The sequence below is a fragment of the Falco cherrug genome, chromosome Z (genome assembly GCF_023634085.1).
Source record: "Falco cherrug isolate bFalChe1 chromosome Z, bFalChe1.pri, whole genome shotgun sequence".
Lineage (NCBI taxonomy): Eukaryota > Metazoa > Chordata > Aves > Falconiformes > Falconidae > Falco > Falco cherrug.
The window spans coordinates 28,237,171-28,525,528 of NC_073720.1; the positions used below are offsets into that span (position 1 = coordinate 28,237,171).

The window sequence follows — 288,358 nt, forward strand, 5'->3', positions numbered from 1 at the left end:
CCAAGTCTTTTATTAGGTTGCCGTAATTGCGGTGTTCTCCGCTGCTGGACCGATATATTTTATTGGTCGTCGTCGCAATATTCCTAGTTGTGTTATAATGGTAATAATCGCCAGTCACTTGCTAAACGCCGTAGCTCGTTCTGAAAGCCTGCTAGAAACGATAAGTGCAGTTATGAAAAAAAATAAGAGCAAATTACTGGGCTAAACTACTTTCCCCCACAAACTCCTGGAGAACCTTCGTACCTAGTGCAGGATCAGACCTCAAACAAGAAACGCTGAAGTTCGGTGTAGATGGTAACCTGAAGTAATTTATACGAGAGGCGCAAGAGTCATCTCAGTCTACTGCAAAGCAGCCTCCGAGCACGAACGAGAGGACACCACCGGTTTGTTCCTTCAGCTCCCCTTTTCCTAAAAAGCTCCTGAATAAACCAGTAAGAAATTTAAGGCCAGGAGGAAATATCACGTACGCTGGGACGCTAGGATGGGCGATTTTTCTTGTGCGGGCATAATTCTCTTCCGATCTTGTACACATTGCAAGTGTAGAGAGGGGGGAAGGTGCCATTTAAAACGAAATTTGAACGGGTTCTTTTATATTTCCTTTTAAAATGAGGTCACTTATTCTTCGACTACAACTGCGTGACAGCCTGCCGCGGCCAAGCGCCTGCACGCATCTGATTACAAATATACGGATCAGAACCGCAGGCTGAATGCTTCATCAGCGCCTGGGGGTTTTATTCTAAATGTTACGCTCCGAGGTTTACGTTTCTGTTTGTCTAATACAATTTATGCCAGGTGGTCTGCGTCCAAATTAAGCAAGAGATGCCGATCACTGTAAGAATTACCTTGTGTCAAGTTTTAGCTGGAAAAGGGAATTTGGCAATGCCGCAGTTGAACGTTTCAACAGCCATTTACCACTAAAGAGCGCAGCTTCCAGAGTTATGTACCTCGTACTACAGTTCATAAACTTGATTTATGATGAAACGGAATTGCTGGGTTTTACTGCTCTGGCCCTCCCAGCTGGTAAGAATTTGACTGCAACATGTGGGATTTACAGTGAGCGAAAACAGCATTATATCGAAAGCTTCCCCTGTATACGTGATTCCAGTCAACAGGTAGTGGAAAACTCCGTCTGGAAAAAACGCACACGTATTCAAAACCAGATTTTCGCGGTCAGGAGACGAGAGGAGGTCTGCCTTCATCTCGTCTCCCAGATCCGCCCGGTGCCGCACGTACAGCAAACGCACCCCGGCGCTGCCTTTCCAGGAGCAGAGGGAGCCCGCACCGAGGACCCGGTTCCCCGGCCCCGGGGCTGCGGCCGGTGGCGCGGAGGGGAGCAGCGTCGGTGCGGGGGGCGGCGGGGAGCCCACACGTCGGTGCTGGGCTCCCCGCTCCCAGCTGCGCACACGCGGCCGCCGGCGGCCGAAGGGAACGCGCGGGAGCTGAATTTTTGGGAATAAATCTTTCCCCGAGCATCTGTGGTTGTCCCGATGCAATTGCGCGGATGCAAGTCGGGGAACTGGGTGCTGTTTGCGGCCACCTGGCACGCTAATATTTGTGCCTGAAATAAGCTGTCGATGTAGCCACGTAGCCTGTTGTGTTTCAGTAAGACGGGGTGGGCAGTATGCGTGATGTGGTGCGAGTCCCTATCTCCTGGCTCGGTCCCCTCATAAAATCGTAGCCCGGCGCCACGACACCGGGAAGCACGAGCGTGCTGTGACCAACGCGTTAGTAACAGAACGTCTCAGAAATCAAAACGCCGCCCCACAGGGTTACCTCCGCAGCCCCCCACCCTCCCGAGGGGCGCACGGGCTCTCGTTGCAGTCGGGTCCCCCCACACCGCGGAGCCGCTCGCACCCTTAACGCGCCGTGGCCGGTGGCTCCGCCAGCCCCTGCGGGGGCACCGGTGCCAGTCGCTGCCCTGCCGGGGGAGGAGACCCCCAGCTCGGCGCTACCTCCTCGTCCCCCAGCAAGGAGCCCGGCTTTCCTCCAGCTTCACGCCGGGCTGTGGGGCGGCGGGTGGGTGCTTCAGGGAACGTCGCCGCTGCGGGGCTTCGGCTGCCCCCGCTCCGGGGGCTGCGGGCTTGCGAGCGGACCCGCAGGGCTCCCCATGGGCACAACCCTGCTCTTTGCCTTCCGTCGACCCTCTCGTTTCTCCCCACGGACCACTCTGCAGCCATGTCCTAAAATGTGCGGCGTCTTACCGAGGCGCTTTACAGAGAGGTACCTCTCACCAGCAAGAAAAAAAAATAATGAAAGGTTTTCGAGCCTATGTGAGGGACATGGGGTGGCCCAGGAGAGCGGCTTTCGCTGCCTGTACCCCGGCGGGGCTGCTGACGTCCGGTGGGCGCGGGAGCCTCTGGCACAGCCCAGCTCGCCCGCCGCCTCCGAGCACCGCGAAGCGACGACACCCAGGGGCATTTTTGTGAGTGATTTGTACAAACCCGTGGGAGGCTCGGGAGACGGAGGAAGGGAGGGAAGTGGAGGACATTTGGGAGAGTGCAAAACCCGTGCTGGAGAGGGAGAGCTTGGCTTTGGAAGTACGAACTGTATCTTGCCAAGGTGATAATTGGAAAAATATTCCTGCAAGCCAGCGTTTCTATAGGTTTGGTTTTATCACCACCCCACCACCCCCACCCCACCCCCTTCCCGGGTACAACACAAGTTCATGTAAGCAAGCTTTCGAGAGCTAAAGTCGTCAGAATTTCCATCCCTCATTCTGAAAACCACTAATCTGAACTGCTTTTGCAGTGGCTATTTACAGGCAATTACAGGATAAGCATACGTTACCCGACAGCAAGAACGAATGTGGTCTTTCGTCCTCTTTCATGCTTTTAATTAAACGATTCTTTCTCTTCGTGCACTTAAACACTTTTCTACTTGCCGTCGAAGCCCCTTGCTTAAAAAATACTACCAAACGATAGATTTTAAAGGGTTAGGGTTTTTTTACTGCGGTCTTCTCTGGACTAAATGAAAGGTGATGGTTTCACTTCAGACCGTTCATACACTGGCAGGAAGAGTCAAATAATGATTAACGAGCATATTTCAGTGGCGTCCCAGAGAAGGGGAGGTTTTGCTGTGTGACCGGCCGCAGGCTGGGCTCCCCCCCGTGCCCCCGGCCCGCTGGGTGGGTGCTCGCGGGCTGTGGGAATGTCGCAGGGACAGAAGGTGCTGTGGAAATAAAAGGTTGCATTGTAATAATAATGATAATAACAATAACAATAACAAAACCAACAATAACTCTGTTACTAATATTATTATTATTATTATTACTGAAAAGCAATAATGTAAACAGGCACTCTGAGATGGAAGTGCACAACTCCTAGTTCCAGTGGTTTTGCGGGATATATGGCTTCTCATATGGTCTTGGCATTTTAATTGTTGCTGCTCTTGCTGTAGAGATGTAGTCTTGACACAGCTGAGCTGTGAAGTCAAGAAGCCAGCAAGAGACAGTCACAGGCAAGACTGTGTCCTTCCCTGAGAAATAATAACTGAACACATTGCAAACCCAATGTTATAATCTCAGCAGTAGTTTAACTCATGCTCATCAGTGCTCTTAGCACAGAGACACTATTTGTAAAAAATTCTCCGTAGTAAAATGGTTCATTTTTGCTTGAGGTCTCTATGCACGCCTTTTCCTGATCTTCTGTGGTGTACATTGTTTGGAGTTCATAAAATTAACAGAACTGAATTTAAAAACTCCAGAGCTGTCCCTTGCTGAGACTAAGTGTTGTGTTCTCAGGCTAATATATGCTATTAAAAAAATAGTTCTTTCCCTGAGATGAACTGTCTGGGGAACAGGGTATCAGGCAACCGTTCTTTGTTTGCAGCGATGTGGAGGAGAGGAGGATCCCCCTCTGTAACACCACCGTGATAGATCAGGACATTAAGAAACCTTGATGCTGCAATTGTGTTTTGTTGGGGTTTTTTTGTTTTTGTTTTGTTTTAAACTGAAACTCAGTGACTATCCCCTTCCCATTCTTCCACACTTCATTTTTGGCTCTTTTTCTCAGCCTAGCCTAACCTTCCCTCCTCTAGACCCAAAAGCTCCTTCTCCCTTAAGGTCTTCAAACCACCCCCCTCTTTCCCCTACACACCTTTAGGGCCTTCTCCATCATTCCTGAAAGACATTCGTTATTAGGAGACATCCCCCCGGGCAGTGCATTCAGCCTTGACCGCAGCCTGTGTGTCTCCAGTCTGACATACTGGGAATTCAAGAGGCACACTGGATGAAGGTCCAGATCAAAAGGAGACAACTCAAATGACGCTGAAGCTTGAGCTGTATTGTTTTTCCCTTCTTTCTAAAATATTTATTGAAGGCAACAGTTCATTAATTGGAGTAAGATATGATAGCTCTATTGATGCCAGCGGTATGCCACAATTTATGCCAATTGCAGATCTGTATCACAGTCAAATGTCAACCTAACAGAGGCAGACACTTCAGCAAAGAAGAAAGCCTGTTATGGGGTTGGAGAAGAAGGGACAAGAACTAGAACTGGGACTTTTTCTGAAGTCTAAAAAAGGAGGCAGATCTGATTCCACTTGAGGTTTTTGCCGTTTCTTATTTCGTCTTTGTGGTTCACCAATTTCTTGCTAAACAATAATAGACATTCCTACATAATTTGATATTTAGCTATTAAAACGATTCAACATGTTCTATACATAATTTAATTAAGATCCCACCTTAAATCAAACACTCCTGTATAGCAATCCCAGTCCAACATGGGACAATTGCCGTGCTGCTTTGAAACCCCCGTGCGGTGTGTGCCCACGAAATGCAGGGCAATTCCCGGCCCTTCGCAGCCAGTCCTTGCGGATCTGGGCCTTTCCCTTTGTTAGACATCTGCCATGTGATCCGGGTGGAGGACTGGAAAGGGCAGCCTTGTAACAACATTATTTCAGGAGGATAATAAGTAGCCATCATAAATTCCTTTTTTAATAGTTTATTGCCGGTTGTAGTCTATTGACAGTGCCTGCTTTATGGCATAGGGGAAAACAGTTCCTTGTTGGCAGTAGTCACTAAAACTGTTTGATAGCTCTGGCTCTTTTTAGTGCCTTCAGAGAAAACCTAGTGTCTCATGAAATGAATCATAAATAGCTGAGTTGAAGTTGAACAAAAGACGGAAAGAGGGAGGAAAAAAACAGCCTTGCACTTACTGAAATATGTTTACTTTGGACAATAATCTATTAACCAGTTTAACAAAGAATCTTTAAGGCTCAATCCTGCTGTCTTAGCTGGAAGAAAAAATAAATTCCATGCGGATTGTGTCTTGGGCCTTTATAAGGAGACTGTTCAGCTAAGATTGTCTTTTTTCTAGCTCACTGAGTAGTACATACAAAATTGTTATTTACTAGACTTCACCTTTTTGAAAGCAGAAGCAATGTGTTCTAAGGCTTAGAGCTGTCTTGTCACCACTATACTATTGTGCAACATTGGACAATTTATGCGATCTTTTGGGGTAGGCTACAATGAAATACATAGGTATTTAGAAAGGGCTCAGGAAGGGCTGGATAGCCACTGGGTCCCACAAAATCCCAGCTAGGCAGCTGTATAACTCTCCAGATATTCACATTTACAGTCCCCCTACCTTGAATCATTTTACTCTGAACCCTGAGACCATCACTCCTATTTAGGTCTGTTCCAAATCTGGAAACCTGGGTGTCCCAGTTAATACTGGGCTTCACTGGCTGTGTAGGAGAACTTGCATTTTATATGGGCACCATCATACAATTTTGCTGAAGGTTACTAAACAGTCTTTCTCTTTCCCCCTTCCCTTCCCAGGGGTTGATGAGTGCAATGTGGATCCCAAGAGTCCAATTTCAGCCTGAAATTTTTGCTGGTTTTCTTCCTAACCTTCCCTATGTGACCTGTCTGAGCAGGTGACTTTTAAGCTCATCTAGGAGACACTGGAAAGATCTGACTTTGGATCTAATTTATTTTGGATTAAATGTGCTTCCAGATGCCAGCTTGAAAGACAGACTAAATGGATGGAGCTCATTGTATATATAACACTGAAACAGAAGTGAGACACCTGGGTTCAACGTCCCCCTCAGCCTCAGAGGCTGAAAAGTCTTAGATGAAATCTGTGTCCCATTTGTCATGAGAGTATCTAAGCCACTTCCCTTCTTAAGCTGAGCTGCACTGCAGAAGTTAATCCAAAACTCGGTGTGATAGAGCACAGCTCTGGATCCTTGGTTTCCAGGCATTCTAGCACCTGCTTCCTGGTCTGCTAATATTTTTAATATAATGCTTTTATTTTTAATTCCTCAGAAGAGGACTCAAAGTGCCAAAACTCCCATGCCTTCCAGGTGATGCTGGTTATGAGGCCAGAGCCATGTTCCTTCACTAAATTCTTCAGTCCATACAGCTACGAGAGGAATGAGAAATGTCTATGCTTCTATGGGTTGGTCAGAAGCAAGTGTGAGTCACCAGCAAGTGGGCTAAGACAGGAAATGAAGCCATCCTTCCCACTTGCAGACAAAATGCTGTAATCCACTTCTTTTTTCTTTTTCTTTTTTTAAACTGTATATCCAATGTTAACATTTCCTTCACTTGAGATAAACCCCATGCTCTGTGTGGATCCAAAGAGGGTACTGGGCTGTATTACTTATGTAGGTGAAGACAGCTTCCTACAGAGATACCCATCAGGTGCTTAAACTGCACAAGGTCAGATGCAATTTCACAGGCTCCCCTTTTCCTAGCATTCTTCATTAGCCCATTCTGTACAGCTCTGTGCTCTGACTCATAACTGCTTGGGCCCTCTTCTTAGGTGTATATGCACTGTAGAGGAAACCTGAGCACTTTAGACTGAATTCTGGGTTTCAGTCCGGAATGACTGGTATCACCCCTAGTTTAATTCCTTATTGTATTGCAGTCTCATGATTTGATGGGGTGAGAATCTGTAGGGTTTTTTTTCCAGGTAGGCTCACATTGCTATAGTTACCTGTGCCTTGTTCACTTCAAGATCAGATTTCTCTTGAACCCTTTTTTTTTGGACACTCCTTCTGAACATCATCCATTTCAACCTACTTCTTCATCAGACAACACTATGCCTATGATTAATAATTGGCAATGATTTTCAATTTTGTCCTAGGGCGAACATAAAACATCGGCTTTGTCTGATAATCTGAAATCTTGTCCCAGTAAATGCCTCTGTCCTCATCTCATGTCTGGAGTGTTGGCACTGGCTGAGGAAAAAGACCTAACATCTCTGGTTTTGGTGCAGGGAGAGGGAGGTGCCTTTCTTTGAAAGCTTCCAGTGAAGAGTCATGATGGTGGGAACCGCATACCTCCTCTGGTATCATCTGGGGTAGACTTCTCTGAGGAGTGTACAGAGTCTGATCTCTTACAGAATGTGCTGGAAACCTGAGGAGGGGATAGGGAAGTTCAAGCAGCAGTTAATAATGGATATTAGATCACTCCTTTGTTTTGGGCACTTACTTTTTTTATTTGCTATATGCTTTGAGTAAGACCTTACAACATTAATAAATGAAATAAATGTTGTAGTAATCCCATGGGTTATTTGTCAACCATCTGAAACTGCAGATAAAGACTTGATTGGTGCCAAAATGAGCATGCAGTGCAGATCTTGTCTATTTTGGCTGTGCCAGGCACAAAGCTCACATGAATGGATCCTTGCAGCCACACACAGACCTGGTGAAACCAACTGTGCCAGTGTTTGCATGCAGCAGGCTACAGAGTTAGGGCCATAGGTCCTGATTTACACAGTTACACACAGGTAACTTTGCTCTGATGAACAGCTTCCTTTATTTTTATTGCCTCTGAAGCAGAGATAATAGTACACCTTATTTCATTTATGTTGTAAATGCAAAGTTGCTTGCTGTCTTTTAGTGCTTGCAGGACCCTGGGCCACAGCAAAAAAACCCCAACCACATAATTTATTTTATGTCAGTGTTTCTTTTTAAGGATTCCAGTTACCTGTGAGCATCTGGTGCAACAGCCCATGCTTTATTAGTGTGCTCTACCTTTCTTTCATTTGGGTTTCAAAGTCCACTTGCTAGACAAAGTCAGCAAATCCTTCTTTTTACACTGTCATACAGCACCTACAATTTTCAGAAGTCTGCAGAGATGTCTGTGCATAGAGAATGAGTACAGTTGTTTCTTTTTTCCTGTGAGATACTCCACTTTATATATTCTGCCACAACAGTTTGCCTTTCCAGTTTGATATAAAGTCTTAACCCTTTTCCTCCAAGCTTTTCCTCCTGTTGTTGGGACACAGTAAGGTATGGAAATGCTGTGCAATACTGACACCTGCTAATATCTATCTGGAGAGCACTAACCAACTTAACAGTATCTCCTCATGACCTGACTTTCCCACAGGCAGAAAAATCCTCTTGACAAGCAATAGTTGGAGAAGACAGGCAGAAACGTTGGGGTCTTCTACCCTTTTTTCTTAAAAACATTTTTTTTTTCTTCAACTAGGGAAAATAGGAGTAGGGAGGTCTTCCAAACCAAAGAGAAATTTAGAAATGTTGAAGGAAAATACATATGCACCCCATCATTTTGGTGATATATTACTTTGCCTAATAACTAACTTAAAATGCCATATAAGAATTTGTAATCTACAGTAAATCATTTGGTAAGAATGATTTAAATGTACTGCTGACTAATGTAAAACAGTCTAGTTTCCACACTCAGTTGTCTGCCAAACATTGTTTAAGAAAAAGGGGGATGCATGATCCAAGCTGACATAAGTTATAGCAGATATAATGCTCCAATATAGTGGTGGTTTGCAGATTATTTGGTTTAAGAGATAGGAAGAAGATGACATATTAATTACCATGAGGATTGCCAGGCCTATTTTGTGCCTTAATTACAATGCTTTGCAACTCTATGTTTAATTTTTCTTAAAGCTTGCTTGGCAATGCCTTTATGACCATCTTATCTGCAATGACACTGGGGAAACAAAAGGCTAACTAATTTACTAATACAACAGCAAAACAAAGAGGCTACTTCTATGGTAGAGGAACAAGGTTGCTTTTCTTCGGGTGGTGATGGAGGAGTTAATGTTTAAAAACTAATTAAATCAAGCATACTCTGTCCTCAGTGCAGAAGGAAACAAGGAGCAGTGATAGGAGACACGTGAAGTGGGTGTGTTGTTGAGGAGGGAGACTGGGAACGGCCTTGGGCTTAAAGAAAAACTATGAAGTGAAATGAATCAAGCAGTAGTAAATAGTAGTGTGAGTGAGACATCTTCTCTATTGCTCAGTCTTTTAATTTAGATTTTTCTTTGAGAGATGGGGAGACAGGAGAAACCAGGGATATATAAGTATCAATTTCCACACAGACAACAGTAATTTCAGTGAAGTCCTTTCTATTTGCTATCTTGTAACAGATACATTATTTCTGCTGTCACAATTAAAGTCTTGTAGAAAATGAGCCACTTCTGGACTGGCTGGCATGTTGTATCTTTTATCTTTTCCTTAGACTAACATTATATCAGCACCATAGTGGTGCAAGGAGTTGGGGAGGAGGTCTGCTCTACAGCCACTGCAACACGATGTAGCGCAGCTGAAAAACAACTTTGACACTCTTAGTCCAGCTGTAGCATCATGGGTGAACTGTTTGAATATTTACTCAGCTTTTCAAACAGCTTGTTCATCCTTCCATGCTGCCTCTGCTCCATGATTGCCAGTACCCAAGGTGACAAGCTCTAGCCTCGCTGGGACTTCTGCCTCTTGTATTGCAGGCACAGCAGCGCAGTAGATCCCAGCAATCTGGGCAGGGTGTTTATGATCTCAGATCCCTTTGGTGCACTGGGAAACATCTACCTCATACTGCCTGTCTGCAAATAATGCTGTCACAACTTTACTCTTGTGTGAGGTATGAGAGCATGTTCCCAGCAGAGGAGTGATAGGGAAATTAGCTCATTCTGCACAGTCACTATACAGTTCCTGCAGACCTTTCCCCCCTTCCATACCACCCCCTCCAATGGTCCTTTTATGAACACATCACGAGCAAATGGGTGTAACTCTTCTAGACACTGTGCAGAGAACAGCCTTTAAAAACTCAAGTGTTAATACACCAGACAGAATCAATGGTTTACAGGAATGCAGAGATTAACAGCACTGGGAACACTGCATACTGGAGTACGGAAAGCAAGGCTGTTCCCTAGGAAGTTAAAAAATCCATTTCATTCATATATTTTACAGCCTAAATGGTCACAGGTGACTAATGACTTCTGAATTAATCATTTTTTGAGTACCCAGCTGTAACAGCTTAAAGCTATTGTGTTTTTCAGAGTGTTATTAGGCATTTTCTGACAATTGGGTTGCTTTTAGGCAAAGGTACTCAAAAAGCAGATGCATCTAAAATTAGTGTTAGAAGACAGACAGCAAAAAGGGGGCGAGGCTTGTTAGAATTTGCTCGAGAGTAGGTGATGTTGAAGGGGGAGGGAAGGTTTTGTGCAGCAGGAAACAAGCCAGCCAGGCAATTACAAAGAAACTAAAATAAACAGTTTCAAGAGAACTTTTTAGCCTGTTTGGACCTATTTTCTCCTGCCGTTGTCGCCAGCCAGCATCTGTACACCCAGGGGTAACTTACTTCCCATACGGTGCAGCATCTAGTGCAGTGGAGCTTTAGTCCCTGTGCTTCCAAGTCAGAAGCCCACAGCAAGACGTGCTTAACCTAAGGCTGGTTGTGGCTGGAGTAGCAGAGTAGATCCCTGGCGAAGCAGAAGCAAACATGACTCCACCTGCAGTATCAAGAGCTGTTCTCGGACACAGCAATGAAGTCTTAGAGCAGATCCAAAGGACAAGACAGCAGAGGATGGCCATCCTTGCCTTTGTGGCATTTATGTGTCAGGTCGGACCCACTGGTGGGTGTCAGCACCCGTCTCACTGTGTGTGGGAGCCAGTCACATTTTCTTCTGCTTTGGACACCACACAGATGCCTGATCAGGAGCTGGAGGGTAATTATTCCCTAAAAAGCTCTCGACTCACATACATGTTAAAGCGTGAAGTTTTTGGCAGAGTTTTGGTGCCACTGCCTCTCCTCTCTCTCTTCTACCCTCCACAAGTGATAATGCAGCAGAGGTCTGATATTGGCTAGGCTAAAACCAACCAATAACACCTGATAGGACCTTGGAGGTTGGAAATTTGGCATCATCCCTGCAGGTTACCTGTGACTGTTGACAGATGGTGTCCAGTGGGCCTGCCAGCCTTCCCTGCAGCAGAGGAGCAGACACCCTGTCTTCCAATCTGGAGCACCAGCCTGGCTCCCTCCAGGTGTCTTGGGTTCAAGGTTTGCAGCTGCCTCCTACACTACCAACTCAGTCCCTTTAAATCCTTTTTCCAACGCTTCCATAGCTCCTGGTTCTAAAGGACACCATCCACATAAGACAGCTTCAAGGCTCTTCTGCTTGAAATTCTTGCCTGTCCTTTTCTGCCATTTCCTTTAATCCAGTGGCTGCACCTTCCATAACCCCTAGCAGCAGACGTTTGCCCTTTGAGACCCTCCTTCCACCCCAGTGCATCCAGCACCTGTGATGCTCCTAAGCTCTTAGTGTGTTCCAGCGGTCTGTACTCCCACTGCTGAGGGAGAAACTCCTGCATAAATGGCACTCTGGGCCAAAGGCTACCTCAGAAAGTCTTGGCTACTCAGCTGGTAGCCTTGTTAGCTGTGGCAAAATTCTGCATATTCATATCTGCATACATCAAATGTGCACATCACTATTTTGTCTAAACAGCGACACCTCCTGATACACGAGCTGCAGCTGTGTCAGTGGGTTACTGCTCCAATAAAGTTGTTGTTGTTGTTACACACAGTAAATGGCCTCCCGAGAGCCACCCTTAACAAGAACCATGTCTGCTCCTGCGTTTCATTCAGTGCCAAGCATGCTGTCAGCACTTAACAGCTATTAATAATAACAGAAGGAATTACAAAGCTTCATGGGATAGAATAAAGCCTGCTTAAAGGCAGCTCTTTGAGGGCTGTTCTACTTCGCTTGTGTTCATACATCCAAACTAGATCAATTTAAGATGATAAAGTTAAAATTACCAACATAATGTAATTCCGAGTTTGAAGCTTTGCCAGACATTAACTGCTAAGATTATTTCTATATAACAAAGTGCACTTTCTAAAGGAACATGTACTTCAGCTATTAACTTTTTGCTGGGGGAAACAGTTGTGCTGGTGAAAATTCAAATACACTGTTTATTCATGCATTAATTATGAATTGTTTATAAAAGCAGCAAAGTTTTCTGTTTTGGCCATTTTCTGGCAGCTATTTGATTAAAACTGGTTTGAAGAGTTCATCATATTCTTCAGCTCCTATAGCTCGTTGGTAAATGGTAACAAGTACCCGATATGAAGATAATTATTTTTCAGATCTATTGGGCCAATCTGGCATAACTGGGGACAAGGGACTTTATTTTAAATGGTTGCACCTAGGGAAGCACAGCTGAATTTATTCCACTATTGCAGGTAATGTACATCTTAGAAGCTTTCACAGAGGACTGAAAAACATATTCATGTATGAAACATGAAAGGCAGTGTGTAATGTTCCACTTTTGAAATGGACAGATTTCCTTCAGTCCTCTGTGGCAGGTCAGGCAAAGTTAGTCAAACTGGTGAGAGGCAAGAGAGATCAGTAACTTAAAATTCTGCTGTTGAGGGGCATCAAATCAGGATTAGATGACTCTGTAGTAAATGGAGGATGGAAAATATACCTGCAAGATACAAATTCTGAAATATTTTTATTATACAATGTATCACAGTTCCTATTGAAATGTATGAAAATGATTTATGCACTCATAAACAATGAACAATAACATCAACTTCTGAAAAATACCAGTGGATGCTTTTTCCTTAGTATTTCCATTCTTGTTTTTCACCCTTCAGTGACTTAATACAGCTATGTGTTAACAGGTTAAATCAAGGTATATGTATTTTAGTCATGCCCGCATGTGCAAATCAAAACAAAGTACATACACTCATGCACCCCAAGATGCTCTAAATGGGTACGTGACTCGACTCTGCAATCACACAGTTTTCTGTCCTCATTACTTGTACCGTGCATGTAGCTTGACTAAAATATGTGTCCCAGTGCAGCAGAGAAGCATACAAGCAGGGATCTTGTTCTGTGTTTGGGATCCTGTTATCTCTACGCCTTTGACAGCAAGTTGTTCAGACTATACTCTTTCTTTTGTATTTCCATATACTGTTGAAATAATAGCAAAAAATAATAGCCAAATGAAAATAGTTATAGTCAGTTCTGTTTGCTGGATATATAAAAGCACATGATTAATCTGGCAATAACATTTTTGTAGGTTGTTTTATGGGGTCTAAGAAAAATCTCTGATTTACATTGCTCTGTGGCAGTTTAATGGTGTTGCTTGTTACAAAAAATTGAAGGACTAACTGTTCCCAACACCAATATAAGCAACTAAATGCCAGACAAAATGAGCCTGAATTCATTAAGTTACACCTGCACCAACAATACTTAGGCTGATACTCATTCTGTGCTGATGATATTACAAGTGAATTATTATCCAGTTAGATCACAAGCCCAGCTTTGATTAGGCAGGCATGTTTATTCACATTAAGGTTTCATTATTTGTTTGGAAGTAGGGTCATAGTTTTGCAGCTCATTTGGATTTTTTAATTTTTTTTTTTTACTAAACAGATGGAGGAAAGCTTGCTTTTTATGAAAATAACAGGAAGGTAACATAAAATACTTGAACATGTAACGTAAAACTGAAATAGCTTAGTAATGCTACCCTATGGGTCACCACCTCCTGGTCTGTACGGCTAAGAAAACATTAAAGATTAACACATTTGTTGCTTGATTTTGATGAACCATCAATGTTAAGTGCAACATACAGAGCATGGGCTAAGAAAGTAGAAGCATTTAAAACAGGTAGCATAATGTGTAAAAGGAGTTGATTTTTCCCCCTTAGCTATTACCTGGTTTTTATTTTTCTACCATGTTGGATCTTATTCTTTCTTCTTGACTTTTTCCTACCTTCCATTAAAAGCTAGGAAAAATCCAAATCCTAATTTTAACATGGAGCTTAAACAATTTATGAAGGGGCTTGTGCAGTTGCCTACCACAGCAGGAGCTGTGCAAATCTTTTCCACTTTGATGCTCCCAGTGATGCAGTCTCTCATCAATTGCTGCATTAGTCCTGCTCCCACTGACACATCCCTACAGTCAGTGATTTTAAGCAAGTTATTCTGCTCTTTGAGTGTGGGTACTGGCATTCATGTGTATCTTTCTTTGCATATTTTTGTGCTTTGCACATCTATCTTGCAGCTTTTTCGAATATAATGGAATTTATTCAGAAATGCAGCTCTAGGAGAGAAACTCAAATGTTTTTTGTTGGAAGAGTTAAGAAATTATTTTTAACTGAAACATTGCTTAGGAAAGTGTTCACTTGCGTGATTTGGTGGGGTGAAGAGCTCCCTATATTTTTCTCTCTCTATTACTGATTTGTTATGCTTGCTCTATTTTTCTTGCCTTTCCTTTTCATTATAGAAGTATAAGAATAGAAGCCATCCTCCACAGGCATTCCTGCAATTCTCCATCTTTCTATCTTTCCACTTTTCTGGGCATTTATGCCTTTGCCCTGTGGCTTTCTTGAAGCTGGGTAGAATTTTGTGTCACTACAGTTAAGGGAAGGATTTGCAGATGTGATTCGTACCACAGCTTCTTCTCTATGTTCTTTCCTGTTCTTTCCAAGCCTATCCAGGTTTTAACAGGCTGAAAAAAACCATAAACACACAAGAAGCATTAGACTTTTCATACTACTGTCTTTACTCACTCTATCAAGAATTCTGTCCTCACAAGATTTGATAGATACAAATAAAGGCCACATTCAAGGATCTTAAAACACAAGAATAAAGTCCATATATGATGTGATCAATTCGTAAAGACGAAGCATGTGTGTATCTGCACAGCTTTTGCAGGCACAACTGTGCTTATTCTGTGAAAAAAGGCATCTGGTCAAAACCCAATCCTGATGCAAAGGGAGCTCTGTGCCCCTGTGGCAGCACAGTGCTGCCTATGGGTGTCCTGATCGGTTCCTGTCCAGCCAGCTTGGAAGGCAGGAGGAGAAAGCACATATGTGTCTGCAAAGGACCAAAAAGACATAGAAGGCTATAATAATGCAGAGCATTGGCACATCATGAAACACTCAGGTACCTCTGATTTTAAGGACAAAATCAGGGGAAGTGGAATATATAAGCCTTATTTGGGCAAATATGGTTAAAATAATATTTATTTTCCCTTACTATTTTATCAGGATTTAGTAAAACCACAGTCCCAATGAATTATGTATGTACCAATTTGACTTCACTGTTTACAATAATCCATCTTTTTCTGTCCCTTTCCACAGAAGATTTTCCAGGGAACTGTTGCTTTTTGGCAAAAATCCTGTTGCACATCTACAGTTCTGAAGAGATTAATTTCTGCTGAAGTCTTATTAGTTAGTTTTCCTCCCTCTCTTAAGATGGCATAAGCTGTGTGAAGCCAACTGATTATCTAAATAATGTGGCTTTGGAAAAAGATAATGAAACAATTATCATAATGCATGCACTATGGTATCTGCTCTCCTGCTCTACATAAATGACAAAGGTGGCATGCTAAATGGCAAAAAAGAAGTGACCACAGGTGACAAAAGCAGCAAAGAGGTGCAAACTGCAGCTTTCTCAAGCTGCCAGCTTTTGCCAGGCCTCCCTGTGAGGCAGCACTGTCTGAGCCGACCAGAGTCATGTGTGGCAGGAGCCTGGGAACACAAGGCTGTGACAAGCCAATGATGCCTTGAATGCTGGCGTGGCCTGTTGCTGGCTGGGTCTGGGCTGCAAAGCAGCAGAAAAACAATAAAGGTACCTCAAGCATGGAAACTACCACCAGTTTCATGGTTACAAGTTTAAAATGCGTGACTATTTCTTTTTTGGCAGTCACCTACTCAGACTGCATAATGTTCAGTATTTTCTTAAGTATGTCTTCAGGCTGACAAAGCCTGAACCTTTACCTTAAAGCTAAGCTCTTGACAGTACTCACTGAACCATAAGTAAAGAGGAAGCTGCAGCTACACAAAACATGAAAATACCAGGCCATATACCCAGGGCTGTTAAATAGCATGCCCTGTTCACTAAGTAGCAAGCACAGCATCTTACATATAGTGTGATGATTCACCCTCAGAAATAAACAAAAACCATCCACTATCTTTTTAAAAAATCTGACACAATATAACCCAAGCAGGAGAGCAATAATGCCATCCCAGGATTTTATAGAAGATGTACAGCAGCTCCCCTGCTACAGCATGTCCCATCGTGTTTGCTAAATAGCGTGTGTAGCTGCAATCAATTGTTCATTAGAGTTGCCACACATGGCACAGATACAAGCAAACATGGCATTACTGATTTCTCCTTGACCCTGTGCTGTTATGACATACGGGGTGAAGTTCAGGAGGGCATTTTCTGACCGATCACATGAACTAGAAAGCCATTTTTGGCTGTTCCCTATGGAAAAACGCCATCGCTTTGCAAATGTTATTCAGGAAGACATAGGCCTGCTATGTCTCTAAATTAGACACAATGTAACTTTGGAGGTGTCGACACCGCCCTGACACCTCTCAAAGTCCCCTCCATCAGTACTGGGAGAGGCTCTGCCATGGGCTCGCTGGTGTCAGGATGCAGAGGCAAGCCTCTCACGTAGGTCCACAAGGGTATGCTTCCACACATGGAACTCTGGCAGCTGCTGCAAGTCACCCTACGCCTGCAGGGCAACGAGTGTTTCTGGATCAGGCACCTTGGAAGAGGCTCTCCCCACAGTCCTCACTTGCCCTGTGAGGCTTCGCATCGCATCACAAGCATGAGCCGAGCAACAGAAAATACAGCCTAGGAGAGCAACTTGTGTATGCCAAGTGTTAATTGGCGTTCAGTCCACAGTCGGACACACAGCCTTGCACCTGCACCACCCCCCCACCCCCCCCAGCACGGGCGCTGGGCTCCCCGCACCTGCTGTTTCACTTTGCAGACCCGCTCCCGCTGAGCAGTGCTGCTCAGCTGATGCAGACACCGCCCGCGAGAACCCCACCTGTCCGTGCTGTGCGCGTCTCTGCCAGACACGCTGGTGCACACTGGGGAATGGGGCAGCAACAGCAATGTTCGGCACGTCCTGCTGACGTCTATTCGCTCTGACAGCTAAAGTGGAGCCAATAATGATACTTGCAGCAGGCACAGATTATTCTCCGCGCTGTATACAAACAGCATGCCCTAGTTCTTCTCAGATGACCCCTGGACCTCCCCCTGCTCCTTCAGGCAGAGAGAAGCCTGTCCCATTAGGTCACAGGGACGATGAGGAGGAGGGGGAGGAAGGTGCATGTGAGTGCACTGTGCAGCAGCTCTCCCCAAGCTGAAGTCCCTCCAGATGTCCGTCTCTCCTGTGAGGGTGGGGATACTCGGTTCTTCAGTGGTTTCGCTGGATCTTTCACCACAGCTTTTTTTCCCCTTAAGGCAGCTCCCAGCGGTGCGGGAGCTCAGCCTACTTTTTAATGGCATCTTTACTATCCGTCGTAAGGGAGAAAAGCCTCAGCGCTCCCAGCTCAAAACCAGGTGGCACACAACGAGGCAGCACGTTACCGCGTACCGGCTCCGCAGCCTTGCCACCTGCCGGGTCAGCGGGGACACGCCACCGCCACACGGCCGAGCGGACGGGGGCCCAGCGGCGCCTGCGGGATGCCGCGCCGCGCTGCGGCTGCCGCCGGCGGCACAGCAGCTCCGCGGGACGGGGCGCGCCCGGAGCGGCTCCGCCCCGCCCCCGGCCCGGCCCGGCCCCACCGGGTGGCTCCGGGCCACCGCGGCGCCCCCTGGCGGCGGCGGGCGGCAGGACGTGGGGGGCCGGGCCGGGGCCGGGCGAGCGCTGCGGGCGCTGGCGGGGTGAGCCCGCGGGCCGGGGGCGGCCGGCCCCGGGGGGATTCAGGGCGCGGCGCAGAGCCCCCGAGCATCCTGCGGGGCCCCGCGCCGAAGGCTGCCCTGTGTGCAAACAGGGCTCTCTGGAAAGGAACAAGCCCTACTTACGGGTTTATTTTTTCCCCGAGACCTCAATTTTCTAAATCCCGGTTCAGTTTAAAAATAACGCTTTGAAGAGTTTCACCACTACTGCTTTTGAACACCCACTCGTACAGGCGTTCCGCTCGAGTATGTGTGCAGGACCTGGCACAGGAGCACCAGTGGCAGAAACTGGTACCTCTGGTGGAATCGGGCTTTCGTGAGAAGATGCTGCACACCAGAGCACTGGCTCATACGGTCCTGTACTTCCTCACAGATTTGGCAGCACCGAGGTTAAAAAACAGACTTCAGATTTAGATTTTATCTGAGAAGCAATTCGCATCCTGCAGCTGCATTTGGCATGTGGCATTTAGTGTTTCTAAATAGCTCCTCAATCTTAGAGCACCTCTGTGCAGAATTTTTACTGCTACGAACAGGTTGTGCTCAGCTTCGTATTAATAGACACATCTCCACCAACTTCATATGTTAACCATCTTATGGTCAAAATCTTACCAATGGAATCATATTAGAAAAAATCCCAGTAACTCATTCAGTGTTACATAGTTGAATACTTGCACACAACAGCCTGCCACCAAGGCTAGAAGTCCAGATGCATCTAACTATAATAAAGCATCATTCTGCGGGTCTGCAGTAGCATTGCAGGCAATGTGGGAGAAGGTAATTTTGTTTAAAGAGCATTAGTTTAAACGAAAAGTGGATTGAGCAAAATCTCAAATAAATCTTCCAGGTGCTCTAAGGTGCTAAATCAGTATAATCTAGCAGAGCTCTGTCAGTTCACCTTGGTTGAAGGTCTGGCCAAATAGGTTTGTTCTTTCACTCATCATAGGGCAGAAAGAGGTCATAAAGCTGAGACGTGAATTAATGTGATGGTTAAATCACTAAGCATCCAGTAACAAAAGCAAAAAAAAAACCCTAATGATAAAAGATTTGTTAAAATAGAAAAAAGGATGGAAGAAGGTGGAAGGAAGAGGAGGAAGAAAAAACCTTCATAGCCTATTGCTGTACTCTTACAAACAATAATCAGCAATCAGTATATCAAGGAAATGTCATCAGACTGGAGCTTCTCAAGATACCTGTGCAGCATGAAAAAACTTCTATAGAATTCAGGCAGAATTCATCTGACAGGTCAAGATAATTTTAATACATAGTTATTTAACTTTATTTATACAGCCTTTTCTCTAAAAAGAAACCCAGGGCTCTTTCAACAAATTTAACGTCTACAGAAGTAAACTTTAAAACCAGTATGGAATTCACAGTGCAACTTTCTGGATTTCTCATATTTAGTCTGACAGTATGATTTGATGTCATAAAAATAAAGCTATTATTACCCCATAAAACATGCTTACGCCATGTATTGGGGGGGGGGGGGGGCGGAGGGAGGGGGGGCAGCAGTGGTGGGATGAGAAGCAGCAAAAGTCTGTGGTTTCTTGGTTTCTAACCAAAGGAATTTTCTTCTTGTGGGGGAGGGTGACTGGGTAGAAATTTTGACCCTGGTCCTGCAATTGGATCCATCAAGCCTGACCTCTGTCTTCCTGCAGTGCTTGCTGGTGTCAGCAGAACTATGTGCTAAGTGCAGGGATCTGTCCATGTGGAACTAACTGGGGATTTGGGACCTTCCAGTTTCCTGCTGTGAAGGGAGGATGAGTTCACCTCCGTTTAAATTCTGGAAGAGGAGCAAGAGATTTCCATAAGAGAAAGCTGCATTTATTTTTAGACCTTCTGTTCTCGCACTGAATCCCGTAGAGATCACGCTGAACAAAAAGTGCTTGCCTTTCTCCAGCTACACCTCTACCTGCTAACATCAGGCCATTCCTGCTGAAAATCAGCATGCCACATATTTCTTTAGTGAGAAGAACCTGGCACACAGCTTGTAGTCACTGACCAGTAGCTGCTGCTGCAGTTGCTAACCCACCTCTGAGTCTGTTTAAATGCTGTGTCCCAAATACAACCTCTGTCAGTGTCATGTCCATCACTGTGGAGCACCATGGTTGTCTTGTGTCCCTCTGCAAATGCTTTCTTTCTTGGTGCCCTCTAAGTATATAAGACAAGGAGGCTGGTGTGCATCTGCAGCTCTGTGCAACTGAACAATGTTCTGAATGCATGTCTGCATCCAGAGCTATGTGTCCTGATTGCTAGTGAGGCTGCATGGACACTTGGTGACTTCCAGCTGCCAGGTATATCCTGTACCACCTGCCTGTGCTCGACACCAGGCTTCTCCAGCCCTCGGGAATGAGATCAATGAGATTGATGACAACTGGCAGGAGCTGAGACAGCTGTGTTGGCAAGTAAGAGAAAGTTCATGCATTCCGTAATGGACACCAGCTTTTAGCTCTGCTATTCCAGACCAGGACACTGACCCACAGGCACACCATCAGCACACTGCTTGGTTACTTTGGACAGTGACCATGGCCCTCTAGATCATTTTGCATGGTGCCTGCTCCAGCAGGTGTGGGCTGAGAACAGCTTCTACTTTGAGCCCTTCGAGGGAGATGATAGGCAAAACTGATGGGATCTTGCATGGGGAGGTATTGACTTCTTCAGCTGTGTCAGGGCATCAGGGTGTTTCTGGGCACACTCAAAAGCAGAACTTGAAGCATAGGTGCAAATACAAAACAAAAATGAAAAGATTCATGGCATTCTCATTGCTCTGGGGTTTATGCAGTACCTGAGTAAAGGTTTCTGGGACCTCCATCCTGGATTGCCAGATTTTGGAGCTTATGCACCTCATCCTTTGTTAGATATGGCTGTAAATACAGTTGTGGATACATCTGGAATCATGCTGATCTTGAAAGTTGAAACTGAACAAGAAAGTTCACTGCAACCCATAGTTGTCTGGATACTCTGGAGGAACCTAATGCCCAAGTTGTGTGCCTAGAACCCACATTCAACCAAGAAAGGGACCTCAGGAGGGGTTCCACCACAGGTCTCCCATAGAGTGAGGGTGCAGCAGGGAAAAGCTGTGATTTTCGAAGCCTTTAAAACTGGTAGGACCACATGCCTCTGTCGACATTCCAGAAAGGTTCCATTTTCTTCAGGGACATTAACCTAGTAGTTGTTAGGACTCCTGGTGGAAGACGGTGTTTTACATCCCATCAGGGGGGGAAGGGAACTGAATTTGATGCAAACAGGATCTCTCAGAGGTCTCCGTAAAACTGGGCAGTGGTCACTATTTGTATTTTCTCTGCTTTGGGATGCTCTGGTTCAAGCAGGGCACTCCAAAAATGCCCACAGGACCATGTGGTACAGGTGAACAAAGCAGAAGAAGTCTGATCTGTTGACTGGAGTTGCTAATAAATGTGCTAGTCTAAGGAATCAGAAAGAATTAAAATATCACAGGCATTTTCATGGATCAGACACTTGAGCACTTCTGAAGTTTTCCAAGCAATCAAGAGGGAAAATACATCAAGAATACATCAAGTGCTTTCTAATAATGCTGAATGTCCAGCAGCAATCACGACCTTCCACAAGCATCTTGTGCATTCACAGTTCACACTGGTTTCAGCAAGTCTGAAAATCGGGCTTCTTTTTTGGCAACTCTAATATGGGTTTAGAACCTTGAGTTTATAGCTTTGGTATTAATAGTTTTGGCATCAAATAATTAATAGCTCTGCTATTAAACTGCATAGCAAAAGGCTAATGAATTTTGAGGCAAAAAAATAAGGGATTGGTTAAATATCTTCAGTGATACTAAACTGTGTATCAGTAACAAGACCTTGCTCACATTCACTTATCACGCAAGTGTTTAAAGAAAAAGATTCTTGGGATTAAAAAGCTGGTGTCTCTTAAAATTGTCATCTGTTGTCTGTGGTTATTTTATGAAGACAGTGGGTATAGTTCCTCATAACGTGGAGGTGACAAGTCATCACAGGCATAGACTTCCAGCGGTTCTGGTTCATCAGAACTGTCATCTGACCTGAAAATAGGAAGGTGAGTGGGCACAAGAAGAATTTAGCAAACACAAAACATGCAAGTAACCTCAGTGCTGCATTCTGTCAGCCTTATCTGAGCAAAGCACTTCCCAACTTCTTCAGAAATGCTACAAGATGAAGTTTTACTGTGATTCAACCATTTGCTGTGTTCTTTTCATGAGGTATAAAAGTGTCAGGAGGTGACCTTTGTTTTCGTGCTGCCTATGCCTGTCACACATCTTGCTGAAGACAATGGGTCAGTCAGCAGTTTTTCAAACAGACTTTCATAAATGAACTAAAAGTGACATGTTCTAAGAAGGATATAACGCTAATTTCTATAATTAGAATATTTTTCCTTAGGGGAAAGAACTATAGAAAATTATTTTGATTAAAGCAGTTTCGTACTGCTCTGTAATAGCAGTGATCTTACTTATGCCCCAAAACCAGGAAAAGATTAAGGGCTGGAAGGTTGCTACAGTGCAAAAGCAGTGTGTTGTGACCAGGCATAATCAGGAGGTAAAGCATCTGGTACCAAACTGATTCTTGCATTGTTGTAAAAATGCTGTTTGTGCGCTGACTCGTGTGTTGTGATTGTGTTTGAGTGGAAGCCTGTGGCTGTACATATGATAACCTTCTGGTCAACAGCCTAAAGGTAGTAATATAAGCATACACCACCACCCCTCACCCCACCCAGGCAGGAGCATATATGCTAATATCTTAAAAAATAACATGAGATTTAGTAGATTGAATATTGAAAGGGATTCGTAAATTAATTTAATTTGGATAAAAATGCTTTCCAGAAAAATTATGACTCCATAGCCTTCACTCAAGAAATACTCCTAACAAAGACAAAAAATATGTCTGAAGAAGGGTAACACCCTGGACTAGCTTTTGTTTCCTTTGAAACCATACAAAGCACTTAAAATACTCAGAAGCCTCTGTCCAAACACACTAAGGCATTTCAGAAGATGTACCTCTGATACCTGGTATTCTCTGCAGGATAAGTAGTGTAGTTCTCATCTCCAGTAAAAGCTGGATTATCCAGGGGGTAGGCAGGGCAGAAGTGAGAGGAGCCCGGAGTGGGAATCGGTGAGGTGCTGGAGGAAGCAGCACCGCAGCAGCTGAGTACCGGGTGAAGGTAGCCAGGACTCACAGCAATGCCTTCCTGGGGTGGGTATGGCGGAGGGATGTACTGTACCACCGTGGCACCGTGAAAAGTTATAGGCTGGTTAATGCCGGTGAAGACAAAGGACTGTCCGCTGGTGGTCTGGTCAAGGTCTGATGTATTTTCCTCTCTTTCTTTACAGGGCTTGCATGTAAGCATGTTAAATTTACAAACAGCAATCAGAATAAAAGTTACTCCAACAGACAGCAGAATAGGCCCTAGTAACTGAGTCCACTCCAGGTGAGTAATGCCGTCGTATTTTATCCATCCCATCACAGTGAAAGTGATCCCCACCAGTCCCAAAAACACACCTGAAAAGAGCAAAGTGGCACCAGCTTTATCCCCATCTGACACCAGGGCATCGGATCTGTTTGGCTGATAAGGAGTGACAGAAAAGACATTCAAGGAGAAATCTTCTACATTGTTGTTGTTCTGCTCCATTACTGAGTGTAATGTATCTTCTGCCTCAAGAGAAAGGGAGCTTGTAAGGGACTTGGCAGAGCTTTGAAAGTCAAAGGTTCAAGTTAGTTATACAAGAACTGTGTGTGTGTATGGTTAACAGAGTCCATCATGTGAAAGAATAAACTTTGCTTAGAAGAATAAAGGTCTGAGAAGTGAAGCCTGAAGTGATCACTAAAGACTCCTTGAATTACCACCGTTGCTTCCAAAATGGCTTCATCCTTGCCTGGCTGCTTATCTCTTTGTTTGTCCTCTTCTTTAATTTGGCACCCACAGATACTTCCTCGCTGTGCCCATGCCAGATGGGAGAGAAAGGAAGCTGCAGCCACCGCAGCTTTTCCTAGGCCCCCTGCCAGCTGACGCATCCAACATATGGACAGCATACGTTTAGTCAACAGCAGTGTGGTGACTCTCGCTGTCCTTTGGCCACCACATCCAGCTCCATTTTCTGCAGGAAAATGTGTGGCCATTGCTGGGGGTGCTTTGCAGTGCTCTGAAGTGTGACATTTATAGCCATGCCTGGACCCCTGTTGCAGCTTGTTCTGCAGCCCAGAGCTTCCGTGGTTTAAAAAATATCAAAGTAGGTTTTCTGATACTTTGCCAAGGGGGAGCAGTAGGTGGGTGGGAGGGTAAGCGGCAACAGGGTGGTGAGTGCTGAACAGCTTGGGAGAGCTGCTGGTTGTGGGAGAAGTTATTTCAAGCCAGCCAAAGCTTTCCAGCTGTTTGAAGGTAGCGTAACTGCTCTGTAATTTCCCCTTAATTATGGACATTTTTTGTTGTGGGGTCTCCACCCCTTCCTTAAAGTTTACACTGAATGAAGCCCACATACACTGAATAGCACACTATTGCAGACATGAGAAAGCATCTTCCGTAATCTTAAACCTGGTGAAGTGAGGGACCTTACACTGTACTCAGAAGTACCTAGAATGTTTTTTTACATCACAATGAATCGGTCTGTTGAACATATGTCCCATATATTAAACAGACAGATTAATTGAATGTTGAGATCTTCTCTCTCCTAACAGTTTCAGACTAAAGTAACTGCTGCCAGAGGGTTCTGGTAGAATGCCTGTATAATTCCTTAAGGAGGAAAAATCTCCCAACTACTCGATCTGTTTTGACTAGCATAGCAGGGGAGTACACGCAGGACAGAGATTACTACTCGGGTGGTAGAACATATAGTGCTATTTCCTGCTACCAGCGGCTCTGGGGAAGCAAGCTTATCCTCAGATTTGTAAGATAAAAATAGCTCTAGAACTAGAAAATCCACCTTTCAGACTGCTTCTTCAAAATCAGTAAAGGTGCCTTTTTAGTCTACTGTGCGTTCGTTCATAGCACAATGTGTGACAACAGCTCACTTCTGAAAGGGGCTGCTCACCAAATTTGGCACCTTTAGCTGAAGCATCAACTGCTGCTGAATGCAATTGCAGATGTGTTTTTCTCATTTGTTAGCAGATAGACCTTGAGGGATTATTAGTGGTGGACTCCTTCAAAAAACATCTGGGAAGTTTCCGAAGTCAGTATTACGTGTTTTCTATCACCAAGGGTGCCAACAAATTCTCTAACCAGCCTTTCCCAGAGCACCAAGTCTAGTCAGGACAGTCCGCACCACTTGAGCAAAGTGTTAGGGCTTGCAATGCAGTGGGTTCCTATGATGACAACTACATCAGAAAGTGCTGAAATACTAGATAAGCTGTCCTTATATTAGTAATTATAGCTAAAATCTAAGTCACCTTTAGCCTTGCATTTGGTAAACTGAATGGAATGACTTGTGTTAACTGCTCCCCACAAGTCAGGTTTTTCCATACCATGAATCACTCTTGTCACTGAATGCTGAATCTTCCAGGCTTTCCAACATCCTTTTGAAAGCAGCACTGTATCACAATAGCTGGGTAACTAATGGTATGTACAGATGTAGTATCACCTTCCTCCCCTCATTCATTCAAGAACTCTGCAACTGCTATTTGCAACAAGCTTGTGCTGGAGTGCTTCCTTGGTCCTACACAATGGTCCTTAGATGCTGGCTGGAGTCAGAGTTTTCCAAATTGGGTGTTGCATCATCCCATGGCTGATGCTCTTTGCCTCTGGCCTAGGACATGACTTCATGGCTGTTAAGCAAGCCCGCAGCACAGCTGGAGAATACAGGTGGTTTCTTCCAAGGCTACTTGTCTCTTGAACTTTGAAAATGGGATGGAAAACACCTTCTGTTTGGTGCAGCAGGATCTAAATTGAAATTACACCTTTCCCTGTAAACTGCCCCTCTTTGTAAGATACAATTTATTCTAAGCCTCCCAAGATTTCTCCCATTATTTCCAGACACGGTGGCAATGCTGCATTCAGGCAATCTTAAGAGATCACTGGATCACATTGAGTTTTTAAGGCCAGTACTTTTCTTTGCCAAGTAAGCGTACGCTCTGGGAATTCACTTAAACATGCTGATTTACTAAATGCATCCCCTTTTACCTGAAATAACTCTTAAACAAAGGAAAATACATTTGTGAAACCTTAAGGAATTGGTCAGAGCAAGGTTTTCAGAATGGGTGCCATTTTGAGATCTCACTACAGTTTTGCTCCCATCTGTTTCAGTGACCTTACCCCTGAACACAAGTGCTTCTTTGCTTTCTGTTCCTCTACACAATTTTCTGTCACCAATGCAGTCTTCCCCTGCAGTACTTGCTGTCAGAAGCAGGTTTCCTGCAAGGCTCTGCACCTCCTCAGTTCTCTAACCTGTTTCAAGAGTCATCCTAGTAAACACTGACAGGCCTACACTTAATCCTTTTCTCCTGTCCTTCTGCTATTTATTTTTACATAGTTGTTCACATTATCAGCCTGTTGTAGTGAAGTTTTATTTTCTTACATGCCTATAATATAGTCAGGGACTCAGTCACAGAACATGCAAAAGATGTTGTATAAAAGAAAATTATACCATGCTATCACATACTGATTGGCTTTAAAAAGAGTAGGTACAAGGTATACTCCATATTGAAACATTCAGTTGAAGGAAGATTAAGGAGTCAATGATTTGACTAAGAGAGACTTTTTCCTAGAGAAAGGCAACTGTACATGGCAACTCCAGTGGAAAACATGCATTACGTGTGTAAGAGCAGAACCTAAATAACCATCACAAGTGGGCCTTGCACTCCTGCCCTGTACCAGCACAGTGCCAGCCTCAAAGCATAAATAAGCTGTGAGGAGCAGGTTCAGCCAGCTGCCCGCAACTGCATCTGCCTGCAAGGTAGTTTTGTATGCTCCCAGGAAATGTTGTCTTGTGAGCAGGCACACCAAATTGAAGGTATTCCCATACCTAATGATCCACATACACACGTGTGATAGAGGGAGGAGCACCATGCTAGATGAAGGTTGACATGTTCGCTGCAGAAATGTGGAGATATTGACAAAAATGTCTGCCTGGACACAGAAGTGCTCCACGAACCATGACTCTGAAGAGGCAGGATAGAAAAGGGATAGATGGATACAGCGCTACTAACCACAAGGGCCAAGGATGGGGTGGGTGCAATCCAGCAAGTGCTGCTGTCCTAAAACCAGCATCATTGCAGAGATCTGTGCAATCTCAAGTTTTTCAGATGAGTTAGCTTTCTATTTATTTTTAGCTGCTGGTGATGCAAGAAGAAAGACTTCTGCCAGAGAAGAGGTATCCATTTATATTTTAGTAAATCCTTCTCATATCCAAAGGATTGCAGTGTTGCAGTTAGAAGCAGAGCAATGTCAGTGCAGGCAGCAAGGAAGAGAGACTTTAACTTCACTTACAAATGCTAAGCAATCCTTACCTCCCACTTTGCCTGTTTAAGTAAGTGTGAATCAGTAACCAACTTGATTTGCACCCTAGCATTTGTATGTCAAGCACTTAAGCTAACCTTAGGGCAGAAAGGGGGTTATAGCACCATTAGTGTGACAGTAAAGTATCTCACTTCCTCAATAAAAATGCTATTCTGTATTATTTTAAGCTACTTTTATAGTTTTACAAGGTGTTGCTTCCTTTCTAATACAGACATTTCACCCCTACTCCCCACATCAAAAATTCCTCCCACTAATGCTGTTCGACCAGTGGTAGCCTTCAGTGGTGGAGGCAGATCTGCTAGCCTCTTATATTTTCTGACCTTGCTGAAACAGATTTTGACAGCACAGTAAGCAAATACTGTTGCCCTGGCTATGTTAGCTCTCTCTGTGCTGAGCAGGTTATGGAAATGCAACCAGCTCACCCACCAAGTTTTCAAGGAAAGATTCTCCAAGTCAGAAATGGGAGATACTAATACAGCCATAACTTGAACTATTTCTTAAGCATCTTATCAAGATGACACAGAGAGAACCAGTTTTCAATCCTCTTTTTCAGAGGTAAGTTAGCACCTACCCTTCCCAGGAAATTCAGGTACTGACTCCAAAGAGTCAGGTCAGCAGCTCTCTAGAGCATGCTTTCCATGAAGACTGCTTTTTCAGAAATAAGGTGATCTGCACTGGAGACTCTGCAGTAGAAGATCAAAACACAATAACCCTGAAGAAAAACAAGATCATGTTTCAGTTCCAGAGGACTCAGCTTAGAGTCAACATACTTGATTTGTCTGGTCTCCTGGGTACATCTTGGGAACAACTGATTGAGCAAAGTGCAGGCAGCACAAAAGGTTAATACCTTTACAGTTAGCAATCAGACATGACTGTAGGTTTTTTTTTGAAGACGGTACCATATTTCAAGATTTATTTGTTTAGAGTAAATGCTTTTTGATGTTTAACCTTTTCAGCAAATGAGTGTTCACTTGTAATTCAAATAACAGAACAAACCCAACATTGATCTTTGCACAGGTAAAATACCCCAGCTTCTGTACTTGCTATATAACAGCATGATAAATCCAGAGACAGAAAGAAGCTTCTTTGACATGTGCAAGGCCTTGTAAGCATGAACCATGCAGGGCAGTGGGCACCACTGCTTCAGGTTACAAACAAAAGCTTAAAAAAAAATAATGAAAGAGATTGTACACCATAGCTTGGATTACAGAAGGCATTCAAGGAATAGCATCCTTGAAAAACTCACTAGGTAAAAAACACTTGAGAAAAGAGGACAAAATACCTGCTGGCTTTTGTGGATCCCCTTTCTTCATACAGACATTTCCCATGGCTAAGCCATGCCAGTTTAATCAGCTCCCACACACTAAATCCCTCTCTATGCTGTGTTTGCTTATTACTCTGCACGCTTAAACCCCTGAGCTCTGTTGATGGCTAAGTATACCTCCCTTGACTGGCTGGTTTGTTTTTGTGTGCCTGCACAAAGAGCTGCCCTAGCATGACTCAGGGAACAACACAGAGGTAGAATTAAATGGCCAAATGCAGGACCTGAACATCTCTCCGAAGAACTCTGCAGGTGAAAGGCATGGTCATAGAAAGATGACACAAGGCAATCACCTTTCCCCAGGCACAGGAAGGAACTTCAGTGCTTAATTCAAAGCTTGGCATTCTGCTGCAGCCAGGTTCCCTGAAATTCAGCATGGCAGAAGACTAAGTCAAGCTGTAGCTGAGGTCCCAGAGCACACAGGTGTTCAGAGACTCAGATGATTAAGACATAGATCGCTCTTGCAAGATGTTTTAACGCCAGTAAGTTCACCACGCTGAACCAAGCCCAAACGGTAGCTCTGCCACCTTCTGGTTTTGGACACAGCATCAGGTTCAGAGCAAGTTGTAAAGCATTAGACAGCAGCAACTCGGTTGCTGCTAATTGTCCTTACCTACTACAAGCAAATCGTTCAGTTTGGGAATGGGTGCAAACAATCACAAAGTCAAACTAAAGCCTGTTGTCACCCCATCGTGAAGGCAGGCAGCTACTGCTAACTTAGGGTTAGCATAGGGACAGAGGAGCTGAGAGGGCTGTATTTCTGAAGGGTCTGTCAAGTTCTGTGTCAGTTAAAAACGCCTGTTGCATGGATTTCCGTGAAACTGCATCTCTTGCATTTGCTGGTAATGTCTGCACCTGGAAGATAACATCGCTGAGTGGCACTCACTCTCACAAAACAAGCTCTCCTTGTATAAACCATGAATGATGATATATAACAGTAGCTTAATCCCCCTGAAACAGTCATTGCCACAGTTAAACTGTTAGCCTATTAACTATCCTCAGTGCTGCCTTAGGGCTCTTAACTGCTGGCTAAAACTGATTTTCATAGGGATTATACTTACATAACGACCAGAGAGGGTCTAAATTAAGCTATGGAGTGTTTGTTACTAGGCAGACCAAAAAGTAACCATTTAAGTTCTCCACAATATACTTGGTCCCAATATTCAACACCCTATTTGTAATGCTCTCAGAGCACATATAAAGTCAGTAACTTTGCAAACAAGTATTTTCCATAAAAGTCATACAGAAATAAAACCACTTCCTAATTATTTCTTTTTTGAAGCTCCAAATGGATTTAAATAAAACAAGCAAAAAAAGTTGGTCTCTACTTAGCACCTCCCATTATATAAAGCACAACTAAAAATAGAAACTGAAGCCGTAATAGAAGATGAGCATTTAATATTCTTGCAGGGAACTGAATCCCTTCAGACTGCTGGCTCAGGAGACCAACATTACCTAATACTTCTTGAAACCCAGATTCATCATTTATGCTTTTTAATGAAAAATGAGACACATCCAACATTATTGGTTTTATTACAAAATGTAAATAAATTCAAAAATTCTAAATCTGAGTGTACAATTTAATTTAAAATTAAATCTAACTGACAGTTCTCTATGAGCTGGTGTCAGTTGTGGCTAAGGAAATAGATGATGAAGATGAAGAAGAACATGGAGAATAGTCATTACTTGTTATTGATGCTTTTTCTTCATATTTTGGAGGTGATTCAGAGGAGAGGTAAAGCATCGGTAAAATGTCTGAAGGTGAGCTGCTTCCAGAAATTGTATATATGGTTTCATAGTCTCTAACAGCAACTGTTCTTTCATCATCTGCAAGCTGTGCTCTATAAAACACAAAACTGCATATTAGCATAATTCATTTCTCTACAGCGAGTGAAATGCTACTTGACTTATATAAACATGTATGTAGGCACACACTCTCTCTAAAAATCCCTGAAGCAAGGAACTTGCATAAGCATTAGGATTTCATTCTGTGGGCTACATTATGACTCATAGGACAACTCTTTCTTCAGAGGGGAAGGGCAAACATGCTCCCTTCTAACCTTTCACATCACTAGTCACAGCCTGGCTTATGGGTATCAGCTGCTTCTGGCAGGGCTGTCTCACAATCTTATTAAATCTCTTGATCCTCAGCTCCTAATGTATCTTTCCTTCTGTAGTCGTATCACAGACACAGTCCCCCTCCCTTATGAAAGACAGTTACCAGACTTAGAATTGTATCTCAAAAATCACAATCCTTGGCCATTTGAGATCTTCCAGGAAAGGCAACTTGAAACTTTTATTAGGCTTTCCAGCAACCCACGACAGACATAAGGAGTAGCAGTCCTGCTCAGAACTAGAGAAACAGAAGCAACTGGGCATGACCAGAATGCTAAGTTCCAAATGACAGTCAAGGAGGGCAGCAAAGTATTCACTGCTCTCCTCTGACCATCATAACTGGATCCCAATCGGTTGCACCCGCATGGTTCCGGTACCCTGCTCATCTCGCCCTGGAGTTAGCTCTCAGCATACCGCTTCAGCTGCTTCCTAAGGGAAGGGAAGACCTCCTCATTTCTCACGACTCACTCTGAGAGCTGACTCTTGCTTTTGTGCATACATCTGTAATCCCACTAACATTCTGTGAGGAGCAGGAATACAGAGCATAGTTAATTCATTTTCAGTGCTGTTACTGGTGTGTGAGTGTGTGTGTTTAAAGGAGAGAGAGAATATACAAGAAAAATGCTGAAACACTATATAATAGATTGCAGGAAAAAACCCAACCACTTCTGGGATCAGACCATGACTCAGCTTCCTACAAGCTCTCTCATGCAGCACTGCCTCCACCACAGCACTTGTTGACAGAACATGGAGCAATGCACTTAAGAGCAAATTATATTTGCCTGTAACCATCCACATATAAAATGGGTATTCCCTTCCACCTTTGGGATCTTCAAGCATGGCATTACATTATGAGGAATGAGGCAACTGCTTCTCAACGAAAGGTCTTGGGAACCAATCTGCACTAGTCAAGATGCTGTGGCTGCTACCAAGTGCTGAGCCATGGGAGAGTATGATTGATTGAAATAGCCAGAGGTGGTATCAACTCACAGGGTCTCTGTGAGGACCCTGGGGAGCATGGATGGGCACAAAGCATGCGCACCCCCAGCCACAGAACACCAAAGCAGGAGGTCAGGGTTTCTGCATCCAAGTTTGAGGTGTTTTGTCCACTCTACTAGAAACTGCCCCAACAAGCTGGGCTACAGCTGCCTCTTTGTGTACATATGCTCACAAGACGGAGAAGTCCAGACAGACAATCAACAATGATTGAGTTGATGGGATCACACACACAAGTTTGGCGCACCAGAACTGGACGTTTGTGGGTTGAGGCAGCTGATCCAGCTGCAGGGGATTTTGTAGCAGAATGGATGAGGGAAAGAGGGGTCCTCTGGTATGTGTGCCTGCAGGGAAAGCCCACAAGAAGTCTGATGAACTAGCTTTTGTGTCGTTTTCCCACTGCCCTTTATTTCTTCTTTTTCAGTGCAGGATGCACTCACTGTATTCTTTAACTCCATTTGATAATCCACACATTTTACCAAGCACATGGGCAGGCAGCCCACATCTGAACTCAGGGCCTGAAATACAGGGTAGAAAGGAGCTGTGGCCCTCAGTTTTTTGCATCGTACTTTTACAGAGTGGTGGTACATGAATCGCTGTCTTTCAGCTGCTTGCAAGGCTACAGGAGAACATGCATATTCCTGTATTTCTTCCAGTCATCCACTCCAGCCTGGTCTTCTAATTGTGTTCAAACTGAAATGGTTTTTGAGGGTGCTCATGGACTGTATTTGAATTGGCTGTTGCAGAGCTACCAGAGGTCCAGGTTCACAGTCAGGGCAAGTAATTTCTCCACACACATCCATTTGCTTTGTATGTACATCTGGGATGTACATGCCAGAAGGGAATACAGCACATGCTGGAGTTGTAGCACAGACAGGCTCAGTGTGGTGCCTAACTCCAGGACTAGCAGCAGCTGGTATGAAACACCTTCCAGCTGTGGACACCTTCACCCAGCCTAGTTAGAACACAGAGACCTCATGTAAATTCCTTCTTTCAGCAGCAGGAGTTTATTTTCTCTCCTGCTTGCTCTGTGTATAGCTCTGAGAGCTGGTAGATTTCACTTACAATTTGAGAACAGGCAAATGCATTTATACTTAAAATAAAATATTTCTTCACACAATGATTTGTGCCAGGTCATAAGAGCCACTGCTCTCTGGAAAGCACTTTTTCTTTATCAGTCCTGACATCTTCCCATCCCTGCATCTGCCCTTGTCATCCTGAATTGGCAGGTGTTTAGGGCAAGGAATAATCAACAGATTCTCACAAGCTTTGTAGAAAAAGTACTTGGTCTGAAAATTTAAGTGCAAAAACAGCAGACTGCATGAATTATGTGTGTAGCTCAGGTTTATTAGACATTGCATCCTTCAGCACAGGTCATCAACCTTAAGCTGAACCTCAGTCAGTGGGAAGCAAACACTGAGCGTCTCCCTTCCCTAGGTGGTATATACATGATCGGTTTTTCTGTTTGGGAGCCAGTTCCTCTGTGCACTAGAGAGTGTTGCACTAGTAGCAAGTAAGAGTGAGTAGGGTTTTTGATAGAGGTGTTTATTTTATGTTAAAAAATAAAGATATTTTGACAGGAGGCAGAAGGACATTCTGGCTTGTGATAAAAGCAACAAAAGGAGGCATCTGCTGTGTCCAACAAACACGGGGAGAAAATGTTTGAAGGAGGGCACTAGGAAATGGAAGACAACATGAGTAGTTGTTGATGGTGACTGCCTACAGAACAGAATGCTTTGCAAGCTGGGGCTAAGCCTCAAGAATCCACCAGGTATACTTCAAATTATGACTAAAAACCCACAGACATGGCTGCTCACAGCATAGTAATAAGTACCACTGCGAACACAAGTATCTTCCTCCTGTGTCATGTAGGTCTTCGAGCAGGAAGAGGGTTCGTGCTTGCTTGCTTGCTTCAAAAGGAAGATTAGTACTTGAATTTTGAAGAAGTACACAGCATCAGGCACACAGCTGGTACAGCTGGTCATGAAACACACTGCCTCAAGAGAGCAGAGAAGTCTGGAGTATAGCAGAAAGCTATTAAAGCAATGGCACAACAAGTACTACAATGGAATACAGCCAGGCAGGCTGGGGCTTTTGTTGCAGTGATGGTGCTTAGGATGCTGCAGGTACAGTCTTGTAAAATAAAGTCATCCAATGAAAAAAATACCACACCACCTACTGACTCACAGATCAAAAACAAGCTGACATAGGATCTACCAGAAGATAAACCCAAGTCAATTCTGAATCATTACGGGCCTGAAAAGCATTTGGGGGCTCTAGGCATGTGGCATCTAGCTCTCCTGGCCAGACCTACTCTCGGCTCCTAGTATGGCCCTTGCAGTGGCAAGTTAGCAGCCCACTGGTGGTAACCCACAGGGGCTAAATAACCCTGCAAGTTCTTGTGGTGCAGACAACTCTGTCAGTTGGCAGCTCTTCCTCCCTGAGCTTGGTGGTGGCGGCATCTAGCAAATCAGCTGTACTCGTGTATGGAAAAGTGGCTGCATGTGTCATGTACAACATCCTGAGATGAAGCTGGCATTGCAACCTTCCCTTCAAGCTCTCTGAAGACTCCTGCAGTATCAAGGTATCCTTTTATCTTGACACAGCAACAAGACAAACCAGCATGGCAGGTCTCATTTCCTCACGGTGGAGAGATAAGGGTCACAGGGAGCACAGAACACACTAAAGTGGCATTCCCAGGGTCACAGGGCCTGTAGATAGTATCATGTAGGGCTTGCTGCACTGGTTCTACAGAGGCTTCCTAAAATCTGGCAGTGTGAATATTATGCCACTGGAGCATTGCTGTCAGAGGCACCTTCTCTTGGACAATCTGCGTAAGTGTTTAAATAAGGCTTTGTTTTCACTTCAGAAGTTTTCAGTCATAAACTGGTAAGAATTTAACCTTCATAAAGGACACACAGTGGCTTGTGATTTCCCTTTTATACTAGAATATTTTAATGCCATTTCAAGTAAGGTATGTGAGGTAAGTTGAGTGATGCACTAGAAAACTTTGCAGCACCTAGTAAAGTTAATTCACAATGATTATTTAAGAACATTGTCTCTGATACCTTAAGAAATAGTTCAGATTTCCCAAGACAGAGAAGAAAAGTCTTACCCATTACTGAAGATAGAGTGGTATGGTGGAGGACTTTCACTTGTAGGCAAGCCGCTTGACATAAGACAATGTGTCACAGTTGGTGACACAGGGTCAGCAAAATAAGGAGGCGGTGGAGGTGGGAATACCATTACAGTATCACCTAGGGAAAAAAAACCCCAGCGATTACTACCTCTGAAACATTAGGCACCACTGTTTATTCTAACTGTATCCCAGAATATTTTCTGTCTTTGGAATGACAGTATTTGTACTTGTCTGCCATTTAGGATAAAGTGCAATGATCCCACATACAGAACTCTTATATTCTGCGCTGTTAAGAATACACGGAGGTATGTTCAAAACCAAAAAATAAAACATGCAGCATATTGATAAACGGAAGATTTCATTTAGGAAATACAGCTAGGGCAGGGGAGTGTTCCATCTAGGGAAGAGACATAAACCTCTCGTTGCTGGCTGTCTTCAGAAACTGAAAGTGCAAAGCATACAGTTATTGTTGGCTCATTTTAAGGGTAGCCAAGTATTTAATTTTCCTCACATAGCCAAAACAGGACAGTTTAAGTTTCTCCACATCTACTGCAGTGTTATAACAAAAGTCATTAATGGTTCTGATGACTGATTGTGTGCCTTGACAGTTTCCCTACTAAATTACTTGTAGCTGAAGGCACACTATTAACATTAGTACCACAACACTACTGATATATAACTCACTATCATACTGTGCAGCATATATCTGCCAATTTCAACTTCGTTATTGCGGAGTTTCACACTTATTTTTTCTTTAAGCAGAAAGTTCCTGTTGGCCACTGAGCTTGCATAATTTATATAAATATTCACAGCTGGTTGGCACTTTTTTTCCTTTGTAATTTGTGTGCAGGGACAGGTCAGGGAGCATCAAGAGTGCTGAGTGAGGAAGGGGTGTTTTCTAGCTGAGTCACCACTGTTCCAGAACGTCACTATGCCAACCAGACCTCAGCCTTTCAGTTTTACTTTTCCTGATGGAAGTATAAAAGGAATCCACTGATTTTGCTTTCTTGCCTTTAAAGACAATCCAAATTCCTTTCTCTGACCCTGTGATTTATCCTGGTGGCTGGAAAGCTGACTTTAAATCCTTGCATTTTCTAAGGATTACCAGGCTACAGGTCTGTACATTGGTTTGACAGGCAGAACAAAAAAAGCTTTGCATAATGTATTCCAAGTCCAGTTAGTCAGATGATAGTCAAGCAACACTATGATTGACTCAAACCTTTCTGAGAGCTAGAAAGTTATCAGAATAATCTATGCATAAAATGTATTCATGGGGTATTAAAAGTAGCACTATATGCAGGGGAGCATTCCCTGCTAACTTACATTTATTCAAATAACTGTGCAATTAACAGAAACATTTTGTAATTACACCTCTGAGTGATGGAAGATGTGGCCATGATTAAAAAGAAATACAATACAATGCTTATGAGTCAGATTCTTCTGTTTAAGGGGTCAGAGCTCAGGACTAAAATAAATCTTAAATATAGTCACAGAAGTCATTAGACCTGTGATTTGCAGTGTCAGCTATACCCTTTGGGAAAGGAAGTGGGATTGGACCCATTTGTGTCAGATTACATGGCTTCTTTTGCACAGACCATGAGACCTTTCCTTTTTATGCCAAAGGAGAGGTTCTGTCTTTAATAGAAAGGTAACCCAGCTGACCATACAGAAAACTTAAGTGACAAAGCAACATTTTTCAGTTTTGGATAGTCTGACATGCCAGAACGGACACATTTAGAGCTCAAACAAGTAATATTCAGAGGCAAATCATGAGTGGGAAAAAACCCCTACTAACTCTTAAATGTAAAGTTCACACATTTTTTACCCACCTACTGTAACCTGAAAAGATTCAGGGCTCTGAGGATGTTCTTCACTTTCGCAGGATTCTTGGTTGAGATTTAAGGTTTGTTTCTTTTTAACATGAGCTATCACGAAGAAACACAACCCAGTGAGCACAATCAAAGGTCCCATGATTTGAAGTGACAGGAATCCACAGCCCTGGAGGTCCACATCAGAACTGCCGGTGTGGTTGAGCTGTATGGTGTGCCAACCGGGGCTGCAGCCAGGAACCCAAATGCCCAGGATGCTAATTAGCATACCACTAGTTAAAAACAGGAATCCAAATATGAGAAACTGGGCAAACTGACAGCTCCCTTGACAAAAAACAAGGCTGTACACCTGCTCATTTTGCAATTGTCTTTGTCTTATATACAACCTGGCCCTTGATCGTGCCAGTAAAACACAAACCAGTCCAGTTACAGCCAGCACAGGCCCAGCAGCCTTAAGGACCTCATTACAGTCACTGAAGGTTCCAGATGGGCATGACTGGAGAATAAAGACTGAAAGCAGGAATCCAGCACAAAGCAACACAGCTCCAAAAACAAAAAGGAAAAAAATAAGTTTCCCATGTTGTCCATTATTTCCTTCACCTCCTGATGCAGGAACAGCCACTGGATACATTACAAGAGAATCTCCTCAAGCAGATGAGTTGGGTTTTTTTGGATTTTTTTCCCCCCGTTACCATTAAGTGGCAGAAAACTACAGTAGATCTGTGAACATGAAAATACACGAATCAAAAGAAGAAAAAACAATCAGTGGAATTAGCTACATTATAGTATTTACTTCTGCATTTGCTACTCTCCTTGTATTGTACACTCGTGGTGTATTTTCTGTTTTGTATTACCTCCATTATGGATTTAAGGGCCTAACCAATTTTGCTGCCATTGAATGCTGATGAAACGACAGAATTTGCTTTACAGTTAGACTGGAAACAACTGTAAATGCTGTTTCACACCTAAATGATTTGTTTCTTCAGATAACAGTCTTACGATTAAGGGTACGTAATTTTCAAAGTCTGAATTTTAGAAACAAGGACAGGGTAGCTTTCCCCTTGAAAACAGAAAGCTATGGAAAATTTCTGTAGTGAATGGCAGGAAGTGACAGCTCTTGAGAGAAAGAACCTTACTGCAAATGAGTACTGCTGACTATTGGACTTATAACCAAGTAAATCTTCTAATACATACCTTTTCAAAGCATATAAATCTTGCTTCTCCTTCCACCGGCTATGAAGACTTTTCTGTTTCTCTCCTTAAATCAGTTTCCTGTCCTATACAGCTGCAAGAGCTAGTACACAGAAGATTTTGGGCTTCTCTCTTGAAAAGACAGAAAAAAAAAAAGGAAAAAAGCATACTAAGGACCATATACTTTAAGTCTCACAGATTCCACAGTTAGACTTGGTAAGCATACTGCTCCCACACTTCCTTTCAACTTCTTCTAATTCTGAATCCTGTCTATGCTCCAAGAAAGCTTTAAAAAGAAATACCAAAGGTGGCTCCCAGAATGCCCATAGGAGTCTAGATTCAGAAGTAAAACAAAAGAAAATAGTGCTGAGGCAAATAACAGTCCATATGGTAGTATGGATGAGAAATGCACTGGATGTGGACAAACTGTGGCAGCGAAAGCCTGACTGAAAGTTAGGACAGAGTGCCATTCAGTGAGCTGTAGGGGAAAAAAAAGTAATAAATTCTGCCATTACCCACAAGGAAGTTTGTGGGATCCTGACCTAAAGGACTCAAGACAGCCACCTGTACTCCATACCACAGTGACTAGCAACTACAGACATCTCTGCCCCAGTGGCTACCATCCACCAAAAGCCAACCTGAAACCTGCGGAATTTCAGACTATGGAAAATAACAAGTCTGAAGAGACCATGAGAAAGCTGTTCCCTACCAAGTGTAAGAGGTACTTCAGTGTACTCATCTTGCAGCATTTTAGCATGACCTTCTTCCCCTCACTAGTCGCCTCCCATGACAGGCAACTTCTGTGATTTGGATATATCTGGAAGGATATATAGGGACTGCAGGAGTCTGTCACAGATGCAAGTAGAGAATTGGTTTGGTCGCTGCTGTTTGTTAGTTAACCTTCAGCCTTTCCTCTACCAGCTTTCACTGCCCTGCCACTAATTCAGATGACTGTAAGCTAAAAGTCAGGTTATACTGCTTCCTCCTTACGTACGCCCCAACAGTTAATCCACAAGAAATACAAAGTATTATGTAATTTCTGGAAACAAACTGTTGAACATGTGTCAGCCACAACAAGCTTTGCATGACTCCCCTGTAACTGCAGTGCCCCACTGAGATAAAAACAAAACACATCCATAAAACCCACTAGTCACTCAAATACATAATTATCTGTCTGCAACGCAAGGCAATCTATTGAGTCACTTTACTTAGCCACTTGTAAGAGTAGGACCCAATTAAAGAATTGGCTGAGCAGACACACGAATGATGAAGTTATTAGATGTTTTACTGCTGAACATCAAACCAGACCCCCAGCAACAAGGGAGAAGGCAGAGAGCTGCATGCTGGTAAAAGGCACAATAAGCATAAGACTTGACGGGCAAGAGCAGCACCACTCAAAAAGATGGCCACTGCAGGAAGCAACAAAATCTCCCAGCTAGCCATCTCAAATATCAAAACTGAGGGACCTCCCTTAACGCACTCCATTACTATGGTCAGTTAATTTGTAAACTATGTCTGCTAAGTGTTTCTTCCCTGTTCTGAATTCAGTCTACCCCTTTACTAACACTGGTTTGAAAAACTGCTAAGGCGCCCTTGGTAGAAGAGTCATAGTCTGGAAAAAAAAAAAAGGTTACGAACAGCACTAAAGATAGGACAGTATGTCACAAAACCCCCATATATTAGACATTCTGGTAGACTTCAAACTGAAGACCTTTAGCCAAGTACACTTTCAATATTGTGTGAGCTCGAGTCAGTCTGAAGGCACTACCAAGCACAGAAAGTGGGATTAGGCTGATTACTCCTCCTTCCTCAATTTTACTGGTCTTTCCTAAATTAATAACATAGTTTCTCATAACTGCATATGCTCCTTCATATTGAAAAATTTCTGTTTTCATAATTCATCTGAGGTGGCTCAGATTTTCTGACCTACCAACAAAGGCCCAAAACTGAGTAAGGGTCACCCGAAATACAAAAAACCCCCAACCCCAGCAAAGCCCAGTTTCAAACACAACTGTCTTGAGGTATTTTTCTGCTAAGGCACATTAACTGTTATAACAGCAATACACTATAATTAGAAAGAACTCTGAATCCTTTCTTTGCCGTTCCCTCTAGGGAAGAAAATATGGACATAAGTACAAGTAAATGAGGACAAAAGGAAATAATGTGAAGGAAAAAATTTTCAAACAATTAGCCCTTAAGAAGAAAAAAACTAGAGATCTGTTCTTATTACTCCAACAGTGCCCGCTTCTCTTCCACCAATCTTGTCATGAGATTAAATTAAAACACACATTAGAAATGAAGCATGTGCATTTTTTCTTAATTCTTTCAGGCCACAGAAGAAGGAACATTCAGAACAGTCTGTTGTGGCTTTGAAGATGAAAGCCACAGATTTTATGCTGCAAAGTCTAAGGGAGGACTACTTTTCATTTACACTACCACTAAATTTTAATGGAAAGCCCAATGCAAGATTAAGCTTTATTTCTTGTGTTTCAAGAAAAAATATTTTAAGAAAGCAGCCAGCCTTATATTGAGCATGTGCTTGAAACAATTCCATTAGATCTGGTATCTCCTCTGGAATATTGATATAAGAGAATTTGCCTTTCATATTGACCCCAAGTCTGAGACCAGACATGGAAATACCAGGTCAGAAACTGCTTAGAACAAAATCCAGTGGTGCAGAGGCAGCTAAGTATGAGAGAAGAGGGAATTGGAAACATAGCTTGTAAAGGAAGTCTGGTTATGAGCTTAACTTAGATGATATAGTGCTTTACCCTTTTGTAAGTTTGGCCCATGCCAGGTATATAAAACAGGAAATAACATCACAATTCCTTGTCATTTTTCTGTGTAACACTTGTATTACAACTTTCATATTATGAACAACTCCAAGGGTTTTAAAATAAAAGTTTTAATGATGAAACTGAGACTTCTTGCTTTCTGCTTGAACCTTCAGAGAGTTCATATTGTCCAGTATTTCCACTGCAAACTGCAGGGCTATAAATCTACTCCCCCCTACTCATATGAAATTTGATAGCCTCATGCAACCATATGAATTCCGGAACTGAGCATTAAAAGAAAAAAGCACTGGAAGAACGAAACCACTGCTGTCCCTCTGTTTTATGCTTCCCAGAGTAGGCCCCATTCCTGTTCTTTCACTTGCAAAAGGACCCAAATGATTTCATGTAGAAGGACCAGGTCTGGTCTGTGTTATTATTTCAAGAACTACAATACCTTGCCAGTTGTAGTCCACAATGGAAACCCCCTTAGAAGTTACAAGCCACCCTTGTCAAGAGTTTTCCTTTTAGGTGTTTTCACCCATACTTCCAAGTTTTGAGCTGCTACTGGGAACCACCACCACCACCATTGTGTGATTATTTTTTTATTAAATTTTTGATTCCCCAGCACTGCCCCCTGCCCCCCCCCCCCCCCCCCCCCCAGGTTCACTTTAAACCATGACTCTTGACAGGACAAGCTACCTGGAAGGAAAAAGTCCTCACAACTTCATTCACTTTAACTTCCATGTCAAAACATAATGGCTCTCCACTTCCCCTCACTCCTTATATCCCATTTTCTCCTCCATTCACATCTGCCTCTGTACCTGTGCCATTTTTCCGGTCTTTATCATATCACAATTCCCCCCTGGATTGCACTCTTCACTTGACATTCAGCAGAAGCACCCAGCCATGAGCATAGCTGGTTAAATTAAACTAAATTGGAGCTTGCCACCTTCATTCTCACACGCTGCCCTCCCCACAGTGTTTTTAATCACTTATGTGAAGAGCTAAGGCGAAATGCTCAACAGGATGTACTTCTAAGTTTTCTACTTTCAAGCAACGTTAAGTCTACAAGCACTAACAAGTTTTGAGATGCCAAATACCCAACCTGACCTCTTGTGTATGCAGCCTCTAATTAGTGCCTGACAGTGCTCTCATCTCACTGAGCATAAACTCTGATATCCCAGGGAGAAGGACTTCCAAGATTTGGATGCTGCTGTGCAAGAAGATTCCTATGCAGGGAGCAGATGCCACAGAGGGAAACTCTGCCCATATCGGTTGAGAAAATGATTATGTTAGCTCACAGTATAAGAAGGGTAATGTTATGCTGTTGTTTACAACCACTGCAGGTGGGGCAGGAATCAATGTCTGGAGAAGTGCTGGAAAGCAGCTAGGGTAGGAGTTTCCAGAAACTGGGATGAATCCTGCCAGTCTCCAGGCACATGTGCACCAGGGATCCTCCTTAACACAAACCAGCAGAGTCAGGGATTCTGACCTGTGCCAGACAGAACTGTGCTCTGAAGAAGCTGCCAACTACTATCCCTGTGGGCTACAAGAGAAAAACAGCTAGAGTAAAAAGCTGGTCCACAAATGTTTCCCACTCACTTTGGCAGGGGGAAGAGTCCTGATGCCACAGTTGGATGCGAGGACACCAAAAGCGTGTCTGGACACAAAGAAAAGCTTGCAAAGCAAAGTCTGGTAACTCATTGGTTGGATGCCATGCAGGCAACTAAGACAGCATGTAGCTTCAACAACAGGCTGTGAAGGGTCCCACACATGTGGGTGAGACGCTTTGTACACAACACACTGGTGGTATAGAAGAGCCAGGACAAAGCAGCTCCTATTTTCTGTAGTACCTGCAGGGAGACTGGGGAAAAGGTAAACAGACACAGTTAAAGCCAGAGTTGACTTTCTTCAAAAAGCTAAATCAGGACAGAGCAACTTGAAGCCTGTCCCATGGGGCTGATGCACGTCAAAGCAGCAAAAGGCAAGTGGCAGAGAGACTTACACAAGTCTTTGAGACAGATATGACTCAAGATGATGTAGGACCCCAAAAGCTACCCAAAGCCTTCCTGTCCCAGTTTCTTGGGGTTGGTCTGGGGCATTAAACCACTGCTAACTCATGAGCAAGCAACTAAGCTCTGCTCCATGTGGAAAATGCAGCATCCCATGTCACACCCCTCCTCATGCACCAGCCTGTCAGGCACGCTCTCTTCTAAGACACTAAGCCTTCCCAGTCACCCTATGATCTTCACAGGATGGACTATGCCCCAAGCGCACATGCTGCAGGGAGACAGGGCAGCCTGTCCACCGGCTCCCGTGGGGGAGAGGGGCCCGGCCCGTGCGGCGCCAGCCCACCGCCCCAGCGAGAGAGAGCCTGCCCACCAGCGCCTGCTCTGAGGCACGCCACCAGCAGCAACCGGGGCGTTACACAGCAACGGAATGGTCTGTAGAGGCCCCTTCAGCCACATCCCATCCTCCACAGGGATGGCATAAAGGTCACTGCGGGGACGCAGCGTGGGGAGCGGTGGACTCTCCAGGGAGGAGATAAACTGGCTTTTCTAACCCCACAGCATTCGTGCCTTAGGTCAGTGCCACGCAGGGGCGCAGCCCTAGCCTCCGCCCTTGCGGGCAGCGACAGGGGCTGAGCCGACGCCAGCCGCTGGGACACACGGCACAAGCCCACCCGCCCGCCGCGGCCCCGCCACGGGGCGGCCGGAGGACGAGCCGCCCCCCCGGCAGCAGGCCTGCCCGCCCTCCCACCGCGCTCTGCCTCCTCGCACCCGCGCTTCCCTCACCGACCCCCGGAGGAGCGGCCGGCGCCGCCCGCTACTGCTGCGCCCGCGCGGCGGCTTTCCTCAGCCCACGGCGGGCGCTGCGCCGGCCTCGGCGCCGAGGGGCGGCGTCCCGCCATGGCGGCGGGCAGCGGGGCGGCCACCCCGCAGTGCGGCGCGACACGGCCCGGCCTCGGGACCCGGGCTGGCCGGGGGCGGGCGGAGCGCAGCAGGTGCGGCAATCGGTCGCCGGCGAAGGGCGCCTAGCGCCCGCCCCTTACCTGGCTGCGGCGCGAAGGACTGTGGTGGCGCGGCCGGCGCCGCTATTTAAGCACCTGCGCCAGGCGGCGCGCACCTGGGCGGCGGCGGCGCGAGGCAGGACTGAGCCGCGCCCAGCCGAGCCGCCCCGCCCCGGGGGGTCATGGGCGCGGCGATGGCTGCTGCGGCGCCGCCTCCCCCGGTGCCCGGCGCCCTGCCCGGCGGTGCCTCGGCCGCCTGGCGGCGCCCCTCCGCCGCCCCGCCGCGCTGGAGCCGGGGCGCTTCTCGCCCTCCCGCGGCCTCCGGGGCGGGGCCGGCCGCGGCGGGGACGGCTACGTTGTCTCTCGCCCGCAGGCCCGACCGGCCTCGGGGGGCCGTGCTGGCGGCCGGCTCCGCGTTGGAGCCGTGCCCGCTGCCCTGGCGGGTGAGGCGGAGGAGGCGGTGGGGGGCGACGCCATATTTGTCACCCTCCTCGAGGCGCTGAGGCAACTGACCGCCCCTGGGCGCTGAAGGCCAGGAGAGGGCCAGCCGGCTCCGCGGCGGGGTGGGTTTGCCGCCCGGCTGGGAGGTTGTCAGGCCGATGGGCTGGACTGGCAGGAACAGCCGGGCCATTGTAGGCGTCTCTGGAGGTGTGTGTACGTGGCCGAGGTCTAGTGTGCCCCTGAAATACCGGTGACTTCGAGGTGATGGGGGTGAGCAGCCCGCTCAGGGAGGCTGTGCCACGTCTTCTTATAGTCACTTTGGGCTTACCAGCGTGAGACAATTCGGCACAATTGGGAATTAAAGACGGGCCAAGCCTAGATGTGAGTGATTTCCTTGAGTGGTGAGCCAGTTCAGTCACTGGAAATGGGAGAAGATGCTTTTTCTCTTGCTTGCTAGGTGCTGGCAGTGTGGAGGAAGAAGCTGGCTTTGGTGGTGGAGATGAGAGAGCTGCGAAGTGCAGGAAGCAGCTGATGAGGAGCCGGGAAGGAAGGTCTGGATGTGCCATTCGGATGTGTGTGCAGCAGCGGTAGGACCTGACTGACAGTGGGACTAAAGCTGCCCCACTGGTTAGGCACAAAGCCAGTGAGGTGTGAGGGAAACAAGTTTATGTGAGTTGAGAGGAGCGGTAACAGGGGTGAAAGGTGGTGTGGTGCACAGGAAATAGATGGCAGAAGGGAAAGGAGTGGGTTAAAGTGTGGTTTGGTAAGACAATGATATTGGGGGGGAAGTGGGATATGTAGGTTTTTTGGGGGGATCCGGGTTTGAGTAGAGAACTAGGGAAGACTTGGAATTCAATGAAGAAACAAAAAGTGTATGAAAATACATATGGGGTGTAGGAAGGAGCTTGTGATTGGGGTAGAAGGCTTCAGGCTTTCCAGAGTTGTGGATTCCTGGATGTTAGTGACCCTTTGCTGTCTTGATTGTTTTATATCGCAGCTCAGCTATCACTAACTGGAAGGTGGGCTTCAGTTGTGAAACACTTGGATACTGTTGTGAAGAGTCACATGGTAAGGAGAGACTGGGAAGTAATGATTCCTGTATTCTGTGAAGAGTGAGGTGTTTCAGCAAAGAAAAAAAGCAGAGAATTAGAAAAAAAGCCTGAAGAGAACAAAAGTTGAGCATCATTACAAACACAAGCTGAAGTCAAGCAAAAAGTGAAAGAGCATCAAAATGTATAACCACACTACTTTGTGGAGTGTGACAACAGTGACACAAGAAGATTTAATTTTGTTTATATACCAGGTTTCTATTATCTGATTCTGTTTCTGTTGTTCTTTCAACGTAGGTCGTTAAAAATAATAATAAAAAAACCCCAACCAAACAAAATCCCCATTTTCCTTGATGCTCCTTTCTGTACGAAGTATTTTGTCAGGCTAAACTTTCTCCAGTTGTCTGATACCATGAAATGATTGGACCATTGCTGTGATATACATTCTCTCTCTTTTCCAGTTACCTAAATACTTTGTTTCTTTTTGTGGAAGTACTTTTTTTAAACAAAAAGTCAGTCATGAAAAAAGTTAACAAGCTTGTTGACTTGCGTCTACATGCAAATGATGTCTCTCCCCAAAGCTTGCAATCAGTTTTTCCCCTCCATCTACTACTTGGTTTTCTTGTAGTGTTGGGCTTCAAGATTTGACACCAATGATGAAAGAAGGGGTTTCAGGAATGTCATTCTTCAGGTTGTGAGATTCTGACTCAGCCTGGTATGAGTTTTCAGTGGATTAAGTGGATAATGGTTCCTGTCATATGACTGTAGTCATAAAACTAATCTTGAGCCATATCTTGTGACTTAAGATAAGAAGTATTTTTTAACTTTTTTTTTTTTACTTTTAACATAGTAACTGTTTAACTGTGAGCAATGCATATTTTAATTCCAGACCCTAAGTGGTAATATTTGGCAAAAATGGAGCTAAAGTGGTTTTTGCCATACAGGAGAGTACTGAGAGGGTTGTTTGTGTTAAGTCTGGACATAGTTGTATGACACTGTTTTTTGGACGTTTATGCTAAGAAAGAAAACAGCGTATTTTGAACTGGCATGGAGAGCAATCCTAGAGCTATGGAAAACCACAGTGCTTTGCACCTGGAGTATGACGAGGGACCCAGACCTACCAGAAAGTCAATGCTTTTGAGATTATTTCTGGAGTCACAGTAATGCTTGTGAAGACACTGACAAGAAGAGTACCATTTGGGATGATGTGCAGAGAAATACGGTTGTTGATACTTTATTGGTTGGGTATTAGTTGAAGCTGTTTTGATGGAAACCACTAATTACAGCAGTAGTCTGATGAAATATAAATGAAGTTGATTAACTTTGCATTCCTCTTTTTCTTTAAATTGTCAAACATGCTTATAAACAGCAAAGCCAACTACGTGGTTTGGATTGTTTGCCTAACGATGATGGTGTCTAGAAATGAGGGCAAAAGTGCAGTAGGACTAAATGCTGGTCACTTCTGCAATAAAACTCCACTGTGTGGAAGAGGTGTTAATCTGTTATGGGCAATATGAAACTGGTCAATAGAATCACAGATGTTAGAGTAATATTTCTGTTTTGAGATTAGACATGCAAAATACTGGATGTCCCTGAGATTGTGCTTCAGTTCAAAACACTGAATATGATCTGCAGAACTTGTTCACATGTTTGAAAACACAGTGAGAGAATCCAGATGTGCTAAACTGTCCTGATGAGAGTGTAACCACTAGAGAAATAGCTAGTGTTTATAATTCACAGCACACTTGCAAGATTTTCCAGTCTATTTTTCTGAAATTGTACAAGATCCCTGAGTCAAGGCTGGTGCTACTTGTTTTGTTTCAGTGAGAGCTGACCTTTAGTTAGTATACTTTGAAGCAAGAGCTGCTGAAGAATGCATGGAGGTAACACATTGAAGATTTTACTTTATAAATTGCAACTTGCTTGCTGTGATGGTGTGGACAAAATGAGATGATGGTGCAGAAGTCAAGAGTGACCCAATTCTCCAACTTCCATTAAGTTATGTATGACCAGTTCACAGCAAGTGTGCATAGAAACTGCAAGGCTCAGTTGGGTAGCTAAGAACTGTGTGTTTTGGTTAATTTAAGTTCTGGTAGACTCAAAAGAGCTGTATTTAGAAATAAGAGGATATAAAAATGTTTGTTTTATTAGAATTGTCAATTCATAGGCCCAGAAATGACAAAAGCATTGCTGCCAACTTTCAGTAAGCTTTTGAACCAAATTTAATTAACCCTGAAATAGTTGTTCCTTGCAGTTTGGCAGATAGCTACAAAAGAACCACAGAAAAGAGTATCACGCTGGCTGTGCTGGAAGGGAGGGTGAACGTTGACAACCTCCCCGCCCCCAAACCAGTAGCCCCCTGGGTCTGTGGGGTGTACTCATGCAGTGTACCCTAGTGACCTGTGAAGGTCCCTCCTCTAGGAGGAACTGAGAAAACCCCAATAGCAAAACCAAGATCACTGCTCTCTTCAGGGCCTGGGCATGCCAGGAGTGTTCATGACTTGGCTGGCAGTGACTGCCTCCTCTTCATAAACCTTCTTCCCCACCTGCCCCACCTTCCTTCTAGAAACTGTGTGAATGCAACAGACTCCTTCAGTATTTCTGTTAGTAGATCATAGAATCACAGAATGTTTTGTGTTGAAATGGACCTTTAAAGCTCATCTAGTCCAACTGCCCTGCAATGAGCAGGAACATCTTCAGCTAGAGCAGGTCGCTTAGAGCCCTGTCCAGCCTGACCCTGAATGTTTCCAGGGATCGGGTGGGGCACCTACCACCTCTCTAGGCAACCTGTGCCAGTGTTTCAACACACTCATTGTAAAATATGTCTTTATTATACATATCCTGAATCTACCCTCTTTCTGGTTTAAAGTCATTACCCCTTGTCCTATCACTACAGGCCCTACTAAAAAGTCTGTCCCTATCTTTCTTATAAGCTCCCTCTAAGTACTGAGAGGAAACTGAGATGTTTAGAGAGAAGTGATTAATGATTCAATTTATGATTCATTATTAATGATTCAAAATTAACGATTCAAAGAGATCATGCATTAACCCTAATAAAAATCAAATAGCTTTGTTTTGGCCAGGAGAGTTAGAACCGTATCTCACATCTGTATCTTAATTTGTTGGGTTTGCTTATCGTGCGTGCATTTGATTTTTAAGAGGAAGGTGGGACAGATACCTCAGGTGGTGGCGCTGGTAACCCTTAACCTGTTGCACTGCACTGTGATGGCACCGGGATCAGGAAATGGAGGTGGGCCCTGTGAGTGCTCCTACATGCTGCACCCACCAGCGCAGGGGCTGGTGGCAGACACCCCTTCCATGGCTGAAAGCTGTGCTGCCTCTTGTGGTCAGGAGTTGAAGCCTGGAGAAGGGCAGCTTGAGTGTGCTGGGGAAGGAAGCAAAGAAGGATGCAAAGCAGGATGCAAAGCTCCTCCATTTCTTCTCATCCGGGCCACATGGAGACCCCATCTGGACTTGAGGAAATCTTTCCCTGTGTAAGCTGCAAGCTTCTAAAGCAGTCTGAAAAAAGCTGTGATTTTCTGTTTAGGCGTTTATCATCAGTGCCCTTATTTAAAAGGAACACATACACTTAACCAGGAGAAAATGCACATTGATGGTGTGTCATTGATTGAGTTCAATTAACTTTTAAATGTAGATGAGTAAGTGGCTCCTGGCCAGGAGAAAGGACATGCTACAGTGAGGCCTTTCCAGGAGAAACCCCTCACTACAAGGAAGACATTGAGGTGCTGCCCAGAGAAGGGCAATGGGGCTGGTGAAGGGTCTGGAGCACAAGGCTTGTGAGGAGCAGCTGAGGGAACTGGGGTTGTTTAGCCTGGAGAGGAGAAGGCTCAGGGGGGACCTTATTGCTCTCTACAGCTGCCTGAAAGGAGGTTATAGTGAGGTGTCAATCTCTTCTCCCAAGTGACAAGTGATAGGACACGAGAAAAACAGTCTTAAGTTGCTCCAGGGGAGGTTTAGATTGAATGTTAGGAAGACTTTCTTCACTGAAAGGGTGGTCAAGCATTGAAAGAGGCTGCCCGGGGTGGAATCACCATCCCTGGAGGTATTTAAAAAACTGATAGAAGTGACGCTTAGGGACATGGTTTAGTGGTGGACTTGGCAGTGCTAGGGTAGGGGTTGGACTTGATGATCTTAAAGGCCTTTTTTAACCTAAAGAGTTCTATGATTCTATGACTCGGAAGGCTGAGTGTTCATTTCTAGGCTACAAGGTCTGACTGCTTACTTTCTGTGACCTGGGAGTACTGTATTTCGATTTGCCAGAGGTCTGCATCCACGTGTTTTTGTCTCCCATCCTATTATATTTTCCAGAGTTGTAGGTGCTGGTTTTGCCCTTGCCCAAATTACAGCAGAGTTTGAGTAGAGGAGAAACCTTGAACTTCTCAAGACTGAGGGTAGGTCCCAGTTGTGAGATTATTTGCAGGAGAGGATCTGTTTGGAAGTATACAATGAGTTCTGCCATTTAGAGGTGTGCACTGTCCCAAGTGCTTGAGTTGAGTGGCCAAAATGTACTGGTTTACCTCTGTCTTAGTGAAAAGATGAATGTTTATATGAGAAAGATGGTAACCCTGTATCACCAGTGTGTGATACCAGAGCTAAGGATGCTATACTTAGCCCTTATGGATTGACACGTGTTGAATGGGAAATAAAATTTCTTAAGGTTATAGAGCAGAACCTTACCAGGTTGTGTGCCAAATGTTATTGGCTTGATAAATATTTTAAGCATTCCTTTAATTAATCTTCTGTGGTTAATATTAACCACAATTACCTCCTGAGTACAGTTTTGGAAAATACTTTTTAAATTCAGATGTGCAAGTGGTGGTGCATAGCTGCTCATTTTGTACTTTGTGTCTTCTCCTGTCAGTAAGAGCATTGAAATTATTATTAACCTTTTGACTAGATAAATTTATCTCTGTAACATATACCTGTAGAGCTTTTTGGCTGGAAAACCATTTGCAAAGGTAAAATTTTGTGTTGTAGTATGAACAGTACTGAACTTACTGTTTATAATGTATTGAAGGCTTTTCACGCATCTGACTCATTTCTTAGCTAAGACTAAATAATCGTCTGTCATCTGATACAAAAAATTAGAGCATTTAATTTGATGTTGTGACACTGCAACTTGAGGAAGGACAAACTTCCTGGAATATGAAAATTTTTTCCCGGGGGAGGGGAATAACAAGTCTTAATGAACTGTGATTATTTTAGCAGTCTTATTTGGATTTTTTCTTAATACTTCTAATGAAATCTAATTTATTTTAAGGCAGAAATTACTAGGCTATTAGATCATCAGCTTTAACTACTTTCACCATAGCAGCCTGTACATTTTCCATCTAGATTCTATTTCAGGGTCTAATCAGTTCTTACACTTTCTAAGTAACTTTTATGTTCTGAGCTTCCAAGGTGATATTTAGCTTTGTTTTGATAGTTTCACTCATATAGGGGAAAGTCCTCTTTGAATTTGGTTTCATTTCTCTCAAAGACTGGGGCTTGGATATATTTGAAAACATAAACGTGGCTAACCAGTGAACTGTGGCTGGGCAGGATAACCAGGTTGTTGTTGCTGTTGAAGCTGCATCTCCCTTCCCTCTCCCTGTGCTGAAGCAGGTGCCGTTTAGGTGCCTAGTGATTGTAACAGCCAGGTAATTCAAAGAAAGATTTAGGTCCTGCCAGACATACAGCATGCAAGTGGGACTTGAAGGAGATGCTTTTTGATTTATGAACATTTTTTTCTCTAGTTCTTTACTGGACTACTCCTTTTTTAAGCGAATCCTGAATATTCAGAGAGACACTTTTAAGTAGAACATACAGAATGTGTTAGAGGCATGCCAGTGCACGTTGTGATTGCAGAGGTCTTTTGCCTCCAGCTGTTTATATTTATGAAGTTCCTGAGATTACAGGCTTTTGCATGGGATTCACTGCTTCGTGAACTAACCAAACAGTTGCATGAGTGATGTGTGTAGGTGGATTGCTCTCAAACAACAGAAATTTCCTCTTAATAAGTCTACTTAGTATTTAGAGAGGAGGACTTCTGTAGTGAATTTCAGATTTCACTGTGTTTCATTGAGCAAGATTAACCGATCCTTGTGGGTAAATGAAACGAGCCATATAAAGTTCAGTTTGCCTGCTGATATCACCAGGCCACACAGTAAATGAAGGTGTCATCACACTGGGCATGCTTTCATGTAGAGCATATCCCTGAGAAGGTTTAATGATGCCTTTAATTAAATATATAGAGAGCTGAAGGAAAAGTAAGAATTCTGTAACTAAAGTACAGTTTACTGTCTGTTAGTAATGCTATTTTGACATGCTATGTCTTTCTCTTCAACATTTTTTTCTTGATTAATTTTATCTAAAGCAGACATGTGCATAGAGTGTAATGTGTTTTTGTTGTATAGGTGATCAGTCCAAACTTAGGATGATGCTTTCTAATACTGTTTGTCTCAGCTTGCAAGTTCTCGTTTTGGGGTAATATTTGAAGGATAGGCATCTTCAGTTTCAAAATAAGGATGGAACTCCATTCTGATGGATCCACAAGTTAAAAAATAAAGTAAAAAAAAAAAAAGGGAAAAAATCTACAAGCATTTGTTTTCTCATCCTTCAACACAGAGATTATAGACCTAGAAGACCTGTTTATTGGAATTGCATTTAAGGCAATTCCCAAGATTTGTTGTTCAAACTCACAACTTTCAAAGCACTGCAATTTTCTAGTACAGCCGGTAAAGTGCAGGCCATGGAATATTTCTATGTGATCTCCTTAAATTAGAGCAGATGTCTTAAAAAGTTACACAGTCTTTGTTTTAAAATTCAAACTAAAGGATCTAGCATAAGCCCTGTTAGTCATACCTAAGTTCAGTTCACCTTTCCTGTACAGTGCTGTTTTTCTACCTGTGTTCATATCATCTGTAATGAAGTCACTCCTTAGACTTTGACAGTATAAAATAGACTCAAATCATTGGTGTCCTGTTCCGCTGATTTTGCAAGTCCCATGGCTTTTTATTTTTATTTTAAGACTCTCAATATTGGCTTTAAAGTAAGTTAAATGGAATAATACTATTTTTAGTGTCTCTGCCTCTGGATTTTACACTTTAGTACATCTTGTTTAAAAATAAAAATTGAGAAGCAAGGAGTGGTAGCTTAATCACAGCCAGTACTTTCACATGTAATTATAAGGTTTTATCTATTACATTTTTTTGTTTTTTAGAGGGACCTTGCCTGAGCTGATTTTTTGGTGATGTTTTGCTTGCTTTATCTGATTATTTTGCCATTATAAATTATGAGAGTTAATTTCCATGCAATCTCAAAGTTTGTTCTCCTGTATTGAAATTAATCATCACAGAAGAAAGGCAGATTACAGGTTTTTCTGAGTGTTGTAAGTACATGCCTATGCGTGGATGCATCCAGGCACTGAAGCTGAAAGCCTTTTTCTAATTAATGGTATCTATGGGATACCACTGTCACACACCTAAGCTACTTGTCTCCCAATGCGGAAAGTGATTTAAATGGCTGTGCAGCACCACAGATAGTTGGATTCTCTGACAGTTGGATTCTCTCAAACTTGTATTTCTCTTACTTATTCAGGAAACTCAGAGCTAGAGGTAATTTTGAAAACCTTGAGATAGAGAGAAAGGGAAAGGGCTGGGTTATGTGCCGTGAAGAAGAATTTCTGAATACAGATCGTATCTTTTTTCTGACATGTGGTCTACAGGCCTTTTCATACCATGAGTGACTCCAAGCAGGTAGTCACTGATAAACCTTGAATTATCTGGATAAAGATTCCAGAAACCAGTGACTAGGAGAGTGCTCCCCCAAGCTTCGTGTCTTCTCTGCACGGTACCTGACTATCCTATAGTGCATAGAATTTAGATCAGCTTTGTGGGTACAGCTCTTATTTAAGGGATAAGAACATTTGACTTGGTCCCATAATATGTGCTTGAATCATATCAGACAGCTTAATTGCCTTTAAGGGCCTGGTAGGGTCTGACATGGACACTGGAAAAACATGGGTGGAGATTGCAGGAAGATCCTTGGAGAAAGCAACAACAGCAATGTATTCTGTCCAAATAAAGAAAATCTGAGCATGTAGTATGAGGGTAGAGAGTGTTGCTTTTGTCTTGGATCAACAAGACTTAGGACAGGATTCAGGGAGGGGTAGTTGCTCTAGGTGAGCTCAGAAATTATCCTCTGGTAGGAACTTTACATCAGTCTGAAGTGAACTTTGCCTCCAAAACTCCTTTGTATAGGCAGATCTGTCACACTGGCCTATGTCTTTTCCAGTCGCTAAAGTAGAAGATGCCAGGTATCAAGTTTTATTGAGGTGGAAAAGAATAAATAGAAACAAAGGCTTACCTCACTATTCCTTTGAGATCAAGAGAGTAAAATCGAGCTCTCTTCAGGGAACTTGTTTCTTTATTGAAAGAAAAACTCAAAGGAGGGTGTTGAGCATGGAGCTTCAGTCAAGTGGGGTAAAATGAGGAAAAGAGTAAGGCGAGAGTGATACTTAAATAGATGTTCACTGAACTAATGGAAGGTCCAGAAAGCCAGTATCACCTGGAGGAGGTTGTACTGGTAAATGAGGGAACAATTGGTTCCACAGTAATCACTCTTTTTTGGACCTTTTTGTTGTTAAAACCCACATTTTAATTTCAGAAGAGTTCATTAATTTTGTAAGACTCCAGGTCTTTGTCCTGCTTGGAGCAAGGGAAATGGCTAGATGATCTCCAGAGTTTCCTTCTAGCCTCAGCTTTTCTGTGATCCCATGAAGATCTGCAGATTTGTCAGCAGTTCTAGCCCTGGATGTCTTTTAAGAATAAGTTCAGAAAAGTCCTTAGTTATCCAAAAGTGCTATGTTATTTTGTCTTTATTTATTTGATCCTAAAGTCTCTTCCTACTATTTTGTGTGATGATTAAGTGGTAAAAATGGCTTATACATGAGTTGTAGCTTATTAGTTTTCTCCCCCAGTTTTTTGTCATCTGTAAAACTTCAGTATTTTCAACATCAGGTAACTGGAAAGATAGTAAATATTATGAAGTCTGCAGGAATCTACAAGAAAAGTGCTTAAAGTTGTTTTCCTGTTTAGATACATCTTAAGACTAATTTTTAAATGCATCATGTTCTTGCATTGCTCTAGTTACAGCCCAAAATGTCATGTACTGCTATATTGGGTATCTTACATAAATCTTGTTTTCTTTTTACCCTATTACTCTTATGATCCAGATTTTCAACCTAATCCCAAGTTAGTTTAAGACCTATATTCAGTACATCCATGACTGACACTAATTGTCTTAACTGTATTTTAGTTTTCTTACCAAGTTCTATATTACAGTTATTTGGATTGTTACCTTTTCTTCTCTTTGTGGTGGTACAGTGTTAGCTTTCTCCTAATCTTCTAATACTTTCCAGCATTTTAGGACTCACTGAAGTAAAAATTAATGGTCCATAGTATGGCTTATTCAGCTTCCTAAATTCTTGGATGTTGTTTATCTGATCTGGTGGTTTAAAAATATTTAGCTTTAGATGTGTTAACATCTCTGTTTACATACTGCTGGATTGCAAAGCATTTTCACCATGGGACTACATAAGCTAGGTATCCTTTAAGAAATGTGACAAAATATTAATTGAACATATTTCTTTCTTTCTGTTTTGTGTTCTTACTGATTCTGGCATTTTCAGCTAGTATGGGTCCAGTAACACAGTAGAAGTTAAGTATTTTTGTTGTTGTTTTTCAGAACAGACTCCTTTATATCACCCTCAGTTAAACTATCTAAATGAACTTTCCTACCTCCTGTGTTTATTTGCTTTTCTTATCAATCTCTCACAGTTTATGACTTCAGGGTTTATAGCCACTATTAAGAGAAGTCTTCCATTATGTCATTGGAGCCAGCTGCTTTCAGTTCCCCTCTCTGGCTGCAGTTTAGTGAACAGCTGAGCTGGGTTGATGGTGTGTTCCTGCCAAAATTCCCTACCCCTTCCTGCTCTTGAGTTGGGAATTCCTGTGCCTGATGTTTGCAGCTGCAAGCTGGTTCAGTTGGCTTAACTTAGCACAAATATTTTTTTTCCTCCCCACTGGGTTCGATGTGTGTCTGGTTGGTGAGCTGACTCATAAACAGACATGATGCATGGCCAGAACTGGTACAAGGTGTGGTGGGTGAAGATGGAGAGCGTGGCCCATGTCTTTTGGCAGTATTGGACTGTTCAGCTGGCTCATCATGAAGCTGCAGCCTAAGCCTGTTTGGCTGGTTTTAATTAGTGTAGGCAACACAGTCATTGATTATTGCTTTATGAGCATCTAGAAAATCTAAAAGCTGACCTTTTCAAGTACCACCTGCTCATACTTATTTGAACCTGATTATAAACAACAAATGCAATCAAGTTATGGTGACCTGGTTGTCACTAATACTTGGTTGTGCAGTCCAGCCAGGCAGCTTAAGATGAGGTATAATTTATGATTCTTTGTTTGGCAACTGCATCAGAGAGTGTTTAATTTATGTTCAATTCTTTTCACAACTTCTATTCTCCAACCTTCAGTTTTGAGCCCAGTTTGGAGCACTACAAATGAGTTGCTCATAATCTACTCACAGCCAGCAAGCATGCAAGTTTCTGCAGAGTTTAGGACACTCCTACAGGAAAGCAGTTGTGCAGCATTTCTTAACTCAGGAAGGTGACAAGCCGAAGGGGGTCTCCAAGATTAGATGTGGCTGACAGCAGATCACTTGAATCCTAACAGTATCTCTCAAAGTCAAAGTGTGATCAGGCTGTAAGTAGTTCTAATATGGTCCTTACCAGCAGCCCTGCACGTCCTGATTTGAAAGTACATCTTGACTACAGCAACGTTTCTCGAATCTTGGTGCAGTGTGCTTTATTCTGGAAGGATGGCATCAGTTTATTCCCTACAGAAATACTCCCACATTGTTTTTAACAAATTCCTTGTCTTGACCCAGTCGCTACAATTACCATAGTTGGGTTACAGAGATGACAGTGGAGTTCATGCAAGATGCTGAGAGTATTCTCTGTAGAGCCAGTAAAGTCTGGGGAGAACACTGAAAGACATACCTGATGTGACCTGACGTTCATTTGAATCATTATTTGCAAATGTCTGGTTAGATCTGGTTGTGTATCTACTGTGAACATGACAATTCATGTGTGTCTTTAAATATAGCTAATGGCAGCAGTAACAGTAAAAAACCCTGCCTTGCTGGGAGAGAGGTGAAGGCGGCTTTGCTAAACATTCATGGCAGAGATACAGAGGCAAGTACAAAATGCTCTACAAAGTCTAAGAGAATAGAAGATCCTTTAACTAAAGGGAAGTGTCCAGAAGAGACTTAACAAGAATTTTAATGCAGTTGGATAACCCATCTTTGGACTGGACAGATGGGTGATGGCAGATACTGATGTTCATTATGAATACTAATCAAGTTCTTAAAAATATTCTGTTTTCTTAATTCCAGAAAAAAACAATAGAAGAGATCACAGGGTTTCAAATATAGCAGCAGGAGATGCCCAGTGTTACCAGTTAACTTTTACAAGGTTGATGTAGTAATCTGTCTTGTGTTCAAAGTGTGTTGTATATGGCACAGTATGCTGTGAATACAGCTTCTACGAGGAGGATGTAGCAGGCTACTGGTGCTGCTGGACATTGGAGCAAGGTCTTAAGATTTGCTCCAGATGCTAAAATAATGGCTTGTAGATTGTTGTGAGTAGCTGAAATAGTGAACATGTCTTCTAGATACTACTGCACACTTACCTTTACTGATGACCTGAACAGGAGGTATAGCCGAGTCTATGCTCCCCTGGGCTGGGAATGGCTCTTCAAGGGTGAAACTTGGCACAATTTTTGCTTACACACTGGTGTTGAGGTAATACTCACCACTTTAAGAAAGATGCATCATTTTTTGAAAGTTTGTTTTCAACTTGTGACAACTGTAGTCTTTTCCTAACCATCAGCAGCATGAAAAGCAGGAGACTGCACTGTTGGTGCCTAAACAGGGGATGAACCACTTCCTGAAACACAAATTATGGTTTTACTCTTTGACCAAACCCAGGTTATTGTAGGACTGTTTTAAGATGGATGATCCCTTGGATGAAATGCTAGAAGATGCTATTTGCCAAAACCCTCTGAATTCTTAATGCCTGTTTTTGTGGCATCTCCTGGGGATCAGCTGGCAAAAGTGCTGCCACCTTGAGCAATCTGGAAAGGTCAGGGAAATGGGGGTACTTGTTCCCCACTTCTCCCTCTTGTTGCCTGGAAGCAAAGGCAGATGCTTAGATGAACTGTGCTCCCCATGTTCAGTCAGCGGAGTGCAGTAATGCCAAGTTTTAGCTCACAGCTCTGTGGACAGAACAGCACTTCTTGCAAGGGAAGACATCCTGCATGCTCTCCCACAGTATTAAAGGTACAACTTCAGTTTTGAGAAGGCTGAGGGCCACAAATAAATTGCAGAACACCAAAAGAATAGCTGTAATGGCCCATCACCCTGACTTTTTAAAAATTTTCAACTCCTTTATGGGGAAGTTATGTCAAATACCTCTTCTACCCCTTAATCTAAAGAGAACACTGGAGCCCACATTTGTTTTTCCATGTAATTTCCTTATTCTGTCTCCTGTGAGAGCAGTGTTTGCTCTGTATTAACTCGAGAAATTACAGCAAAGTAACAGTGTGTTTGCCTGAGGCTGTTTCTTGTCCTAGGTGTGCAAGATGCAGTTCTTAAATTGAGAAATCTTCTGCATTTTAGACCTTAAACAAAACTAAATTCAATCTATCTTCTCAGTAGAAGTGGACATCCAGCTTACTGTGTTATCAAGTGACTCAGAACATGGAAACGTGATTTGAGCAGGAGAAAAACTGCAGCAGCATTTGGTCTGTACATGGGAACAGGCTGGTGAGACTTTGGAGAGATGTCAGCTGCAGAGATGGCAGATCAGAGACTGTGACACTCCTGTGCTCACATACTCAAGTACTTGGTGTGTGATGTAATCTAGGAACTGCTCAGAAGCAAGAAGAGACTTATACACAGAGGCTGAGGGATACTGGCGTGTGGAGGACAAGCTTGTGTTCAGGAGCGAGGTGAGGTGCTTAGTCAGAGGCTGAAAGCTCTGTCTGTTTGGACTTTAGTTCTCTGTCAAAACCCACAGTCCTGTAAGGCTCCAGAGAAATTCGGTGCAACAGAAGTAGAAGGTAAGTAAGTAACAGTTTCTGAGCTCTGGTGGTTGTGTTTTGTTTTTTTGTGGGTTTTTTTCCTTCCCAAGTTGTATTGGTGCATCTTGCCTGGATGCAATGTCTTCTCAGTACTAACACTGGGGCAGCTTTAGTATTTCTGTATTAGTGATGACTATTCATATAACCTACTGATGACAGTAGTGTGAAGTGGAAAGGAAGGCTGTGGGGATTATATAAGGAGTTAATCTAATTACAAAGCATGGGGGGACATCTGGAGGGGACAATCAGCAATTGTTGTAAAAATGGGCTGCTTCATTTAGCCATGATGAAGAAAGAACTGAGTCATCACTGAACACATTACCACTGCTTTCTGGAGCAGAAAACATGACTTCGGAAACAAGAACCTCAAGAAGGCAGATGATGCTAAGGGTGATGCTAAGAGAAGAAGTTGAATTGTAATCAAAGTGGTGAAGTTAGCATGATTTATGGCTTGTAATTATTAAACCTATTTTTTAAAAAAACTATACCAGCTAGGTTTTAATAATGAAAAAATAAAAGCTAAGTTACAGAACAAGGCTTTTTGAAAGAAATACAGCTGGGACAATAGCAAAAAAAATCATACTTCAGTTATAATAATTAAAATAGCCATCCCAGATTTAAAAATGGAAAGAATGGATTCCAAAGGAAGTGCAAGCAACTACAGAAAATGCAGAATATGAGTATTAAATATTTAATAAGTAATCCAGAAAAGGCCTCTTGTGTTTTTAAGATTATTTTATTCTTTAAAGACTGTTTGCTTTCTGTTGGTTATTGAATGAGCTAAGGGAGAACTTAAAAATCAACATGTTGGTAAACATGGAGGTCAAACTGAGTTGAGAAGGAATACTCAGTAGCGTAATAATATGCAAACTGGAATATAAGCATTAAGTTTTAAATGAAGAGGCCTGGTTATCAGTCCCGTCAAGGGCACCACACAGTATGTTATTTGCTGCTTTAGTACCTTGAACTGTTTTTAGCTTACTCTATCCTTGGAGGAATTCCAGAGTTTTTACTTGCATGTTCTAAAGTAAAATTGCCCTTTCATGACAACTGAAATGGAAACTAATTATGTAGCAATTCCAAGAAAACAAAAGGTACACAGATATTAAGATGCCTATCTTAAGCTTCTCAAACACACAAGTTTTAAAATTTAATCCTTGTTGGCATGATGCAAGACCTTCCTTTCTAGATAGATAGCAAACCCCAACACAGCTGTAACTCCCATGCTGTTGCAGTTGATAATCAAATATCTTACCTCCTTCAAATACCCTACATAAATTTGGCAGTGGTAGAGGTAGTCAGTTACCCCTGAAAAACTACCTGATCACGTACTCAGATAATCACAAACCTGCCTGAGCAGTATAAATCCAGTTTACAGTAGTTGTGAGTAGTATGTGGGCACTGGCTTACAATAACAAAAGTCAAATGTTAACAGAAGTCCCAGAACAGAGCAATGATCTCTGACACTTTGAAGTTCAATGAATACTAGAAGAACTGAGCAGCTCTATACTTGTTTACATCCCTATCATCCAGTAACTGAGGATGCTGGAGGAGTAGAATGGAAATGGCTTGTGAGCTCTCCATGCCACAGTCTGTTCTTTGGCCATTGTTGGACAGGCTGCTGGGCTAGATGGACCATTTGGTCTGACTATCAGGCACTTACATTCTTCACTCCTGCCTTCTAGCAGAAGATAAGAATCAAGCTCTTGGACTATTGCCTTCCAGCATGACAAGAATGGTACTTTGTGCAATGATATCTAGCCAGCTGAGAAAATGAATCTAATGTCATGACTGACTAAACTTACATAGGCTGTGGGATTAGTAGGAAAGCGACAGATTCAAACACATTTATTCAGTTTCAACTTTTGTTTCTGTAGTTGCAGCTTAGAAGGACTACTCTCAGGCTGCTGTAGTAGTACTTAAATGGTCTACTTTTATAGACTGGTGGAACAGAAGAAATCAGAAAGAATTACTTTAATCTTGCTACTGATTTTTCCCCTGTGCACTCAACAAGATACAGGCTTAAGGAAGTTACGGAATGTACAGCATTTGATAGCACAATTTACAGAGCAGCTCATGCCTATCAAGTTGAGATTTTTCTAATAAATGTATCTACAGTTCTGCCTAATCTAAGTGGTTAGTTAATCATAAAGGCATAATCCATTTTTTGTAGACATCTCAGGCATTCCAGTTTAGTAAAGCTGCAACTCTTTGCAGAAGTCATCTTTCCACCCACATTCTGTGTGGTGTTTTTTGAATATGTAAAAGACTTTGTATATTATCTCTACCCCTTATCACTTAAAAAGAAATTAACATTTTTCAATACAGGTATAGTTTTGTTCTATTATCGCTTAGAAGCTCTGTGGGACTATGCAAAAGTACAGGCAATATAAATCAGTATGTAAATTATATATTACATGTTTATTATGGGTGCATATTTTTAAAAATTTACATTTTATGAAAAATCAGAAGTATTTACAATTTTTGTAAGATAAACTTGTATGCTCTAATTTACAGTCTGATGTAATAACAATTCATAAAATTTCAGATTCTTTAGAGTTGTGTTTACAAGTTAATTTTCTTAGGAGGCAGCTACAATGGATATTGTTGTACATACAAGCAAGAACCAGCTTGCTATGTATGTTTTGTTTTTGTTTTTATCAGATAGCTACATGTGCTTTTTACATTGTTTTTGAATTTCTTTACAAAAAGTCTATATAAACTTGTATGGCTTCAAAATTGTAACCTGCACCCAATGCAAAAGTATGTATAATTACCTGAATGAAGGCTAGTTTAAAAGTGCTGAAACATAACTACTTCATTTAACTTATAAAAGAAAGTAATACTTGATTAAAAATAGCAACGCAGTTTTGGGTTTTCATTAATAAAATATTGTCTTGTTAAACACAGTTTGATTGCAAAGCAGATTACAATTAAGATTCCAGTAAAAAGACTGTACCATTTTATGAGTTAGGAATTTACCATTCCATCAGATTAGCAAATTAAAAGCCAAATATACTCTTCCCATCAAATCTACAGTACAGTATGTGCTTAGTGCTAACAATAGAACTCTCATCTGCGAAAGTGTGTAGTATACATTAGTATTTACGCAGCTTCTACAAAGCTCAATTTCTTGTAAAGCTTCATCAGTCCATTCATTACTGGTTTTGCATTAATTAGTTCAAGCACGTTTCACTGAAAACATATATATAATACAGAACTTAAAATAGATACAGGTATTCAAAATAGTCATATATCCCCATGGGCAGGTTACTGTTTGCCCCAGTACTTTTGATTTCAGCACTGAAAAAACACTTGATAGAAATACGTAGAAGATTTTCTAAATTAGTGACTTGCTTTAAAAAATGTTACTTATGTGTCACTTCCCTGTGCTTAGGCTGTGGCAAGCAGATTAGGTGACAATACAAATATTAAAATTGGTGGTTACAGAAAAAAATTAAACTAATATAAATGGCAGTACTTGTCATCCTGCTGCCATAAAATATACTTCTAAAATGCTATTCCTGCCAAAGTATTAAGTTTACATTCACATCATATATCCCAAAACCACTCACAGTCTGAAGACCTGCAGTAAAAGTGAAGGGAAATGCTGTTTGCTTTTGAAAGTTTGCTTTTACCATCTTCGGAGATTTTTCAGGATTCTCATCTTTGGTGACATTAAAGTTACTATCTCAAAGTTTCGAAGTCCTGCATAATGCATCACCCTTTACTACAGCCACATTTATTGGAATTACTCCATGAGGAAGTAATCCAGTATTTTAAACTCCTTTTAAAACAATCTTAAGTCTTTGCAAATGTGCCTTCTAAATAAATCCCAGTCAAAGAAATTTTTATAAAGTTGTGTGTATTATACAAACACTGTGCTTTCTTGATGAAGAGCCAAACTTTGAAAAATGAAGTGAGGCACATGAATTACAAATTGGATAGGCACGGGCTTTTTTTAAAGGCACAAATGTTATGCAGTTCATATAAAAATAAATTAAATCTACACCATTAATTAAAACAATCACAATGCCCATAAAATTTACTAACTGCAGAAGTAAACCTCTGCTGTCTTTTGCAATTTTGTAACACATTGCACTTAGGAAAAAACCCTATATGAAACAACTTTTATGTTAATAATATATGATACATGGGCATCAAGGTACATTTCTTTTATACATCTCTAACTCAGCTGGTTTTGTGGCATGAGTGGATACAAGAATTACATGAGACTTTGCCTCTGCTTTCTTTAAAAACTGGCAGTTGAAGAATCTGAAAAATTAATATTACTTATGGAAACCTCAAATATTTCTTAATCTCCTACATTTTTAGGTTTACTGCTTACAGTATAACATACAATTTTATACTTCCATTACAACTATGGATTACTGTTTTGATTTCATCTATAGAAATTTACTAAAATTTCAGCAAATTTTCCCAAATATTGCAGTTGATCATTTACAGACAGTGTTGAAGTTAACTTCAGTGCTATTATAAAGTAATAAAAAGTTCGCAAAATGACTTTTAAAAGTGCATTTCCTGTTCCGTAGTTCAGCCTCAAAGTAGGTCAACATTTTAAAAAAATTAATGCATATTAAAATAGTGTTTGACAAGTAAAGAGGGGCAGAGTGAGCTTCTTGCACTCCTTTGATCCAATGACTTTCACAGGTACATCAGCAATCTGCCATATACCGTCCTGAAAAAAAAAAAAAAAAAGCAGTTTTTTTGTAGTCACTAGACAAAACAGATTTTATCAGTATTTTCCTGTGAGCAGTTTGAGTGACTATGGAGAATAAAAAAATCTGTGAAACAGTTTTCAGCCACATTTTAATAAAAAGCAACTATTTATGCATCACTTACTTAACAGTTTCATGTTTTATAATTCAGCACTATAGAATATGTAATATTAACTTGAATATATAAGCATGTCAGTGTCTTACCAGTGGCAAATCTCTTCTTAAGGAGGGAAAGCCGATAGCCAGTGCCTACAAGCTCTACATCTACTCCAGAAAGGGTGCTTCCTTCACTAATGAATTGCACTGCAAGTGTTGCTGGTTTACTGGGCCCTTCTGAAAGTTCAAATTTTGCCCTGAGGGATCCAGAACCTATAAAAATAACAAAACCGAAAAGCTGGTTGTTTTGCAAGAACAAGATGATGTCCCAAACTTTTTAGCAGTAAGAAGTGAAACTAACATGGTGACCTTTGAGATCTATTCTTAGCAGCAGTCCTACAAAATTTTCAAAAAAGATGACAGTGAAAGTCTGTTTTTTCCCCAATACTCTGTTTAAGACAATGACTAGCGAATAATTTAAAGAGAAATTATACACATTTCTGCAAGATTATAAAGAATGTGTGTATTAGACAGCCTGGTAATCACTTATCACTTGAAATATCTGATTGGTCCTTAAATAATCACTTAAGCTTTCTGGTCTGTAAGTACTTAATAACACCTGTCTCGTACTTTTCATCGGCAGATTTGAAAGTACATCAGAATATTTAAGTGTTGTCACAATCTGTCTGGATGAATGTACACAAACAAAACCACTGGAAGAAATGCAGCTATACAGCAATGTACCCAGATGAAAAATTCTTTTTTTTCTAATAAAGACAAGGTCTCATTAAATACTTTAACCCAGAAATTTCAGTTGATTTTTCAGAGACAGTGGTGAAGTGTCATCACTTTGATGCTGTTATAAAGCAGCAATATTTCAAAATAATTTTATGTACATTTCTGTAGTCAATACAAGGCACTTAAAAAGCCCTCAATGTTGTTACTAGATTCTTTTTTCTAGTTCTTAAACAAGACTTCTTGTTCTTGCGAAATATGCTGGGAAGAATGAATTTTAAATAATTAATAATGAAATAATGAAAGTCAAGTATTTTTTCTTTACAACAACTTGCTATTCCAATAGGAACTGCTAAATGATGAGAAAAGTTAGTAAGTGAAATGTTACTGGGGTAAAAGCCTGAATTAATGAATGAAACTCTTTTATGCAATGGCTTGCTCTTGATAAATTTGGCTTAAAGTCCATTTCATTTCCTCAGTAGGTCTGCCACGGTTAGGGTAAACTGGAACTTCTTTCCACTCTAAGTATAGAAACTCATATATTCAAGTGCTCTGAAAGTTTGTTCTGTTTTATCTGTCTGCAATTGACAATTTACATAAATGTGTTTGAGCATAAAAAAACCCCAAAACACTTTACCACCCTGTACACTAGAACAAAGAAGACTTCAACACATTTGACCTATTATTAACAGTGTTTGTGCAACTTCTCCCTTTGTTTCTGTAAGTGTAAAACCATCACAGTATTACTTCTTCTTAGACAGCGTATTTTGAGTACTACATGTTTATACTCAAAGAAAAGGGGAAGAAAGATGGTGGAAAGAGAAGGGAATATATCAGAAGCAGTGGGATATGTGCCAGTCTGTTGAACGCACACAAGATGCAATCTGCATCACTGGCAGTCCATTTTATGCTGCTCTGCAGGTATACAGTAGCTGTTCATCTGGCTGCATTTGTATTTTAGTGTAATTTTTCTTAAAAGAAGCTCACAGTTTGGAAAAGAAGACAGCTACCCCTACATAATCATAATGGAAGACAGATGGCAAAGAACTGTGAGGTCAGTGAAGGACAAAGTACACCAGAACACAGCAACAACTTCTGTCACATAAAATTCTCTCTGGTTTTGTTTGAATGATGACCACAACTCTGCAGCCTTTGCAGGCATACAAGAGGTCTTCCCTTCCCAGGATTGTGGTTTCCACATGAAACCAGCCACATTTATAAGCAAATCTGTGCTCTCATAATGCCCTACACTAAATTCTTAAACAGGGCTTAAGGACCGCCCTTTACACCATGAGTTCATTCTCTACAGAGGCTTTGAGGATAAGATGACTCCCTTTGCCATCTGTTTTCTGCTTCAGAAGAACATTGCACCTGCGTAGGCTGTAAGGGCTGCAACATCGACTAGACCTCAGGGAAAGGCAGGTGGGCAGAGGACAACTATTGATACCTTATAAAATGCTATATAAATTACCACTCTCAGCAGATGTGCATAGATTAATTTTTTTTCTGGAGTCGTACATATGACCATATACAACATGTGACCAAAACAAAGACCCTCAAAATGCTGGTCAAGAATCATCTATTGTTGAGCCTACCTCAGCACAGGACTTTTGGATCTTTTTTTTTTTCCCCTTCTCCACAGTCCCCTAGGTCTTCCCTGTACATCTTTCTACTTTATTGCTATTGTTAGTGTGTGGCAAGACACAGATATTGAACATATTTTCCTTTGAATAACTGCTCATTTCCAAATAGCATTAATGTAATAATTTCTCACTAAGTCTAAACTCTATTTTAGACCTACCAACTGCTTTCAGGGGGCTTCATTCATTTTTTTTCTTTTATAGCTAATTAATACATTTATATTTTGACATCTCACTGTTAATGGAAACTCTTCAGGAGGAAGTTAGTTGAGAACAAGGTAAACTGGTAAACAGGATACAGTGTGAGATGATGTGTAAACAAGCGTGAGAGTGTAGAGGCTATAATAATTACCTTTTTACTGTTACAATTTTTATGTACAAGGAAACATAATAAGAGTTCAACTTGCCTCCATTCTCAGACTTCTCTGAAATGCTAGATATTTTCCAATACGCTTTCATCTGGTCTGCATTCCTGTAAGAGAATGGCAGGTTAGTTATAAGCACCAGTTTTGGCATATTATACCCAGATTTACACTGGTTACAGACATCTCTAAATGGAGGTTTATAAAAATATTACACAAGGTATGTTTGTGGGAACTATACAAAGCAAACAGATGAAGAGAAGGGTGTGTCTGCATTGCCCCTGAGCAGCAGAGCTCTGGACCTTTTGATACAGTTCATGCTATCTTACGGCCCGGCTGTGTCTCCACAACTCAACCCCCTCCATAGTCTCAAAGGGTAAAGACAGGCCAAACACTCTGCAAGCAGTTTGAAAGCTATGTCTTTATGCCTCATGATGATGGGATGAGATACTCCTGGCAGCATGAATGTTAGTGTGCTTCCACTCTAGTAAAACGAATTGTTGTAAGTGATACAGGGTTTACGCTCACTTCTGAGCTGTAAAGGGGCAGAGGAGGGCACCAAGCACCAGAGTACCTAAGCTGGCAGGGCATTTTACCTCCTGGAGCACTTTGCAGCAGTTGCATTGAAGGAAAGTCAACAACTCAAAGCTGTGAGCAGCATGAAGCGCTGACAGGTTTGCAGTTGCCTTTGGCATTGGTGTAGCAGGAGTGAAATGCTCACACAAGTAGCACAGATGGTAGTGGTTAGCTGCAGGAGGTCAAGTCATAAACCATTTATTTTTAAAAAATCAAAACCCCACCACCCAATCCACTAGACCAAGCAGGTAGCACACCACAAATACTACAGCTGCCTGGAACATGACTGTATTTTGTTTTGTTTGGGGTTTTTTTTGGTTTTTTGTCAGTTTTCCAGGCTCAAAATTCTGGCCTTGGGTAGTTACCTAGGTGAAAGAATCTGGCTCAAATCCTTTAATCAGATGATCTGTAATGAAACTGTCACTCAGATTTGAGTCTTCCTAGCTAACACTAGGTGTGCTGGGTCCCGGGCATTCCTGCTCTCGCTCAGGCGTCATTACAGAAGGTTTTGTGCAAGGAGCCTGGGCAGGGAGACTGGCTTCACCAGTCATTCTAGTCACGTTGTTCAGGCAGGATACTGAACCTACCCTCGCTCAGAATAAACTTAAGGTGATTTTGTTAAAGGTATTGCTCTCTTGAAATACCAAGTCAAGAAAGATTCAGTCCTGCCAGGATTTTTTCCACTTAAAATGGTATTACCATTTTGTCCAATTAACACATTTGAATGTTTTCCCTCCATAAACACCAGAACCTCCCTGATAAATGCATGCAGTTTATTTTTCTTCTGAACCTTGCTTTATAAGGTAAACTGACCTGTAAATAACAAAGTTAAAAAAGCCTGGCTTCCTTGAACTTGGTATTCTTTGCCCTCTTCAAATTAAAAAGACTCTTCTGGGAATTAACAGTCCAGGAGTTACCTTACAGCTGGGAAGGTACCTATGTGCTACCAAACCACAGGTGCAGTGGTTGAAATCTGCTCACCTTCTGCTTTACCTATTCCCACTACCCTCTGCTTGTTTTCATTAACTTCCAGAAACATAATTACCCATGGTCTGTGTCTCACTTTCAAGTGCTGCTGTACATGTAGGCTTAGAAGGTGGTGGCTGGTAGCTGCTAGTCAGATAATACTCTGCATGATGCTTGAATTGAGTGACAGTGCTACTTGTCTTATGAAGAGTTCCTCAGTTACTCAGGTTTGGTTTAAACCCATTTCAATTAGAAGCTAATTTTTAAGCTAGAAAATCAAGAAATTCTTTCAAGAACTGCTTTTCTTCTACTCTCTCTCTCTAATCCATATACATAAATATATTTATATAAACACACAAAATGTGTTTTAACCATTAAGAGATTATGTTTTCAAGTTACTGTATTAAAAATGTCTATCCTGTCTATTGGCCAAAAGAAAGCAAACATTGGAAATTTCATAAAGGCCTGTTTATTACACAATTGGAATGGGTGTCTATTGTCTCATTTTAGTTTATTCAAATTGGCTGCACATGGTCTGTTGTGAACCAGAAAATGTCCTAAATATCTGATACTATGCATTTTATCACAACAAAACAAAAAAAAATCAGCTGTTTCTTCCAGTGAAAATTTTCAGGCTGTCTATGACACTAATGAATACCCTGAAATGAATCCAAAATAATAACCTCAAAAGTATTAATATTACCATTTTGCAGGTGGAAGTGATTGCATGTTTGTTACTCCTCCATCTACTGGTACCACAACCTGGACGTTAGAGAGCATACTAGGCACATTCATAGACTCTGGATTGTACTTATAATCCACTCTCACATCAGTAGTGCTAGCATTACATTTCCAGTAAGTTGCAAGATTTAAGGGAGTGGACTGGATGCCATTTGAGGATACCTGTAAAAGAATAAACCATTGAAAGTAGCTTAATTAAAATATTCCCCTTTTGGGCAGAATGAGGTAATGATACAAATACAACTAAATCCTGACAGAAGATCAAGACAACAATTGACCTCCGAGTCCTTAATTGCAGAATTCTGAAGACCGTCGCAGCCTAAAGTAATTCCTCTTCTTTTAATTTTAAATTAAAATAATTAAAGAAAAGGTTTAAACTGCCTTTGGCCCATGAAGCTCCTTCCTGTTCTGGCTTTTGTAAGTCAAAATAATTTTGTTTTAGTCTTGTGTTCTGCCCCACACAAGAAGCATACCTGCAGCAAAACGCCTTCATCTTTAGCAGTTGCGTGCCATACCAATTCAGTTGCCCAAGCAGCCAGCAGCAGAGGGCAATACCTGTCATTATGAGACAGGCAGCCAGCAAAACAGTTCTTACCTATTCAAAGCATTATCTCCCTGCTGCAGATAAGCTGGATGCTGCTTCTGTGGCTGAGCTTGTGCTACTGCCCTGCTGCATCTCTACCACCCTCCTAGTGTACCCGAGGATACTGCTATGTCCTAGTGTCCCTTCTCACCTTTCCTTGGCAGCCCAGAACCTTTTCTATTTGTCAGGGCTTCTGCGTGCCAATGCCTCATTTTTTCCCCAAGAGTAAAGATCATAAATAGATATCATTCTTCCACAGTACTCATTTCTCCAATCCAAAGAAATGTTTTGCTCCTTCCATCTTTCTCAGGAATTCTGTGTGCCTAACATGATTTTTATAGATTCAGTATGCCAAGATTTTAAACTATATTGGGAGGATGTGGAAACTACAATGGTATTAATAGCTGGACTAACAGGTTATTTTGTTCTCTGGTGTAGACAGTTGTCTCTGATGTTCAATGATTTCAACGGCGGCCTAGCGAATCCCTGTTCTCCCTTTGGAATGAGTCTGTCCGTCTTGAATTTTCAAGATTTTTTATTGACAGCCAGAACACCTTCTCACAGGTTCACCAAATAGTTGAGGTTGGAAGGGACTTCAGGAGGTCATCCTGTTCAACCCTGCTGTGCAAGCAGGGCCACCTTGAGCCAGCTGCCCAGGACCATGTCCAGGTGGCTTTTGCTTATCTCCAAGTATGGAGACTCCCACACTCCTAACACTCCTATGGGCAACCTGTTCCACTGCTCAGTCACCCTCACAGGAAAAAAAAGGTGTTTCCTGATGTTCAGAGGGAACCTCCTGTGTTTCTTTTTGTGCTCATTGCCTCTGGTTCTGTCACTGGGCACCACTGAAAAGAGCCTGGCTCTGTCATCTTTACAATCTCCCTTCAGGTATTTGTATACATTGGTAAGATCCCCCCTGAGCCTTCCCTTCTCCAGGCTGAACAGTCCTAGCTCTCTGAGCCTTTCTTTGCAGGACAGATACTTCATCACCTTTGTGGCCCTTTACTGGACTCTCTCCAGTATGTCCATGGCCCTCTTGCAATGGACCACCCAGGACTGGACACAGTACTCCAGGTGTGGCCTCATCAGTGCTGAGAAGTGAAGGATCATCTCCCTTGCCCTACTAGCAATACTTTGCCCAATGCTGTCCATGAGACCATTTGCTGCCTTTGCAGCAAGGGTACATGATTAGCTCCTGTTCATCATGGTGTCCCCCAGGACCCCCAGGTCCTTTTTTGCCAAGCTGATTTCCAGCTGGGCAGCCCCCAGCATATATTGGTGCATGGGGTTGTTCCTCCCCAGGTATGCTTCTCCTTGTTGAACTTTATGAGGTTCCTGTCAGCCCGTTTCTTCAGCTGGTTGAGGTCTCTCTGGAGGGCAGAATGACCCTCTGGTATATCCAAAAGGTCCTCCCAGTTCAGTGGCACTAGCAAACTTGCTGAGGGTACACTCTGCCCTACCAACCAGATCATTAATGAAGCTGTCAAACAGGACTGTAAACTCAGTATTGACCCCTGGGGTATGCTGCTAGTTACTAGCCTCCAACTAGATGTCATGCCACTGACCATCACCCTCCGGGCCTGGCTATTCAGCTAGTTTTCAGTCCACCTCAGTGTCTGCTCATTCAGCCTGTACTTCACCAGCTTCTCTGGGAGGATGCTATGGGAAACAACATCAAAAGCCTTCCTGAAGTCTAAGTAGACAATATCCACTGCTCTCCCCTCATCCACCAGGGCAGTCTCTTTATCACATAAGTTTATCAGGTTGGTCAAGCATGACTTTTCTTTGGTAAATCCATGCTGACTATTCCTGACGACCTTCTTGTCTTTTGTGTGCCTGTAAATGGTTTCCAGGATGAGATGTTCCATTACATTGTGAGAGGTCAGAATATCAGACGTTCTCATATATCAGAATTCATCAGCTACAGCATCCAAAACTTGGGCAACTATAATCTCAAAGACAGTACCACTACAAACTCAACCAACCTCCCACCAAAACTCCTAAATTCAAGGAAAATTAGGCTTTGCTAACAAATACCTAAAGAAGCAATGTCTGAAGCTTGCACTTGTGAACTAGAGTGATGTGTGAGCAAGCTGAAACAGGTCATGAATCCAAGGGAATGACATAAGTGTAGCAGGAAGGCACTAAGTCTAGGCAGAGCCTATGCATTGTAAACAGTGACATACCCAGGACTGGTCTAGATGACAGATGACAGTTCATCTGCATGCTAGCAGGCAAAGAACAATTCTTTTAATTTCTGTGTACATACCAAATATGCCTTAAAATTTCCAAAGGGAAAAAAAAGTGTTTACCTGATACTTTAAAACATCCACATTGTAATAGGATGCAGATGGATTCTGCTCTGATAATTTCTTGAGGTAGACGGTTATAGCTTGCATGTTCATCCAAAAATCCTTAGTACTGGAGTCACTTTGTGACTGATCACTACAAGGAAGAAAGGTAAGTCAAAAGGCAACAGTGAGTTATTATTTTGGATCTCTAAAAATTAAGATTAGATCTTTCCTCTTCCTCACTATTTCAAGCAAGAATTTGTTCTAACGCTTTATTACACATAATTGTACCTTCCTAAATATTAAGACAAATTAACTGTTTGTTTTATCTGGTAAAAGTTCTGCTTCCAGGTTGTGGAGCAGTGAGTTTCCTCCAATGATGATCTGTATCACAAAACGGAGTTAGTGCTGAATTGGGATTTTACACTTAATAAAACACAATTTTAATAAAATTAGGTGCCTTAAGGATGTGTGGGACATGGGGATGAAAGTGGGATTTGAAGAGGAACATTATCCAATTTGGAATAAATCCTAAAATCATAATTAGCTTGGGTTATAACATATGCACTGAATTAAGATGTGCTGTATGTGTAACCATACTGTCATATATTTGTACAGTGTGAGCTTTCAAAATCTGTTCAGTTAAAAGTGATTTTCAGAGTATTATAGACAATTGTTTCTCAGATACTTATAGTTGCATTCAATCTTAGTAACAATTTGTATATCACTTCTATATGTAGGAAAGAGTGTACATGACTGCAAAAGCAAAATCCTGTTTGGGAGGTACTGGAGCATGGTGTTCTGCAGATCGAGAATATTTTCAGCTCTGGTTGCATCAGCCTTATTTTGAATAAGGATGAAGCTTTTAAGAAAACTGATTCAAAACCAAAATTCACATCACTTAAGAATCAAAGACCTCATCTGAATGTCTACGGATACAGTAAGGAGCTACATTCATCCCTAAAGAGGAGTACAGAGTGTGTCTGCAGAGTAAAAGTAAATATGACTGCAATGTGTTCAATGTCCTAGAACAGTAACTTATGTACCAGTATTCTGTCCAATTTTCCTAGAATTTGGTTCTCAATACACTGTTGCAATTAATGAAATTTCCATTTTCAGTAAAATATAAACATGTATCACTACAGAGGCCTTCCACAACTTAAATAAATGAAGCCAGTAGTACAATCTTACTGCTGCTCTACAACCAAGTTAAATTCAAATCAGAAATTTGGACATCACCACAAATATCACTCTCATTAAAAACTTTACAAATACCAAGCAAATGATACCCTTTGCAATATATGATGAAAAGTCAAATTACTATTATTTGGGTTTAACTTTGTAAATATCATTACATGCATCCTCTCTAACTAATGAAGTGTTATTGCACTCACACAAGAATACCATTTTTATTTTTTTTTCAAAACGTACTTTTTCAGTATAATTCACCCTGTCATATACAGCTCTGCTAACATTTCAGTTATAAACTTTCATGTCAAAAAGCAATGAGGTTTAAATTTGTATGAATCATTCATTATATTATGATCAATGATCATTAAATTATGATCAAAATGAAATTAAATACAAAAGAATAGATGCATATGGTTTGAGTCTTTAATTCAGTAATTTATAAAATGTAGCATCTAAAAGTATTTGTTTTCAAATAATTTATCCCATAAATAAAATAGAAACTGCTCAGCTGAAACAGATGTCTGCTCAATAATTACAGCTTTTAAGATTTTTTTAAAAGATCTCCAAATGCTGTGATTTCAACACTTATTCTACTCAATTGGCAAACATTTTTCTTAAGACTTCTCCCAAACATGCTGCTATACACCTAGGAGATACAGTTATGTAGCTGATCTGATCTACTGTAGAAATGACACAGTTTAAAAATACACCAGTAACTGACAAATGAGATTAGGTGTAGCTCCTACTACTTGTTTTCCATTTAAATCTACTGTTTCATCATTTAATCTTACCAGTTACTACTGTAAAAAGAAATAATTCATAAAATGCATGTAAAAACACAGCTACATTTACAAACTAATTTTTATGGCTGTTAGCAGAATTTTCAAGTCCAGTAATCACTGAGATTTTAAATGGTGGCAGTGGAGAGAACTGAGCTGAGCAAGACTAATTCAGGAAATTAAATTATGTATTACCAAATCAACAAGACTGAAGAGAATTCAGATTTACATATATAACAATTCAAATTTTACAAATCACGTAGTTTGCTATTATATTAAAAAAATACAAAACCTGTATACAAGTTGTGCATTTGGAAGAATCTGCTCTAGTTTGCTTGTGTTTTTCACCCTGAAGCAGAGCACAGCTGGAGATGGGTTGCTGGTGAAGACTTTAATAATCCCACTTGGGAATGATACAGTCATATCACCAGTAATCTTCACAATGCATCTAGAAGAGAAAGAAAATATCAGTTTCATTGCAACTCATTAACTGTCTAATTTTAATACTAATTTTAAAGTAATCACTGTGCTTTCATAATCTGATGACTGAAATTTCAAATATGGGTAATGTGACAATGTACTGTCATTTTCATCTTGGAAGTCAGATGAAATAAGTAAAGAAAAAAGTTTAGCTGGTTAAGCATACAGTAGTCTTGGTGGATATTTTTCAGGCTTTGAAAACATGGCACAACTATGCTTAGGCGAGGTCTAAGTAGCATAGCAAGGGATGTGACAGAGGGAATGAAGTGCTTTTAGTTGCCCAAATATACACATAGCACCTACCTGACTATGATAAAAAACTTCTCAGTTTCAGTGTTCTCATTGAACACATTTTTGTAAAGCAGGGATATATGAATTCCCAGTGGGATGCCCGCCAATACAGAGCAACAAGCCACTGTTGTCATTTACACAGGGGACAAAAAGACCCCTTTGAATCCCCCTTCTAATATATATACATTTTCCCCCAAAAATATAAAAAATAAACCCGGTGTGTTTTTTTATTGTAATTTATTACATTCAAAACAATTCACTATTTAACTAACTTTGTGGGATCTGCTCCTTTAAAGTAGGCGTTAACAGATTCAGTAAGGGCTACTGCAACAGGCAAGGTGTCCTGGTTTCCAAGGCTGACAGGGCTGGGACCACGTGAAACACCTAGAATACATACATACAGTGTATAGGTTTAATTTTCAAAGAGCTTAGCAATAGATTTCAGAATGGTTTACTACATCTGTAATTTTCACAAGAGGTTACTACCATCAAGGTCACAGTAGCATCTGAAGTATTACTCGATATATAAGTAGAAAAATATAAACATAGTACAGTACAGTTGTACCATCAAAACACTGCTTAGCAGCCTAAGAAAACAGGACTATCAGTATGACATTATGTAAATGGACACAAGGAAATACATATGAGACAGAGCAACACTGCATTAAAATGGCTACAGAGGAGAGTGAAGTCAACAGATTCAAAGAAAATTAGACATTGACTAAGATACTTTAAAAAAACCCCTCTACTGTATGCTTATTGTACCGAAGAATGCATGATAACATGGCCAGAGAAATGCAAAGACTTCACTTAAAGTATGCATGAATTTAAATGCAAATGCATTAATATTACCCCACATAAACAAACTGTTGAATATTCTTTTGACTATTTCAGCCAACAAAGACTACAATTCCCCAGGAGAAATTGCTGGAGAAGCCTTCACAGAAGACTATGCCAAAACAACACAATTCCAACGCATGGCTATAAAAATCAACTCTGACCTCATGCTACAGCTTTTTGAAATATGTGCGTACAATTGATGAAACCAGTTGTCACGAGATTTTACTTTTTGCCAGTGTTTTATATCTGTACTGAATATAAAAGACAATACTGGAAGTTCCATCTTTTTATTAGTGCAGCAGCACAGTGGAGAGCATCTTACTAATTTTTTGTACCACTGCTGAAATGGCCTGTATCACATAATATTATCTATCAAAAAGGAGGCGCAATCATTCTCTTTTCATGAGCAAAATGAGAAATTTTTCTTTCATACTGTAGAATACTTTACAATACATATAATCCTGCTCATCCATATAATACTGCTCATGGCAAACTAATCCTAATTACTCTAAAACTGTGGCTGTGCCTCCTCAGCTCTTTCAGAAGCAAAAAGGAAGTCTGGACGTCCTTCACAGGTCTAGTATCTGAAAATCATGAAGAATAATGCAAATATATAAATTATATTCCTATCAGTGAAAGACAAAGACTGATTTCTTGAGTGGCGAGTGAAATTTATTGCAAATAACAACACTACTTACACTGTTTTTGGGGAACACCAAAGCAAATACACACACACACACACACACACTCTCTCTCTTTCACACACTTCTCCGAGATGTATTTGAGGGACTACAAATGAGATCACTTCTCTCTTATTTGCTTCTGCCCTCACTGTTCATCACTCTTTGATTCATCAAAGATCTAAGCATTCTCCTAAACAGCAATAAATTGAAGCAAGCATAATTGTTTAACCTAACTCTGGAAGTCATTGGTTTGTTATCTGGCTGCTGAAAACACCATGCGATGCAGTGATATCCAACTTCAGGGCCTTCCACGCCTGCTGCAAGCTCTCAGAGGGACGGGACGTCACAGAGCTGCACCAAGGTGGGCTTGCTGCATCTCAGGCTGTAGCCGAGCTTAAGGCTGCAGTTCTAGTACCCTCGGCAGTAACAGCAAAACTTGCTTTGATGCCCTGCTACCTGCCTCCGCCTCATTAACAGCCCCTGAGCTGAGCTGACACAACAGCCAGTGATACAACCATGCCAACAGTTGCATTGACACACTCAAGGAAGATGCCAAACTGCAGGACAAAAGACTTTATCATTGGTCATAAAATGGGCAAATAAATAAACCTGATCAAATGGTTTTACATCAGTTTAGGAACAGAGATTCAGGCAATTTTAATATTGGCTAAATCGCTGTCATGAAAACGAAATATTTTTTGAAAAAGACTATCTTTGTTATCAAATATTTGTATTACATGTAAATACAGAAATATTTTTACCTACTTGTCTTATGAGAATAAGGATTGTCAAAGTGAAAATGTATTCACTTTACTTGAAAGAAAGTAGTTAATGACAAACCAAAGAAGCGAGACGGAATTTCAGCTTGTTTTGGGGGGCTGAGGAGCCGGGGGATAGACAGAAATTACATAAAAGCAGTTATATCAAGTTTTGGTGATTTCAGCAAAATAAAACGTGTTAAGTAATTGAGAGTTCAAAATACTTGTATCTCCCAGGTACCAGGAATAGCTGGAGAAACTTATTTCAAAAGAAATACAATTTTATTAGATGTAGTGTATTAGGATGATTAGTTAACATGTAAATCTGCTTTGAGTACAATACCTGGTGGTGTCTCACAAAGCTTTTCAATTGTGGGAAGATTTCCAATCAAAAGATCATCCTCTATTACATTTAAATGAAACAGAACATTGCAAGAAAACAAAATATTTCAAGCAAAAATAGATGTTAAAAAAATCAATGTATATAAAAATACTTTGCAAATTAAAACAAGGCTAAAGCATAAAAGAAACATTCAATTATGCATGCCTTAAAGTTCGCTTGGAAAATTAGAGTCTCCATTAAACTTTCCATTATTCAGAACAAATGGGGTAAGGGGAACACTGGTTTGTGCAAAAGCCAAAAGAATAGAGAATGGAGTGCAGAGTATATCCTCATGTGCCAAAGTCTTTCAGCTGTTTGCACTGTCCTTCCCAGCCCTTCAGGACTATTTAATTCAAACAGTCAGTGCAGATGGAACTGGCTTTGTTTATTTTTGCTAGGCCAGGTTAATAACCATGTCAAACCTTGGTGTCAGCACATACCTCCTTATGTCCTCCCTCATCTCATGATTTCACTCTGTCACTGTCCCCAACAACACACACACTCAGAGCTGGTGTTATTGATGCTGCTGCCAACTGCTGGTTCCTTGCTACCAGTGCTGAGGCCTGAGGATGTGAGCCCAGATGGACTTTGGCAACCAAAATACCAGTTATCTTTCTGTGATGGTTCTTCTCAGCATTTGGAAAACTGGTGTACACTGAACTGTAGCACCTAAGGCTGGGCAGACCTTACTAGTTCTGGTCCTGCATAGGGTGGCAACTGCTGCACTGCTTTCACTGCAGAACTCCCACTAGAAGCTGTGCAGATGCTCTCCTGAGCTGCTGAGCCTGGGCAAGGAATCCTTCACATCAGTAACATTCACAGATAACCAACTGAGTGCTAACTCAAGAATCTGATTTAATTTGGGGTTTAAGTTGTAATAATGTCCAGGAACTAAATACTTTTCTGCTAAAGAAACAAGTTAAAACATCTTAAATAAACCCACAACAAACCAAAAGACCCTAATAACTCTCCTTTTGATTTGTTATAACCAAATACCAAAACTGAAGGACTTTCCTTTAAAAACATGAAATTAGTGGCAACACATTTGCTTTTCATCATCTTTTTTGGATGTTTGTTTTGCTTTTACTAAACACCTCTGTTTAGCCTATATACTTCACTAACTTGAAGAAAAAGATGCATTAGTTTAATTTTTTGGAAACTGCAATTACAGGATAACAAATAAAATAAAAAGAGCATAAAAGGACTCCATTTTAAGAACATTTGTATTCATTTAAATTTATCAGTATCCCAAAATATTTCTGCACCTATATAATAATATCTGAATAAATACATGTTAACATTTTGTGCTTGATGAATGGATATACAAGCATACCAAATAAGAATCCATGGAATACTAATTTTGAAAAATATTTCTCTAAAGAACATGCCATAATTTGATCTATGGTCTAATCTAATTAATCCACTCTCCTGTCTTTCTGTGTCATTTAGAAGCAGGTATTGCAAAGGATGCTTGAAGTACCTAGACTGGACTCACATATGGAACAACTAAGACCAATGGAACCTAGTGGCAGAATTATGCTATTTCTAAAATAAGTTAAAATGGTTACTTTAACTTACCAACTGTAGGTGTGTTTGCTGCACTGAGGGATGCAGAAGAGGATATTGAGGAAATGCTCTCTGCACGTGCCAAGGGAGCTGCAGGAGGTGGACTTGAGTTAGAAGTCAACGGAGGGCTGAATGGCCTAGGCTGAACAAAAGAGATTACAAAAGTATTACATAATGTGGTTTTAAAGAGATGAAAAAAAGACTGTAAAAAGAGTCTTAATTTCATGCCCCAGTCAATTTCACAGTGTTTCTTAACACAATTCCTTTATTGCTTTATCTACCCTGGGGTTTAGAGTAAAACAGAGAATCCACATTTTCCATTGGAATCAATTCCATTATTTCATAGATTACCATTATTAATTTTTTGCCTAGGTAGTTAAGTCTAATATATTTGATTATGTAGCAGCTGGTCAATAATTGTGCTGTAACACTGTAGCGGAACCTAAGCCTACAGCCCTGTGTATGTGTCAGCAAATGTGGATTTACAGAGCTAAAGGAGAGCTACTAACAAACTGGAACTGAGTCCAGCAGAGGGCAACTAAAATAGTTGAGACTGGAGTAAGTGAGAGAGAGGGACAACCTCAAGAACCTGGGTTTGTTCAGCCTGGAGAACAGAAGTCTAAGGAAGGATCTACTAGCAGTCCTTTACTAGCTAAAAGGGGGTACAAAGGAGGAGGAGACAGGCCCTTCTCAGAGATGCAAGAGCTACAGCAAAGGAACTCAGGGACAAAATTCCTTCTTGTAACCTCATGGTTAGACCCTGGGACTGGTTGCCTAAAGAGATATTAAGATTTCCCTCTCTGGATATTTTCACAACTCAGCATGTCCCTAAGCAACCTTCTTTGGACCTTCTTTGAGCAGGAGGTTGGCCTAGAGATCTTCAAAAGTCCCTTCCATCCTAAATCTCTGGGTGGTTTTATGATTCACTTAACTGTTTGGTTGTTTGGGGTTTTTCGTTTTTGGGGTTTTTTTGTTTGTTTTTTTTTTTTTTAAATTTTGGTTCTGTCAAGCTTGTTGCTGAGTATGTAGCTTTTTATACAGACTATGGAAATTGTAATAGGAGTGGAAGACGACTGACAAGCTTCAACTTGTATACAGGTAATAGCCAATTTCTAAAATAACAGTATAAAATGAATGCATCTTTGTGCAGAATCTTACTTTATAGCAGAACAGTACCAGCTAAATTTGTCTCTTTAATTATGATGACATGAAGAACAGATTCCTTGGTTTAAGACCAATTACTACAATTTTATATTGGAATGAGAAAAGAATGTCAAAATGAACCCTATTCTGAACTTACAAAAATACAGAACAGTTTAAAATGTTTCAGTTTTGTCAAAGCATAAGACCAGAATTTTGTCCCTAACAAGAACATGGTGAAAATACCTTGCTACTTTGAAAGAAAGTAAGAGGATCTTATCATGGTAAGATTTGTGCAAGTCAGTAAGTCAAATGAAACCCAAAGAACTCTAATACTAGCACAGCTTGGTCTGACATGCTGTCTGCGTATCTGCATTCTTTGCCACACTCCGTATCAGCAGGTGGACCTGCACTGCGGGCCGTAAGCAGAGATGCAGGCAAGTGTGTAGCCTCTCACTATCCCAACGGGCAGCTGCTGCAGCCTGCCACTTCCCTTCTCCACCAACCCGCACCAAGGGCAAGTGCAGGGAGAAGTCACAGCAGGGCTACTTGTGTCAACACACGACTGATAAAGATCTACTTAATGCCATGCATTCCACAAAGCTTTGGTGATATCCCTGAATCAATGGAGCTTTGTTAGTAACCTCTCTAGTATTTTACATTTTGAAAACTTCAAATTCATACACTTGCTATCCCTTCATTATCAAATTACTGATTCATTCAATTAAAAACATTCAGCTGATGCAAAAATTATGTTTTGGACCTTCATAGTTCTGTTAAGAATTACTTTGTTATAGTAATATAATTATCATGAACACCTTCCATGCCTGATTGCCAACGGTGAAAATCTGCTTATGTGATTCTTTGAACATTAGCTGGAAAATAACTCCACTGTAACAGTGTAAATGAAAGGTAAATCTAAAATCAAGTTACAATGGAAAATTAATAAACAATCAATACATACTATTTCATTAATCCCACTAAGTTTCCCAGTAGACAGCTTTGTTCTTGAAGCAGGCCTTGGAGGGGGTACAATGGTGCCTACAGAGAGAGGAGTTGTGGGTCTTGCTGGAAGAAAGCAAATTTAAGGAAACAAATATTAGAAAAGTCACACTGAACATAAATACATACTCACTTGAACAGAACAACTGGAAGTTAAGTTTTGGTTAGAAGTTCCTATCTTACAAGCTCCATTCTGTAAGATTTACTACAAATCACAAATGCTTTTAAAATGGGACCATGTGATACCCTGAAAAGTGACCCTAAAAATGGCATCATGGGCTTTCTCATTGCTCTCAAATGATTTTATACCAGCTTTTCTTGGAGGTTTGTATGCAAAAAGATGGTTTAACCGAGTTTCCTCTTATGTATAATTGATGTGGATTCAGAATATAGGATAGTACTTAATGTCTCACCACAAATGGAAAATTCAGTGGAAATTCATATTTCATCCTGGCTGACAATGGCATAACTGCTTATATAAAATTTTGCCCACTGAAATACCACTGACTTCAATAAGTATACACCAGTGTAAGAGTTAAATTACTCTGTTGATTGTAAGAACACACTAACTTCTACTTGTTTTTATTAATATATTAATAATTGTTTAGCTGAGCTATAAGATGTTTAAAAAACCACCTGCCCCCAAGTCCTTCTAAACCTAACAAACAACTAACAGATGGTGGCAGCAGTACAAAGATGCCACTTTTACAAAGTCACTTTTCTGAATTGAACGAATAGAACTGTATTTAAAAATAAATGTTAGATCCTATCCAATGAGTATGCCAGATATAAAATTAACTCCAAATCAAACTGAAATCCTAATATATGACTATGTTGTTGCAGCACATCCTGTTGTCTCCCTCAAATTATTCTGGATGGTTCTTTTTAAATTAAATTAGTTAATATTATTTAAAAGGCAACTTTTAAGTGGGGAGTGGTCTCAGCCATTCAGCACAACTCTGCTGTCATTTAAGTACAGGATTTTCATCACTGACTTGGGAAGAAGGAAATTAGGCTAATACTGACCACATCCACCTTATGAGCTGCAAACTCAAATGTCCCCAGATAAATTAACTTCTAAAATATCAGTCATTCCTGCAAAATTCTTATTATGCCCCAAGACAACAGTGCATACTAAACACTGAGTAGTCTGTGGCAGTACCAGAGGTATTCAATGAGTCATGGCATGCTTGCCCAAATGCACTTTCCTTTGCCCTCTTAGTATGTAGCATTACCATGATTCTGTGCTTCAAAATACTGGGTGTTAAAAAGGAACAGTTTTAAATCCAATTTATTTAACTTTATTTAATATGAAAATATTTATACAAAGCCATCTGGGAACGGAATTGTTTTTGCAAATTCAATCACTTAAATCTTTGACATCTCGCTGCTGTCCCACATCCCATAGACATTCCTATTTCTAGAAAAGTAAAGCTCTGCACAGTTAAGAGAAAGCAATGCTTTCAATTGAATAATTTGAATTTTTATTATTTCAAGCTGAATATTTACTACATTGTCCTAACTGTCAAGGAAGTTGGTGCTAACAAGCAGTTTAGTATATTCAAAGTAAGAAGATGAGTTAATTTTAACATCAGGTGAGCAATAATAACAAAAAGAAAAATAATTCCAAAGCTTTCTTTTTGGAATCAGCTATTAGCAAAAAGCAGTACACAATGCATGCTTGTCATACCCTTATTTGTATGAGCACAGGAAGACACTAAACTAAAGTCCAGTAGTGCTGAAGATGATGCAGAAGAAATTTCAGCAGTAGTGCCAGTTTCTTCAATGAGTAATTGTTCATGGCATATAGTATTATTGAAAAGGTCACTTTGATCCTCAGAAGCACAGCCGCTGGAATAATTCCCAAGCAAGGCAGAAGAGGCAAGGCAGGCATTTTCAGGTTTAAAATGCAATCTTTGGGGGTCCTTCTTGTCTGTGCTTGTGTGTCTAATTGTAAGAAGTTCATCAGCAAAGGAAATCCACTGACTCTGAGACCAGGACACAGAGGATAAAGTACTGGTACTCCCTGATGGCGCTCCTGTAACACCAGATTTGCACAAAGTGCTAATGGTAAAATCTGGTGAGGATGGGCTTGTAGACCCAGAATCTGTCTGGCGTCCAAGCAAAGACTGAGATATTCTACACCCAGGCAAATCAGTGGTAGATGAGGAGGAGTTCATATTGTGTTCTTTTAGTGTAGCTGAAGGAAAAGGATAGAATTGAAACTAGGACCAAAAGATAAAATTTTCAATATTCAAAAAAGTATTCAATATCCACTGCAAGAGGATTACTAGCCAGCATGAAAAATAACTGCTCTACTAGGCTAAAAATCCCATCACTTACAAATGAAAGAAAACATCACAGGTACTTCACGCATACTGCTAACCATGTCACTTCCCATTTTTCTAAGTAACCCAAAAAGTAATTTACTGTGTTTGTCTCCAGGTAAGGCCCTACATCTCATGACTTTCCTTATTCCTCCAACTTCCTCCCTGTCGTTTTCCTCTGATCTTTGTCTTCTTCTTGCACCCTACTCTATTTTTGTTTCCTGTACATAGCTTTCCGCTTTTAATTTCTTTCAAATTTATTTAATCAAACCTATCCTATTCCTGTTCCTTCCAAACTTTTTTACCCTTTTACCCTCAACATTTGTAATGGGAAGGTCCAACATAAACAGCGGTCCAGTGAATGAATGAAGGCAATGCAGTCATGAGACACTGTTTGAAATTCTTCTATCTGTATTAACCCATATCTAGTAAGTAACTTTAAGCCTGAGGCAGTTTATTTCCTCTCCTATCCTGCAGTCTTCAGGCTTCTGGAAAACAGGAGTTTCCCCAAATATCCCCTGCACTTGGCTGTGCCTGTTGCAGTAGGTGACAACAGAAGCAGGAAATACAAATTCTCAACTCAAAAAAAGTCAATTCTCAACATCTTGCAGATTGGCAAAGCTAGGAGCAACAGCAGAGTGACGTACAGAATCAAAAAAAGAGGGCAACACGTTTAGAAGTTCAGATCAGAAGTATAGCTACCCTCTTCACTGCAGTCCTTTTGCCACGAACAAGTACATTCTCTAAGCCTGATACAGATTTGTTAATAAGTTAAGATTGATTGACTTTATTTGATTTTATAAAATCATTTTTTGATATAGAGGGGTAAAAAAATGATTTTTGGTGAAACTTATACAGTAAAAGCTGTTATGAGATCCTCTGCATAGTCCCATACCAAGGCCAGAAGAATGGGCTAGAATCATTGTTAAAACTTAGGTAATAAATTTAGGGTTTGAAAGGTTTTTTTGTAGTTAACTAGTCTTCCGTATGTAGATAGTGTATTGAAATGTCTGAATATAGGATTAATGGGAACTGGGGAGAGTCGACTGGAACAGCTTGTAGTTGCCTGCCAAGGAACCGTGAACTTTAGTAAAAGGTAATTCCGGCAGGGGGAGACCGCAACCACCGACTCATATACCACCTACCCAAATCGTACCCCAGACCCATTTCTGGACCCTTCTAACCTTTACTGCGCAGAATCGGATATGGGAGGAGAGTATGTTAAAGATTTATGGGAAATGTTATGATTATGCATGAATACTTAATGAATATGCATGAATAAGTTCTATATATGGTGTCTGATTTTGAAACCTGGTGTGCGTCGATCGTGAGAGGACTCACTCACGCACCCGGCCATCAATAAAGAAGTGTCTGCTTATCTACATCACATTGGCGTCGATAAGTTCTTCATTCCGAGATTTCGGTAACAAGCCCACATAAACAGTTTTAATGCAGCCTTCCCTTTCTAACAGATATCTTAAATATAATTCAAAAGCTTTAAAATACTACTATAAATCCTATTCAAAACCCAATGTGGAAATGTCTGAAACTATTTAAAAAATACATATGGATGAAAATGAGGAAGATAAATAAAAAGAACCATTTTTACAATATCAATAGCTGGCTGTCCTGGTTTTGGCTGGGATGGAGTTAACCTTCTTAGTAGCTAGTACAGTGCTGTGTTTTGGCTCTGATGTGAGATAACACACTGATTTTTTTAGTTGTTGCTGGGTAATGTTTATGCTAAGTCAGGGATTTTTTGGTTTCTTGGGCCCTGCCAGCCAGAGGGCTGGAGGGGCACAAGAGACTGGGAAGGGACACAGCCAGGACAGCTGACCTGAACCAGCCAAAAAAGTATTCCATACCATGGGACATCATGCTTGGTATGTAAACTTGGTGGGTTAGCTGGGGGTGGGGATCATTGCTTGGGGACTGGCTCTGCATCTGTCAGCAGGTGGTGAGCAGCTGTGCTGTGCATCACTTGTTTTCTTTTCTCCCTTTTCCTTTGGATTTTATCCTTTTCCCCACCTTTTTGTTATAACTGTTGTTATTATTATTAGTGTTATTGTTTTGTTCTTACCTTTATTTTAAAATTCTGTTTAAATTATTAAATTTTTCTTATCTCAACCCTCGAGTTTTACACTCCTCTCCAATTCTTCTCCCCACGCCTCGAGGTGTAGGGGGGTAAGTGAGCAAGTGACTGTGTGGTGCTTGGTTAAACCACGACACTGGCTAAAAAAACTGTTGTGTTTGTTCAAGGTAACAAAGTTAGCTTAAACTTCTAATAAAGCAGAATTATTAATGGATGACCAAAGTTTACTTCTGTGATGCATAAATCACTGTCTGCTGGAATACCATGGTAGTGTAAGTGTTCAATCATTAATACAGAGTTAGAAAACAGTATCTAAAATGTTTTAACAGGAAAAAAACCCGTAATCTGTGGGACATGCTACACCATGATATGCAGATATGCTGTGTACAAAACAACTAATTTAAGTAAATTAAGTTTTAGATTGAGATTTTCAATAGCTTTAAGCATCAGCTTACCTACATTAACCTTCATGTTGAAGATAAAACACTGACTTCAAGGAAAATAAAATCAGATCACTTGTGTATTTTTTTAAGTCTTTAGAACAAAGCTGCAGGTTAGTGAGCATCAGAACTTGATTTAAACAAGAATATGACCTACATTGATCCAGTATTTTTCCCCCCAAAATACATGAATAATTAGTTATGCTTTTGAACACCCACTTTTTACTTAACTACATGGATCATTTCACAAGTCTAAGTATCTTATATAACTCCTGAACGAACAATCCTTTAAATAATTATGTAGCAGATAAAAGTTTGCCAAGGCACAGATGTCTTATATTTAAAATTGACTTATGCTCACAGCACACTATTTTCCTCCAGTTTCAGTGAAATGTAGGGCTCTGTGCATATGCTTCTTTTGGGTATGAAGGCTTGGCTAGATGACTCCCTCCCCTCGATATGGCTGCAGAGGATGTTATGAATACCAATTACCTGCCAGTATTCAACAGCCAGAGACTACTTTCTCCACACTTTGCTGCCAAAGGGACTGTATGAACATTTCCCACCCTGCTTTGACTTCCCATCCAGGAATAGCAATAAACAACTTGATACAATAACAACAACAGCACAACAAATAAAGTGTCCTCTGCCTTCCTCTACAGATTCCAACACCAGACAAAAGCTAGCAAAACATTATTTTGAGAAAGCAGCACTTCTTTTCAGCATATTACAGTAATATACATCTATATATAATTTATCCTTAAATATGTTACAAATTTGGATCCAATACTAACCAATAACTGGGTATCTAAGTGAGGAAGAGACAATGTAATGATTTCTGTAAGCCAGAAACATTACTGTTAAAACCCGTAACTGTTAAGGAATGTGAATTTGTAGCAAAAGAATAAGCTCTACTTAAAACCCGAAGGGTTACATAGCAATGCTGGTTGCCGCTAAAAGGACATTATGAAGGCCAAGAAGAATTAACACTAGCTGTGCAGAATTCCCCTATCAATACAAGTACTCTTCCTTATTATTCTTCAATCAAGTACAGAGAAAAAAAGCTAGAAAGCCATGATTGTGAACAAAGAAGTATAGTCTGTTACAATTTTTTGAACATGAATACCTAGCTAAAAGACATAGTAAACACTTCCTCAGGCATGTGGCATTCATTTCCGTGCAACAAGATAGCAGGGGTTTGAAAACAGATATGCAGTAGGTAGACTGAGAAAAGCTATGGAAACAGCATACCTGCTGTTAGTAAATAGTAGATTGTGCTTTAAATCTGAGAAAATTAACATAAATAATAAACAATTTAAGTAAGTACTTTTAGTAAGCAGGTTCTAACATTGCCATAATACCTGCTATTGTTTCAGTCTCTCATTCCTTTTTCTGAACTGGTTTCTCAACATCTCGTGCTCTCAGCATCTTTAACACATATACCCACTCATATGCTGTTCTGCCTCCCTCTCCTTCACTGCCTTTTGAATGTGACAATCAATATTGACTATTTGTGTGGAATTTTTTTTCTCCCCAAAAACAGGTTTCAGGAAAGCCTAACAGTGTCCTGCCCACACTAATATCTTCCAGAATCTTGCTCCTCAAAATTCCCACGCAACATCTGCCCTACCCCTCTCATACTCCTCAGTCCACCCTTTTCCTCCCAATGCCCCAGCTTCAGGGTCTCCCCTTAATTCTGTTCTCAGTCCTGCCATTTTCATTTGGCTCCCCTTGGATTATGTTCACACATCTGCTAACAGAATCATGGTTTCCTACAGGAAATGAGTTCCTCACAGCAAAGCTCCAAGGTGCCTTCAAACTGCAAAGCTCAATGGACTTTCCTGGAAAGAAGAAACCTGTCCCTATTCACAGTGCAAGCTCAGCTTGTCTCACAGTTGCTGCAACAACCTCCATTTAATCTCCCAGCCCTACCAGCTGAAAAAATAGGATTATTTTCTAGATGGTGATTTTTTTTGGAAAGTGAGAAAAGGTGATAAAAAATGGTAGAAGCAAGACAGAATTTTCCCAAGGCGTCTAGTGTCCCCTCTTCCCCATTGCTCCCTAGCTTGAAAGTCTGATAGACTGCACCTTCAGTTGTGTATTACTTATAAGATAGTACACTCTTTACAAAAGTCTTTAATTTCCATAGTCAAAGCATGTCCCCTTGGCAGTAATTAAAAAAACAACAACAGAACATTAAGAAGCATGTAGAGGAAACATTTTTCTACTATCAATATTCTACCTGAGGAGGATGAGGATGCCAAGGAAGCTGAAGAGGAAGACTCAAGAGAACTGCTGAAGAGCGGATCCCATGTCAGGAGGTCACTGTTCCCTTTTCTACATTAAAAGTTACAATTGGAATATAAATGAAAGATGCACATACTCATAAAAATCAAACTACAACTTCAGTAGTTTGATAATATAACAAAAACAATGATATGATAAATACATTTGACAGATCACCTTTATTAATCTCGCATCTAAAATGTACTTAGAAATTATAGATCAAGGAACTGATTTACATGTGAGGAGAATATCTGAACTGACACCATGGTACAAGTTTGTGTGTGGACAAATTCATAACATCAGTTAAATGATTGTCCTTTTCAAGGAGACATACATCTTCAAATCCATTTATTTCAGTATCTACATATATAAGCAACATATACAGAGCTGTCCAAATTTGGGGCTTGTAAACACTTAAACACTTTACCATGGAACACTATAGGATAGAAACTAAACCTGTTTTATTTAAAATCTGAGATTTTAATAAAAGCAGCATTTTGTAATCATGTAATTATAAACAGCAATTGAGACAGATCACAATGAAGCAAATGCATTAGAAGGGGAAAAATTAAATCACCACTATTACATAATTACTCCCTAGGTCTTATAATACAATAGACGCCCAACTTAAAATAGCAGTCAGCTGGTATTTCCATTGAGTTTCTGAGTATTAGATCAAAATAAGACCAAATTGTGGCAAACCTACATTTCATAGAATTTTAAATTTGAACTTACTCATTAGTTGGAGCAGAAAGCTTTGATTTTGTTAGCTCTTCACCTAAGGAAAAGACACAATATTATCACCAAAGCTGTGACACTCTAAAACAAAAAACTCATCTTCATTAAAAAAATACTAAAATAAATGTTTGCAGTTTGAAACTGATTATTAATTATTAAAATTGAAAAGCAAAAATGCATTTTTTCTGATAATATAAATTCAGACATTCCTGAAATACCTACTGACAGGAGAGGACTACATAGAGTAATGCATTTGGGGAGGAAGTGTTGGACATTTGAAACTTTTTCCTTGAATTATACTCTTTACAAAATACTACTCTTCAGCAAATCTGGCTTGGTTTCCCACTGAAAAAAACCCTACAGGATAGATACTAATGCTCTATCCTCTATCTCCATGGCCACATTTTATGTGTTTGACTATAAAACAGAGCCTGGTTTGTGGATCATACTAAACTTTAGTGGGTGGAAACATTTTAAGAACTTGTACAGGAGTCTTTTCCATGGGATCTCCCCTTTGGCTCTTGAGTATGTTCCTCATCACTGTCACAGACAGCCTCATCTGTTTCCCAGAGTAGGGAACAGCTAAATATATAGAAAAAGAAGAGGTATTTAGAACTGACAAGATAAGTATTTTTTTTCTATTTAAAATACAGATACTTAAGACATTTATTTCTTCAACAATTAAACACCATTTTCATGCTCTGTTAAAAAAACTGACATAAATAGACTAAAAGTTAAAGATTCACACTTACTGGATGAATTTTGGTTCATTTGTGCCTGAAAGAGGACAAAGTAAATTAGCAATATATTCTTTTACCAGCTGTCAAATAAACCACTTAATAGTCCCAGGGTTCTTATTTCCACTCAACTTTCTATGAGATACTCTGTTTCAATGCCTGGCAAAACATTCTGAGCTTGCAGAAGACCAGAACATCAGCCAGGACAGAGCAACCAGTGCACACCCAGCACACCAGTAAGAAAAGGCAGGAACAAACACTGTACAGCTGACAAAGGGAGCAGTATTACCAAATCCCTTTACAGGCTGGGGAAGTAAAATTGAATAGCTTATATATCACGTGGTATATAGACAATGAAACATTCCTAAGGTTTTCCCAAAAACTCCCCTCACATACTACACTTACTTGGTTTTAATCTAAAAATGTAAATATAAAGCCATTCTGTACTTACAGGACTGTGTCTCTGCTTTCAAAATGTGGGGGAAAAAAAGAAAAAAATCATTATTTTAATTTGTTATGCACAATATTTTCCTTATAATCAGAGTCATTCTTATTCTGATCTGAATATTGTATAAGCACACTTTACTACTATTTATTTGTAGTATTATCTCGGGGTATAAAGGATCACTCTGTGGATTGGCAAAATACATCAATAAAGTGGCACTGTAAATGTTACATGTGTCCACATGATATGATCTATTTTAAAGGTCTGTATATTACAGAATACTAATTAGTAAGCTATGTTGAAAGCCATGCTCAGCAAACTCTACGATGCATTCCAGTGTCTTGTGGTGGCAGCAGCAGAAAGACAAGGACTGAGCACTCCCAAGACTCAAAGGAAGGTTAGTTGGAGAAGGGAGAATTACTGCAATAACGGGTACCACAGATGACCTAGTGCACAAGAAAAAAATAATCATTGGAACTGAACCTAGAATAAATTCAGAACAGTAAAATACCTGTTTATACTAAAGATTCTTTGCCACTTTTCTATGCATTAAAAATACAAGAAGCAAAGGAACTTACAGATATTGCTGGAGAAAGGGTGATGTTCCCTATAGATACTTTTAATTCATCCAAGGAAGGCATGGTATATTGAGAGCTATTATTTGGCTGGACAGGTTTTATTTCTACATGGAACCTCCTGGGTTCATCATCGTCGGAGTCAGAATCACTGGATGAATAGAAATGGTTCTCTTTGGTATGTTTTTCTCAGTTAAGATGGAAATACTTCATCTGCTTAATCAATGTTGTAATTACACCCCACAAAATGCTTATATTAAGTGAACACCACAGATAAACAATGCTGCCTAACCTCTTTGTGTGCTTATACAGACACTTCAAATATATCCACTGTCCAAAATTCACAACTGAGAGTTAAAATTTAGTTTTTATATTCCAGTCATCTTCATAACAGCATTCTGTTCTGAAAGGCACTATGTCATCTAAATGAACAACTGCAGTGTCTGTCATATAACTGAACTGCAGTATCATGTAACAACTGCATATATGAAGGCATCAGGATAAATTAAAGATTCTACAGCAGCAACATTTCTGCATCTTAAATTTATGATTTGTAAGATTCAATCATGGATTCTAACACACATATGAAAAATGTGGAAATCCTTTTAAACCAAGTGAAGGAAAGCCCTAGGCTTTTTAATTGGAAATGAAATGCCCATGGTACCTGTAACAAGCATTAACAGTGGAGGAAGCAGCGGTGGCAGCCACCATTACTTGCCCCTTGTGCAGAGTGGCACTGAAAATTTTGCAAGAAAGGATGTCAGTTACATAGAAGGCTGCACAGTAAACTGAACAATGTCAGCTGCTTAAAGCACTGTCATCCTTGGCAAAAAAAGGAATCATAATGACAATTCAGCCCTCAAAATAAGCAAAATATACAGACAAATTTAGCCTTGGTTCTTTATATGAATGGAGCTGCACCAAACAAAAGCTCTGAAAATGGCTATGCTAAGTCTTAAAAGATGCATTTGTTTTGGTAAGAAAGAATTTGAAAATTTTCCTCTACTTCAAGTTTTGTACCACTTAGGGGAGCATATATACTCTATACCTTGCTTCCATTATTTTCACTTGGAAATATGCCAGCCATTTGAATGACATTTCTTCAAACTATTACCTGACAAAGATTAAAACCTGAACCCTAATGAGATTCCAAATCCTTTTCAACTGTAAGAATCCCTAAGTCATGGTGAGGAAAAAGTCAAGTGTTCATCTTACAGCCTACCTGTCCTCCCAAATGGATCATATCTAGAAGTGAAAGTTTCAAAGCAAGTCATTTTTCATTTCATCAAAAGTTCTCTTGTTATGAACATTATCACCAACTTTCAAGATTGATTTTCTCCAAATCAGGCAGCTCTTGTAAAGTGTTTTTCAAACACTTAATACTGGACTTATTAAGACTGACTGCCATTATGGTAAAATAATGTCCTCCAACAAATCATCTCAAGATTTTCCATCAACAGAATAAATATCCACTCCTGGAAGGTAAGGGAGGGGAACAGGAAGGGAACTGATGACTTCCTGAATCTGGTCCAGATTTTCAGAAGCTGAAGTACTACCTGGCTGACAGGGATTGCAAATCACTGAGCTATTTCACTGTATGTATGGCCTTTTCTATTGTTTCACAACAAACAGGATAATGCAGAAAAAGATGCTCAGATGAATCATTTACAAAGCATGAATGTTGTTCATGCCTCCTATAAATATATGCAAAGCACGAAACACTGTCCTTCTCAGAACTGGATAAAAGTGTTCCATTTTTATATCAATTTTGTAAATAGAAGATAACATGAAATGCTTTTATTGGCACAAGAATCTTCACCAGGGGTAATAGCGGCATATTCTGCGAAGCTGATGAAAACAGAGAAGCTATGATGATGGACTGGTCCACTTTTAAAGTGCTGTTAACTGCTTAAAAGTTTCACAATTTACATTAACTGTAAAGCATAAGTTTACTTTTTATCTGCAGTGCCTAAAGAATTCAGTGAATACATTTTAAAAAATGAGCTATCTTGCTAGCATATTAGACTTGCTTAGATATACATCAATTATTTCCAGCTCAAGTACAGCTTCCCTCTGTTTTTGATGGAAAAAAAGAGGACAAGAATTTTTTCCTTCAAAGGAAGAGCAAAGAAAAATCACAAGCATCCATAAAAAAAGACCCATAACAAAAATCTATTCTGCATATCATAGCTATTTTTAAAAAGACAATAGCATCTATGAGCATCAGTTAGAAACAGCATGTGGTGTAATGACTTCATTAAGTAACAGAAATTATATTTCTAGACTGCTGGAGCTCCCAGTCTTTTTAATGGTGTTACAAAAAAGTGGAAAGGTGCAGGTATAGAACAGATAACCACTCTGTATGCTTAAAAAAGTTTACAAACTTCACTTTAAAAACTCTCTAAGAGCTTTTCAAGGAGAAAGATCTGCATGGTCACCTTAGAGCTTTTGTTCAGACTTTTTTTGGTTTATTTTGTTCTTTTACTGTGAGACAACCCCCACCCTCTTAAAGGTCCCAATACACCTAGATCTACTTAAAGGTCCCAATACACAAGATCTAATCTTTTGACATTTGCACACACACAAAATCTAAGACAAAATATTGTATATTTTGTAAAAGCTATGAACATAAGAATACAAGGTTGCAACATAAGCATGAATGTAATTCATCTTCCTTTACATAGCATTTAATTAGTAATTCCTCTCTCCAAAGAATTGTAATAACATCAGATAACTTGGCACAATAACAGTGAAAAGGATATCCTGTGTTGTTTCCGGTTTAATGCTGTATCCTTCATCATCTACATCAGGAATGTTCTAAAACAACAACAAAAATTTTTATATTGACAAATGACTAAAAAAAAAGTGTTGTTCTTAAATCAGACCGAATTTTGTATCATTGACAAATTAAAACTTGATTATGAACACTCATGAAAGTCATTGTTCTTCACCATTAATTATTACAGTTACCTCAAGCTATGATCTGTAATTCAGAAATAGTGTGAACAGAATCATTCTGTCAGGAACAGAATACAACAAAACAACCTGAAAATTTGCTATGAAAACTGGCAAGTTTGAATGCATCTGCTTTTACTGGTGCTCTTACCAGAAAGGTCAGAAACCAACAGAAGCATTTCAGCTTTACTATTGAGTGTTAAATAAGCCTACAGTTCTCTCAGCCCCTATTTTCCCGATTTCTACATGTAACTCTTTTCAGTTAAGTTGCTGGAAGCACTGATGGTGCAGGAGCAAAATCCTTCCTAAGTACTAGTCAGTACTTTAATATGTGAATAAAAGCATTCCAGGTTGCACAAGTTGCAATTTCCTCTTCCCTCTTGAAAAGGCAGCAAGCCTGCACTTTTGCTTTAGCAAAGAATATCCACATTAATTTAAGGGTGTGGATGAAACTTAATAAAAGTGCTCAAAATTAGGTTCCAAAGTTTTCCTTTACACACCTCCAGCACCATCCTGGATTTTCAAAGCTAGTAAGTACCTGAGAACTTCAGACTAGTTCCGTTTTTTGGGTTTTTTTGCAGGCAATTAAATATAAATTGAAGAGAATTATGTTTAAATCATTCAGAATGCTTAGAAAAGAACTTAGTTTCATAAAATAGCTTTGGGGCAGAAAGGAACAAGTCTCTAATATAACAATATAAATTTAAAAAACATGCAAACCCCCACACTCATGTATATTATATATGAAGGGATAAACTTGGATGCACAGATACTCTCCCCATTCTGAACAGAAAAGCCCACTCATGACTTTGGAGGCATAGTTAATCTATGTGAGCAGCCGAGATGCCTCAGTAAGTTTATTATGAAAACCCCACAACTCAAATGCCTTCAAAATGCAGTGATTTCACCAGTTACAAATTCCTTATAAAAATTACAAGATTCATATAAAACAGTGATTTATTCTAGTGTACCAATCAGTTTATTTTACCAGAAAGTAGGTACTGGGAAGCAGTTTGATTAATAGAGGTATGTACAGTATGGCCAAAATATACCTTGTTGTTGTATGTCACGAGTGACTTACACTGGAGACTTCAAGTGGACTAGCAAGGAACCACTTGACTTCAGCTAAAATTTGAAGCCAATTTTAAAGAGATTAACTTTGAATAGCTTTTGAATTACAGAGGAAGATAAACAAAAACATAGTAGTCCCTCTATTCGTTTTACAGATACTACAAATGGGATGTCTGATATTTTACTAAGAAAGATTCTCCTCTATAAAGCTCTCTAAATCTAGCACTTCTGAATTAAATGGAATGAATTTAAACATAGATCAAATATTTCTGCTAAATACAGTAAGAAATACAATCCTGTATGTGGGATGTAATACCATACCCAATTAAGTAGCACATTAAACTAAGGCCAAAAAATAATCTTTAAGCTCAGATCTTAAAATATGGAACATACAGATGCAATTTCTTGAAATACTTGTAAGACCTGGACTTCACCACTATTTGATTAAAAAAAACCAAAAAAAACCAAAACAACAAACCACCAACAAAAATAACAAGAAGAAGAAGAAAAAGAACTGAACAAAAAAAAAAAAGTAATAAGAGAGGATCACACGGTCCAGTACCTTAGCTCTACTTGCTCAAATCAGGGTTCTTAGCTACGCTTGACCTCAGGTCGACCTTGTTTATATACCAAAATACACTAATGAAACTTGACATCAAAGTAAACAGAACAAAAACATATAGCTAGAGGGTAGGTACATTTTCCTACAATACTACAACTTCTGAATTCTAAGATTATTTTAGTTGTCATACTTGGCAATTTTCAATAGATCAGGATCATTCATGGTTAAGATGAACTGAAAACCAACAAAAATCTTTAAATATACAACATTTAGTTTTTCTTCCAGCTGGGCCATATATGTAAAGGATATTATTACAGGGCACACACAGCATGAACAAACTAGCTGGCAAATCTGACTTATTTTGATACAGAATTGTGAAAGAACCTAATTTGCAGAAGTTATTTTCACAAGTTATTTTCACTGTTATTTTAATTTACTGAATAATCCCTAGAATCAAGTAAATCCTTAGCAAGCACTAAAATCTTAAAAGTTCTTAAGTATTAAATTTCTTTCTTAATACTTTCATGTAAATTATTTCTGATCTTGAAGAGATATTTGAATGATCTATTCCTCAGGAATGGCACTTTACCATGTAGCTTATATTTATTACTTCAGACAAAAACTCAAATACATACATAACACAGATGGATGCTTTACAGCTTAAGTTCTGAACACAGCAACTGAAAAATCCCTTGCTTCTCTTCCAGCAGGGCTACCTTATCACTTCTTTCTAACACTGTGCAGAAAACTGAATTTGTAATTTCTTTTTCCCATTTTAAAAATTTAAATATACGTAACTTAAAACATCTGACTCTTCACAGTGTATACAGAGTCAGGAATCATCCTCTTTGTGTATCCAGCTTTGTCAGTGACTCAGATTGGTCTTGTACCAATTTATGATCATTCTTAAAACACCTGCTTTAATTAATGAGATTCTGAAGTAAACCAATTGTAGAAAAGGGTGGAAGAGGTATCTGGGATCATAGAATCATTTAGGTTGGAAAAGATCTTTAAGATCATCAAGTCCAACTGTTAACCCAGGACTGCCAAGTTCACCACTAAACCATGTCCCTATGCACCACATCCACATGTTTTTTAAAAACTTGCAGGGATGGCAATTCCACCACCTCCCTGGGCAGACTGTTCCAGTGCTTGACCACCCTGTCAGTGACAAAATTTGTCCTAATATCCAATCTAAACTTCGTGCAACTTGAGGCCTTTTCCTCTTGCTCTACTGCTTTGTATCTGGGAGAAGAGACTGACCCCCACCTGCCTACAGCCTCCTTTCAAGTAGTTGTAGAGAGCAATGAGGTCCCTGAGCTTTTGCACTTCAGTACAAAGTACTTAATCTACATTTGTACTGACAAATTGTGTCACATACGAGCAAGACGTTACCTCAAAATCTGACTTACAAGTTAAGCAGTAATTTCAAAATACTTTTTTCAATATTTTGAACTGGTAAACAGGTGAATGGTTCTGCTTTCTGAAACATCAGAATTTTATTTACTAATCTAAATTTTGTAACAGTGGTAGAGGACACAGAATTTTTACAGAGACACATTCACAAATTTGATGTTAATGAAGGCGTTTTCATTTACTTGACTAATTCTTACTCCCTTCTCCCCACTCCTACAGTTACAGAACTGTATGTTATGTCATGGCTAGTGTGTTTTTTAAGTATCAGCAGGCACAGCATGCAGAAGAGACCTGATTTGCCTACCATGCTGATCAGAGGAAAAAAACCCCAACCTTACCCCAGCCTTCACATATACCTGTGTAATTTTTGAACTTCAACACAGGAAATAAGATCTTTGCAAACTTAGGGTTTCTGTTGAAAGAAGTAGTTATTAATAGAACAGGGATGACGGTCTGGTCTAGTCCCCTACCCAAACATGTTACTTATACTCTTTGTAGAAGAAAAAAAAAAAAAGCAAGCTCAATATGGATGTGAATTGAACTCTGTGGAAGTAACTGGAAAGACAGACTTCTTTGGAAGAAAGTTTCACATTCTCAGAGGTTCTGTTAAGCAACTAAACATACAGCTATAAACCCCACAGGTTTCCCTGTGTTTGTAGATGTAATACAACACATTACAAACTAAGGTATTACATAGTTTTAAATATACATTAAAAATACAGGGTTCATAACTCTGTCTTTGCATTAGTATGTTCTATGAACTTTCTGGGGTGAATAATTTTTTAAAGAAATAAAACATAAGGACATAATAAATAGTGAAGTAGAAGTGGCTATACAAAAAGTGTGAGGACTAAGCATTCTGTTGCCAAAACTCAATTGAGTTTTGGAGAATGCTTTGTCTCAGTTTCCTTTTTTTGTCCCATCTGTCACCCAAAAGCAACAGAAAAAGTCACACCATTACCATGTCATTAGTTCCTCTGGGCTACATACGAGAGAGGAACATGTGGAGCATATTGCAGTCTAGCTACTTCATTTGGCCCTTCCTCAGCAATGTCAGCACTGCTTACAGGCTGGGCATCGGTCAAGAAGCAAAGCAGCTTCACTACACTTCAGCTTGATCTCTCTCCATTTTCGCTTCTCCTGGGATATCTACAGCGGTTATGAGAGCTCCTTATCAAGTTTTCCTCAGGCAGTGCTTCAAGATACAGCACAGCTGAACACCATTTCTTTTTCTGCCAGATGAACTTTCTGCTGTTTTACTGAACTGGACTGACTTCCTGTAACTCAGATGAGGACTGAAGTGAACGCAAAGTAAGCAGTTGAAGCTCATAGTCTGGAACAAGAGAAAAAAGCCTCTCTACTTTTAACATATTTGAGATGTAGATTTGACTGAGGTATATCCTTAGGTTAAGACAGAAGTATTACATATTATCAGTCTCCTCTGCTTAGGGTGCCTATTAACCCAAAAGACATGAAAGAAGAGAGTAGCCAGTCAGTTTCTTCCATTGCCAGAGATGCAGGAAGGAAGAAAGAAAACAGATATTCAAAGTTCCCCTGTCTTGTGCTGTAACTACAAAGCCTCATACCCTGTTATCAATGGCAGCTGTTCAAAATATGCCAGAACTAAACATTCAAAATGCAAATAAAGAAAACCATTTGAATTTCACTAAATATAAGGTTACTCTTGTCTTCCACTAATTAGAATTCGGTGGTTCCAAATTCAATCAGTCCCCAGCAATATATATTCTACACAACTGCAATTATGCTACACTGATATGTAAAGAGGTTAATGGCAAGTTTTGGATGCCTCAATACCTTTGTTTGCATTCTGGTTTCCAATGAAAAAAAAGTTTCAGCATTATGTTCCATGTATCTGTGGCTCAATTCTTAATTACTTTTGAACTTACTGGACAATTTCAAATGGATCTGACAGAAAGAACAGAGGACTCAAAGATAATTACATTACTACAGTCTTCATGAAAATAGGCAGTCAAGTAGAAGACCTGCAAGTATCCCAACCAGTGGAAGGGTTGCAATCCAGATTCAGATCTTGCTGGATGCAAGTGGAACCTTGTAAATGCCTCCCCAAAATAAAAGTTTTTACTACAGCTTTGATCTTCCTATAGACCAGCCCTAGAGACATGACAAACCCATGGGAAACAAGACAACTAGTTCTGCCTTTAGAAAAACTTTCTAGGTAATAAGCATATACAGAGCCAGGTTTTAGTTGCTATCTCTTTCTAGTGCACACACAGTTGCTTTCTACGTTTCTTAATTATCAAGGCTTTGCTTAATGAAAGTTACATGCATAGCTTGTCATATAGTAACACATACTGTCATCTATATTTAAACAGAGACTGCTTACTGAAGTGGCCAATCTTTTTAATAAATACCAGTTCTCAGTTCACAGCTGCCTTCCTACTCACGAGCACATAAAAACCTCTTTTAGCAGTTATAAAAAAATATTGATAGGAATTAACAATTTGTTCAACTGCATTACATTTTCCAATACGTACAATCTGGCAGTTAGGAAAAGAATGAGCAAAAGCAGATGGCTTCCCACAGATAAATTTGAGAACTTCCATTTTGGTACAAAAGACATTTTTTAGGACCATCTCACTGTTTTGTTTTCTGGAAACCCAGAGAACAAGTTTGAATACACTGCATTTTACATTTTGGACTAGTGAGAGCCTTAACGGTATTGGCTACACACCGTATGTCCAAAGATCCACAATACCATGTAGAACCAGTAAGTATTGAAGTCAATTCTTACTGGATCCTTAACTTCTAAAATTTCAATACAGTTACCTCAGTGTTTACAGTTATAAATAATTGCAAAATGGTTAACTCTTACATTCCTTTCACACAATTAAAATTATTGACAAACAAATAAAAACCATCTTTTAAAAAAAGATTATGTTAATAATATAAAAGCCAGACAAATTTTCTGTGAGTGACCAAAGCTGACCAAAATCATAATTGGAACACCTTAAATAAGTTGGATTTTCTGAGGGCTGGTCCTTAGTATTTTCTAGCAATCAAACACAAATGATAATTGCTTTCAAAAACACTTTTTTGACAACTATGATTTTCCAGGTTCAATTTCTTGAAATGTGTAATTTATTGCAAAAATCCATACAAATGAAATCCTCACAAAGATAACAGTACAGATAGCTCTAACTTTTTAGATCAAGTTTCAAAAATTAAACAGAAAGGAAATCGTAAAAGTAAATGACAAGAAAAATGAAAAACATTTGAAATGGGACCTTCCAGAAAAGGACATAAAAGCACTCTGGGGTGCTTGTTTGCAAGGGGTGAAATGAATCTCATCTATGCTATGCTGCATTATTTTTCATGAGAATGGTAGCTTCTGCTATTAAAGCATTCCACCATTCAGAATAATACTGTTGCTTGTAAAAGGCAAGAATAAATGGCAGACCAAGTTTTAAGTTCCAAATGCAGTCATAACATGTTGGCCATAAAAAACCCAAACCAGAATGCAACAAAAGTATCAGTTTTGTTGTTAGACACTATGAAAGTTAAGGGTTTTTTTAAACCAAATATATATTTCATATAGACAGAACAATTAACTTCAATGATCATATGGCATGCTTCATGCAGCCAGAAAGAATGTCAAACACATTTAGAGTTGATTTTTTGAACTAATTATTTCTTAAAAATGTAGAGACCAAAATAAACACAGAAGAAAATAAACATTGCAAGTCAAACCCAGTTGTGGTTCACTCCAGTGACTCAACCTGAACTGTCAAAAGATATTATTTCCATGAAAAGCCTGATAATCATGGGGATAATTCTAAAGTTACTTTACTTTAAATGTACCCTATAGAAGAAATTTCTCTAAATCAAGATGACTTTGCACAGGATATAATAACTGTCTTGATGTTCCATTATGTGGCAAAAGTTACTTTTCCTTATTCAGAAGAATGGTTCCGACAGATTTTTCAAACCAAGTTTCTCAAAAGAATTTTTAATATTAGGTACTAGAAATCCCAGATATTAAATGCAAAGAAGAAATTCCACAAAATAGGTGAATGTGGAAACTTACATTGTTTAATATAATTAGCTTATAAATAAATGAACTGAAAACCAAATCAGTCTACAGAAAATAATTTAAATTATTCTATAAATTATTCCCTACTATAGCTGTGGGGAGCTGCAATCTCTGTTACATATAATTCAAGACAACATACGTGTTTAAATAAAAAAGCTCAATTAAGGAAATAAAAAAGCATTAACATAGCAATTTAATTTGCAACTGTCACTTATTTGAATTTAATAAATAAAATTGTAGGACATATCACAGATCAAACTGATGAAAAACAGGCCATTAATAAAGTGCATCTAGAAAAACTGCATTTAAAGTTATATTTTAATAAGTATATTAGAATAATTTCTCAAAGGAAACAGTAGTAAGCAGAGGAATATAATGACACAAAGTTGGGTCTCTTCAATAAACTGAATGTTTTTCTTACTGAGAATCTATTAGGCAAGCAATTTAAACTATATAACTTGAAAAGTAAAGTAGCAAATACCCGCAGTAAAAACACCTTGTTTAGAACCTAAAAATATTAGGAAATATAAATGCAGTACTGACACATATTTGTATATACCGCTAAAGATTATGTACTGAGCAAAATTAATACTTCAAGTGTTATCAAAATATTAACTCCTCTATCAGATAAACAATCCATTGCAGGGACTGTATATGTTAAGTTTCATCAGACTGTAGCGCTTGACAATATCAGCATATGCATGTTTTGGAAATAAATCTACTTACAACTGAGTCTGCATCCGGACACTCCCTGTTAAAAAACCCAAAGAGAATATACAATTATAAAATGCACAAATTATTTTATTCATACAGTTCTGGTACTTCCTTAAATATTTTCAATTAATTTGAAACATTGCATTTGACCCTTTTGCTTCTCAGACTCTGTTAAAATTTTCACTGTAATCCACATTTAACTGAATGAGATTTAAATAAAAGCTGAAAGTTTATGCTCAAAACACCACAGAAGAAAACCTCAAAAGAAGCTCTGAAAAAGCAAACTCACATACAATGAAAAATTAATAATAAAAAAAATAATCAAGGGAAGCCAGGAGTACCATGCTGTATTCTGCATGAATATCCTTTAAGAGTCAGGTCTCTGTGGTTGATGCGCACAATAAGTAGAGGTCACCAAACCTAATGAAACAGTCCACATGCAATTGCAAAACATTTCGGACAATAACCAGCTCCCCAAGAAATTAAGACTATTCTTAGAGGTATTCAGAGCTTCCCTCTTTTGGAATTTCACTCTTAGTTTGTGTTTGTCAAGCACAGTTACAGTCAAACACTAGAAACTAGATGTCAGAAAAAATAATGGAGCACCCTCTTAATAAGCAGTTAAAAAAAAAAAAAAGGTGTCAGCAGAAGGGCAGTGATTGTAAGCACATTATTCACAAGTGTTATATTTTTCTGCTATAACCTCAATTGAAGCAGTAGTATTTTAAAAAATTAATGACACCAATTATTTTTGACGTCTGCAGAAGCAGAAGCAACCACATTTACAGACTGAGGGAATACTTGAGTAGCATACAAGTCCTCTCCAATTTTCACCCTGAGAAATAAAGCGGCAAGTGCCAGTGTAACTGAACAACAGTGTTTTTATATAATCAAATTGAACATCCTAAACATGCATTTACAGAAAAGAAGAGGAAAAACCGTCAAATTTATTGCAATCTAAATCATCTTCTCTGAAAGGCTAAACAGGTTAAAAGTAAAAACTACAACGTCTTTAAAAACAGATACAAAAACTTGCTAACATGAAAGCATTAATATGAAACACAGTACGCTCTTTTAAAGAATTGACAGTGAGATGAAGGATCCCACCTCCTCTTAAAGGCCTCAAACAAAAGAAAACGCATGTGACCTTCCTCATTGACTTAACGTCTTTACCTCCCTCTGCTGGCTAAGCTGAATTCATAGCAACAGAAACTGCTACTGTAACAGCTATTTTACAGCAAGACTTCTCTCAAAAGATATAACAAACAGATTTCCTGAGATGGTTTTAAAAAGTGTCTGTATGTGAACAGGACAGCTTGTTAAGAACTGTGAAAGATGTGAGGCAAACCACAGCGAAGTCAGCCTAAAATGAGGATTTTCAAAACTAGCGAGCCGATAGATCTTAAAAAGTAAGGGCAGATCTAGTATCATTCAGAGGAGCACCAACAGCACTTTCCAAGATCTGCTCACCAGACACAAAGGAAAACTCAATAGTTTGCAAATGCTGGTGAATTGGAAAATGAGGACATCAGGTTTTGGAAAGATGTGCTTTTACGTCACTAGATGCATGATCTTCTTTCAAGATTAAAGAACTAGGCCATACTTCTAGTATAAGGTAACATTTCAGCAAATGGGGATTCTATAAAGGAATTTAAAGACTGTAGATAGAAACCAGAGCAACCAAATCATGCAAAGCAGTGGTTAGGAAAAAGAAGGGAAATTCTTGACTAACTTGTATAGCAATATATAGTAGAACACACTGTGTATGGTATCTCACTGTGTAAAACCACTACTAGACACAACATCCAGCTTAGGTGTCAACACTTTAAAAACAGTACTGATGAAATGAAAAGCAAGCAAACCTTAGGAGTTTTTCTAGATGTGGAAAGCTTTTCCTACAAAAACTAAACAAAATTACAGCCTAATTTAACAAGAGATTAAGAAAGGACTTGACGTCTATGTGCAGCAACATTTCTGATGATACAGTTTTATCATTACAGCCTATAACAGGATCATCAGCTAAAGATTAAATCACACAAAATTTAACTAGTAATAATTTTTTTTAAAAGAAATCATAAATAACTGTTGGAGTATTTCACTTAAGCACATAATGAATTCTCTGGTTTTTTATGTGTGATGTTCTAGTTTATTTAGAAGTCATGGATTATTGCGAAAACCTCTGTAAAAGACTATGTCATGTGTTAGACAGGAAGTCAATATCATGCTGTCATACTGCTTTCTGACATCAGAATCTACGTATTTTTGTATTGTGTGTAAACATAATAACAAGTATAAAAAAAATAAACCAAATTTCAGTCCAGCTTGTTGAAAATAAGGCAAATCCTTTTCCCATTTCGGAGTAGCTGAGCTGATTTATATTTTCTGATGACATCATCGTGCTATGAAAAACAAAATTATTTCTAGACAGAGACACTGATATTACCTTTCATCATTAAATAAAATATCTTTGGGAAGAAGCACCTTTCAGGAAAGGTATTCAGATCTACAACAGGTAAACATTTCTACAAGGTAGAAAGTATTTCACATAGCATAGAAGCCAGTTTTCAGCCCTCAGTGCCAAAGGACATTTTCTTTCTCTTACACGTCAAAGAAAAAACATGATCTCTAAGCAAGGACACACTGAGTCATACACCTAGGAAGAGTTAATTTGGAGCTTCCAGGTCTTTACTGGCTCCAGAAAGCTACTATTAAGAGCCCTAAATCTTTGATGGGGCCAGATTATGTTTCATCATCTGTCAAAGAATGGATGGAAGGAGATGCCTGGTTTGCAAGGAGGCTTATAACACACATGACATGAGATTAGCTTGCATAATAACCCAAGTGATGGCAAAATAATTATCTTGTTGGACAAGAAAAGCTGACAGCTACAGAATTCAATCATACAACAGTACTCAATACTATCAAAATCACTACTTTGTAAGGCATAAAATGCAAATGATTGAACATATTTTTTGCTGCTATTTGATACTGCAACAGTTTTGCAATCACAAAAAATGTAGTAAACAAACTCCAGAGAGAATGGATTACTTTCAAAAAGGGCATTAAAGCTGTTTAAAACATAAGTATCATAAAATATTTTAAATATTTTAATTATTTTAAGCTAAACCTCATCAGAAAAAATAATTCTTTGTAAAAAAATAGTATTCTCTGATTATTACTGGCCAAAATCACATGATATACAACACTTCTGTCACCATTTACTCCAGCTTCATAAAGTACAGAAGAGAAGTTGGGGGAAAACTAAGTCACAGAAAGAACAGAAATATAGAGGAATGGATTAAAACCCCAACAGCTTCAAGCACTAAAGGCATCATGACAGATATGAAAAAGCATGGTTTAGGAGTATATCACTATTAAAGCTAAACACCAAAAGAAAAACACGTATAAGGCACTTTGTATAAGCAAATAATTAGCAACTGCAGTTCTTAGGCCATTAGTTTTTCAGAATTATATTAAAAGCTAAGGCTGCTAAAATATTTTTTAAAAGTAACTTTAAAAAGTATGTTTGCAGATGTTGCCTTTGAGAATATTTCTATATTGTTAAGTTTGTCAAATTGTAAGCTATTTTCTTCTAAAACAAATACTTCTACTGAGAAAACACATCTAGAAATTACAAAGAAAACATATTGTAATATAGTGACCATTAATAATATGCAGACTTTAACCTATCCATCTAAGAACTTTTATTCAAACTCACTTTCTGGAGAGTTTTAACTCTTGAGAGACAGAGCACAGGCAATCAGTATGGCAAAGGGCACAGCTGGGACATCAGAGTTAAAATGATGGTCTTTAAAATGAGTGTGCACATGATATAGTACTGAAAAAACACTAAAAGATTTTTTTGTCCTCAATACTGTACACAGAAGTTTTTCTAATAAAAGAATAACTGGAGCTTCAATTCTGCAAACACAGACATCCAGTACTTTTTCCATGTACAGAGGTCCTATTTCATTAGCAGCACACATGAGAATCACATTATCTACAATGTTCAAATGTAAAACAAGGGAGAACTATGCATCAATGCACAGGAAAGAATGAAACATGAGTAGACTACTATGTTACTTCCTTAAAATCCTTAAGTTATAAAAATGTTCAATAGCTGTGTTTTCATACTCATGCCTTTTGTTAAGCATCAGCTAATGTATATCCCCATACTTTCACTAGTTTTCATACAAGACAAGGCTTCAAGATGGAAAATATACTTACACAGATTCAGCATCTTTTTCCTTTTTCATGATTCCTGATAAACCAAAAGGCTTTCTTTTCCGTGGTTTTACTCCTATGGAATAAAAACTTTTCACTTAAAAATCAAGGAGATAAGTATGTATTGAGCCATGTCAAACTTAAGTGCATACCAATGCATACATTTTAAATGCTGCGGCAAGTGATACAAAAATCTAACAGTGGAGATAAGTATGGAGCCAAACTAGGGGAACATTATTCCAATTTGTTGTTAAGTAACAGGCAAATCAAAAAATTAAACTAAAATATGGTTCAACACATTAATAACATAAGTCCTTATAAAACTGACTTGCATTGTACTTCCAACTCTCCAAGCTGGGTATGCAGGCTATCACTTTTTAAAAAAAAAAAAAAATGGGTGTACTGCCAGTTTTCAGAAAAGGGACTCGGCTCACAGAAACTCAGTGGCAGCTATTGCTCCTGCCAGTTCTGAATAGCCAATGCGCTTGGATCAGAAACTGAACCCTGCCTCCCTCAGATACTGCAGTTCAACACCCTGTTGCTATTTCCCTGCATGTTCCCAGTAGCTGCAAGCCCCTGTCTTTCCTAAGAATTAGGATCTTGGTCCTGTAAAAAGCCAGAGAATCTGTTCTGGCTTCCCAGCTGATGCTGAGCTCATGATTTCCCAGTGCTGTAGCCAGCTCTAAGGCTGGCTCTCACTGAGTCTGGAGCCATGCCTCCCCTCTGTTGTTTCTTTCCTGTTTTTAGCACCAGATACACGTAGCTATAATACAGAAAAAAAGTTTGCTTGCTTTCATACCTGTTTAATGTACTAAAATTAAAGCACATTTAAATATTCTACCAGACTTGCTGCAATATTTGCTTTGCTCCCCAATTTTTGCTGAAGCAAAGTAGATTGCCAAACAAAATTACTAAGTGCAAACATCATGTCCAACTAGTCTACAATTTGTTTTGACACATGATACTACTGACAGCATGCTTTTGAGCAAAATGGTGGAAATAATTTGGTATCCAAAATGTAACAACTGACAATTCAAGAACATCATCAAAAAATCCCAAGTCATTATATTCCCCTTAAATACATTACACAGCACATAAAGAATCTCTCTACTCTTAGAAATTTTTAAGGCTAAATAACTCAAAACTTCTCAAATCAGGTAGCTGAAAACTCAGCCACATCTTATATTTAAATGGAGACAGAATTTGCTCCAAAATTATTTTTAAATGCTAGTCTGGGCTTTATTTACTTTGGTGCTTTATGCAGCCCAAAACAATGACAGATGGAGTATGAGAGTAGTTTCTGAATATGGATCGTCTCTGCTTCAGTCAAAAAAGATTTTAAGTCTCTGCTGCAATGTTGGCAACTTAAAAGTTGTCATCTGCTATAGTTATACTGTCAGCTCCTCTGTCCCAAAAGTAAATACATAGCTTATGCAAATAAAGCAGTTCTTAACTGCTTAAAACAATCCCCTAAGCAAAATAAGCTATGACAACAAAGAAAGGCTTTGCAACCATAACACTGCAATAAACTTGGTATAACTAACATGGTAACAATGGAAAGAGCCTGGGCCATGTTTTGACACTTGCAAATTGTTACAACACAGTCATAAATGAACCATATCCAAACCTCTGCAAAGGCAGGATCTTAGCCAAAGTGTATTTATAAGAAACATTAACATTCTCCAACCTTCGTGCATTAGGCTTATAAAGTATCATAGGTCTTATTGTTTCTTAAAGGAAAACTGCTTTTTACTCCATTGGAGTACTTTAAAGTATAACAGATTCACACAGTGACTATACCCCCCCTCCACAGTTTCAGGTCCTTATCTGCAGCATTCTTATGTAAATAACTATGCCACAACAACTCACCTTCAACTGCACTGGATGTGTTACATTCTTCAAATTCAATAGAGCCTTAAAAAAATTACAGTGAATATAAACATTAGGTCAAATTTAATCTGAGATACTTTAACAATTATTACTATTTCCTGAAAATACTAGATAATCTAATTATAAATTTAGGTGGAAACTGGAAAGCACAATTACCCTGACAACGGTCAAGCAGACTGCAAAATCATACGTATGCAGCAAACAATTAAAAATTTTCACTCTTTCACAGTGGAAAATTAAAATGCTAGTGCACACTATCCAAACAAAATTAAATTGCCTATGTTATTACAACCACATGAAGCATCTCTAATTGGTGTCCTCATTCAAAACTGCTTCTATGATATAGTATTAGTGTAAAATTTTCAATTTCTCTTTAATAACAAGAGTTATACATAGAAAAATTGAAAAGGAAAAAAGCACTGCTATAGGCCTAATTTTGAGGTTCACACTTCTGCTAACTTGTATCGTTAATTCTTCTGTTTCCTCTTCATAGCAAATTAAAAGTCAAAAGAGGCATGCAGCATCCTAAATATAGCAATAAAGATTAAATAAATTCATTATTATAGCTTTTGATTACAGCTGACAGGAAGTAACAGTAAATTGTCCTTGCAAAGTGAAGTCCTAACCCTCACTCCTTCAGCCTGGCCAGGTCTAGAATTTATTTAATCCCAATGTAAGCCATTTTACAGAGCAAATGCGCAGAAAAAAGTGATCTTCTTAGGACCCTGTTCAGGGAACGGCAGAATCACACCAGCACTTGTGCAAGTGCAAAGAAAACAGAGTAAATGCAGGCAGGTTTCATTACTTTCAACCCATACTAAGAATGAGCCCTTTGACTCGTTTGAAACAGTAGCTTGTAAGTGTATCCACAGAAGAAAACCCAAAATTTTAGCATACTAGCACTGTGACATAGGGGTTATTGCTTACCCTTCTGTAACTATTTTGAGGGCGTGCACACAAGTTTATATATAGGCACATTAGAGATAAAATGGAGGGGAAAAAATCCCATTCTCAATTCTTCACCCAAAGGCAGCCAACATTGTCCCCTGCCTCCACACTTGTGCAGCTACTTCAAGTGAAGAGTTTAAAATCTTGAAAATTTCAATTAAAACCAACTGGCAATTAAGTGATTGTGAAAACCTCAAACAGAAACTACTTTCATTGCTGCCCCAAAACACACTTGCTAGTAACTGCTCTGATTTATTTATCTTTAGTCATGATTATTCGTGAGTATCCACTATAAAATCAAGAGCTGTGCAATTTTCAGGGTGTTTTCACATAAAATAAAAGCTGTACTTGAAAATGTTTTCCAGGATTTTCATTTGCATTCTTCTCAAAATAAGCATGTGATACTCTTTGCTTAAAATAAACAGTTGATAAAAACAAATCTCAGATACAAAAAACTGTAAGACTACAAGCTTCAGTTTGACTTTAAATTGTACGCCATAGCAGTTCAATGTGATGCAATTGGAGATGCCACAATGAAAGTAAAAAAATAATGTTGCTGTAAACTAGCATTGTAAGTTATACAACTGGGATTAATTTGTATTTGATTCATGCAGTTAAGTACCTCAAACAGTTCTGTTTGTAATATAATCCCCAGTATATATATTTAACTCTTGCAGTGCAAAATTGTGTTCAGCTCTGTACAAAAGCTACATTTTGATAGCATTTCTCAAAACTGCAAATGAAAAAAATTATGCTTATGTCAAACAAATAGAAAGACAATTGAGAAACTGATGTTGTAACTCAATGCTCACCAATGTTAAGCAGCCTGAATTATTTTAAACGTATTAGATGAAATCTACCAGGTGTTTTCTTTGAAATTTTGCAGACTTCTAATGAATTAAAAAAAAAAAAAAAGGTATGCTCAAAGTAATGACTTTTATTTCATGTTATTAAGAATGAGTCTGCAAAATTTTCCCTGCCAGTCAAAAAAGATCTGTGTTGTAAAACTACCAGCAGGATGAGAATCTGGGACTAGAATCCATTACTGTCCCACTTACCATAATGTAATTGTTTGGCCTTCAGATGAAGCTCTTGAGAGCAGAATATCAAAAGACCAATCTCAAATGGCAGTCTTAGACTGCCCTTTAAATTTTTATTTTTAAATAATATCAGTTGCATGTCCAATTATTCAATATAGTAAGATGAAATATAAATTCCTAACAGCTCTATCTGTTGTAAATACTAAGTATCGTAAATACATGGGTATTTTAAGCTGGTGTCCCAATCCCTTCTCCTTTGCTCTCCATTAAACTCACAGTAAACCAAAGTCAGCGTGCTCCAAAAATCAGCAAATTTGGGTATCTCACAAAACAAAAAACAGCAAAAAAGTCCAGAAAAATTATTTAGACAACTGTAAATGCCTACATCCTTACAACGTTTTCATCGACATTTTACTTTAGGAATTTAACCTCTCCTGTAGAGAATATATTGAGCAGCAAATTCAGAAAAATGCCATAAAACATAGAAGCTGAAGAACAAAGACATTACTTCTTCAGAATTACACTTCAGACTATATATTTCTCATCACTTTGCTAAGGATCCAACTACTTCTGTTTCTTGCTTCTACACATATTCTCATTTGGTCAGGGAAAAAAAATCCCAAAGCCAAAGCAACCACAAACACATATCCCCAAAACAAAAACAGAAGGGAAAAAAATTGTAATCAACAGAGACTTAAACTTTTTTAGAGAAAAACAATACTTAAGCTTTTTCAGACTACCCTCTTTTTCTTTATCCTTTCCAGCTACTAAGACTGATCCCCAGACTTTCAAGACTTTTACACTAATGATTGAAATAAATATTCAAGGTTCATATAAAACTCATCCTTATTTCAGATCAGTATCTTTAATTTCACTTCTAACATCAACAGAAAGCAAAGATTTTCTTTAACAACATATCCAAGTTCCTGTATTTTATCCATTACACTTGCATAACAATAGTCTTTGAAGGTGGGTTTTTTTTACAGCTTGCTAACTTTTTATTTGAAGAGACAAACATTCATCCTTAGTACAGAAAGGCATAGATAGGAAGATCAGATTAGTATTTTTAATTAATTTAACTAAAGCTCATTTAATCTCCCAAAAATTCACTTCACTCTTGCAACATTCTTTTTTCATAGGGAAGAGTATAAAACAGGACCAGAAAAAAATCTCAGTTACTGAAGTATTGCCCAAGATAGTAATGAGATGGAAGCTGTGCAAAAAATTTCAGTAAGCAGGTCCCACCTTTCACTAAGGCCTGTGAAGTTAACTTGGAAATTTTAAATATTCTTAATGACACCTATCAGCTTATTTTATGCTTCACCAAAGTGGGCAGAGTTATCATAGGAGTCCCTTACTCCCACATGTGCCCTCTTTCCTTCCCCTGCATCTACCACCTGCTTTACCGCAGGAAAGATGAATAGCGATCATGAAACCAGCATTTTGTTACAACAAATTGTGTGCATCGGTTACAATTTGAAAGCATCTTTTGATCCTAACTTACTTCTCCCAGTTAACTCAAATTTCTATAGCGCCTTTCATCCTCTGGAATCTCAGAAGTTCATGTTGCCAGAGGCTGTCCCTAATGAATCTTCAAACATTAAAAAATTAAGTTCAGCATGTTCCTCCAATGCCCAAAGATGTTTGCTGGTTTTGTAAAACTTGTACTTAACTCACCCCCCACCAATATAAAACACGTTGCATTATTTGCTTGCAGCAAAGGCAAATTCATACATTTTGCCCTTTTGAGCAGAGAAGAGTGAAATTTGTAGCTGTTTTTTATTTTCCTAGAGTTTTGTTTTGTAACTTCAGATCTCCCAACAGATCTGCTTCCTATATGCCTGCTGTAAAGAGTACCATGTTTTGCCTGGGGAGTAGTATTTTTAAATCAAAGTAACATTACAGAAATAGACATTTTCTGTAGCACTCTATGGTGAACCAGTTTAGAAAATGGGATAGTTGTGATGAGCTTTTGGTAGCCCACATAACAGCTAGAGTCTTCTGTGGGCAGATGTCTTCGTGCCCAAAGAGGTAATAATACTATAGCCCAGCCAAAAGTGTGTACTGTGACCACATTGCCTCCTTCTAGAACCAGCTGCAGTCTCTGAGCCAGGCACAAGGCCTCAGGCGCACATATTGCTATGGGAGCACAGCATCAACAAGGAATTCTGATGCTTTCTGTAAGAAGTTCCCTTGCATTGTCCACTGTACTTATGCATATGAAAACAAAAGAATCTGCACTATCCCTGAAAAAAACACTCAAAAAGCATTCTTCTCTGAACCACTACAACATCTATCTTTCTGATTCCTGATTCTTTCATCATCCGATGGTATAGTCAAAAGCTCGCAGTGGGCTGGCATGAATGGAGAATGCCAGACAGGTAAAATCTACAGTTGCAAGTCAAAGCATGCAAACTCATGTGCTGATATCACAATAATTTTTGTAACAACTACACAAACATTTGAAGGTGAATGCCCTACCTCTTCTTTATGAGGCAGAAACGTTTTCTTGATGGACTTGTGCCCAGTGATTAAAGTATGGACAAAGCCTTAGCACCAACAAGGATTTCAGCTCAAAATCTGAGAGTTTATAATGGCCCAAATTTCTGAAGCAAGCACACAGATTCACCATCTGTTGCAATATGCCAAGAAAGAAGAGTGGTTGTTTCACATTTAGGAAGTATTGCTGATATTGGGGACTGAAGTAATTCCCCAAAGCAGGCTCTACAGTCCTGCCACATGATAGCCCAAAGCACCTAAGACCATCTACATGTTGCCATACTGCAATGAGGACAGTAACATTGATGATGATATTCTGTAGCACTACAGTCAGAGCACTGAAGTTTACTTTTTTCTTTTCTTCATGACAAGAAAACAATGTGAATTGAGGAGGAAGCCTATTCTCAAGCATTCATATGAACACAAAATTAAAGCAAATACTAGAACTAAAGCAGCACTGTAAAAATAAAAAATACATTTTAAGACATTTATCGATGTAAGTAAAAAGTTATAGCTGAGATCTAGTCCAGCCCTTGCAAAAGTCTCTGAATTACTGTTCTGTTGGGTTAAGGATGGATTGTTTCAGACTCAAGATAACTTTTTTACAGTCTGGTCAGCCTGTAGTTACATTGAACCATACAACGGTAACTGTGGTTTAAGCATTTCAAATGCCTGTACATAGACTTGAAAGTATCTGTTATTGTTCACACACGGAACGGAAAAAAAAATACAGTACGTAAATGAAGAGTAGCCTTTATAACAGGAAAAGATATGAGTATCTAGTGGGATTTCAGTCACTTAAGGATCCCTAGCTGTCAGGTTGCTAATGAGAATTTAGTATTCTACAAAGTGAGCAGGCGTCAAAAATCAGCAAGCTCCTTTACTTGTATGTAAACATTCCCACCAAGCGCCATCCTAAAGCATTTTCCAAGGCAAGCTGCTGCAGCTCACAGCATTCTACCAGCTGGGACAGATACAGACATGAAAAAAGGGCAATTGGATGAGGGTTTTACATGCACATGGAAACAGACAGCTGCTATTTGACAAGAGACTGAAGCAAATAAATCAGCGGTGGGTCAGTTCTCAGGCTCCTGAAAATGAGGAAGCTTTGGTTTGCTAGAACAGAAAAGGCAAAAGGCAATTTTCCAAATGAAATATTTTATTTCAATTAATTTAATAACTTAAAATAAGTAACACTGGCATAAATTAAGCACCAGTGAGTCTGCAGCTCAGGATGCATCTCCTAGACTGTTTGGAAAATACATGTACTGTTTTTCTTGTTACAAAAGGCATGTAAGTATGTGGGCTTTCATGACACTATGAGGCAAAGTGGATGGCTAGCAATAAGGAGATACTGATGTTATTCAAAGATGAAAGAAGATGTAATTACACTGTAAATTATATTACAGTATCTACTACATATTTAGCTCCCATCTATGGGAACAGTATTTTCAGAGTATACATGAGGCAACTACAGAAGAGAGTTTATAAATAACCTTACACCTGCTACTTGATCTATCTACAAGTGACACTAATTATCTTGAAGACAGCTAAATTTGTTGTCAACTGCCTTGAAAAGAGCTACAAAACGTATCGCTGCAAAACCCTACAGACGGGTTTTCTAACCTATCTGTATACTTATTACACAAAACCTCTGTGAGGCAGACACTCGGAGAATGTTTTGCTAAGGTCAAAACAATAACATAATTTGCACTTTCCTCAACAAAGTCATAAAAAAAGTTATACTGTTTGGATTCTTAAACAAACAAGGCAAATATAAAAGCCAACTACTATTACTAGGAAGGAAAACATAATATTATGTCATACCCTGAAAAAGAGCCCCCAGTAAGTATATCAATGAACTGGAAAATCCTGTGGAGCTAAAAAGGTAAACAAATCAAGAAGTCACAAATCAACTAAAAACTGCGTTACATTTGCATCTGCTTTTGGAAACTGTCTCCTTTCTAGTTTAAGGGCATATGCATGACTGAAAGAAACATCATCCCACCTAAGCATGTATTTTTACTCACGATGTTTAATTGTTAATAACCAGAAACCCTCACACTCAAAAAACCCCTATCTGCCCTTCCTCCCATCCTGAGGAATCAGTTCATGCATGCACACATATAAACATTAACATATCTGTTTCAAGCAAAAGCTTTTAAGAAAACTCTGTAAATCTGTACTTGTAGTTACAAATGTGATAACAAACCATATTCTTGTATTTGATAAAAACAGAACTTTGTCTCTAAGTGTAAATCATGCATGAAAGGAGGACAATTTTTTTTAAACTACATATGCTTCACATGCTGCTTCAAATGGCAAAGCTTTGCGTGCCTGGCTCAGTGCCAGTTGACAGCTCAGCTGGATATCAATGCACATTCTGCCCCCCCTTGCAGCGTGTCACTTCTGAATTGTTTCCGCAGTATAAAGTTTATTCAACCTCTCTCTCAAATTCAGTGGACCGACCATCATTCTGCTATTTAATCATAGCAGAACAGGTTATTTTTCTGACAGCACTAAAGCCAGACAGCAATTCCTAACGAACAGCTTGATACAAGTGGAATTTCGACTGTTTTAGCCTCAATTAATTCTGCTGTTAAAACAAATGACTGCTTTTAGTGTTTAGATGTCAAGCTGCATCACAAAGGTCAATTATGTATGTACACAAACACATAAGCAATCTTTTTCTTGCTATCATCTGATACTGTGACATGTTTATAAAAAAATTCAAGCTTTCAAATTTAGAAGCCAGGAAGCCAAAATGTATTTTCTCAACATTACTGTTTCTAACACTAACTTGTCATTTTTGTTGCCGGTCAAAAAAAAAAAAAAAAAAGAAAAGAAAAGAGTGATTTTTACAAAAGATAAAGATAATTTTATTTTTCCCCTGAAAAGGACTTATTCTAAATTTGAAAAAAGAAGAAACAGACCCAAATTCAAGCATAGCTTATTTGCAGGAATGCAGACTAAAGATGAATGGCTATTACTGTCTTTGAGGTAAAAATATATTTGTGATATATTTACCATGCTAGTACCAGACTACTGCAAGTAAACATTAGTTTGTGGATTTCAGTCAGCTCAACTTTGCCAAAAAGAGGTTAAGGGACAGAAAATACAACTGGCCTGTTAACTGGCCAGTCTAAGGGAAAATACTTCAATAAGACTGGTAAAATGGTATCCTTTACTCTGATTCTACAAATACACAGTTCCACCACAATAACCACTGAATTTCTGACTACTCTTGACCGCATCCTCAGGATCATATATCAGCATAGCTGATATATAGCCTCTAGAGATGCTTAAGACTTGACTGAATCCTCTTTTTAAAAACAAATTCATGTTGAATAAAGAAAACTATAGCATGGTGATAGTACTCCTTTCGAAAAAGAAAAGATAGGGGTGACAGTGGCAGCATAAATAACTACAATTATCAGTAGCAACATATGTAGCACTTCCAAAGCAAGTATTTTTTTAGATAAAAAAATTAACATACAAGGAGAGCATCTACTAAATAAGCAATCAGTTCTAACACTAATTCTGTTACTAGGCTTCTAGTTCTGCACTCAGTTCACTGGATCAAAGGAAACATTATTCATCTCATGCTCTTCTGACACAAGCTGTATGAATGCTTGCAAGCACACTGCTCTCAAGGAGAAGTATTTCCATGTGGCTTACAGAGCAAAAACAAAGCAGAAAAGGATCATAATCTGAGTAGCTTTAAAATAATTATTATCAATTAAGATGTTTATCAGCAGCAAGTAGAAATATTTTTTTTTCTCCTGTAAATGAAAAAAGTGCCAAACATCATCTGTTACAAATTAAGTATTTTTAGTGCTCAGGTAACACAAGGATTTTTAACAAGAGACATTATACACATACCCAAGACAACATTTCAAGTAGAGATCTAACTAGCCTGCAATACCTGAATATGACAACAGCACTGGAAATTTCAGCCACAGTTTATGAAAGCATGAGGTGTGTGAGCCGCAAAATTAAAGTCAGCTAAGAGACCAATCTGCAGAACGTTATGTTCCCTGTGTCCCATCCTCCACATCACTCCCAGTCCCTTTTCTCTTCCATTTCTATTCTTCTTCTGCTTTATATTTGGAACTAGATTATCTTTAAGGTCACTTAGAACTAAACCCATTCTATGATTCTATACTTAAGCTTCACTCCGTATTTCCTTTCTGGCTGCATAAACAACAGGGTGTGACATGTGGCTGGGTTTGAAGTATCCACAGTCTTAAGTCGGTGGCTAACACACACACATACACACACAAAACTGTCTGCCAACTCTCCAGGTGAGTAACTTACACCATTACAACTGCCCTTCCCTTACAGGGCATGACTAGTTTGGGTCCTTCTTCTCTCCTCAACTCATCACTTTTATAAAGTCTTTGAAACCTCTACTTTTCTGTCAGATTGGGTTGAAAGTAGTGAAGTCTTGCGACAGGGTGCCTGTGGGAAAATCCTGCAAAGCAGCAGAACTGCATAAGCCTAGTGTATAAATATAAGCATCTGCAAAAAATGCCTCTGCCTGACTGCATGCTGCGTGATTCACCTGCTGAAAACAGACCATGCAAGTACAGCGATGAAAGAAATTCAGAGAAATGTTCCAGTAGTTTTCTTCTTAAAGTCAGCTAAGATTTTGGAACACTAGACATTGTAAATATGTTAAATTATAGCCCTCATCTTTTAAAGACCACTTGAAAGAATCATGTCTTTGTAACAGTCATACATTGCCCCTGTAAATGAAGAGGGGAATGGTTTCTTACTGATGTTCTGAACTTAAACATATGAAGTCATCAGAAGTTAAGATGTTTAATGGGACCTGCTTCTTCAAAAGAAGAGGAAAATACATTTTATAATACCCAGAATTTTTCAGACAGAAAAAATCTTTTTTCAATTAAGGCAAAATCCTCTCCATGGCAGCATCTTCCTGCTTTGTAGTGCTTTGAAAGTGTTTACTTGTACAAAGATTAATTTTGTAGGGAAAGGAAGAAAAGTATACATGCTTAACCACCTCCACCCCAACTGTAAAATGGGAAGTATCAGTTTCCATACATGTGCCATCAATAAGCAAAGAGAGTGAGGGTGAAATTCTTCCTGGTTTGCTTTTTCTGCTTTGTGGGGGAAGAAAGTTGAAACTACGGGCACAACAAGACATGTTACTAAGGACTACCCTAAAATCTTTCCCCATGTTTATGCCCAAAGAGCTACTTGGAGCCCAAGACAGTATAGGTTTGACCTTGAAATGTACCTCAGCATTTAAAGACACAAAATACGCATACTATTATCCAATATTATCCATAGTAGTATCCAACTTGGTGGTTGCAAAGAGGACAAATCCATGTAACAAGACCCCAGTTTTCCACTCCTGTCCGTTCTTCCTGAACCGGGCTATCAAAAATGACACAGAATTACATAGCCTTTTAAAGCACTGTATCAGCTATGACAGTAAAACAGAGAGGGACTCTCTGAAACTCAATTTCCAAGGCTTAGGAAGAAGTTTAATGACAGTTACAGCATTTCTTATACTGTTTTTCTGGTATCGCTTTCCCCTGAAAAAAAGCAACCAACAGAGAAAATTCTTCAAAACAAATTAGTTACAAAATTATACAAAGAATTTAAATTACAGACACTATTAGTAAAAGATAGGAATTTGGAATTTTATTGCTGTGGTTAAAACTGGGCTTGGGTCTGTGCAGCTAGCTCAATTAGCTACTGCTTAGACATTTTCCTTTTTCCTACCCTCATACTATTCAGGCAACAGGTCAGGGGGTACCCTACTGTACCCTACATTACCAAAATGCAGACAAATCAATATACATCATTTAAAATGGAATTACTGACACTGAAGGTCACCCAGGTGATCTATAACAGTTAAGACCACAATAAAAAGATAATGAAGACAAAGCAGAAAAGATCCTGCACTTCCGGAGAACCACCATGGACACAAAAGGTCAAATACAAGTCAAGTGGGAATTCATTTTTAAACGCCTGAATAAATATTTGTGTTCAAGAAAGAGTATGACATACAAATGTAGTTGACCAGGCAGTCAATTCAATGCAGATGTTGTCCAATAGTAGTTTGTCCTGGTATAATGTACTATTATGCTGCAGTATTATCATCAATGAAATTCTGAGTTAATTAGAAGCAGAAACCTGTGCAACACAACTTAGTGACTACTAATACTAGATAGACTATTATATGCAAGGTTTTGGATTTATTTAAATTTTATTAGAAAGGTAGACTATTAGACAAGATAGATGGTTTTAAGTTTGTTTTTAAGTCCAACTTTACCCTCCTGTGTTTGCTTCCTTAGTTTAAAACCACATTTTTCCTCAAAAAGCTTGTGTTAAAAGTCAAGCCACTGTTCTTCTCTAACATTGCAGTCTACTATGAATGAACTACATGCATATATGTTTACAAACAGGTTTCCAAATCTTTCCAGATTTAAGGAAATATAATTTCTTGTAAGCTTTATCTTCTGATAGAAAAAAACCCAACCCCAAACCCAGAGAAAAGAATACAATTCTTCCTTCTGATTTTGATAAATATGCTTCATGTGAAAATCTTGTGTTTGAAAAGGCCATTTAGTTAACGGCCTAGTTAATCCTGTCCAAAGAACGTTTCCGATCTTAAAAAAAACCAAACAAAACCAGCCTCCAACAAACAAAGCAAAAACCCCAAACCTTTCCCTGAAAATTCATCCTATGTCAGGTTACGTTACTTTATGTAACTGAAGTAGAGGTCTTATTTTCTTTATTAGCATAAAACACATCTCAGGATGTTATTTCTATTTTCAGGTGCATAAAAGCTCATAGCACCTATCCTGCATGCTACTGCATCTTCTGACAACTATCACCTAATAATATCTTCTTCCTACTTAAGTTACTGAAATGGACATTGCTTTACTCCCACAGCCCTGAGAAATTATTTGCCTCAGGCTGCAACTGTTTTTGTTTGTAGCAAGAAAATTCAAGAGGACCCAACAGTACTTCATCTTACTGTGTGTCCAAGATCATTCAAAACGCAGCTTTTGCCCTGTTGTATCTACACACATTGTCCAAGGTATTTTCATCAATGCTACTAGTCTTCCACTTGCATTAAGAGACTTTCTGAAGAAAACTTGTACATTTATAACTCTCCAGACCATTAAAAATAAATACATCACAATCTAAAACAGGTTTGCAACGTAGGTATATATGATTATTAAAAATCTATGCTGGCAGATGAGACTTCCTTAAGTCCACATCAGTTTTGGGACATTTGTTGGTTATGAAGGGATGCAATTTTTGCAGGTAAAATAAAATAGATATCTAGGACAGGAATTAAGACACATTTGATGGTCCAGCTCTTGAGCTTGCAGCTCCTTATCAAAACCAGATCTCTACAGCACAGAACCCTTAAATACTTTTTTACCTGCCTCAAGCCCAGCTTCTCATAAAAATCCTTGAAGATATCCACACTTAATTTCTTCCATTAACTTCTGAAGTACAGCAATGGTCTGCCTTCCTTTACAAACAATACTTTTCTGAACTGCTTGGATACTGTCAGTGTTGATAAATTAAACTCATTCCTCAGTCAGCTTTCTGTGTGGAATTACGCATGGGCACAGGCCTTCAGAAATCGTGACACTTCAGGCTATTTATGCACCTAATTACAAGTGTTGGAAATACTAAAATATTCACAATATTTACAGAAAATACAAAGAAAAATAATTTATAGGAACATAAAATAAATACTTGCTTTGTTACACTTCTCTGTGTAAAAGAAGCTCAAATGTCATGCAGAGCTGTTTAAAACTTAGTATTAACCATTTTCAGCATTTATTTCCATCTGTTTTGTTGCTGTTTAGTGTCCTAGAAAAGCATTTTCATAAAAGTTATAAATATATTTTGTTATCAAACAAACCCATGGAAAAAATAAATGCCATACCCAGCACTTTTTCAAATCTTTCTCTCAAAGCAGAATTCATTATTGAAGGACATAAAAAGCAAGTAGCTTCAATCAAAGAAAGCTTCAATACACCATAGCCTCTCAGTGTCTGGGAAAGGATTAGTTTCTAAAAATTCTTAGCAGCAATACAATTACAGTTATTCTTAACCCTTTTTTTTCCCTACTTTACCCTGTTGTACATTTCTTCATTATATAGAAAACATGTAGTTTAACACAACACACTAACTGAACAGGAATGTGCACTTGCAGAAGGAACTTGCAGCAGGAAGACCATGACATAGTCGCCATCACAGAAACATGGGGGGAAACTCGCATGACTGGAGTGCTGCAAGGGATGGCTACAGACTCTTCAGAAGGGACAGGCAAGGAAGGAGAGGCAGTGGGGTAGCTCCGTATGTCAGGGACTGTTTCCACTGCTTGGAGCTGAGTGATGGGACAGTAGGGTTCAATGTTTGTGGGTAAGGATCAGGGATCCACCCAGCCAGACAGGCAGCTGAAACATTCTGCAAGCAGCTGGGAGAAGTCTCCCGATCACTAGCCCTTGTTCTTGTGGGGGACTTCAACCTACCGATGTCTGCTGGAAATACAGCACAGCGGATAGGACACAGACCAGGAGGTTCCTGAGTGTGCGGCAGATGCCTGCCTGACACAGCTGTCAGTGAGCCAGCCAGGGGAGATGTCCCGCTGGGCCTGCTGTTTGCACACAGGGAAGCGCTGGTGGGGGATGTGGTGGTCACAGGACAACTTGCACTTAGCGAGCATGAGATGATAAGAGTTTTTGATTCTTGGTGAAGTAAGGAGGGAGTGTCAGCAGAATGGCTACCTTAAACTTGGCCTGTTTAAGAGCCTGGTTGACAGAGTCCCCTGGGAGATAGTTCTGAGGGGCCAAGGGGTCCAGGAGGGCTGGGCGTTCCTCAAGAAGGAGATCTTAAAGGCAGAGGAGCAGGCTGTCCCCGTGTGCTGGAAGACAAGTCAGCAGGGGAGAAGCCCAGCCTGGCTGAACAGAGAGCTTTGGCTCGAACTCAGGGGAAAAAGGAGAGTTTAGCATCTTCGGAAGAAGGAGCAGACAACTCTGGAGAACTACAAGGATGTCACAAGGTTATGCAGGTAAAAGATTACAAAGGTGAAAGCCCAGCTGGAACTCAGACTGGCCACTGCTCTAAAAGATAACAAAAAATGTTTTTACAAACACATTAAAAACAAAAGGAGGGCCAAGAATAATCTCCACCCTTTATTGGATGTTGGGGGGAACACTGCCACAAAGGGTAAGGAAAAGGCTGAGGTGCTTCATGCTGCCTTTGCCTCAGTCTTTAATAGCAAGAGCAGTTGCCCTCAGGGCACTCAGCCCCCTGAGCTGGAAGACAGGGACAAGGAGGAGCAGAATGAGGTCCCCACAGCCCAGGAGGAAAAAGTAACTGACCTGCTGCTCCACTTGGGCATGCACAAGTCTATGGGGCTGGATGGGATCCACTTAAGGGTACTGAGGGAGCTGCTGGAGGAGCTCGCCAAGCTGCTCTCCATCATTGATCAGCAGTCCTGGCTAACTGGGGAGGTCCCACTTGACTGGAGGTTAGCCAGTGCAACACCCATCTACAAGAAGGGCAGGAAGGAGGATCTGGGCCTGTCACCCTGACCTGGGTGCTGGGGAAGGTTATGGAGCAGATCATCCTGGGTGCCATCACATAGCACGTGTGGGTCAACTAGGGGATCAGGCCCAGACAGCATGAGCTTAAGAAAGGCAGCTCCTGCTTGACAAACCTCATCTTCTACAAGAAGATGACTGGCCTAGTGGATGAGGGAAAGGCTGTGGATGTTGTGTACCTGGACCTTAGCAAAGCCTTTGACACCATCTCCCACAGCATTCTCCTGGAAAAACTGGCTGCTCGTGGCTTGGACAGGTGTGCTCCATGTTGGGTTAAAAGCTGGCTGGACAGCTGAACCCAAAGAGTGGTTGTGAATGGAGTTACATCCAGCTGGCAGCTGGTCACAAGTGGGGCTCCCCAGGGTTGAGTAATGGGGCCAGTTCTGTTTAATATCTTTAACAATGATCTGGAAAAGAGGATCAAATGCACCCTCAGTAAGTTTGCCAATGACACCAAGCTGGGGGGAGTGTTGATCTGTGGGAGGGCAGGAGGCTCTGCAGAGGGGTCTGGACATGCCGGACCGATGGGCCGAGGCCAGCTGGATGAGGTTCAAGAAGGCTCCGTGCCGGGTCCTGCACCTGGGTCACACCAGCCCCACACAGCGCTACAGGCTGGGGCAGAGCGGCTGGAAAGGGCCTGGTGGGAAAGGGCCTGGGGGTGCTGGTCGGCAGCCGGCTGGGCATGAGCCAGCAGTGTGCCCAGGTGGCCAAGGAGGCCAGCAGCACCCTGGCTTGTGTCAGAAGCAGTGTGGCCAGCAGGGCAAGGGAAGGGACTGTCCCCCTGCACTGGGCACTGGTGAGGCTGCACCTCGAACCCTGTGTTCAGGTTTGGGCCCCTCACTGCAGGAGGGACGTAGAGGGGCTGCAGCATGTCCAGGGAAGGGCAGCAGGGCTGGGGAAGGGTCTGGAGCACAGGGCTTGCGAGGAGCAGCTGAGGGAGCTGGGGTTGTTCAGCCTGGAGAGGAGAAGGCTCAGGAGGGACCTTATTGCTGCCTACAACTACCTGTGAGGAGGCTGTAGGCAGGTGGGGGTGGGTCTCTTCTACCAGGTAACAAGTGACAGAGTGACAGGACAAGAGGAGATTGCCTCAAGCTGCACCGGGGAGGTTTAGATTGGATATTAGGACAGATTTCTTCACTGAAAGGGTGGTCAAACATTGGAAGAGGCTGCCCAGGGAGGTGTTTGAGTCACTGGACTCAACCTTACTGGAGGTATTTAAAAGACATGTAGGTGTGGAGCTTTGGGACGTGGTTTAGGGGTGGACCTGGCACTGCCAGATTAACAGTTGGACCTGATGATCTCAAAGGTCTTTTCCAACCTAAATAATTCTATGATTCTATGATTAACATGGAGTAAGCACAACTGTACATTTACATATTTGCACTAGCTATTTGCACTAGCTTTCCAGTTGTGCAGCTTACTTTAAGCTCTTCGGAAAAAACACAGAAGGAGTAAGTCCCATAGGGATTTAGGACGAAAATGCCCACATAAGCAACATAAAAAAGACCTGACAGCACATCATAAGTTCACACCAAAGTCTGCACTAACTCCCCAGCACAGCCAACAGACAGCCACATAAAACATTATTCTAATCAAATAACCAACAATCCAGTTGGTTTCATGGAATCTGAAATCAGTTGAATTAAAGCCTAGGTAAAATTTGGTTTTGAAATGTTTACTAAATTGAAGCTTTAATGCTTTATGATTCTGCTAACAGACAATGCTGGCAGCATTAATGAACTAGTAAGGAATCCAGATTAAACTGCTTTGCTTGCCATCCAAATTGTTAACATTATGGTTTACCAATAGTTCTGCACCCTGTGAAAAGTCCACAACACTTTCAGCAGGAATGCCATACCTAAATAAACCATTACTGTTTAAGACTTCAAAATACAAAATGAGTTAGCTCTGCAGAAACAGAGCTCCCAAACGTGTTCCCTCAGAACAGACAAGGATCACTAGCACATTGACAAGGATGCCAAGATTATTTTTTTCTGATATGTGCTACATTCTGAGGAAGTGGAGATCTTGACATTAAATCTGTCCTAAGTCACTGATAAATTTTTCAAGTCTAGACTACTCAACAGCCTTCCCAGAAAGAACTTCAACATTTAAAAAAAATAATAATCCTGAATAAATGTCCCCATTTGACATCTATGACCTTAAACTTTCCCATGACTGGAGTTACCAGCAGCCTTGAGACAATTTTTTCTGCATGGGCAAATAAACCAAAATAGGTTTCATTAGCTCCAAAAAGCAACAGACCAAACATTTTTTTAACCACCATCACTGATCAATTATTGACCAAATTGCCATTTTTTTGATTTTGTGGAGAAGGAAACGTATAGGAATTTTACATTTGTCCTTTTCTGAATCTTGTTATCTGTGGAAGCACCACTTGATTAAAAGGACTTACACTATTATTCTTAATATCTAAACGGATAAGGAGGACAAAAGTCAAATGTTTTAATATATGTGCAAGAGCCAGTGATGACTGACCAACAACAACTGTGGACAATAAATAGTGTAAAGTACTTTTGTTATCATTTAATCCAAAGAGCTGATGGATTGCAGGCACTAATTTTACAATGTTTTAAAAAATGCGAACTTCTTCTAGACTCTCCATAAAGTTCAACTTTATTGGATGGATAATGAAAAGAGACATGCAGTATCTTTTTGGATATTGTGTTTTCCACAGCTCACATTCTAATGCTTTTACTAGTATACTTCAAGGACAACTTGCATTTGACTATTCCTCTTTACCAGATCTTCTCTGCCTACTTGTGTGTTCCAGTTGCAAATCTTGTTCTGGCTTCTTCAGACTGTGCAATTTTTAAATTACAGTTAAAAGATGACTCACCACACCTCCCACACTGAATAATGGCACAGCATATGTAGCAGTTGCTATCTGCAGATCATTGTTTTATTGGAGGGCACAGGAGCCAACAAAGATTATGGCTTTAATTTTTTTTTAATATTATAATACAAAATTTTATTTCTTCCTTATTAGATTTTTAAGAAAAAAATGCAAAAATAAGAGGAACAACTTAATAGATTACCAACAGCCACTAACAATGACACCAGAACTAATTAATGAATTTGGCCTTCATTCCTGGTTTTTTGGACAATGCAACACAACTCATTCTTCTTACTTGGCCTTCAAGGTACCTTCTGGGTAAATTGTATAGTGGGCAAAAACTAATACAGGGACAAACACACAGTTAGCTCCCCACATATGAGAACAGGGTACAGTAATTCAGTAGCTAAAAATTAGAAGTAATTTGTGATAAACCACAGCTATAAAGGCAATCAAATGCATTAGATATTATCATGCCAATTTCAGACATAAGATCTAGGAAGAACATGAGCTCATACTTCCTAGCATTTGTATTTCATGCGGTATCAACATTTCATATTGGAACAAGCCAATTTTTTTGATGGATTCTTAGAAGATTAGGTAAATAAAGCTAGCACTCATTGGTATATCATTAATCTGGACTAAACATAATCTCTGTTATTGATTTAACATACACTTTGGGTGGAAGAAAAGCAGACATTTTCTGCCATGCAATGAATGAATTTTCCTAAGAACGTGGAGCAACAGCCTATCACTAACAGAAAATTGATTCGTCCGAAGTGAGCAACAAGTTTTGATGAACACTGCAAGACCATGTGTGTGACAAAACTTTCTTCCAACAGATGGTTTCAAACCTACCATTTATTAGACCTAACAGCAGGAACATATTGCAGAATCATAAAATAGTTTGGGCTGGAAGGGACCTTTAAAGCTCATCTAGTCCAAATCCCTCCTGCAACGAGCAGGGACATCTCCACTTAGATCAAGTTGCTCAGAGCCCTGTCCAACCTGGCCTTGAATGTTACCAGGCATGGGGCATACTGTTCCAGTGTTTCACCACCCTTATTGTAAGAAGTTTCTTCCTTATATCTAGTCTGAATGTACCCTCTTTTAGTTTAAAGCCATTAGCCCTTGTCCTATCATCACAGGCCCTACTAAAAAGTCTGTCATTTTTCTTATAAGCCCCCTTTAAGTATTGAAAGGCCACAATAAGACCTCCTTGGAGCCATCTCTTCTCCAGGCTGAACACCCCCAACTCTCTCAGCCTTTCCTCACAGGAGAGGTGTTCCACTCCTCTTATAATTTTCACGGTCCTCATTTGGACTCCCTCCAACAGATCCATGTCTTGCTTGTATTGAGGACTCTAAAGCTGGATGCACGCCAGTTGAGGTCTCACCAGAGAAAAGGGGCAGAATCACCTCCCTCAACCTGCTGGGCACGCTTCTTTTGATGTGGCCTAGGATACAGTTGGCTTTCTGGGCTGTGAGTACATATTGCTGGCTCTTGTCCAGCTTTTCATCCACCAGTAACTTCAAGTCCTCTGCAGGGCTACTCTCAATCCCTTTATGCCCAGCCTGTATTGATGCCTGGGATTGCCCCAGCCCAGGTGCAGGACCTTGCCCTTGCCTTGTTGAACTTCATGAGGTTCACATGGGCCCATTTCTTGACCTTGCCCAGGTCCCTCTGGATGTGAGAAACAGTTCAGAGAACACATTAAATTCTGACCTGAAGCCTTAATGGTTACTGCAGGTCCTGCCAGCTCTCTTTCTGTTCTAAAATGTTTTACAATAAGTGATTCTTTCTTCAGTTAAAATGAAAAGATTTGCAACTGGATGTATGTGGCTATTACTTTTACACTGAATGGAATTGAGAAAACAAATAATGAATCCAACTTCTTCAAATACTGTATTTGTATATATAATATATATATAGTATATATACTAAAAATTGCAAACTAAAAAATAAACTAAGATTTTAAAAAAATTAATGTAAATTTAGTAAGAAGGTGATAAAGCTGACTAGATAAGTTGTTTAGGTAGCAGTTAAAAAAGAGCCATTGTAAAGTCCATAAGTGAAGTTAAAAAAAATCACAAAGCATTACTGCTTGAAAGAAACGTTATTTGTACTAGAAAAACAGTGTTAAAACTAAAACTCTACAAGGCCCTGTATATTATCACTTCAGGTGACAGAAATTAGCCACCAGAGGGAGCCCATATAATCCGGTACAAAGGAATTTACTGCACAAAGAAATTTCAGATACACAGATGAATGTTTAAGAAAAAAATTGCCTATATCTAGAAAATCTTACTGTAAATTCTTTATAGCCCATGCAATAAAACATCCCTCCTCTGTACTTAATTTCAGATTAATTCTTATTTTTACAGATTAAACAGAAGCAAGTGAGCTATAAGGAACTTTAACTATAGATGGAATATACTAAAATAAACTACTTCGTTATGTATTATCATTTTAGTTTATTTTGTTCTCAGAATTCAGTATTTCAGAAAGCAACTCATCATCTTAGTATACTAGCCCACAAATAACATGGAAGGGAGAAGACCTACATAGTCCTGGGGAATTTCAAAGCATTTCCTTCAGATTTAGGACTGGAATCTTAAGCATCCGTAAGACCTTTTTTCTGCAGCTGTTTCATACACCAAGTCAGTGTAATTTTTACATTGCACATTTAGATTTATCTGAGGAGCTATGTTCCTCCAGCCTAATTAATAAATACATCACACAGAGAAAGACTTTCAACATTCGTTCCATGAGTTAAAATACTTTGCTATGAAGAAAAGTATTTTTTTTAATCAAGAAAAAGCAGTGTTTACCACACTGGACATTTCCATTTCATTCTTAGAAGACTGATACCTCACTTTGCCTCCCAGATTTTTGTAATTATCAAAGCTGCATAACTCTTAAGTTAATAAAATGAGTATAATAGAAGCAGTAACTGTAATTAACATCACTAGCAGTTGGTGTCTCTAGTCTTTGACACTTCATAACTTCTTGTTAATTGATTCTTTTACTGCTGAATTTGCCTGTGCTTTTCCTCTGCACCATGTTATAAAGTTGATATCAACACAATAATTTAACACTGTAAAGAAAATTAAAGGTGCAAACACTTCCACACTAAACACACTACCTTTTCTTTGAATACTTTGCTACTAAAAGAGTTGAAGAAATTACATTTGCTATTGCAAAAGCTTTTATTTGGCCCCAGAGAATACAAATAGGATTTGAAAAATCTGTAAAGCAGCAAGTACAGAGTTTGTATAACTGCTCCCACTAAATTAAAAAGCAAAGTGTTATTTTTCTTACAATTACTATGTTGTCTAGCAAAAAAATCACACTAATAACATAAATGACTTGAAGCGCACAATGCTCTAGGACACATTAGCAAGGGTCTTTGGAACTCAGGGACTCAGAATCCTAAATGCAAGATGGAGATTCCCAGCCACAACGTCTCGGCAATAGCTAGTCCAAGAGGTCTGAACACTGAATTTTCACACCTTTATCCTGATCAGACCAACTGAATTTGAAATCCTAAGATTCATACTTTTCCTTTTTTAATCTTTACTGGAAAATTGCAAAATACACAGGAAACATTTGAAAATTGTTCCATGTACAATCTTACCTCAGCCCACTCAGATATCAGCATTAGTGGATCACAGAAAGAACATGAAACAATGTTATGTTCAAAACACCTCGCAGAGGTATTGTAAGATACCTGCTAAACATATTTAACAATTTAATATAAATTCTCAAGTTCTACTCTGTTATGTAATACATCCTCACTCTGAAAAAGCCTTTGTGCTTCTATAGCAGAAGACAGAGATACTAGTCAAGAGTCCCAGTGCTGAATAGAAAACAGCACTACTGAAATTCTGTATTCACACACCTAGTGACTCTGTATTCATGCCCTAATATTAAAGTGAACTCTTCATTTTTCCTATAATGCTAGATACACAGTAATGTGAGATTGTCTTTTTATGCTAGTCCAGGAAAGTCATATACACCACACCCGAAAAGCAATACTTTCAGAAAGTACTACTCAATTTACTGCTTAGTAAAGAAACACTCCATATACAATCTATTAAAATGGGTAATTTTGTAAGATAACCAAATAAACTCATGCAACTGTTGCAGCAGTTCAATAACCAGCTTTATAGACACCTGTTCTAAATATATTAATAAACTTCTATTAAATAAAGTTCTGAAATAGAATTTATACAGAAACACATAGCAGACAACACGTAGGTTGTGCAAGAAACTGAAGTTTCTTGACAAATTTCACTGTCATACCAAGGAACAGTATAGTTTAAAAGCTTCCATGAAGGTCTACTCAGAGCTACAAATTGCCACGTTTTATGAACACAAATGTTATATGTACATAATAATTTGTGGATTTCTATGGATTATTTAATATTAAACCTAATTAATTTTGAAAATTTGAAATAAGTACATTAAAAATATAACAGATTAACAAATATTTGTTTGTTTGACCTTTTATTAGGAGTGGAAATCTATAATTTCAAAATCAACATTTCCTACCCTTATTTTTAATCTCTTACCAGGTCTCTCCTTTCCAGTTCCTTTTGACTCAGCAAATTTCTGTATTAAACTCTCAACTGTAGTATTTGTCATGTTATTAATAAACTCTTCATGTACCTTCAAAAAATAGACACCACACATAAAAAGAACTTAAAAAGCAGTAATTGAAAAAAATGTAATTAACTTTAAGAAGTGGTTTTCTTTAGAGTTAAGGATCCAAATACTTCCCTATAAAATATATTAGAGGGCTTCCACAAATTAACAGGCATTTTATGAAGGAAATCCCTTCTTTGTTTCAGTATTAGCAAGTGTGACTACAATACAGATACAAATTAAGAATGGAAGAATATAGCTTGATGACAGGTCTAGGATTTACATCCATTTCTTCCATGTAAACAACTTGTCTATGTATCATATTCTGCATTTGTCAGCAACATGTCTATGTCAGGAATATGAACAGTCTCTTAAGCCACCACCAGTTAAGGGTGTGAACAGTAACTACTGTATTATCACAGCTCCCACCTGCTTGAGTAAAAGCATTACTATCGTAATGTTTTTGGTGTGATAAAGGAATAATCACATGTTGTCAATAAGGAGTTTTTCCAACAAGACAGTATGCATATGCTTTAGAAATAAATAGCATGACCCTTGTGACCATCATTCATTAGCAGAAAACCTCAAAACTGAAGAGATTATCGACTCTTAAGTGTATGCAAATAAAATTACACACAAAACATCTAAAAATTAAGGTCTACTTACAAGGATTAATAATTAAACCAACTTACAGCTAAAGAAAAGATACTACAAAATCTGTTACTGAACGACTTTTGTTCTTAAAACCCAAAGTGTGTAAAAAAATTTAGAAACTTTTCAGAGAGATATAATCTCAAGTTTTAGTCAAAGAAAAGCACAGGTACCCTAATTGTGTGAAATGAGTGCTACTTCAGTATCTAGGGAACAGAACTTTGAAATACACTAAAAGTTCTCCAAATTGTCAAAATATTTTGTTTTCTGTTAAGACAAAATTTATTCAGACTGACTCTGTAGATTTTGCTATACTGAACTTATAAATGGAACAGGAAGCCATCAAAATTTGAGTTTATCTTGAACTCACCATCATTTGAAAGATGTGATCTTGTAATTAACACAAAGACAGTAAGAAATGTTCCATTTAATGGTTAAGAAAACTATGTAGCATAATTCAAACAAAGAAATGATAATATAAAAATTACCTCTCCTATTTGTAAATGAATTTCTTTTATGGTATTTGACAATGATTCTATAATGTCTTTCATGCGAAGAAGGTGTGTTTCTTCAATGTCTTGAAATTTCTGTAAAGCAATACAAACAGTTAATCATAATGGAAATATTTCTTGAAATACTAAACCTGAAATTCTAGTAATTAAATACACTAAATGGAAAAAAGAAATCGGCCTTTTTTTCCCCCTCCGGACCTTGATCACGGTATTTACAATGTTTAAGAAAGGAAGGTGTGGAATTCAGAGTTACAAAATAATGTACTTTAAAATATAATATATCGTTTCATAACCATCATCCAATTCTTTTACTTAGCTCTTTAACCGGCCACGTAATCTGACCTATTTCTACCAAAAGAAAACAGGGTTAGAGGATCCTTAAAAAAACCAAAACCTCTTCTTATTCAGGAGTCTCGTTTTTTCACCTAAACCCAGAAATCTTATTTTTGGATCTGCTTTCCACCTCCTTCTTAGCACCCTCTCCTCCTTCTCACAATATACACATGCTTTCTCTTTTTCTAGTTAAACCTACTGTTAAAGAAAATGTATTTTGAATTAAGAAATTTAAAGTGCTGGAGCTACTAAATGGCAGAACCAGGCCTTGTCCCTTTTATAGCCCTAATCCAAGGCTGGTTTAAAATTTAGTCAAGTTAATCAGTAGGAGAATAGAGAAACAATAGCTGATCAATTTGTATACACAGGTGCTCTCAGAAACGCAGGTGTTTTTAAAAAAAATAGTATATGTGAATAGGAATTGCTTGTTCAAAGACTAATTGTGCTTGAAGGACTATGTGAGTTAAAGCAGGCAGAAAGGAGATCATGATCCGAGGAGGACCTTGGAACCGAGGCAGAGACTGGAACCGAATAGATGAATCACCTGGGACAGTCAGGTGATGGATTTGCAGAACTGACAAGGCCAAAGGGAACGTCTAAAAACCTCTGGACATTGACTAATGATTTTATAAGTGTGTACTAAGCTGTGCTGCATCCCTTTGTTCTCTGCCACTCACTGAGATAGTGGCTCAACTCTGAGTTGTGATTAAAGCAAGCCTAGTGGTACCCACCATCTGTGTGAATTTTTCCTTTAACACTTACATCCTTTGCTTCTTTACATATGATTCATTTTTTTGATTTTTAAACTCACCATATATAACCTTTGCAGACTTCCAGCCAACAGCCATTTCAAAATCTCTTCCAGTGTTTTCAATGATGCCTTCCTAGCCAAAGATCAGAACTAAAAATGTCCTCATCCTCCCCAACAGACAAGTATAATTGTCTTGAAATCTTTGTTTACTTCTTCTCTTTGCTAGTTCTCTTCCTACTTCTGTAACTGTCCTTTCAAGTGTGTCCAGACTTTGACGCACCACTTAATCCTCTGTCTGGTTTGTACAGGGTTTTCTGAAGACCATCTCTCCATGTTTCACACCTCCTGCTACTGTGATTCACAAACACAATTCCATACAGACAAGTACTTCTAACTTCTGAACCCTCAATCTTCTGCCATATTTACGTGCCTCTCTAGCCATCAATCAAGGGGATTAAAATTAGTTTTTGTCTCCAGCAGCCTTCCCCTTAATTACAGAGGATACGGTCACCCTCTGTGATATTAGTTATTTTACTGATTGCCTTATTATATAAACTATATTCCCTTGCTTTCAAAACTACTTATGGTACTATCTGCTGTCAGTCACTATTGGTGTGTCAACACATGTACACAATGTGTCCTTCCAATGTGTACCTGTTTCCACTACTTAATTTTAACCCAAACACAAAGTCAGCTTTTGAAATTATGCCAATGATGTTTCCTTCATGTTTGGTCTGAACTCCCTATAAAACTCATCAAAACAGAGGTACCAGTCTCCTTTAAACTCTTCTCTATAATTTATATCAAAACAGTTGGCCATTCAGGGATATTTTTGGTCTTATGTCAGTGGAAAGCATCCCCCTTCCCCAACTGTTTCCCTATTTCTTATTTATTGTTTATACTTAAGACTGAAAATCCTTGAAGCAGAGCCATCTTGGCCTTGTACAGTATCTAATACAAAAAGGTTCTGATCAAAGAATAAAATGAGCTACTATAACACAACCATGTAATTCATATCACAGATATAATCACTAACCAAATTGTTTACTTTCACTTTTGAATGACCAGTCCATTGAAAAAAGATGTACTAAAATAAATCTGTAATGTTAATGACACCACAAATGCAAGCCACTGAGTGTTTTAAGGTACAATACAAATGAGAAATCATCATCAACAGGATCTTTAGCTGTCCAAGTTTAAGTAAGCGTTACTGCTGTTTATAAACATGCATGTTTTCCTATAAGTTTTACAATGTTTTTTAAAAAATCATTCTTGAACAGACTGCTCAAAAGCAGAATCATCAAAACTCAAGTCTATGCAGTTCTAGATAGGACCGAAGACTGTTGGAAGAGTAATTTAGCACTTCTAGCTGTTTGAGCCTTTCCAATAATTGACTGGGCTACCTGATTTTAAAAAAAGCTTCTAGCAAGGTGAAAAATCTGGCAAATAAGATATACTTTCTTAGCAACTGCACAACAATTGCATAAGACAACCTTACCCAGAAGAATCTTTCAACGTGAGGAATTTCTGTCAAATCCAATTTCTAAACAACAGTGAACTATATTTTCCCATGTCATGGTTTAACCCCAGCCAGCAACTAAGTACCACACAGCTGCTTGCTTAGTCCCTCTGTCCCAAAGGGATGGGGAGGAGATTTGGGAAAAAGGTAAAATTTGAGGGTTGAGATTAGAACAATTTAATAATTAAAATAAAATATAATAATAGTGATAACAACAACAACAATTGCAATGAGAAGGGGAGAGAGGAATAGAATCCACAAGGGAAAAAAACAAGTGATGCACAATACAATTGCTCACCACCCACTGACCAATGCCCAGCCAGTCCCTGAGCAGCAATCGGCAGGCCCTGGCCAACTCGCACCAGTTTATATACTGAGCGTGATGGTGTATGTTACGGAAAATCCATTTGGCCCATTGGGGTCAGCAGTCCTGGCTGTATCTCCTCGCAATTTCTTGTGCCCCTCCAGCCCTCTCGCTGGCAGGGCCTAAAAACCTGAAAACTCCTTGACTTAGTATAAACATTACTTAGCAAGAACTAAAACCATGGGTACGTTATCAACATTATTCTCACATGAAACCCAAAACATAGCACTGCACCAGCTACTAAGAAGGAAATTACATCTATGCCAGCCAAAACCAGGACATGCTGCTTCTTTAATCACAATAAAACCAGCAAAAAATAACAACCTGCAATTCAAGATTAGGAAGATAGTATGTTTCAAAATTCAGCCTCTCAAAATCACATATCATGAGTCACTTCAGCTGATAACTGCAGGTGAGATTGTAAATGACAGAAGAGGAACAATAAGTAAATTTTATACAACAAGATTGGTGGAGTTTAACTGAGAAAAGGAACAGCTAAATGAGGACTACTACATGATTTCTGGCGTAACACCACTGCAATTCAAAATGTTTGTCCTCAGAAAAACAGAATGTGAACAGTATAAGGCAGATTTAAGCTAAGCCTACTGATTTTGCACTGAGTCAGCTGAGAATGCTCACACTCCTCATTGGTTTTCTTTTCTGAACTAGTATGTTTCAGGTGAAATGTACTCTAAATTAAGATAATCTAAGATGTGTTTCATGTAGAAGTGGGCTTCCACATATTCATGGGCACTGTTATTTTTCCTACTGCATCATCTTTAAAGTAGCTCTCCTACAACCAAACTGTAGATGCAGCTACACCATTATACTTAAAACAAATTCCACAGGTATGACTTTTACTGGCAGAATGGCAATTTTTATTTCCAATGTGGCCAGCTGTGGAAAGTGACAAGGTGTCCATTATCATGTTAAGTGAAAATTAAAATTTTAATTAAAAGGGCTGCTGCAGTTAAGGAAGTAAAGATATTTAGGTAAGCGTGGTCTGTAGAGAGAGGTAACTTTGTACCACTTTTGTACTGGGAAACAACCCAACCCAACCAGATCCTAACCAACTTCCCCATGCTCCCTGCTTACCCACTCCCCCCCTGCCCCCCCACCGCCACCTCCCAAAAAAAATCCAAAACAACAAAGCAGCCCAAAAGCATGGTGAGGTTTCCCCAGCTGTAACATCTGATACAGTAAAAAGATTTTTTTTTCCTCCTCTACATCTCAGCCTGGTTTAAATACATAATACCTACCTAATAACACAAATAAGAAAGCTGAAGAAAGAGCACTTTTATATTCTGTCCCTAGATACAAAATAAGCTGTTACTTTTGTCTTCTTCTGTTGTAGATGATTTTCAAATGGATATTTTTTTTAGTACATACTGAAGAGCTCAGCTATTCTTCTTGCTGAAAGCCCCTACATTTTCCTCCACTAATTCACTGACAACAAAACCCATTTCATGTTTATCTTCTGTCAGTTCTAAACAGGAACTCCTTTTCGTTACTTGCAGCTTTCTTGCTTACTTGGAACAAGTTTACAGGGCAATTTAGCAAGGCCAGCTTATTGAAATCATACTTGTTAAATTTTTTCTTACTGTTTCAAAGAGCAGTAAGTCAACTGCTATAAACACATTCTCCTTCTTGTAAGGTAAAAGTATAGACTGCAGACAGCTTTTGTGAGACTATAAAGATTTAAAGCCACCTGACTGAACTTGTTCTGCAGTGGATCAGAAGCATTCACAGGATCTGCTTCAGTGGCGGTTCAGTAACTTCCAGAGCAAGGCAAATAACAAACAGGGTGGGAACTTCCTGATCCAGAAGAGCCACACACTATACAAACCACACAATGATGGAGTTACTGGAATGCTTACTGAGCATATACAATAGCTACACTAACAGGAACACTACAAAAAATGTTACCATTTTGGGTAGCAGCAGTATGTATTCACATGTCAGTTTGATCCCACCTACTATTACTTCTGGAAAACTTCCAGGAGGAATGTTACACTTCAATGATTCTTTTGTTGCTCTTATATTATACTTGCTTCCAAGAATTGTTTTAAGATACATATTGGTTAAGTTTAAAAGGTTGCCTAGACTAAAAATTCTCAAGCGCTTGTAATCATACATGCCAATTCCAACCCTAATCCTAGTCAAACTGCCCTAGGCATTTTTGATACCATAATTGATATAAAAAAGATAACTGATATGCAAATGTTTTTACTTAAAGATACACAATGCTAAACAAACTGCCACGTGCAAGTGAGTCCACACCAGTGTCACACATTAAACCAGCTTAAAGATGCAGTTCTCTCCTCTTGGTACTACATTGCCTCTGCATTTGTGCCAGCACAAATGATTGTGAGATCTCTTAATTAACCAGACCATAAGTGTCTCGTCTCTTCTGGGTTAAAGCCAACCTTCCTTCAAACATTAGTTTTAGCTGGATTAGTTCTGCAAGGTAGTTCCTCACACAAATAAGTGACAAAGGAAGAAGCATGGAACTAGGACAACTGCTGTATTTATCAGCAGTACTCATTTAAAACATACTGAAAACACAGCTTCACACATCAGAGATGAGAGAGAAGTACAACAGGCCGTATGGCCTCAACCATGGTACCCATGAGTTCTCTTATTGAATTTTTATTTTAAATAAAGTGTTATTATAGCAGTGAGTAACTGCAATCATCACTGTTTTACACTTCAAAATAAATTCTGAAATAATATTTAAAAGGGACAGATTTTTTAAAAGGAATGAAGAATAATCATAGAATCATTTAGGTTGGAAAAGACCTTTGAGATCATCAGGTCCAACTGTTAATCTGGCAGTGCCAGGTCCACCCCTAAACCACGTCCCAAAGCTCCACACCTACATGTCTTTTAAATACCTCCAGTAAGGTTGAGTCCAGTGACTCAAACACCTCCCTGGGCAGCCTCTTCCAATGTTTGACCACCCTTTCAGTGAAGAAATCTGTCCTAATATCCAATCTAAACCTCCCCGGTGCAGCTTGAGGCAATCTCCTCTTGTCCTGTCACTCTGTCACTTGTTACCTGGTAGAAGAGACCCACCCCCACCTGCCTACAGCCTCCTCACAGGTAGTTGTAGGCAGCAATAAGGTCCCTCCTGAGCCTTCTCCTCTCCAGGCTGAACAACCCCAGCTCCCTCAGCTGCTCCTCGCAAGCCCTGTGCTCCAGACCCTTCCCCAGCCCCGCTGCCCTTCCCTGGACATGCTGCAGCCCCTCTACGTCCCTCCTGCAGTGAGGGGCCCAAACCTGAACACAGGGTTCGAGGTGCAGCCTCACCAGTGCCCAGTGCAGGGGGACAGTCCCTTCCCTTGCCCTGCTGGCCACACTGCTCCTGACACAAGCCGGGGTGCTGCTGGCCTCCTTGGCCACCTGGGCACACTGCTGGCTCATGCCCAGCCGGCTGCCGACCAGCACCCCCAGGCCCTTTCCCACCAGGCCCTTTCCAGCCGCTCTGCCCCAGCCTGTAGCGCTGTGTGGGGCTGGTGTGACCCAGGTGCAGGACCCGGCACGGAGCCTTCTTGAACCTCATCCAGCTGGCCTCAAGCATTTGCAATGCACATAACCAAATTTAACTCAAACTGGAAAGAAAAAGCATAGGGAGTACAGCTCCTTCAACCAGAACCACGTCAAGATACTGCACAAAAAGATGCCTTCTGTGAACTCTTCAGGGGCAGATTGTCAAGACTCCTAATGTAACAGTCATGTCAAGAGCAGAATTTTGCAGTAGCATGCCTGTGCAATTCTTTGCTGCAAATGCCTGGATGGAGGGGTGGGAGAGAAGAGTTCTGGTATGTGATATATGTGGCTTCCTTTCTCTAACAGCTGTGTTGAGCATCTATTCAGAGATGAATTAGATCGGATTCTAACGAAGTTCTCGAAGTAGGAAAGCAGTTTACAGTTTAGGACAGGGCAGCTTTTTACATGCCAACCTAAATAATACTCATGCTGTGAAATCTTAATTTCCAAGGAGTTACGGAAAACCCTAACAATTAGATGTCAAAAATACAAATATGACTGAATCTCTCTAATAATTTCATCTATGCCTAAAAATTGAACCTTTGAAAACAATGAAAAGTGCAAATAATTTTCAACTAAAAAGAAATTTCCTATCTTGTAAAAGCTTTACTAAACCAAGAAACATGTAGAAATAAATATGTCAACCATAAAAATCAGAATGATGATGTTTGCTTTTTTAAATCTGGGGCAGTAAAAAAAGTCTGGTATCAACAGATTTGAAAGAGAAACTTTAAAATGTAACAAGCAGCAGCATATGAAATGATACAGAGAACTTGATACCCTCTGGAACACAGATCAAAAGCCTTTAAAAAAAACCCTAGAAACTTCAACAGATATAAGGACTTTTTACAACCTCAGGTAAACCCTGGGAAGACACTTTAGCAAATAACTAAATGTTTTGCTGCAATAATAATGAAAAAACCATGATGGATCCCAAAACGTAAAACTCCTATGAATCAGTTCTGGAATTAGAGCAATTCACAGGATTTCCCACGTGATCACAATGCATCTACGATATTTCCAGGAGTTCATTTTGTTTTCTTCCTGACAATATCTTCAAAAAGTCTTTCTAGACTGCTAGTGCTCAACTGTGTCGTTCAAGGCCAGTGCCATCACAATATACATGGTCAGTGTTTGCCCTTCAAACATATTATTTCTGACATAATTGTTCATATTAATTTCCAAAGGAGACCATTCTATCTTGAACCACTTTTCCAAAAGCTTTGATTTCAGATGCCTTCATAGATGAAATAGCATATATTCATCTATTTTAAAGGTAACTCATTTAATGTAACACTTACCTGTGCAGTTTCTGTCATTTTCTGTTCAAAATCAGATTTAAATGCAGCATATTTCTCCACATACAGTTTATAAGTATCTGTAGCTTTTTTTGTTTTAACTGCTGCCTGCAGATCAGTAAAAAAAAAAAAGTGTCAAATGTCACACATACAATCTGACCCAAGGTTTTTAAAGTCACTATTAAAAGAAAGCCTGGGATGATCTATAAAAAGTAACCAGGGGCATATCAAAACAGTTAAGTGTCATAACAGAATTTCACCACCAAATAACTCAGATTCAAGCCATTAGAGATTTCTATTTAAAGGTATGCATAAACCACATAAAACAGTAACCAAGCAATTACTTCATTTAAATCTCTTCCCCTTATCAGCAATGACAAATCTGTAATACACTTACTTTGAAATCAAATTTGTATTGCTGAAGTTAACAAATTAGCTCCTGTCAAATATTTAGATTTGCAACAGGAATGATGCAGGGTTGTGCAATTCTGAAAGACTCAATGGTTAAAAACCCAAGAAGGTACAGTTCTCTGCTAGAAATGAAGGAAGCAATTTGTAAGTACAGACATTACATCAACGAGAGTTTTAAGATTAAGAGGTATTTGAAAGTGAAGCTAATGCAGAACACACTGATGGCCAAATTTATGCAGCACGGTGTTGTTTATAATAGTCCTTTTTGTCTTTATAATTTATTCATTTTTTTCTCCCATTATTGGTTACTAATAATTAAAAAAAAAATCTTTCTGGGAGTTTCTCAAAAGACAAAGCAAAATACAGGAGAATCCCAACATTACATGCAAAACAAAATTAAATGAAGTGATTGTTCGTGTTAGAGAAGAAGTTATTTTCAAAGTTTACAGCATGACACAGGATATGGATTTTTTCAAACCTTCGATATTCTTGCTATTTCCTACTTAAAAGCCAATGAAAATAAAAATAAACTTGAACACCAGCATTTTTCTAGCCTCTTTGTTCAACATGCCTACTTTATCTCATTGAAATTTCCCATCAGTTGTAACTCAGAAGAAATCCTGAGTAGTTAATGATAGCAGTAAAGATAGCTGTGTATTTACTATTTGTTCTAGCTCTGAATACCTCTCCTTCCCTCTTTCAAATTAATTTCATCTCTCCCACAGTAAAAACTGTTTATCACTTGCAATGACTTGCAAAGCTGACCACTATCTATTAACTCAAATTAATTAACACAAAGATGCCCTCAGGAAAGAGTTATATTCTGCAATTTCCAAGAGAAAAATAACTGAAACTCATGAGCAACAGGATAGTACTAGCACTTGTTCACCTGGGGAAACATCAACCAGGACTTCAAAGGAAAAGGAACCAAACCTGCAGTTCCATTTTTCCAGTTACAAAGAAAGCTTAAGCAGATCTTAACCATGTAGTCTTCTAAACCCAGCGTAACAGAGCCTGAAAACACTACACTGCATGAAGAATATGGATCCTTCAGGCATTAAAGGGAAAGCATGACAGGTTGTATCCAACTCACCAGTTACTTGTTCTGAATTTTACTTCATGATTCCTAACTTTGCACATTCACACAGGAGAATTACCAAGAAGAAAACAGTCCCAACTTGCTCTCCAAATGCCATTTACTACACTGCAAGTACAAAGTGCTCTATGAACACTTCCTTTAAAAAATAATTAAGACTACTTAGCAATAAGGTTATTTCAAACTTAACCATTTAAAAGGAAGGAAATGCCAAGTTAAAAGACTTCAAAACCAAGGGGTTTTGTAGAGCGTTATGTAATTGAACACCATATGCATAGTATTTTGACAAAATCAAAATGTCCTCTGTCTCTTGTAATGTTTAATGAAAGCAGAACCTAAGTGTTATGTGCTGAAGAGCACCTACAAAAACCAACTACTCAGCAGGACAGACAAAATGATAAAACACATGAACACTGTATGATTAATTAGTAATCTCTTCTGAAAACAGGACATGTCTATTCTCAGGTGCAGCAACTGCTAGAACTCTATTTAGCAGATTTACAGCAAGTGAAATAATAGGGATCAGTCAACGAATTTTTGTCAAGTCACTATAAATAGAGAAGTTCACATGTCAGAGAACAACAGGAAATTATTACACAAGTTCACACTGACTTTCAGCTGCAATGAAAATTGCAAGGTCTCAGATATCTCAGATTATTCAATAAAGTATTTTTCCAAATATTTAGCTTTGTGATAAGCTCTCAGCATATTGGTGCAGATCCTCTGCTTTCTGATTAAGAAGTTATTATGAGATTTTGACAGAAAACACTTCTCATGTGCTAAAAGTAATAAACCTATTCTCTACCAAAAATAAATGAATACAATCTTTGTCACCGTGTTTCTGAAATTACAAGTGTAAACCTGAATAAAGACATGACTGAAGAGATGTGAGGGTCATGGTCACCTGCTCACACTGGAAACATTTTTTAAGTATCTGCAAAGCATTAAACTATGGCCTATTGCTCAAACAGAAGTATTTAGGGGATACGCATAAAGCAGTAAAAAATGGCCTTCATCCTACAGTGCTTCCTCTTTCTCCCTTCTCATGTAGACATCAGGAAGACTGGACATTTTTTTGTTTCCAGCTGAAAAATGATAATGTTACATTTTAAAAACAAACCTTCTATCACGTCAACTTTTTCTACTGAAAAGTTTCAATCTATTTAAAAGAATTCAGAAAAATTATACTTTGAATACACTGGTAGGAAAACACCTGCCAACCCACATATTTCTGATTCATGTCTAGAATCCAACAATGACTATCACTCGAGACAGAAGCTTGGAAAAATACATCTATATCAAAGACAAAACAATCAGAAGAACATGGTCAAAGGATCACTTTTGTCACCAGCAAAAAGACAATAACCAACTCTATCGCTCCATGAAGACAGCGGTATAAGAGGCACTAAGACCATTCTAACAGGCAGGGTTCTACACAGATCAGGCAATTGGAACAGAAATAGGCAGAGGTATCAAGATTTAAAAAAGAGAAGACATCATTACAGACAGGGAAACATGACCTCTTTTTCTCTACTATTTAGTTTCCTGAAAACAGGAAAAAGTTACAGTGATGCCAGCAAGGTCAAGGGAGGTGACCCTTCCCCTCAGCACTAGTGAGGCCACACCGGGAGTACTCCTCCAGTTCTGGGTTGTCCATTGCAAGAGAGACATGGACATACTGGAGAGTCCAGTAAAGGGCCACAAAGATGATGAAAGGACTGGAATATCTCCTCCATGAGAGGGCTGGGATTTTTCAGCCTGAGGAAGCGAAGGCTTAGGGAGGATCTTATCAATAGATATGAATACCTGAAAGGAGGGTATGTAGAAGACAAAGCCAACCTCTTTCCTGTGGTGCCCAGTGACAGGACCACGGGCAATGGGCACAAAAAGAAACACAGAAGGCTCCCTCTGAACATCAGGAAACACTTTTTTCCTCTGTGGGTCAGCAATGGAACAGGTTGCCCGCAGAGGTTGATCTTCGGAGATATTCAAAAGCTCTGGATATGTACTGGGCAACTGGCTCTAGGTGGCCCTGCTTGAGCAGCAGAGTTGGACAGGATGATCTCCAGAGGTCTTTTCCAACCTTAGTAATTTTGTGATTCTGTGAATGGATTGCACTCCCCCAAAACCCAAGGACAGTATTAAATACAACATCAAGATACACATCGCTTGGGTTTTTGGTCCATAAAACTGGAACCTTCTAAATTAGCACTGAAAGTAAAGTTAACTTCTTTTTCTTCTCAATGGAACAGACTTCAAATACTCATGTAATTAGCTACTTTGTTTCACTGAAAGGACAACACAAAACCTCCTACTCCTCAATTCAATACCAAGGCATTGAATATTTACCTAAGGATATTTATCCAAAACCATCATAGATGCTTAAAGAATTACATGCAATTTCTGTAAAAGCCACTAAAAAAAATTATCATATGATGCAAATACTCAAAAAATACAGGATTAGAACTGCAGTGCAGTTAGAAGAGATAAGGAGTAAGTGTAAACAAAACATAACTAGGTATTCAAAATGTCATGCACATTATGAAATAGTCACAATTACTACTTTTAACTACTTATAACCCCTTCTGAGCATTTCACTTACTAATACAAGGTGAATACAGGTTACTGATTGACAAGACTACGAATTAAAGTAAGATGTCACAGAACTACCTTATCAACTTCTCTCTGTGTTGCTCCTTCCTTTTTCAAACGTTCTTGTTCAACACACTTTGCATTGTAGTTTTCCTTTGATTTCTGTAAGGCCTGAGTGATACTTTGAATATTTTGCACTGCTTCCAATGTTCCTGAAACATCTTCTTTAGTCTGCCAAATATCATATGATTGTCAAAACCAATCCATTTTAATTTTAATGTTAACTAGTCACTGGACATATTTAAGAAAAAAAATTAATAACCTTTTTGTAAGCTTTGATTTGTTCATCTCCATACTTGTGAACTTCTTTTATTAGCTCTTGTAATCTTCGCACAAGATCCAAGTGACAACTTGCTAGTTTTTCTGTTGAGGTTTTGAAAACATCCCAAACCGGTGCAAATGTCCTAGATTGAGGAAAATAGTATTTAATGTTCATTTGGATTTTTTCCTTTTAGCTGTATATGATCTATTTTTAAAATAGTGCTGAAGTATATAAGTTCACAGAAGTTCACTTCTGTTTCTAAAACTGCAACAAACAAAACCTGCAACAACTGCTACATATTCTTATTAAATAATTTTCAAATGTTTTTGGAATCCTATCTACTAATTTTTCCATGGTTTATGTTTTACCTGTATTAACTCTAATGAGTAAAACACAGCACAGGTCACTTAATCTTCTCTATCATCAGCACACAATAATGCCAAGTGGTATTCCTAAAGATGATGCAAGAGCAGCTCAAAATACTTTAACATGTAGAAGTACTTTTATGCATATACTTGAAAAGTACAAACAAATCAGAAATTACTTGGTTAGTTAAGTTTCTAGTTATCTTACATCATTACAGCTACAAGATACTGGGAAAAAAAATTGGCAAAGATGGTCTGCCAGTAAAAGGGATTTACTTATTAACAGAGATTAACTGTATGGGACAGGGAGGTGGGGGACAGGTCATTCCTCAGATTCAGATTTCTATACTGAATGGACTTCTCCAGCTACGGCTTCTCTACTAAAGACACACTCTTACCTCAGTTTCCTAGTTAACACTGCTGAAAAATCAGTACTATACAGTTTTTAAAGCACTGAAGTTCAAACTAACATGCAGATACAGAACCTTTGAAGAGCAGCAGCAACTGGTATCAAATTATGCACTGACGAAAGCTCCCTTTCTAGCTGTTATTACTACAAATAAAAAAAAATCTAGCCTCATCTAAGAAGTCTGAGTTCTTGTTGGCATCATCTTTCTAATGAAAAAACAACCATCAATCATTCAGTTTTTAAAAACATACCTCACTTAGAAAGCTTTAATTAAACTATGGAATAAATCTATTGAAAACTCTCATTCTTAACATCTCTGAGGACAGAGAAGACACTCCAGAAAGCAGAAATAATATAAATAAATAAATTTATTGCCACATTTGTGGACCACATGTTCCCTCCTCAGAGTAATTACCATAGGGTTGGAAGCACAGAATAGAAAGTCACGTTCTTTATTATGTCTGAAAAGAACTCAGCTTTAAACACAGAGGAAAGACAGTTCCTCTGTGTTTGGGCTCTGGATTTTTTCAAACTGTGAACAAAGAACTGTACTGTCTTTGTTTCTGTCATAGCTGCATGATATTTTGCATGGTTACTGAAGAACTAACAAACATTTTTAAAGGTGACAAAGTTATGGTACCTGATTATTTTATTGATGATGTTGAAGAATCAAGCTTGAATCTGTGCAGTTATGTATTTCTTTCTTACGTACACCTACTTACCCAAGTTGTGTGTAATTGCTCGCTGATTTGGCTAGTTTTGTCATTGACCTTGAATATGCCTCCTCTATTGTAGCCCTGTCAAAGAAAGCCATCAAAAGCATAATGGAAATTTTGAAGATATTTGAAGACGCATGAATATGCATTCTAAAGGTCCAAAACAGGACTATTTTCTTTAGCTGAAAATGACTCACTTTAATGACACCTCAAACACCACATGCAAAATCACAGAAGTGTATTTTAAAAATAAATCAAAGAACCCTGTGACAGAATGTTGCAGGGAACAGAAAGAAGTAAAACCTAGGGACTCAAGACTTGAAAAAGACTATTCCTTCCTTCCTATACTCTGCTGTTCCCCTCTGACTTTAACATTCTTTGGTAACAGTCAGAACAAAGTGACATAAAAATCACCCACCTAACACTGTCTAAACACCACAGATTTACAGAGCAACAAAATCAAATATATTTGTAATAAAAACATTAACATAAACAAATGGAATGCTTACCAAGAAATAATGTTAAATAAAATGCGGTGTTTTGGGGTTTTAAGTTCCCCACATAATGATATTGGAGTTTGGAAAACAGTAAAATAACATGCTATGAAAAGTATTGCGTTCTACTATTTATACTCGTCTTTGAAGAAGGTTGTCTCAATATATTCTGATCTTGGAAAACCTCTTCCATACATAAATTTTCATTACCCTTTCCTGCACTCAAACCCACAATTTTATTTGTCTTTTGGAAATTCAGAATCCAAGGGTCAGCATAGATTTCCTCTTTACAGCCTCTGCTGGGCCACTTGCCATGGAGTAGCAGTCACACACAGGGTATCACAGCAGTGAATCCCTGAAAGTCCCTCCTCCATTAATCTTCCTCACCCTCCTATTACTAAGGTAAAGAGTAAACACTATTTTAATTTTCCACCCTAACTCAGTATTCAGTACATAGTCTCTACTCAGATTTAGAAGCATCCTGGATTTGAGTATATACTGTAACTGCCTTTTCCTGAAAATGCAAAAGCTTGAAGTGATTTCTTTCCTGCTATGTAGTACCTTTATTCCGGGGCTACTGAATAAAAAGAGGAAAAAAAGGGAGATGAAGAATTCACCCCTTTCAAGTTATACCATGGCTATAACTAGTTATTGCTGAGGCAAAGGTTTTTATTTCTCCTTTACAGCAACACTTTCCAAGCAAAAAGAACAAAGCAGCAGTGGTCACTTGAAGCAGAGGGGTGTGCATTTAAACCTAGTGAACTTACAAAATAACCATCCGATCAGTTGGACCATCAGTTTGGAAAAGGGTATTAAACTGTAAAATGCAGTAACTCAATTACATTTTAAATACCATCTACAAAAAAACACGAAGTTATTCACCATAAAAGAAGTCAATTAACTTTATCCTCCTTCTACATATGTACATATTTTAATGATAAGAAAAAGTTCAAGTTTCCAAAGTTTGGAATTCTTGCTCGCTGCACAGCAACAAGCACATATACACAGACACCCAGAAGACACACTGACAGGTTTTTTAATTTCCATGATGAACAATATATTTCCATTAATTACGAATAGCTTCTGTAGAAGTTTTCCAAATCTGATAGATCAGTGCCTTTTTTTTTTTTTTTTTTTCTTTTAAACACAAGATTTCTGACCAAAATCCACACCTTTTTTTCTTTGGACCAATTTACAGCATAGTTACCTGAACAGTCTCCAGAAAACAGGAGTTCCACAATCTACCACATAATATCAACAAACAACAGTTACAAACACTAACAACTGCAAGATGCTCTTATTGACCAGTTGGGTACATGTATCTACATTTGTTCTATTGACTGACCTTCCAGAGTACTGTGGTGCACAATGTAACACTGTATAAACGCCTCAGTAAATTAATTTTTACCCACTTGAAAATCTGTCTTTGCTTGGGATCTGTTAAACATTTAAAAGTTAAACTGGAATATACCCACTGCCAGTTTCTTATGACCCAGGAGATTCTTTTTATGACACTCACAGGCAAATGGTGCAGAAAAATGTTTGAAAGACTTCTGGAGAAAAGCTAACACAATACCTATTCAGTCCCTAGCTGAGCACAGTGGCTTCTCACATGTAAACAGTTTAGGTGTTAAATACACACAAACACAATACAGTTCACCTACAAAATCTTCCCAGTATTTAAAGAAAAAAAAACCTGTGGGGACAGCCCAACCTTTTCATATTTTTACATCTTTAAAAAAATTAAAATTCTACATGCTTTACCAAGAATAGAACAAAGATATCTATCTTCCAACAGATAAGTAGATAACCTGCCCCACCCAAGATTTATCAACATTGAGCACATTGCTTGCCACAAAATTCACTCCTTCAGGTGACATATTTCTGAACCAAAGATCCAACTGTGTCACAGTTCTTTTAGTACTTAACCATTAACAAGTACTCAAAAACACAAATGAAAAACTATTAAAACACTGTTGAAAACTAAATTGGTATTGACTAACTGAACAGAGCCAAGAAGGTAAACTCTGCTCCTTCTTTGGAACAGCAGATACAGTACAGAAATACTATATTATGTACACATTTCAAAGTTTGGGGTATTTTTTCAGAGGAAACAACCATGTAATTTCAGAGGTTCTTATAGAAGTTTTGGAAGAAAAATCTTTAAAAAATGCTTAAACTGTCTATAAATTTAAAAAAAAAAATCCCACATCCTATAGAATTTTTCTTTTTCATTACTATTTCTAAGGAGAAAAGGGAATGATAGATTCTTCCCCTATGAGGCTGCATACAACCAAAACACAAACCTGAACAGCAAAAGTAACAGGTTGGCCTCATACAGATGTGTCCTTTGTGCCCTAAGCAGTCTACACATCCAAATACACTCAGCCATCTTTCCTTTCTCTGTGAGATCACTCCATAAAAAAAGCAAATTATCTGGGTAGTCTGGAGACTCCAGCAATCCTGACTGAACAGGTGACTACTGTCAAACAGTACATACAAAGGTTAAGTACTCTAACTTGTTGAAAGTAGTATCACCAACTCTGATCTGTCTCTACTTATTCAGTAGTTTTCACTCTCCTGTGTCTCCACTTCTGAAAAAAAGGTGGCCAATATGTTCAAAAGGACAGATGTGAAGAAAGTTCAAACGTATGTGTTTAGTTTTCATAGGCATTAGTTCAGAAAATCAGGTATTTAAAAGCCAGGGCACAAACCCACTAGATTTAGGAGGATCCTAATGTTGTTCATCCAGTCACATATTCACACTATACTCTGTGAAGCAAGGAGGAGAACACATAATTGTGTGCAACATATCTTAATCTCTTTGAAATAAACAAAGATGCAAAATAGAACATACTCAAGAGACAACTGGGCAATGTTGTAAAATATTGTTGAAGTACTGCTCAATCTAATTTCTTTTGAGATCAAGAATTTAACCTATGGCAATAAATGCATGCTACTGCCCCAGTTTCAGCTAGGACAGAGTTAATTTTCTTCTTAGTAGCTGGTACAGTGCTGCATTTTGGATTTAGTGTGAGAATAATGTTGACAATACACAGATTTTTTTAGTTGTTGCTGGGTGATGTTTATACTAAATCAAGGACTTTTCACATTTCCCCAGCTCTGCCAGAGAGCAGGTCCACAAGAAGCTGGGAGGGAGCAGAGCCAGGAGAGTTGACCCAAACTAGCCAAAGGGATAGTCCATAACATGCTCATGCTCAGCATATAAAACTGAGGATGCAGAAAGAAAGGGGGGATGTTCAGAGCAATGGCATTTGTCTTCCCAAGCAACTGTTACACATGATGGAGCCCGGCTGAACACCTGCCTGCCGGTGGGAAGTGGTGAATGAACTCCTTGTTTTGCTTTGCTTGCGTGTGCGGCTTTCGATTTACCTATTAAACTGCCTTTATCTCAGCCCACAAGTTTTTTCACTTTTACTTTTCTGATTCTTTCCCTCAATCCACTGTGTCCAGTTCTGGGCTCCCCAGTTCAAGAGAGACAGAGAACTGCTGGAGAGGGCCCAGCGGAGGGCTATGAAGACGATGAGGGGAGCGGAGCATCCCCCTGATGAGGAAAGGCTGAGACAGCTGGGCCTCTTTAGCCTGGAGCAGAGAAGACTGAGAGGGGACCTTATCAACATCTACAAATATCTTCAGGGTGCATGTCAAGAGGATGGGGCCAGGCTCTTTTCAGTGGTGCTCAGTGACAGGACAAGGGGCAATGGGCACAGACTGAAACCCCAGAAGTTCCATGCGAATATGAGGCAGAACTTGTTTACTTTGAGGGTGACAGAGCACTGGAACAGGCTTCCCAGAGAGGCGGTGGAGTCTCCTTCTCTGGAGACATTCAAAACGTGACTGGATGCAACCCTGTGCAACCTGCCGTAGGGGAACCTGCTTTGGCAGGGCATTAGACTAGATGATCTCCAGAGGTCCCTTCCAACCCTGACCATTCTGTGATTTCCTGAGAAACTGACTGACATCCTACAGTAACTTCACAATGGTAGTGAACGGCTTCCCTGCCTAGCTACAGGCACCCATAAACTCACTTAAAGTGAGGATACCAAATATTTAAAGTCCATCTCTTTCTTTGAAACTACAAACTATATGCCACAAACATAGTCATTAATCTCTAGTCTTAAATGTTATTTGATCTTGTTTAACTGTGGAAAAAGAAAAGTCACCTTCTTGACAAATCACTAGAATTAATTAACAGAAACGTCAGCTGAAATATTTTTAATATGTGGAGAAAGGTCCAGATACTTTATTGATTGATTGCAAAGGCAAATTTTCTTTAAAATTTAATTTGGAGGAGCTTATAGAGTGAAAAAAACTAGAACGCCACATTCTTTTTACTAGGAATGTTATAAATAAAACTTGACTGTTAATTCTACATATCACTATAATAAAGCAAAGAATCTAAGACAGATATAGCATCAAATTATTTTTACCCATTTACTTAAGACCCTCCTCCTTAATATCAACATAAATAAAATGGAGCATGCCCAAAGAATACAACATAAAGGAGATAAGCAGAATGAGTGAGAGAGCTTCTGATCTAAATATGGAGGTAAATCAAAATGCAACAGATGTAAAACTAATAAAATTAAGTGTGCCCAGGTGATACACAACTTAGGTCTATGAGCTACTGCTATAAAAACTGAGTGATTCCAAAAATTAAAGCATGTTTCAAAGGAAGGATCCAGGCACTCACAAAGATAACACAAAGCAAACATTTTTAACAGTCAATATCAGAAGTACAAGCTTCTGATTGTGAACCTTAAGCATTTCAAGGTAAACACGAACAGTGCGATATCCCTCTGCTTAACCCAATGCAGGATTTCACTGGAACCCTGTCTGACTTCATAACGAGTTCTTTGGAATTGGGGATTCCTGAAACATAAGATTCCTTGGGTGGTGTAGTCTTTACAACAGGAGACTGCCCATCACATATGGAGTCTGGAACTCACTTGTTTCTTCTTAGTGGAAAGATTTTTCTCATTTTCTCCAATTCACTTTGAAACTATGCAAATGTCAGTGCAACAGAGTACCTTCCAGATCTGTGGTGGTTACATTTTGTGGAAATTTAAAAGAAAATCTTTGTTGAGTTCTATTTAAGACCAAAACAGAAATTTTGATGGAAAAGTCCAGAAAATAAAAGCTGTTTTTTTGGTCACCTTTTATCGCAAGAAACTGAAACAGGTCCTCAATCAGTCTCTTGCAAGTTTTTTCCATGTGTCACCTGATGTCAGTAACTGAACTAAGACAAAATTTTAAAGTAGACATACAAATAATTTTGTCCAGAATTCTTAAGTTCAATGTAACAGCAGCAATCTTCTCTCACCAAGAACGAAAACCAGCACTAGGTCATCTGTTTTGGAAGCTGTCACATCTGCAGACTGCAGTTCTGTCCCGTCCACCCCATAAAGAAGAACCTCTACTATTTTCTGCATATTATTTTCTTGTCCCTATGTATCACTGCCTGTCTTTAATGAACCTAGTTTCTCAACATCTTAAAAAGTATAGTTTTTATAAGATCATACTAGCAGTCACTAATACCCCAATTCTACAGCTATGGTCAAAAACTTTGTTAAACTGATAATTTCTGCAACTTTATATTATTGCTTTTCTACCAAACATGATGGAAAATTTGGATTAATTTGAATAAAATCCTGGACACCTAATTTGACACTTCTAGCTTTTCATTCCTGTTTTTTAATTCCAATCCAAAAAATTAGAAGCTTGTTACTAATCAATATTTAAGAGTCACAATTCGGTTCTAAGCGAATGGAATAAAACTATAGATATTCTTGTAGGTTATAAGAGATATTTTAAAATGCTTATTGATTTTGACATATTTGGCATGTTACTGTTAAAGATAATTATAAACTTAAATGAAAACCACAAACAATATATTAAAGAGCCAGGATTACCAAGGATGAATACTTACCTTTCTCTTATAAAGTCTGCTAAGTCTTTTGTTGACAAATGTCCATGTTTCATGTTGTGATAGAGGACATCAAAGCCATTGTTCCTTTCCCCCTAAAGATTAATGAAAAGAAAGTAGAACTATGAAACACAACACGATAAAGCTATTACAGGTCAAATTACAGAACCTACGCATTTTAATAACTGATCAATTTCCATGAAGTACATGATTTCTAATGCTTCAGCTTTTTACCAATTGCTGTTAGTTCCCTTCAATCCCCTATAAGTAAAACAGTCTAAAATCACCTCAGCAGCTACTACGGCTCTTCTAATGGTAACTCTTCTATTATGTATTTCTAAGCTATGTTCAAAGTAATTTATTTTCTAGATTTCTATATGCCTTTTATTCTTTCACTTCCCATCTTAATAAACACATACTACATATTGTAGTCTCTCTTCATTCTCTCATATCTTTCATTATTTTCCACAAACTAAAATGCACACTTTGGGATCACTGGATATTCTAACTCTTCACACTTCATGCATCTTCCTCCTCTCTTTTTTTTTCTTAAATTGGTAAAAAAAAAACCCAAATCACTAATACCTTCCTTCTCACAGGTAGCTTCCCTTTTGAAAGTTAAAATATTTTCCAGTGAGTAAGGTGTACCTCACCATTAAAACTGAGACACTGCCCTAAACACTGATAATAAACGCAGCCAGCTTACCACCACTGTGATGAACTTCCTCTGGACAGGAGATAGCAACAATAGGAATGAAAGGAAGGCATGGCATAATAGCAGTGCTACTATAGAATTTTTAGTATCAGACTACTCATTCCCCTCCTGCCTTCCAAAAGCGATCTATAACACTGCCGATATAAAAGATGCAGAAGGATGCCCTCAGGAAAACTGCATGCATGTTCAGAGTGAAATGGAACAGAATAGAACAGAACAGAATAGAAAGGAATAGAATATTTCAGTTGGAAAGAACCTACATCAATCATCTAGCCCAACTGCCTGACCACTTCAGGGCTGACCAGAAGTTAAAGCATGTTGTTAAAAGTATTGTCCAAATGCCTCACAAACATTGACAGGCCTAGGGCATCAATCGCCTCTCTAGGAAGCCTGTTCCAGGGTTCGACCATCCTCTCAGTAAAGAATATCTCATATCTGAACCTCACCTGGCACAGCTTTGAACTGTTCCCATGCATCCTACCATTGGATCCCAGGGAGAAGAGATCAGAACCTTCTTTGATTCCTCTCCTCAGGAAGCCATAAATGAACAATGAGGTCACCCCCTCAGCCTTTTTTTCTCCATACTAGACAAACCCAAAGTCCTCAGCTGCTTCTCATACAACATTCCTTCCAGCCTTTTCACCAGCTTTGTTGTTCTCCTCTGGATGAATTCAAGGACCTTAACATCCTTAAAACCATGGACCTTTCACAATGGCCGCTCTACATCTCCAGTGAGACGAGCCTGAGGATTTGGCCACACACCGCTCCGAACATTTATGTCCTTTCTCTTCTGGAAAAACATTTGGGTTTGCAGCCATAAAGCGCACCTGATCAGGGAAATTATATAGCAGAAAAATAAAGCTGGCAAATAAAAAAAAAAAACTGGTGATCCAGATCACTATGAGGGCACAAACAGTTGCACTGCTCAGCAGAATTGGTGACAGCAAGGAGAAGGCAGACAGGGATCTGCCAGCTTAAGTAGGTGGAAGCAACCACGGGTGGATGGAAGAACTTTGCGGCAGCCACAGTAGTAGGCCCACTACACTGAAGTGTTAACTGCACTAGAGAATACACCAGTCAATAATATAGCAAGTTGCCTTAAAGTACATCATGCACAGACACATACATTTACAAATAGCATATGATGGAAGGCAATTTGATTCAGATTACTAGCCATGATTATTTGCTCTACTTCTTCCAAGCATGTGGGAAAACAAACACAAACAAAAAGAAAAAACACCTATAAAATCACAGTTTTCGAAGGCTGCAGCAAGTTGTAACCTGAAAAGTTCATCAAAATGCAGATCATTTTGGCGTAAGGGCAATTACAGAAAGGTCTGTAAAAAGTAAAAGCTGAACTAAATGGGTGAAAATACAGCAAACTAACAGGTCTATGGAGCAAGGCAGAATCTATGTTTGAAAAATAAAACTATATGAACATCAATTAGTAGGAAATGTTTCTTTTTAATATGCTATCTTATTATCTCAAGTACCAGTCTAAACAGTTTCACTGCCCTTTCACTTCTATGTAACCATTACTCCTTGTAGTTTGAAGCCCACAATAATTTTGACTACTTGTGCACTAACAGGTAGCTTATTAACCTTCTCTATTTACACAGAATAAACCCTGAATGCCACTGTATTTTGTAATACAAAACCACCAGAATAACTCCATAATTACAACATCATTGATATTTTCAATTAGAATACAAAATAAAAGTTTTACTTAACTACTTCGAAGTTGTTACTGTATCCAAATTTGGAGACAGACAAAGAAGTGCATTTCTTCCGGAAAAGCTTACAGAATTCTCCTTTAGGAAATGTTCTTTCCCTTTGTCTTAAGGCATTTCTTCTAGCTAAACCAACACATTGATCAAAATGTGCTGAACACTGCTTCTGAACTTTTCATAACGGGACCTTTAACAGGGACTTTTCTATATTGCAGCTCCATAAATTTCCTGCCACTTCAGAAATACAGGAAGGGTAGCATAGCCATGACCTAGTCTCTGGCTGCAGCCTTCCTGATGGCTGATAATCTATCAGAAATCTAACTCTGCAAACCTTTTGAGAACAAAATGAGCCAGAACCAATTCCAAATATCATGTGATTCCCTAACTGTAACTGAAGGTTACTGCAAAGGAACTCATCTTTCCACTTAAATCAAGTTTTCTAATCAGTCTTACTCTTGTCCCTGACATCATATTGCATAGCAGAAAGTACAAGAGAAACAGAATAGATACTTTCCTCAATTAAAAAAAGTCCCCTGAAAGCCACATCTTTTATGCATTATCAATAGTTATCACAGGATAAGAGACTATGTGAAAAATATATTAAGGTTTAAACAAAGCAGGAAGTCCAAAGCAGGCTCCCAGATTTGAGGGCCTATGTGGTTTAAGCTTGCACAACTAAAGGACATGTTTTCATTTGTGAATATAATGTCAGGCATAGCCTACCTTACAAATACCAGGTTCTGCCTATACACACAAACATCTAGATGCCAAAAAATTTACATGATCAAGAGTTCTGATGATTAACCTGATGACAATTCTATAAACTGAGTTATCTTCTACTTGTGTTTGGAGACATATGTGTACCTATGTCAAATGTAGTATGGTATCTCAACGCAGAGAGCAGACAATTTTCTGCTTAGGGAAAGCTATATGGCCTATCCACAACTCCTTCATAAAGCAGCTACGTTCACAAAGAGTAGCTCAAGTAATTCATACAATAAGCACCAGAGTTAAGGCTCTGTATCTAGGATAAACACAATACATTAGGATAAATAGAATAAATAAAAACAGAGATTTACACTATGCCTAAGAGGAAAAGTAGTTCAATTTACAAAAATCAGGTATGTATCCTCTTACGTGCACATATGCCATCAACACTGTTTATTTGTGTTTTGGTGGTTTTTCCTCAAAGCTGCCCCTCCCCACACACATAAAATTCTGTATGTGGGAATTGTGTGTCTAGCTAATATTTCTTCGCTAAGTATTTTTACCTTCTCCTTCCTGGTGGTGACAGTAATGGCGGGGATCACTAAAAGCCCAGTACTGGCCTACTTAAAAATAAATGCACCACATAGCAGAGAGAACAAATAAGACCTTCCACTCACATTCAGCAACAATTACCATCCACTGCTATGACAGACAGTGAAGTCAGATGGCGATTCTTCTAGAAGTTGCATCTTGGAGAAAGAGGAACCTCTGTTTCCACATAAAGCATCAGGTTCTATTGAACAAACTCCCAAGATCAGTTTGAAAGACCACTCTGAATGTCATTTTGCAGGTAAAACACCATCTGTTGAGGATGATTCCATCATTACTCAACAGAAACAACTGTAAAAGTGTGTATGAGAATGCAAAACATTAAGTGGTCCCCTTTCCATATAGGCTCAATTTAATTACTTTGAAGTTCATTAGCAGTTTTCTCCTCCTTCCCTAGAGCTAACAAAACGCTCTCTTCAGAAGCTAGTGTTCTTGTTGAGATGGTTTCCCATTTTATAATGCTGTAAAAGAGCTCTTTTGTATATATAGTATGGACGTCCCCTGACAGCAAGCTGTACGTGGAAACAAGACTTCAAATACAAGTTAATATTTCAATATGACTACAGTAAGGCATTACTGACCAACTCTATATACAAAATAAATTATGTCACAGAAAGCAAGGGCAGACAGTCCTTCCATTTCCCTTCATCAAGAACGAACTGCAATGATTTTCTCATGGAAATGAAAGCAACCCTGTCAGCAAATGTGAAGTCAGAATTCAGCATTTCCATGACTTGTGCATAACAGGAAACAGATTACAGGAACTGTTTTACTGAGCTACTTAACAGACTTTGAAAATTGTTAAGAATAAGTTAGTTTGTTGCATATCAAGATAATTCTGAATTTAAAATCTACATTTGGTAAAGTAGCCAGAAATTTCTAGGCAATCTGCAGCAGTATTTATTTCCTAGATTTCTGATCAAATTACCTAAGCGCAAGTGCAAGCTGTCTCCTTTGGACTAAAACTGTTCAACGCTAATGCCTATTGGTGTTAAAAGTCAATACTCTCTATAGTAACACAGTCTTTCTACCCAGCATAAACAAATGTTTCTGAATTATTAAGGTGATTTTAAAGTTCCTATGACTGGTCAAATACATACTACTCATTTAGCTAGTGTAAGAAGCAAGAAAAGACAGCTGCAGATTTTGTTTTCACAGCAAAACTAAGCACATGAGACAAGAGGAGGCACATGCAGTTCTTAAATATGTTTTGATTTTTGGTCAAACTTCAGAAGCTTGATGACAGTTCAAATGAATTTGATTTTTTTCCTAACTCACTTCAGTAATAAGTGAATTACTGTCGTTTCAAACTATGCTTTTAGAACCTGCATCAGCAGTGGTTAAGCATGCATGATCATTCCTTCAACCCTTTAAACGTGACCACGTTGCCACATTACAAAGAAGAAACAGATCAGACTGAGAAAACTGTACTTTTAATTACAAACCACTTAAGTTATAACTTGCCCAATCCTCTTTTTAAAATAGCCTACCAAACCCATAACTTATTCCCCAGGAAACAGGCAGACAAATACTCAAACTACAACATTTGGAAGTGGTACTCCAATTTAACTACAGGATTTCTTTTTAACCATAAAAAAGCGTAGGTCCCTAATTTACTTCAAATTGTTATAAAATGAAAACTGGATAATGTCCAAATTAAGTTTTCAAACCCTAGTTAAACTCTAAAACTGCTTTTGGCAAACATGATACATCAATGAAATATGACCAACATCTTCCCACCTTGTTAGATAAATGCTAAATAGGAAAAGCCTAGAAAAGAGTGAATGTGGGAAATAGAATAGCTTTAGTCTTGGGGGTAAGAATAGAAAAAATTGTATCCTTTGCCTCTTGTTTTGGTCAAGTCCAGAGAAGCTGTCCTACACAGCTAGTTTTACACATGAATTACTGCTCATGCTCCTCTGTCAGATACAAGTATGTAAAAACCACAGCTCTGATCAGCAGATTATGCCTGCAAGAATCCTAACACAAGTCATAAATGCCATAGAAGTCCTATTGGTAAAAAAATTTTTGTAGCAAGAAAATTTCAGAGTTGCACTGATATGCCAAGTAGTTACTGTAGATAATCCATTAATGGAGGGGTGGGGGAGCACAACTCCTTCATAGGGGTGAAATTCAGTATTTGCTGAAACAAGGTGCAACTGTTCAGCAATGATAAGATTTGACTTACTCAGTTTAAAAGACATCCTATCGTAACAATTAACATACAGATGTTAGTGCAACAGAACAATAGAGCCTGGGTGTTCATTCCTGCAATTCTAAAATAGAATTTCCAAATATGAACCAAACCCAATCTTTTCTTTAGCCACCAACTTAGAAAGACATATATTATTCATTATGGTTTGTCCATTTGTACTGTCGACTTTTCAGTCACTCATACAGGAGTAACACTTCAAAGAAATAAACAGAAGTTCCCCCGACTCCAGGGATACGTAAACTCAGATGTGTTGAAAAAATTTGTCATCATTTTCTTTAAACTGTTATGCCTTGTTGCAGTTTCAAATAAATAACATGTGTTTCATCCTTTCCACCTAGGCAATTTAGTTAATTTAATGGGCCCCATATATGGGAAAATACTCTAGTGATTAATATTATGGTGTTACATTTTTGAAAGTATATTTCAGTATATTTCAATCTCTGGGTGTCTGAAAAAGCTACAGAAAATTGAGAGCATCAAAACATAGAACGAAGCAATCACCTGATGTTTACACAGGCAACTCAGTTCTGAAAGTTTTGTGAAGTTTGAAGACAAAAGCAACCTGGCAATTTCAATTTTCTTCTTCCAGCTTCAATGAATTAAATAAAGATCTGCTCCAGAGAAGCTCTACACATATTAGGAATGACAGAGTTTCCGCTATATCTTGATAATGAAAAATATTTTTTGAACAAAAAGATGGAAAGTTGCCAACTCATACTAGATGCAGACACGCAGAGGGAGGAGACTAAGCCAATATTGCACCACAGCTCTCCTGAAAGTGAGCATCCAACTGCATGCCAAGCCAAAGAGCAGCACTGCGTAAACATGAACGGAACTCCAGATGGAAGCATGACAAGTCTCGGTGTCACTCATACCACGTAAGTGCATAAGACAACACGTCTTACACTTACCAGAGCAAGCCTCTTCACAAAGCTAAGGTTATCAACCCCTGGATACCACCAGTGCTTACATGTTAGAAAAGCTCTTGAAAAGAATCTTCCTTTCTCCTCAAAATTCTCATAGCCATTCTCAAAAGCTACAGGTAACACAAGGAATTAAAAAAAATTAAATAAAAGAAGTTTGTCAAAGCCACTTTAAACACACATTTTCATATCCCAGAACATTCAGAGTTACCAAGAATGGCATTACAGAGACCAGTTTTAGCTATACAAAGAACTTCCAACAGCTTAATCAAATCAATTTAGAATGATTAATAAAAGAAAACACTGACAGTCTATGAAGTGGCTTAATTTAGTTGACTTGATAGACTTACAATTTACAGAAGTATCACCTGCACCAGTCACTTTAAATACAATGTAAAAGCTTATGCAACACTTCTGAAGCAGTGTAAAGAAAAGAGTAAGTCACTGATAACAAATGCTTTTTACTCTACATAGTAGTATACTGGTACATACTACTGTACCAGTATAAGTGTACTCAAAGTGACAAAACATATAACGGAAATAACTTATGAAAGTGTTCCCTTTAAATTACATCATGGTTTTGATGTAGCACATACATAGCAGCAAGCACCCAATGTTTTATGACAACATCCGAACTAGGAGTTGGGAATGTTTGGCCATGTGACTTGAATGACTAAAACTCAAGAATCAGAGCCATTTATAGCCTGTACTGCTAATTTATAATTTTTGATACCACAAAAAAAGTAACTGTATCCTACTGGCTTTGAAAACTGCTGCTCTAGAGTGCTGCACTAGTCTATTAACAGACGCCTACATTTTTCAAATTACAGCAAAAATTTTCAAGTGACATTACAGGTCTCTCTAGCTCAACTTTACACATCCTGAAAATTAGTCTTGCTTATCTCTCAATGACATCTTAGACGCAGTCAACAGATGGCAAGCCCATAAAACATCAATTTTTCTTACATTCTCTAACAAAACAAAACAAAATTGCAACTATTCAAATACTTTTAAAAGCAGTACAAGATGAAAGTCTCACCATAGACTTCCAGATTATCACCACAAAGAAGCTAAGATTTGTTTTCTTTATGTGAGCACTTTAATGAAGTTCTTAAAAAACAGCAGCCTAAAGAATGTTCAAGAAATTGATACGCATTCACGTACATGTTACTTCCCTTTTGTGAAGGAATCAGTTAAGTCCCTTAAGTTTCTGATGTTTTTTCCTATCAGTTACAGCAAATTAACAAACCATGAAAGAACATCCTACAGCTCAGGATCCAGAATTCCATTTCCAATGCACAATTTCAGCTGCAAATTAATGACAGCATGTACATCGAAATTAAATATTAATTACATTTTGGATTAATTTTCACATCAGTGCTTTTAGAAAGTGTAATTTCTCATTCCATAGGCGACACAATTATTTTGTGTGGCATTATCAAGAATGGCAAGGCAAAAGCAAAAAACGGAAGGCAATTGTTCCAAAGTTCTACACAATACCACCTTTCCTTCTCCTTACGGATTTCTCTTGGTTATTTTTAGTCATTATGCATTCAGTGCATTTTAACAGCAATCTTTCAATTTCTGCCTTAACCTTCTCACCACATTTCAAAGCATACATAGCTTGTACACCAAGTCTTCCAACGCACTGCAGTAACAATTCTGAACAATAACTTGTTCTGAAAAGTTAGTAGAAATGGAGAAGCCTAATGATTTAAAACACACAAACCTATAATTTATGCTTGGTTCTGAGGATACAGAAACTCAATACCTTCTGATTTTAAAAATCCACCATATTTAGATACTACAGTTAATCTTGAAAAATATTTACCCACAACAGCAATGAAGGAGCAGTTCCTATTCCTTTTTATTTTACTTCTCACAAAATAAACACTGTCCATGGTATTATAAAGGTTTCTCAGTCAAGTTTTGCAAGATTAAGACCCTGTCTAATGTCTTTGTTGCAAACTGCAAGACAACAAAGAATATACTTGTTTTTGTCCTACTTAGTGTCATTTTTGGAGGCAGGAGAAAAATCTGCAACAGAAGAAAACGTCCTTCCCCTGGCACACATTGCTGACCCACACTAGGAGTTTTGCCAAAAGAGCTATAAGGCAGAGACTTTGTAGAGCACAAAGAGGGAATGGGAAGTTTGGGTAGATGTCTGCTACCTCACATTTGCTGATAGCATTCAGGAAGACACAGACAGGAAAACACAGTGTATGGGAATGGCCCATGGCCTTCACTACATTAACAAAATTAATGACTTAGTAACAAAATAAAATACAACTAATCAACCATGAACACGCCACAGTACCTAACATAGTTAAATATAAAAGTATTTGATTTCAGTTGAGATAACTGAATAAAAAGCTTCTACTTTAATCTTAGGAGGAGATAGTTACTTTTCCGAAGAAAATGTGACTTTAATATTAATTTAAGTCTTATTTTTATGAAAGATAAAAGAATTTCCATATATTAGATTAATGCTGATCTCCCACAGCAAGGCTTCAAACTAAACAGATTTGTATGCCAGGAGAGCAAAAGTAATATCTTGTTTCATTAAATCTTAATATTCTGTTGACAGCAAAACTTACAGAGTTGAAATTAAACACAATGCTGCAAACAAGGCATGAAAATTGGCTTGACCTATGCTTTATGTTCAAGAATAGTATAGCGTATTTGTGAAACTACTTTTTCCTAAATATTAACTGTTGCTTACACAGAGAAAGCTGACATTTAAAAGATATTTTCACCTTTTTTGGCTTCAGTCTCAACAACCAACCATTTTTGTGTTTCCCCTATTAGCTGTTAGAGATGCAGATGAAAAACTAAACATGCAAAGAAGTAGCAACATTGTAAACAGCTCAGTGGCTACAATAACACTTAACTTTAACGTTACAGACCAGCCACGGTCACCATGAAAAGTTTCATTTCAGGTGAGGCTCCGTAATAATCCAGATCCGTATTTTTATTTTCTCCCTCTGCGTATTTACCTACCCACTTAAAAACATACACATCTGCACAGAGGTGGCTGAGCAACATCGTTCCCACAACAGGCTGGGAGGTCCGCTGTCCCCCCAGCTGGCCACCGCTCGGGCTGTCCCCCTCTGACATGCGGGCACGGACAAGTTACCGGTACAAAGGCGCAGCGCTGCGAGGCGCAGCTTTGCGTTTGCGTGATACAGCTGCCAAGTTCTGCCAGCCGGTGCCATTCCCCCGACCGCTGCGTTCTGGGAGGCTTCACCACCACAGACCGCCCCGCAGCCCACGCCGCCCCCACGCACCGCGCTGCCTGCGGCACAGACCCCCGGGCGCGGGTCCCCCGCTCGTGCCCGCGCCCCCCGCGGCCCAGCGGCCCCTCTCCCCGCCGCCCCCGCCCAGCGGACCCCGGGGCACGCAGCGAGGCCGGGGGCGGCGCAGGGGCAGGGGGCGGCGGTCCCCTCTCCCCGCCGCGGGCAGCCCGGGCGGGGGCAGCGGCGGCGCAGGCAGGTAGCCGCTTCCCTCACGGCCCAGCCCGGCCGAAGCGAGCCGCGGCGGGCGCAGGGGGAGGCGGCAGCCACCGTCCCCGCGGCCGCACCCTCCGCGGCAAGGCCCCGGCCCAGTCCCGGGGGTGGCGTAAGAGCCGAGGCTGCTCCGGCAGAGGGGACCCCGGCTGCACCTTGCCGTGCCGTGCCCTGCCCGCTCCACCCGCGGCGCGGCGGAACCGGCCCGCGGCGTTTCCCTACCCAGAAGTTCTCCACGAAGTACGCCATCATCACCCCGCCGCCGCCCCGGCCACCAGCGAGCGCGGCCCCGGCCGCCTCAGCCGCCGAGAACGCAACGGAGGAAACGGGCGCCGCGGCGGCGCGCTGCCTTCCCGTTACGGTGCGAACGCCGCCCTCCACACAGCCCCGCCGCCCCGGCCTCGCGCATGCGCCCCGCCGCCGCCGGCCGCCGCGGCCCCCGCGCAGTCGCAGAGCGCCGTGCGCCCGGGGCATGCGCGGGGCCGGGCCCGCCGCGCCGCAGCGGGGCGGGGGGGGCGGCGGCCGGCAGTTCCCCCCCACCCCCCTACTCCCCACCCCCCCCGAAATTGTGAGGAAAATTGCCCCCGAAATCTTGAGGAAAGCCCTTCAAAGGTAGTCAGTAACCGCTAGGGAACGGCTGCGGTGGGCGCCGGCGCGCACGGGGCTGAGTGCACGCCGTTCGGCTGGCTTCGCGGCCGGGCGCCGCTGCAGCCCGGGGGGGTGCGGTCCCCGGTCCCTGGAGCAGGCGCTGGCTCGGGCCGCGGGAGCGTTGCGGGTCCAGCACAGCCCACCCTCCCCGCGGCCTCGGCGCGCAGGATTTTACAGTTTCAGTGGCATGCTCCTAAGAATGATGCTCGTCATTTGAAGCCATGGAGGCTGGAGAGCGGTTTACTTCAAACCTTCATCTTCCTCAGCGGCAGTTCAGTTTCCAGACCCTTCGTTTACTCGGTGTAGGTTATCAGCCAGTGGGGTGATGCTGATGGCTGAGCACATCTGTGGTCAGTCTGTACCTGCAGTCCTGCTTTTCAGTGACCGTATTTCGGTATTTTCTTCATGGTGGAGTCGGCACCGCTGGGATCCTTCTGAGACCCCAGAGAGTCCTCAATGAGGTGACTCGTTGCCCAGTACAGCAGCGAGGAGGTTTTCATTACTGAGGGCCCTCAAACAGAGGGGCAGGTCTAAGCAGTGTTGGGGGGGGGGGCCTGCAGTTCGTTGTCCTGTTTTGTGGTAAGCACTTTATCCAGACTTTTATCTATGGTTTTGCCAGCACAAAGCTTTATCCAAGATACAAAATGTAAGCAGCAGATATTCTGTGCTGGGTGTTCAAGGTCCTGCCTTCCCCCTCATGGGAAACCCTATCTGTTCTGGTTTGAAAAATCTCATCTGCCTCCACCTTAATACTGATGTCCTTCGGCCTTCATTCTTTAAGATTGTAGGTAGGTAAGGCATAGAGCAGAACATTCAAGTCATCTCTTAAGAACCTTATGAATTCACCAACTTAGATAAAATTTATGCTGATTAAAGACATCTGTGAAAGCCAAATTAGCGAAAATGTAGTTCAGAAGTTTACAGAGCTATAAAATTTCATCAAGCAAAAAATTACAAGTTCGGGCAAACAAGACAGCCAAATCTGTATTATTCATCTCAATATACATCAGTGTGATTCTGCATTACAAACTTTCAACTACCTTTACTAAAGATACTTTCATGGAAGATAAACATATCATTCTGAACTGGTATTACAGTAATAAGTAATTGGCTGTAACTTTAATCCATCGCTTCCTGTAGCTCCATGGTAAGTTTAGGACTTCCTTTCTTTCTAGCAGTGTCTCCCAAAGTTTCAGTATATGCAAAGCTTGCCAAATTGCTGATCCCAAGACAGAGAAAACTTTTGGACCTCCTTCACAGTCCAAATTTCAAAGTCCCAAGACTGTTAGATCTGGATCAGTCTCTTGATAATAGCAGTAAGCATGTGCACCGTAATTCTAAACAGTAACGACATGCTGTACGTCTACATTTAAGAAAAAAACTACTTTATGTATCTGTTTACTTGACGTAAGCAAGCAGCCTGCATTATGATCTGAAGGATACAAATACAGTACCTGTGCATTGTTACCTGTAAGGATGTATACCAGGGCAAACTGAGATAAAAGCTGCGTGATCAAAGCTGAAGGTTTTTATTCCGTAGAAGATAGAAAAATACTTTCCACAGGGACAGATACTATGCTATGATGGATGGAGAGTCGGGTTCACTTCCACATTTCATAGAGAAGTTCCCATCTTCCACATTTTCAAAGCTATGTAGTAAAGGAATTCCTTATCTACTGCTGCATCTAGATGTGCAGTAGCTGCTGCAGTGCTGCAGCAATCTATCATCACACAAATATCAAACCCATCCTCAGGTTTTCAACAACAGCTTCCCACAAAAATTCAAGAGAAATGCAAAATTATAAACCTGAGCTTTAATGCAACCTACAGCATAGGTACAGTTATATAGAAAACCACTTTGATAGGGATGATGATCAGGATCAATAGTTACATTCTTAAGGCACACTGGAATTCCCCAGAATAAAATTAATTTCTTAGGAGTGAACTTTCTTTTGAACTCCATAAAGTATCATAAAATTAGCTCTGCCAGCAACAAAGGCCTGTCCTTAAACTTTACCAACCTGCAGGCTGCGTGCCAATCTTGTCAGTTACCTTTTAAAGTAGCACATACTGAAAAATCCTTACTAAGGACAGTCCTGGTATGCACGCTGCTTCTTTGTAGACCGGCCTAGATAAGGAAATCCTAGATTGCCGATTACCTTGCTTTAGGTGCTGCTGGGTATTATGTAGTGAGCATGAGTGAAGAAGCAGTTCATGTAGCGTGCCAGTGCCATGGCAATATCCAGCTGGGTATTTCTACACTTTTTCAGTAATGCTTGCATAATACTCAGCAGTGGGTTTTAGTAGATGTCAGCACTCAGGATCTTGCATTTGAATTTAAGTTTTAGTGTAAAGAAGCACACAGAGGTGTGATGGGGGGGCAACTTTATGTGCTGGGTCAATATCCAGACAGTTTATTAAGGTCATTCTAGAAGGTGACAAGCTCTGAGCCATAAATCACATGAGATCTTGATGTTTGTGGGACCAGCTAATACAGTACTTAAAGGCAGAGACTGATGCTCAGTCATACTCAATACAAATTGTTAGGCATATTAGGCAAAGAATCGAGAACCTCATCCAGTGTACAAACCTGTGTGTGTGAATGCCTGCACCATGAATGCTGTGCACAGTACTGGTATGCCTCATCTTACCACCACCCCCCTAACAAAAAACCCAAAAGCACAAAGAAACAAACAAAAACCCCAAACCAACCAACCACCTAACACTTCAGAAGGCTTGAGATAAGAACAAGAAAAAGGATCCAAGGTATGGGAACTAACATCCACCACGTAAACTAGAATTCATCAGGCTGGAAAAGAGATGACTGAGAAAGAATACGATACAGAGGACTCATAAGTAAGAACAGAGGAGATGAGCACAATCAGAGAATTCAGTCAAGCTAGAAGGAAGGAGAAACCGGACAAAGTTTCTAGGTTTCTCTAGACTGAGAAACCCATAATGGGTTACTAAATACAAAGACAGTACCACTTACTCCAAAAGCCCCTGATCTGCAAGTCAGTGAAGCCTGTGAGAATACTTTGTAATAGTATCACTTATAGTACTTTAATTTTATCATCTTCCCTAGGTATTGGCTGCTGAAGACAGGGTACTGGGTTAGGTGGACTGTGTTTGACCCAGTACAATTGTTCTTTTGTTCTTTTTTGTTCTCCTGGTGTCATGGCGGTGGACAGAGAGAAACATTATTTTGATAGCCGTAACTACACAGTAAGTCCTGTATAATAAAACAAACCTCTCTGTTCAATGTTTTCAGTAGCTTTCATGGAGGATCCAAGTAGCTTTCTGGATTACCAGTTTTTCAGCAGAGAGCTAAAAGCAATTCCTCTCCCATTTTTGCCATCTACATAAACGTTAAGGTTAAAGAACCACAACAACAAACCTTATAGCAAGGGTATGAGGAGCTAAGGAGGCTTCTTCTTTGCTATACTAGTCAAATTATATTTCATTAATATAATCCTAGTTTTTGAAAAGTTTAGTGCTGCGAATGAAGAGACGGGACGCAGCTTGATGCAAGCAAGATGTCAATTTATTGTACAGAAGCACGAGTTTATATACACTTTCAGAAGCTGCGCTTTTTAAACAGATTGGTTCTTGAAGCTAAGCATTGCAGGCTAGGCAATCCCTGATTGGTGGTTAACTGCCATCAATTAACAGCAAGGTGTTACCTTTCCTTGGTGCCATCCGTTCCTCATTCCCTTAGCTTCTCTCAGCATGACTCACCCTGTTGATTGTTATCTATTCACATTCCTTGCTCTCCCAGGGTTTGTGGCCTACAAGCTCGAGCACATTCCTTTCAGCTAACTGATTGCCACTTTATGGTCCTGATTTGCAGGCCCCCTCCTGCAATTTAGCATTAATGTGGGTGGCATACATGTGCAAGGAGGTATTTAGCTTGGAGTTACCCTCTCAGAAAATCATCCCCGATTCCGCAGTTTGCTCTCGCATCTCAGTTTACCCATCCTCCCATATTTCCAGCCTCTAGTTTTACAAGTGTTGACATTAACTTATTTTCAACAATCAATTCTTTTAAAGGGTGTAGATAATTTGAGATGTGTTATATACACTGAATTGTTATTTGAAAGAACTTGTCAAATAGGATACTACAATTACAGTGCACTTAGACTACAGACATCAGTATGAATGAACAATAAAGACTGTATATTGTATTTTCACCTAAGTTAATTTACGTTATGTTAAGCCATTTGAAAATAGATTATGAGCTCTAGGTAAAATAACTGCATGGAATTATTAGTAAAACCCTTGACACATGAACCTACAACTGAATACGCTAATATTTTAAGATTATAAAAAAAAGAATAAAGAATCCAAATAACTGCCAAAACCGATCCTGATTATTACATTACTTAATTTCACAGTGAACTGCCAAAGACCCAGTTGATATTTAAAACTCTTTCTAAACTAAAGATGAGTAAGAAACTGGATCAGGTAAAATACATAATCTAACACAGCACTTTATTTTTAAAGATAACCTGAAGAAGCTGGTGGAGGTGGAGCCATTTTATATATCTATTTCGTATACCAGATTGAGAATATGCCTTGAAAAATGCATTTTCTTTTTTTACTGTCCTTGTTAAAAGAGCTACACAAAGAATCTTGACAGGTAAACAGGAATTTATACTGCCAGCTGAGGTACATTCCGAAGATTATTAACACCAGAAGGTGATATAAAAAGTCAGAGTTGTTTACCACTGTGAGGACAAAAGATGGGGAAAAGGAAGACTGAGTGAATTGTTAGCTAAATCCCTTTCAAAAGTCATTTAACTTTGGTAGCTACTGTCACGCTACCTTGTAGGATTTTTAAAAAAACAGGATTATTTTCTAATCAAGCAATTGTACCTGAATACTTGCAGACATTACCCAGGGTTTAATAATTCACTTGCTTACAACCTACACATTACCTTCATGACTAGACATTTACTGCAGCCTTTTTGTACATAAAGTGTAATGAAATCCCACCATAGACAGAAGTTAAAGCTAGAAAAGCTTAGGAAAAAAAAATCTGGGTAGGAGAAAGAGGTTATAATGTTAGCAGCAAATGCAGCCAACTTGAAGTAATTTATTCAAAGGATACTGGGAATTCTCCCACACAATCTTAAGAGAGGCTAGGGCCCTTTTCCGAAATATATGCACAAACTCAAATCATGGTCTAATGAGAGAACGCTGGTGAGATTATGGCCTACATTTGGGGTTGGATGGATATTTCTAACATCTTTCTGAGTTTAAGATAAAACACAAATACTTGCACACACTTACAGAGCCACGTTTTTTACAGTAAGGTCAAATGAGTTTTTCCCAACTTGGTCCAGTAGCTCATCAAAGGTCTTTCAAAGCTAGTAGTGATTTCTGTGTTCTGTTGAAGATTTACAGCAAGTTTCAATGACACTGTTTTCAACATTCCTGGAATTATGTATTCCATTAGGCTATATGATCTGACTCACTGTATACTTAAATGCACAATTCTGTTGATCTAGTCACCAAGCTTGATCCCATCCCTTTCATTACTTCAATTACTTGAATTACGAACCCAGCAGCATTGTTTCACAGTGCGTCACTTGGTGCCAATACTGCACCTTTATTACTCTCATGCTCTGTTGCTGCCAAAAGCATGTTTCATCAAATCAACCTTCAATCAAATGGAAGAATTAGAAAGCATTAGTGAACATTAGTAATGACAAACTGGAAGAGTCTGATGTTTGTAGATTCCATTCTGACTTCAAATAACAGTTCAGCCCTGCATGAAAAATTCTGGGAGATTTCTAAGATATTTAGGAGGTGTGATTTTTTTAATCTGTATTCTATGTAAGATGGGGAAATAGCACTATAAATTATTACACTATAATACTGTCAAGAAGACATTCAATGGTTAGCTGAATTTATACTGTTGATATATCAACGTATTTGGCATTGTCTATGTTTTAGGCACTTACCTGCAAATATGTCAATCAGTGAACTTGAAGCAGCTTTTTATTTACAGTCAACTATTAAAAATAACCTAAATGAAAAAAGACGTAAATATTTAAAGCATTTGAACTCAGAGAAAAGCAAACAAATCTGAAATGTTTAGAAGAGCAAGCTCTGATTGTGTAACTTCACTTAGTACCAAAGCGCTCCATAGTACGAACCACACAAGCAAGTTACAGTGTCCAGACCACAAAGATCTTCTTCACCCTGGTTATAATATACAACAGAAACGGAAAAGGTGTAGCTGGTGCAGAAGGGTCTGAAGCTAAGCTAGTAAGACTAGATGGTATCTCAGAAAAGTATTCTTAGTACAGCATCATGGAATAAATAGTGCTTTTGTTCTTAATTAAACCAAATACAGCTCATAATTATTACTATACTTAAAGAGGAAGTGCAAAGGTTTGGGAATGAGTTTATGGAAGAGAGTAGATTAAATAATGAAAGATATTAGTCTGGGCAGACTTAAGCCGTCTAGGTAAGAAGCAGCTGTTTGAAATACTGTGAAAGGTAAGACATTTGGTTATGCAGGTCCTTCATTAGGATTGCATGTTAAAAATCAGAATGGCAGCATGTGCAGAATGCACAGTGAATGATTTGCGTTTGTTAGAAGCCACGCTATGTGAAAACAACTCTTACCTTTGATTCTTCACAACCTCCATAGATACACATAGCAGTGCTTACTAATGGCAGCCACCAGCTCGAGTGGCTGGAAGAAAGATGTGAACTTCATAGTGTCCTTATCACCTTGATAAAACTCTTAAAGCCTAAGTGCTTATGCAGATGTGCAGACTTGTACTAGCAATGATTTAGAGGGCCTCCTGTCTCCACACACATTGAGAAGCATACTGGTGTTTCTGCTGAATTTGAAATTGAGATACTGAGGTTTGGTGGGGTTTTTTTTGTTGGTATGTTGTTTTTTTTTTAAAGAAATAAAAGTAGCCAAGATACCTAATGGTTCTTAGACAAACTGAATTACTAGTGATTACACTGGGCAATTACTTGTCCAACAACCCCCTGTTAGACACTGCCATTTTATGGACGAGTTACACAGATGAGTGAATGCTTGTAACATATCAGAGCTGTGGCCTAAGGTTCCAGCTAGCTTCCATCTGGTTTTGGCCCAAAGATACAACAGCTCTGGTGTGCAAGGCCTTCAATAAGGAGGATGGGGATAAGCGAAACTAAAATTAGCTACATCTTATGGCAAAGTACTGGAGAAAATTATGCAACTATCTTACTCTCTTATGCTAAGGTATGTAAAGAAAATACTTGAATTCTTACTTCGCCATGCAATCTATTTGTTCTTCCAATGCATTACAAAGCTAGAATGAAAAGGTGCATGTATTTATATGCCTGGGAGTATTTTGGACATGGTTCCAAAATGTTCATTTGAGAATGTACATTTCAGAATGAAAAATGTATATGCAAGACAGTGACCATCAATATGTTAAAAAGAAAAAAAAACCCACAATAAGATGACTTAACATTTCCTTTTGAGATAATGATTAAGTTAAAGGAAGACACTGAAAAATGCCTTGTGTCAAGAAGCAGTTCTGGCAAGGAAAGTACCATCTCAGAGTTTTGTTGTAAAACAGTTGGTTGGTTGTTGTTGGATTTGCAAATCCCTCTATTTTTTTTTCCTTTTTTTTTTTTTTTTTTATGGTCTCAATTGCTATTGAGTTTTCAAAATATGAAACACCCTTCATTTTCTCTATCTGTAAGCCACAGAATCCCCTCAGCGTGTCAACATGAATGTAAAGCTGAAAGACAGCTTGAGAAAACTGCAAATTAAATATGCCGTATGTATATGGACATTCCTTGACAATCATTTCAAGGTAAAAGGACTGGCAAATTAACATTGCTTCTCATTGTGCACATTATCAGGGAAACAAAATTTTATTTGGAATTTGTGTTGGGCACTGGTGTGCAGAATGAAATAATGGAAGATTTAAATGCATTGTTATCAGTTACAGTAACACTGCAGTAGTTATGCATCCAAATTAACCTGTATGTTGTGAACAGAGGGGAAGACGTTAACTTTTCCTGTATATTTAATAGACAAATTTATGACTATCCATTTTGCCAAGTGGCAATAAGAAAAGGAAAAATGGCTAAAACCGTCAGCATAACAGTTCAACATCATTTATTTCCACATTTTAAATATAAATTAAAATCCAACAAAAATTATTTATACCTGAAGCTACAAAATAAATACCTCAATTTTAATTTTATGATTCAAATGAAAGTATGGCAAAAAAGAATTGGTGTCACAAAAACCCTTACATACCATCAATTACACATATATGCATTAATACATGTGCAGTATAATTGCATGTTTTCCTTAAAAAAGCAATTACTGGAAACCACCTCATTTTAAGTCTGCCATTATTCAGATTAACATTTGGGTATCTTTGGGGAGGTTTTGATGGTATATAATGCTAATTTTATGCAAAACAAGGGTAAATGCCTCTGAAAGAGATGTACTTTACATGTTAATACTTTATATAAACAGTATGTTTCATTGCGAGTCATTCTGGGATAATAAAAGCTACCAACATTTACTCTGAGCACTTAACACACATACATTTTACACACACAATGTTCCTACAGAAACACTTTTTCATTCAAGTACCTCTTTAAATTAGATGTAATTTGGTTGTGTTTTTTTTTTTTTTTTAAGAAACAGAATGACCTACATTGAAACTACAATCCTTTGCACTTCTGCAACCTGACCACAAACTTAGTCATAACATTCATTTCACTTACTGAAGATGACAGTACTTACTCTACTCATCTCGTTTGTATATGCAGATATTAATTAACCTCAGACTCAAAATCAGAGGCCGCAGCTTAAGATCAGGCTCTAAGCTGATAGTAGGAGACTTGAACAAAACATCTGACTGACAGCAGGATGTTCTATCACAGGTACCCCGCAACCTAAGGGGAGTGAGGAGGGCTATAAAAGACTTCCCTCCATCCCCTTCCACACAGCCACCAGTTCAGTCAGTCAACAGGAACTGATCTCTGCTCATCAGCTTGGTCTCTACACACCTACACTGCTATTAACAGCTCCTCTTTCTGGAGGCGGAAACTGAAGTCCTTCATTAGCAGACTTTCAGCTAAATATGCAGCAATTAATACTATAAATTTTATTATTCTAGAAAGCAGTTATAACTGCATTTTATTGAATTTAATCATTACTATAGAAGCTGTCTGTGCTAGGTATATGTAAATCTCCAAATTGTCTATATGCTATTGACCAACTGTTAAATGTTGGAAGAAGCAAACATAAAATGTTCAAATCAACATGGGTGAATTTTGTCCAGAAAGCTGCTGCTCTTGGTTTCATACTTTTATTTTAGAGACTACTGTATCATAAAGTTACATAAATGGAAGAACAGGTCTTTAAATATTTTGTATTATCATGGTCCCATAAAATCTAGATCAAATTAGACCAAGACCACTGGAAGTTTTGGTTCAGGGTCTTGAATATTTTTAACTTACTTCTAGTTGACTCCTTGTATATTATTCACATTACTGATAGCACAATCAATGAGATTTTTTTTTTTCCTCCCCTTTCCCATTTGGTCAGACTTAGCAATTACCAGATGTCTCAAACAAAAATACAGTCAATGTACCATTTCTCAGTAGTAAAGCGGCTACCAGTTATCATCCAACAACAGTCATTAATTTCAGTTCATGTAAACCTCCTGTTTCTACACTGCTCTGCCCTCCAGCTGCATGAAGCATCTAAACTGAACTGACCTTAACTTATCCTAGGATAATTTCCTTTCAGATACAATGAAAATCCCTATTCAAAAGACTCCAGAACTTACACCTTTGAACCAGAAGAGTGCACTACTGGGTCAGGCAAAACATAATTGAACATGAAATTTTCATCTTTCATTAAAAATTGGAATGCAACATCTATATTTAAACAACTTTATTAACATAATCAAGCAGTGATTAACATTCACATCTATTATGTCACATCATACAAATGTAAATACAAAATTACTACAGTACAATATATATTCTCTGCATGATCCAAAATATTTGGTGGCCCCAAAAACTCTTTAAAATTCAGCAGCTTATCAAAAATTAAAACCATATTCTATTTAAAATGAAGTTCTGTTAGCACATAGGCAGACTTCAGGAAATATCACTCAATTTAGTACAGTTTGAGAGGTTGCAGGAGGATATGTTTGAAGGAAACAGTCCAACATCGTGGAATACAGAAACATCAGATTTAAAGCTTTCAAGCAAAACTCACACAACCTAAGTTGTCAGCAGAAAGATCCAGTCATCTCTCATTTTAAACTATTTTGTACACTGCATCCAATTTAAGGTTTTTTAAGTTTCTAATATTAGTAAGTCAGACAACGTACAACATAAATACTTATTTCTTCCCATGAAAAGAGATAGTATTACACTGGAGATTTCGACAGCCAAATGAACCTGCTTATACAAATCTTTTTTTCTAATCTCCATCCTTGCAAGAAACACCCCATTTTGTTGCTCACCCAAAGTAAGGAAATAGATACCTAAGGTGAAAGTAGCACAACAGAACCAGCTTACAGGAAAATGATACTATACTGCAAGTGCTGAATTCTTTGAGAAGTGGATTTGGCTTATTTAAAGTATAATGTAACATCACGCAGGGATTCATCTTATAGAGCCATTTTAAACTTCCCTCATATAAGTACATTCAAGTGAGTATCATTATTTTAGCAGAATATACTCGTCAAGGCAAGCAACAAGTTTCCTTAAGTTGCCTCAGTTTCCCATTTAAAACAATAATCTAAAACTGGCTTGCTGCAACCATTAAGTGCAAAGAGTAAGCATCAGTGGCAGACAAAAACTTTTTCTACTGGAGAAGAACACCTGTAAGACTGATGGATGCAAGTCATTCTGGAGAATGCATAGGTGAGTGAAACACACAGCTACTGATCAAGCTTTAGTTATTCAAGATGAGGTTACTGGAAATACTTATGTAATATGTAACAAATATGTATACAAACGACATCAGTGTCTATACTGAGATAACGGCAGGATGTTTTGTCATTTTGCTGTAGAGCTTAACCTTTATCTAAGACAGAAAGTTACTCTTTAGACCCTATATAGAAGCTTTATGCATCTATCATCCTCATGAAAGAGACAGTATTGAAGCAATTAGTGTTAAGTTGCAACTTCTTTCCTTGAGAAAATCTGAAACAAATGATATCTAATAGAACGGTGCATTTAAAGCCTTTTTCAAGAAATATTTTTAATTGTTTGAATATGGATGCATTCTCCTCAAGGGAAGAATGTTTTTGCACCTTATGTGTTAATACGTTCAATATGAATAAAATAGGTGAAGCAAGTTGTTATTGTCCCACAATAGAAGGTTAGAGTAAGTTTAAGACAGAGAAGCTGCCCAAATTAAATACATAAACTAATATAATTAAGACACTTTTTTATTAGCATGTGTTCTGAACAAAAAGGGTACAAGAGTATTCACCTGAGATAAAGCTAGTATTTGAATATTTCTAAGTAGCAATGAGTTTCGCTTGAGGAAAGCCACTTGAAGCTTTAAAATATACTTTTTACTACTATACAATATATGCAGTTTAAGTAATTAAGACTGATGCTAAGCTAACATAAAAGTCCTAACAAAAAAAAATTAAAAAAAATCACAGTGTATATCAGTAGTTACAAAATTTATCTGATTTCTTAACTTTTAAAAATTATAATGATTATAAATTTTAAACCCATTCTTCTAAAAGTAATCTTCTGAGTACAAGCTTTAAGGAGCAATAAACTAAAGCATAAGAATTAGCTTATTACAATTTAAATATATACATATTCACTGATTTAGAAAATAATCAAGCTTTGGAAAAAATTTACAAAATTGATTATTTTTGCTTGCACTGGTTAAAATAATGAACTATTCTGATCTTTTTCCCTAAATGAAATGAGCTGTTTCCTGAATGTGTAATGAAAAAAAATTTAGTATTGAACTTCATTTAAGATTAACAACAATTTAGAACTGCCAAAAAGATGCATTTACAAAGATTGTAAATATACTTTCTGTTACCAACTTAGGTTGATCAGCAGCTTTTGTTCACTCTCAGCATCCTTCAAAAAGGGAAACTCAAAACAGGAAAAAGGCATATATAAAAAACAGTAAACACTGACCTCCTGAGGTTCCTACAACAAAAATATTCAAGTAGAAAATCTACACCATTACTTAGCAGCGGCTATTTCTGTAGTTTAGCACACTAACAGCACTTTATTCAGTGTGTAAGGAGCAAATGAAGTAAGCCGTGCTTTTAGCATGCCAAGAGGCAGAAACACTGGAATGTAACAAAGACAAACTCACAATTCTACCAGTAAAAACATTCAGTCCACATTCAAGAACTGTCAAGACTACACCACAAGAATTAAGATGCTTTTTACATATCCCATGATGCAATAATTGAATTATAAATGTTAATGCTGTTTCAGAACTTTTCTTACCTCACATTAAACCCTAAATGGCTTCTGCAAATCTCTGTGCTATATTATGCAATAGGAAATGGTTTATTTGCAGTAAAATATACCATGACAGAACTTACTGATACAAGAGACTACTTTGTCAGTACTGTTTATTTCTGCCTTATTTTAATTATTTTCCTTGCTGTTATACGAGATCAGTTCACATCTGTACAAATACCTATTAAAATATGTATGTACAAAAGTGGCATCCTAAGCTAATCCGGGGTGAGGTGGAGTGGTTTTATTTGGTTAAAAGGGCTTTCTAAATTATTTGGGTAGTTTTTTTCTTCTACAGATTTTTTAATGTCATTTCTCTGAAACTCTTCCCTAATGTTCAAAACACACTCAAAATTAAAGCAAGTTTGGATCTAAAATAACATCCCACCTTGCTAAATTGTAAAGGTTTGGGGTTTTTTCCCTTCCAGAATTTGCTTTTAAAGTGGTTTTAGTGACTACTACTAATTTGCTTCAGAGTTACTAGTTAAGAAGGAATTTTGCATTTGCTACCAAAGCGATGTAATTTGAAAGCAAGTTACCACATGCAATTTTGACCAAACTGAATAAATACTATGTACTAGCATTAGTGAATGTACTTCATACAGTACATGCCCAAACTATTTTTCAGGCATAATCCATTAAAATTTGCAAAGCCAAAAAAAGAGGGGGTGGGGGCATGTAAAACATGCATGCTATCATGCATTAAAAAAATAAAAATAAAAACTCGTTAATGTTCACACTCACACAGCTCAAACTTCAGTGCAATGGCTAAATCATTCAACAGTCGAAGAACAGAACCATGCAAAGAAGAGCAAGTTCTTAAAAAAAATACCAACCAAACAAAAAAACCCAAAACCTGTTATCCAGTATCCATTTTGCAATGCAAAGGTGAGAAACTACATCTACAAAAAGGCTGTTATGGCTTAATTTTGTTTTGCAGATTAATTATGCAGCACTTGAAAAATGGAAAGGTGTGGCATCACCTCTGACCAGCAGAGTTAAAAATCTCTCCATTTTCCTTTATCATCATGGGATACTCTTTAGGCAATCTAAATTATTAAAGACTTGCCACTTTCAGATGGACACAAGATCAAGTGTACCAGTTAGGATTTCACATTCACAGTACTAAGAAAATACACATGGAAGGAAAAGTAAAGGGTTAACTTAACAAGGATTTATTCACAGGAACACATGTAAGTAGAGGGAAAAAAAACCACAACAGAAAAGCTAAACAAATGAAATGAAGAGGATCCAAACCAACTTTCACTCCGTAGCTTTAAACTTGCACCCTTGTGCATTTAACTACATCACAAAGGGCCACCAACATGCGCCGATACAGTGTAGATACCCTGCATTACATCTATTAACTTAAAACATCTCTTTAAGATCATGCTTTGAACAAAAAGAAAGCATAGAAGGTAGTATGTTGAGTGGGAATAAACACAAATATAGCAATCATGTCATCAACTTCTACAATTGTCTTTACGTGCCAACTAACATTTATGCAGCCTTTAACGGGTCTTACCATGTAACTCATTTTTAGAGATTCTGATAAAATCACTAGTATATAACCATGCAGAAAGCACATCACACTGACAGCACAGAGGCAAATATTTTGCACAGCTATATCAGCTTTCCACATTGTGCAGGTTACACACAATACAATATCAATCTTATTCTTAACAGATCCTAAAAAGGTATTTCAAGGCCTAATTGTTAACTACAGTACTTTATATCTATATTCTTAATCAAATAAAAATCCACAGAATCTTGAAAAGGAATTTTAAATGCAGGGCTATATTGAATTGGTAAACTGCAACACAAAACTGGCGCAACATAGGTAAAAGTATACCAGTTTCAATCTATGTGATGCAAGCATGCTACTTTCCCACTAAATTACTTCTGATCACTATGAGCCAGAATGCATGCCCGAACCTTAAACTGCACATTAAGAATAATGCTTTACTCTAGAAATTAAATCTAATGAAGTACAATAATTAAATCATATCCACTACTTTATTTTTTAATGTAAAAATAAAGATGTCAATCTTTCCTTTGAAGTGTCCCTCCCCTTACCCTAAAAATGAAAGGAGTGACTCATTTGGCAGCTTGCAGGTTGCTTCACTTTGTCCAAGTTAACCTTTATTAAATTTACTATGGGGTTTCTATATTGTACACTGCAAGTGCCTGCGCCTAATACAGATGCAAGCTGCATTTTAACTGTACTAACTTCATTTGTGTAGTTCTTCATTAACATGCAAATACCTAGGAATCCCATCAAGCAGGATGAAATAATGTAGAAAACCCTTACTTAAAAAAACATAAAAGAAAAAAGAAAGCCTTTTACTGTTTGCGACCCCCATTCTTGGGTTTCCTTTATTGTGCGCAAAATAGTTTTCCTCTTTACATATCCCTATGATTCAATTACATGGTTCTTATTTTGGTACAATTCCCCATAATATTCCAGAATGTGCTGTTTTGTGACTAGATTCTTTTTTTTTTTTTTCTTCTTCACATACAGTGCAGAGTTGTAATAGGAGACAGATTTCCACCCACAAAGGCTCCAGATGTTAAAACATTTCCCAACATCGACTTAATACAGTGACGGCAACACCTCCCTCCCGCCCCTCCCAGTAGGGTTGGGATTGTACTGTATTCCCTACTGGTTTACCCTTCCCCCCAGTAAAGGGTAACATTTTCCCTGGGTGCAGAGGCTCCCTCATAGTCTCCCAGACTGAAGGACCTGTAAAAGAAAAAGATAAAGGTACAATTATATCTTATCTTTAACCTTAACTGACAAATCTGTGCTTAAACAGAGGTTTTTTTGCCTTTTTTAAGCAGTAGGCACCAACCTTTAACTTAAAAATGAATTAACACCTAGATTACACCTTCTAAGTGTGTTAAGAGAAAAGCCCATTTATATCAAGTAAATTATTATTCATGAAACAATGTATGCTTTAAAGCTACATTGACAGTTCACTATTGTGCCTAAGCTTGGATTACAGATAAAACGAGTCCTATATATTCTCACAAGCTTTTCATAGCACAAACTTAAGAGGTAGTGATGACACTGAGAAAGAATATTAAACGTATCTGCTACTGACCTGACAACTTTACTTTTAGGTAGATTAAACAAGATAGCCATAGATAGTGTCTCCTCAGTTCAAACTGAAGATCATGATGAATTCTATCACTTTGGATTCCTCTTCATTAGGAGAGGAAAACACCTTTATGCCAGAACTAGAACGCCCTCATTGATAAATGTGTAAATATTTGACATTGGTTTATTTTTAATCCATTGTTCAAATCAAACATACAGTTCAAACAGGATTTCTTATGTCACTGACTTTGAAAAAATCTTAGGCTGACTTTTAAATAGTTGTCTATTCAACAATAAATGAGAAGAGAATTGCATGATTCACTCACATATTTTCAGTATAAAAGTTCTACAGCAAGTATCAAATTTATACTGAATGGATAAACTCAATTCACATTCTTTTTTGGTTAGTGTAACAATCTCTTCACAGTATCATCTACTTCACACGTGGGAAATTTGCTTTATAGTGTGCACAGATAGCATACAAAGCAGGGTAGTATAATATAATTATTCTAGAATGCACTGTCACTTTTCTTGGCTGAAGTTGAATCATCCTCTGCACAGAACAGTAACAATTCTGAATTGATGCACAAAATGGAACGTGGCAATAATAAACACAACAGCCTCCCCAAAACAGCATGCTCTACAGTTACAGCAGTTACAGATCAGCATAACATCTTTTATTCAGTGCAAAGATCTAGTATGCGATTTGGAGCATACGGGACCTCTCATAGCTGAAGTGCATCAACAAACTTGCCTTCCCACCCTAAAGGAATGAATATTCCTGCTTAGACAACACCTGCCATCTACTAATTCATAAGACATAAGGGAGTATGATGGCTTGAGGATCATGTTCATCACTTGGCTTATTAAACTTGAACTGTCACTTCGTTATACCTACACTTCCAGTCTTATCTTGATAGACTATCCTGTGTACGATACACTCGTCTTTTTTCCTTCTTTCTCTCTGTAATAATAAAATACAGGATCAGACAACTGCTTCTGCTACAGCTACCATCATTTAGGTATACTATCATCCCACTTTTTTTTCCTTCTTATGGGTAGGGAAGATATCCAGTGTATCTGAAAAATTCTGCTCTGATTCATATAATGCAAACAGGGAGGAAGTCTGTCATACAGCTCTTGTTACCAAAGATTTGTGTCCTTACCTCTAATTATGGGACTGCAGCTACAGTGCATGAGGTTAAACTCCATAGTAAGCTGCAAGGCGCTCTTTTAAGGGAAGAGGAAACTGGTCAGAGAAACGCCTCCAATTCTCATCCCCAACTTGATTTTTAAATCCATGAAGAATCTACAAATAAGAGGGGGGAAGTCAAAATAATCACTAAACAGAGGTTACATTATTTATGAGCAACATATGCAGTAAGCCACAAACTGCTGGATCATACATCTGTCCATTTGAATTCTCCAATTTAATACTGAAATGCTACTAAGAAAGAAAGAAAGTCTAGTAATGTCTTTTTTAACGGAAATGTTTCTTTTAAGGGTGACAGATGGAATATAGCTGTCCACACAAAATTAGTGTGTGTATACATACCTATATGTATTTTTAATGAGTAAGGTGACTTAAAACCTAGAGATAGGCCACTTCAGAAGGCTAAATATTTCATCAATTAAAATGGCTTACATATGTTAAGATTACTGTATTCATGTTTCTTTTCAAAATGTGTGATATACTGTGGGAAGAAACCTGAGCCAAATCTGCAGCCAGCACTTGAGAGAATGAATACCTGTTAGCTTTAGCACAGATGCAAAAGCATCCGCTGAGAGCTCTGTTTTTTCCATGGAATCTGTAAGACTGTCACTGAAAATGGAAGCTGTTAAAATCTTTTGTGCTTTGAATTAACAGGGATCCACAGTCAGTGGTAGTCAAAAGCCAGTGAGAAGGGAAAAAAAAATAAATATTTACGGGTTTCAGTCTGGACCTTCCAATGTAATAAATTAGCTGAGAACTATGAAAATTAAATGATACTATCAAAAAGGTCTTCGTATGTTAGCTCTGAGAACAGCAGGTTAAAAGGCAAATATTAGAAAGAACAAAAGCAGATGACAGTCTCCCACAACAGCCTCCCAGGTAAGCTCAGGAGTGTGGGTCAGGTGAGCGGACAGAGAGGTGGATTGAGAACTGGCTGGACGGCAGAGCCCGGGGGGCTGTGATCAGCGGCGCAGAGCCTGGCTGGAGGCTGAGGCCAGCGCTGTGCCCGGGGTCAGTGCTGCTCCAGTCCTGTTCAACTCGCTCATCAGGGACCTGGACGCAGGCACAGAGTGCACCCTCAGCCAGTTTGCTGATGACACTAAACTGGGAGCAGTGGCTGATACCCCAGCAGGCTGCGCTGCCATTCAGCAGGACCGGGACAGGCTGGGGAGCTGGGTGGAGAGGAACCTAATGAAGTTCAACAAGGGCAAGTGTAGGGTCCTGCACCTGGGGCGGAACAACCCCCCACACCAGCACAGGCTGGGGCTTGGGGGTTGACCTGCCAGAAGGCAGCTCTGTAGAGAAGGGCCTGGGAGGTCTGGTCAACAGCAAGCTGCCCATGAGCCAGCAGTGTGCCCTGGTGGCCCAGAAGGCCAATGGTGTCATCCTGGGGTGCATTAGATACGTGGCCAACAGGTCCAGGGAGCCTATCCTCCTCCTCTACCCTGCCCTGGTGAGGCTGCTTCTGGAGAGCTGTGTCCAGTTCTGGGCTCCCCAGTTCAAGAGAGACAGAGAACTGCTGGAGAGGGCCCAGCGGAGGGCTATGAAGACGATGAGGGGAGCGGAGCATCCCCCTTATGAGGAAAGGCTGAGACAGCTGGGCCTCTTTAGCCTGGAGCAGAGAAGACTGAGAGGGGACCTTATCAACGTCTACAAATATCTTCAGGGTGCATGTCAAGAGGATGGGGCCAGGCTCTTTTCAGTGGTGCTCAGTGACAGGACAAGGGGCAATGGGCACAGACTGAAACCCCAGAAGTTCCATGCGAATATGAGGCAGAACTTGTTTACTTTGAGGGTGACAGAGCACTGGAACAGGCTTCCCAGAGAGGCGGTGGTGTCTCCTTCTCTGGAGACATTCAAAACGTGACTGGATGCAACCCTGTGCAACCTGCTGTAGGGGAACCTGCTTTGGCAGGGCATTGGACTAGATGATCTCCAGAGGTCCCTTCCAACCCTGACCATTCTGTGATACTATGAAATGGCTCCTCCTCATAGGAAATTAGGCCAAGAGAGTCTGAAGTTTTCTATTTTTAAATTCAATGATACTGAATTGTGCAACAGTCTGTCATGAACACATGCTCACAGAAAAGGCAATGTCAAAGTTAAAGCTCATGGTACCAATTTCACCCTCAACACAACGTTCTCAAGCAGAGTTGCTCTTAAACAGGATGTAGTAATAACGACATTACAGTGCCCCCAGTTAACTTACTGCTTTTCTCCCTGGAAAAGACCTTCCACAAGCAGGCTCACCTCTCTTTCCTTACCCCAAGAGTCAGATTAGCCAGCTGCCAAGAAACTACTGAAAATTGAAGAATGTTCAGGTATAACTAAAGGAACACTTGAAAAAAATCATCTTCCAGTAGAGTTTTAGCAAGTGAGCTTCAGCTAGTCTTCAGAAACCTTGCTTTTATAAAAAGTGATAAAATTCTTAGGGTATGTGTCAGAGTTCAACATGAGCAGCTCATCCACCCATACTTTTGGAAGAGGTATTTCCTCTCTCAACTCTAGTGCTAAAACACTCCAAACAAACAAACAAAAGAAACACTGGGCAATCTTTTTTTTTTTCCCCATTGTTCCCGATAGGCATAATTATTGTTGGAAAAACATCTAACTGGACTACAGCAGTCATGTATTCATGAGGCAGTAATCTAAAAACTGTACGTGCCATCACTTGAAGAAAGCTTCATTTCCTTTCTTGCATGGAAAAAACCACAAAAGAATACACTTCAAAAAGCAAGGATTTCCTTATGCCAAGTGACCAAGAACCACTGTGTCTTGTTTGAATGCATTAGATCCCACATGGATAATGTGGAAAGAGTCTGAAAAAGAGGAACCTAACTTACTGATGCAAGTATTCAATGCTGAAGGACCAGTGCAGAAACACTGAGACTGCTTTGGAAAATCATCACAGACAGCATCCTGGATTGTCTTTCAAGACTGTATTTACTGTTTGCTGATGCTAGAACACTCATAGCTGTGCATTTCCTGGGCCTGGTGCTCCTTCAGAGGAGACCAGTTATCCAAAAGGCTAAGACAGCGAGATTTCTGTCATCGCTCTTACAGATGGGATACAAAAGTTCCATCTCCTCTTCCAATGCTCACACATGGCATTACTTTAAAAAAAAGCACCAGTACTAACCCATTATCCTAGTAAGTGCTTAGGGATATACTCTATTTCTTCTTTAAGAGGAGCATCATGAACTTTTGACATACATCCTTCCTAAAAACAGAGATTTCACTTTACAGTTTGTGAGGGGAGCCACACTACTGAACAGTAACAGCAACTGTTCATGTAACAGCAGTAAGTTGTGTTTTTTTGGTTGGTTTTTTTTAATCTGATACATTAGTGCCAAAACACAATATATCACATTACGGGTGGGATTTTTTTGCTTATTTTAAACAAGGCAAACAGTTCTTTTGCTTGCATATAACTCATCCAAGAGAGATTCTGTGGAGAATTAAGCAATCCTGAAAACTTACTTCCAGCAGTAGTAAGAGAAATTAAAGTAAGCATCTTCATGGAAAAGGAATCTTGAACCATACAAATCTTATTTTCTACAGATAAAAGTTTTACATATGGTATAAAAAACCATGTTCTTTTAAATGCAGGTAAAACTCAGTAAGGTGGACATTATGAAAAGTTCTTTAAGGATGATGATTATCCTTTCAAATAAGATATCCAGTGAACTTTTCAATATTGTTTAAAAAAGTTCAGAATAATCCAAATGCATATAAGAAAATATAGGTTAGAAAAGAAAGTTAGAATTTCTATCTTGTTTTGTCTGAAAATTTATGACCTTTTGAAGAAGCCTCCATGAACACAAGTACAGTAAGTGCTAACGGTGGGAACAGAAAGGAAGAAAAAAACAACAGAGGATCCAAAACAACCACTGTTAGGATATACTGTTATATTAGAAACATTACCTTACAGAACATGTCTCGGAGATCATCTTTTGGGCTAATCCACGATGCAACAGCATCACAAAAAAAAATAAAGTCCTATAAGATTAAACAATCACACAGGTTAGAAACCTCAATTTATGGGTCTGCAAACAATGCTTGATGTTCATTCTATGAACTATGCAGGGTCTTTCATCCTAATTCACAACTGCTTTTGCTTTTATGTATTCATTTTTCAGTTAATTCAGACAGTAACAGTAAGTTATTGTATGCCTAAGTGTTCAGAAATAGAAATAGCTGAGTGTAGGAATAGCTTGGTTTAATCAGATTTTTGACTAAACGAAACCACAGTTAGAAAAAAACCCCAACAACCCTCCCCTCCCACATACGCTTCTCTAACATTGATTCTTTCAGTACACATACTAAGTTCAAGAACCAATCACCTTAATAACAAGCACCAAATTCAAGACAGTCACAACTCACTCACTCACTCTCGCACATTTCCATTTGGAGAAAAAAAAGCTGTTGTACTACTTTAATCAGAGCCAGAAGTTTTTCCTGGGACACACAGAATGTTTATCATACAGGTTCAAAACTAAAGCCACCCCAAAATCCCTATACTTAGTTCATCTGCTGTCCTGCATTACCCCCTACTACACCATTACGTATTTAATCATTAAGCTGATAATGCCCTTGCTTTTGGGTAAGAAACAAGGATAACGGCTACAGAGAAGGAGACACAGGATAATGAAAAGTCCTTAATTATCCCCTCAAACTATGTGAAAGAACAAAAGGGAAAGTAGAAGAGGCAAATGCTAAGTACAGAACAAGGCACAAGTGAAATGAACTGAACATTTCAAAACAAGGTAGAGGCTCAATTCTTGTGTTTCAGGAAGAATTCCAGGCAGGGGAGATGGAAAATTACCTTTGTTTTCCTCTTAGAAAATATTACACTGATACAGTTTTATTTTGGAGGTGTGGAGACTAAAGAGCAAGTCAGTCTATTCTTCAGATCTAATAGCTATTTTAAGAGTTCCACGTTCCTTGTCACATTGAGTATTTAAGCAATATCCAAAGCTGAAACAGAACCTTCCCTACCCAAGTTTTAAGAATGCATGGGTGGTTACTGTTTTTGTTCTGCTTCTTGTTTTAAAAGCCTAGGTTACATCTGGAAAATAGGTTTAAGTATGTCAGCTTTTGGCTTTTATTTTCATACAGAACCTGACAACAGCCTGACAGAAGTATCAAAACACAATTATTTTAGTCGAAGTTCATTATTTACATATTATTTGTAAGTAAAAGACCAAACCTATATTTAACAATGCTCTTCTCCTTTCCTTTGCTAGGTGACAATTACCGAAGCACCATGATGTATCATTTGCAATATAAACATTTTGGCCTCAAAATAAAGCTACATCACGTACTGAAGGAAATCATGTCACACTGAACTTTTTCATACCTCATATACAGCTTTCACTAAATTTCACGAGTAAAGAAAAGAAGTTTAGATCTATTCATATTTCTTACTTGGACTACTCCACTAGGGTTGACCGAGATCATGGTACATATCCCACGGAACGCTGAATCCTTTTCCTCATTGTCTCTTATGTTTCGCAGAGAGGTGCACCTAGCAAGTTGGAGAACAAAATTTAGCTAACTCTACTACTTTCTCTTCAATCAAGTCAGAACTAGATGACAGTATCTGATGGAATAAGTCACACTGATCAGATGATCTGAAATACTACTTTGAACACTTAGAAAAACACTTGTTGCCCAAAGTCTTTACTAGCGTATTCCCATCAGGCATCATCTCCTGAATCTTGTTCTCCTGTTGCACTATATGCAGTTAGAAAGTGTGACCTGTATTCCATTAAATACAAAGGAAACATGTATCTGAAATATTTATAGGAACTATCATTATTAGAAACGGGACATATACTACTATCACAGTATGAATTATGTCAGGTACCACTTACAGAACAGTTATTTAACTTTTACAGCAGCAAGCAAGCTATTTTATACATAACAAATCTATAAACATATACTCCTTACAGCAATTCAAGCCTCAGACTGAATTTTAAGTAAAGTAATGCACAGTTTAAATTTTACTGTATTTGCATGCATTGTATTATCATTCTGGTGGATTTTAAAATGCTCTTTCATAATCAAGCTTTAACACAGCAAGCATGTGACAATCTTATCCCATGCATAAATTAGTCGTTAGCCACAACATAAAGGATACATGACGGTGCTACTAAAAACTCACAAACCTGATAGGACAAGATTAGTCACATGGTTGGCAATGATTAAGGATTGAGATTTTGTAACCAACTGAAAATATATCTAAAAGTGAGATAGAGAGAAGAAAGAAAGAAAGAAAGAGAGTGAAGAAAAATGAATTAAAAAAAAAAGATTGAATAATACACACCAGGGTCTTATAAACTGCTGTAGCATGGGGGCCACCTCTTGAGGACAAACGTAACCAAGACGACCAATTGTTATTGCTAAGGTAACGCAATCACGGTTATACACCACCAAACGCCAACCAAGACATGAGCAAATGAGGGGGGAGGAGAAAAAATAAAGAAAAAACAACAAATAACTCAGAAACAGAAACCAACAGAATCTGTGTATGATAATAAACATAAGATTTCACCAGTGCTGTTTATTACCACCCCCTAAATAAGAGGCAGCAACATATATGGTATACTCTCCAGGGTAAAAGAAAAATTAAAGTAAATGAGAGAACACCAAAAACACAATTTAAAATCCAAAGGCTTTCTGATGTAAGTAGTCATTCTGTCCTCTTCAGAGTAATCTCTTACAATAAATTTAGCTACCATACATTTAAAAATTTCTATTGAAATGTACTATTATGGATATTCTTGATAAAAAGTAATTAACCATTTTCAGTTTTAGTATCAAGTATTGTAAACATTTTTCTTTAAATATTTAGAATTCAAGATTTTAATAGATCTACTGTGTCAGTAAAAATACATTTATAAATACTTTAACATGGAAAATAGTGGTCTATATAAAAATGCTAAATAGATGAGAAACACTTCTCAGAGAGCACCAAATATTTGTCTTGTTCATTATCTTGTATGCTAACTCGCAGCAACTGACTGCAGAAAATTATTCTTTAATCCCAATATTTCTCTTGTTCACAAAAGACTTCCTCATAGAAGTCATGCAAGAATCAGACTTCTGAAAACAAGACATAAGGACACATGAAAAGCAAAGCTGCTTCATCACATGATTAGGTAGTATGGTCCTTTGTTCCAAGGGACAGACCGAAGAAAGTATCATCACGTAAATGTGTTTTAATGGTGTTTGCTCAACTCACAGAAGATTAATCTTTAGAAAAAGGAAAGGGTGGGGAATAATGTATCAGGATTACTTGAAGCAAAATACATGAATAATACTAAAATCCAGCAGATTTATATGAAGCAGAGAAAGGAAACCTATGTTCAAGGGACATACTATGCAACACTCTAATTAACAGGCATTTGTGAACAGTTTCATGAAACATGCAATAAAGCAGATGATGCTTTCTCCAGTAAAAGTTTGGTGTAGGATATACTAGCAGTTTGAAACATACTCATTCCATGAAAGCTGCAGCTCACTGGTAATGTACTGTTTTTCCCTGATGTTACTCAATTTCAATACGCAGTGTCTAAAATTTTTGGCAGATCTAACTTACAAAACTGCATTTGAAGTGCTACTTTCAAATGAAAATACACTTCTAAGTTTGTAAATTCTCACAGGAATAGTCATCTCTATCAAAGATCAACTTCTTGGCATGTACTGATTATTTTCTATGCAATTACTTTTACTGTAAGTGGTCTCATGTTTCCATTGGAGAAGTGTTTTCATAGCTCAGTACATAGAAGCTAAACCAGAAAACAGTAATATTCTTGCATATACTAGTGGCATGCAGCACAATATCCCACAACAAACTATAATAAGTACACCACACTCAACATTTATTTGCAGTTATGCATCCACATTTAAAGTAACTATTAAGAGAATAAAGAAAAAGTCAGTGCCTGGATGCTTCCAAAAATTCTCTAACAATGCTGGAAGCAAACATTTACATACTGGATGCCTCTCAGTTACAAGTATTACACATCCACTGGTGTAGAGGAAGGGGGGCAGGGCAAGGAGCAGGGGAAAGAAAATTTATATGGCTATCCTATTCCATGGTATATTTCACAACAAGTAGGGATTTGCTCCAAAATTATCTCTGCAAAAAGTAGTACCTATAATATGCCAGACAACTAGGTAATTTTTCCTTCAAGTTCACCTTCCATACTAAATAGGGGTAGGGGAAGTGACGCAGAAAAAGTACAGCTTTTAAGTTTAGAGAATGCCAGAGGAAAAATATAAATTGAAAATTTATCTCTTGCTTAGCTCAAAGAATGTAACTGTACCACTGAATTTGCATCATTTTCAAACATGTCAGGTATCATGACTAAAGTGTCATTTTCTTGCAGGACAGTTAAGTTTGCAAACAGAAAAAAAAAAAATTCTCAATGAGTAAAATAGTAAACCAGAACCTGTCAAATTATTAATAAAGTTTTGCTGAAGTATGGAAGGTGCTCTTCATACCAGAACGTGCCCTCTATCAATGCAAAAGAAACAAGCCTCAGAAATTCTGATTCAGTAAGGCATTTGGGGATTACTCCCAATTTGGAAGGCAAAGCTGTGGGCTAGAACCTAAACCATGCATGCCGTTATTAGAATTCTTTTCAGAAATTTGTTATTAAGTGACCAGTCAATAGAAGTTAAACATAATTTCATTATGTTGTGGTAAAACTGCCATCACAGATCTAGATTTTTGTGCACAATATTACAAGTCTGTCTTAAAAAAAATGAGTGCATTTTTTGTAAATTCTATGAGTTCATTATTTGTTTTATATATGCCAATTACATTTGTCTCAAACACTAGACATATATATACAGTACACGTGTAAGGACATGCATATATTAAAATCTGTGAACTAGGTCTTTAAGTGTTACTGCATACATTTGTCATATTCAATACATAAATAAAACTGGAAGAATACTTAAACAGATGATAAATAAATACAATAAAACTTATAGAAGTAAGAAAGCAATAACTAAGAATCTAGATATATGATAGATGGTTTGCTGCAAGACTGAGACTTGTAAGAGCTTCTGCAAAACAGAGTTGCTTTTGCTTATAAAAGCCAAATACACAGCAATAATATCAGTTCTGGTGTGGTTCCCCTATGCAATTTTTAAAGTCATTATAAAAAAAAATAATCTGTCATTCCCTTCATGTATCGTTCAGTTTTTGGGTACCTGTGTTCTCTAACAACGTCTTTGGTGTGTTTGGTCTGTTAATTATTTCTACAAGCTGGTGCAACACCATTGGAATATAAGGCTGCATCTCTATACCTGGAACAGCCAAAAAAAAAAATTCAGAAGAAAATTACCATTAATATACATAATCCAAATAGATTGGGTACATTGAACAAGGACAAGAATCTAAAATTTAATTTAAATTTTAACATGGAAGTATCACTATAAAAAAATCCAGAACCCCTAGACAAACCATGCTAAATGTGCAGAGATTCAAAGAAAAAAAACCAAAACTTACCCATCTGGATGGAGATTTCTCCAATTGCCCACGTGGCATTGTTACACACAGAAATGAATTCAGGGTTTAGGTTGGTTCCCAAAATTGGCATGAAATCAGCTAGAAAGAACAACATTTTAAAATCTCATAACACAATACAACTATCTTGTCCCATTACTGTAAGATCATGGAGGAAAAAAGAAGGTTTTTTTTAAAAAAAGTAATGTAAGCCTATTTAAACACTTGGGAAGAGCTACATATAATTAACAAGAGCTGTATTTCTGCTATGTATCTGATTAACCTGGGTTTTCAAACCTAAGCAGATCAATGAAAATCTTTTCAAATTACAATTTTAAAATGTTTTTAATAGGCTTTATCTTTATACAGCTTTAGAAATCTTTTGTCTGCTTTTCCCATACTGGGGCTGGGGAGAGATGAGAAGATGAGAGAAGACAAAAACCACAGGTACCAAGTACTTGTAGTGTTACAATATAGTTGAATAACCCTCAAATCACCTGTGTAGCTATGTATTCAGCTATGTGTGAAAAAGCAATGAAGCTTAGAATGCAATCACATCTTTTATTAAATTTTAAGAAAGAATTAGTCGCAAAGACAGGAATAAGGATAAGGAAAAGGAAAACTTAAAACACCATGAAAAGGCAATCCACAGAACAGGGAGCTTAACATGGCTAAACCAGCCTCCTATCAGTTTGTAAAACAAGTTGATCATTTAACAAGTAAAAGAAACATACCAATGCAAGGTTTAACATGCTGAAAACAGGCCTTTGTCAGATCACCTAACAACGCAAAAGAACTCTGCCGTACCTCAGGCATTTTATCCTAAAAAGAGGAAGAAAAAAAAAAAGAATTCTAGAATCTAGAAGCGTGATTCTCTTAAGAAAAATCCTTGGATCAAACAGGTTACTCATCTCACCTGCATGCATTGGTACATTAGTGTCAGGATATTGCTGCGAGCCACTAGCTGTTCAATGTTGCCTCCAAGTCCTTCAGCTAAACCACTGAGTAAATCAAGCGCCACAATCATGAAATCTTTATCTGGAGCCTCATATTGGTCTGGCTGAGCATTATGCAACTGCAACAAATAAGTATGCATTTTCAAAATTAGTATTAGATTTTCTCAGGGGAATGTGTGAAAAAAGTTTCAGAACTGCCGCTTCATTTATATATTAAACGGTTATACTACAAACCTCCCAACACACACATAACTTTATACAGTTAATAAACTGGTTTAAGGAGAGATTCTGAAAATATTGGAATAGCAGTAAAAAATACCATGGCTTGTGCAAGTGTCTTCTGTACCAGATTTACACAACGCTGGTACACAGGTTCACAGTATGGAAGGAAGCCAGATTGCAAGGCAGTAGCAACTGACGACAGGCACTGGAAATAAAAAAAAAAAAAAAGAAAAAAAGAGAGAGAGAGAAAACAGTCACTACTTTTTTCACACCTGTGAAGTGCCTTTTATTTGGGAGAGGTAAAGTAAAAGATATTAGTATTTTAAGCATATGCACATGTAACTGATTAAGTAAACACAACCTAGAAAGGCGGTACGGATTAGCTGAGCCAAGGCAACTATCAGCAAGTTACTACTCTCTCCCATGCATGCCAGTTGAGAAAACTTCTCAGCAGCAGCATCTTCTTAGAGGTACCCAAGAAAGTGCATACAAAACCAATTAGGATAATTCAGCCGGGACTTACACTAAACTTCAGTATCTTGACCATGTGCAAGCCCTAACACTACCTAAGAGTTATGAAAATAATTTTTCTAGAGGTGCTTTCCTGCTTCACGCTCAGGAAGTACAGAATAGACTACATGGTCTGGTTCGTACCTTCAGGCTGTCTGACAACAGTTTTAATGAAGGGATGGAGACCAAGGAGAGAGTAGACAAGAATAAAAGGAGGATGGAACATTTCTTTTTCCTAGAAGAATCCCGAAGAAAACACTCCAGAATGGCGGGGTGTGTGTGTGTGTGAAAAAAAAGATAGATTTCTGCCAAACCTAATGATATTTCCTCAGTCACAAGATTTTCTTATTATGGCCAGAATATTTTCGCCATAATGGAAAACTCTGTCAGCTTTTATAGTCATGCTTCCTAGTGGGAGCATCTTTGGTAGAAAGTGTAATTCCTAAAATAAATTGATAAAAAATACTCAAATTTTAATATTTACCTCTAATAAAGGGAAGAGATCTTTATCTTCATCCTTCAACATGTTCCACTTCTGGATTAATGGAGGCATTAGCATCTGAATATACTCCTGTGCAGGATGAAAACACATCAGCTGCTGAAACACTTCACTGCATACCATTTCATTTCAAAGCTAGGAAACTGATGTATTAAGAATCAATATATATTCTTTTTCAGCAACACCCCTCTCCCCCGATGTACTGTAATTCAATCATTGTTGCAATGTGTAGAAGTAGCTTAACAAGAGAATTTACAATTTTTGTCTTAAGATTTTTTGCTGAAGCCTGTATGTACCTTTGCAGAGTGAATCTTTTCCTCCAGGTTTAGTTTCAGACTAGCTGCCTGGGTTGCTACAAAACTCTGTGATTGCCTTAGAGGCTAGGGAAAATGTTTTTACTAGCAGTGTGCTCTGGCTGTACATCTGCCACCTGCTTTTCTCAATGATTTCCCATTGTCCTGGTGCTACAACCCTATCCTCCCAAGTTCCTGAAATTTCTTCCTCAAGCAATTAAGCATCCATGAACAAAGTAACTTCCTGTCCCTCCAGAAGGACACTTAACCCTTCTGAATAAAGGTGTTCCATCTTCCCTGTCACTGCACAGCCACAGTCACAAGGTCATTGAATAAAGTAACCCTATAGTGCTGTTGCTCCCAGAAGGTATCTAAAAAGCCAACAGATGCTGCCAGCTAATGCTTTGTCCAATGACATAAAATTCTAAGTGACTGAAGAAAGTCCCACCATCACCAGGAGCTCCCATTTAGCTTCCTCTTGGTATTGTCAAATGTCAAGGTGGTCAGAGCCAAAAAGAGACTGAAAAAGAGGTCCTTTGATGGTGTGGGGTCACGGATGGCAAGTACAATGCCATGAAAACAACTCAAACTGGTTTATTCTAGTGTGTCTATGTCAGTGAAGCACTCCAGAGAAATAAAACAAATTTCAATAACCAACATAAGATGCATGCAGGTGACATGTATACATATTCTATTAATTAATATATGTACACTAAAAGAAACCCCCACTGTATTTTCTTGTGAATTATCTGTGCTTTGTCCAAAGACAAAGTTTTTATATATACAATGGATGGCTGTCCCACTCTCTGATAAAGCAATTTCTAGTGATGATGTGCTCCAACACATTGGAGACACACAAAGCAGCTTAGCTATGCTTAAAGTGGTTACCAAAAAAAAGTGGCCATTGGAAATTAAAATACACGTTCCGCCAATTCCTTTAAAGTCCCATAGCGATACATATACCTCTTCTGAGCTGAAAAATTCTGAGCCTGAGAAAAAATATGATGAGAAGCACATTTCACAAGCCACCACACACACCACTGTTTATTCAAAATAGCAAGTATTTATGTAGTGGGAAAACTACATGCAGTCTATGTAATTTACCTGTGAATATTTAGTATCAGAAAATATCAGCATTTCTGTTTTGTAACATGTAAAGCACACTACAAAACCCACTGAATCAGTTTTTCAATTATGACTGCTGCTACAGAACATAAGGTATACTCACTGGTTTATTTAGATGATGTCCTACAGAATCTGCTAGAGTTCCTATCGCATCATAAAGAATGAGCAGATTTTTATGCTGGTATTTACTAAATGCGAAGACCAAAGTGTCAAGTATATATGCAAGATAAGGAACAAGCTCTGTACAAGCCTCCTCTTCTAGAGTAGCAAAGGCACTGAGGGACAAAAAAACAGGCCAGTTAGTATCTTGGAAAAAACAAAACAAGATGACCCCAAATGCACCACACAATCCACTTCTGTTTAAACATAAAGCTGTATTTAGTCCTAAAATTCATCAAAGATGTGTTTTCAAGATGGTATTACTGAGATAACCTTGATCTATTTTGATTGAGCATGTAAGGATTCGGCTCTTACGTTGTGATGAAAAAAATTAAAACTGTTGTAAAACCCTTTAGGTATACACAAGAAGCCCTGACCAAGAAAAGCATTACTGTAAACTAGTTATAATATACTAACTGAAATGGTTAAACAAAAAGCTGTTTACTTAATTTAAAAATGGCCCACATTGTTAATGTATGCTGTAGCTGCACCTACAAGCGGTAGTGCTGTTGTGCCAGTATTATGCCAAAATCAGCCTGTACTCTCAGCTGTACACTGCATAGAAAACAGATAGAGAAAGACACAGGAAACCAAAAGCAAAGACAGAGGATAAACAATTTCAGCCAGGCTTGGTCAAAACACATGTCATGGCATCATGGAAAATTTTCAGGTTGTCTGTCAAGTGTTTCAACAACAGTATTAAAAAAACTGACCCAAACCAAACAAAACTTACTCTTCTGCGCACCCCCCCGCCCCCGCCCTGGATATACTGCTTCAGAGAGAAACACTAAAGAAAGGAAAAAAATATGAGCTATTGAAGATTTACTGGCCTAGCTTGTGTCAGCAGGATTATTATTAGCCTATCCCTGCACTAAAAATGCATGCATCACTGCACGAGGCAAACCATTCCCTATTGCTGTGCTACCAAATACAGAAATGCCTTTTTCTTAACACAATGCAACTGTGAATGCTAAGTGGCTAGCATTCTTATTTTACTTATTTATAACTTATATTATTATGAAGTATTCTTCCAGAAAGCCATCCAATGTGAGCAGGAAAACATGTTTCAGTAAACTACCTTTTTGGGTGTCACCAACTAAAGAAGCAGTTTCTCAACAGCACAAAAACGAAAGCTAAGACATCTGGCTAGGATACAGAAGTCAATGATGAAAACATCCAGTATCCTACCAATTTTCAGTTTGGTAGAAATTAACTGTGCAATTATTGACTGTAGGGATGCCGCATTTTGCTCCTCTCCAGGAAGGACCATGGTATTTCCTTGCAATTTAGAAAGCTAGTGAGTATGTTTTGACTTGTAACAGCTCTACATTTTCCTTAATGTGAAGTCTCCCAGTTTATTTTTTAGCTGCAACAGTAATTTTACTGAATCTCTGCTCTAAAGAAAGCATTTAAAAATGTGCTATAAGTTTGACACTGACCTTTAAATAAAAACAGTAATCAGGTGTATTGTTACTTTTAATATTTCCATTTTATCTCTTTCCTACCAACTTAACTGCTTTGACTGCCCATTGCACTTTCTTCAAAAGCTCTACATGAGATTATTTAACAACTGCAACATAGCTGTGTTCAACTACATGCACATTTCAACCATGTTTTGGACAAGGAATGTATAATCAGAAGTGTGGGTTGGTTTTCTTGGGGTGAGGGTGGGTGTGGTTTGGGTTTTTTTTAGTAGAATCTGTACTTAATCTGATTCCCTGGATCTGAAAATGCATGAAGTAGTGTTATATCAACATTTTTGTGCTCATTCAGGAAGGAACAGAAGACTCACTATGAAAAGACAGAACGAAGCAGGTGTTAAAGCCCAACAAATTTGCTAGCCTAATCTTGGAAAACATTTAGAGAAAAAAAGGAAACCATATTTAATACTCTAATTCACTAATCATTAAATTCATTGTATGTGTTCTCAGGCAAGTATACATCTGTCCCTTTTTGGGCAAAGCTTATCACAAGAACTCTGACCTCAGCCTTGTCCTTAGCCACTACTGATATTGGGGGTGGGGTGTAGTAATCATCATCATCATCATTCTACCTCTGCCACCACTAATAATAATAATAATAATAATAATAATAATGCTACCTGGTTCAAGTATTTAGAATACAATCAGATGCAGATCTAACTTTGCTTTATGAAGAAACCTTCTTGGCAGTCTGCTGTGTATACTCCTGCCCCACACAAATTGACATGTAAAAGCTTTATTTATGAGCTTCCTGCACAAGAGGTCCACATATTTCCATTCCATTAATGGTGTGTCCATTAATGGAACCATTAATTTATTAATTAAAAAAAAAATAGTCAAACAAGGGGAAGAAGAGAATCGTATATCCCAGGTTCTCCCTTCAAAAGAAAGAGAATATCCCTTGATATAACCGTAACCCAAATGTTTTGTTAATCCTGAGCTAAACATAAACATCATTAATCCAATGATAGGATAGTTTTCCACTGCAAACAGTAACAACCTTACTCATAGGCATATCAGAAAAAAGCCATATTCCAGGTCAGTGAAATAAAATAAAAAAAAAGTGTTACAAACAGGTAGTTCCTTTTACTACAATAAATTACTGAGATTGGTGAGTCATATACTCTGAAAACAAACTGGACAAGAGAAATACAAAATAACTTTTTTCATGTTATTACAACTCACAGTAGTTTTTGACTACTTCAGAAGCAGCTGCATCTACTCAAGTTTAAAAGAAGGAAATACAGTAAAAGCTAGAAACAGAGTCATGCATTCACTGGTAACGGCGTTAAAACAGCTTCCCATGAAAAAGCAGTGTCATGGATAGTGCTTTTTGCTCAAGCTTTGGCTCACCTGCAGGCAGCTTCCTGTACTCTCTTGTTGCTATCCAGGATACGCTTTAGCAACTCAGTCATTAATGGCTTCAAGTATGTGTCTGGGGGTTGACTAACTACCCAGTGTGCATAGCGACTAAGAGTCCAGCATGTAATGGAGCGCACAAGAGCCTTTTTGTCGGAGAGGCACTGAATAAGGTGAGGGATCAGCTCAGGAAGATATGGAATCATACCCTGCATGCAGCCTAGAAAGAAAAAGACAGCTATTGCAGTACCAGAATTAACAAAAAGTTCTGTTGTTTTGTTTCCTAGAAGGGGCATACTTTCATTGTATGTTTCGTTTACATAAACAGGAATACATTTTAACAATATACAAACCAAGTCTACCTAATTTACATTGTCCTAAAAAGAAACTTTACTTAAATAATAATTAAAATCCTCAACCAAACTTAGATTCATTTAATCTATATTTCAATTTCAGTGCTTCCTTCTACTCTGCAGAAATTCTTCTTTATTAAACGGAGTATGGCAAGTACATCCGAATTAAATGAGTTTATAAAATTTGGAGGTCCTACTCAAGAGTAACCAAGACGCCAAGCAGAGAAAGACTTGATCTTGACAACAAATCATCACATCATTAAAAAGGATACCTTAAGAAATTTAAATTTCTTCTTGTTTTCTCCTAATACCATACAAATACTGACCAGCAACAAAAGCGACACATTTCAAGTCAGCAAGAGCACTAATACACTGAGATTTGCCAGAATTACTTTTACCTTGGCCTGACTTAAAATCAAAACCAACAAAAAAAAAAAGGTTTTCTAGTAACAAAGAAAACAGTATGTTTACTAGGCACTGTTGGAAGAGAAAAATAATCTCGGCACTGACACAAATAGATTCCTGCAGCTTGCAAAAAGGATAGAAATGCAGGCAAAAAGGCGCGCAAGACTAAGTACAAAGGAATGGAAGCTATCATATTTAAATTGGAGAACCATCCACAATAAGCACCTCAGGGCACTCAAGTCACAGGAGTGGTGGTCTTCTGAAAACACTTGGATGAAATGTAAGGCTCAAATTTATTAAGTATTACTCTTCTATGAAATTAAGGTGTTATTTCACAAGAGACCAATAAATATGTTCTGTTGCTGTAGTTAAGAAAGTTAAGAAAGAGAGAAAATAATTTATCTAAGCTATTTAGCCTCCCACACATTCATGGATTTGAAAATGAAGAATTAAGTAACAGTAATCACCCATTAGTAGATGTGGACATAGATGACCAAAACCAAACCAGCTAAGGACATATACTTGTTTGCATAAGTAAATTCACCTGGAAGGAATCACACAGCTGCTTAATTCAGCATGCACTGTTGTCTTACCTTCTGCAATTGCTCCAAGAACAAGGATACCAGATTCTTTAACTACCCATTCAGGATGGAAAAGCAATTCCTTCAAAAGGGGCAAGATGTGTGGCAGAAGTTCATCACGAAACACATTGGCTAGGACATCTAGAGCAGCAGCAGAACATTTTCCTGAGGGGAATTAAGAGCGTTAGTCTCTGCTTATTATACAAGTAGCTGCAGTTAGGCAATACAATCCTCAAAAGAACTACCAGTAATGGCTGTCAGTAGTACCATGTTAAAAAAAACCCCAAAACTAACCCAAAACAAAACAAACCAATTTTAGAGGGAAGACTGAAGTAAAAGAAAGGGTTATTAAACCTCCTCCATCTACCAATGTGTAAGAGGTTTTTTCAACTGAAGTAGGTGATACGTGATTTTTATTATCTTGTAGAATTAAAATTCTAAGCCCCAAAGTTATCTTGAACTGCATCCAGTAAATATTTGTAGCTCAATCTGCCATACTCAAAATAAGCTTACCAATGGCTAGATTTTGCCAATACATTTACGTAAGTCAATCTGAAAGACTTCCCCTCCACCCCTCCCACCAATGATGTCAGCAGATAGTTTTTTTGTATTCAAAAGCAAAGCCTCAGCATTCCTATAAGCAAAGTCCCCTTTTTACTGTGGTTCTTGTATTATGCAAGTTTAAAAACATTTTACACGTTACTCTGACATACTTAAATTCCAGTCAGAAATAGTATCATCATCATCAAGTTCATCATCATCATCGTCATCATCTTCAATACCATCTTCTTCATGCTGCTGAGCCACTGTCCGTGAACGATGAAAACGAGGTCGTATGTCTTGCTCACTGTCTGGAATAGCTTCATCTTCTTCAACATCCCCCTGTCATCAAAATGATTTATCAGACAAACTAGTCCAACTATATTGCTTGAGCAAGTTAAGAACGTAGTTTTAGTTCAAGATTTTATAAGCATATAAAAGATTCACATTCCACTTGTGCTGGCCAGCTAACTAAAAATGCTGCTGTTCCTGCATTCTGCTGCCACATTTACCAGAAAAACAACAGGAAAATATAAGCAAGAAAAGTAAGCTCACACACATGGTATCCTTCTTGTCAAGAAACTGCTCTTGATGGAAATGAAATTGAAAGAAGTGATAGACAAATTCTGGTACACAGACATACTCTAAAATGTATTGATGGAAAAAGCCATGTATTCAACCTGGAAGGCATCAAAACTAATTCTGAACTTCTTTTTCAAGCTGCATTGTTGCAGTAGTTCATGGGTAATGGTATCACAGCTCTGTCTGAGTGGGGGGAGAGGGGACAGGGGCAAAGCAGGAAAGCTCGCCAAGTGTTTCCCAACAAACATGGTAGCAGTTGTATTTAGTATTTGGAACAGCACACCCTGCCCTGGAAAGCTAATTCTCCATTGACGGATGGTAGGCTGCACCTGCCCATTCTGGTCTGAATCATTCTGATTAACAGGTCAGAAGCTAACCAGATACTCTGTAAGAGTAAAAAAAGTTGATGCTTACCTTCAACAGAATAATATCGATCTCTGAATATTTCATACCATTTACCAGCACAGGTATCAGCCTACAAAGAAATATTGATACATGTCAAAGTAACACATAAAAAAGCAAGCCAGTTTTCAGTTACCTGGGCCATAATTTTGGTTGTAACCCCCACCGCCCAAACCAAAACAAGAAAAACCCCACTTAGCCTGACAACAAAAGCTAGTCTCTAAACCAAGCTCCATGTCATAAGGTTAATCAATACTTTGAAATCTGAAAAAGTGTTTGTTTCAAATTACAAACTTTTAACTAGAGGTAGCCAGATGGCAGAACTAAGTTTTAAATTTTAAAAACCAGATATTCTTCCATATGATGGATTTACTCTGAAGCACCTTTCAGAAATTAAGTCTAGAGGTTTTCAGTAAGAATTCAAACTCCCATCATGTGCCTAAGTTGGCTCTCACCAATAGTACTTGTCACTGTTTAGTTATTGCCGACGACTCTACCTCACTACTCTTAAAGATACAAGGCTAATTACATTAAGCCCTCCTATCCTTTAGTGACTACTTCAGTAAGACAAGTCCCCAGCATTGCAGAGATCTTGACTAATCTGTATTAGGACTTACTTTGCTATTAAAACTGGTTATGGCTATGGGACTTCACTTCACAGACGTACAGTTTAAAAAAGTACTAAGACAAAAAACATCAAATGCTTGGGAAAAAACCACATTCTCCACAAAAAGGAAAAAAAATCCATAAAAATATGTATTACAAGCCAAGATAAGCTAATAATGATCATGGACTGACCCAGTAGCAGTGACAGACTCAATCTCTCTATACAGTGCAGGTGAGGAGTATTAGTTTTTGAAGGTACCAGGCCAGTAATAATCAGGCATTGCAATGGCACATTACCTTCTGACCTTTTAATGAAGGAACAGTAATTACACACATTATCACTAATTCGTTGGCATTTCTGCAGCATACTTCATGAAGTATGCAGGAGATATGCAATTTATAAGAAAGCCTGCAGGAGCAGAATGGAACAAGATGTTAGATTCCACATGAACAGGTTTTTAGAAGATCTTGCCCCACTTTTAGTTTAATATATAAAATTTTAAGATTATCATCAAGTATTGACAAACTTATATAGCTCACTAGTCAAACAGGACTCACTAACAAGTAAGTTGCTTTCAACAAGCATGACACTGAAAGATCGAGAAATGTAATGTTACTCACATTTGTTTTTCTAGAAATTTTAAAGCTTTTTTTAAGAAAAATAAAAATCGAGTGAGTATGATCCTGCTGCAGTGTCAATGTTCATGTAGGCCAAAAGAGGTTTAATACAAGTAGTTATTAGCTAGTAATTAATAACTACTGCTATTCTCAGTATAAAGTTATTAACTAGTAGTTAATAACTACAATTATTCACATACGTATACATGTTGGGTACTCAAGAATTACGCTATCATTCTTTTGCCTTTTGAGCTACAAGAGTAGGAACTAAGTAAAACCATTTTAAAACTTCAAAACTATTTCTCATAACATTGGTTCTGTTTTCAGCTTTTATTCCCCTCCACTGCTACAGTAGGTATTTCATTCCTTTCTACTTCCTAACTGCTTACAAAAACTGAAATTTTGCTGATTTATTGCTAAGAAAAATGCATCTGTCTGTGATTCTGTTCTTTCACTCCAGATCTTGAGAGAACTGCCCCAGTAATTTCAAAAACCTTCCACCATATACAAAACCAAAGAATATCCATTTACTGTGAACACTGAAAAAAATTCATTTCCTATTGCAGAAGACTTCAGATTAATCTGGAAAAAAAGTGACAAGCACTGACAAAGACATGCAGATGTTGACATCTCAAAAACACGTATTCAATCAAAGATCAACATTTTGAGGCATAAGAGAACTTCTTGAAACTTAAAAAAAAAAAAAAATACATTTTGAAACAAATACCAGGCCGCAGAAGTATGAAGGAACACATTGCACAAGCTTTCGTTAACTTCAAATTGCAATAGAAATTAATATAAATTTAATTCCTAAATCCAACTGATGTCATGCTGGTTTACATTCTTGTTAAAATGGAGATCCCTCTGCATGACTATGCACATACAACATGGAGTCACGATGTGCTTACAGTACACCAGTATACCAGATATTATAGATACTGTCATGTGGAGATGTATGTTGAAGATTAAGTGCATGTTAGCACACCTTTGCATCCATGTAAAGCTTAACAGCCTGTTAAGCTTGAGGTAAAGCAGTACAGTGACACAGTATGGGTTGCTTCTGGAGGTCACTGGTCTGAAATCCTCAGAATTCTTTTCAATGAACGCTGTCCTACAGCATTTTCACTATGCACAAGAACTAGCGACAGGAAAATTCTTTGAAGAATGCTGCAAGCTAGATACATTCTTTATAAAAGTAACCAGGAACAAATGAACTGAAGTTTAAAAATGACTATTTCAAAATAAATGGAGTTGTAATTCTTAATACTTACTTAGTAAGATGCCGACATAATACGTCTTTACAAATCGGCTGTTCAGCCAAAGTCAGCCAAAACTCACAAGCCTCCAAAGCCACATTTTCATCTTGGTCCTGGGTCCTTTGAAGCATGTACTACACAATATGAAAATAAATTACTTGTATAAATTGAAATTTTAAGTGTCCAGAAGAAGGTACCAACACTGGAAAATGCATTTGCAAAACCAGACTATGCTACCATAGCAATTTTGTTTCTTGGGGCAAACAGAAGAAACAGACATAAGAGACTGCTTAAGGCTGGTGAGAGAACAAGCTAAGGGACTTCCTTCTTAATGCTCGATAATTTAATTCTAAATTTCTGCACTGATTAAGCAAGAGCATTATTACCCAGAAACTGCAGAGACCCAAGATAATTAAAAGCAGTCTCCTGTGAATAGATTTTTGGTTTTTTACTCCCCCTTTGTACTTCTGAATAAAAAAGTTACAACTATACCCTTAGTAAGATGGAAATACTTTTTATTTCCAGTACCATAAAAAAAGCTTCCCCTCCAAATCTTGATTACCTGACAGGATGTAATTAAGTAGAACCTATAACCAGGGGGTGGCATTCTCACATTTTTCTAGCATGAACGGCAATTCAGAGATTCAGTATAAAATCTTTCAGCTTGCTATTAAAATTTAATCCATAAATAATCAAATAGCTGCACAAACAGAAAGCCTAATGCTGGTACATTAATTTCTTACAGACAACTGCCAAAATGATTTAGGGAAGGCTCTTGCAACATCCAAAATAGTAATTTCTGTATTCTTTCATGTCAGCCCTTATTTCTGAAACAGTTGGTTCTCCCATTCGGTTTAGAAAACCTCACGGAAGCCCGTGCAGCCACCTTTCGTCGTACACTAATTTAGAGCAAAAGAAATCCCTCTTCAGTTGCTTCAGAATACCATTTTATTCTCATAATTAAATAAAATGGAGGGACCTTTATTGTCCTTATGCATTTCAGGGATGCACGACTTGCCAAGAACAGCACCCCTTCCTACAGAATTGCACTAAATCACAAGCTGCTCCTAAAGGTTCACTATTGCGATTAAGAACTCACAGTAACAGAAATACTGCTCTATTCTGAGTTGTCAACAGATTGCAGCTCAGAAGAGTTGAAAAATGTCCTACTCATTGCAGCCAAGACTTCCTTAATGTACCTTAAGAGATTTGGCATTTTTCCCCCAGAGGGCTTGAAAATCCAAAGCCAACTGGTCCTCTGGTAGACAAGTCTCCACTAATTTAGAAAGGGAAAGGAACTGTTGAACGACATTAACCTCTACAGCTGAATGCAATGGGAGACAACATTGTTAGTAGTTCAAAGAGCATCTCAGCTATATTTAATAACATGCCTTATCCTTGTTATGGTCAACACATCCCAAAAAAGTGACAGCTTCAATGTGTAAACTATGGCAGTATCAGCACTAGCACTAGATTTTTAACACTACCTTCTCACTTGGGGGTCAAGCAGTGCCTGGCTGCTCCATAGTATAGCTGATCCTGACTGTTTCCGGATCAATTAACTTAATGAAGAATAAACTGCCATAGACATTGCCTATCAAACACAATGTCAAGTTGGCAATTAGCTAATAAGAAAGTTTTGCAATCTCAAGTCTTGAAGGAAAATTAAGAGTAAACAAGTGCAAGAGTAACATACCTGTTCTGATGAAAGCTGCTTTTTAAAAATTTATTTCTGCAACCCCAAACAGGTTTTTCAGCATGCAGTTTGGGAAATGACTCACCTCAACTATACTAATCATATGTGGAAGCAGGCGATCCATTCGAACTTCCAGCAACATTACCAGAGCACGGCAAACATTTTTGCGCACTTCAGGCTCCTCATCACCAGCAAGTGCAAACAGATTCTGTTGGAAACCAGTACCAGTATAAAAATCCCTTGTTCAGCTAGTTCAACTTGTATTTAAATTGACATTACTGGCAAGCAAAAGTATGCACATATGTACTTCTGTACTCTCCCACACCTCAGAATACCATTTTATTTCTTAAAGACATATGGTTTATCAAATGAACTCTACAGACTCTTGATGTGTATTTTACACATAAACAAAACACTATGTAATATTAGCATGGACACAAGAACAGCATTTCCTAGACTTTTTTTTCCTCCTGAACACGAATTAAGTTCTCCATGTTTCCGAAGCCAGAAAACTCTGTCAGTAACAACAGCATCAAATTAAATACTCTAGATAACCTAAAATACCACTCTTGTTATCCATATTCAGTAGCAGTATTCAGAGACACCCAGATGGACCCACGTGACATGATGAGCCTTGTATTGCACCTTCCATCACAGTTAAGTGACAGACTGCTGCCATTATTTTTACACCTTTATGAACAAGTGTTTCCTCTACTTAGGAAGAGGAAGCATTTTCAAAATACTATTTTTGGGCTTGAAGAGTGCTTAGACTAATCAATTCTGAGCATAAGCATACAGAATGAACTTCAATCCATGGGGATTGAAGTAAAAATGGGCAGCCAGAAACGAGGAGTTTGAGGGCAGAAGCGGTTGTAAAACATAATTCAAAACTCTTGATAAATCAGATATGTAATCTGACTCAACCCCCCCAAACCAAGAATGCACACCCACCTCAATAAAAGAATCGATGTGCAACATAAGAGCTTGAGTTCGGCTGATGATAAATTGATTGACACATGCAACAGCATGAGACCTACAAATGGAACAGTTAAAATATATGCTTTTTTGAGTTACAAACAATTTCTAAACTGCTCATAAAATTGAAAACATTAGGAAGCAAACTGCAAGGTTCGAACATCTTCTAGAGGCAAGGGGGAACAAATCTGCACATCTGCAGTATTACCAACCAAAATTACTAAACCACATCTTAAGTACCACCTTATACTCTGATATATCTAATAAATATTTTAAAATACAGTATTCAGTAAATAAAAACAAGAGCAGAATGACTACACCTGGCACGTTTGTTCCAAACAGTATGTAAGGATGTTCTTTTTCAGTATATTATCATTACTGATCTTATTAGCTATTAACAATTCCATACAAGTTAACATAGTGAAATAGTGACATTTTAGCATGACCTTCTTTGTTGTTAAGTATCCAACTGCCTTTGCAATAGTTTTAGTATTTAGCAAGACCTGTATTTGTCAACAATATAGCTGTAGCTTTGAACAACACACACGTATAGTAGGATACATACTCAAACACTTCTGGTAGAAACATACCAAAAAGAGAAACGTTAGTTCTTCCTTTTCATTTCATGCAAGCCACTACTTACAGGTCTCTTTCATTCTCAGAGATACAAAAGTCAAATTCCTTAAGTAAAGGCACAATGTAAAACTACCTGTTAAGGCTTTTGAAGATCCATTAAAGTATTTTTACTAATGTAACTCCAAATCTGTTCAGACGTTTCTTGGAAGGCTGCCTCAAAACATGGTTCAAAAGTTGTCTCTTTTTAAAGAGATTTAAATAGAAAGTATTTTACTGACACTACTAGCAGTTTTCATACTTCAGCACTGTGCACTGAAACCAGGCTGCAGGTCAGCAGGTGGCCTGCTTCAAACTGGAAACTCGTTTAACAGTTTCAAAGCCACAAACATTGCAGCACAGGAAAAAAGTGAAGACTGTATAATGTGGTAAGGAAAAAAAGCATGTTTTTCTCATCTCTTCCAGCTCCAGGGAGGTAGTATTAAGTTTGTCAATAATAAGAGCAAGTTCATGCTTTGTTACCCATTTTTCTTAGTGTGCATCTATTTTAGTGATTTTCTAAATCTTATTTGAATCCTATCATGAAATATTCCAGGTTACACTCTTCCTTTTAGTCTTCACCATCAACTACTGCAGGCAATAAAGAATTGCCACCTCCAACATGCAGAATCTTTCCAATTAACTTTCAAACAGGAGTTAAAAAACCAAATTTTTCAGAATTACAGCGAATCACAGAACAGTTGAGGTTGGAAGGCACCTCTGGAGGTCAACTGGTCCAAGCCCGCTGCTCAAGCAGGGCTACCTACAGCCAATTGCCCAGGACCATGTCCAGGTGGCTTCAGAGTATCTCCAAGAATGGAGACTCGCTCCATCACTTCTGTAGGCAATCTGTCCTAGTACTTGGTTGCTCTCACAGTAAAAAAAATGTTTTCTGACGTTCAGAGGGAACCTCCTGTGTTTCAGTTTGTGTCTGTTGCTTCTGGTTTTGTTACTAGGCACCTCTGGAAAGAGACTGGCCATGTCATTTTTGCTCCCTCCCTTCAGGTATTTACATACATTGATGAGCTCCCCAAGTCCCACCCAGCTCCCTTAGTCTTTCCTCATAGGACAGGTGCTTCAGTCCCTTCATCAGCTTCACAGCCCTTTTCTGGACTCTCTCCAGTATGTCCATGTCTCTCTTGCACTGGACAGCCCAGAACTGGACACAGTACACTGGACCACCCCCAGGTGTGGCCTCATCTGGAAGATGAGGGGGAAGAACCACCTCCCTTAACGAGCTGGCAGCACTCCAGCCCAGGATACCATCAACCTCCTTTGTGGCAGAGGCACACAGCTGGCTTGTTTCAGGGTAAAAGCTACTGTTCTTTGTAATGAATATTAGCAATAACAATTTAATTCTGGAATTTTTATCCTATCCTATACTTGTGTTACTTTGAAGAGATTAATACAGTTTTACAGTGACAAGACGATGAACCCATTTAACTTGATTCAGCTGAAAGATAAAGAGCTTTCTAGGCTTAGGTGCAACTAAAGCAGAAAACATTTTCTGCAAGAACTCAGAAATTATTGTCAGGAAAATAATATTGACTCTCCCATTGCTGAAGTCATTACAAAGTGAATGCAAAATTGTTCTTTCTAATCAGAGTATTAAAGTTCTAACCACAGCATCGAATTTTTCATACAAACATGCAAAAACTTCAAAGAAACTGTGATTTTCAAAACTGTAGGCTGACTGCACATTTGGAAGATTTATAATGACGTGACACTGATTTATTAACTAAGCAGATAAACAAGGAAATTACTGACACATGGAATCTCTGTGGCTTTCTGCAGAATCATTTTAAAAAATTAAACACATTTTTAACAGATCTATAAAATGGCTACCTTGCTGCTCATGTAAAAAAAAATTAACAGGAAACTGTAGTACAACACCTAAACCTACCTTATTTTTGGACTGCTATGCTTGAAGAACTGCAAGAACTTAGGTATCATGATATTGAGTGGTCGGTCCAATACATCACTATCTAAAATTTCAGCAGAATCTTCACATATCTTCTGAAGAGCGCCAAAAGCACCCTGTTTAAAAAAATATAAAAATCTCTTATTACACATTCTGAAGAAAGCAACATTTCAGGTTTTGTACAGAACAGGTAATTTCAGCACAACACAGTAAATATAGCTAGTTAACACATTAAATGCAGCTAACTAAATATGGAGTTAAATTGAAACATCCTTAAAGGCTTTTAAGCACTTTATACTTGCACCTGTAAACTCTCAAGCTAGATGAGTCAGTTTTAATTTCAGCATTCCATGCCCATCTATTCAGTCATATTTAAAAAAAAAAAGGCTTAAAAGCTAGATATTATTTGAGAAATAAATGTCCACATGCAGAACTATCCAATTTAATTACATATCTAACTGTATTTCCTTTCATAGTTTATTATGGGGCAAAACAGAACTCTGGATATGATGGTCAATTTGAGTTTCATTTTCAAGTGCTTTTTTCTTTTCCTTGAGAAAGCAGCACTAAACCACTACATAACAGCATGATGTGTTGGACCATTATCCTATCTCTGAGGATTACTTTAGGCAAAATGCTTCACACGCATTCAATGGAGACAGTATCAAGTAACTAAAACCATGTGATCACCAATTTTAAATTTTTTTAAAATCAGACAATGCTTTTTGTCTCCTCAAAGTTTAAAACAATTGTTTTGGTTTTTTTGTCTTCATCTAAACTGGACAAGACAGCTCATTTCACCCTGACACAGGAATGACAGATTGTTTTTCCAGATTAAGTTACAAGAATAACGAACATTACTTTTAAGTAAGAGAAAATTCAGGGTCAACTTGATGATGCTGACGACACTTAAAAGATCAGGCACCATAGAGTGGAAACTTGAGAACATTTCTCTGCTGAGATACTATGACTACCCATCTGCAGTCTTTTTCTGCTTTTATGCAAAGAAAACAAATTTGTTTTGATAAACAGTAAGAACATGGAATGCAGGCAGAAAAAAAGCATCAAATTTGAGCCACTGTTCTCTGAGGAGAACATATGTGCATATACACACACACACATGCAATACTATACATATACATCGTGTCTATGAAGAGAGATAAAAATAATCAAATTCAAATTATAATCTTCTATTTCTAAAAGTCTCCTTACCTCACAGGTATTGTAATCTTCAGAATCCAACAGGCTGCAAAGCTTTGGTAAGAGTTCAGGCCAATTCTGTAACTCCCCTTTTGAAGCAATGGTTGTTATCAAAATGCCTAAAGGAATGAGAGGGATGAAGAAAATGAGATCTTATATACACCTTCACATATTTCATACCAATTTTTCTCATTCCTCTCAAAGACCTAGGTAGTTAAGAAATTTCTTATTTTGTAAAGAACTGGCAAGCATAAAACCAGGAAGTACATTTAATCACAAATGGTATTTGAAGGGCTTTGAAATGTAAAGGTGGGTTATCCCTTCCTGCTACCATGAAGGACTCAGTCATGAGAAATCAAGCACAAAGTAAATCCAGTTAAGGAAAGAATCATGCCCAAACACTGCATGGCAGCTTTGGCTCTAAATTTACTAGACACTGTACAAATCTAGACATCCAGTAAATATAGAGTACCCACCTCAAGTAATTTCTTTATTATAATACAAAAGCATGAATGTGGGAATCTGTCATTCAGTAAACTTACAACCCAGTGGTAAGTTACGTGTTCACAACTTTACTGTGCTTACACAAAACATTAAGGAGGCATTCTAAGACTGAAATACCTACTAAGAGCTTACACGCTAAAACAGGTCATCCAGTGATCACCTTTAGGGGTTGGCTGGCTGACTGAGATCCAGCAAACAGACAGGTCAGCTCTGTTTCCAGCACACACAGAAACCCCAGGAAAAACTAATTAGGTGGCAGGAACATGGAAGGCTGCGTATGAACTAGGACTGACTTTCTATGAATCCATTTTGCCTCAGGACAAAATGGAACGGGTAGCATAATTCGTTATTCTACTCGCAGTTAGTTCTAATGAGTATGAACACAGAACTTGATACTACAACTAGCAATCTCCTAAGTGACAAGTGATGAAAAAGCTTTCCTAAGCTTTTTCATTGAGCAAATTACAATTTACCATTTTTCTTTGGCAGAAAATGTTACAATTCCTGTTGTTTACACCAGAATATGGGACACCATTACAGAGATAAGGACATTCTGGACACAGTAAATAAAGACACACAGTAACTTAAAAAGTATTTTGCATGATGTTTTCTTTGATGCAATAGGCTGCAAAGCCCACAAAGACAAAGGGCAAAAATGGGGACAGAATTAAAACACAATTTTACAGGTCCGGAAGTAGTTTGTCCAGTTCTCTTCATAACTGCAACGAATAGAAAAGATTCCCTATGCCTATGGAGATCTATGGAGTCTTAAAGACTGCACTTCTCCTGAATATTATGGTCCTACAAAGAATATCAGATGCATTAATAAAAAAAATACTTATTTTACTTGTACTGCAGCTTAATGATCCACTTTTTTTTCTTTTTAATTAAACTGAACATCACAAATGAACATCACAAAAACTGAACAGTTTGATACTGTTCTTTTTATTTGTCCCCACCGAAGTGTCCCCTTACCATTTAAAAAACACTAGCACAGCATTAAATGGCTTCTTTTCAGACCTGTACAGAAAGTTCATAATGACATGAATGGTCTAAACTGCGCACAGCTCTGTTGCAAGAGGCAGTGGCCTCAGATCACTTTTTGCCTATGCATCTGGAAGTATTTCCTCCTAGGTTATCCTGTTACTATTTGGGATAAGCCTTTTGGAAGAACACTTAAAGCAGTTTTCAAAGAGTCTTTCCTTCAGCTGTAAAACTTGCGCATATTACAAGTATACCCAGAGCTGTTTAAAAACAGCACAGATAAGTTCCACACTCGTACACATTTCAGGATTGGAAGAGGTAAAAGGTAAGTGAGAATACAACAGTATGTAGTCACCATTTGGTCTCAAGTCACAGTTCTAAAATCAACTCTATTGCCATGCTCATTGTCCTCAGTGAGGTAAATTCTGAGGATGGGCTTAATTAGTTTCCTTCTACCTTGGCCAAAAGGTATTATCAGCATCTAGTGTTTACCAGGCAAAAGCTAGGAACCACAAAGGAGAGTGAATGCTGCATTAAATCTTCTATGATGGTATTTTGATGTACTTGTCATCTTCCTATCAGAATTCCAGAGATCTTATTTGAAATTGACTAATTAAATTGATTGTGCTTGAACTGCAAAAACCAGTACACATCCCAAAGAGCAGCTCTATCCCATGCCAACTCATATGCAACCAAGGCAGCCTAGATAGTCAGTAATACATTTACACCTAGCTAGTACCAGCAAGCACAGGACCAATCTCATTATTAAGGCTACAAGGATCCAACATGTCATTAGTTTAAATGGCATGCACTAAATAGCAACTTTTAGGCAAGCATACAGTTCATCAGTTGCTACTCATCTTCAGAGTTCATACATGCTTGAATAATCCCTGAAAGGATCCCTTAGAGCTGAACAGTAACTGAGCCACTAATCGGCAAGTATTTTGTACTAGCAGAAATCAAGAATAACTGCTTGAAAACAAACAACTCTCCCACTCGCCAAAAAAACCCATGACACAAACCACCACCACCAAAAAACCCCAAGGCAGTAAACTAAATAGAGCTGGAATATATTCTTCAGTCAACATCATTGTACTCCACTGACAATTCCTATGAACAAACAAGCAAGTGTGACTCTTCTACAAACTGAAATCACGAAAGTACCTGCCACTCAAAGACTTGTTTCTAGTGTCATTAAGAAAACAAGACATTAATAAAATTCATAGTAAAGCAGCTTAACAACTGACAAGACAGCAGGAAAAAGCTAAGAGATGAGCATTTTTCTCTAGTCCACAGTCCCTAAGCCAGATGTCTGGAGAAGGAATCCTATAGAAAAATTAGATTATTTTGTAAGAGGAATTAGCTGATACAAGCTGAATTTCTTTCTGAACAGACACTCACCTTCATTTTCTCTACTATACTCAAATATATATTCATTCTACTTTTTTCTAGTTCTTTGAGTGGACAAGAAAATTACTACAATGATTGCAGTAACTGGAGGAAATCATATTCTCAAAAAGCAGACAGAAAAGCAATTTTACCTAGAAATACGTAAACATAAAGCAAATATGCATATTTTATGGAAGAGGTGCACTAAAACAAGAAGTACCTAAGAAATCAGAAATCCATGTAACAACAAAACTTCAAAGGAACTAGATCATCTCTTAGGTCACTTCCAGTTCTATGATGTTCTGCACACCACACTTCATCTACCGTTTTACGACAGAAGGTATTTAAAAACAGAAAGTCATTATGTGAATGCGTTATGCATAGTATAATGATTCCCCAAAGGGATGTGTGTATGTCTGCATATAGGGGGCAGGAAGTCAGGTAACAGAAGTGTTTCATCGATGCAGGAGGAGTGCTTACATAGTTCTAAAGCCAAACCTTCACCTTGTCCCTGTTTTTAGGCACAGAAATTGGCAGCAAGCTCAATTTCAGTAGATTCAAATAAAACTTCTGTTCAGTTATATTTCAAGGGATATGAACTGAATTGCTAAATCAATTCTAAGAGAACAGAAAGCAAAATTAAGTGTGACACTTGGATATTCACACTGAAGAGAAATATCAGCATTTAAACAGTGAAGTTGTGACAATTACCAGAAGCAAACAGTTTTAGGAGTTTAGTAACTCTTCACATCACTAGTGAAGCAATAGACTAAGCAAAAGACAGCAATAAGAGCAAACTTACCTACAGTAGCTCTAATTAAGGGGGAGGAATCACCAATATTGTTCAGACATTCGCTTTTAATGAAGTCAGTTACACCACTGGGAAAGTTGTGAAAATGTGCTTTTACATTATTCTTCAAGATGAGACCACTCAAGGAACGTGTTGGTTCATCTGCAACAGAAAATAACTCGTCAACCTTCAATCAGCTCATAGGAATAAGGCAGACTGCCAGAACAATGCAAAAAAGCAAAACTTATATACACATATATAGTAAATCCTCCACCCCCTACTCCCACAGAAAGTGTTCAATTTTTCTACAAAATAAGGTATTGTGATCCCTTTAAATATCAGCTGTTCTACTAATCTATTAAATTAATAATTAGAGAGAGAAGGGGGAAAAAAGATTTTAAACAATGTTAACAGTTAAGTGTTATATAGTGTGAACTGTAAGAACAAAGTGACCAGAACTGATTTGAACTGAGTAAGAATTTAAGTTCAGACAACAGTTTGAGTACTCTCCACTAAGCTCTTTTTGCCTGCTGTAGGTGGCTGGCTAGCAACAAAGTACCAGCAGCTTGATCACTCCACCCTCCCCTGCCAACTCCCCCACGATGGGGAAGAGAATTGGAAAAAGGTAAAACTCAAGGGTTGAAGTAAGAACAGTTTAATAATGGAAATATAATTATGATAATAATAATAATGAGAAAAAGGAGAGAGGGAGAAAGGAATAAAATCCAAAGGGAAGGGAAATAAAACCCAAGTGATGCACAATTCAATTGCTCGCCACTTGCTGACCGATGCCCAGCCAGTCCCCGAGCAGCAATCCCAAGACCCTGGCCAACTCCCACCAGTTTATATACCAAGCATGACATTCTATGGTATGGAATATCCCTCTGGCTAGTCCAGGTCACCCGGCTGTGTCCCCTACCAATTTCTTGTGCCCCTCCAGCCTTCTTGCTGGCAGGACCTAAGAAACTGAAAACTGCTTGACTCAGTATAAACATTACCCAGCAACAACTAAAGGCATCAGTGTGCTGTCAGCATTGTTCTCACACCAAATCCAAAACACAGCACTGCTCCAGCTACTGAGAAGAAAATGAGTTCTATCCCTGACAAAAGCAGGACACTTGCAAATTTCTGTCAATTATTGGGATAAGAGGAACAGAAAAAGAACAGCCTAGATTTTTCATTTATATTGGAGCAGACTCATGCTTGGTTCTTCAAGCAAGAGCATGAGTAACTTGGCAATCCTTCTGAAATATGCTGGAAGTGAGATCCAGATATTCTAGATAGAAAGGATTAGTTTTTAGTATATGAAAACTTGAATTTACAGTTTCCAGCAACCCTAATCAGCACAGTAAGTGAATTTTAATTAGCATTTTAGTCACTTGTTTGAGCATCCTTATTTCTTGCCCAAATCAAGACTTCATACAAAAAAAATTCAAAGTTCCTTTTTGTCAAGAATTAGTTTAGACATGGATCTATTCTGGGCATTCAAAACTATTAACATCCCAACAGAAATAAGGATAAGCCAAATAAGAGATACAACTTTCAAACAGAAAGTATTTTCAAACTAGAGCTACTGCATCACAACACCAAAACTCACTACACTCACAAGGTCTGACTTATGAACATTAAAGACGCTTTCCATTGTGATCTATGCTAGTTAGAACAGAAACTTTTCTGAAGAGGGGTTTTGTCTGGCTGATCAGGAACTAAAATTAATTTCAACTGATTTTATTTGAATGCCAAAACAGGCCGCCATCATATAATGACGAGTCTTGTTTTTATGTTCGTATTTCAGTTCTCCTAAAGAAGCACTATTTTTCATGCTCCATAATTATATATGTGTTGATTTACAAATGTATCATTTACATAGAATTCAGTAACATCACAAACCAGGAAGCCACACTATGCATACACCTTTGAAATAACTCTATAGCTTTACCTATACTATAGCTGTAAATACCCACCAATATAAAACTTCTAATTTTTATATTGTCTAGATATTTCAATTATACAGCACTGCATTTCAAGGGCCAATAACTTATCTGGGACAATGGAGAAGGAGAGAAGAAAGGCTTTATTATTTTAAGTAAAAATACTGAAGACTGAATGAGTGGACAAACATTTCTCAACCACATAACTTGGTTGTGAGATGTCGCAAGTACTACTGCTACTATTAGTAGTCACTACTTGGCAAGTTAAATCAAGTAATTTTGTTTGAAGTTTTGGAGATATTATTAATAAAGATGAGGTGGAGAGTGACCTAAAGAAATAAGTTCTCACTTGAACTCTTTATCAGTCTCAGATTTGCCTGAAATATTATGAATTAAAAGTAAAATCTCCACATGAACTTTTACACCAATTAAAAAAATCAAACTCTGATTGTTTTACATAACTGTAACCCACTGATAGGTACACACATCTTCAAGAAATCCAGTCCTCCACAAATTGTTACTAAGATTCAAAGTTGCCTGTGGCAAGGAAGGAAGCCAAATGTCTTCCTTAATTTCCTCTGTCATCTACCTGGACTTGTGCAAAGCATTTGACTCTCCTCCCACATGACATCCTTGTCTCTGAACTGGAGAGACATGGATTTGATGGATGGACCACTCAGTGGATAAGGAACTGGCTGGCTGGTCGCACTTACAGTTGTGGTCAACAGCTCCATGTCCAAATGGAGACCAGTGATGAGTGGCAGTCCTCAGAGGTCTGTATTGGGACAAGTCCTGTTGAACACCTTTGTCGGCAACATGGACAATGGGATCAAGTGCACTCTCAGAAAGCTTGCCAACACCAAGCTGTGTGGTGCGGTTGACATGCTGGATTGTAAGGGGTGCCATCCAGAGGGACCTTGATGGGTTTGAGAGGTGGGCCTGTGTGAACCTCATGAAGTTCAACAAGGCCAAGTGCAAGGTCCTGCACCTGGGCTGGGGCAATCCCAAGCCCAGATACAGGCTGGGTTGGCCAATGGATTAAGAGCAGCCCTGAGGAGAAAGACTTTGGGGTATTGATAACAATTAGGACAATATGACCAAGTAATGTGTGCTTTCAGCCCAGAACAGCAACTGTACCCTGGGCTGCATCAAAGGAAGCATGACCAGCAGGTCAAAGGAGGCGATTTCCCCACTTTACTCTGCTCTTGTAAGACCCCATGCAGAGTCCTGTGTTGAGCTCTGGGACCCTCAACATAAGGTGTTGTGGTTTAACCCCAGCCAGCAGCTAAGCCCCATGCAGCCACTGACTCATTCCTCTGCAGTGGGATGGGGGAGAGAACTGGAAGAGTGAAAGTAAGAAAACTCGTGGCTTGAGATAAAGAGAGCTAATAGATAAAGCAAAAGCCACGCACACAAGCAAAGCAAAACAAGGAACTAATTTACCACTTCCCACCAGCCGGCAGGTGTTCATCCATCCCCAGGAAAGCCAGGCTCCATCACGTGTGATGGTTACTTGGGAAGACAGATGTCACCACTCCAAACGTCCCCCTCCTTCCTCCTTCTTCCCCCAGCTTTATACGCTGAGCATGACGTGATATGGTATAGCATATCCCTTTGGCCACTTGGGATCAGCTGTCCCAGCTGTTCTCCCTCCTAAATTCTTGCGCACCCCCAACCTACTCTCTGGTGGGGTGGGGTGAGAAGTAGAAAAGGCCTTGACTCTGTGTAAGGCCTGCTCAGCAGTAACAAAAACATCTCTGTATTATCAACACTATTGCCAGCACAAGTCCAAAACATAGCCCCGTACCAGCTACTATACAGCAAATTAACTCTACCCCAGCCAAAACCAGCACAGGACATGGGCCTGCTGGAGTGAGTCCAGAGGAGGGCCACACAGATGATCAGAGGGCTGGAGCACCTCTCCTATGAAGACAGGCTGAGAGAGCTGGGTTTGTTCAGCCTGGAGAAGAGAAGGCTCTGGGGAGACCTTATAGCAGCCTTCTTGTGCCTAAAGGGGGCCTGCAAGAGAGCTTGTAGGGAGAGGGACTTTTTGCAAGGGCATGTGGTGATAGGACAAGAGGCAATGGCTTTAAACTGAAAGAGGGTAGATTTACATTAGACATTAGGAAGAAATCCCTTACTGTGAGAGCGGCGAGTCACTGGAACAGGTTGCCCAGAGAAGCTGTGGATGCCCCATCCCTGGAAATGCTCAAGGCCAGGCTGGATGGGGCTTTGAGCAACCTGGTCTAGTGAAAGTGTCCATGCCCATGGCATGGGGGTGGAACTAGATAATCTTTACAGTCCCTTCCAACCCAGCCTGTTCTATGCTTCCACAGATTTAAAATGCTCTCAAGCCACAATAAACCCATCATTGTCAGCAGCTGGTTAGATGCAGAATGCAATAGTTACTCATTCTGTATCAGCCAGCAGTATCTTCTGGGGGTGAAAGAAGTCAAAACCAAACCTGACTAAATACAGTACATTAGCCACTATTAGCATAAAGTCCAATATGAAAATATTAAACAGTGCATTCAAGAAAAACATTAATCCTTTAGAATGCCTGGCTACAATTACAAAAGGGACAAGGCAACAGCTCCAATTTAACCAATCAGAGATACAGGTACTATTAAGTTCCTTGTGTCAGAAATAGGCAGATTAGCCAGCTGGTTTAGATAAAAATCAAGGTCACACGAAGGTGAAACTTTAGCACCATTTTTTTCTTCATGAACTATCCTATGGTATGCAGCTCATGAAGAATGTTAGATTGATTCTTTCAGCCAACATAAAAGAAAGACTATTCTGTATGCTAAGTGTTTATATTATATACCTGCAACAAAGATTCCACGGGATTCATAGCAAAAAACGCATCTCTGATGAATGAAAAAGAATTCATCAAGTGAGAAAAAGAATAAAGATTTTTTTTTAAAAAAGCAAAACTAACCATCACCATACTGAGAGGTGACAAGCAAAAGTCACAAAGGACTTGGTGCTAAGCACACAGCAATCACTTGAGCTAGAGAAGCAGGACAGAACCTGATACCCTGGCATTTGGGAAAAAAACAACCCAAAAACACAAAAAAACCCAAACCAAAACATACCATAGTCAAAATATTAGTTTGAGAGAAAGATTTTCTGATATGACTACACAAAGGTATTTATGGAATCCAGGGTGTTCAATAACTTAACAGCTACACTGTCAGAAGACAGTAATATAGGTCTGGATCGAGTTCTTGCTGTAACACAGAGATTACAGGCAGATGGCCTATGAGCTGAGTAATACACTCTTTAGTCTTCATAGATTCTGTGATAACTGCTGTCAGCCATATGCTTCAGCCATTAGAAAAAAGATCACAGTCTTGCCTCCTTCTATCTCAGTCAACCTGGAAATATAGTTGACAAGAACATATAGTACAAGAAAAAGAAAGCAAAGCAGACCTCTGGCATTTGCTATCATCTTTGGTGCCAATCAGTTCAGTGGAAGATTCCCCTCTTACACTGCCTCACTTTATTATAAAGCTGTATCACGTAATCACCATTTGTTTCTCGGTAAATTTTCAAATCTGTTGCAAGCCTTTAATATGAGTTCCAGATTTTAATGGTTTATAGACAGAGCAAATGGACACAAACCCATGTTACATGGATCTCAATTTTTTTAGGGCTACTGCAGTGCTTTTGTGTCCTCAACCAGCTGTATTTCCTCTAATGAGGATTTGTATGACACAGGATGCCTATATGAAAGCAATGAGGTTTTTGTAGCTCACCTGCAAGTTCAAGGTAAGCTTTTGTTTCACCATGCCTTTTCATCCTCTCTTCCTTACAACATAACTTTCTAGATTGCTAAAAGAACCGAGTGACTAGGATGAGGGTAACATTTATCCATTCACAGATTGTGATATAATGATTATGAGCATGGCTATATTTTTCCCTATTACTCTTGTAATGTTGGCAACTTTAAATGTTAGGGTAAGACTTTTTCCCTAAAGCAAAACTGCTGTGTCTGTTGATTTCAGCCTTAAACCGGTTAAGTATTTTTCAGAAAAGCTGTCATTCTCAATGTTTTAACTAGTGATATGGATTTAATACATACAAATACAAAATGCGATAAAAAACATGACCAGTGTCTGCTGCACTTGAAGATTTCTGATCCATTATTGAGAGACTGTCTTTTAAAAGAGATAAAATAATAATAAAAAAAATATTCCACCACAGCAGTGTCATATGGGAAGCAGAAGATTTAGAACTTCTTCTGCCCTAATGTATAAGAATACAGTATGGAGAAACCTTCAGGAGATTCTTAGCAGAAAAACCGTCTAGTTTTGGGTTTGTGTTTTTTTTTAAGCTGGATTTTTAAGTAACCTTAAGTATACCACTTCTTGCTTAAACTGGTATGGTTTGGTATCATGTTAGAAGCAGGACTGATGATGTTTCAAAACTTTCAGTGTTTCTGAACACAAAATGACCTTGAAATATAGTGGCTAGTCTGAAATGAATCAGTGCTCAGTTGACTTGTGTCAGTCATAGAAAATAATCTGACACAACTGTCTAAGATTAGGAACATCTGTAAAGACACCAAAACAAAGCTGAAAATGTCTGCTAATGCTGATTGTTGCATATTTATTGAATAAGTAGCAACAGCTGCGCTTCTGAAGACAATGTTGTAAATAAAACTGAGCTGCAGATAATATGGGAAGGGTGTTGAACTGCTGATCAAAATTAGCTTGTTGGTTAGTTACAGAATTTTCTGCATTCTAACTAATAATGACCACAGGTCAATCAGAATGCCAAAATTTGTACATCCCTATAGGCTTCCAAAACCACAAAAAGTTTAAAGAACTAATCCTCAGGTTTCACTCCTACTCTCATCTTCTCTGTCACATCACCACAAATTGGTGGTCTTGGCACTTTTCCTATCTAATGCCATTTTATGTATCACCACCTGATCCTGCAGTTAAACCAGTGCTAGAATTCTATCAAGACCAGAAGAATCCTTAATAAGAAATAGAGATTTAGTGCGATGAGAGTATGATTTCACTACCAGATCCCAAACTATGTAACAAGCGCAGGACATTGCTGCAGTTTGAGAAGGTCTAAAAAGTACTGTCATCTCTCTCTGGTGTTTATTTGTTGGTGGCAGAGGGGGGCACAGACCAAGGACTAGTTGACCTAGTATTGGCTACACAAGAGTTCTTACTAGGAACAAAGTGACTGATCCTCTGCTATCCCTTGCAGCAGACTACATTCAACTCACAGGACACACTAAATAAAGGCTTCAAATAGCTGGCTACATACTTCCAACTTACCCCCCAGAAGTCACATCTATTGCAAGGCCAAAACAGACCTCATCCAAGACTACCTGAACTTCAGAAATAGGCATAGAAAACAAACCCACAAGTTTGATAACCTTAAGAATCAAGGGAAAGTCTGAAAACTTTTGTACTTTCTCTCTACAAGCTACTAGAGAGAAAATATATACCAAGACTCGCCCCCAAAATGCTTACAGTGAACAGGACTTCTGAAGAACCTAACTCAATGTGATTAAGTACATGAAGGCACTAGGTGACTCAATAGGCTGAAACACTCCAAAGCTGCCTGCGAGCACTCCCAGCAAGGTACAGAGCATGGATCAGTCTCCAACATACAAAAGACTCCCTCCATTCAGGAGCTTGGAAACAAGTATCTCCAGGAGTGTGTTGGTCTTCTTGGGAGACAGCAGAGTTCTCAGATAGCAGCCTGTGTTGGTGCATCTCACCCTCTTCTCCTGGGCTGCTCTACAATCTTAGGAATCCCGCTTAAGCCTTGTTCTCCATGTAATGAACTGGACAGTTAAGCATCCACTGACCACACCAGCAACTCTTGCATGGCTGGAGTGGAAAACTGCACTGGCTGTACCAGAAACATTCCTTATCTCAACCACAGCACCACCTGACAGCCTTGGTGCATTCCTTATCTGAAACATAACACCTCCTAAGAAGACCAGGAACACTCTTTATCTGAATCTAATGTACCACCATCACTGGAATTTTGAAAAATTCCAGTAATTACAAACTCACGATTGTGGACAGGATGGAAGTTACTGTTGACTAAAGCAAATCATCTCTGACCCTATGAACAGCAGTCCTAAGTGAGACCCTTTGAGCTCCTGGACTGCAGCAGGTTGTGACCAGCAATCTCCCCTGGAGTGGGGCACCACTCAGGGCTCACGAATTCCCAAGTCTGCAATACTAAGGGGGACCATTGCCAAAAGCTGACGATGAGGCCTAGGCTGATTTGACTGCTTCTCAAGTCTCAACCCCCTTGCCTGTTGAGAAATGCCAAGGCATTTGGTGTATTTCACCAAACTCAAGGAAAACTTCTAACAGGTATATATATACCTTTGTACATACATATATCTAGGTATCTATTCCTTTGTGTTTGCGTGCATGTCAGTATGAATTGATTTAGGTACATCATAATAAGTATTACCATTTCAAATTTGTAATTAAGTTACTTTTGTAGTTTAATTAAATCCTATGATAAACCTTAAACTGTGAACAAACCTTAGACATCCTTTAGATATACAGCATTGACCAAGTCCGAGACTAAGACTGGATCTAGCCATACCTAAGCTCTATTAAGAGTTTAGAAAGCAAGGGGAACCTTGTGACTCAGCGGGAGGGTCTCTCTTACCCTTTAACATTTTTAGTCTCTGTAAATCATTCCAGCTTCATTTTAACTTGATTCCTCTTTGTGTGATGTATCTGTGCAGTAAGTAACAGAATGAACCTTGCCACCAAACTTTGTTAAGTTGCATTGCCACAAATTCCTATTCAAAATATTTTGCTCATGCCTTTGATGGTGATTCTTCACGTGACTTAACCTAAACCACTCCCTTCATGACAGTGCTAGACTCCTCCAAGGTAACTACCTGAGGAGTTTTCTCAATGTTGGTTGCAGGTCCAGGGCATTCTCCCAGACATCTCCAGGAGTGTGCTGGTCTCCTCTGGATACAGGTGAATTCCCAGGTAGCAGCCCCAGACTCCTCCAAGGCAGCTACCTGAGGAGTTCTTTCAATGTTAGAGGCGGTTTCGTTCCTGTCAGGTCACCAGGGCTTCTCATAGGCATCTCCAGGCAGATCTTTGTTTCTTCTGGACACAAGTAAGTCAATTCTCAGGTAACAGCCCCAGACTCTAAGGTAATTACTCAAAGACCATTGGGTATTTTGACGGAAGATTCATGCCCAGCAGCTCTTTAGAAATTCTCTCTATGATCAAGAAACTTGTTACTCTACTTGTTCTTTTTCAATGCTTTCCTTGTATGGGCTTCAGGGACAGGGAAAGATAAAAATGGCAATCCCGTACTCTGATTCTGCCTCCTCAGAGTAGTGAGCTCCAGGAAAGCATTTCTGAAACACTGAATCACAAAATTCAATCCACTGGATAACTTCAAAGTTGCTTTCATGACTTTAAATAAATAAATAAACAATCTGTCACTTCTCACATGTGGCATCTATATCATACAGCTACTTAGGAAAAGCCTTTTCCTTAAATCTGCATTACAATATCCCTACAGAGGCATGGAAAGGAAGAATTATCTAGTATACAGCTAATATATATAGACTCATGAGCCCTGTTGTCCAAATAAAATTCAAATTTCAACACTCATCAGAAAACATTCACACCAAACCCACACCACCACTTCGGATCCCAGTAATGGGTTACAAAACCCCATTCCAAACTCCGCTTGCAAAGCTATATGAATTATTAGTGTCATGATTCCCAGAAAATAAATTACCATCTTCATGGACTTCTGCTGAAACAAAAATGAGGGGTCGGGAGGATGGGGATACTTCTCCGTGACAACGTTCCATGTCAAAATAAGGTACTCCGAATGACTAAGTCATCACATGAACAAGATCAAAAATTGCAGAGACAGTGCTCTAACTGATTTATAAAAATCCAAAACATTTTGGTAATAAAAAGACCGTTCTTAATGCCTATGATAAAGGCAGTACTAAGGCAGTTGTTCTCAATCCCAGCTCATTCACCTTCAGAGTAAGAGTTCCGATTCTGATCCTTGACTGTGATAGCCTTACACCCAGTCATGATCAATCCATCATGATAACATCCTGTTGAGACCAAAGACTACAGTTCCCATGTTATGTCAGGATGGTGAGAAGAGTCAGTTGCTAAAACACATTCCAAGATCAGAATCGCAAACGCTTTGCACAGCTGCAACAGGATAGCTAGCTACAGCTATATGGGGCAGCAGAACGCCACCACAACCATCACACATTTGTGTCTATATGTTCTCATTAGACTAGGTCCTGACAAGAACCCAGCAGACAGGGGAGAAGGAGACAAATGCAAAATTTTACAGAAACTGTGCACAAACTAACCATGTCATCTGTCTCTTGCCCAAGGATAAAAAGGTAGATTTGAGAAAGGACATGCGAGTTTTGGGAATAAGGACGGACCGTCTGAATTTTAACTGGAATACACATCGTATCAGTAGTTCTGTTCCTTTTCACCACATAAAGAGGTATTAGGTATGTCAAATCTTACTTAAGAAGTGGTAATCTTTGACACCACTTTTGTTCTTGCAATATTTATATAAAACATCCACCAACATGAAAGCCACACTAGGCCAAGCAGAATGCTGCATTAATTCTGCCCTCAAATAAAGACAGCTTCCCTTTTTTCGCCCACAGGTGTGAAGTTCACAAACAATGGATACAGGCAGAAAAACACCAGGAAGCTCTGCAGAGATTACAAAGTTTCAATTTAGTTTCTCCTTACAGCTGAACGGAGAAATGTTACCAGAAGGCAACAGAGTAGTCTTTGCTGATGCAAGTAAGGCCTATCATCACACAGTATGCTCATACAACCTCGCATCAACAAAATATTACGGCACGATTACAACAGAGTCATCACACCCAACACCCTAACTGACAAATTGAATTTCTGAAGATTACAGAGTATTCTTGGTGAATGACAATGGACACCATCTTTTGGTAATTTAATGCAAGCCAGATCTATCATTTGCAAAAATTCAGGATGCTGTGCGAGTTGAAGCATGGAGTAATTCCAGGCTAAAAATAAGAAAATACTAGGCAATTCACAAAGTTGTCCCACAAAAGGAAAAGACAGAAGAATTAAGAAGAATGCTCTTTTTGTCAGTCTATTTTAGATGGGATAAACGGGATCTTATAAACATTTATCTACAGAAGGTACAAACAAAGCAAGGCTTTGCTACAGACAACTTCAGGAGTTTCTTCATTACGGTCACCAAGGTCTGAAACAAACTCACCTTACGCTTGCAGTATGAATTGTCTGCATTATGACACCTAGAGGTCCCTCCTCTGACCTGCTGTGACACCCAGAAGAAACTAAGTATGTAGAGTTTGGGCTGAGAAGTTTCTCTCAAGCAGTGAGGCAACTGCAAGGGATCACTGTGCCAACCAAGCCACCCGGCCGAGGACATGGCAGCATCATAAGGACGAACTGACATGCAGGCAGGCAAAGCCACCATGCAGAGGCAGGTGCACCCCAGCTCATGAATCCCCTTCCTCAAAAGGTGAATGTCCTGGAAACCGTTAACTACGCATGTGAGCTAACTTACCTGAGAAGTGGAGAAGGCATGTCGGGGGTGGAGAAAGACCATATGTAAAGGGGGACTCCCCAAAGGTTCTGGTGACTCTTTGCACCAGACACTCCCTGTGGGCCAGACCAATGCTGGATCCAGGACTGTCAGCTACACCCACCCACCCATTCCCTTACCGTCTCTTTCTCTTGCTCCTTTCCTTTTCTTACTCAATACCTCTCTTTCCCAAGAAATGCAGACCTTACCCTTGTAAGTTACTGATAATTGCCAAGTGTTATTATTGCCACTTCAATGTGTGAGCCCAGAACAAAGACCCCGTGTTTATGGGCCCTGGTGCCATTTCACCTTAATCCAGCCTGGGGAACCAGTGAATCTGAGTCACTCATCTCTCCCTATATAGCAGAGCAGGACCTCACACCTCCTTCAGTCTTCAGATGTCTTGGGACAACTGCTCCAACGTACCTTCACTAAAGGTTAGAACTGGCCTCAGCAAGAAGGCTGAAATTGGGATAATACTTTCTTGTATTTTCAACCAAGGGAACAGACTTGGGACTAAAGAAGAAAAACGTGAACAAGGGCAGGAGAATCTAAATGTATGACTTGGGACAAGGAAGTGAAGCTGAAGGCAAGCAAAGAAAGCAACAAGAGGCAAAGCTGGTACTCCCTTGCAGTGCTGGACTGTTTCAGTCAACCACACAAAATACAGAAAGCAATCAAAGAACTCAAAACACTCCACAAAACAGCTCTTCAACAAAATACAGAAGCCTACAGAATTCTGAGCTCAGCTCAGGGGACACCAGAAAAAAAACCCCACAGAGAACTCAAACAAAACCATGAAACCAACACTAAGGCAGGGCAGTGCCGCTATATAGTCTGTGAGGTTTTATACCTACTGAACCAAGAAGGCACAGCTACACCTAACAAAGCATCTGAGTAATATGTTAATTTACAGATAAATTAGTAAAACCAAGCTTCTTTCATTCAGATCTTAATCTGGATTCCATCTCACCCACCTAAGCAAGACCTCCGAGCACCATGCCTCCTGAGAAGTACATACCAGAGACCTACACCTCAAACTTTAATGGCTTGGGATCATATTTTATTCCATCAGCCCACCTACTGTCTGGCTTCCAGGACTGAAGGCTGTTTCCTCAACATCATTTATATTCTGTGGTTCATCCAAATTCACAGCACTATCTTTAGAAATGCACACTACTTCAGGAAAAGAAAGGAAGCTGCAAGCCAGGCTATATATTTTCACAGATGAAATGGTAGCAGGGCAACATCTGTTTCCAGGAATACCCAAGCTTAACAAGCTTTGACAGCTTAACAAGGCCCACATAATTGTAAACCAAGAAAACTACCACGTACTTGCAGGAGTATCACAGCAGACCTAAAACCGACAAGTCACAAGCATTCAGACACAGAAATCTGAAGCAGCTAACATTGGGGGGAAAATGAAGTTACTACTTTTTGCAACTGAAAAGCAGTCTCTCTGGCGCTAAACCAAAGCAAATTCCCTACACGTAAGATTTACCTATGCATCTTAGAGGCCGGCCTTGGAACAGCCAGCTTTGCAAGTGACGTTATTTGCTTGCAAAGTTATTTGCCTGCAGAGGTGTACAACCTCCACTGCCGTACAATTAGGCTATTCAACACACACTTCAATGAACCATTACAGAATTCCCACATTGAGGAGCTGTTACCTAAATGTATCCTTAAGCAAAGTTTTCTCAGCAGTGATTTCAACAGTGGCAGAAACTGAATCAAAAGGTTAGTCCCACCTGCTATCAAACCAATCTCTCTTTCTCATGCACTATCAAAACACATTAATTTTTATTGAATAAACTGGCAGTGATCTTGGAACCTTACTTTCAGCTCCTTCTGCTGAGACAGTATGGCCATAACAAAAGTGTGACCTTCCAAAAGTATGAATATCTATGCTTTAGTCTGTGGTGTAAAGCACAGAAGTTCCTTCCCCTAGTCAACAAACTTTGCAAGACTGTAGGACAGTGCCAAGTGAATCTTCTTCAGGAGGGGAAAGGAAAGAATACTTTCCCAGTTGCACTGAAGACAGTTACCTACCTGATGAGTCCATCACGATTTCCCCTTACTGGTCCAAAAGAAGTTGCAAGAGTATTGCAGCTACTGAACAGCAGATCTGATGGTCTCTCTACCATGCTGGGGTAGGACTAATAAGGGATGACAGAGGGTTGTTGGTTGGATTCAAAGTAAATCCAACCAACAGTGTTCCATCATTGCTTGGGTAGGACTAACAAGGGAAGTAACACGGTATTTAGAACTTGGCAAATAATATGAAAAGCATGAACACCAGACTCAGTTATGGCACCCTCAATATTCTGCAAGTTTCCTGAACTAGAAATACTAAGTTAGGAAATAATGGTTTTGGACAAAAAGATTATGACTCTAAAAATGTCACTGATGCAGCACAAGAGCATGTCTGAAGCAACAGTTGCTTCTCGGCAGTCTCCAAAAGACCTGATGTAGCTGTGAAAGGTATCAGTGCAGTCTGATCTGAAACATCTCTTCTTAGACATTAACTTGTCACTTCTCCCCAACTTTCTTGCCCCCTCAATCTGCCAGATCCTAATTTTTCCCCCTCAGATAAAACAGCTTCATCCAACCATTTTGCAACAGTTAGCATCTCCTACTCTTCATCCAATTCCAAACAGATTGATGTGTTGTGGTGGGTTGACCCTGGCTGAATGCCAGGTGCCCACCAAAACTACTCTAACACTCTCCTCCTCAACCTCAACAGACAGGGAGAGAAAACATAACAAAAGGCTCATGGGTCAAGACCAGGACAGGGACACCACTCAGCAATTACCATCACGACCAAAACGGACTTGACTTGGGGAAATTAAAAATATTATAATTCATATCAGAAAAAAACCCACCTTCCCCCTCACCCCTCCCTTCTTCCCAGGCTTAACTTAATTCCTGATTTCTCTACCTCCTCCCACTTGAGTGGCGCAGGGGAACAAGGAATGGGAGTTACGGTCAGTCCATCACAGGTTTCTGCTGCACCTTCCTCCTCACACTCTTCCCCTGCTCCAGCATGGGGTCCCTCCCATGGAAGACAGTTCTCCATGAACTTCTCCAATGTGAGTCCTTGCCAGGGGCTGCAGTTCTTCACACACTGCTCCAGTGCCATTTTTCAGGAACAGACTGCTTCAGCATAGGTCCCCACCAGGGTCACAAGTCTTGCCAGCAAACCTGTTTCCGTGTTGGCTTTTCTCTCAATGGGTTCACAAGTCCTGCCAGCAAACCTACTTCAGCACAGGCTTCCCACCAGTCACCGACTCCTTTGGGCATCCACCTGATCCAGTGTGGGGTCTTCCACAGGTTGCAGGTGGATATCTGCCCCACCACAGACCTCCATGGGCTGCAGGGGGACAGCCTGCCTCACCATGGTCTTCACCACAGGCTGCAGGGGAATCTCTCTGCTCTGGTGCCTGTAGCACCTTGTCTCCATCCTTCTTCACTGACCTTAGTATCTACAGAGTTGTTGCTCTCGCATAGCCTCACTCCTTTCTTCTGCTGGTGCATATTTCTCACCTCCATCCCCTCTTCTTAATATGTTATCACAGAGGCACTACCACCGTTGTGATGGGGTCGGCCTTGGCCAGTGGTGGGCCCACCTTGGAGCCAGCTGGCATTGGCTCCATTGGACATGGGGGAAGCTTCTAGTGTCTTCTCATAGAAGCCACCCCTGTAGCCCCCCGCCCCACTACCAGAACCTTGCCACGCAAACACACTCTATGTGTCCAAACATCAAGAAGGGTAAAAGAAGACTACTGGATAATCTAAGATGATCTGTTGGGAAGACAGACTCTGATGCACTGCTAAACACAGAACAGTATCCAGAACTTCAAGTGGTGAATAGAATGAAAACGGGGAAATTAGCAAGTAAGGCAGTGTTTAAAAACAAATTTGTGGGGGAAAAAAGTGGAACATCCTTCTCCTCACATCGTCTGTACAGACTCCAGATCCCACTACTGGACTTGCTCTGCTTTTCATTTCTCTGTTGATGGTTTAAAGCACATGGTGTATCTACACTGACACCTTGCTCAAAAGTTCAGTATCCTGGCTGATTTAGGTCTTGAAAGCTTTCTCTCCCAAATCTGAGGTATTCCCCCAAGGCCCTGGAGATGATCAGGAGACTTCCAACATAGGACAAAAACACTCTCCCCTTCAAATATGAAAATCTACTTTGTTCCCCTCTTTCCATTTCCTTCCTTCCAAAGTAAGGTGACAGCACAACCAAAACACTAGTTAAGATAAATGTTCTTACAGATTCTTTGAATGTTACAGGGTCACATGTAGGTAAAATTAATTCAAAGGGAAAAAAGCAAGCATCCAGAAACCCAGAGGTGAAACACTAGAAGGCACACAAAGCACTAGTATCAGGATATTAAGGAAAAAGAAAAATAACCAGAAAACAATCCAATCAATTGAACACATTAATTAGAAACAAATATAAAGAAGCCAGATGTGCTAAAACAGATCTTGAAACAAATTTCTTTCACTGTCAAGAACCTCACAAATTAGTGGCTTTAGTACACTAAAAAGACAAGTCTTTCACACACCTTGACCATTACTAAGGAATTGTCTGAACTTACCAGCTGGTAAAGGCGACATAGTATGCCATATACAGTTTGTACTAACATCCATAAGAAAAAGACAACAGTAAGTAGCCAGTTGATTTCTAACTGCATTTTACTCGAATTAAGCCTTCAGAATGAAGATTCTGATAGACATAATCTTTGGACAGCTCTAGCATGTGATCTCCAAAGTATTTCAGTCTCATTACTAGGGAGATCATTATCATAACTGAATTTATCAGCATGTACTATTATGTGTGTAGTCACGATTCATAAAAGTTATTCCACAATTTCACTGCAGTCTAACAGAGGTATGACACTCCAACATTTCTGGGAAGATTTCACAGGCCATTCAGAATGGATTCTATTCCAAAGCTGAAACTACAAGCATCAGTAAGTTACCAGATTTTTTTTCCAAAAAGACTTCCGAGAGGATACATGAATTCTACATGACTATACAGCTCAACCAACCAGCAAACTGACCATAGGCATCAGCTTCCTATTTCTTTCAAGCCAAATAAAGTAAATTTAAAAACGAAAAAAAAAAAGGAATAAAACAGTAAACATCTCAAGAACTTACCTTCAGACTTCAACTTTGTAAGAACAAAAATCAGGTAGTTGTTGAAATCTGGGTACTGATTGAGTTGTTCTAGTTTCTGAAGAGAGAAACTGTTAAGGAAAGCTGAATCTTCACACACAACATTTATCTTTCTGGATACAAAGATTATTGAGTTATGTACTGCTGTGTCACTTCAACCAGCTGTAACTATAAGCTTATAATTGCAGAGTATGAACAATCTAAAACCAGTTTCTGTAATTTTTTTACTGAAGAAATACCTTTCAGTTTTGGGAAAATCTGGGAAAAAAAAGTAAATCCAGGGACAGACACAGAAAGTAATAGATCCTTAAAAATATTTGTAAAGCCACTCAAAAAAGCTTCCTCTGTACAGTTCTGGATTTCAATATTTACGCTTACAAGACTGCCAAACCTAAGGAATCTACTGAGACATAATCCCCATAATACATCTTTCTTTCCTGTCCACAATAAATAAAAGCATTTCAGCATCAAAATACAACAGCTATGATTTTGATAAGTGACTCATTTTAACAGTAGACACATACTTCTTTATGATAGTAACTAGCCACAGCCTGAGTTTTCAGCAGTGAGAACCTGTTTAACTGTAAATGCACAGATAGTTGTACCTAGAAGTTCATGCTCATCCACAGCCTCATAAAACAAAACAAAAAAACAAATGACAAAATCCTCCTTAACTGCAGGAAGAATCCTTACGTTTATCAACAGCTGTGAAGGTATGTAGTTGCTTTTCCCAAAATTTGTCATTACATCTGCCTCTAATTTCCCATTATTCTGACACTGCTTGGCTAGTGCAGTGATCTGGCATTCTCCTTGTATCCTGTTCTCATGCCCTGGTACTAACAGGTACTCTGCTTGACAATATTTTAAGTCAGTGCAGTATCAGTTCTAAGTTACTAAACCTACTAGATATCATCAGTATGGCAAACAATCAAGACATTAAAAAAAAATTACTTTTAGAAGTAGTAACATCATTTGTCCCATAGGCAGTTATTTTGCTTGCTGTTTAGCTAAATCTGCAAACATTCAAACCAACTAAACTTTAGTCAAATACATGTACGTTAGGACTTCATGGCCCAGTAAATCCCTTCCAGTTCTAAAGGATCTACTTCTTCCCAACAACCAACAGCCAGTGTCTCAAACACTAAGAAACTTAGTTTTTAGATATTTAGGCTGTTCGTATCAAGTACTAACTTTGCTAGAGAAGCTTGCCCTCAATAAAGAGAGTAAAGCATACTGATCAGACACACAAGCTCCTCTTCTGTGTAACACACAGGAGATGAAATGTAAACAGGACCGTCAAGGTAAGTGAAAATAATATAGAACACTCTATATGGCCCCAAGAAATGAAAAACTACATATCCAAAGATTGTTGTCAAAGCTGCTAAGCCGAAGAGCTCCTCCAGGAACAGCCAAGTAGCAAGATAGCACATTTCAAAGATTTTTTTCTTGTTGTCCAAGCTTCAGCAACATAATCACCAAATCAGTCAGTTGAACATTACTAGCAGTTGGATCAATGGACCAACTAACCACGGATCAAACAAGAAGCAGCAGAAGCAGTGAGCAGAAAGAACTGGAAGAGCAGTATTTAACAGAAACTTAATGACAAAACACTTACTTGGTCTAGGAATCAAAGAACAGCTTATAAGCCCTATTTTCTTAACTTCTTCACCCACTTCTTTTTTACTCCAAGAAACATCTAGCATCTTAATTTAAAAAACATCTGAAACCTTAAGCATTCATAACTGTTAACAAAGGGTTTTGGCTAATCTATACTCCCCACTTTGTTATATTTGAGTTCTAAGGACCCAAACGTGCCAAAATAGTGTCGTAATGGAAGAGCATGACAGAATCAACACACTGAAGATTTTACGAAAAATTATCAGCTGAGAGTACTTTAAATTTGAAACCATTATTCACCACCCAAGTAGGATTCTACAATACAACAGCCATCACAATTTTTTTGTGGAAATAGTCTCAAAGGCCATATACATATATATTTAATTTTTAAATTATAGGACATGGCCATTCAAGTTATATTAGAACATTTTCCCAAACTGCTGTATAATACAATGGTAAAAACACACCACCTCTCTAACCTTTACAGGCCAATATATGAGGACCTTGAATGCCCACATAGGTATCTCAGAACAGCAGGGAGTTACCACTACCATTTAAAAAGAATTTCAAACATTGAATGAAAAAAAAAGTTCTGTTAATTAATTTCTACTCATCTTCAAGACAGATAGCATGAACCATAATGCCCATCCCACATGTACACTTTTATTTTTCAATAAACAAACCAGATAGTATTATTTGAAGCAGAGCGTTAAAATACAATTTTACATCAAAGCTACGCTACAAACACTGTTGCTGGAAACCCTTTTCTTTTTAAATACTAAAGAGCACTAGTTTAAGTTGGGGGCACTATCAGAACACTTTCTACCTAGTCGGGCACTTCTGTTTTGAATTTTTCAAAGGAAGCAATAGCATCTTAAAAGTCTGAAACACATCTGCAGGAACAAGATGATTGAGATGAAAACTCCCTACATCATTCACATAAAAACAGATGCCTTCCTAGCTTGACCGCATCTGCTATGAAAGTGGAACAAATATGTCTTCAAGCTAAACTGTAAAGATAATGTAAATATCTCTATACGGACACATACATATGTATTCTTACCTACTTAAATAAATTCCGTTGCTTTGTGTGAAGGTCTTCACACAAGTGCCTTAAGTAAAAAGGGATCAAGATGATAAACTCATATGCTTCATAGAATATCATGACTTCCAGATATTTTAAAGTGCTTATATGGCTAGCTCAAGGAGCAGGAGACAGCAGATGAGGCTTTCTTTTTCAAGACCTATGCTTCTGTTTGATTTATTTTACTCAGTCTTTGTTCTTAAAGCCTTGCTATTTCATCACTTCGACAATCAAGAGACACTTAGGGGGTAAAAAACCCAACAATCCACAACACAACACCAAATGCACTGCAACGCAGCACAAGAAGCCACATACAGAGATTACCCGCTTCCCGTGGATTTTAACGAGTGTAACGAGCAGTATTTTCGGCTCGGGCTTCTAGGCAAGCAGAAGCATCCTCACAACGTAACAAAATGCGCAGTGACAGAGCCAGCAGGCCAGCGAGGGCGTGCAGGCAGCAGCTCCGCCAGGGGCACACCCCCACATCAGATACGGCTTTCGCCTCGAATCCCAGAGCCGGATTACCCCAGAAGGCCGCTGCTCGCCCCCGCTGTGCCGCAGAGGCGACGGGTACCCCGCGCCGCGCCGCCCGCTCAGCCCGGCCCTCCCCGGGCCACCCCCGGCCCCTCGGCGGGACCCGCCAGGGCCGCGCTCCCGCCCGCCGCGGCGGGGGGTTGGGCGCTGACGGCGGCCCAGCGCGGGGCAACCCGGGAAAGCGGCGGACGCCGGCGGAGCCGCGCCAGAGCCCGGGCTTTAAAAAGAAAAAACCAAAACAACAACAACAACAAAAAACCCACCAAACAACCCGGCCCTTGGCTCCAGGCTCGCAACAGCTGCCCGGGCCCCGCCGCAGGGAAGGCGGCCCCGCGGCCCACAGGCCGCCTCGGCCGTTCAAACGCCGCGCCACGGCTGCCTGCTCCGGCTGCGGCTCGTCCCACTGCGCTGTGGCGCTTCCCGGGCAGGCCCGGCCGCCGCCTGCCGCAGCGCCGACACAACGCCGCGCAGGCCGCGCTCCCCCCGCCCGCCGCCCCCGGCCTACCCAGCGCCCGCCCGAGCCGCTGCGGCCTCGCTCCGCCCGTCCCGTCCCGCCCGCGCGGCGCAGGCCTCGGCCAAGGATACTTGTTGCACAGCCCTCTGCGTGGTGGTGTCCGGGGACTGGGACTCCTTGAGTAGCTGCAGAATCTGCTGGAGCCCCTGCTCGTCCGGCTTCCACTCATACTCCATCTTGGTTCCCTGGAAAACACCAGACAACAGGCGGCCGCGGTTAGCGGCGCGGCAGGGCCCAGGCCGGGAGCGGCGGTGGGGCGGGAAGGAAGGCAGGCCGCAGGGAGGGAAGGGGCACCGCGGCGCCCGGCCCGCCCCGGCTCTCGGCCGCGCAGCGCGCACCCAGCCAAGCGCCCCACAGCCGCCCGGCCCCGCCGCTGCACGGACAACACCCACCTACTCCCGTCACCACCCGCCGCGTTGCGCGCCGAGCAGCCTGAGTCACGGCGAATTTGTAGTCCTCCTGGGTCCTAGCGCCGGGCACGTCTCCGCCCGCCCGGACCGCCTCGGGCCCGCCGGCGCCGTCGTCAGCCTGTCCCTGCTGCGTCCCACACCGTCAGGAGCCTGGTGGCGACAAAACGCGGGCCCCTCAATCCCGGCCGGCGGGAAACCCGCAGCCCCCCGCCCGAGCACAGGGACACCGCCCGCGGCCTCGAAAGACGCGGGGCGAAGCGCGGCCCCGGCCCGGCCCCCTGGGGCAGCTGCGGGCGTGCACCGCTGCGCCGGGCCCGAGCGGGGGCGCAGCGAGCGGCGGGGCAGCCGCGGTGCGGAGCCGGCGCAGGCGGCAGGGCCGCGGTAGCTGCGTGGCCGCCTGCCGTAGCTCTGCGGGACTGGGTTCGGTGCGGAGCCTGTCTGCGCAGCTCCCCATTACCCGCGTAAAGAGGGAAAGGCCAACCACACAAGAAGGCACGGTGGGGGGAACTCAAAGGAAACTGCATTGCATAGCTAGTGTTTCTTATCTTTAGCCTCAAAATAGATCAGGGGAGATCGCAGGTCATAATCAGAAATTTAGATATATACATATATTTATATATACATAAAATACATACGCCTTACATACCTATATATGACAATTTTAATGTTATTTTATTGATACGCTAATGGACAAAATATGAAGACACGCCACTTCAAATTGGTCTAAAATATGAAAAAAAAGAATTCCTTGGCTTTTTATGGTCTTAACTTCTAGTCTCTGTGTAAGCATCTTGCTTGACTGTATGAAAATGAGTTTCATGCTCTGTTGCTTCTGCTGCAGTATAGGACTCCGTATGTGTGCTGCACATCACAGGTGTTGAGGACAGGGAACATTGGTGACTCCTAACGGTGTGCCTCACCTTCCTAACGCTGACAGCCAGCTGTCCAGCCACAGGTGCCTTTAAGAAGTGTCCTGAGCCAACTTTCCTTCTATTACTATGAACCACTGTTCCTTGAAGAATACAAAATTAGTACCACAGTCTCCAACAAAACAGCTAAAGGCACCTCCCAGGCAACAAGACAGGCAGTGTACTTAGAGTATCTACGTATCTGGATAATGAGGACAGTGAAAGGGGTTACTTGATGGGTCAGGAAAGCATGCATGCTGGAATAAGCAGCAAAAACCTGCTAAACAGCAGAGAAGTATGCAGCACAGCACACAAGAGAACAAAACCAATGGAGAGAACAAAACCAACTTATAAAAAAAAAAGAAATGTTTCTTAAGCTCTTTAACCAATTGCCACAGTTATCACAGGGTTGTTTAGGAGACAGACTACTAAAGCAGCACACCTCTTGAGAGCTTGTCACACTAAAATGTCTGCAAGATGGAGTCACCAAAGATAGGTGTGTGAAGGCATGCCACCAGTTACTAGGAAAGGATGGGCACAATGAAAAAAGACATTTTTGTGACCAGGGTGAATCTCCACTAGTCTCCCTCTAGTACAAGAAAGAGTCAAAACAAAGGATGTGGACCCAGGCCACTAAAACTGATGTTCATGGCTCATACCATACGCGTAGGAGGGCTCCCCATACTGAAGCTTGCACAGCTGGAGCAGATGAAAGCTGAGGTCCAAAAAATCAAGGACATGCCAATTTGTACCTCATTTCCCTAAATGCTGCCTTACCAGGAAGGCTGTAGAAACTTGATTATCTTTGAGACTTTGGGCCCACTGTCAAGTTTGTTTGAAATTTATTAGAGCTTCAGAAGTTACTATTCAGAAATTATACAGAAGGATTACATTTGTCTGATTTTATCAGAAACCAAGTGCACTAGACAAAAAATAACATTAAATATGGGTAACAAGGGAAAAGACCACAAAGGAAGGTTGAGAGACAGAACAAGAAAGAGCAGGAAGAGAAGCAGGCCACGGATCCATAACTAAGAAAAACATAGCTTTCCTTTCCATGATTGTGACCAGAATCAAATCCTGGTAAGATCTTTCTGCAGTGCAAAGGAGACAAAAAGACGTACAAATCAGAGTATGGATGGGAGTTGCTACAATTAATGGGGACATTTAAATGCCTATAGATGATCATCCCCCAAGATAGGTTCCTCCTTAGGTTTCATACAGGATCCTTTGCCACTCGGAACTACTCAGTATATATAGAAATCAAAGTAGATCCCTCATCTTGCTGGATGCCTTCTCTTCTTGATCATTACCTGTAAGCTATTCTTATGCATCTACAAACCTATAAATTCTGTAAGGAAGCAGGACAGAGGAAAATAATTTAACTGAGTCAAGAAGAAATTGTTTTCTACTACCTTCTTCCCTCAAGCAAAAATCTTCTCATGTAGAAATCAGAATCAATGTTAAACAAAGTACCAGGCAGAGGCAGGAAAGCTACCATTCAAAACATAAGATAGCCTGGTTCAACCCCACTCAATCAGCAGAATGCACCAGAAATAAATTTGAAACACTTCACCTACATATGTTAAGATGACAGAAGTTCACTGAAGACAGGAGCCTTGTGCAAACGCTGAGGCTAATCTTTGGTTTCTATGTTATCCAAGTTGCAGGTGTCAAGCACTAGCAGAATCCATGGGTATCACAATGTGCAATTTAAAAAAATAAATAATCAAAAATCCCCCCCAAACACTAATCTTTAATTAATTTCTCCACACACCTTGCCATGTTCTACTCAAGTATCCACAAAAAGTAAATTTCTTATATTTGGGTTTGTTGCCAATACACTCTTCCCTTTCTCTCACAGAAGTTCCATTAGATCAGGCTGAAATGACACATACATGGCATCTGTCATGCAAGGAGACAAAAGGAATGGCAACAATATGTAGCGCTGCTAACTTATTCCAAGTCCACTAGCTAGAACAGTAGCTGTGAATGCACGAGGCACGCTTCAATTCTTACATCTTCCTAGGGTGATGAACCCAATCTTTCTTCCGGAAAGTGTCATTACTATCACATTAGAGTGTACTTGGTGCTAGGTGTTTTAATCTCTTTCTATTATGTTATAAAAAGTATTACAGGAACTTGGATTAAGAACCGTTTTCTAATCAGCAACCTGTATAATAATAGACAGTTAACAGACAAATGTACAAATAGAGGAGATTCATAACAGAATACCCTCCCCACCCCTCCAGCAGCTTCAGTGCACTAAAAAGAGAAATGGGAGATGGATGGATGCAAATCCCTCCCAACAAGCAGACAGAAGAGAGATGTGCACTACTAGGAAGATGTCACATCCCTCAAATGCCATAGCCTCCAAGCTGTATCATTAGGAAGTACCACTTCTTGCTGCTACGGTTTTGAAACACATTTCAAATAATGACTCTCTAATCAAAATTAATTCTCAAATATGCCCTAATTTCAGAATGATTAGATACTTTCAGCCACTTTACCACTTAGAAATTTTTTTCCAGTCTTTAGTTGTACTACACTGGTAATATTAGATATTTTTTCTTTTAGAAAGACTTATAATAAGCTATCTTCTTGTCACAAAATTCAGGCACTGCTACCTGTAAAATAGGTATTTAATAATGGAATCGATTATTCAATCCATTGCTAAAATCTAGGCTTCCAATTCTCCGTGCAGGCTACTTATAGTGTCTCTCTGTACCTCTGTGTATAGCAGGTGTGTATGCACAAAGGAAATATCTGATATTCCACAATACCTTTCTGTGTAAACCCTCTTATTTTAGGCTAATGTGAATTAAACTGAGCAGAGAAAAAGCTCGCATAATACAGAATAAAAGTGTCTATGTGAAGGAGCTCATGGAGAATAGCTACTGCTGTATTATTTTGCAATGCCAACTACCTTGAGACATGTCCTAAGCTTTCACTTAAACACCTCACATCTAGCATATCAGAGAACCCATTCGAAAATATTTAGTGCAGTCTTCCTGAGTTCAGCCATAAGATTAATATTTATTACACAATGATTTATTTGAATAGTCTTTAGAAGAAGACAGTTTGACCCTGTGAAGCACCAGAGAGGTTACTGAGGAGACAGATAGAAAGACAGTCTGAAAGGATTTTCTATCCATGACTGAAATACCTAGGAAATTAATTTTCTACTCTTCCAGAGCTGTTTGGGTACTAAGGTAGAAGGACAGTTTTAAACTGAAGTCTGAGGAAACTTTTGAAGAATTTTTTTAAGATGGGATCTCAACATTGTAGAGACTCGTTGGACATGAGTCAGAACAGGCTGTAAGCTTACTACTTGGTGGCTAATGCAACAGTTTCACTGTTGCAAGTACAATTCTGTTGAACGCAGGACTTCATGGTGAAATTTGCACAAATGGTATTAAAGTTCCCATATGCAGGAGTGGAATCTTCTTCCAGTAATTAAGGACACAAAAAACATTTTTTAGGAGTTCTTCAATGTCAGAGGATGACAAAAGGTTGACTAACACAATACCAGCAGGAAATCCACCCAACAGAAGGCAAGGCAAATCCAACAGTAAGCTTTGGACTAAAGTAAAATGTTTTGTGTAATGTACCAAACCAAGAATTTGCTTCATTGGTAGGGTTAAGGTTACCTTAAAAAAGAACTTTTTTTCTTCTGTCTATGGATAGAGTTTCTTCTATCTGTAAGGCACAATTTAATAGCAACATTCAAAGTAGCAAACGTATGGGCTTTCAGATAACACAATTTCAGATTTGGGTAGTTAATTGACCTTCACTTCCTACTGTCATTCATTCCCTGCAGCTGGTATGTCTAGCAGTAGTGTAAGAAGCTGAAGAAACTAGCTTCCTACTCTCCCGAGACAATTACAGCTATAATTGGTTTTGTCTCATGTTGTGTATCATACTGAAAGTGGTATATGTGTACAATAGATCCCATAGTACGACACACTGTAACAAAGCTGAACTCAAATTTTCTAGAACACTGGATATTTCAATACTGGAAGCAAGTAAATCTGTAATGTGATTTGCTCTCCATCTGCTTGACGATGGACTTGTTCTGAGAGTACCTGCAGTTATGGCAACATTCCTGCTGAGAAATCTGCTACTCTGTTGCCTGTGAGAAAGGGAGAGCTGTTCTGGCTCATCGTTATGGTATCAACTGTCCACATTTTCATTGTTCCTTTTCCCAAAGGTGAAGAGTAGTATTTCTTTTTGCAGATATCTGTAAAAGCCTGCACTATGGAATCCCACAGAGCGGATGAAATACTATGTATGATAACCTGACAGCCGCTAACTCCACTCTTCTGACAGAAGTATGTTCCTTCTTTATTTAATGAATACCTCTGCTGCTCATGCATCCAAGGAAAGAGTACAGCAATATAGTTTCTATACTGACAAAGGTGCGAAACCACCACACCATTGCAGATAAAATGGATGACAGGCCACAGCACCCACTAACATTCAGTGTTCTCTAGAACAAGACAATGCAAATTTGATTTACAAACATCAACACATAGCACAGGCCTGTGTACAAGTTAGAACTGAAACCCAAGTCTATTGCTGTTGTTGGGTTCAAATAGATACATGACATTGTCAGGCAGTAGAGACAAAAAACTTGTAAAGCTTTCACCAATTTGGAAACCATCAGGAGTCCTTTGAATTCCACTTTGATAGGATGAAACACCATTCTCACAATTCATTAAATGTCCAGCTGACTGAACAAGTGGTAGACATAGTGCAAAACTGCAAAGATACCTGGATTTAAAATGCCTTTGATCAACTAGTAGTCTGCACAAGGATATATTTGGACGCATTGAACTTGCTGTTGCTTCATTTCCACAGCCAGAGATGCCAAGTGAAAGGATCCCGTCTTGCTAATGATTTGCCCCACTATAATCACACATGCTAGCTATTAAAATAGCAGTACATGTTCTTAATGCTGGCAGTCATAAAACAATCTGAAACTGAATGGAGAACTGTTTGAGAAAATCACCACCTCCTGAATTTGTGACAGAAGATAGCAGATCTGTCAGCTGAATTCTAAAATGGTAAAACCGTTCCCCACTCTGCTTTTTTGTGTGGGGTTTGGGGTTTTTTTTTCCCCCTCGCGGACACACACTTCTTTCTCCAAATTCCACAGTAGTTTACTTAGCCCTCCTATATGAAGCATATGAACCTCTGTAATTGCCTAATGTGAGAGGGATTTTTGAAGGCATGGAAAATAAAGATTAAGTATTGACTGGGAGGTGAAAGTGTAATGCTCTGCCCTAGGTAACAGTCATTACTGTAACAGGCCAAGTCTATTCCAAAGGGATAAATGCGTATGCAAAGGCAGCAGTCATTCTTGAGGATATTGAGTCTTACTTAAATCTCTACTGTCAAATCTCATGCCTGTAATTCAGCATGTGCTTTTTGCCAGCTTAAAAGTCTTCCAAGTAAGATTAGTGTCAGGTGCATATGAACCCTATTCAATTCCCTAAGTTTTCTTTCTCTTAGCTGTAGGAGGCAAAACAGCTGGTGTCTGCTGCAGGATTTTGGTTTAACTTAAGTTTCTGTAACTGATGATTCAGGCTGCACCAAGATGGAGACAAAACCAAGTGCTACATAGCTTTTGAACCTGTTTCGCATTAATACATCAGAACTGAGACTTTTGAAAACACCTGAGAAAAGTAGCAGATAAAATTTTAACATTTAAGTTATAGCTGAAAAATCCACATCCATGGAAGAGAATGATGTAAGGCTGTGAAGCTCCCTGAAACTCTAGCATTTACTTTTGTTCAGTTATGTGCTCATCCTTGTCAACTAGAAGAAATTACTAAAACCAAAGCAACAAACACAGCTGAGATTCCTATCTCTACGTCCTGTCTGACAAAGTGGCCTAGCCCCTGTAAACCTTGGAAGGAAAGTAATTGAATGAGACTCCAAGGTGCCTGATCCTCTGACAATGACTCTGCCTTGACACACAAGGGGGAGGTCTGATGACATAGGCATATGGTAAACATCTCTCTCTCTCAAAAGCATTCAGAGAGGAAGTGATCTCCTGTTCCAACAATTAAGAAGTACACCACCGCAAATTCAAAGGACAGTACACCTCATCATGGGGTAGTGTCAAATCTGGGAAGTTCTTGGCTCTGAAAAGAGTGCATTGCTTCTTAAAAATTAAGTCCTTCACAATTACTGAAAAAGTGTAATTTAAGTAAGTGGTGATCTGTTTTTAAGCTAACTTTGAAAAATCTGCACCATGATGAACCAAAATACATCCGTGGTTCTCTTAACTGTAGTCAATACATACTTTAATAAACCAACCAATTTTAAGGCATAAATCACTTATCTATCCCCTGTAAAACACTCCACCAGCTTAAGTACTTTTTTTGTACAACACCATCTTAACACTCATAAATAATAACTATGCATTAGAAACATCTTTGGTATATTTTACATTAAAATGTAAAAATTAGGAATCTCATTAAATAAGAAACAGAATATGTAAAGGTACTGAGGTCCTTCTGCTAGCAGAAAGAAGTAACAAATACAAGACAAATGGTGTATTTATTTGCAGGTATGTTTTGATGCATAAATGAGATGACTGATCTATTGAGGACAAAAAAAGTTACAAATGTAAAGCAAAAAAAGTTTAATTTTATGTATTTGCTTTTAATTACCTTCTGTTGTAAATCATTAAATTAGTTATTTTACACTGTTTAAATCAGACTGTCTTTTCACAGTAAGCACCTGCACCAACTGTAAATAAATGAGCACAAAGGTCTCAAAAAACCTGAGTCTCCTCAGGTCAAAATTCATCAGGCATTATTCGGAATTCAGTATAGGGGTCAAGGCAAAAATGATAATGGGAACACTAAGAACTGATTAGCCAGGATTAGGTTTTATTTTTACTTCATGGCAAAAGATATTGCATCCAGGATGTACAGAATTCAAAATCACACACTCACCTACTTCCTGTTTTTTCCTGAATACTCAATGTGTATTGAAACATCCACATACAGAACACACATTAAGACATACTACTGCCAGTGACACTACCACAGTCAGATCTGTCATTGGTGGCAACATGGGTGCTTTGGTGATACCTGCAATACGGACACCAATACTGTAAGCTAAACCACCATTGCTGGTCATTGTAACAGAAGGCTAGTATATTGTTCCCGGGATGGCTGATGAATTTCCTTACTGCAGTAAGTGGCTTATCTAAGGTCCTTAAGATGCTGTTGTCTCAAGGAAGTGACAGTATTTGGGTTTATATTAGTCCCTGCGTGACTCCAGAAAGCTGGTATCTGTGCTGCATAGGGACTAATGGGAGTCCTATATGAATTGGTAGTGACATGAATGGAAGACTTAAAAAGCTTCAGAGAGAAACCGAATTCAGTCTTTTATCCTGTGAGCCTGACTATAGTTATGTGGCCTTCTCTAATCTCTAATGTCAGATAAATATTCTGAAATTGCATCCTCCTGGAAAAGGGTGAGCAAATAATTACTCATCTGGAAAGGAGCTTCCTCCAAAAGAGAAAAAAGCTGTACATGTGATTAGCAGTGAGGGGAATTAACTGCTCCAACCATACACATAAACAAAAGGAATGATGCTCTAGCCACCTTAATCAAAGAAGCAAAATTCTTAAGGTAAACAAGCAAATAGGACTTATTTGATCTTACTGAGATTGCTAAGGATCACTGCAGACATTCTTTGCCTTTCAAGCCTCAGATGATGAAGAGGGTAAAAAAGAACGAGGGGTAAATGTAGAGGTACAGACACCCCTCCGCAACCCCCAGATTGTTCCTGCATATAAATACACAGAGGAATTTGCAGACACATTATGGTTTTGCCTCCTCTGAACATCAGTATTTTTAGACGGCAAATAAAAATGAGCTGGATTTGTTTATTGTTTAATATAAAAACCAGTACGATACCAGTACCTCAACATTAACTCAGAAGGAATTATGTGAGGCAAACATAAAAGAATACAGAAATATCCTCAGAAATTAAAACAGTATTAAAAACTCCTTTAGAAAATTTCCAGTTTTCATCTCACCAGAACAATAAAACTTGCCAGATAATCTGTAAAGAAAATAGCATAATCTTAGCAGTGAAGACTATTTCAATAAATAGATGAACACTACCTAATACAAATGGATGTTTCAACAAAATAATTTTTCTACTTCTTCAGTTTCAGCATATTCAGTCATATTCTAAATGCTCTTGGACTTGATGTCTGACGATGAGATTTGAAAGAAGTCTTGGACTTTCAATTAAACAAGATATTCACGTTGCTACAGCTTGAAGCCAATAGATATCACAAAAGAAATCCTATAGTTCTTTTACACAGTTCTTCATGACCCTTTCCAGCAACAGGTGTTAAGAGATCACTGAATAATTCCAGTTAGACAGGTGGAATTACACTGTCTGGTTAAAAAAAAGCACAAATACAGGAAGGAATTGAAAATGTATAATGATACAATTCTTACCGTATTCTCTCATTTCTACCCTTTTATTTTGAAAAAGCATTCTCACAACTGTATCTGTTAAACCAGCTTTGAAACAATATTGAACGAGTGTAAAAGAAATTGCAAGCAAGTCCAAGTGCAAGCAATGCACCCATAATAAAGCTTCTGCACTGAAGTGGCTACGTTACTGTTTCTACACAGAACAGATAGAGACTGCTGCATAAATGAATAATCAGGTAACATTCTTTGGGGAGTTAATGCAGCCTTTGCCAAAAATTACAGACATTCGAAGTGATACCAGTCCCCTTAGCAATTACTTTACCTCGTTCTAGTTCAAATGCAGCATTTCATGCCAAAAAGAATAAACATAAAAAAAATTTTAAAATGTATGTTTTTTAAAAAAAATTATAAATTAAAAGTACAAAAAAAATAATTTAAAAGTACATTACACATTCAGGTTAGAAAAGCCAGACAGACTTAAGGAATCTGAACCTGTAAAAGTTTAATTTGATGAATCTTAATGATGAATTTTTGAATGATGAGTTTCATTGTCATTCTTGAGTTGTAAGATTTCAATATTTTAGGCATTTAAATACTTTAACATTAGTTTATGAAATAGCTACGTATGTAAAGTAATTCCCTTAAAATGCTACTAATAATGCAACCAATACAAAACAAATATTTCAAGGCTTTTAAAGGTTTGCTTTTCTTTTTCCCTTGCCAGAGGTAAAGGAAATTTATTTAGTGGAGAAACTGTAATTTAAAATAATTCAATTTACCTTAAGTGCACAGGTAATTTAATAACTTTAAGGCCATTTTAATACATTTTAAATAAAACCCTGTTGCAAATAGCTTTACCAACTCCACTAAATAAATATGCTGGCATTCTACATACCAACTTTGTCTTAAAATAATAAAATAACCACTATCTGAAACAAAAAACTATGAAGAGTTGAAATCACAGTCACAGGTTAAACTCTCTACAGACATGAATAAATCAATGTCTCAGTACCACATATCATTACCATCGTGCAGAATCTGGGCTTTTTTTCCTACTACTGATTTTATGGTCTTCACTTTGAGGCTCAACTTACTGATTTGCAGCATGCTTTCTCATATGCTGCTCTTAAAAAAAAAAAGTAACACAAAAGGCTTTTTTTGTTTGAGGTTTGTTTAAATCAGACCACTCAAAAAACCCCCTCAAAAATTACTAGATACTTTCTGTCATTTCTCACATTTCATGTGGAAATTCTCCTTTGGTGCAGTGTTCACAGATACCTTAAGCCTCTCTCATAGCTCTCATTCTCCCTTTATCTGCCTATTGTAGAACACTTATCCTTTGTTTTGTAATTCGGTTGTAAACCATATGCAGAAAAGGCCATTATTTTGTTACATTTGCCTGATGTGTTAGAGCCCTAATTTGTATGTGAAACTAGTGGGCACTGCTGTAACTCAGTATTAACTATGAAATATAGTCAGCTGCAAAAAAGATTTGGCTACTTTCCACATGATGTGGCAGCCAATTTTTTTCTTTTAATTATTTTTCAAAAATTTCTTCCAAATTATCTTCAATAACAAAACAGCATTTGACAACGTACTAGCTTTAAAATGGCATCTCGCATACAATTAAAAAAATAAATTTGTGAAACTTAGCCCTACCATCACAGCATACCAATGGTGTTAAAAGTTGCTTAGCATGGATAAGACAAACTCAAAATTTAATTATTTGTTTCAGGACTTCAAAATTGAACTTAAAAGTCTAACTGAGGAAAGCAGAGTTCAGTCCCAAACACACTTATGACTAATCATATATTAAAGGACATCTGTATAATAAACAAGTTTTCTCTAATATGCGCTTACCGAAAGTGTAGACAGAACAGCTAAACTTCACTCAAGTGAAAAGATACATTTGCTTGCCTTCATTCAGGTACTCCTAGATGCAAGGCTGAGATAATTCATCTATGCAATATGGTCGCAACCATGTCATGATTTTTATTATCTTAAAGAGACATCTTGTTAAATTTCCTCTGAACTTGAGGTATCTCTTGTAAGCTCCACGGAAGTTGTCACAAGGGATACTGCAGAGCACAAAAGCACACACCATAGCACCTTTTCCAGAACTCCTTCTGACAGATTTAATGTTTTACCACATAAAAATCAAGTTCTCCTATACTGGATAATACCTCACCTCCTTATTTATCACTTTATCGCCAGATCTCTCAAATGTTTTATCACATTAAAATCAAGTTCTCCTATACTGGATAATACCTCACCTCCTTATTTATCACTTTATCACCAGATATCTCAATTCTGACACTTCATTATGACTTCTGCTATTACCTCTGATAAAACAAGAGCATCAGAAAAACGAGATGAAAAATAGAAATGTTGTTTTCTATTATTTGTCTAGCTGTAGAATTTTACATTAGAACCAAATATTTTTAAAGTATCAGGTGTTATTTGTGAAAACAGCAACTCAGATTACCAATAATTTACAAGCCAACTTTTAAAATTTCTATCATAGTATAAACCAAACTTGTATGACCTCATATAATTTAGGATAGTTACTTGTTTTCAGGGGTATACTCTTTCTCCAGTGCTTCAAGAAATAAGTGTGGTAAAGAAGTTTTAAAACATCCTTATTTCCAATTAAATCTGCTTTACTTCTGAATTTAGAAACATCCTGAAATATGTTTATCCAAAGCAAAACCTACCAGCAGATCCTCAAAAGGCTGCACTAACTTATTTTATCTTTAAAAGAAAAAAAAAAAAATAATGGGAGAGTCCCACCCCAGTGGAGCTGTTGTTATCAAAGCCTCACTATGATCCATTAGTCCTGTTACCTAGGGTAAAGGAAACAAAGCAAGGGCAGTAATCTCAACGTATAATCATCCTCAATCTCATGCGCCAATATAAAAATCCCTATTCTAAAAAGGAAAAAATACTAAACCCAGGTTTCTTTTAGATTAGAAAAAAAAAATATGAAGCTACATACCTCATCCTTCAAACATGCTGTACAATTACTAAACAAAAAAAGACTAAGCTTTTAAGTGGTTACATGCAAGAGTAACCTCTTTCTCACAGAATTCCCCTATCAGTATTGTCTTTTCCAACCCACTAAAAGACTGCAAATGGAATCAGCAGACAAAATAAAGCCTACCTTGAAACATACATTGCAAATGAAGGAAGCTGTGAATAGTGCCCACTGTGCTGTACTTAATTTTTGTTTGCTATTCTGAATCTGTGTGATCACCAAGAGAATCACTAGAACAGATAGTGCCTAACCTAAAATACGCTTCCTTGCTAAACTGAAAGGCATGTATTCACCATAAATTGTAAAACATATTACAAGTACTCATTGGCTCAGAGAACCAATAGGGTTCTCTTCTGGGAGAATAGGGTATTCTCCAGAAGCAAAGAATTGTGTGAAATTATAGCATCCTACCCAGTTAAATGAAGAAACAGAGGAAGACCATAGAAAGTCTTCTACAGAGAGGGGGAGGATTTAGGAAGTGAAGGTGTCTGTAGTCACTTGGTAGCGTGCCTAAACTGGATTTGTACATACAAAAGGTTAGAAGATTTTAACAAATACACACATATTTGCACTAGTGTATACACTTTGAGCATCATGAAACAACCATACATTTTTAAATTTTTTTACACCAACCACTTTCTCTCATCAGTTGGCTTACTTTAATTCTTTTTCCAAGGGGCTCCAAAAGCACCACTGCTTCAGACTCTAGTGTTTTCAGCCTTGTGCTAACTCGTTTCTCACACACAAGCAAAGACTACAATAACATGACGCTTGTGTTCTTGTTAATGCAGTTGGTTCTCATTTGTTCAAAAGCTCCATTGAAACCTCATCTTGTTTGAACTACTTCTTACCAGCCAGATTCAACAACTGAAGCTTCTACTTCTTCCTTACATACCTAACGGAGTGCAGTGAAGTCACTCCTGATTTCCAGCCAAGTAGTTCAGGGCTTGCCTGCACAAGAAAGTCAGGCTAATTTAGCTTAAACTTGCCTATATGTCAATTTGGAAAATCCTGTGCAAAACAATTTCTTGCAATTCAACGTTGGCTTATGCTCCCCCCATCCTGAGCAACTGACTTGGGCTCAACTGATATAAACCAGACTAAAACACAGGTATCTATTTGGACTTTTGCATTGATTTAGCTTATTTGGTATAAAAAGCAGACTTGTGCTTTTTAGTTTCTGATGAGAATTAGACTCTTGCCTCTCCACACTTGTCTGCTACTAATTTTTCCTTGTTTCTCATAAAAGAGGCAACCAAACTCTAGTGCACAAGCCACTCGTGTCTGCTTCCATGGTATGTTAAATACTGAACCAAGCCACAGGTTCTGTGTCTCACTGCTTTTATACAAGCAACACAAGTAACTTCTAGTAAGTCCTAGGTCCTGTAAAGCCTGTGTAAACAGTTCGGAACTATCGCAGCCACCACTGGCATTCAACAATAATGAACAGCTCTACCTGCCGCCAGGGCAGATCAGCACTGCTGGTTCAGGATACAGGAAGACCAAGACATGGTCAAATAAGAACATGCACACAGGGGAAGCCAAGGTTCCGCTTTGTATTTATTCAAAGTGAAGGTTCAGGATTTGGGTGTGTACAGGACAAAGGACGCAGCTGACGTCTGAAATTAAGAGTAAGCTTCTGTGGGTGCATGAATGAATACAGAAGGTTAAGTGTGAGCATTGGACAACGCTAACTTTGAAGAGGGAACATGCAGTAGGAAAGGTGGGAACCATATGTAAGGTTCTGCTTTTGCATCGTTAGGAAAGCACATGACCCTGGATGCCAGAAGTTACTGATGCTGATCATATAACCACTAACTAGGTTTGGAAACCGTGGTCTCGGGTACCTCACCATCATTTCTGCAAATGTCCTTTCTGGGTTCTAATACAGTAAGAATTTTCTTCTGTCTTTGTACCTACTCAACTGCTACCTATTTTCTATTCCCTGCCAAAACCATTCTTTCTTGCCTTTCCCTCTGCTTTTATATTTAGCATTGATCTATTATTTAAACTAATGCACTTAACGTCAGGCTCATCAGAAACAGCACGTTTTGAACATTTAAGGGTATCTCACAATGGCTTGTAGAAAATGCTCTACAAAATTAATTTAATAGAAGAATAATTTAAGAGTAACTTCCTATTTTATACTCAATATTTAAAGACCAAGTTTCCTTTAAACATTAATTTTATTGATTTTATGTCTCCTTTCAGATTTGACTCACATACATATATATATATGCAAATTCAAAATTTCAGAATTTTGTATTTTGAATTCAGTACACAGGAAATGATCAGGGAATATTTTAAATGGTTTAATTTTCATTCTGGAGTCTGGTTTACAAAGGACAACCTTCTAGAGGCTAAAAGTGACATTTAAAAGTTTATTTCATAACATACCATTAAAAGATGCCCTACTCCATGGCATCCACGTGTACACACATTAACAATTATGTACCCAGCAACACTGAATCTACACATGTATCTATCAATGACAGATTTAAAAATAGATATAATTTCAGTGTGAATTGCATTCTATAGCTATATGAATATATTTATAATGTTAAAAAGATATCTAATAATAGAAGAAATATAATAAGTAATACTTTATTATATATATCTGAAGTCTATCAACATATAGAAAACCTACCTAAACTATCCAAATCAGTACTAGAAAAGAGTGGAAAGAAGTGGAATTGGTGATCAAAACATACTACACGTTTTAGATGTGTTTAAATGTTCATAGATTCTGGAACAGAATTAACAGGTAAAATTAATTTCTGTGGTCAAAATTAATCAAAGTTGCAACATAATTAAGTCATGAAAATAATGGAAAACCAGTTCTATCCTTTAAAAAACAAGCAAATAAAAAATCCTTCCCCTGTTGCATGTCACTGGCACACCTTCAATTATTGACAATAATGCATTAATCAGTGCGTACCAATTTCACAAACCTGTACAAATTATTTTATGACAGTGACAACAACACTAGGTCTACAAAAGAACATCTCTATCAATGAGACATTTCAAGGATAAAAATCTATCTTGATTTCAGCCCCAGTTTTCAAACTGTACAGATCGTGAACAGCAGCTTCAACGAAGGAAGATTATACCTGGCCTTCTGCCAGCCTCCTTTGTAGCCACAGCATCTTGGTGTGCCTGAGGCAGGAATGGGAAGGAAACTTGAATTATACTCTACTCCCGCTCTGCCAGTCTGCTGGACAGCTCTGTGCACACCTATCACCTGATTATAAGGTAGCTCTGTCCCTGGGGTTGCCACGATGTATCTAAAATTGAGCACACATATCTGGCTTCTCTTGAATATCCACATACAAGAACTCCTAAACAGGGTTTTAAATAAATATAATAGAAAGGTATGCCAGATAGTCCAAGACAAGCTTAAATTCATAAAACCATCAATGTTATTTTCACCTTCCTGTCACAAGACAGGCTTAACTCTATTTCTCAGCTGTGCTTACATCTGTGTTAGTTTCTGAGGTCACTGAAATGTGCATCCCTACCTGTATGCAATGGTAAACATTGTCCTTAGTTATATTAATTCTAACCAAAGTTTTACTCCTTTAAGAGAAAGACAGTTGATAAACTGCTTTTTTATCCTTCCTTTTGATCCTGCAAAAGCATCCTTTTGTATTACACTGCTTTCAATATTAGCTAGCTAGATTTTTAAGAAACACATTCTAAAGTAATTCTGATCATATAGAAACTATTCTTCCCAGTTGTAGGCACCTTTCTTCCAACCTCCCACATATAACACAAAAATAACTACAGTTCACACAGCAGACGCAGAATGAGGACTTACAGGCTTACTTTCCATTTCTATCAAAGGCTCCTTATATGATTGTGGGCATGCGATTATTTTTTCTGTTCAACTACTCATGTACAGATAGGACACAAGTCAACTTTTTGTTCAATGAGTGTTGTAAGGATTGAAGAACACCTGTGAAGTATTCAAATACCACATTACGGACTACTTAAATGTGCAAGAAGGCAAGCAAACAAGTTATGAAGCTGTGATGGCCAGAATACAATGTAGAACAATCTTCACAGTTGGAGGATCTCTCAGGTCCTGCACTGAAATTCAGCTGAGAAGATTTATTACCTTCACAGCAAGGAGACAAATATCTTACTGACTAATCAAGCTACTTACACCAACTCGAAAAGCAATCCTGCCCTTTATGCAGTTACTCCACGAAAGCTTTGCCAGTTCCACTGGCTATTTCCACGGAGCGCCTAAATGAACAACCTCCCTAAGCACGCTAACAAAAATACAAAACAGAAACAAGTTTTCCCTCCTTTCTCATTTTCGCGGGGGGTAGTGGTGGTGGTGGGGTGTGCGTGTGTGTGTGTGTGTGTGTTTGGAAATTATCCCATCTAGCCAAATCTGTACAGCTGGGACCCCACGCGCTCCAGAAAACGAGGCAGGAAATACGGCCATGCTCCTGAATCCCGAGCCGGCTGCCACTTCCCGGCGCGCTGCAGTGCCGGACTCCGCGGCCCGGCGGCGGGGACGGCACCAGCCGCAGCAGCGGGAGGAGCCGGGCGGTGCAGGTGGCGCGTGCTCGGCCCCTCAGGCCACGCGTGGGCCCTCAGGTCGCGACCGCCCCTCGGGCCGCCGCCCGTCCCGGCCGCCCGCCACGCACGCAACCACTATCCATCCATCCATCGGCATGAGGCGGCAGAGCCCGCGGCAGCGGCGGGAAGGTGCAGCCCACGGCCGGGCTCCCACAGCTCCCCTCCCAGCGGCGGCGCGGAGGCCCCTGACACCGGCCGGGCCCGCGGCGCCGGGCAGCCCCGGCAGCAGCTGACCGCCCCGGCCCGGCCCGGCACCCCTCTCGCGGGCTGGCCGCGGCGGCCGGGGATGGGACGTCCCAGCCCGCCCCTCGCAGCCCGGACACCTACCCACACCATCCCAGAGCCCGGCGGCAGGGGAGTGGGCGGCAGGGGAGTGGCGAGGGAGCAGCTCGTCCTCTCCCTCCGCAGCGCTACGCCCGAGCCCGCTCTGGCCCCCGAAACGGCTGAACAAAGGGAACCTCGCTCCGCCGCCACCGCCCCTCCGATTGGCCGGGGGCGGCGGCGGGGCGGGGCTCGGCGTGCCGGCGAGGACGGGGGCGCCGCTGGCCGGTCACCCCGGCAACGGTGGCCTCAGCTGCGGCCCGCGGCTGCGGGTGTGATGGAGACGGCAGTGAAATGGCCGCCCGGCCCCACCCAGCCTCTCGGCCTCTGCGGGCTCCCACGCAGACGGACGCTGCTTCGTGGCGCCTCGCTGGTGCCGCGCAGCTCTGCGCTGCAGACCCTCGGACGCAGGCTTTGTGCCGAGGCACTGCGTCCAGCAGCTGTCCCCCTGGGGATGGGTGTGCCCTCCTCAGACGCACCCTTTCTCCTGACGTGCCACCACCTCCTCCAGAGAGGCCCAAAAGTGAAAGGCCACGAGCTTCTCGGGCAGCACACCTCCCCTAGGGAGCTCTCATCCCTCAGCAGCAGCACCTGTCCCTCCAACCCACTGCCAAGAACAGGCTCCTCAGGTGCCCTTACCCCCGGGCCCCACTGGGCTCCCCCAGGCCAGGCTCCTCTCCCCACACCAGTGGCAGCAGGGACTTGCCGGGGCTCCACAGGAGGCAGCTGACGCATGTCAAGCATCTCAAAAATGAAAAATGAGGTGAAGGGCTAGGCAGCAAAGGCACAGCATCCTCAATTTCATCAAGGGTAGGCCATGCAAGTGCATAGGCAAGGTCTTCCCAGACTTCTCTAGGAGTGAATAGATTGAGAGCAGCCCTGTGGAGAAGAGGCTGGGGGTACGGGTGGATGAAAAATTGGACATGAGCTCACAATGTATGCTCAAATCCCAGAAAGACAATTGTATGCTGGCCAGCAGGTCAAGGGAGGTGATTCTACCACTCCACTCAACTCTGGTGAGACCCTACCTGGAGTACTGCATCCAGCTGTGGAGCCCTCAGTGCAGGAAAGACATGGAGGGGATCCAGAGGAGGGCCCCTAAAATGATAGGAGGGGTGGTACACCTCTGCTGTGAGGAAAGGCTGAGAGAGCTGGGGTTGTGCAGCCTGGCAAAGAGAAGGCTCTGGGGAGACCTTATTGTGGCCTCTCAATACTTAAAGGGGCTTGTAAGAAAGATGGAGATGGAATTTTTACCAGGTCTTGTAGTGACAAAACAAAGGGCACTGGTTTTAAATTGAAAGAAGGTAGGTTTAAACCAGATATAAAGAAGAAATCTTTTATAGTGAGGGTGGAACAGGTTGCCCAGAGAAGTTGTGAATGCCCCATCCTGCAAGTGTTCAAGGTCAGGCTGGACACAGCTTTGAGCAACTGGAATTAGTGGAAGATGGCCCTGCCCCTAGCAGGGTGGGTGCACTCATAGATCCTTAAAGATCCCTTCCAACCCAAACTATTCTGTGGTTCTATGGTTGATAGACTTTTGTGGCCAGCTCTCATGGAAAGACCACTGCACATTCATTCATGGCTGTGCGTACCCCAGCGAGTTACAGCAGCAAACTCTACTTGCTCTGCAATCCTATCTCTTTGACTGCTATTTAACAATGAAAGCTAAATATTTTCACCCATTTTCTAAAGCTTACAGAACATTTAGAAAAGCACAGTCTTGAGACAAACTCAGAGCTGGTAACTTTGCTTATAGTCCCCTTGGGCATCTCCTGTTTCTGGGGACACATGGCCTTCTCTCAGGCACACTCCTCACCCAGATGATACTCCCTTACTCTCTGTCTGCCTCTTAGGCATAGACATGCCCCTCCTGCCCACACTGCGTACTACCATGCTTTCCCAACAACCAAAATCCCTTGACAGTGTCTTCCATAAAGTGATCTGCTTTCCCAGCCACTTGTCTAATGTCACTGTGTTACGTCAGCTCTAGCATATGCCAGGCTACTTCAACTTTTTTTAAATTTAATTTTAAAATCTTTTAAAGGTCATTTTCTAATCCTCATCACTGCAGAGGGAAACTTGAAAATACAACTGGTCTGAATACCAGAAGTTTATACCCATAACAAGTCCATCATCTATTATTCCAATGCTTATGCCAATTTGATGATTTTCATGGGACCTGTCTGGTGATTCTGCAAGTACTAGCACTTGCTGAAAGACCTGTATGTGCATATTCAGAAGGCTGCTTCCCCCTATAAAAAGCCCCATCCACACAATCCAATTAAATACCTGTTATTTTTCTCAGGTATTATTTTACTGCATAATGTTCAGAGCAGATTGCATTGTAGTTATAGGCTATATTTAGTTACAATACATTGTTTTATAGCTTAATACTTATACCTGTAACAATCACTGTATATCCACAATCTCACAATAAAACCCAATCTCTCAGCTAACATGAAAGCAGGTATATGGGGCTATGTCTTCCAGTTCAGCCTTCCTGAGTACAGAGACCTAAGTCCTATAGCTTACCTCTAGCTTTGGGGATCTGCATGCCAGCTACAGGTACAGCAGGCAAGATGCCTTAGTGCTAGGCTGCAAATGTATTAGTTGCAGTTACTGTGGCCAGGAAGAAGGACATAAAAGCCAGATTCTTGAGTCTCATGTTGAAAACATGAAACTGGACAGGCTGGAGTAAAAGCTGGTGGTAGAAATTTTTTAATAATACATTATTATATTGAAAGAAACAGAACAATTATTCTAATCAAAAAGAAGTTAAACAGCACAGCAATGAAAATCATTTACAATATATTTGCACAGTATAAATTGTATGCTTTACATGGTGATATATGGCAAACATTTACAAGGTGTACATTTATGTAAGCAAAATGGGCCCATTTAACTTTTTCACTTTTTACATTTAATGCATGAAATCCAAACTAGAATATCTAAATGGACACTGCAAATACAGCAGCTGCTTCAAATCCAGGGTACTATAGCTTTCACACTTTTGCAATTAATTCACAAAACATACCTATCAATTTCTTATGGCATCAGTTGAGTCCTGGCCTGCTTTCCTCCTGACACAATGCGGTGTGATTCTGTTGTCTGCCTGGATGCCCAGTCCTCTGCTATTCTTTTCCTAAGAGTTTTCAACCCGTTGGTCAGCTGCAGTCAAATTTGACTGAGAATGAAGTTTGTCTTGTGACAAACAGCAGGGAGGTAGGTAGAGGAGAGGGACTGTACTAATGTTGGAAGGGGTAGAAGGAAGGAATAGTTTCTGCCTGTTTGTCAGTACCAACATACAGGCTAGTCCGTCCCACACACATAATTTAAAACGAGACTCATAACACTGTTTCTGGCCCTGCTTTCAGTCCAAAGATGAGGGAAGGAGCTCGCGGTAACACAGGGTTCAGTGGGTATGGTGGGGAACAAGAATACTAGGTTGTGGTGTATGTCCTGCTTCCTACTATAGGTATTTAAAATAAGTTCATAGTGCAAGAAAGCTACAAAAGTGTCATAATCAATATTCAATTATTCCTGCTAAAAGTGACAGGGAAGCCAGTGTGGCCACATTGCCCTGGTACTTCACAATATCCAACTGCAGAACAGCCTTTTTGGTGGCTATTACACTTAAACCAATCCAGGCCTAGTGTGTCACTGGCTGGAGACCAAGGGATGGAAGAATGAAAGATGAGAATGACCTTTGCCTGACTTTAACCAGATTTAAGGTAAATACAGTGTATTAACTTCCTGACAACTTTCTTACAATTTCTCTGTTTTAATAAAATGAAATATTGTAAGCAAACAACACATTTTCGGTTAGCTAGGCTCTATTGAAATGTACCTTCAGACTTGATGCACTAGGCTGCTACACCTAAAGAAGGCACATAAATATATTTCTTTTTTGTTCTAATGACAGACAGCAGCACAAACTGTTTAGGTAGTTTCTGCTTTCCACATACACTCAGTATCAATTGAAGAGGTCCATCAAAGACGTCTTCTGTACGAATGAAAGTTCTTCCCTGGTGGTTCATTTCAGGTGGTGCTGATGTTCTATCAAGAATGCACAAAGGAAACAGGTTATTGAAAATGAACTTTGTCTCCATGTTCATGCACTACAGTATGTTGTGAGGGTGAGTTACCTGGGTACTAAACACAGCCTAGTCATGACAGCACATAGCAAACCATGAGCTAATGAACCTATTTTCTCAGCAGAATAAGTTTGCCTTGGAAAGACAAAGTCCTGTGTTTGAGAATTCTTAAGTTTATTTGGAACCAGCTTAATTGTCTCTACATTGCACTAGATGGTGCATTATACAGACATGCATTTAATTTTCTTTTGTTTGGAGGCTGCAATTCTGTCTGCATGACTACAGATCTTTTTTCTTAGGAGCAGTTCTAGTTATTTTCACTATTATTTGTTACCCTAATCAACTGTCTTTTACGCATCTGATTTTCCTTGGCAGGATCAAGCAGTGGAGATAAGTCATCTGGATGCAAGAGCAGTTTTCTTAGTCATGAGGAAAGCTGTGCACTTCCCATGCAAATTTGTTCTGTAGCTTACAAAGAATCACTTAACTGAATTTTTGGTTCTTTGAACAGAGAAATAGGGAACAACCTGACATGTTCTATGGATGGTGATAATGTGTCCCGCAATTGCCTCAATTTTTTGTCTTTTATTTGTAAGTGTAAAGTTATGATTGAGTAAAACCTTGAAATTAATGTAAATTAAAATTTAATTAAATTTAATTAAATAAATAATTAAATAAAATTAAATTAAAAGCTGTGATATTTGTCTGAGTGTGCAAATTTCAAAACAACAGGTAGAAGAGGTGTTATTGTCCGATTTATATCAGTGAGATGCCAACTTAGAGGGTTATGAACCATATTTAAATGTTAATATTACTGTTTTATTGACCATCAAAGTCAGGGGAAAAACAAAATTGTGATTCTCCATCATGTGATAGCCAGGATGTTTGTTCTTTCTTAATGTTGGTGGATTTTTCAGAGTACTAGCGGTTATTGTGTTCCTTAGAAAAGAAATAACTGAGATGAAGAAACCCGGCAAAAAATGAGAACTCTGATAGAAAACTGCTGTCCTAAAAAGGGAGAACAAAATGCAAATGTGAGTATTTGCATTAATACACCTTTTTTAAGACAATAAGAAGAATAGGACAGATGGAAGGAAGAAAAGAAGATTTAAGTAGTTAATGAAATACATATTTGTGTACAGCTAGTTACTCTAGTAACTTTCTTTTGGAAGCATTATATGTGAGAACAAAGTAAGATGAGTAACTTGGTCACTAACTGTGAGAAATACATTATCAACCGGGGGTGCTGCTCAGACAGAAATATCAGAGAATAATTAATTAATTTCATAGACAACATTTTCCATTGACCTTCAGTATGTGCAAAATTACTAACTTAACTAGTTCCTCATCTATAAGAATATGAAAACATCTCTGCTATTTTGCCTATGCAAAGAGTATTTCTTTTAGTGAAGTTCATAAACTATCTCTGTTAAGCTGGGGGCTGAAAGTTCTCGCTGGTAACAGAAATGTTTATGAACTTTTTACGTGTGGGTCACCGTTTTTCCAAGCTAAAAATATTTTTTCAACTACATACAGGCAAGACGGTGTTTAGTGTTAGCTGTTGAGATCTATCTCAAGTTAGTTCCTATTTCCTATCACTACAAAGGAATAAGCTGCCTTCCTAAAGGTTTTGATTCACAATTGAAGATAAATTTAACAGTAGCAACTAAAGCTGTTACTGCCTGAAGCAATCTACACCAGCCACTTCTCTGAGATTAGTCATAGGATGCCAAGTACATTTTAAGTGGAATTTAAAATATAAATGCTCTGTAGTAAAGGTAAAAGTGTATTGATTAGCTTGTGTTTAAAATAAACCAAACAAAATACATGCTTTATGGATATAGTTTCACTGAACAGGCTGAAGGTCAAAAAGGTTAAAAGCTGGTATGTTAAATAAAGGAATAGGGAAAACGTGTGAAGCAGGCCATCAACATGTAAACCAAGGCTGGTGGCAGCTGCAGATGTAATAAACAAATTCACCATCTGTCCAGGTAGCATTTCTGGCTGAAAATTCGTCATGAATATTTTCTGTCATCTTCTTGTTGTTTTCGGTTGGCCAACCAAGTTTTCTCAATAGAACAATGGAACCTGTTTGATTCCTGTTTGATAAAACTACTGGTTGTCCACTTAGAAACAGTAGGAATTCGTAGACAGAGGAAATTTCTAAAGATATCTGAAGGAGATGAATGATCTGCACTCAGAATGTTATCTGTTGCCACTAGCACTGTGTTTTATAGAAGTTTTCAACTCCAGAAAAGTGACAGTAGTAGAACCGGCAGAAAAGATGTTAAGTGCCTAGCAGGCAAAGATTTATTACGTGGGAATGACAAAATTTACAAAAAGTGGCATAGAGATGCAGGCAAAGCCTGCTTGCTTCCTTCTGTACAGTGAGTGAAGGCAACAGCAGTAAAGGAGCACTGAAAGTCCCTCTTCTTTTCAGGAGCAGTGCTGGTGACTACATTAGTCAGCTGTGAAGGTCTGTATGTGGGTTATCTCCCAGACAGCAGTGCTGGAGATCAAAAGAAAGGAAATACTGTGAGAAGTTAGAGATTGGCTAACTTGAGAAAGATGAAGAAAACTTTGTGGAGAAGAAATTAAGACAAGGTACTAGAAGAAAGAGAAAAGCTGTAGAAGAGACAAAAAGATAGTGAGGATATCAGGTAGATATCCAAGATGTGTGAGCAGTGGAGTTGGGAATAAAAAGGACTCAGAGAAAGGGAAGGAGGATTGCCAGCTTTCTTCTCCTCTCTTTAGTTTATTCAGTTATTTCTTAGAAGAAAATGTTGTATAACTTAATTTGTTGCTCCTTGACTTAAGTTTTTATAAATTGCTATATCTGAAGCCCACTTCAAATGTTGAGGTGTGGAGTGTACCTGGTGAAGCTGTCTTGGCCCTGAAGAAGCAGCCTGGCTGTTGTTGCACAGTGCTTCTGGGACTGGTGTGCTTGGGAGCCAGGGCAGAGCTGACTGCACTGCTGATGCAGGGTCCTGCCTGCCTGGTGAGCCTGGCTGGGTAAGAGTCCTGCCAGCACTAGCAGTACAGCTGGCAGGGCAAAGGAGAGGTGGCGACAGGTATGGGAGGCTGAACAAGCACTCTGTAGAATATCACTAATTTTTCAGAGTGTCTTTGGCTAAAAAGACTTTTGGAAAGTCTGGCTTAGCAATTGCAGAGGTTATTATTGGTTTGTGTGACAGCTGGAAGTCCCACACACAACAAATGCACTGTCTGTGGGGTCTAGAGTGATTACCAAATCCTTTAAAAAGGGACTAGAATAGTTTCAAAGGGTCTGGATACAAGGGATATCCAGGGATCTTGTATCCTGTATGTACCACATACATCTGTATGTGCCCTGAAATGTTCTGATAAAAGTACTTGTTGCAGTATTTTGCCCAAATAATATAATTTTACTGTTTTCTCTCACAATTATCCTCAAAGAGATGACAATGAATCCTCATCTAGTGAAAGGAAAAATGCCAAATTCCATCGGCTAGATTTGTGCTAGCTTTGACACAGCTGTGACTTCTGTGTGCCCTCTTACACTCTATGCTTAAGAAGAAATGCAATTACTCATCCATTAGGATACATGGTCCCAAAGTGCTCAGCCATGATGATATAAGAAGAGAGAAACTGATTGCTTGCATTCCAGCAAGTTATATTTGTAAATAACTTAATACTAAAAGCCAAAATGATGACATGGCAAAATGGCATGAAGTATAAAAGCTATAATATGAAGCATCTCAGTATTACAAACAAGGTTAGATTGCTTTTCTCCTCTGTTTTAGGGTGAAGTTTTTTGTTATGTTGACAGATATAAAGAAAAAAATCGTATGTGTTTCATGATTACAGCTTAAAATATATTATGGTATCCAAGTCATATCCAGGTCTACATAGCCAGGAAAGTTGTATAGTAAATATAAAATTATGACATCATCCCTAACTAACTGGCTGCATCAAAAGCATTGGCAGCATTCCCACATTTTATATGGTGCTAGCATTTCACTCATTGCCCAATGGAGACCAAAAGGCCAAAGAGCTGGATTTCACAAAGGGCACCAACTTTTTAAATATGGGAATACCCAATTTGATATAATAATGATGTCCAATATTTAGTAAAATGCTGAAGTTTAACTTAGAAAAATGATTCCAAAGGAACTCTGGGTGATTACAGCACTGCAGTGACAAGCACCTTTGAAAAATATACTAGCAGCTCTTGAGCAAGGCATCATTACCGTAATTTAAAAAGCATCACTCTTTTTTCTCCGCGATTAAAATGGCTGTTGAAACAACAAATTCCAAGTTGATTAAAAAAAAAAAAGATAGAATGATGAACACGTTAGGCATGAGAGAAAAATTCACTCTTTCCCTAACCCACCAGAAGAAACAATGAGTAATTGGACTTGTGTTTATTTAGATACTGGAAATTTATCAAAGGACAAACATCCCTGGAAAGTGTTCCAGTATAAGCTGTAAACATTCTTGCTAAGGACACATGTTTAGAAAGACATTAACTGACCTTTCCTGGTCAGTGTATCCCCCTATAAAATACTGGAGATGAGCCTGAAAAAAACCTCACAGTTCTAAACAGTCCTTAACTGGGCTAAGTTAATTTACAGTGTTTGAGGTATTAAGTTTGATTGGATGGCAGCAGAGCTCTTACTTTGACATGTATTTCTTTATGATCCCCAGGGGTATTCTGACTGCTGGCCAGAATCATCCTGGAGATTACTGAAGGCATTTATTGCACAACCTTTCTTACGTTCACTGTTGCAGTTTGAAAGCAAGAATAATTTCACAAAATCACAAAAAATCACAAAATAATGTCTGATCCTATTGCAGACATAAAAGGACGGGTGGAGACTACACAATGTACTTTTATTTCTTTTGCATATCTTTGGGCATGGAATATTGTTAGTTCTCACCTCCATCTCAAAGGTGGAGGACTGGGGAGGACGTGATACCTGTGGTCCTTTCTCTTCTGCCTCTGCAACCCTGGGCATTGGAAAGGATAATTCCAGGAAGACACACAGATGCTTTCAGAGAGGTACTTCATACTGCACCAGGCACATTCCCCTTGGAGACGTGGGAGCTGAAGAAAGGAATGTGCATCATAAGGGATGAAAGTCAGCTGTTTATATCTTTCAGTCTTAGCAGCACTGTGTTACTAGATATTGTTTTCATTTACAAAGAGAAATTCTATACACTTACTCTATTTTTATACATTCTGTGGCTCTCAATATTGTAGGCCAATAGAGTACAATATAGTACAATAAAAGGCTCCCATTATCTTCATCCAGTGCTATTTTCTAGTGTTGGATGTTGAAAGGAAAAATAAACAGCTACAGTGGGCAAAATTTTATAATTCTGGATTTTATTATTAATATAAGCATAAAATTTCTAGTTTGAATTCTTTTGAGGCTGTGAGACCTTGTGTCTCTTTTTCAAAGTTCTTAACAGGTAGTCTCCAGTCCCAAGAGGCTCTACATGGAGAATTTCTCTAAGTGCCTCATGATCTGTCATGTTCAGATTGTGTATTTATTTCATATGTACCTCCTCTTGTCATAAAGGGACAGCAGATTGTTTGGTGCTTGTAATAATTTTGCAGACCTTAGGCTCTGTATCAATTTCCTGGCATTACTGCAAACTCTTTCCCACAGCCTTTTGAACAGATGGACTTCTGCCAACCCTCAAATTTTTTTGCAGCCTTTTTTTGCACAGTTTAACATTAAAACTCTAAATGCCACATTTTGGTGTTTGCTGCTTTATATTGCTCTCTATATGTCTATGACCAACTACCATGACCACATGGATCATCAGTGGTTTCAGTTTGAAAATAATTTTCCTAGACAGCAGCTAGTAGCAGAGCTTGACAGCCAACATGGCTATTCCATAAGAAATACTGTGTACTAGCGAACCTATTTGTTTCCCAGCTCTGCAAAGGAGCTGATCATCCTTTCTGCCTGTCATCTTTAAATAACATTTATATTCATCAAACATCTTCACTTCCCTAGCAATTAAAAAAGAAAGTATTACTGAAGTCTCTTTCCACAAAAGATTTATATTACTGCCCAGTTGGAGAAGTGTTTCTTTTTGTTTCTTTGAAAGCTATGCTAATGATTTCTTTATAGATATAATTCTTCAAGACTGATTTACTGTGCTCATCACTGTGCTATATCCCTTATGAAAAAATACAAAAAAATACACATAAATCAGAAAAAAAAACAAGTTATGAACCTGAAAATGTGTTCAGGTACAATAAGGCAATTCAATATTTGTTTCGTTCATTCCTTTGGTATGCTGAATTTTAGAACTGATGGACAGATCATTTGCAGTCAAGGAAAGTAGCATATGGCAGTTCTAGGTAAGAAAAATCTCATTTCTGAATACATAACAGGATCTGATTCTATATAGACTTCAGGAATGGCTTTATTTTCTTTTGGAGGTATTTTTCAAATCATAATGAATAGCATACCAGAATGGTTGAGGATGGAAGGGGCCTCTGGAGGTCATCTGGTGCAATCTCCCTGCTCAAGCAGGGCCACCTAAAGATGGTTTCCCAGGACCAGGTCCAGATGGCTTTTGAAGATCTCTAAGGATTGAGACTCCACAATATCTCTGAGCAACCTGTGCCACTGCTCAGTCATTCTCACAGTAAAAAAAGTGTGTGTTCAGGAGGAACCTTCTGTGTTTCCACCTCTGGTCCTGCCACTGGGCACCACTGGAAAGAGCTTGGCTCTATCTTCTATGTGCCTTCCCTTCAGGTATTCAGGTACACTGAATTATACCGGCTGGCAATATTCCTCCTAATGCAGCGGGTATCATTAGCCTTCTCTGCAGCAAGGGATCTACATAAGAAATTGTTTTCTTGCAATGTTTTTATTAGGGACTTGTTTCTGGAAAATTAACTTTTTTTCAACATTTAACACATTTCTTTTTGCTATTGTGGTGCTTTTTTCAGGGACAATGTGAAGGCAGTATTTTTTCTAAAATTAACCGTAACAGGATCTACTTCGTTATTTAACCTGTAGTACATATTTTGAGATAATTTCCAAATAATACCCCACCTCTAGTGCACCAGTTTTGTAGTTCAGCACAACGAGTAATTTCCCAGAACAGAATCCATGAATGAATGGTTATTGACATGCACACTGTAATGTTGCTTTGATGTTCATACAGTGCCTTGGATATTTGTGCCATGGTAGAACACGTTATATTGACCATGGAAGGGTGTTGAAAAAAACAGAAATGGAGTAGTGTTGTAGTTTAACCCTGGCTGGCAACTAAGCACCATGTGGTCTCTCGCTCACTCCCCCCACAGTGGGGGGGAGAGGGGATTGGAAAAGTAAAAGTGAGAAAACTTGTGGGTTGAGATAAAGACAGTTTAACAGGTAAAGCAAAAGCCGCACACACAAACAAAGCAAACCAAGGAATTCATTCACCATTTCCCATGGGCAGGCAGATGTTCAGCCACCTGCAGGAAAGCCGGGCTCCATCACACATAATGGTTACTTGGGAAGACAAACGCCATTGCTCTGAGTGCTCCCCCTTTCCTTCTTCTTCCTCCAGCTTATATATACTCAGCATGATGTCATATGATATGGAATATCCCTTTGGCTAGTTTGTGTCAGCTGACGTGGCTGTGCCCCCTCCCAATTTTGTGTGCCCCTCCAGCCTTCTCCCTGGCAGGGCCTGAGAAACTGAAAGTCTTTGACTTGATATAAACATTGGCTAGCAACAGCTAAAAGCGTCAGTGTTACCAGCACTGTTCTTACACCAAATCCAAAACACAGTACTGCACCAGAAAATTAACTCTATCCCAGCTGAAATCAGGACAAGTAGCATGCTCTTGGGTGCTCATTCTATCAGTTAGGATTGCCCATCCTCAATTAGGACAAGCTGGCAGAGAAAGTGAAGAAGTTACATAATCATAGTGGACCAAGAGGAGCATCAGTTCTTTGTGCACTTCATCCGTCAGTCTTTACAGTGATGTTGCCAGCAGGTAGGGGAGATTACAAAGGAAGAATGGCCACCAAAGTCTATCTGTTTGAGGTTTCAATAAATATTTCTAAGAAAGGCAGGCAATACAAGTTGGAATTATACAGATTTGGTAGAGTGATGCTATAGTAAGAGACAGTGAAGACACTCCCATTAATGTTTGTTAACCTGAAGCAGCAGCCATTTTTCAGGTGGGGAACCTCAAGCAGTAGAGATTCTACTTGATGTCCATTAACCTTTAATAGTGTCCTGGTTTTGGCTGGGATAGAGTTAATTTTCTTCTTAGTAGCTGGTGCAGTGCTGTGGTTTGGATTTAATATGAGAATAATGTTGATAACACACTGATGCCTTAGTTGTTGCTGAGCAGTGCTTACCCGAAGTCAGGGACTTTGCAGTTTCCCCAGCTCTGCCAGGGAGCAGGTGCACAAGAAGGGAGGGAGCATGGCCAGGAGAGCTGACCTGAACTAGCCAAAGGGATATTCCATACCATGGAACGTCATGCTCAGTATATAAACTGGGGGAGTTGGCCAGGGGCTGCCAATCGCTGCTCAGGGACTGGCTGGCCACCGGTCAGCAGGTGGTGAGCAGTTGTATTGTGCATCACTTTCTTGGGTTTTATTTCTCTCTCTCTTTTTGTTGTCTCCCTTTTCATTAAAATGATGATATTATTGTTGTTATTGTTGTTGCTATTATTGTTGTCATCATAGTTGTTGTTATCATTATTATTTTATTTTCTTTTATTTCAGTTATTAAACTGTTCTTATCTCAACCCACAGGTTTTAACTTTTTTTCTGGTTCTCCTCCCCATCACACTATGGGAGATGGTGTGTGAGCAAGCAGCTGCGTGGTACTTAGTCTCTGGCTAGGGTTAAACCACGGCAAATGCATGACAATCTACCTGTATTGTGGGCACTATTGAGAGAGTTAGGGTTAGAGTGAGATATTCTGAGCTCCTGATAATTTCCATGTCCCATTTTTCAAGCTTGTCCAAAAGCAGAATTTTGAAAATTGATGCCTAGGTGACTTGGCATCACCTGAGAAGTCTTTGGAACAGCTACCAGCCTCATTTTAATCTATCAGTTCTGAGACTTGTGCTTTATAACCACAACACTGAGGACTCTTCCCTCCTACCTGTCACCATGCCTCAGTCATTGTCTTTTCTTGTTCCAGTGTTGTCCATTATTTAATAATCACAATATAACACCTGGCAGATGCTATTTGTTTGCATTTTTGTTCTTTCCCTTCACCACTGAGAGCATTAGGAGCCTTAATGCTTGCATGCCATTTGTCCTCCAATGAAGGCAGCTGATGTACATTCTTGGATAAAGAGCAGTTTAATGAGATTTGAGTGCTGTTTCTGGTAAGAGGCCAGTGGCTGATTAGTGAACTAGCAGCATACTGACCTCTTCCTTTAACCTGCTTCATATTCACTGTATGTTGACATATCAGTGTAAAGCTTAGAGCCAAATATTTAATGATATTTCCATAATTCCACACCCAAATTTTCACTCATTACCACCATTATGTATGCAGCAGGCTAACTGAATCAGCACTGAAACTGAATATGAAGACATAGATGCCAGCTGTGTAGAGATGCTATGCCTTGCTTTCTAGAAATGATCTTTGATTTTACATGTTTTGAAGTATCTTTAAAAATACTTTGATAATTAAGATTATTTTCTTTAACCATTTTTCTGTAAGTGGTTAAGCATGACTTAAGAAAAATACTATGCATTTGGATTTTTCTTCACATGATGGATTGTATCTGTGTTAGTATTTATCATATTTGCAAGATAAAATTTCAGAAGAATACCAGAGTCTTTTAAACTCTGGTGTTAAACTTATTTTTAGACCTGGCTTACATCAAGTAATGGATAGAAAAGGGTTACAGCAGAATATATCTATAAAAATTCTGCACTAAATCAAACTGCTGGAATGTAACAGTTGCTGCCTTCATGAGTATCAATGCTATTTGCTGATGCAGCTCAGTGCAGTTGAACCACCACAAGGGAGACATTTCAAGAGCTCGGTGTTCAAGCATCTCTTGGATGAAATCCATAAAAGAGCAGACATGAACTGAGTAATAAATCCTGTAGACATATAAGCTGGTGCCATGAAATGGTATCAGTAATCCTATCCATGGTCCCAATTAAAGTATCACAGAGGAAGTCTACCAATATTTTTCCTTTTAATAAAAAAACCCCACAACCTAATCACAAAAGCAACAAAGTAAGAGATGATAGAAATTTTTGTGTAACACTGATGTTCTATTCCCAGTTATTAATATTTCATAATGGTGAAATATATGACTGCCTTTCTCCCTGTAAATGCTGAAACATAAAAAATACGCCAATAAAAGCCAGGACCTTAGACTTTTTATGCACAAAGAGGCAAGCGTGAAAGATTCTGCATATATTCACTAACATGCTGGCATTCTTAAATTCCATAGGAATTTAACAGCTGGTTGTATGTACTTGAACATCTCAAGGCAGCTTATGACACTGCAGATTGAATGCTCCTAGCTCATTAAAATCTATGGAAGACTTCCAAGCTTAAGTAATTAGAAAGTTGCAGCCTGCTTTTGCAAGGCAGTGAGTCAAAAAATGTTGAGGACAAGGTTTTCAGACCTGGGCGTAATAGTGGACAATTCAAAATTTCATGACCACTGTTACCAGGCTGTTACAGGAGCAAATTCATCCTGAACCACCTGTGACCCTCTCAGTCTCTCCCAGGACTTCTGATGTTGCTCTGACGGCTGTCTTCTTTGACATACTTCCTAATGATCACGTCTGAGGATGTGAAAGTTATTTTGCCAAAAATATGCATAGCATGTAAATTAAAACAAATAATAGAATCTTCAACAGTAGATATCTAAATGGTAATTAGACTGCATTACAAATAATGAAATCCTAAATCACACATAGGTAAGTTACATATAGCAAGTAGTTATTAGGCGTGCACAGAAGAGCTTTCAAATTGTCTCCATTGTGGTCCATTAATGTGTTTCTGTGTTAACCTTGCTAACCTACAGATTATAGGCAGCCATTATTTGGGCAGGAGAAATACAGTTCCTTTCACATGAAGTATTTAATGATTGAGAACAGAAGGATTATTTTCATATACTTTGCACCTCATTCAATTTTTTATTCTGAGTCATTCCATTGATTTCTTGCTAGTTTTAATGTGAATTTGACTGAAGTAAATTTGACTGTTGATTTCTAAGTCAGCATTTTAATTTAGTTCCTCTGGTGGGCTAGGATCCTGCAGTGTGCATTGAGTGGCACTAACCAACTCTGCTTACATTTTCCTGTACATATCCTTTTCAAAGAAGTGGTATTAGCAATGCCATTGTAACATGAACTGTTCCTGGTGAAGAGTGGAAGCAAATTTTGGCCTGAATTTTGAATGTGTGTTTTGATTTATTTTCTAGTCCACCAGTCAAAGGCTAACTTCTGTTGTATGATAGTTGCAAGAAAGATTTCGATGTCTGTCTATAAACTTTAAGATATGAATACAGCGTGGGACTGTGTCTTCACTACATTTTGTAAAGTTATCTCTTTCCAAGAAATGCAGAGGGATTAGTAGGTCTTGCAGTTGGCTGCTGGTGAGTAGGGCTATTTTATGTGCCAGACTGTTCTGGAGAGTCCCTTGGAATTGACTTGCTTCTTCTGGTCAGAGCATGACCTTTCTTGTGGAAAGGGTGTTTTGGTTTATGAGAGAAAATCCAGAGGAGTTCTTTCCCTTTGCTACAGTTTTGATCCATTGCACTGAATTTTGTGTAACTGGGGAAATGCATGGGCCTTTTTCTGCACTCTATTCCAGGAAGAATCAAAGCTCCAACTTGCCAAGTGAAAATGAAGTTTGCTTTGTTAAAGCTGTTGGAGGAATGTTGGAGGAGGGGGAAATCTTGACGATAAAGACATATTTGAAATTCATTTGGGAGTGGACAGGGTAACAGCAGCAAAACCCCTACACCAAGACTACTTGGTATAGTCAATGCAAGATCTTTTTAAATGAGTTTAAGAATATGAGTTTTACTAGTCTTTTCATGCTTTGCTGTATTAATGATGAAGTCCACACTAAAATACATCATGATTTAGATACAAGGAGGCCAACAGTTGTCATCTTGATTTAATAATAGTTTTTGTAAAATCTGATTAATTTCTAATTTGTAACACACCTACATTTCACAGGAGTATTTGCATAATCCAGATAATCTGGAAATAATCTGTTGATGACCCTAACCCAGACTGCACTGTTATATTCTGTGCTTTTATCCATCCATGAAGCTATTTTTAACAAGATGATTAAGAAAAGAGTCTTTACTATAAATAGAAAGGCACAGCTCCCCATCCCAACTGTAAAAAAATAGATTTATAGTGTTAATAGACCAATGAAACAGAGCCCATCAGGAAGGCCCAGTGACAGAAACATAACTGTACTGATGCTTTTCCTTTATAATGGGACCCCTTGTCCCATTTCATCAGTTGAAAAAAGCCATACTTATATAGTGTATTTTTTTCCTAGTTACTGGTTCTTTTACTTTTTGAGTGGGAAAAGAGAATATTTGGCCATAGGATAAAAAATACCTTCATTTTTTCAAAGATTGAGCCATTTTAGACCAATGCATACAAATATCTTGGCCTAATTGCTTCGATAATTTTAGCTCCTAAGAACGGAATGGCTGTCATTTAGTTTTTAAAACCAACTTTTTAGACAGTATTTAGATGCAGGGTAACACTTTAGAAAATGTAAAGAAAGAGAAGAACCACCGTTTTGTTAATATAAGAAATTTGCATTATTTTATTGCCAAATATAAAGAGATTACAATTAAATAATTTATGATTTTAAGCAGTCTTCTCTTTCCTGCTAGTTGTGATAGTATCTGAGTTATCTTGTCAAATCTGACATTGATTCTGTGGTTTGTTTCTTGGATAAACAGTTCAACTATTTTTCAAAAATATTTTTCCAACAGGTACCCTAGACACTTAAAACCATGTTCAGATCTGCAAATGTCTAGATATATTTGGGAAATCAATATTATGGAAAATATAACAAAAAAGCAGGATACAGTTTACCTGAATTCTGGAAGAATTTTGGGATGTATGATACATAATTCCAGTTATTAATTTTTGGAGTAGAAAATTGCAGTGCTGATAACATCATGAAGTGCTTGCTGAAATTCTAAATGCTGATAAGAACATTCCCCTCCCCCCCGATTTATAGCTATCTGGTAATTAACATGGCAACAAAAGCAAGTCTGTATACTAAAATGACTGGTTAATTATTAAATGATAATGTAGCATCATCTGCAGAAGTTCCTCTGGGGCATAAGAATGAAAAAACAGTTCTAGACAAATTGTTTGTTTGTTTGTTTGTTTGTTTTCCAGTTACTTTGCTTAAAAAGTTTTCATTGGCCCTGTGCTAAAGGATTAATTGAGGCTTTGGAGCAAGCAAAGATGAGCTGATGAGGTTTTGAATGAAACCAGAGTGAAAATTTAAAAATTACAAACAATTCAACTGTGGAAAGTTCCATCTGAAAAGAAATGGTTGGGAATAAATTATACTGTGAAATGGGAGTACATATTTACTACTAGACTCAACAGAACAAAAAGATACGTATTTGTTTTACTGGGACAATGAGCCACCAAGGGCTGACTAAGGCTGCAGATATAGTTAATTACCTAAACAATTATTTCAGTTTTATTTTCTTTTGTCCTATGCCCATCTCCCTTTCTACCTTCTCCACATATACCCTATCTTCTCCCTGTCTTTCAGAACTTCAGGATGCCAGTTCTGAGCCAGCCGGTATGCAGCAAAATGCTGGGGAAGCCATTGTCCAAAGGAGTTCCCAAAATATCTGCCTCTGCGATGTCCAAAGAAATGACAAACAAGAATGCTGAAGAACAGACAAAGTTCTGGTTTCTGAAAGAAGAGGAGGCACCAGTTCAAATGGTGGATAGTTGGGAGGCTGACTTCTGATAGTAAAGATGTCTCTTTGTAATAACCAGAATAGCAAATCCAAATTTTATTTCCTTGCTGCTGACACACCCAGGCTAGCAAAATTCTTTCTCTGTGGATATCAACAAACAGTGGCACATTGATAATATATCAGATTGCCAGACAGGGAATTTCTTCTTCTTCTTCATGTACATATGCTGTCATTACACAAGATGAGCAGAAAAGGAAGACTTTTACTTTGCAGCCTGCACTCCATTCCCGTCACTAAATTGCCTTGGTTAGACTCTGTTAATAAATCATAAGACCTCTTTGGGGTTTATGAGCTTTCCATCTGCCAGAGTGCCTTGAGCATTTGCAAGAGGCCTATCTGTTATCTATTTCAAAGAAGAAAGAAAAATTAAGCATAACCCTTGCCCTAGCAGTTTATCATTAGTCAAGCAAATCTGGTTCATGGTGGGTAAATGTGATTCTGATCCCAGAAACTGTTCTGGCATGGACTTGCTGTGCTTTTGAAGAGACATTTAGGTACTCAGTGAAGACCAGATTCGTAAGGTCTGGTACATCCACTGTAATGAAATGTTGCAACAGTTATCTTTGATGTACTTTATAATGCCAGCCAGCCCCCTGCTTTAAGAATCCACTGCTTAATGGCCAAGGATCTGTGCAACTGAGTGAGGGAGAGCAGGAAGGAGGTAAAATGAGAAGATCGATCATTTGAATGCAAGTTTGACTTCAGAAACTTCTCAGAAGCTATTTCAATTCTAGCAACCCTGCAAAAGATGTCCTGTGCTCATAGCACAGTGAAAACCTGCTTGCTCAGTTGGTGCCAGAATTACCATCCTCTGTTCATTTCTTTTCTCTCTCCATTAGTCTCTTTCCCACCAAAAATGCCTGAAATAGTATAAAAGCCAGTGATGGGTAATAAAGCTGCTGCAACAACAAGGGGTCTGTTTCTACTACTGTTTTAGGACTTTCATGGTGATGAAAGGTATCTCAACTCCTACTCTGCCATGAAAAGTATGGAGGTGTGTTAAAAAACCTGTTTGTTCAGACATTTCCCTGGCCTGTCAACACTCATATTTCACTCCACATTGTATCTGGTGCTCCAGCAGCTGACTCCTTTAGCTGCGTTGAGCTGGAAGTTTACGTAAGAAAAAGGAACAAGTTAAAACACTCAGATTTTAAGCATTTCATTTTCAGCACGGCAGATGTAACACTATTGCCTGCTTCCTGTTGCAGGACAATATTTATTTAGATATGGACAGATGTGGCCAATGACGAGGAACATGCTAGGAGAAGACAGATCTCCAGCAGCCAGTAGATAATCAGGGTGAGTCCTGGTAAGGAAGTGGAGAAACTTGCACCTTTCCAAGAACTTGTGCAGGAGCTGTGGTCAGAGACAAGACTGAAAGTCAAGCAGCTACAAAGCTCACGTGCAAAACAGGCTCTGGGATGAAGGGCAAGCCAGCAGTGAAGTCAGGCAGAGGGAAGACATGAAGGCTGATGAAATAGAAAACAGAAGCAAAAGATTGGCAGCACCAAAATGACACACAGTGATGTGGGAGAACAACATTTGGCTCATGGCCAGCATTCTGTTTGTCTTTGGCTAGGTCTGGATTTTCGGGTCTTATTCACCATAGGTAGTAGTTGTAGCTAAGCTGCTGGTTGCCTAGGCAGATGCCTTAATATGCAGTTAATTTAAAAAAATGAATTTGCAGGACTGGTACATCGTGACACAATTTTGAAATGATAGCTAGAATATGACAAACTTTTTTTTTTTTAATTAAAGTTGCCATTTTTCTACAGACAGGGAAAGTAGCTGTGAGGACAGTGGCAACGAGGAAATACACTAACTCGCCATTCATACAGAAAAGTGAATCTGTGTAAAACATGAACAGTATGGATGAATTTCTGGGATGGGGACACTGAAGAAATCTTCCCTGAAGTATGAGACAAAAACAGGTTAGAAAGAGTCTATGATGACTTGCCTGCAGTGAGCAGAGAGGCTTCCCTGGAGTAACTGTGCTCTGGTCCCCTGAAATTACCAGCTGGAAGGTGGGCAACTCTACAAAGATGCCACAGCAACTGACTCCACACAGTTGTTTCCTCTGCTGAAGTAGAAAAGCTTACCTGTACTTTGTTGTGAGAATGACTTCAGACATACCCATGTTTACTTTTACCCATGTTTTGCAGAGAAGTAATGACCTATGTGCACCTTAGGGTTAGACCTGCCACTACAGTCATCAGCCACTATGTGTGTTGCAACATGTAGACTGTAACATGTTTGCACTGTACCCTTTTCCATTGTTTTCTTTAACTAAAAATTTACTTATTTCCACTTACGGCATTGAAAAATATCCGTGCTGCAGGAATGATACAAAACCTACCATTTTTAGCATCTCATTAAAAAGTATTAAATGTCAAATGCTAGCCTGAGGGATATGTCTATATTTAGTTTTTAGGGTGAGTGTATAACTCCTGGATTTATGCACTTGAGCTGTGTTTTGGTTTTTTAAGCCATTGATTAAATTGGCCATACTGTGCAGAATTTCTATGAATGCATCACATATTTTGCAGTTTCTCTTAATAATTTCCCGGATTTTCCAGAGAAATGTAGTCACCTGCGACCCTTATAGTCCGTGAGTTCAGCACCTTCCAAAGGACAAATACCTAATAGCACATGAATATTCAAAGCTACAGTCAAAGCCAAGGTGTGTCACTGTGACATTGATACCAAACAGAAGAGACTTCCCACTGGAAAGCTGGTGCAAGTAGGCTTAAGCAGACTGTTCATCTATGCAATAATTTGCTGTCATGTGTGTCATGCAAAACTGGCACAACAACTTGTTAACAGACATAATGTCAATGCAACATATCACTACAACCGTAACTACAAAAGCACATGTGTACACCAATTTGTAGGAAATACAGAAGGCAGATGTGTTAAGAACAAAAATCTTGGCTAACACAGTTTGTCCTAAACTCACATGTTTAAGTATCAAATAATAATTATAAATACTTTATATAAGTCTCTTACTTCTTTAAATATCAAACACTTTTACGAAGTTTTTTTTCAAGACTACTGAAACTGGCAGAGAGGTAGATTTAGGTTGAACTCTCCAAAGTGGCACAAATCAGTATCACCACAGACAGAAATAATAGTCCTGTTCCTCCTGTGCTTCAAGAAGTTTGCGCTATGGCTGTGGCTGCTGCAGCTGGGTTGGGGAGGTTGCACCACTACATGAATGGGTACAAATAGGGGGACAAGAGCCCTGCTAGTCTCCCTTGACTGCCAGGAAAGCCACAGTTAAATGATGTTGGAAAAGAGTTGCATTTTGTGTTTTTGAGGGTTTCTTCCCCCACCTTCGAGCTCTAACTCTGGATTAATTGGGTAAAGCATAACAGTGAAATGTGTTAAAACATAGCACACCAAAAAGAAAAGCATGTAACTTCTATGCAGTTAGTTTCTATGGCAGACCGAGGGATATCAAATTTATATTTCTGCAAAATGTGAAAATAACGCTGTGCATGTTAAGCCCATCAGCGCCAAATGTTACACTGCCGTGAGATGTATTGAACTGCTGGGGATCCAGCTGTTGCTAGCATCCAACGCGAGGGGTTGTAACAATGAACACTTGAGAGCCCATTCTGCAGTCCGTTGCCTGGCTCTCTGTTCCTGTCCTGGCTTGATCCTCGCCTTCTCCTGTCTGCCTTTCACACCCTGCTGTTTTTACAAAGGGCATCTTCTGAAATTAGTGATTCAGTACCTTAAACTGTCAGAACTCTGTTTTCCTCCTTCGTTTCTTCTTTTTTTTTCCTTGCCCTTTTGCAGGTAAGAACATGTTGGAAAAATCTTGCCTCTCCGTAGAATTTACTCTATTGTTTTTTACCAAAATTAATGTTTGGTTATTCATTTGGCTCTGGCTTTTAAACAAATAAAATGCATTGTTCTATGTTTAGGTGACTAAAACGATGCTTCAGTTATTTATTAATAATAGGCAGAGCAAGTCAGCCCAGCAAGCTTCCTTTTGACAAGAAAAGCTTTCTCCTTCTGGATGAATAATGCAAATTAGAGAAATAACACCACTGCTGCATTTTGTGCGTAGGCAGATAATGTCCTATCCTTCAGCAAATGCATTAGGCAAACAAGAACACTTTGGGAAGAGAGCCGTCTCCCAGAATAGAACATAGTGTTCTTGCGACAGGAGAAAGAAGTTTTCAAGTAAGTTACAGTATTATCAGCTTTGTATTTTAAGATTTTGATGTGCATCTGCTTTGGGTGCCTTGCCTTTGTGGTTATGACTGGAGTCACTGCAGCAGAAGGTGTTAAAAACGGTCCTTCTTACTGTTAGCAGGAACACCTGGCTCCAAAGGCCTTGTGCCATCCCAGCAGGTAGGAAAACAGGTTCATGCTTGATCCCAGTGAAGCAATGAAATTAAGCTGCAAGGAGGTGCAGAATGTCTCACAAATACATGCTCACTATCAGTGCTTGGTTTACTTACCGATAGTAATCTTCCCAGCAGGTTTTTAGAAAATGTGATAACATTCTCTAGAAAGAGTTAAATTATACCCCTTTTACCAAAGAGAGTTACTTTGATATGCAGGCTTTGAATGCCCAGAAGTTCTCAGATTCTTCAAGGGCTTAGGTGAGGCAGTCCCCACTGCCTCAGCCAGTTCAGCTTATCCAATTTCCCAGGAAAACCTTGTTAGGCTGGTGTTAAAGGCATGGATTTTTATACATATTGATAAAGAAATAACAGGGGAAAAGTGTCTGCAAGCCTCATGCTATAAGCTGTCTAAAGCAGGGGGTTTCATGACACACATTCCTTTATCTATTCACAGGATACAGAAGAATATGTACTTATGCAATATACATGAATGCAACATGCACGTTGCATACAACTGACAATTTTAGACTGTTCTGAACTAGCTAGTAATTCAGTTATTATTACTTATGTTTGTAAAGTCACTGCTGTTTAGAAAAAACCCAGACCCAAGTGTCTCTGTCTGAACTATTTAGGAAATAAATGCAGACAAGGTAGGATGTTCTGACACTCCGACAGAAAACGTCACCATTTTTCTTTTCACTTTCTTCATCTTAAACATGTGGGTGGTGAAGACAGCTGATTAATGTGTCTGTGAGATCACAAATAAACTGGGTCTCTGGGAAAGATCTAAATAGAAAGAAGGCAAGAAGGCAGCATGGACAGAGACAGAGAGACAGAAAACTGGAGGAGAAAATAAAAGTTAGCTACAGTGGTGTCTGACACCTTCATTTGCAGTGTGGGGAGGAACAAATGCCAACTGAGGTGGGGCTGAATAGAAGATTGAATGTTCAAATGTAGTTTGTAAAAATTCTCAATGCATTAGAAAGTTAATTCAAAGGTAAGGCTTATCTCTGGTATGGTATAATATTATCACATATGCGGGATAAACAAAACAGAAATAATATGGTTATTTAGAAAATTTTTCCCATGGGAGTATAATAAGAAGTATAGTGGTGCAGAAAATACCAGAAGTTATTAATGCACCCAGGAAATCTGCCCCCCAGGCTGCTGTTCAGTCATGTGCTGTGAATGTTGAGTACACGTTTGCGAAGGCAGCGTGTCCCTTCCTCCGCTGGGGCAGCAATGCCTGGCTCCCAGCCATCTGCTCGGTGCCCTGGTCTGTACCTTATCTGCACACCCAGCTGTCTTATTATGTCAATACTGGCATGGTCTAGTGACCTGTTGGAATTGTGTTTGGGGTCTTGGACATTCTGCAGCATTGCCTGGTGATCATTTCTCGGCTCACTACCTAGACTGAAGTTTTATTAAAAAATTTATGAGAATTTAAATAAGACTCTTCAAAAGGAAAATACCCTAGAAGCTTGACTATTATTTATGGTTTTTGAAACCCAAGTGTCAGAATGAGGCACAAGAGACTGAGAACGTGTATTGAGAAAGTTCTTCCTTGTTTCTCACTTCATCCAGCAGGAAAGTAAAACTGACCTTCTGTTGCTGCAATTTGATTATTTTCTCTGAGTTTCTGATAAACACGATTTTCACCCTGACTTTAGACACAGTAAGGTATCTGACTAGCACATATAAGCTCCCTGAACATCATGTTTATTCCTGAAACACACAGAGATAGTGCCAGCTGCTAGTCTTGTCTATTTGTATTGCTGCGGTGCTTAACAGCTCAACCAAATGGTCCCTGCTCATACCCAGCAAGTCAGCGATAGACTGGGCGCAGAAATAGGGTTTCTCTCTTGGTGTACTATGCCCCGGACTACGTGCCTCAGTCCCATTGTTTTACAGAATTTCCCCAGCTGAGTTCACTACATTATGAATTATTTCAGGGCATTATCTACGAAGATCAAAACAGAAATATGAAAGCTTCCATATATAGCCTATTCTTTGGCAACAATGTATGCAAGAGGAGCTCATGTATGGCCTTGGTATTTTGAGTGGGCCAGAATGTTTTACTATTGTACATGTCTTCAGTTAGAAGCAGAGTTAGACAAGAATGGAGGAGTATGGCTTCATACCAATACTCATCAGAAATTTTTGCGTTTTTGTACCTGCAGCCTCCCTGCTGAAACTATAAACTAATCTGAGTCTGTCAATGTGAAAAAGTGCTGCAGTTTTCTATTTTGCTTAATAAGTGTTTTGTTACTGTTGCTTTTTAAATCTGATTCCCTGCAGTAAGGTCAACAGCAGGTCAGTTTATAGCACATTTTGGGTGAAATTAATTCATCTAAACATGTGTAACATTGGTGTATTTTACACACAAAAAAAATGTTTAGTGAAATAAATCATCTACTAAAGGGCTATTTATTGAGAAAGGGTAGGAAAGTTCTGTGGCTCCACTTGTAGTTCAACAACAAAACAGCTGCCCTCCCTGTCACAGCTCACATAGTTTCCTTTTGTGGTAGCTCTTAAATACCATGAAATTTACAGTGGTAGCATTTTATGTGGAGCTATAGAGGAACATAACAGCAAGAATCAATGGGACAATTTTTGAAAGCAGAGGAAACTATGAAACACCATCTAATAGTAGAACACATGTGAAGTTACAGTATAGTATTATAACAGGAATCATGGAGAGAAAAAACTTAGAGTGAGAAAAAGCCAGTCTGAGAACTAGGACCTATTTTGCATTCTGGGCAGAAACACAAATTTCATCGTATGTCTGTCAAAACTGGTACAGGAAGCAACTGAATAAAGTAACTCACAAAACATATGTGCTAAGACTCTCTAAAGATGAAATTTTCAAACATCCTTGGGGAATATTCTTCCAAAATAGTCTAGTTTTGTGTTGAACAGAGTTCTTTAGACAGTCGAGGTATTAGTGGAGAATTTTTGATATCATTGCCTTAGTTTTGAATTCTTCAGTACCCACACAGTCAAGTCATGCTAAAAGTGGCTATGAAGTTTCTCCATAATTTCAATAGAAGAAGTTCCTAAAGCGGTAAAATTCCATTGAGCACAAACCCCCAAACTGTACTTCTGCTACTCATCCTGAGTAGTAGTTACTCCTTGAGTAGCCCCTTGAAAATGTTAGTAGCACTTGCAAAATAAACTGCTACTTAGTCTGAGCAACAAGTGAGTAACATGAAGTTTGTCAAGTCAATCCCAAACCTTGTAACAGGTATGCAGTAGTGCAATAGTTGTAGACATGTAGCTTTTTTGGCAACTGTTCAACACCTCCAACACCATAATCAGCTTGTAGCCTTGGCATTTATAGTGATCTTTGCCATTGCAAATGCCAGACCTTACCAACAGTAGCAAATCATACAACCCAATAGAACTTTGTGGTTGGAAAAGTCCCACATTTCATCAGAGGCAAAATGTACAGTTGCACACAATTCTTCAGTTTAATCTTTGCCTCAATAGGTAGTTTGTGCCTACTGAAAGACTCCTGCACCAAACAAGGTGCCATAGAGAAACAACCTTCTCTGAGTTGCTTATTAAAATTTAATGGGAAGTGATCTGTAACTGGGGCTAATTTAAAACAAATTGTGCTTGTCATATTCCAGCTATAGGTTTGTAGAGTGATATGCTGATCTAGGAGTCAGAGACTACAGTATGCCTATCAAAGCAGCTGGCTTTCTGCCCACTTGAATGAATGGTTCAAAAAGCCAGTTGTTCATAGCCTAAATGATGAGTCAATTATCTGGTCCTGCAATGGCAGCTAGCGTTGTTACTATTAGCAGAAAATTACTCAAACCAAGAAATAGTCTCAGTTTAATTTCATCACTAGCATGGGCAACAGCCATGTTCATTTTTTGGAAGTGGGGAACTTTGGCCATGATTGCCCTGTCTGAATTAGCATTAAATCCTTGCTCACCTAGCCTAAATTTAATTCCCTGTGCCTGGTGTTTCCCAATGCCTAGCTGAACAATACTCAGGATCTCTGAAGTTCTGAGGCCAACAGAAAATTTCTTGTATGGCTCAGACCTGGAGATTTATTTATCAGACCAACTCTTGGCCTGAGCTTTATGGGCCAGCAGATGACATTGCTTAGAACACTTCCAACTCAGTTATTCAATGGATAACAGGATAATACAAAAGAGCCTCCCAAAGAAAGCATGCCATAAACCAGCTGTTTATAAAAAGTACCTTTCTTGTGCTTTGCTCAAAACCACCAGGTAAGGCAGATCTCACCGCACAGTGCTTCTGCAGGATAACCCTCACAGAATCAAACTACCTGGAGCAGCGTCCTGCTGGGGAGCAATGCTCTGGAGCAGCATGCAGAAGTGTAGAAATACAGAAAAATCCCTCCCATTTGGGCAGTAGCACATGCTCACTGTCATGGTTGGAAGCCAGAGTCCTGGCTAGATGGCAGTTCAGACTGACTCGGGCTCTGCAGACAGAGGCTGCTCTCAACCCTGCAACGGTCTTCACAAGCAGACGGACCTCTGTTCTGCATTATTTCAAATTGTGAATGAAGCAAATATATGCTACTAAGTAACACAGAGGCAGTATGTGCAAGGGATCGTATGTGCCAAGGAAGAACTTTCTCTTCTGACATCTGCAGCCAGGAATGGTATTAGTGGCAAAGAAGAAGGAATAGTGTGTCAAGCTGTTAGGTGCATTGATGATAAACTTTGGCTTTGCCTAATAACAGCAGAGAGGTGATGTGAGAGAGGTCTCACATCACAGACAACGTGTGGGACAGTTGCCCTGATATTCCTTCCTCTTTCTTCTGAAAATATAGTCATTGGTGTTGTCTGTGAAAATGCATTTCTTTCTGAGGAAGTTTGGTGGTGTTAGCTTTCCAAGCACTCACTCAAATCACAAAACCATAAACTGAAGCTGTCTTAAACATTTTGAGAAGTATGTTTTTTTCTCACAGGGAAAACCCATGCAAAGACATGGTGCTTAAACCCTGTCTGATTTGCAGATAACATGTTAAACCTGATTAATGTAATGACTTCAATGATGAAGATACCTTCCCTTAGGCTTAAGAATAGTTTTCAAACTACCATGGCTGCTAACTTTTGTGAAAGGTTATGGTAATTTTTCAGTGCCTCTGAAAAACAAGAGTTTGTTGAGTTACACATCTGGATTTTGTTTTTAAACAGTCTGGTTTTGAAAGCATTGAACATCTTTACAGTGCTTTTCACCAGCTACTCAAGATTTTGAGGATGTTACGTGAAAGCAGTTAAGGATTTACTACTTCTATCTCAATTTAGGCTCAGACTGTGTTAACATATAGGTGCAGAAGAATTTTTCTTATTGTCTTATTTAGTCCTCATTCTATAAGTCAGCTTTATTTGGTTCCTTTTGACTGAGCCTTCAATTTAATCATATTGCCTTGTTTAGCCCTCCAAGCCTCTTGTTAAGTGGACAAGAAACACTTTAAAAGACATTTTCTCTTCATTATTAATTCAGAGAATGAAATGCCCAAGTCACACAAATTTGTTCATAGTTTCCATTTCACCGTTATCACTACACTTACTAAGCTCAATGGGAGAAATACCATTGATACAGAAGCTGTGTTTTGTTAGTATTTCACCTGGTATGATGGCATCTGTTCTGCTTCTGCTTGTTGCTCTAAGTGACACATTACTCTGTAAAATCTGGTTGTTGGTTCCACTGAGCAATTTGTAAAACAAAACAGAAAAAGTTGCATCCAAAGATGTTGCACCAAACAACTTGTTCTATAGCTCCACTGAAATCAGCCACCTGAGGGATGACCTTGGCCAGCTGGTTCAATCTTTGCAGTCACTTGCTGTATATGTGGTCCATATTTCCTTTGATAAATCACAGAATCATAGAACAGCTCAGGTTGGAAGTGACCTTGAAAGCGCATCTGGTCCAACCTTTGTGGTTCCAGAGCAGTCTTGCATATTGGAGCAGTCTTGCAGTATCCACAATTTGAAATAATGTTAAATCCAGGTAGTATACCACAGTTCATCTGTAAAGCATCCAGGAAAGTGTAATGTTCAGTTCTTAAAAATGTACTTGCATTTATGAAAATGTTATGATGGGTTTATCTGTTATTGTTATTATGTCAAAGCCAAGAGATTTCAACTAGTTTGGGATCCTACTAAGGAAACCATTCTTCAGATAGGCAGCAAGGTCTGTCAAGAGTGCAGGATTTACATTATTATCTAACTGGAAAACAAAGAGTAAAAAGAAAACATAATGCTTTTCACAATGCTTTGTAGAAGGGCCAGGAATGAGAAGCCAGTTCTTCCAAATTCTTTTCAATAAGCCAGTCTACCACGCCACACTAAGTGATCAAGATAAGCAGATTGAGTTCACATCTTGACACATGAAACAGCTTCTACATGTAAAATATATACAAGTATGTTTGTGTGTGTCTGTATATGTGGGTATGCAGGCACATATCCACATATATCCACAGAAACTTCAAAAAGTTCTTTTGGGTGGGTGAGAGTCTTTGCCCATGAGCTTTGACTGTCACGTGAAATAGAAATATATTTACTATCTCCTTTCAGTATAATTGTGGTATATTTTTATCCTTTCTATCTCTTATTATTTTCTGCTTCAGTAACTTTACTTGTCTTTCTGTTGTCCGTAAAATACTAAAGAAAAAACCATTCAGAACAGTAGTGCTTCAAGAGCAAGCGTGGCACCACCCCATAGCCACATGACCTTTGCTTTATCTCAGTCAATGTTTTCTTTTTTTCAGCAATGTTACACTCAAGGCTCAGACCACTGTATTACAATTACTTTCACACACAGGTATTGTATTGCTGCCCTTGCCAGGATATATAGGCATGTGAATATGTAAATTACTGTCTTAGTACTTTAGAAAGTGGTGAAGAAATTAGGTCCCTATTTGCATGTTTGGACAACACAGAGCTTAAAAATCTGATTGTGAGATATGAATATATAATTTCTGTAACACATAAAATGCAATATATTATTGTGTAATTATTAAAAATATTGATATTTTATATATTTAATTATTTGCATTATGGGAACAATGCCTATTGTTTTAAAAACAATAATTGGGACAGTCAGGACAGAACCTTTTCCCTTCATGTCTGTCCTGATGCAAAAACTTATGAAATCCTCAATTCTGGCTGTTCAAGCCTTCATTGGAGATCTCTCTGGTATGTGATGACAGGGAAACTATCTTCAGCTTTTTCTTCCCTTTTTTCTTTCCCCTTTCCCTTTCCCTTTCCCTTTCCCTTTCCCTTTCCCTTTCCCTTTCCCTTTCCCTTTCCCTTTCCCTTTCCCTTTCCCTTTCCCTTTCCCTTCCCTTCCCTTCCCTTTTCCCTTCCCTTTTCCCTTCCCTTTTCCCTTCCCTTCTTTTTTTTTTTTTTTTTTTTGTAATGCAGGTGAATTTGTAGTGTTGGAGCCAAATTGGGTATTGTTCATTGATACACTGAAGGCACCTACAATGGATCTACAGAAGGGTAACAGCATTCCTGATCCCCTCCCAGCTGCTCTCTCTCATCTCAACTTCTCTCCCTGCCCCTCACCCTTCTCCTGAGCTTGAGCAAAGGTGGGTTTGCATATACCAGTTTTGAAGGGCCCACATAGATGCTAGCGAGCTGAAAGTGCACAGACTCTCTTAGCTCTGAAGGATGTGCATTTTACCATTCAATATCGTGTTTTAAGTATTTACTTAACTTCCAGTGACTGATGCAACCCCTATATCACCAAGAACTGTCTTTATCAGTATTTTCCCTAGTAACACGACCCTGAGGTGAGACCAAGGGTCTCCATTTTAGAAGTGTTACTCTGCTCTGTAAAACTTTGGCAACATGTTTGCTTTTCCAAAGGGATATCTACGAGCAGGATTCTGGCAGATGTGGTCCAGCACGGTAAGCTCCAGAAACATCTCAGGTGTTTCTGCCCACAGCTGTCTAATCCCATCTCCGCGCCAGAGGCTTGCCATCCGCAGTGCCAGGAGTGGGGATGCAGGTTTGTGTGGTTCTGGCTTCAGCTGCCGTAGATGGCAACATTTACCAGGCTGTGACACAGCTGGCCTAGGTCTCTGCTGAGACCTGTGGAAGCAGATGCCAAACCACCGCTCAGCAGACTGCTATAGGGAGCTGTTTGCTTGCACATGCACGTGCACCCTCACATGTGGACATAAACATGTACTCACACAGCGCATTTTTTTCATTAGTTCATACTATTGCTGTGGCTCTCCACCAACTACAGTGTTTGGATGAAAACAGTAACAATAAAATAGCCCCAAAAAACCTGACAAAAGTGCTTACGGTAATTTACACAGAATTGGCAATTCGAGGTCATGTGCAAATCAAGCTCTGTTTTGTTTCAACAGGACTTTAACTTTTGATAAATTTTGTAAGCATTTGCCATGAAGTACAATGGCCAGCACAAAACATAGTGATGACCATGAAAATCAGTAGTACCCTGTGCTTCCTAACCCATCCATTCGCAATTTCTCAGAAATATTTGCCATCTGTTTGAAGAAGAGGATCCCCTACAGCATTTTATTTTCATTTTGATGATGGAAATTGTATCAGTCATAGATTCAGTCCAATAGCTCTTCTAATGGCAAACTACTCTCATGCAGGAGCTGTGAGAAAAATCAAGTACCTCACCATATCCTGAAGCTGACAAAAAATAGACCTGCAAGGCTTTTTGAAGCAATAGCAAATGGCCATAAACGATTATGCTGGACATGAGCACTGAAGCTTCAGGTGTAAAAGCTGGGTTTGAGTATCATGCTTACATAAACACATGCTCCAAAACTTTGGATTTCCCCCTCAAGGGCTGGAAATTTGAACTGAAATACAGTTGTACTGAAACTCTTGCTATTTGGATTTAGCAAGTGTGACTTATGCCACTATGGTTGCTTCTGCTTTTGGTATGCTGCTGACTTCTGTTTCTGAGAGCTATGCTCTGCAGAAATCAGCCACTTTACAGGGAGCTGTTATAGCCTGCAGCAGAAGACAGACATAGTGTTGACTTGATTTTTAGTACAATTGAAAATGTTTCATGTAGAAGTTGTTTGCTTATTGTAGAGAGATATTTGCACTGCGAGCAGTGATCCAGATGCAGGTGTATATATATATTCAGGTATCTCTTGAGATGACGTACATTCAGATACCATTGTTTTGTTACAGATTTGCTAATAAGTTAAGATTGATTGACTTTATTTGATTGATTATTTGATTTTATAAAATCAATTATGTAATAGAAATATAGAAGGATAAGAAATATATTTTAATGAAACTTATAGTTATACAGTAAAAGCTGCTATAAAAATCCTCTGTACAGCCCCATACCAAGGCCGGAGGAATTGGTCAGAATCACCTAGTAGGAATGTTTAGAACTTAGATGACAGACTTAAGATTTGAGATGATTGTTTATATGTAACATAGGAGAATGTACTAAAATGTCAAAATGAGAATTAATGTGAACTGGGGAGAGTCGAGTGAAGCAACCCATAGTTGCCGGCCAAGAAACACTTACCTTAAGTGAAAGGTAATTCCGGCAGGGGGAGACCACCGACTCATATACCACCTACCCAAATTGTACCCCAGACCCATTTCCGGACCTTTCTAAGTTTTACTGCGCAGAATCGGATATGGGAGGAGAGTATGTTAATGATTTATGGGAAATATTATGATTCTGCATGAATACTTAATGAATATGTATGAATAAGTTCTATATGTAGTGTCTGATTTTGAAACTTGGTGTGCGTCGATCGTGAGAGGACTCACTCACGCACCCGGCCATCAATAAAGAAGTGTCTGCTTATCTACATCACATTGGTGTCGATAAGTTCTTCATTCCGAGATTTCGGTAACAGTTACATCTTGTGATTAAAAAGGAAAGTTGTGATCTCTTATGCTGTCTTTCTTTTCAGATTCAGAAAACATTAACAGGAAATTTTAATGAGCTTAGCCATGTGAGAATTTTACATCGTTTTTTTTTTTTTTCACCAGAAAAGGTCAGCAATGTTCCACATAAAATTTTTCATGAAAAAGACACTTTTTTCTGATTCACAAGAAAAAAAATATGTTTTAATACAAAGGGATGCCTTTCTGGTCATCCATAGCGTGTAATGTTTTCTTTTGTTTCAATTTAATTTGCAAACAGCTTTATCAAAATTATTTTTTTCTGGAACTGGCTATAACTAGTAATGAAGTAATAAATTGACATTAAAAGCTCAAACGACAACCAGAATGTCAATCTTAATGACACTCAAAAATCACTAGCTTTTAAATAAATGAGCACTACATATCTAGACCACAAGCCTTAGTTCTCAGGAGCTATAGTGATAGGCCACAAAGGTTTCCTTCCTAGGGCTGAGAAATACAAGTTGGTTGTTACTGCTCTTGTTGCAAAGCAATGTCAAATTCCAGGACAATGATAACAGAGAACACTGGTTCTGAAAAGCTTTTGGAGGCAAGAGCCTTTAATAACACTCCCACTTATACTGTCCAGAAGGTTGCTCTGATAAATGTAAAAGCTCAAGCAGCTAAAAATTTAGAAACAAACCGACAGTTTAGACATCATATTACATACTTAGTAGAAAACAGCTCACAGTTTTGCCTTGTAGGTCTTTAATCAAGAATCAGCTGGACTGGGGATGAAACAGCTCTGAAAAGATAGAGCACATCAGAAATTAAAGGGTTAAAGATGGTGCTGTTTCTCAACTGTCAGTCAAATGAGATGGTAGTAATAATATACTTTGCATTTATGCAGTATAGTTCCTTCCCACCCAGCCTTTTAAAAAACTCTTTCTGATATTAAGCACTTAATATTGCTGGTTGGTTCCATGTTTTGTTATGGGGACTATGCCATTTTTTTTAGCTGGCCCTTCGCTATCTCAGATGACTTGCTGTCAGCACGTTTTCCTGTCGTAGGTTGGTGGGGACTAGAAGTAGATATACTAGTGACTTCAATGAAACCTCTACTCAGAATAAAGTCTGTAGGGGATACACGGGTCAGTGAACAGGTTGCCGAGGGAGGCTGTGGAGTGTCCATCTTCAGCAATAACTCAAAATCCAAATCTGCATGGCTTCAAGCAGCCTGATCTCTGTGACTGTTTTGAGCAGGAGGCTCCTTCCAACCTCAGCTGTTTTGTGGTTCAGATGAGGTGCGCTGGCTTTCGCAGCTCTGAAAGCCACAATCGCGTGGCTTGGGAAATAATTGACAGTATCCTGGTTGCCAGTCGCTGCGCTGAGTAAACCTGCAAAGGCTCCTACAGCCCGGCAGTGTAGAGCTTGTGTAATGGGGCTCCATTTTCAAAACAGCTCAGTGAATGATCGGTGCCATTTAGGAAACCAGGTCAGCAAGCTGCTTGATGTTTTGACAAAACCCTTCCATGTCAACAGCCTGTCTTAACTTTTATGGTCCTATGTTTCTTATCAAGAACTTAAGAAGATGGCATTTTTCTTTGCAACTACAATTACACACACACACATATAAAAAAAGCTATGTAAATATATATGTAACTATAAATAACACTGCCCACATTTGTTGTAATGTAATAGGCTCTGCGATCACAACTTATCAGTGTGTCACATCTGACATGGCCCTTAACGTGTGACTCCCTGTGGTGCTGTACCACACAGGGTTCTTCTTAAATGAAACTTGTCAGTCTACCTAAGTGGACGGTCTCCACTAGCTGTATAGTAAAAAAGAACAATGAGATGCTTATGTCGTATTTGTGTTGAGTGCCTACTTAAGAGGTTACATCTGACTTAATATCTAAACACGTTGTTTCACAGTTACGTGACTCCATAGCAGGGTTGTCTCCTCCTGTCTTAACAAATACAACAATGTAATGGGGCCTTTGTGTTGGCTGGGATACAAAAGCTATTACATTATAATGGTTTGACTAAAATGATGACTTTTTAAAAATAGCATAATGTGCAGAGCTGGTTTGAAATGAATAGCACTCTGCACGTTGAATCAGAGATTGTACTGCATGGACAATAAGGCATAGCAAAAATAAAAAAGCTCTTAGTAATGAAAAGTGAACACTCAGATTTTGAACAGCTACTGTGAGTACGCCTGTAGAATAACTGTGCATATCACAGCATCAGAGTTCTCTGTTACTGCAAGACACCAGCATTTCATAAGACCCATCTTGTGCTTCTGGTCTACGGGAATTGTCAGGAAATCAATTAATTAGAGGTTCAGGTTTCATGTCAAGTGAAATTCCGATGAAGTTATTTTTGTATCAGCAGCAAATTCTTTTAAGTTATGAAAACAATGAAATAAGAGCAGGGAATCTGTCCTACTACTAACATAATAAACAGCCCATTAAAACTTAAAAACAACAGGCTATCCTCAGACTATAGTCAAGTTAGATCTTAACAACCCAAAGGAAAATATAGATGGTGTTGAAAGGTATCCTGTGAAGGGAGCCTTATCTGTTGCCTACCCCAGGCTGTAGTGACTCTGAGTCTGGAAGTGAATGTATTTTGAGCTCTGCCAAGACTTTGCAGCAAATTAAAATGGAATAACTGAATATATTTGTCAGTATCAGAACACTTGAGCACTTGGATGATCACTATGTTGTGTGAATTTTCTAACTGGTATGTGGAATTTGGCTGCCATTACATGAAGCGGTTCAAGAGTTGTTTTCTGGATTTAGTCCAGCTATAGTCAAAGCTGCTGCTGCTGTTAATCATTTGAGTGTTATGAAAGAATCTCTGCTAGGCTGACTACACTAGCAGGGCAAAATGAAGTGATTTAATTGTGAAAGCTCTTCCCCAGCTGAAGAGCAGAAGCGGTGACAGGAACTGCTGAAGCAGCCCTGACAAAGCTGCTGCTGAGTTGTCTTCGTACTCCCGCTAACTCCAGGTCCTCCAACAGCTCCATTCTGTCTTGTTAATCCCCATGAAGATCCCATGTTTCTAGTATAGAGATGATGTAAATGGGTGAATGTGAAGGCCAGTGGGAGTTTTGCCATTGCTGTTCACCAATACGCCAGTGGTGACTGTTAAGTTCAGCTTGGACTGCGGGGTTACACAAATCCGGGGCAGAAACAGATGCACAGCCTAGTGCCCTGCCACTGGTGTCTTGGGGTCTTCCAGCACAACACGTTAGACATCAGATTCTGTTAAGACAATGACACAATGCCCTAGCCCTGTGCATCACAAAAATAGGCAGACTGGAATGTAACTGAGCTTCAAGGCCACAGATCTTTCAGCAATGCCCACAGGTGGCTGGGATTTTAAGTCCCTTGCCTCATCTTCCAGATCACATAGTCCCTCTCATTCATTGGGAATACTTCCAGCTCAGCAAAAAAACCATCGTGCAGAACCCTGCTCATCTCCTTTTGGTCACCCTCACCATGCAAAGGTGCAGCATATCTCCTGCCTTGGCTTGCGCAGCATTAAAGCTCAGCCTGACACTTTGCTAAGGAAAATAGTCCAGAATGGGTGTAGTGGAACAGTTTCTGTGCTCTGGCTCCTCTTGTGGTCACATTCATGCTGTATCAAGGGTGCCTTTGTGTGGTTTAACTTACGCTGCCAAAGGGGACTAGAAAAGCACAGTGACTTCTCAAGACCAGCAAGTCTTCTGTACAAGCTCCCTGTGAAGCACAGAAGGTGGACATCTGGACATCCTAACTAACTTTACCAGATAAAAGCTTTAATGTGGGTAACTGGAGGAAACATTTCCTCTGCAGATTAATATTCAGTGGGTTAGCCAGACTCTATTTTCTTTTAATGGACTTCAAAATTGAAAAGAAAATTCACAAATAAAACAGATTTCTGGACTTTTAGGGTTGGAAGTGCTATTCAGCAGAGTCTCACTGGCAACACAAATCCACAAATCACTTGCACCAAAACTCAGAAATATGAGAGCCTTGATAATATATAAACCTAATCGCTAATAAATAAATAAATAAATAAATAAATAAATAAATAAATAAATAAATAAATATTTAAAAAATAGTTGCTAGAACTCAAAACTACCCTAAATTGTGCTGTGCAATAGTCTTGTATAGGTCATTCTGTTAACCAGATTTTCTGGAATATCACAACATACTGGCAATGACTTTCCCCTTGTAAACCACTTTCTAAACTCAATTAGTGTAACTATCTTTTAAAGAAATTCATCAGTACTTTCAAGTCAAATGTTTTGTTGTTTTTGCAACCATTATTTTTCATGAGATGATCAGCCTCATTCAAAATACTGCAATTTTGAATGGCACATACAAAGAAAATTCCATTTTCCCTCCTCTAAGGAGGGAACACTTTTTGGTTTTCAGTCTTTAAAGGAAACTCAAAATTTCAGAGATTTTTTTCCCCCTGCAGGATAGTACATTTACCATTTTTTAATAATAGAAATTAATAAAGCAATCTCTATAATGCAATCTGTTGGATCTTATGTAATATCAGAAATATTTCTGTGTGCATGGTACTCAAATGAAATAGTTACTGGTCTCACATATATTTATGTGAATTTAATATTTCTTAAAAGATACACATAATTGATCTCCCTTCCGTTATATTAGGTTAGATTATGAACATTCATTCTTCAGAGGTACTGATGGTACATAAACCAACCACTGCTTCCAGGCACTGGAATGAACACAAGAAGCTGGTACCACAGCTTCTATGTCACTCACTTACCATGTAGCCAATACTACATATTATGTGATATGATTTTAAATGCTGACAAAATTTACTTCTAAACAGTAATTTGTAATTTTTTTTAAACTGTTTTGAATAAATACACTTTAAACTAATGCTCCAAACATATAATTAGACATTCACAGTGACAGTAATTTTAAAAAGTACGCTAAAATTACCAGAACAAAAGAACTTCTATTCCAAAGAAACACTCTGGGAAAACATACTAATTATTCTTACCTGTCTAACTTTTCCTGAATTTAATTCTTAGCTAGGATCAAATATCTGGTCTGAACATGTACCTAAATTAATAAGTTATTACCAACTAAGTAAACATAGGCTGAAAAAATATTAATGAGAAGGCTTGAGTTACATAAGGCAGCTGGAGTTCAGTCTAGGTCACAATTTTAAAAATAAAAATGTGCTCACTCTACAATCTTTCCTTTATGGGCCGTGGGTAAAAAACATACTTGGAAGATTAGTACTGGCTGCACTGTTCTTGTGGAGAAGCTCGGCACACAAACACCTTGTTCCTCTCTAGAGAAGATGCAGAGGTGATGAGAAGGGAGGAGGTGCACCCCAAATCAATTCAATTTTACCCTGTTTTCACAGGGATGACTTTCCACACAGCTCAGACATCTGAGCTGAAGTGTTATGTTCTACAGCACTGTCCTTTGCAGAAACTGAGGTTTACCATGAAAGGGCTAATTTAATTGGCACTTCTATTAGTTTTCTCCGGTTATGTGTGATTTCTTAGCCTCTCTCACTCTAAAAGTGAGCAATATAAAAAATGAAACTTTTGGGAAGGAGCATATAGCTTAATATTTCCCTGTGTCAGAATGTGAGTAGCATGGATTTCTCTTTCCCTTTTGATATTAAAAGGCAATAACAAGCAAATAATTGACAAACAATATCAATTAATTTTATAGTTCCACTGTATAAGCATTGCATAGATCCTTCTATGCACAACAGCGTGTGCTCTTTTCATATAAAAAATGATGATTCTAAAAGCATCAATTTGCTAGCAATTGATTCCATCCCTTGAAAAGGGAAACCTCTCTGTGTTTTGGAAAATTACTCTATTCTTAGAAATCTGCTAATGTGCTTCAAGAAGCTTCAAAAAAATCTAGCAGGGATGCATGATCAACAGGAGTGTAGAAGGGCTCTTGTGTTCCTACGGGAAGTTAAAGCCATTCTTTCCTGTTTATTAAAAAGAAAATAAAAATATTTTTTTTTAAAAAAGAGAACCAATCCCCCAAAACTTCTAGTCACTGCGATACAGTCATACACATGCTGAGCAAACATGAACACAGCTGTTACAGCTCTGCTGTGCCAAGTAAAAAGAAATCATCTGTGCATATGTTTACATACTTTTTGCTCTGACATTTGGCCAGGGCACACAGCTCCAAGCTGCAGTGAAATACAAAAATCACGTGCTGCAGGCACACTCAGTACAAAAGGGCTTCGCCTCCACAGCTGGCATCCCTGTGCTGCACGTATAAACAGAGAACTGAATCCAAATTAACCTACCATCATCTTACCACATGAACTCCCAGTTCAATATCCAGCCTTCTATTCTCCACTGTGGTGCCAGTGAGGGCAAGGACATGGGAGGCTGGAGGAAGTCTAGCTAGGGAGGGAGCCACAGCACAGCTGGCTGCGAGAGGAACGTGGGGCCCTCAGAAAGGAACCTGGGACCCACAAAAGACCCCAGGCTGCACACTGGCTGCTGGCAGAGGACTGGGCAGTATGTGCAGGGGAAGTATCCATCCCACTGCCTGCAAGCAGGTGGGCAGCACACAGGGATTATGCGCAGATTTTGGTGTTTTGTACTGCTGTACAGACCTGCCCTAGGGCTGAAAATGTTGATCGAAGTGTTGTCCCTTAAAAAGGGGATTTCACTATTTGTTTCTGGTGGGTCTTCTGAGACACCTTCATTCTGAAGTAGCATAAATTATGGTTCTACTTGTGCCATTTCAGGATCCCTAAAAATTTCTTAGGGGACATTGAGAGAATATAAACCTATTGATTGCAGAGCTGCCATCCTTAACTCCTTTTCTCAAAAACTAGAAATAGACCACAGGTCCCCAGGGTCTACAGACCATGGATTGAAATTGTTGCTAGAAAAAAAATAACAAACCTATTTCTGCAAACAATTACATCTACCCATTCATTTTCATTTGTGTCTGTAGGTTAGAAAACACATGGAAACAAACTTGATTACATCTAGGTCTAAGAAGTTCTAGCTGCTTGATATAACATAGTGCATGGTTCAGTCATTTAATTCATGGACGCAGTTCAGAGGGAGGTAAAATCAGCATCCACTTGGTGGAATTTGTTTGCTTTTCTGTTCATCCCTCCATTGTTTTTCCAGTTCACCAAGATTTCTACAGGAAAACAGTATTTGTTTTCTTTTGGTGTTAACAGAAAGTACAACATGTTACCCATAAAAGGTAACATGTTTCTGTTTTCCTGAGCTTCATGAGCCAGATTCTACCCACAATCAACCATGTGTAATTTGGACCTCTACATTGTTCATGTATGTGTAACCCCTCTCTCTACCTCTTCAAATAAATTGACTGTAGAAATAATAACAGAAAAAAAACCTTAACAAAAATGGTCCATTTTTACTATTTTTTCAGATTTGTTTCTGATCCTGTAGGCTTTGATCTAAATTGCAGGAAAAGGAATATATAGATCAAAACAAAACTCAAATAGAAGTTCTAATAACATAATGTATCTACCAGTCACATTAAAAATAGAAGCAGGAGAACTGAATTTGAACATGATTTAAAGACTTGGTTATCAGAATATATATAAATATGCTTACATACACATGCTTTTGCTCAATTCCAAGCCACTTTGAGCTCATTTAGAATTACTCTGGAGCTTTTGTGGTGCAATAGAACAGATTCTGTTCTAAATGACATCATGCCATCCAAATAGTGGCAATGATAATCTCTAAATTCATCATTAATAAGTCAATCAATCCATCAGTGAATTGTAGCTGAGATGCTAAGTGTGTTAAACCCTTGAAGGGAAATGATCTAAAAACTTGTCTGGAATGTGATGATTTCACCAACCCATGGGACTGTACACACAGTTGCAGATGTAGAAATCTGTTCATGGCTTTGTGACAAAGCACTAACCTGACCACACGCCAAGTTCAGACTTGGCACAAGGGAGTACAGAACTCATTTAAACGGATGGAGTTGCACCAAATGGGACTTTCTCCCCAGACACACAGAAAGGTCCTTGGTGAGTGTACTCCGGTTGAAAATGCTATGTTCATTGAGAACCACTGATCTCACTTTTGCTGAATAACATCTGTTTAGGACACTAGCATCTCACTCTATTTGATGGATAAAGTAGGAGAGCTGTCCTGGAACCAGCCCTGCAGACAGAGTACCTTTCCAGCAGCTGGGGCTGAGGGAAGGACGCCCTGCAGCACAGCACAGCCTAGGAGAAAGGCCCAGAAGCTATGTGGTCTATTTAAGCCTCCAAAAAAAAAATCTGACAGAACATAAATATGCATGGTAGATCTTGGGACAATAAATGTACAACCCTAGTAATTAAAAAATATCCACAAAAACCTTGGCTAGTGGTGTTTTTAATTTCATTTAGCATATTTTGCAGTGTTACATAAATAATGTCCTACTCCAGTGCTCGGTAAAGAAATTAATAACAACAGTGGGGGTGGGAGATAGGGAAGAATCTTGAGGATTATGCTTGTCACTGTTGACGATGTCTGGCTGTTGAAGAAAAGACCCAATATCCATATGCTGTGATTATTGACATTCTGAGAAATGGCCAGGAGTGTACCTGGTATATGTAAGTATCGAATTTGTCTTTCTAGTTCAGGACTCAGAGGTAA

General features: G+C 39.4%; 4 protein-coding genes and 1 long non-coding RNA gene across 15 annotated transcripts; 1 reads left to right on the top strand and 4 right to left on the bottom strand.

Annotated features, from left to right (window-relative positions):
* Positions 1 to 21,522: 21,522 nt before the first annotated feature.
* TMEM174 (transmembrane protein 174) lies at positions 21,523 to 23,563 on the bottom strand. The gene is made up of 2 exons (XM_005440784.4): positions 22,917 to 23,563; positions 21,523 to 21,947 (listed from the first exon to the last, which is right to left on the bottom strand). The coding sequence occupies exons 1-2, from the start codon at positions 23,546 to 23,548 to the stop codon at positions 21,848 to 21,850; spliced, it is 732 nt and encodes a 243-aa protein (XP_005440841.1). The 5' UTR covers positions 23,549 to 23,563; the 3' UTR covers positions 21,523 to 21,847.
* Positions 23,564 to 30,201: 6,638 nt separating this feature from the next.
* On the bottom strand, positions 30,202 to 43,899 carry TMEM171 (transmembrane protein 171). Of its 4 annotated transcripts, none has more exons than XM_055698532.1 (6): positions 43,782 to 43,893; positions 42,332 to 42,593; positions 37,959 to 38,083; positions 36,765 to 37,484; positions 34,912 to 35,053; positions 30,202 to 30,526 (listed from the first exon to the last, which is right to left on the bottom strand). In XM_055698532.1, exons 4-6 carry the CDS (start codon positions 37,393 to 37,395, stop codon positions 30,298 to 30,300), a joined length of 1,002 nt encoding a protein of 333 aa, XP_055554507.1. In that variant the 5' UTR covers positions 37,396 to 37,484; positions 37,959 to 38,083; positions 42,332 to 42,593; positions 43,782 to 43,893; the 3' UTR covers positions 30,202 to 30,297. The 4 variants fall into 4 exon arrangements, with proteins under 4 accessions (XP_055554507.1, XP_055554506.1, XP_055554508.1 ...); XM_055698531.1 differs by having other exon boundaries at positions 37,959 to 38,087; XM_055698533.1 differs by lacking the exon at positions 42,332 to 42,593 and having other exon boundaries at positions 43,782 to 43,899.
* On the top strand, positions 43,551 to 46,496 carry LOC129734685 (uncharacterized). 2 transcript variants are annotated; one of them, XR_008730162.1, is made up of 3 exons: positions 43,551 to 43,733; positions 44,638 to 44,731; positions 45,178 to 46,496. It is a non-coding gene; the product is annotated as an uncharacterized LOC129734685 (long non-coding RNA). The 2 variants fall into 2 exon arrangements; XR_008730163.1 differs by lacking the exon at positions 43,551 to 43,733 and adding an exon at positions 44,055 to 44,387.
* Positions 46,497 to 60,845: 14,349 nt separating this feature from the next.
* FCHO2 (FCH and mu domain containing endocytic adaptor 2) lies at positions 60,846 to 161,005 on the bottom strand. 5 transcript variants are annotated; one of them, XM_055698529.1, is made up of 27 exons: positions 160,986 to 161,005; positions 149,760 to 149,851; positions 143,322 to 143,396; positions 141,826 to 141,967; positions 141,582 to 141,734; positions 137,408 to 137,512; positions 129,567 to 129,665; positions 128,355 to 128,451; positions 106,808 to 106,852; positions 104,942 to 105,014; positions 100,727 to 100,751; positions 92,684 to 92,741; positions 89,928 to 90,103; positions 89,356 to 89,370; positions 88,920 to 88,944; positions 88,165 to 88,207; positions 87,386 to 87,480; positions 80,247 to 80,350; positions 78,155 to 78,284; positions 76,538 to 76,597; positions 74,186 to 74,297; positions 73,435 to 73,590; positions 71,194 to 71,326; positions 68,261 to 68,460; positions 66,061 to 66,125; positions 63,387 to 63,551; positions 60,846 to 63,142 (listed from the first exon to the last, which is right to left on the bottom strand). In XM_055698529.1, the coding sequence occupies exons 2-27, from the start codon at positions 149,810 to 149,812 to the stop codon at positions 63,120 to 63,122; spliced, it is 2,427 nt and encodes an 808-aa protein (XP_055554504.1). In that variant the 5' UTR covers positions 149,813 to 149,851; positions 160,986 to 161,005; the 3' UTR covers positions 60,846 to 63,119. The 5 variants fall into 5 exon arrangements, with proteins under 5 accessions (XP_055554504.1, XP_055554501.1, XP_055554500.1 ...); XM_055698526.1 differs by lacking the exon at positions 160,986 to 161,005 and adding an exon at positions 160,385 to 160,570 and having other exon boundaries at positions 89,356 to 89,367; XM_055698525.1 differs by lacking the exon at positions 160,986 to 161,005 and adding an exon at positions 160,385 to 160,570.
* Positions 161,006 to 170,738: 9,733 nt separating this feature from the next.
* TNPO1 (transportin 1) lies at positions 170,739 to 230,332 on the bottom strand. 3 transcript variants are annotated; one of them, XM_055698727.1, is made up of 25 exons: positions 230,052 to 230,332; positions 229,731 to 229,844; positions 225,893 to 225,968; positions 209,190 to 209,339; positions 205,523 to 205,629; positions 204,293 to 204,426; positions 201,754 to 201,835; positions 200,888 to 201,010; positions 199,122 to 199,240; positions 196,639 to 196,699; positions 195,816 to 195,984; positions 195,115 to 195,267; positions 193,758 to 193,983; positions 190,868 to 191,039; positions 189,332 to 189,418; positions 188,435 to 188,542; positions 188,076 to 188,234; positions 187,894 to 187,981; positions 187,163 to 187,261; positions 186,865 to 186,960; positions 183,965 to 184,040; positions 183,064 to 183,163; positions 181,561 to 181,635; positions 177,590 to 177,732; positions 170,739 to 176,066 (listed from the first exon to the last, which is right to left on the bottom strand). In XM_055698727.1, the coding sequence occupies exons 2-24, from the start codon at positions 229,833 to 229,835 to the stop codon at positions 177,625 to 177,627; spliced, it is 2,673 nt and encodes an 890-aa protein (XP_055554702.1). In that variant the 5' UTR covers positions 229,836 to 229,844; positions 230,052 to 230,332; the 3' UTR covers positions 170,739 to 176,066; positions 177,590 to 177,624. The 3 variants fall into 3 exon arrangements, with proteins under 3 accessions (XP_055554702.1, XP_055554703.1, XP_055554704.1); XM_055698728.1 differs by lacking the exon at positions 230,052 to 230,332 and adding an exon at positions 229,998 to 230,040; XM_055698729.1 differs by lacking the exon at positions 230,052 to 230,332 and having other exon boundaries at positions 229,731 to 229,991.
* Between the last annotated feature and the right edge of the window lie 58,026 nt (positions 230,333 to 288,358).

Bases quoted from the DNA above. Each gene is read 5' to 3' on its own strand.
- TMEM174 (XM_005440784.4), bottom strand. From the start codon at position 23,548: ATGGAGCAGAACAACAACAATGTAGAAGATTTCTCCTTGAATGTCTTT. The intron at 21,948-22,916 runs GTACATCTTCTG...TCCTATTTTCAG, and splicing joins GAGAATACCAGGTATCAGAG to GTCAGATGACAGTTCTGATG.
- TMEM171 (XM_055698533.1), bottom strand. From the start codon at position 37,395: ATGTATCCAGTGGCTGTTCCTGCATCAGGAGGTGAAGGAAATAATGGA. The intron at 35,054-36,764 runs GTGGGTAAAAAA...TTTTTTCCCTAG, and splicing joins ATCTTTTCAGGTTACAGTAG to GTGATACTGTAATGGTATTC. The intron at 30,527-34,911 runs GTAAGACTTTTC...TGTGTTTTATAG, and splicing joins CACTCTATCTTCAGTAATGG to AGCACAGCTTGCAGATGATG.
- FCHO2 (XM_055698525.1), bottom strand. From the start codon at position 160,414: ATGATGGCGTACTTCGTGGAGAACTTCTGG. The intron at 141,735-141,825 runs GTTATTAATTTT...GATATTTGGCAG, and splicing joins AAATCAAAGCTTACAAAAAG to ACTAAAGAAGATGTTTCAGG. The intron at 71,327-73,434 runs GTTTTGTATTTT...TCTTCCTTGTAG, and splicing joins AATGCACAACTTGTATACAG to TGATCAGTCACAAAGTGACT.
- TNPO1 (XM_055698727.1), bottom strand. From the start codon at position 229,835: ATGGAGTATGAGTGGAAGCCGGACGAGCAGGGGCTCCAGCAGATTCTG. The intron at 187,262-187,893 runs GTATGTTTCTTT...TGTTCTTTCTAG, and splicing joins GCATGTTAAACCTTGCATTG to CTGATTTCATGCCAATTTTG. The intron at 177,733-181,560 runs GTAATGTTTCTA...TCTTATTTGTAG, and splicing joins TCCGAGACATGTTCTGTAAG to ATTCTTCATGGATTTAAAAA.